The following is a 249,696-nucleotide window of genomic DNA, read 5'->3' on the forward strand; positions in this document are numbered from 1 at the left end:
TGCTAATGGAATGAGTTGATATAAGACAGCATGAAAAGTGTCTCAAAGTCTTGACAAGAAAATAAACCTGGATCAGTACTCTGTGCTTGGATGGAGTCATTATAGTTGAAATGAAAACATTTTTCAGAAGTCTGCAGTCAAAGAACTGAAACTACCTGAAGAGAAACAAAATACGACTCATATGCACAGTGAACAAAACTAAAAATTCCTTTATGAGAACAGCTTCAGAGCAATCCACATTCACAGGTTGTGCTTATATCCTTAAATATGAAAAACCTTTATGGCTTACAGTTCACACTGATAACGTAAGTTAATATGAGAACCGTAGTTCCTTAAATAAATGGTTTTGATAGAAAAAAAGATCATGCATAATATCCATATATGTTGGAGCTGACACCTCAGTGAGGGTGAGAACAGTGAGTGGGCTACAACTTAATTATGGATGTAAAACTTGTGTTAATTCAAGCAATTTTAAGTGTATCTTTAAACTCAAGACTAAATACATACATTTCACAAGCCTGTAAAAGTAGTGGAGGGAGAATCACAGAACCATAGAACAATTTCTATTAGAAGGGACCTTAATGATCATCCAGTTTCTTCTTTGGGCAGAGACACCTTCCCCTACAGCAGGTTGTTCAGAGCTCCATCCAGCCTGGCTTTGTACCCTGCCAGGGATGGGGCACTCACAGCTTCTCTGGGCAACCTGTGCCAGTACCTCAACACCCTCACATTAAAGCAATTTTTCCTAACATCTAATCTAAACTTAATGTCTTTCAGTTTGAAGCCATCCCCCCTTGTCCTGTGAATTATCCCTCTCTCCAGCTTTCTTATGGACTCCCTTCAGGCACTGAAAGGCCACAATTAGGTCACCATGAAGCCTTTTCTGTTCCAGACTGAACAAACTCAATTCTCTCGGCCTTTCCTAACAGAAGAAGTGTTCCGTCCTTCTGATCACCTTGGTGCCTGCTCTGGCCTGGCTCCAGCAGGTCCCTGTCCTTGCTGTGCTGGGAGCCCAGAGCTGGATGCAGCCCTGCAGGTGGGGTCTCAGCAGAGCGGGGCAGAGGGGCAGAATCCCCTCCCTGCCCTGTTGCCCACGGGGCTTTGGATGAGCCCAGCACACGGGGGTTTCTGGGCTCCCAGCACGCAGCCAGGGCATGTCCAGCCTCTCACCCACCAGCACCCCCAAGTCCTTCTCCCAGGGCTGCTCTGGGTCTGTTCATCCCCAGCCTGGATTGGTACCAGGGTTTGCTCTAACCCAGGTGTAGTACCTTGGACTCAGTCTGTTAAAACTCAGGGATACCCATGGGCCACTTGCTGAGCTTGTCCTGGTCCCTCTGGATAGTGTCCTGTCCTTCAGCTGCGACAACAGCAGATTTGCTGAGGGTGCTCTCCATTCCTCCATCTCCTATTAATGAAGAATTTAAATAACACTGGTCCCAGTGTGGAACCCCGAGGGACACCAGTTGTCACTGAGAAAGGACTGTTGATAGCTGGTACACCTGAGGTAATTTTTGCAGACACAAACAAGTATGCTTTTGCTACTCAGGACAGCTAAAGCTGAAATGTCAGGAAAGAGTAAATCTTTTCACTTTACTCCCAACTTCTGCACAGAAAAGAGAAGCTACTCTCAGTTTCTTCCAGGAAAGAAGATGGAAAAAGAAGTGAACATTCAGAATTTAAGGTCTGACACAGAGAAGACAGGAGAGGGGATGCTGCAAGCAACAACCAGGAGAGAGCTAAACCCCCAGAGGTACCTTTGGATGCTGCAGGGCAGGGTGAGCTCGCAGGCTGCCCGTGATATCTTGACACGAGGCTCAAATCTGCAGTCCCAGCTCACTTTTCTCTCCTGCTTGCTGCCTTGAGACACAGCTCCCGTGTGCCCAGCAGCATCCACTGAAGGTCAGGCAGTCCCACACTGCCTCCCTCCTGCTGCTGCTCCTCCCTGCTCCTGTGCCTTGCCTCATCAGTGGAAACAGGCTTTTCTCCAGGGAGGCAGGTCAGCACAGTCATCTGGCAGAAAACATGTTGCTTTAGCAGGTTTGTTTTCCACCAGCGAGCCAGCTGAGCAATTTCAGTTTGCAGAGCCTCCCTTACAGTTTAGTTAACCTGATTCATTCATTAATGACTTCCTTTTTCAGTTCTGACAAAATGCTGATAATATTGCCTCATGTACAACCAAAATAAATATGGCAAGATCTACATCTAGAATGAGGGGAAACAAAAAAAAAAAAAAAAAAACAAACCACAAAACCACAACAACTTCTGCCCAGAAAGGAGCAAGGGATTGAGTGATGGAAAAATAAATTTAATATCACCAAATCCACCAGGAGTCACAAATCTCTTGAATAAATTGTTGACTGTGTCAACCAACTATAATGTCAAAGTTTCAATGTTGGATATATTTTAAAGGTTTCTGCACTAGCCCGATTTCTTTCCTCACTGAAATCTCACCTTGGGATATTTCATGAACAAAACATACCCTGTCACAAGAAAATATGAGTTGCAATACATAAGTGGCATGTATAATATGGAGAAGGTGAGAATGAGCAAATCAATTTGCTGCTTATTGGAAACTGGTTTTTCCAAGGGCTGGTCACCTAAGCAACCTAATTATGCTATGCATGCAATCTGCTGCCACTGAACATTCAGTATTGATCATTTTTTTGGGACTGCTATATACAGAGACATACACCACTTCTGGTGTCTGGACAAGTATCATGTCTTTCTAGAACAGATGAGATTTACTATTATTCTATGCAAGAAAGTAGAAAGAGTAGTAATTCACACTCTGGTTTACCATCGGGATCTTGTATACCCTCTTCCCTATGGCTAGGGAAGAATATATGAATATATATGTAGAATATAATTACAACCCACTATTTGTTCCATATATATATATATATATATATTTTTCCCTGCTAGGAAAATGTAATTTGGCTGAAGCTAAATGTTTTGTGAAAATGAATAGGTCTCAATTAAACATTTGCTAGGATGAATTCTTACGCACAGGAGTCTTGGACGGAGAGCTAGGAAACAACAGGTTGTGGAAAGAATCTCTCAGATCTGAAGTAACAATAGGTTGAATAACAATGGTCAAAAATTAATAAAACCCCTCTGCTCCAAAAGAGACAAAGCATAGAATCTAGTTCAGCCATCCTCACTCCACGCTTTAAATACTCAGTAGTAGGCTGTGTGAAGTCTTTCTTCCTCTGTGAAAACCTAGTCTCACATTCATTTTATGGCAAAATGAAATAGGCTTCAAACCTTCGATATTTCATAAAACTAATTTGCTTTTCCACTTTAATTATAACAGTGCCTTACTTGGGTAGGTGGCCAGCTTTTTTCATTACACAAGCAATGTCATCTTTGAGAAAATCCTTCCTGCTCTATGCTAATTGGAAAGATGTAGCCAACACTAAACATCCTTAAAGTCAGGCAACAAAAGAAAGGGGTGCAATGCACAGCTACATTTCTGCTTGCAGGTGGTCCTCTGATATTTCCTTTAATTTAAAGAAATGACCATTCAAAGCATCATTATGCTCTTCTTAGATAAAAAAAAAAAGAACCCTTGGAATAATAGGTAGAATAGTGAATCAGTCAGGTGGGACAGGTATCTATACCAGTGAGCTGACAATTCTATATATAAATGTTTGTGTGTGTGTGTACATGTATGTGTATATATATGTATATATAAAAATATAAATTTTTATATATATTATCTATATATATAAAATATATATATACACACACAAAGGTACAGTTCAATACTGCCTAAACCGTGCTGTTGAAACATAGCCATGTGGTCAGACAAAAAATCTGGATGGTATTAGTCCACTGATGGTAAGACTGTGGGTAAAGCAATTTATTGTCTCAAGTTAGGAACTCCAACACAGAAATGTAAATGATAACTTACATTACTGTTGTTCTGTATATGTTTACAATGAATTCTACTTCTTAATAATTATGACTTTAAAATGAAATATTCTAAATCAATGCTTTCCTTAACTTAGTCTTTTTAAATGTTTGTCAAAAGAGTAACTTTTTGGTGGAGTTTTATTTTCCTGAAAACTGCTTCCTGTTAATACCCTAAGAGCTGTAAGGTTCATGCTATTAAAAGGATCTCCTAAAAGGTTCAAATGTATATTACAATAAATTCTGTAATAATATATTATAAAAAGAAAGAAAATACCCATAAATATGTACTCTCACTTCTTTTTGAAGGTCATAAGTAACACTGTTAAGCAGATGTTCTAGTCTAATATGAATGCTGGGGAGGGGGATCTGAGAAAAAAAAAAAAAAGAACCATCTCCAAGAATACTAATTAAAACGTGACAACAATTGATCGCGCCCTTTCACTGGGGGCACTTTAACAAATTTTTGCATTTGACCTTCACACGAGCTGAGCCACACGAACTATGAATTCATAGCATAACTAATTAATGATTGATCACACCGTGTTTGCAGGTGGCTGCATGAGGCAGGGCTGGAGCTGCGTGTGCGATTCCCGCCGGAGCCAGCTCAGTGTGCTGCAGCCCCGGCAATCACCTGGCACCCCCGGGAATAATCCCACATACACAGGTGGGTGTGCAGGGGCTCTCCCAGGGTGGCACTGCTTCCCTCTTGGGGGAGAGAAAGAAAACAAAAGAAAAAGAAAGAGAAGAAGAAGAAGAAGGAGAAAAAGAAAAAAGAATAACTGCAGAGGTGTTTAACAGCGCTGGAAAGCTGCTCATATGGGAAGCTGGGTGGGAGCGTGGCCCTGTGAGATGCCAGCAGCACCGGCTCTCACAGCATCCTTCCTATTGCCAATCCACCCCAGGCACACCCTTATCCCTAAGGCAGGTGCCTGGTTTAGGGCCAATTTGTGAGAAAACCCCTGAATAGGGTCTGTCTGGGAAACAAACCCAAACAACCCCTCTCCCAGCCGGTCCGAGAAAAGAATTTCCTAGGAGAAAAGTGGAAAAAGCTACTTATTTAACAAACAAAGTGCCCTCAAGCACAAAGAACAAATAATATGAAACAATAAAACCTCTTGTTGCTCTGAAGTGAAATTATAAATTCAGAAAGTCGTTGCTGTGGATGGCTCAGCTCACTCAGTCTCTCGTCAGTTCCTCCGCTGCTGGAAAAATGCCATCCTAGGCCCCAGGGGACAGTGGTGTGAGATCCGGGTGTCTCTCTGGGTTTTTCAGTCCAGGACAGGTTTAAACAGCCCCAAGGAAAAGGGAAAAAAAAAAAAAAAAAACCAGTCCAGAGGGCTTCTCTGCCTCAGCTAGCCAAAACTAACTACGAGCCAAGCAGATCTCTGTCCCACTGTCTGTCCGTGCCTCAGGCGAACACAGTCCAGGAGCGGAATGCGGAGGAGGGAACACCGTCTCTGAAAACAAATTCTGCACTGCTTCTTCCCTGTCCTTTTCTCTCAGAACCAGTCCCACAGGTACACAGCACAAACAGAACAGACAATTGGGGATACAGGCATCAAAAAGTCACCCAGGACATCAGGACAGGCAGCACATCCCCTCTCCTCAACAGGCTCCCCATCAACACCCTCCTCTTTTATGCAAAAGCTGTGCTTTTTTAGCAAAATATGCAACCTTTATGAGAGCAAGGTGTGTTCAAGGCGTTCCCACCACAGGCAGGGATGCTGGATTATTTTCTCTGCATCACACTCGTGTTCGGGTGTGATATTCCCTGTTTCTGGGTGTTGCTTTGCTCTGATGAGATGCAGCAACCATCAAAGTGAGGGGTGTGCTGCCTTGTGATTGAAGGAGTAGAAATTTTGGCACAGGTTATAGGTATAATATGTCTGGGGAGCAGGTGGGGAGAGTCATCCACAAATTACAAGTAAAGAATCATAATAGGTTCATGCTCAGTCCAACCTAATCTAAGTCCTTATCCATGAATGTGCTGTCATAGATAATGGAAGGGATCCATAGAATATTAAACCGAAGAAATTGCAGTGATACCTACCCAAAATGTGGGCATGGACTTGGGATTGTTCAGCCAGGAAAAGAGGGGGCTTGGGGGTGACCTAATTGGGGCCCTGAAGGGAGCATATTAAAAAGATGGAGAGGGACTTTTTATAAGGGCCTGCAGTGACAAGAGGGGAGGGATTCAAACTAAAAGAGAATACGCTTAAATCAGATATTAGAAAAAAACAAAATTACTGTGAGGGTGGTGAAGCACTAACACAGATTGCCCAGAGAAGTTTTGGATGCTCCATCTCTGGAAGTGTTCAAGGCCAGGCTGGGTGCAGCTCTCAACAGCCTAGTAAAAGTTGTCCCTGCCCACAGCAGAGGGATTGCAATGAGATGATCATTAAGGCCCCTTCCAGCTCAGGCCATCCTATTATTCTACATTTGCAGATTGCATTACAAAAATGCTCTTCCCCTTTTTGTTTGAACCAGGTATCTGTTGACCTAATTCTATGTTCCCACACTGTCACACCAAACAAGATGGCAGGAAATAAACTTTTGCTCATCTTCTCCCAGACATTCTCCAGTCTGCAGGTTTCCTCTATATTTGTTCGCTCTTTCAGTTTACATTTTCCAGAAAAATGAAAAGTCGCCTGCTCACACCATCTGTTGGAATTCTACAAGTAATCAGGAGTCGAGAATGAGACCTTTAATAGCAACAGCCTAATGAGCTCCATATCTCCCCAAAGTGGGTCAACACTCTTCAAAGCTTTCCTGAAAGGATCCTAAGCTTTAGCCGAGATAAGCCACACACATACAGTGACAAGAACTACAATGGATGCAAGTTTCCCAATTTTCAGGAAAAGAACCCTTTATTGAACAGTGGTTGAGCAGCACTATAACATCTTTGGAGAGATGAATCATATAACTATATAAATAATTACATTTATTTGGTAAAATTAGGAACTTGAAAAAAATGAATGGAAATTAAATCAAAGCCAACATCTTGGTAAATATTAATAGAGGATTAGTCGGCTGTTCTAGTCATGTGTATGTCAACAAAAATGACTGAAGAAATCAAAATATTGTTATAGGCTGCTTGGTTTTCTTGGTGTTGTGGAAGTACTAAATAGGTTGTTAAATGTATTTTCTCACAGATGTATATACATCTGTTATCAGTAGGATTTAAGTACTAAATGTGTTTATAGATCTCCTTATAGGTGTTTTTTTTAATACTAAAAAAAAAAAAAGAAAAAAAAGCCCTCAAGTACTATTCAGAGAACTTAGAGGCTGTCTGACCTGCTATTCAGCAATGTTCTCTCTTTTCCCTATAAACAGAAAGATACAGATACAGATAATAAATTATGCCATAATTTATTTTACCTTTGGGACACGAAAGACTTTCTGCTTAAAAGTTACAAAGCCATCAAGAAATCTAAAAGGACTGACAAAGATATCAAAGATATTTTTTCCATCTCAAGTGGGTCATAACTGGCCAGCATAATGGCACAGTAATGGAAATTAAATGTCAGCCAGGATATTTATGGGGAACATTATTACTTACCCTGAGTAAGAGTTAAAAAAGAATATGCTGACTTTAGTTAACTTGTCAACCAGAGCATGCTAATGTTCATAAAGCAAGGAATTGTCCTTTCTGTGACCAAATAAACCATCAGTTCAGGACCTTCCTTCCTTGTTAGCTCCAGTTATCTAAGCTATGGATATCAAGAGATTCCAAACCGTATCTCTAGGATGCCAGGGCAGGAGAATTGCAGCCACTCACAGCTAGGTGTTATGCCTCCAGGTATGTACCAGTCCAGTTACACTCACAAGCTGCTGTAGAACAAGCAGAGACTACATTGCAAAACTAGATTATGATTTAATTAAATACCATGTTCACCAAGCTGTAATACTAAAAGTCCTTGAAGAGTTGATAGTAAAATATTGGAATATTCTGAGGCTTCACAGATAAAGAATATTAGATTTCTATATAACCTAGACAAGTTAGTCACAGAAATAAATATTGCATTACTTTGAAATGCTGAACCCCTTGATCACAAATCTGTCACATAAAGGGTTTCAAAAAGGAGGCAGCAATAATAGCAGGCATCTGTAACTCTCCAGTGTTGAATTCCTTCCAGAGACAGAAAAATCATCATTTAGTGCCTATTTCTCTAAGTCCTGAAAAACACAAAATATTAAGCCAACAATAATAGTAAAGAACCCACACGAACTTACATTGTAATTTAGAGCTTTTGATTAATGTTTTCTGAGTGATTGCTCAGAGAATAGTAGCTCTCAACATTATTTCTAAACAATACACAGTTTTAGTATTGACCCCAGTGATCTGGTTCTTACCTATGACAGTGTACAAGAATCTTTTTAGGAGCATCTATATCCAAATTCTTCATAGGCCCCTACTGTGAGAAAATTCTCATTCTTAAGGTTACTCAGCTTATAGTTTATGACAAAAAAGAAAGGTACAGATTTCTCTTTCTAAGCTTGTCTTCAAACTGTGGGCTGACAACCACTGAAGGAAAAAGCTAGGGAGCGAGGGGGCTGGAGAGAAGGGGAAAGGTGTGCACATTTCCACACATAAAGGAGGTAGAAGGTATTCCCTGTGATGGGCACATAAGACACTGCTTTCTGAAATCAAATCCCCAATTTCACCCTCCCCCTTCCTGTCTGTCTTTCATTACTGTACTCTTTGTCATATTCTGTTTTCCCATCTGGTGGCAGCTGTGTACATCTAATGAATCCTCCAAAACTTTCAACTCCGTATCCCTCTTTAGTCCCTCAGTTCTTTCGCTGTTAACTTCTTAAAAGCTTTTCTCAGGAGCAGTCACTGGGGTGACACGTTTCCACTCTGCAGGTGTGGCAAGGCAAGCATTACTGCTGCTCCCTGGGTTGCTTGTCCCCTTCTAAGCCCCATTTTTATGGCTTTGAGTTTACAGTAATAGGTACACACTATGCAGAACAATATTCACAAATGACCCCGTTGCTCAGTATGCTGCATCCCATATGTTTGCTTATGGCAGTAAATCCAATTGCATTACTTCAGCTATGGCAGATTTATACCTGCTTCCTATCAGTCAATGAATTGACTTTAAAATTTTGTTCAGAGTTTTTCATTACCCGTCTGAATCATCCCTTTCATACCTATCAAAATTGGTCTCCATTGATACATACCCTCAGTCCTTACTTTCTAATAATAAATCTCAAATTCATCAGCCCCCTTGCCAGGTCTCTCATCCATGAGTAGCAGAGCATTCACCTGTTATGCCCGTGAGCTGTGGAATTCCCTGAACTCAAGTCTCATCTCCAAATCCCCTGAGCTTTTCTAATCCCTCTTTGATTCGCACTTATTAAAAATTACTTTTCATATTTGATCCATTACTGACACATGCTGCAGGCTTTACTGACATAAAAATAGTTCTATTTTCTTTAGAGATGATGCACTGACAATATCGAGACAAAAAAAAAAGCCTCTTTATTACCTTTATATATAGATTGAAATACTTCTTTTCTCTATCTTTCTTTTCTGGGGTTAAGCATCAGCTCATCTGCTTAGGCTGTGACATCCAGACCTCAGGTCTGAGAATAAAAGTAGAAATTCCTCTTGCTATTAGTAGCATACCATGAAACAAATGCAGAGTACTGAGTAGGCATATCAGAAAAATCTAATTAGTAGTAAAGGCATTTTACAAAACATTAGCACCCAATTATCCCTGTGGCCTAATTGGGTGGTATGCTCTAGAAAACTGAAGCAGAGCCAGAAAAAACTCCAGGACATTCCTGAAGGGTCTCTGGTGTTCCAGTGTCCAAACTCTGGAGGGACAAGGTTTTCTGCCAGCAGAAGCTATCCCTGCGCCTTTCCTGCACACACTCAGCGTGCTGCTTACCAGTTTGAGAAAACACATCTTGTTACAGGAGCCCACACATTATTTGAGTGCTTCGAGGCGAAGCAGGAGAAGCTCTGAACCATATTAGGACTGTAACTCCTGAGGGCAGGGGTACTCTTGACCCAGGATCTGCAGTCAAGTGACCTGAGCTTCCTCTCTCCCCTTCAGGTTGAAGTCAGTGACAGTCTTGAAGGCAGGTTTAGCCCAGAGGAGCATTTGTGGGAACTGTGTGTGAGAACAAGATTCCTTTTCTGATCATGTGAAATGGCTGCTCTTTGCAATTCTTTTTATTCTCTGTCTGAGTTCACTAAACTTAACAAACTGTGAGTTTTCAGTGATTTCTCAAGTCTTGCACATCCCACTGAACCCCATGCAACAGGGAACTGCTCAGCCCTGGCTGCTCTCTGAGCACACACCTGGGAACACTGACCTGGATTTCCCATGGCTGGGACATGGAAAGAATTTGTGTGCTTGATGTTCTGGTACCAGAAATTATGAATAGCACTGGTGAAGGGAAAACTCGGACAGAACAAACAGGCAAATGATGGTGGTTTCTCCCTTATATTTACATTCTCCCCCAGTTAAACTGTCTGTAACATGGCCCAACAGGGTACATATATTTATCATTCTTATCTTTACTGGTTGAGTTTTAAGTCCAGGGTTTGGTCTGAGACTCATAGGATGTCACCAACTCAATTTATGGCAATGCATTTACTCACATAGATTATCTGCGCATTGAGTTTGCTTTAGCGCTCTGGAACTTCTTCACTGTTCCCTGTTTTCTTTAAAATCAGCATTGTGGCTTGCAGAGTTTCCCAACAAGCCCTTTAAATATTTGGGTGCATGTTATCTGGCCCTGTAAATTCAAAAAACCCTTTAGTTCTGAGAGTTGTCATTTAATGATCTCTCAGTTTATTGATCAAGAAGTAATCCTTACCACTGTCAGATGTGATTACATCAACCCGGTTCTTTCCAAACCGGAACAGAAATATTTCCTGGGTTCTTTTACTTTTTTTGCACCACAGTTGATGGCTTTGGCTCCTTTTCTAGGTTTTCTAGAGGCTGTGAACCCCTCTCAGTGTTCCATGTTTCTGCTGCACTGAAAGGATTTCCTCCTCTTCACCCTACACTGTTATTCTCTTTAACTCTTCCACACATATCTATAACTCCTAATTAGTAAAAAAACCCCCCACACTCTTCCAACAGCTTCTCAGCTCTCATGATATTTTATGGTGAGTTTAATGGAGAATGTTATTCCCTTTCAAATGATGAAGCTTTCTTACACCATTCTGAAAATGTAATTTTCCTTGGCAGCTCTGCAGACCTTCACCTTGACTACAGTTTTGCACAGTACACTCCTGAAGCAGGTTTATTACTGGCTGAAGACAATGCTTCTTTGGACTTAACAAACAGAACCATACATACATTTTCCTTCAAATTCGGTATTTACCTCAATAAATATTTCACATGTTATTTTAATTCATAATGGATAAATACTGAAAATTGAGACCGGGTGCTGCTCTGGGGGCTTTTCCTGCCAGAAGTGTTTATCTATGAAAAATTTTAAATAGTAAATACAAAAGATTAAGGCAAGGAAAAAGGGCTTTTGGCAAGCTGCTCTCCTTTGTCAGTTGTATTTTTTTTAAAGTGTCAGAAGCTGCCTTTGCCTTTTCCATCAGATGTTAGGCCATGCTCAGGTGTTTTTTTCAGCACCTCTGATGCAAAAGTCAGTTAGTAGTGGTAGGGTAGGAGGTAAAAGAGGAAACACATGTGGAGTTTCTTGGTGAAAGGCAGAAAAGCATGGCTTGCATTACTCGACAAAAGTCTGCTGAAGAGACTCCTTTACACACTGAACCAGACACCTGCTTTAAACTGGTGATTGCAGCAGAAGACAATTAACTTCTTCCTGTGGTCTTCCTAAATTCCCACAGCACCACTCGACTTGCTGCATAGGGAATGCCAAAGGGAATGGCCCCAGTGCCATGTGCCCCAGGGCACTGTGTCATCCCTCCAGGCTTTGTGTGACAAATGCCCACCACTGTGGGTTCAGGCTTTCCAGGGATCCAGTCACTTATGCTGTGGATAGCAGGCAAGGGACAGCAATATTTAGGGCTTTGAACTCAGAGTTTAGAAACTGTAGGGAGGAAAGTGTCTGTTTAGTTTAAGTTTCTGGATGGAGAAGCTCCTCCAAGCATGACAGGCAGCTCAGGAGTACATACACAAGTGGCTGTTTAAAAATTTAACAAGCAGGCAGTGGAGGCTGCTGTAATAGGTTGATCAAAGACAAGAGCCAGCATCCTGACAGTGAATGAGTGGTAACAGCTATGATGGGGTTGGACTCTAAAAGGGCCTGGAAGGCAAGAGCAGTTATTTCTGATGCAGCACAGGAAAAGGAAAGATGCCAGAAAAGGATAATGAAAGAAACTGATCTTTTCAGTACTATCCACCACAGCTACAAGTGGAACAGAACACTATTTGTCAAGGCCAGAGTGAGGGATGTTGCTGTAGCTGAGAGAGATGAGAGGCTGAATGAGCTGGATATAAAATCCAGTATGGAAATCATTTTTCAGAAGTGCTAAAGGAGGAGAATTTGTGAGACTGAGATGGTGTCCAGAAACTTCTCTAGTCAAAGACTGTGGGGGCCTGACTGCCAGGTAAGGGTGAGGACAGCAGGCAGGGGCTCTTCCGTTCCTACTGAGCTTCCCTGATGGCTCCTTGAATACAGGTGGCAGAGGTGGGGACAGAGGTGACCTTGAGGAAAACATGTAGCTGTTCCCATTAGATGAGAGAAAGGAGGAACTGAATGTTTGCAGAAAATGTTTCCTAGGACCAAACAGCAGGAAGGAGACAAGAAAAATCAGCTTTGAGAAGCATCTGAAGAAAGCATGAAAGGGGTAGCAGGATTAGACCCCTTGTTAGTTTTTCCCTTACTGCTCAAAGCCCCACCACTTCAGTTACTTCATTTCTGTGGCTCATCCCTCCCCTGCCACAAAAGACTGCAATGGAAGAGTGATTTCAAGGTGGGAGCGCCAAGGTACCTAGGGTGAGGCTGACAGAGCAGGAGAGAAACAGGGCACTTCCAGCCAGCAGCCAGTCACCCATACTCACCTGGCACCAGCAATCACTAGAGCTTAGCAAAACCCTCTGCAGGTTGTTGACGATCTGGTAATCTTCTCTGAAAAGCCATCTGTTGTCTTTTTTTTTTTGTTTTGGTTTGGTTTGGTTTTTGGGTTTTTTTGTGGTTTTTTTTTTGTTTGTGTTTTTTTTTTTTCTTTTTAATGAACTATTTAAATTTTTTTTCCAGTGTTCTGCTTAGTCATTCTAAAATATTCCTCTTCCGATTAGCTGTAGAACACATGGCACAGTGGGAGTTCTCTGTGGTTACAGACTAATTCTAAAACCAAATTAAAACAATGTGGATGTAATTTACCATGTGTATGCCTCTAACATTCCCTAGGTAGTTGAACCCTTTATTACAATCAGGGAAAGTATTTTACTGTAGTTCTTCAGTTTTCCACACTTTGCTATTTTTAAATAATGTTTTAAAATACACTTATTTCTTATGGAAAACCAATCCACTTACATCTCTACATACTGTGAACATGCTATGTTTTTTCTTGCATAAGTTTTCAGGTCTAGTTCTTGCTTATAATTTTTGTAAAATATCGTGTCAAGAGGAAAGATGTAGAGAATAATTCTGTTTATACATTGAAAGAGTCAGAGGACAATCTATTGAGAACAGAGTCAAGAAAGCCAGGGAAAGTACCAATCTAAGGACAAATATGAATGACAACATCAGAGGCAATTAACTGCTTAGGGAACAGAGCTTTGGCTGGAAACAAGACTAAAAGGCTTGAAAATCATTTGGAAAAGTAGATTACCAGCTAAATTTTAGAAAATCTGGAATGGAAAGGACCCAGCAAGGGGCAAATCCTTCAAGGGAAGGATAAGTTGGGAAAGTTATTTTTGTCACTCTGCATGGAATAAATTTGTAGGAAACTTTGCCTAGATAAGTGAAATGAGAGGGTAGGAGAAAAACTTTGAGATCTTACCTTTGAGCTGTCATCTGACCATCAAATTAGAAATTTGTTTAAAAAAAATTAAAAAGTGAGTAAATTATTTGACATTTGGAAAAGGAGTTTTACCTTGCATGGAACCACACAGTATTATTGAATATTTAAGTGACAATTTCTCTGAAAACAGAGAATTTAACACCCAAATTACCAAATACTTACAGAAAAGCGTGGCAAATTATAGAAGGGAATCTGACATGAAAATTCCTGCACAGAGATACAACATATCTACAATTTCCCAAATCCAGTTGGTGCTTGATTTTGTAATTTCTATCCATTTTATGCTGCCTCTTCTGTCCCTCAGGAAGCAGCCAGAGTACCAGGTCCTGTTGGATGACCAAGATGCAGGACTAGGCATTATTTTCATATACTTAGTTCTTTCTTATCAAATACAGCCAATTCGACATGTCTCATATCATTTCTTCCATCATCCAAGACCATTTTACAAAGGAATTAAGGTATTAGTTTCTGAGTCTCTGACAATATTGTTTGTTCATTAAAAAAAGATGAGGTTACTGAGGAAAAGAGATTAAAAAGGCAAGCCTAAATCTAATAGAAAAATGACATAACTGGGAGAACCCTATGTATTCATCCCTTCAAACAATGATGAGAGTGTCCTGAGGCAAGACAAATACCTGAGTCAGTGTGCTCATAATAATTACATCAGAAATTAAGTTGTACATAGTACAATCACACTTGAATCAATAAAGGGTTATCCAAGGAGGTAAGACTGATGTGTATAAAATTCCCCAATGCTGCAAAAGTCCATTTTCTGGACTCCCAGACTGTAAAGCGTCCTATGTTGTCTAATCAGTCCCAAAGACAGAAAAACTGAGTACTGCACATGATTTCAAGAGCATTACTCTTGTGATTTAAAGAAGACTCCATTGGTGAGATTTAATGACAATTACTAAAATATCAAAGTTACAATAAATTCTCCAGTTTGACTGGTAAAGACCATTTTTAATTGGCAAAATGTATCAGAACCCCACCCAATTTAAAATACACATCCATATTTTTAATATATCAGAGTGAAGATTCAGATTTCAGGTGTCCTGAGTTGCAAAGTTTTTGGATGTTGTATCAAAGTGAACATGTGAACTCTACACACAGAAGAAGACAATGGGAAAAGAACAGGTCAAACTTAACCCCTCTCATATCTTTGTTGAAGCCTACAAGATGCCCAGAAAGTTGGTGAAGTCCCCAACAACAGGAAAGAGCTTTCTGAGTAGATCTGCTTGCATTATCAGAAACTGCTTCTGTAGACAGAGGCTGAGATTTATTCAATCACCTGTCAAGAGCAAGAAGTAGAAAGTAGCTGCAGCCAAAAAAAGTCACATGCATTATTTTACATAAGGCCCTGTACATTACTGGAGGAAGGTTAAATTACTTCCTTTCTCTTCAGGGCTAAGGTAAGGGAAAAAAAAACAAAACCACAAATGCTCTCTCTGAGGTAGTTTCACTCAGATAAACTACCCATTAGATGGAGATAGTTGAAAGTAAAAGTATAAGATTAATTAAGACAGGAAAAGCATTTCCTTGAATATTAGCAGAAATGCTAGGTGCGTTTCAGAGTCAGGCACAATTATTGAAAGAAAACCATACAGAACTTAAATGGGAAAGTCATCCTAGAACCCTGCATTATTTTGTTTCTTACCTTGTCCATTGTGGGCTTTCAGGCCATCCTTTTCATTTCCAGGGATTGTTACGGAGTAGAGCTGCCTGAGATATGGGGGAAGAGCTTCTTACTTTTCCTTTGAGTTGTTAGTTTCTAACAGAACCATTTCTAATGAAAAACACTGAACAAGAATTTTGTAGAGAAACGTGTCATGTCTAGGATGACCTGTGACCAGAGCTCACTGCAGAGTTTTGATCCAGGATCTGAACCCTTTTTTCCCCCACCCAGTTCAGAGCAAAAATCTGAACATACACATCTGAGACGCAAATTCTGACCAGCAGAAATTCTGTACAGAGTAGGGGAAAACAGAAGTGGAACGGGGAAAAAATAACTCTCTTGCAGCCCCTCTCTACTCAGCATATCATGTCAGCACTTCATAAAAGCCAGCCAGCCTTCCTCACTCAGGTGTACATGCTCATGAGCACATTAAACACCAGTGAGTTCAGCCTTTTGATCACAGATCATCAGAAAGTACACACCGATAAACTTCATCTGCAGTGTGCAATGGTACGGCTTCCTTTCAACTTTCTGAATGTTTTTCAGAAGTGGACAGCCAGCAACAAAACTGCAGAAAAGAGTAATGTGCTCCTTATACCAGGAAAATCCAGCTGTCCCTAGTTAGGCACACATGCAAAAACAGGGCTGACCCTTTTGCTCAGACATGGGATTGGTCACCCAATTTAAAGATGCAGACTGCGCCATCCAGAGTTAATGATATAAAACACAGGAAGCATTTCCCACAAACCAGTTTTCAAAACATCCCTTGTGGCCCAGGATCAAACAAACAGAGCCTGTCACAGCAAGCACTCAAAATAGTGTGGAGAAAGGCTGCTGGAAAGTTGTTTGCACAGAAAGGGAGTTTTGTGTGATTCATACACAATGCAAAAAATGGAAGATCCCAATAATTAAATATTAAGAGGGTTTTTTCTTCACTGTCAGAAGTGGTAGGTGCAGTACAGTGAGAAGCAGCTTTTTCCAGTTGTAACACCAGTGCAATCCCACCGTCCTTCGCTCGTAGTCTTGAAAATACTTTCATGCAGGGAGTTGAAAACAAGCAATGAAATCCAGGGCATTTAAGGAGCAAGGAGTAGCTTACAGAGAAGCTAGAGGAATGTTTGAGTTGATCTTTTACTATGAAGCAGGATAACATTTCCCCATCCCCGAGTGGTCGTGCTTCTCTGCATAACAAGTGGTACAATAAAGAGCAGGCAGTCAGAACTGTGTCAGAGCAGAGAAATGCTTCCTGAGTTCATGCTCCCACACAGGAGGCAAGGAAAAGCTTGGGTCCCCCACACTGGATCCAGGAATTTAAGTTGATGTTTGTTCATCAAACAATTTGAATAATGCATTCTTTGACATGTAGATTGCTTCTTGAAAGAGACCTTCGGTGCCCATTTTTTTCTTTCTTTTCACACCACTAGAAGTGGAAGAGCAATTTCATATCTGATTTCCTATTGAATTATTTCCTTAGTTTAGTTAGAGAAGGCGAAAAGATACAGCACTGAATTATCCAGCTCCTCATTTCTTAACATTTTATTGATAAGGAAAAGCTTGTTTTCTAAGCTACCCCGATCCAGCCACTTTACGGAATAAATACTAACTGGGCTCTTTTATTCCTCTCATTTCTTTCTTTTAGCATGAACAACAGCCTGACAACAAACGTGCAGGCAAACAAATATTTTCCCAACAAGAATTATAGAAGGAAATCACACATTTCACTGTAGGAAGGTACTGAGAACTGATGTTTATATGTGTCCAGAAGATATGATTAGTTAAAGAACACATACCTAAATTTTTAAATTTCTTTACTAATAAATGTGTGTGCTCTGTTTTGTTTCCACACAAACATAGGACAACTTAAAGTTATAGCTTTAAAATGTCTACAAATCATTATGAGGAGTTGAAATACGTGCCCTTTGTCATTTCTAAGGAAGAACCTCAATCTGAAAAAAAAAAAAAAAAAGGATTTTGAGAATGAAATGATTGTTGGAAAGTTGATATCCTGCTAGGTATTTTGAGTTATCTGGAGAGACATAGACTTGTCTACATTAACTATAATGTATTCTGTGAAAATTACTTGAAAGAACATTATGTAAGGAGCCCATACACATTGTAAAACAGATGACCTACAGAAATAAAAGGGAAAGGAAAGAAAGATAAATAATAAAAAATCAAAAAGTTCAAGGCTGCATATTTGTAACATTCATTGAAAAACACTTTGTTTGCATAAGAATCAGGCTGGTCTGCAAACTTCAAAGGTATTTTTTAAATATTATTTGTTTGTTATATTATTCATTATTAAATGCTGTAGGTGAAGGATTTTACAGGAAGTTAGAAGAGCAGCCTAAGTTTAAATGGCCTTAAGTTCAATGAGATATTTTGGAATTAGTTATCTTGGGTTGTTATGGTTGTTTTACAGTAAGTAATCAGACTACCTATTATCAAGGTTTAGCTAATTACTAGTCAGAGACTTGTTTTGTACAGCTCAAGTAACTTGACAATTGCTGATATTAGTCCGTCTTCCCTTGCTTAAAAACTCTGAAATGACAAAACCAAAGCCTACCAAGGATGAGCCTCGATGTCAAGCTGGGGATTTATACTTGCGTAAAATGAAGACAATCAGAAGCACAACTTGAACTGCCTGTGGCAGCAAGGGAAGGGAAAATAAAGGACTAGAACAAATAAGAAAGTAATCATAATGAGTCCCATGAGGAACAGATTAAATGATCTCAGATTGCCCTTTTTCACCTGTGAACCACAGTTCACCACCATGAAGTGGCTTTCTGTGCCAGACAGCTCGTGGTGTCCTCTGCCCTTCTGTAGGGGTTTCCTGCAGTTCTGCCATGTTTCCCCAAGCCTGTGGGCATCCCCCTTCCACCCAGCACAGCACATGAATCCACCCTGCCACAGGCAGGGCAAGGGGCAGACTTTGGTGTCCTCAGTGCCAGCCACGTGTGCTGCTGCCCCAGGGGAGCAGAGCAGGCAGCCGCAGAGCCATCAGTGCAGCATTTCTCGACCTAAATCACAATCTCCTGCTCCTCCTGAGGCAAATTTTGGTAATGGAGGTAGGAATGTGGTATCCTTAGAAATGCTGCCCTTTGTGTGAGGATTGGTCACAAATGGAAGGGTGGAGGGAGTGACAGAGCAAATACATGCATTTTGTTGCCATAAAGAAAAGGGTTTTAGAGAGGGAGAAGAAATTTCCAAGTTTCTTACGTTCTCCACTGTTATAATACATTTTTGTCCACTCGCAGCTATGAGTTCATTATTTCAGCTCCAGTCCTACCTGCCAGGTTATTCAAGTACCATACAGTAAATTTGTGCCAGGCAGCTTCTCTCCTTTCTACTATTCATATTTCCTAAGGAGACGACGCAGCTCTTACAAGAGGAGGCATTTAATTCACAGCCCTGCCATGGGCTCCCTGTGTGACCAGAGACAAGCCACTTAACCTTCCAGTGCTTTGGTTTCCCCTTCTCTAAAATGGGAAGAATAACAATGCATTTCTTACCTTTTATTCATTTTGTCTGTTTAGACTCTAAGCTCTTTTGGGGTGGAGGTTATCTGCACTAAGTTACAGGACTGCAGCATTTATCAGTATAAAAATATCCGTTGCTCGTGTAAAACAGTTCAAAATTTTTATTTCATAGATGAACTGGAGTTCAGCACTATCTGAGCAAGTGCAAAATGTTCAAATGCTTTTTTTTTTTTTTTTTTAAGAGCAAGAAAATTGCTCCACACTGCCTATACTTACAGATACTCTGCTGTCAGCCTCTAACAGCAGCATTTAAGAAGCGCTACTGTGCCTGGATTCCTGATTTGTGACAGCTGAGAATCTTACAGATGGAGAGAGGATTAGGGACTGCCTTGTCTCTGAATTCCCCAGTTTTCTTGTTCAGTGCATTGTTAACGTGATTTTAATATAGACTTGCAGGTATGTTCCTGCTTGTTGCAGTGGCCTCAATATGCAGAGTAGCCTCAAGAAACACAATATTTCTTGTTTCAGTCAAGAACTTGTCACAGTTTGGGGGCTTAAACTGCTAACACTTTAATACAGCCAGCTACTTTGTGTTACAAAGAGAAAGAAAAAGTGTGTGTGTGCTGGCTTGCCAAGATCCCTGACTCTCTATTCACCCTCGCCTAGATTCAAGCACAGACCTTCCACCTTCAACAAGAGTATTTGTGACTTTTTTGAGGCTGGGGGAAATGGACACATTAGTCTACGCTGAGACTCAGCATGGAAAATGGCAGAATTGCCTGATAAGCTTGTGAAAATGGAAAAGCATTTGTCTTTTAGGCTATCAACCTTGTAGTCATGTCTGCAGGCTTTACTCCAGATGCCACAGTCAGAGTGGCTTTGTTCTCCCCTGTGTGGGCTTCTACCTCTCCAAGATTGCAGAGGACAAGTCCTCCCAGGCTTGGAACCCGATTTATGGAGTTCAGCAAGGTTGATTCACCCTTCCTAGTAAATTTATACTGAGATCTTTGGGAAGACAGGGGGAGAAAGGGACTATGAGGGACTACAACAAAGAAACATATCTTGTGCAACTATCATCACTGATGAATTATTAATGTTCTTTCTAACAAAGGCTGTACCGTGGATGACAAGAGCCTTAGCAATTAGACATGTCACCACTTTGAAAAATATTTTTCTTATATTCTTAAGGCAGCTAGGACTTTCTTATAGGTGGATGTCTAAAGATTTCAACCTGTACTGAGATATTTCCTGATATTTTAGTTTGTTGGGGTTTTTTAGCATCACACTCAAATTTATTCAGTATACAAATTTCTAATGCAGGCTGACTTTTTTTGCCCAAGATGGTGACTTGCATTTTCAGAAACAACAAAGTTCCAAATCACAGGGAAAATACAGCAAGCATTTTAGATTTCACTCAATACTGTATATTGCTGATGGCCCAGGTTTCTAGGGAGTTGAAAGTCTGCCTTTGAAGTGCAGGTAGGAAACCATATATTTTAAGAGTTTCAGATCCCAGCTTTATTTTTAATCATCCAAGACTCGTGTTTTTTCTTTTAAATCTGTCCTCTGTCAGCTCTTTCTGGGTAGCTTCTTTCAGAACTGATCAGAAATAATCAAGTGATAGAGAGCAGAAATTCTGGTGACATTCACAAGTATTCACAAAAATCAGAGCTTTACAGCAGGGGGTTAATTCACACTCAAATATTTGAAATGTTACTCATCCTGATTTATAAGTGAAAGTGGGTCTGCATCCAGGTTTTTTATGATACAAATTTTTTGGTGTAAAGAAATACAAAAGTAAGAGTTGGAATCAGCTGGAATGCAATACATTGAATTTAAAAGAGAAAATACTTGTCTGTACTTTATATAGAGATGTCTGATTACCTTGACTGTGGTGTGATTCTTGGTGTATCCTGCACAGGGTCAGGGGCTGGACTTGATGGTCCTGATGGGTCCCTTCCAACTGAATATGTTCTATGATTCCATGACCTGTTCAAAGATTTATCTTCTTCTTTGCTCAAAGAGCAGTGATGCATAGGAAATAGTTTGGATTTTCTTTTTCCAAAATTATCGGTATTAATAAGCATCACAGTTTGGTACACAATAAAAGCTTTTCATGCAAGCAGAGGTTCATTATTTCCCACAAAGTTGAAAAAACCCCCGACATTTTTGTAGGGAGATATCACGAACACATTCACACGTGAAATATTTCCTGTAAGAAAACCTGCTCATGTTGCAGAGGATGTTGTCCTCAAGTTCTGCATCTTCAGGGCATCCTGACAGCTGGGAGCTCCCTCCTTAACACAGGATGGTTCCTCTTCTCTTCACAGGGAGAAAAGTTGAGCCTGCACTTTCACTCCCTGTGCAAATAGCAATGTTAATGCTGTGTTAGTTCTGGCATAAATCCTAAACGAGTCCTCTGGTCCATAATCACCAGAACCACAACCAAAATCCTTTGCTGTCTAAGCAAAATGAGGAAGACAACAAACAGAGGCCAAACACATATTCTAAATATTTCATTGTAACCACAAATTATCAGAGGAGAAGTGTCAGGGCTGGAAGCAGCAGAGAAAAGCTGTTCATTTAGTAAACAACTGTAGATGGTAAAATGTAATTATCACAAAAGCAAACTTTACTAAGGGGATAAGTGTGAGACTGTTACAGTAAAAGGTCTCTTTGCATTTCTAATCTGACAGGCTGAAAGTTCTCTGGAGAAAACTGTTCTTAATAAAACCACAGAGGCAAGAGGTTCTTTTCAGCTCTTGTTCTCCACTGAGCCTCTGGTAATAAGCTTACAAAGCAAATTAAACTTGTTTGTTTTCAGTAGTGACCACGTGTGGAAGATAAACAAAAACCTTTCTCAGTATTTACTGGCAAAGTAATATAAGCAGATTTTAGAAAATTAATCATTCTTGACTCACAAGCTGAACTAATAATCTGGATCCCAGTTCTTCTTTCCGCCTTTGAAAAACGTGATAACTCTTTAAAGTCGCTTTTAGGGATGAAGTAAAATGCTCAAGAGGAGTAATAAAAGCCAAGCCCGTTCCATGATCAGCTTTCTAATCTTAAGCCTTGATACAGGAGACACAAGAAGCACCTCTTCTTTAACAGCAACCACACACACACAATTTCTGCCTACATTTTCCCTTGAGAGTAACTTCCTCCGAAGTATCTTTAATACAGTAGATAAATTTATGGCAACATTTTAAATGGGAAACCCAGTCTTCGGTTTCTACGTTTTTATTTAAATATAGACAACCCTGTCCTTGCCATACTGTTCACAGTTTTATCCTTTAGAACTTTATTGCTACTCAGTTGCCAAAAATATGCATATGCAAAATTTGAAGTGTGAAAAATATATCCTAACACTGGACTGGTGAGCAAAAATTCCTGCCCAGGGTCCTCATAACTTCTGTCCTCTGAGTAGGCACAGAGTTCTAGTAAAAACAAAGGGGAGACTCCAACACACCGTCAACAATCAGAGAGGTAGATCCCCAAAGGACAAGAAAAGTAAAGTGGATAAGAAATATTAGATGCAAAATATTACAAATGAAATCCTTTAGGAGGACTATGAGGAGTTTTGGAGCAACCAGAAGTAATTTGTACTTCCACTTGCTTCCATTCCACAACAGTAATTCTGTAAATCCCTGCTCTACAATGTCCAGTCAGCTTTTGGAAAGCCCAAAAGATCTTTTGAGAGAGACTTGGAATTGTTTCATCAATTTAGCCTGTTCATTTGGGAACAGGCAGTTTGATTTTCTGAACATCTGCATTTGTTTCTTGCATTCCCAGTCCTCAAGGTCCAGAAGAGCTTCGAACCTCAAAATTAGTTGCCTGTGTAATAAAAAACTCCCAACCTGCTCTTCAAAAGTTATCATAGCTCAGCAACAAATGTTTGGTTGATAAATCTGATGACAATGCTTCACATTTATTCCTTGATTCTACTGCTCTTTCTCAGACAAAGTCCCACTGAAGTTAAATGGAGCTACGCTCTGGTAAAGATGGTTGTTCCTAATTTAGCAGCTGTGCCTGTGTCTGCGGATTAGTGGTTTGTTTGTGGCATCTTAATCACATTTTTTGATATGATTAAGGAGCCAACATTGTCTTAAGTTTCAGGGCCATAATGCCCTATTGATTTAGAAACAAAGTCCCATTGATTTCAGTAGGAAACTCTACTTTTAAAGGAAAAAAAAATAAAAGAAAAAATAAAAAAATAATCAATGCCATATAATGGCCCTTGGAAGGTAAACAGGACAGGAGAAATCATTTGAAGATGTTTCAAGCATTACAAAGGGATTTTGTTTCAAAACATCAGGAAATAAGACTACTGCATTGTCTGAACTTTCTTATTGATTCCCAGGCTCAAACAATGTATAAAGTACAAACATGTAATGTTCATACCTGTCTGAGGGAAAGATCATAAAACCTGCTACAGTTATGGTGCCAGCCATGTCCAGTGCACAGCTGTAATGTTATGTAACTGTTATGACAGTGAAGGCCAAGAGGAACTGTAGTTTTCTCCAGAGCAGTTATTTCACTAGACTGGGTCAGAGAAAATATCTTTCCTCTTACACATAATTTCTGTGAATTTAAAGTTTATTTGGCTTTGGCTTTGGGGTTTTTTGGGGTTGTTTTTGGTCTTTTTAACTAGAAATAAATTGCTATTAGTGCACAATGTTTAGGTTTAGAATAGATTTCTTTAAGCAAAACAAAATAAAATAATACCAAACCCTAATAAAAATGGATAAAACCTTCAATATGTATTACTGTAAGATGTTTCCAAAGGAACGGGGAAAATAAAAAGGTACTTTATTAAAAAAAATCTTGCATGTTTTTTCTGCAACTTCCTCTCCCTTGATCCTGTGAGGACACTTTAATGAGGAGTACCAGACTCCAGCAGAGACTAGTTCTCATCTCCAAGAGCATCTCTGAACCTCTCTTTCTCAAAGACCAGCAAAACTTTATAGTGCAATAGCCTGTCAAATAAAATCTCTAATATATGCTCTTCAATTCCTTGTTCATGCGGTGCTTAGCTTTGCCACACTGTGCCTGTGCTCATCAGGTTCTTCTTCACGCTAGTGCATGTAATTTATTGTGATTTATATATTGTAATTTATAAAAGCACCAGAGCCAAATGGATGAGGGCCATCCATGCCAGCCAGGAGCGGCGGAATCGTCCCTAACCGAGTGTAGAGAAGAGGAGAGGCAGCCTGGGTCGACCTGCAGCCAGCCATGTGTGCTGTATCAAATAGCACTTAGACTCTGGGGTGAGGCCCTGTTGACACCTCTCCTCCCTCCTTTTGCTGCTGTTTCCACTCTCACATAGCCTGGAAGAGGGGCTGGAGCACTGCCCAAGTCCCTCTTTGCAGTGTCTGCAGCCTGACAATGACATTTAACCCCCGGCCTAAAGGCTGGGGTCAAGGCTGCCAGAGCACAGCTCTCTCTAAAGCTGAACATTTCAGCTGCTGCTGCCTGAAATGAAGGATTGAGGTCTCTAGATGGGATTATAATAGACAAACACTCTGGGTATTGACAGAGGTGGGTCCGCAACATGATCGGCAGTAGGTTATGTGTTAGTTCTGACAATGTCAAACAGCATTATTGCCTCCACTTCCCTTTCTTTATTTGTGCTTGGATAAAAGATATTTGATCTTCCTCAGAAAGATCAAATTCACATTCAAATTATGGCAAGAGAGGAAAGATGTGTTCCTTTCATGTCCTGGTATGGCACTAGCAGTGAAAATTTGGAAGAAAAAGATTCCTGTCCCTGAAGAGCTTTCTAAAGATCCCACATCTTTGTTTCTCTCACTCCCATCCACCACTCCTGAAATCAACAGCAATAAACCTTTAAACTCTGTAAATTGTACAAAGGGAACAAATATTAAATAGAGCTATTAGAAATATGGTATGTTTTGCTTTCTTTTATGTCAGATTTGAGAGTAAGTCAGCAAATGCTTTTTTTTTTTTTCTTAATCCAAAAGTTCAGTGAAAGAAGAAATGGATCTAAATGAATAACTGATTGCTAAGAATAAAAGTTCTGTGCAATCAACTCCATCCTGTGAAAATACTTGTGCACCCCTGTGAGTCCCTGTGATGGTTTCTCTCCCTGCCCTGAGGGAAACAATCCCTGCATCCATCCTGACACCTTCTACCCCTTCCAACCAGCTCCTGTGGCTCTCCCAGCTGCCCAGAAAGGACCCTCCACCCCACATTTCCATGGGACAGCTTCCCTAAGAAAACAAGCAACCCTCAAAACAGGAAAGAAAGAAAAATTACATTTCTAACACAATGATGATGAAGGAACCTTCAGAGACCTTTCTTCACATGCTCTGTGCTGAGTGTTCAAGGAGAAAATAAAAACGATTGAGATGTTATTTTGTCTCAAAGTGAGGCTGGAAATGCAGTAACATCTCCAGTAAAACGCTCAAGGGGGTTTTCAGCTTGCAGTCCTAGCACATATTCATGATCAATGAATAATCCATGGATTGCAAGGCCTATGGAAATTCATGAACATGTTACCCTAGGACTGCTCAAAAAAAAAAAAGAAAAAAAAAAAAAGAAAAAAAGAGAATATCACAATCTCTTAGCTTACAGATGCGCTTTGAGTGCGTTTTTAATGACAGAGGTACACAACAGATTCTAATAATTCTGAAAATGAAGGCTAGTCAGCTAAGTAGAGGGAACTCACACAATACACATTTTAACAGTTTTGTATTTACGTGAGAGACTCAAATGACTCCTACAGAACAATTATGCCAATCCAGAAACAGCACATTCCAGGACAATGGTGTTCTAAGATAAGAAATGGAAAAGCATGTGTAAATATTCAGAATATTCTTCACACCACAAGAACCCAATTCAGAATTCAAACCGAAGCTGTGTCCTGAATGCACTGCCCCAGAGATTGGCCTTTCCTGTGGCTCTGAGATCGGCTGAAAGCCAATTATAATGTGTGATCCCAGGGAAAGAGGAAATTCTTTTTTTGTTATTCAAAACAGAATTCCTCTGTAACTGTGGCTGTAAAGTGACTTCTTGAATTTCTTTACATTTCAAATACATCTTCTTCCTTGACTAGTGGTGTTTAGTATTTAATAAGAGGAAGAAAAGGTGATTCCACTTTTCAAAAGGCTCCTGTTATAGGCGCTGAATTTCAAAGCGCTCTACTTGTTTCTGCTGTTATTTTTGAGTGTGAATGTCACAGAATAATTCTGCTGTTATTTTTCCATGTTATTTCTTGAGTTAAAAGACCCGACTGCTATACATTCCAAAGCTGCTGATTTCCACTGCAATTCCTATGCGTTCAAGCTCACATTATTTATACTGCTTTGTCTGCCACCTTCATACCCAGCTGTATTCTTCTTAAATATTAAAGTAATATAAGGAACTTTTAGGCATGCTTTCTACTTAAAACATCATATGGCACACAAAGTCTCTGTGTTGTCAAAGGACTACAACTCATGGACCAGCTTTGTTTTCTTGTTTCAGTTTGGCTCTAAGCTGAAGCATCTAGGCATGTGTTCCATTGCAGTGTTTGCATTTGAAAATCACAGAGAGGCACTACCAAGTGCAATATGTGATCAAATGCAATTAATCATATGTCTCTGTAATCACACAAGATGGGTAACTGAAAGATCATACAAGCTAGTGTCAGAAGCAAAGGACAGGTTAGCAAAACATAAAATAAAAAAGGACAGCAAATTAATCAGAGCTACCCCATCACACAGAGCCTGCCACTGAACTAAGGTTACACAGCAACAACAAAACTGTCTTCAAACAATCCACCTCGGTAACACCATTGATTCTGCAGTTCAAAATGATGCTGTTCTTTGGGGACTGGTGTTCAGAGCATCAAAAGTGCTTGCTTCAAAAAGGAGAACTCAGGTGACTGAAACAATTCTGGGGCCTCAAAAGACCTTTCAGCCTGGGGAGGACCTGGATGGTATTTGCTGTGCAGAGCAGGGATTTGCAAAGGAGGCTCCCCTGGGGTGGAAACAGTGGGAGAAGCTGTCCATGGCCCTGGGCTTGGCCACCTGGGTGCAAGGCACAATAACAAAGCTCTGCAGCAGAGGAGTTGGCTGGCTCCAAAGACTGACAAGGCAAAAAAGAGGTGCTTGCTGTAAAAAAAAAGTCTCCACAAACCAAGGTCACACTTTCAAGGAAGCACTGTCAGTTTTCTTGCTTTTCTTGAGGTTCTGGGCATTTTAAACAGGCTCTGGGCAGAAGAATGACAGGTATTGGGTTTACTCTCTTATTCTCCTCTATAATAAATGGCAGACTTTCCTAGAATGCACATATTCACACATAACAAACAAAACTTGGCACTACCTGGGCCTCACATTGGAGTCCACCTGACCCTTTTGAAAGACAGAGCGGTGAAGCCAGGGGAGATCATCTGAGTGGATTTTTTTGGTTTTAAGAGAGGGTAGAGTTCTTTTAAATCCATTTCTCTAGACTTCATGTTACTCAGAAAGCAAAGTGGCAATCAGGTGATAGCTTATAGGTCAGTCTGTTTATTTCTGGTTATTTCTTATTGTGTTTTCTGCATATTTACCTGTTAATTAGGAAAACACACAGGCAAACATCACAAAACTTGTGAAGAACTGAACACCCACTAAACAACTCCCCTGCAATTAAAGTCTAAAACAGAAGCACCTTATCAAAAGCAACAACTTGTAAAGCACCTACCAGCATCAATAATTTATAAAAGATGGAAAAAAAATTACTTTCTATAGCGAGACTCCTACAGTAAGAATCAAGGGAATCTCTGACAACTTCATTCCCCTTCCCTGGATGTACAGTGTCTAGTCATTGCAGTGCACATAACAAGTAATAAAAATGTAGATGGGTGATATAAACAAGATATTCTTTCAGGTATGAATTTATTCTCATTCTTCATTGATATTGAGACAGAATAAACATTTCCTCATCGACAAATGAAAATTATTTTTATGACATAAGGAAGAAGGGATAGAGAAAAATGGATTACTTTTCTTCAGAAGAAAATAATTTCTTACCTGGGACACCCATGTTCCACAACAGAAAAGAATACTGAGTCTTAAATCTGAAATAGCATTCAGATTTTACTATGGCATGGATTCCAATAGGAATAGATCTCATTCTGAGCCTGCAAAAATTATCCTCTTCTTTCAAAACAACTTTTAAAACAAGTGAAGGAAATTCCACATTTTTAAATGTTAACTATGTCTTAAAAGAGAGATTGCATAGAACTCTACCTTTGGGTAGAGTTGATTTGGTAAGGCCTTTTTTTCAGAATTATACATCAACATGCAAACCCCTGGGGATACTGATTCTATTATATTTTATTGTTCCTGAGTTCAGTGAATTTTTTAAAGGGACCATTTTACCAATCAAGCTAACAGCAGTTCTGAAAATGTTGTAGTAATCTGTATTCTTTATTAAGCATACATTTGCTGACTAAAGAAATGACTCTTGTTTATTTCCAGAGGATAATAGCTCTGGTGCTATATTTGTCTGTGAGCCTGTTGCATGATTTGCTGCCAGAGAGAAATGAGAGTTTTGGCAATGAGCAAGATCCAACCGCAGAACCAAACCTCAGTTCCACAGAACCCACCTGATCATGCCCATAAAGTGATTGTGTTCTGCTGTTCTTTATTAGCAACGCTGAACATTTGAGTCTATTAAGATGCATTTCAATACCTCGGCCAAATGCAAATGCCTTTCAACCTTTTCAGAGCAGTAAGATTTATCACAGTGTTTAAAGAATGATTGTGCCTCCTTTCTTGTACAAACAGGATTTGTTTTCGTGGGTACCATTCCCAGCAATTCAGCAGCTATAATTCAGTGGGCTTGATGTACTCCTCTAAATATTTGTGATGGAACTTGAGTAACAGCCCTGGCACATCGGCTTTGATTTACGGAGTGACACTTGCAGGAATGCAGCCACAAATTGCACCACAGTTTGCACTGTTAAACTACTGAAGTAATTACACAGTTATAACACCATACAGGGGAGAGAGAAGCTCCTATCTGCGTCTCCTGGCACCAATAGGGATGTTGCTTTATGGTTGCACATGGGGTGACAGTTATGGCAAAAGGTAATGTTTATGAGCACTTTTTCATCCCTGCTCTTCCATGGTTACATCACAGAAAATAGGTTGCAGAATTGATAAACTGAATGTGAGCAGACAAAAGTGCCCTAGCATATGCAGATCTGAGAGGAAATGAACTTTCAAACCCAAGTTCAGATTGCATGAAAGTTTGTGTAGGCCTTTAGACTTAGAGGATTTTTGCTAAATTTGAATGAAAACAGTCTGTGCTATTGTGGCATTAGAACATCCCTCAAAACACAGCAAACAACATAACACTACAAACACCTCTTCTATTCATCACCATCCATTCCCTGTACCCACCACCACCCCAATATGGTGCCAAACACAGTGCTACAACCTGTTCCTTGTGTCACCCTTCACTAGGACAGATTCAGAACAGCTCCACTGAGCTGATAGAGGAAAGCACATATGCAGTAGGTCCACCCCACTACACCAGTAATTACTACACAGAGCTGAAGGCAAAACACCTTCCTGGGCCCTGATGGAGATATTTCCTAGTCACTGGCAGGGTTGCAGAGTGGCAAACTAATCCACAAGAACACAGTAATTAAGTACAACTATAGTTTATGGCACTGATCTCATTGGATCAATATTGATTTTTCCCACTCACGGGTGCCCCAAATTACCTGAAGCCTTTAATAATACTTCTCCAAAAAGAAAAAAATTCTTTGGTGTAAAAGACTTGCCCAAAACTGGAATGCCCAATTACATATCTCTCTAAACTACGTGTTTATTTTTGTCTCTGTCAGCCTCAAATCTAAACCTAAGTAAAGATTCTGCAAATAGGCAGGCTATTAAACTGAGTAAGGTGGTGTCTGTATCACTAAAGAGTCCTTTTGAATTCAGTCTCTCTGATTGGATGCGGAACAGTAATTGAAGTCAATAGATACCTGGAGGTATTTCTGATCCTCAACAGGCTACAGAATATGTTATTGCATTTATTTTCCTTGCACCTGAAAGAAATATGTCTTACAAACCTAGAGGACAAGCTATATAATGCCATCCCTGCAACTCTGAAACCCTTCTGTAAGGTTCAAGCATGGGAGTTACTTGGAGCTAATTGGAAGAAGGAAAGATGCATTGGGTAATAAAATGAAGTTAGTGCAATATATGAGCACCAGGAAGACTGTAATTACTCAGCAGTCCTTTGAGAAAAATCTCTGCCTTCATTTTCAACTACCAACTTTCTAGAATTGTTGTGGCAAAATTACCCTTGAAGATAAATATGATTAGTCACTGGAAATATATTTCTGTGTTAGGGAGGCTGCAGACTTGTAAGGTATAAAATTTTAACACAGAGTTAGGCATAATTGCAACTAGACAGAAATCATTTCCCTAAATGACTCCCAGCCTCAGACTGGCTTCTCCAAGAAAAAGATCTTCAGCTAATCCTCCTCAGGGTTATGAGGTCTCTGGGACAAAATCCTATTTTTATTTGGGATGTGTATGGCAGCATGGTGCAGCTGTCAGGAGGATCCAGGAGTGCCAGCCCATCAAACAGGAACCTGACTGCCTTCCACCTAAACCAAAGATGAAACTACTCCTTCTTCAAAGCTCTCCACCCTCACTGCCAGGTCCTCCACCCTTGGTATCTTTCTGGAAAGACTGGTAGCTGCAGCAGCATTCAGCCAGGCCCCACAGAGGGGCACAGAAGGACCTCACAGACTAGTTCAGAGCCTTGCTTATGCTCTGCCTTGGGCCTGCAGATAAAACCAGCAGCTGGCAGGCAATGCCCTAAGCCCATGGGAACTCACCAGAAGGAAACAACTTCTCCTTTCACTGACAGGAAAGGTCTCATGTGCTGAAATGGTCTGATCTCCAGAAAAGGTCTTGTATGCTGAAATCAAATGATCTGATCTCCAGAGAAGTGAAGCCCCTCCTGGGGTGGCTGGGTCCCCAGGTAGGCTCTGTGAAGGTCAGACACCAAGGCTTTCTGCAAACCTACTGCCACACTTGTCAGTGTGATTTGAAGCAGAGACTTAAGGGTAGGGTACCTGAAAAACTCCTGCCAGAACAGAAACACATTTTAACTTGAGCCACTTGAGTTCTGTAAATCCATATTGTTCCGGAAAGTCTTGCTTTGGAGAGCTGGTAAACAGGACGATGCTTTTTACTTGTATTTAGAATCTCTTAGCTCAAATAACTTCATCGTTTTTAAAAGTAAAACTCACATAACACTCTCCTTGTGAAGCTTTCCTTTACTGAACCAAAATGCAATAATTACAAGCTGCCCTACATGTGGGAACAGTTTCAGGAACAGGTATCTTGGTTAAACATACTGAGGAAAATGCTTACATTGGATAATTCCACACAAGAACATTTAACTGCATGTGAAGCCATCATCCTTTGTGGTCTGGCTTTAACCTGAAAGTGAGGTTTTTTTAATTTTTTTTTTCCTGGACCTAATCTAACTTGCTTTCTTTTTTGCTAATGACAGGCGCCTCTTTGTTGTCTTTGTGGTCATTTTTCCCACTGGATACCTAAAGCATTTTTTGCATAGTGGAATAAGCAGGAAAACATGAAATACACATTTTTTACAACCTGATATCCAAGGCTTTGGCCAAGCCTTCCTTCCATTTTGCATGATTCCAGGACAACATGAATTTGAGTGAAAGAATCACGCATTGCTAAAAGGATAAAACTTATATGCAGTTTGAAACTAGCCACTGGTACATGTAATGATCTTTTATCCCTGGTGCTGTGTGAGGGACTGCTATTCTGGCCTTTCAAACTATTCTGGTTTTCTATCCCTATCTGTCCATAATCTATAAATGTGTACAGGACTATTTATAATAAAATTGTCCATGATCACTCAGTGTAGGAGTACTATTTCAACTTGAAATACAGAAGTCTTGAAGTTTGCACTGCATATGACCAAAAAAAAGGGGAGAAATCTGAATGAAAATTACAAGTTCAACCTCACTTCACAAGGTTTCCTAAGTCATGTAATTACAACAGTGAACACTGAGCTAAAGCTGGTGTTAATTCTGTCATAGAAACACTCGACTCAAGTGGGTCCTCTGCCCTGTAATCCCTTCCTAAATGTGTATTATTCAAGCTCAATAACTAATTTTGCCGGAATAGTACAGAAGCCTTCTGATATCTGCTTAAAGTCATTACAGCTCTCCAGAATAGACATCATGTTATTATTATTTTTAAAAAAAAATCATGGCCATGACTAAAATAAACATTTTATACTATGCTCCTCGAGGAAGATTTAAGGGATGGCTCCAGATTGATGCTATTCCCTGAGAATTTATCAACCTTTTTAAAAAGAAACAGTTAAAAACATGTTCAGCAAAGATTTTCAAATTTCACCCCACGTACAATCTGAATGCAAAAAGTGCCTGAGTTGAGAAATATTTTACATCGTATGATCTTCAGACTCTGAATATAATATTTAAAATGCACTGGTTGACCTTGGCTATAGATTTTAAATTTCCATCAACAGAACTGGCCAGTAGGCATCAGTGCATACTACCAGATGAAGATTTTTACATTTATGCATACAGGCACTGGAAAAAGATGAAGTTTTCTTTCCAAGCTGCTCCACATGCTGACTGCAGCACAGAGTTTTACTGAGGCGAATGTAAGAGGTTATGAAAATGAGCTGTGCTTGAATCCCTTTAAGGATGCCTGAGCTGTTTTGCAGGCCTGCACTCTGTCAGGTGTAAAAAGTTTAACCCTCAGAGAAATGGGGCACAAATCGTTCCCTTACTGAACATCGTGAGGAAATTTGGCTGGAGTATGATCAGAGTTTTTTGCAGCGCTGTATGTTGAAAAAAGCTCAAAAATCCAAAGATTTTGCAGCCTGAAGCCTTGTTACATGGATTAGTTATTATGTTAAATTATCTCTTTTTATAATCATCATGTCACTGGTCCTAGATCTCCAAAAAAAAAAAAAAAGTCTTTGTGAATTTTTCTTATGCCATGATCTCTCATTCCCCACATTCAGTACAATCAAATTGCCAAAATGTAAGGAAGCTACACACACTATTTCAAGTATTGTGTGGCAGATAAGGATGATTCTAAACCATTTTCTTACAGCCTTAATTCTTCTGACATACTAAACTCAGAAACAGAACTACCCAAACCCTATGGCATCAGCTGCTGCTCAAAAAGATGCAAATGAGATACTGTTCTTTCAATCCAGTGAGCATATCTTGCCATCCACTTAAATGACTGCACTGCAGTCTGGTACTACAATGGTGAATTTGGAGTGGCCAAACAAGGTTGCATCCTTTAAATTGCAAATGTATATGCACGCAGGTATATTTGACCTCGGAAAACTTATCAGAATCCATTAGGCACCTCACTAGATCCACTTTGGTGTAATGTGAGTGCCCATTTTGGCTGGGATAGAGTTCATTTTCTCCCTGGTAGCTGGTAAAGAGCTGAGTTCTGGATTCAGTGTGAGAATAATGTTGAAAAGGCACTGATGTTTTGGTGCTGAACAGTGTTTGCCCTAAGTCAGGGGCTGTTCGGTGTCTCATTCTCTGCCTGTGAGGAGAGGCATAAGTTGGGAGGGAGCAGCTGAGCTGAACGGCTCCACACCACAGAAAAGCATTCCCAGTACATAAACTGGGGGACTTGGCTGGACTGACCTGTCACTGCTTGGGATGGGCTGGACATCAGTCAGCAGGTGGTGAGCAATTCCTTTGTACATCACTTGAATTTCTTGGACTTTGTTCCTCTCTCTCTTTCTGTTATGCCCTTTTTCTTTATTATTATTATTATTAATAATAATAATAAAAATAATATTAATAATATTTTTTTCAATTATCAGACTGTTTTTTCTCTGAACCCTTGTGGTTTACCTTTTTTTCTGATTCTCCTTGTTGTCTCTACTTCCTCTGTGGTGGTTAGTTGCCAGCCAGGGTTAAACCATGCCAGTGAGGTAGACATCAATTTGACTTAATCTGTTTTGCCCTTGACTAGATTACAACCCCCTACAGAATTAAATACTGTTTATGAGCTTAGGACTATATTCAGAAAGCCAGGCCTTGGCTAAAAAGGGATCTTCAGTTTCAGGCAAACACTTCAGTACAAAGATATAATAAAGTACAGAATGTGAGTGCGTTTGGGGGAACAGAGTGATACCTAATGAGCCTCTTCAGGACCTACAGGATCAACACCACAATGCCATGGCAATGCTGTTGCCAGCTAAGAGGTGGCCACATCAACCAGGGACCAGAAGAGAGAGGAAGAAAGGGAAAGAGAAGGAAAGGGAAGAAGCAATTTTCAAAAGACAGATATTGCTGTCTTGTACCTGCCTTGAATATAGGAAATACAGTTTTTAGTTTGCAGCTGCTAAGTTTAGTTCACTGCCATTTCACTATCAGAAGAGAAAAGAATTAAAACAAGTTCCTGGAAATAATCATTAAAGCTTTCTCAGGGATTTATATGATTTGGTTTTTATTGTTGGGGTTTTTTACATAAACCAGTTAGCATCAATCCAGTCTGATGAGCCCATATGAAACCATAAATGAAACTCCTCCCTTTTCCAAACCACTCCTCTCCAAGCCAATCAGGTACTTTAACCCAAAAAGACCATGTAGACATTATCTAATTGATGCATCTTTGTCCTCAAAGATTTTGTATTAGGATAAAAACTTACAAAAACACACTGCATTAAAAAAATTAGGAAGAAAAATAGGATGAAAATAAAATGCAACAAACCCAGAACTTTTAAATTTTTTTCTCTTAAAGCAGCAGTTACTGTTCTGTTCTGTTCTGTTCTGTTCCTACTCACCCATCGGAGACTGTCACAAGCCACCAATTCCTCCCAGTTGTTTGGTGTCTGGGATCCACTAGCCCAGGCTTTGCCAGGCAAGGATGACACAATGATGGAACTTCATCATCTTCTGGACCATGGTGTTCCCTGTCTCATTCTCAGATGGATAACTGGGCTCTGCCCACGTCAGTGATTCCATTGCTGCCACACTCTTGCAAGATGCTGAAAGGTGAAGTCATAAGATCCTGCTCTTTCCACATTGTATTGCACAGGGACTTGTTGTTGAGGTGGGAGCCTTGTAGAAGCTCTCCCCCTCATGAGCTGGTGTGGCAAACGGTTAGGGAACTTATTTTCCAGTGCAGCTGTTCAAGAACTGTCTCAGACGCCCACAGGAGAGGTACAGACTGATTTTCTGCCCCCTCTTATCCAAAAGAATGTTGGGCTAGGCTGCTTTTATAGTGAAAACACACATGCAAACAACCCCCAATGTTTTTATATCACAGTAATAGTACAAGTAGGCTAGGATGGCTTAAGCGAGAGGCTTATGGGTACCTGTTTGTATAACTGAGGTTCAAAACAAAGACCAACCAATTAAAATGTGCTTTTCCTTTAAAAATTGGGGAATAAAGAGGCCCATTTGCTTTATTCCTCTAGAGAGCTTAAAAGTACAGCTGTCCAGCTGGTGACAAGAAAGCAGCTTAGCATATGATGATTCTTATCCCAAAGAAGACTCCTTCCCTGCTGCTTGACGGTTCTTTTCCCCTAAACCCAACATTTGATGGCTGTCTAATTCCTGACTGAGTTGCCCACAGCTGCCTCACTCCATGCAGCGTGTGACCCAGATATGTAGCTTACAGCTTTGCAAAAGCACATTCCCCTGCACTGACAGATAAATCAGATTCTTGTGGCTGCTTAAAAACAGCAGCTTTAGCTGCTGGAGAAGTTCTCAGCGAGTGCAGCCAAAACACGAAAGGGAGTAATCCACCATGCTCTCGACAAGCCAGGGGAAAGCCTGATGCACAGGCTATCACCCACACACAACCCCACTGGCACAGCAGCAGAGCTGCAAAATCCTCCAGGCACGAAGGAGGCTGTCAGCAGCACTAACATGATTAGCTGGGGGGATCTGCTTGTTTTCCTCACACAGGCCTGGGAAGGGTGAGCTGAGCTGGGGCACTCCCCTTAACTGGGTCATCTCTGCTCCAGGATCTAGCAGACACAAAAGCTGTCAGCCCTGTCCACCTATGCTAATGCTGTCAATGCCAGCCTGATAATCTTGTCATCTCTCCTCAAGTGTCAGCAAAATTGGGCTTGGCCAGGAGGTAACTCGGCTGCTTGTGTCTACACCATCCCTTTTGGTCAGAGGTGCTTGTTCCACTTCTCACTGATATCAGTTCTAAGCCCTATAAAGTTCTAAGTTCTATAAACTGAATAGTTTAAAAAAGCTTGTCCAAATGATAGTTTGTTCCCCTAACTGAAAACATTATAGACTAAAAGACTGATAAATTAGTGAGAACCGTGTCCTTCTAACTAACCAAACTTAATGCATCATTTCTTTTCATAACCTCCCCCAAACTCTTTGGCGCAGAAAGCTCTAAAATATAAGGAACAATATAAAAAACTCCCAAAAAACCTCAAAAGAAAACAACAACAGCAACAACAACAACAAAACAACCCTAGTAATATAGAGGTGGCTTAAGAAACTAGCAAGAGGATCTCAAGTAGAATCCTTCATCTAGACAGTACACCAACCCCATGATTTCTATAAAATACTACTTGCTTTTGGATGTGGTTTCTGTTTGTTTGTGGGGTTTTTTGCTTGTTTGTTTGTTTTGTGTTTAGAGAAGATCGGGAATGTCATTAAGAAGTGAGAGGTGGTGATGGTGACTGCATAACATTTGCTATGTCTCTTCCCTTCTGAGGTGAGAGCAACAATTTTTTGGTTATGCACTCTGTGTACTGTAAGGCCCATGATGGGTGTCTTCAGAGCCCAGTATGGAGCCCAACTGAAAAACCTGAGCTGAGCAAAAAGAAAAAATTTTCAGAACGGTGAATGCATCCACTGCAGTAATTAGGTCAGAAAGGTCTAGGAGGTCAGCCATTCTCAGTAAGTGTTTAATCACTCAGGATGATTGGGAAGTATGTGCACATACACATCCTGAAGAAAAGAAAAATACTGTGGTGATTGATTCCCTTGAAAATTTCATATTAGACCCAGACTACTTACCCATTTGATTTGATGTGTATGTTTTCTAGAATCCAGCATATTTTCCTTGAAGCCTGTCAAATCTTGAATATTCACAGTAAGCTAGGCAAGGTGAGCTAAAGCAGCAAAACCAAAATGAAACTCCTCTGACAGGTTAAGTTTTGTGGCACATGCTGCAGACAGGAGGTCACATTCTTATCAGAATAATCCATTCTGACCTTAAAAACCTTTTGAACAATGTGAAAATACTGGCATGCCAAGATTTTTCTCCACATTGCATACTGCCCAGAATGAAAACTTTAAAATGGCTCTGAACCATTACCAGAAAGATTTTTCTACCACTTTCCTGTCCAAGATGTTTGTCAATAAAAAGCTAATTAAAAGTTGAATAAAAACAAGCATAACCCTTTTTTTTTACTTCATACAACAGCAAGAAATATTCTCTCAGTTACAACATACTGGATGATATGACAAATGACAAAAAAAATTTTTTTCTGCTACTTTTTGTTGAATTGACATTTAGTTTTTTAATGGTTTTGTATTTTTACACACTTCAGGAGGTTACCCCCACTTTCCCCTTCCCAGGGAGACCAGTCAGCAGAACATATTTCCCCTCGGGTACTCATTCCAGTGGCTTGTCCTCCAAATCAACAAGAAGCGAGCCAGCTCTAGTTTGGAAGCCACAGCGGCGTGGAGCTCCATCCAAATTGAAATGCAGTGTCTCTCATCCAGTTTATGGCAGGGCCAGCCCTGAATTCATGCACTTTTGAAGCTTCCAGATCCCAGCTGATCCTCTCTGGGTCTGGGAGCACGACTGTGGCAGTCACAGTAATGCCAACCCCCTGAAAAGGATGCTCAGCTTTCACAGAGGCTGCACACTCGTGAGTCAGTCCTGCTTGCTGGGAGCTGGCATCCTCAGAGAGCTTCACAAATGCTCCTTTCAGCAGCTCTGACCTTAACCTTTCCCCCTACCTTGTAGCTCCTGTATCATTCCTGTTCCCTCAGTACCACCCGTGTCAGCAATTAGTAGGGTTTGAGGGAGCTGGGCAGGAAACCTGCAGTAAAATTGATGCTACAATCACAACACTGGCATTAGTGGTACCCAGGCAATAAACTAGAAAGAAGGAAGACTAATTGCTGAAATTAATTGCTGTTAAAAAAAGAAAAAAAAAAAAAGAAAAAAAAAAAAAAAAAGAAAAAAAAAAAAAAAAAGAAGGGGGATGGATAAAAGTGTTCTCACTCTGTTATATTGCAAAAAACTGCTAGCACTGACTTCATCCCTTTCAGACCTGCTGCTGAACGAAGTAAAAGCAGGTGCAGAGCTTCTGAAAGCAGGCTAATCACTTCCATGATGAGGATCATCATTTCAGTGTCATTTTCAGGACAGTTAAGTGGAATACCATGGTTTATACCACCTTTAACTTCATTTGTGGAAGCATCTGTGGCACAATGCTGCTGAAACTGGTTCCTCACCCAGGCCAGTGCAGAGGGGCTATCTGCTCTCAGCTGGCAGATATACCTTAAAGTGCCCAATGAAACCAACTACCAGGCATTGTCAGCTGCAGATTGTCCCTCTTTTAAAAGCAAACCCAAATAAAAATGCCAAATATTTCATTCAAGATTTCTCTCACACAAGGTGATTGAAGTACAAGAATGTCTTTTGTTTCATATGTGGTGTGTACAAAATCCAAGAGGACACTTTCAATTGAAATGTTCTGCTCCTTTTGATGAACTGCCAGAACTTACATGCAGAAAGCAGAATGGGCAATAAGTCGCAGTAATTTACAGTCCTGTAAGAATCTTATCACTTTGGAACCTACAATATGTTAGTTGCAAACCTCAGCATTTTACCAAATGGTATCAAAAATGTCTTCAATAAAACGGTCTGTCACTATTGACTGCAAATCAACATCTAGCTTTCAGTAAATACAAGGTTAATTGATAAGACTTGATTCTATTCCTATTAAAGACAATACTTACGAAGCCTCATAACATGTTTTTGGACTCAATAAGTGTTTACATTATCCTTAAGACAGAAAAAACAAGGCATGTTGGCTGTAACTCATCCATTTGTCCTTTATCAACCCAAGGCAGAGTTACAGGAACCCACACCACCATCATATTTTACCAACAATCCTTAAAATTTTCTATTCCCCTATTTTTCATGTAAATTTAGAGCTCTTCAGGAAAGACAGAAGAGACAGCATTAAAAAAATCTTCAACACATGGCTAAAGTGAAAGACTTAGTTTGCAATTACCTGCCTTGATACTCTCTGATGATTCAAAACTGCCAGAGTTTTAGAAAGTTGAGAAGTTCTTGCACTTAAATAGGAAGTACTTATAATTATACTTTCCTAAAGGAAAGAAAAGAAAAATTCTGACTCTGTGGTAGATGATTTTTATATTAACTCATTATAAATGTATATAAATATATATATCTGATAACTTAGGTTAATTTTATCTTTGGAAGTGCACATTGACTGCATCACCCCACTATTATTGCAAAGCTTTAATCTCATTCGGATATTCTGGTTATTCTCCAATGCTAAACATGCCTCTAGCAAAGCAGAGCTCAGCTTATTAGCACAGATTTTTAATCATTTCTCCCTCCCTTTTCTCCTTAATTTTATTTTGCTTTTATGTTATCCCTTTTCAAGTGCTTTCTTTTTTGGTTAGCCATTAAATTTAAGATGATCCAGTACATAAAAACCTGAATTATATTATCTGGCAATAAATACATTTAACTTAAAGATTTATTTCTTTACTAGCTATGTGCTCTTCCCCAGTCACACTCCAAGGTCTACTGTAATACATCTGGCTAAACAATCTTGGTTTATTTTTCTGTAAAAATATGGATTCCTGCTGACAGCAAAATTTTATTGCAGAGGTATTAGAAAGTAATATCTGTTCACTCTAACAAGCTCTCCTGAATCCATGCTATCAACCAGAAAACTGTTGTGGCCCATTTGTTTTGTGTTTTTTTTTTGTTGTTGTTTTTTTTTTTTTTTTTCTTTTCTTTTTCCCTCTCTCTCTCTTTCAAACAAGTGTAATTGGAGCTGGAGCAAAAAGGCATCCTTGAAGGACAGATGTGGAATGGTCATCCCTCAAAAGTGTTGGGCAATGCTCAGATGTCATCAGTCAGTGCCCCTCAATTCCCTCTCAGATGAAAGGGCTGCCTGCCTTGCATTCCAAACGCATCTTGACAGCCAGGTTTTATTTCAGATCTCTACAAAAAGAATATTTCCTGACCCAATACACCTGCTCCCATTAACAAAAAAAACCCCCACCCAAAGCTACATGTGAGCAAGGAATTCTTCTGCCCTGAGATAACTCATCTTCAGCTCTGAAAACAGGGCTGCATCTTTTGAGCAGGGAGCTGCATACAGCTCCCTTGAAGCAAGCACCCACTCTCAGAAATACCCTGGTCCAAATTCTTACTTATCCATATTGGGTTTTATGACAGACAGCGATTCATATCCCCTACTGACATAAGTGAAATGGAAGAATACAAATTTAGCTGATCTGCGCTGCCACTACAGTTAGAGTTGGAAAGCCAGGGACATTCACACACTGACTAATGTAATTGTGATGGTACTTAAAAGAGCAAAGACAGCAGCAGAAATATCTACTTTAATACACAGCTAGAATGGAAAATTTTATGTTGTAAGCAATTTTTTTTTGACATAGCTGCTTAACTTTTCCTAATATTGACGAGATAAATTTGCACAAAGATCCTTTAAAAGTAGTCTTTGCCCTTAATGACACTTTGAGTTAGGTTTTTTCCAACAAGAGATAAAGGTAGGAAAAGTTGCCTTCAGAAAAATAAAACCATTTTCCTTTTTACACTTCCTGATTTATATTAACATAAGGAAGAGAGAAACTCTTGTCATCAACAAGGCTGGAAAGGAAACAAAATTTAAACATCTGTAAATATTCCCAATATGAAGGCTACACATGTTTTGAATTACTCCAAGCTCTCCTTTCTCTATTCTCCATTTTTAGATTACTAACATGAATTTTTTCACATGAACAGTTTTTCTATTTGGGATAGTGAGAACATCCATATTTCTCCTAAAAAAAGAAAATGCTTTTGAGCATGTAAAGGATAGTCAGGGAGAAATCTAAGAAGGTTCAAATAATTTTTTCAGACTTTTAAATTTTTCTCATTGGTACTATTTTAAGTCTGCGAGACAAATCTGATTCTCTGTATTACTATTCCTCCTAGAACTCCTCTGCCCCATTGGCAAGGCTGATTGGAATATCATTACATTTCAACTGCTAGGACTGGGATTTTTCCTACGCTGTTCTGTTTTTTTTTGGTACACTGAAACATTTCTATCTCCCTTGATTCTTTTAAGTGTATCAGATTGCTGTAATAAATGATAGCTGACCTTTATAGACATGCTGGCACAGACCCATAAATCTTGTTTGGTCACTTACTTCCTAATGATTGCAATAAAATGGAATAACTCAACTGGCTTGTTTAGCTTGTGGGTTGTTCCAAAAAAGCCTGACCTTCCTGCACTGTCCAACACCTACGGTAACTGAACTTATCATTGTTCATGTCTTCTGGTCAACATCTGAATACAAATCAAAAAGCCACAGCTGTCAGAGCAAGCTGCAGGTGTTGGGCTTGGTTGCCACCGCTGGTCGATTCCGGCCCTCCGTGATCAGCAGCACTTCAGCTCACCACACTGTCCAACCTTCTCTTCCTTGAGATCATTTTGCTTTTCATCTCTTCTGGGGCTTCTTACTTGAGAGAGGTTTAGAAGCACATATCAGAGGGTGTTCCAGCAGTAGGGACTCAGATATTTTGGTCAGAGACGATTTATTCAAATTCAAAATGCTCAGCCATCCGTCTATTCTGCAAATAGATGCAGCAGTGCCTGAGGATGTGTTATATAACAATGATTTGAGGCATGTGTACATACTCATACAACACACATGCTCCTCTGTCACAGAGCTAGCTTCCTTCCAAGCAACAAAGCTGTGCCAAGTTTATCATGACAACTCAAGAGTCAGGGAGGAAAACAGGAAGCTCTAAAGAATGAATTACCATCTGTCAAGTGGCTGTGTACCTTGCCTTAAAAATTACTGTAGCATAACTGATGCATCTTTGCATGTCTAGACACAGCATCTCTTCCTCCACAGTTAGTGATATTGATCAGACAGACTAAGAAAGCAAATTTTCAGATGTTCTTCATATGCATGTATCATTCTGAATGCATGCTCTGTCATAAGTTTCTTCACAGTCACAGGACTTTTTCCTTTTATGTGGATGGCCTGTACACCAAGGATAAGAATTAACTATGGAGCAGATACTATTTATCAATTTTTATGTCAGGAAAGATGATCAATCAAATGCAATGCTGATGGATTTCTCAAAGCTTGAAGAAACATCAGTCATATGCAGTCCGTGACCTGGAGTGAAGTGGAAAAACAATAAAACATGAGCAGAAATCCTCTTTGAAGCTGACCTGTAAAATGTTAATTCTGAATGACTTTAATTCCTATCTATCTGTTCTCTGATAGGCAACTGTCCTCCACATGAGAAGGTTTGTCATCAGATTGTGTTAGGACTATTTCAAATGTAGTGTGTATGCACAGAATTGCAGTCATGTTTCAGTCAGAGAAATATTTATGAGCACATTTGAAATAAAAGTGAAAGCAAGATAAATTTTTGATCTAAGGAACAATCAGTTTGCCAAGAAAAAATGGCTTTGTTCATATCTGGAACGACAAGGATTTTCACCAGCTATTAACATGAAAATTTACATGTATTGCAAATTCAAGTTATTTTATCAGAAAATATGATAAAAGGCAAAATGATTCACATATCACCCTGACTTGTGGGCCATGATCATTCTTCATGACTGGAAAAAAAAAAAAACATTTCCATTTCAGAAGTCTAAAAATTTGAGAGCATCACCTATCATCCTCGTCCCCATTTATGCAATTTGGCTTACAAATCTCTTAACAAGCTTCTCATTCACAGCAACCTGGAAGAGCTAAAATGCCATAGATCTGGTTTATTGTACATTTGACCCCGGGCAGACCTGGAGGGCAAGTCTGCCAGGGTCAAAACAATCCAGCTAAACCCAGGATACCTCTGGCAGAGTGGCCAACACGGGTGACACCTTTGGCCCTTTCCTCTTGTGCTGCTTTGCTCTCTAATCAAGGGAGCAGAGCACCAAGCTGCCACTTTGGGCAGATTCAGAATGCTGGCGGGTAAGGTACCACCATATTCAAAGAATCTGCCTCTAACCAAGCATCTATTTATCAACACAAATAACCTGCATTTTAAAATTGAAACCATCTCAGACAAGCCAAAAAAAGGACCTTGCTATAATACACTTTCAGCAGCCATTCACTAACAGAAAAAATTTAAGGCACTAGGATCATAGATCTTATCAATTGGTCTGGATCTACCTGTCAGAGAAAGGAAATTTTCCAAAACATCCCCACAAATACAGCTTCAAAATCAAGCTGATAAATCTGTCCTGCATGAATACTAGCTCATACCATCAGGACACTGAGCAATGAATTGTTTAAAACGAAATCCTAACTGTTGTTGACTGAATATGAACTCCTAAGGGGACTGTAAAAAGTGGTAATTTAATTTTAAGTCACTTAAGAGATGCTGAGTTTCAGATACCAAAATAAAATTGCCTTAAAGTTTCTTGCTGATGCTGTACATATTCCAGATTATGACAAAAAAAAGGCTCACCCTTATCTAGAAGATTTATTAAATTGAACATTGATCTATGCTCAGAAACTTGAGGGCATACCTTCATCCTCAGTAATTGTACGAAAGCATTTGTATTTTTGTGTGTTTTAGCACAGGCAGAGAATTCCATCACCCCCTAACATCCCCAATCTGCAAATGTGTCAGTGAATTAATTCAAGCCATATGGAAAAAGAGGTGTTTGTTTTTTGAGAGCAGAATGTCTGAGCAGAATGCAACAGACTCTGTGACAGCAGAAGTTTCCACTTAGGTGTCATGCCAGGCTAAAGGATGCACTTCATCCCAGAACACAGGTGGAACAGCACACAGTGTCCATTCCATTCCAAAGGCAGTGTCCCTATTGCCCAAATCTCCAGGCTCTTCTGAGGAGCAGCTCTCTTATTCCTTCCTCATCTCACATTTTTCAATACAAGTCTACTTAAAAGGCTCAAGGTTTGCAGTCCTAGTGGAGGCTAATTGCCTACTTTCCAAGGTAGAGCAGAAAAACACTCAAACACTTTTAAAAATACCAAGTAGTGATTCATGAGGAAAAATGCACATGAAAAGTAATTTGTGACCTGTCTGCTCTCAGCATCCTTCTTCCAACTTTTTAATTCAATAGCAACAATAGCAACAATTGACTCCAAAAAAAAAAAATTAAAAAAAAAATCTGATGTGACTTGAATGTCATAGTTGTTTGAAACATCCAGTTTTCATAGATGGCAAGGAGTGGATATTAATAATTTTATGACATCATTAACACCTTATATTAAATTTGACCTGAGTGACTAAACCAATGCTCTTTAAATCAGGGTTAGGACTGGATCTAGTGGAACTGGCAGACACGTACCTCATTTCATGGCAGGGAGATGTCCTCTCTTGTCCAGTGAGGCTGTGTCCATAAAGAGCACTGCAGTGGTACTTTAGGGACACCCAGGCTCATTCCGAGCACAGGATACACCTGGATTGCAAAAGCACAGTGGCAGTCTTAGGAAAATATCACACTTTGCTGTCCCGGTGTTCTGCTTCCAGGTCTAAAATCAGGGCACTGAACACTGCTGCAGGGATCTGTGGCAGTTTGCTGGGCTCTCTACTAAGGCATCTAAATAGAAAAAAAATCCGTTGTTCAAAACCACATGAAAAGACCTTGTCTGCAGTGGAAAACTACAACATGTAAGAATATATCTTCAGGAATACTAGGAATTGGGAGAGTTTTAAATGCATCATATCGAGGATAGCTAAATTTAGCAGTAGTCAGTCACTGTTAATTCAAGGTTGGCTTTTGCTAACGCTGAGTATAATCTCTTTGAAGAGATTGGATTTTTTTTTTTTCCAAAAGAAAGGAGGTTACAAGTGACAAGTAATGGCTAATCCAAAATATATTCCTAGGAAAAATAAATGAGGAGTTGCATTACTATCGGTCACTAGGTCGAATCACACTGTAGTCTTCCCTGTAGTGTTTACCTGGATCTAAAGCTAAAATTCTGGCCTTTACTTAGATTTTTATTGTGTTATTTAGTACATTATGTAGTGCCTACAAAAAAAAAGCTTTTTTCCCCCTTCCTGCTGTGAGTTTGCTCTGTGTGCGCAGCCACACCCAATACTGCCTCCATTTCCTGATCCCAGTGGGTTCTCCAGTAGGATGTGAGTTTTGCTCAAGGGGCAGGATTGGGCAGGTCAGGCACACTCTGCCAGCTCCTCCAGCTCTCCCATGAACACGAGGAGAGAAACTTCTGCAAAGGCAGGGAATTACAAAGCCACATCAAGCTCTGTGTGGCACTGTACACTCCTGGCAATGCCCACCCCTTACTGTCCACAAGGCACAGGAGCTGGCAAAAAGAATGATTCCAAATAAGGAAGGGGAGACCAAGCTAAAAAAACCCCAAAATTCCTTTGAAGTTTTAGACCCATTTAGTCATTCTGCACGCAAGACACTCTGTAGATCTATAATGTCAACTTTAGGGGTATTTCATATCCAGCCTTCCAGAGCATGACTGTTCAGTGATTTATATGTAGATTCCATAGCAGTGAAAATCAGGACAAAAGCGACTATTCAGATTTCCAATGGAAGCCAGGCAATTGTAATTATAAATGGACTTAAGAAAAGTTATCTCCTTCTACCCAACTATTCCAGAATTTTGGGGGGGCAAAAATGGTAAGGAAGATAACAAGCATGCTGAGAATCTGTGTTAGGGATTTCTACACATCTTCTACTCTGCACTCTACCTTTTTAAAAAAAGGTTTTCTTTCAACACTGCCTGTCTGAAAGAACAAATTTTTTCTATCTTTCTTTTTTTAAAAATAAAACAACAGTGCATAGTTAGGTCCTAAAGGGCTAGAAAAGTCATAACAGAAATTATAGAGAAATGAAATTACTTACTAGAATTTACTAATTAGATGGCTGAGGTATCTCCTTGTTGCCACACCGTGCACATATGATGATCCCAAATGAACAGCCTATATTTTCCAACATCACACAAAGGGAATTTCCAGCAGGGCTACAAAAAGATTGGGAAAAATGACTTTGCAAGTCTGTTCACTTTATTTTTAAAAGCTCACCAAGGTCACAAACTCAAGGAAAGCTTAATTAAAGTCGATGGAAGATGCAGAAGCGAGGCAGAAAGAATAAGATGGCAAGAAAAATCATTTTTTAAAACATACTAGATTATGTGAAGCCAGAGAGGCTTGACACCATCGATTTCAGAAATGGGTTAAAGATAAGGAACCAAGTATTATAGGAATTACAATGAGGCAAAGCAGGCTGGGAACATCTGCTACTCACATCCACTTTCTAATTCCACGGGATACAATGAAGGCTAGGAGTAAAGGGTTTCTAAATCCAACAGGCTTTCATTAGGAGCCACATACTTAACTCACAGGCTCACAATGAGCAGAAAACAGCCCAGACCAGTGGTGTTGCTGGGCAAACATTTCAGTCTTTCATCTTACTAGTTGCTAGTAAAGCCCATAATATTTTGCCCCATACAACTTTGATTTACACACCCTACTCTACCCACTACCATTAGTCCTGGAAATGGTGTGAGGAGATCTCCTGCCCAAGATGACAAACAGTTTTCCATCGAGCTGAGAAGCTGTCTCAGAAAAGGGCAGAGCATGAAAAAACCCACAAGCTCCACTATCACTTATTATGCATAAAATTATTGCCAACACTTTATGATACTTTCATCAAGCTTCTCCTCCTCATCACTGTTTAACAACCACGAAAACTCTCCACAGATAATGTGGAGTTATGTTTAAAGCAATCTTTTATACAACTGCATCTTAAACTGACTTGAATGGCATAAGGTCAGTGCTTGAAGGTGTAATCCCTGTCAACAGAGCAATTTTCATTATCTGAGTGAAGAGTTTGCGACTTAACCTCTAAGACACTTGACTCCTCTCAGGACTCCTTGTCCTCTGGTGCTCCCTGCTGCAGTCAGCAACACCTCAGAGGGGAAAATGAGGGATGGGAGCTCCTCACATGCTGGATGCCAGCTATTAAAAACTTGGGAAACCAGCAGAAGGATAAGCTTTCTGAGGGTTTGTGCAGAAACACAGAAGTGTCTGGAACATGCCACCAAACTTAATTGGGCAGGGGTATTTCTAGAATGAAGGTGGGGAAGGGTCCTCATTCAAGGAGCTCACCAAAATCTGCCAGGGAGTTTTCAGATGAAGGATGAATTGGATTAATGCCTTACTTTTTCTTTTTTAATAGAAACAACTGATTGCTCTTTTTGGCAAAGCATTTGAAAATACAGTTCAGTGTTTTATAATGCAGGGCTAGAGACTCTTGGGGAAGCAGAAGAGCTGTCTGATTCTAATATGTTAAAAGATTTTTAGCTTGAGGCAGTGCTGGCTAAGGGAATATTAGATTTGCAATCAATTTTACTAGCCCCTCTGTTGTCTTCCAGATGTGCTTATTGATTATCAGTTTCAAACAGTAATACTTAGTCTGAATAAAATATAAGTAGTTAAGTAACACGAAAATATTTATTTTTTTTAAAAAAATTAATAAGTTAAAGGACTCTATGTATACCAACAACTACTACACTTTACTTAGCATGTTATTTCCCTTCTAGGGAATGTGACAGTTGTTCAGTGTCACATAATCAGATGAAAAATGGAATGAAGATGAAGTTACATCCACCTGAAAATTCTGGAGGACTTTGGAGTTATCTGATTATACTTAGAATTACCTATCTGTTTACTAGCCAAGGAAAGAATTTAATGAAATACGGAATTGGAATAGGTTCAATACTACTAAATTTGTGAAACACATTTTCACTCCTACTTTGTGCACCACCAAAGTATTGTCACTGCTACTGAAGGGAACCAATATCTCTTAGGCAGCATGAGAACTAGACATCTGCAGCTGCCACTTGTCTGTACATAAACTATGGAGAGCAAATAAATAAATTGCTCACAAAGACACTTTTATTTTTCTCAAAGTGACTGTAGTCTGTAATTATTTGGAGATCTTGTGTCAGCAGCATTTAGCCTATGACATGCTTGAAAATTGTGTTTAGAGAATTAATATTGCTGTTTCTAGTAGGTCACCTTGGGATGTGTTTCAGCTCTTCCCTTTCTTGATGATACACTTCATTATATTTAAGTACGTTCTGGGAAGAGGCAGACTGAAGCAAAGGCAATTAAGGGAAGCCAGGTTAACAAATTAAAAAGTTAAGGGGTCTGGGTTTTTCTTTTGAAAGACTACTTTTTTCCTGAGCAACTCTAAATATCTCTGGCCAGATAATTTGGATTAGATTAAAAAATTTAGCTACAGTCCCTGATTTGGTCAGACTTCCTCTCATTGGAAGGATATGTGGTTGTGTCTCCTGGAATTCAGCCTACCTCAAAGGTTTCTGCTTCAGCTGATGTGGGGCAATCTGGAGGTATCACAAGAATAATATCTCCTTGCTGAACCTTTGGAAGAGTGCTTCAGTGCAGATTTGCTTGGTTCAGAGAAGCACAATGCATCTTCCTTATTCATTGGCAGATATCACCTGCACAGAAATGACAGAAAACAGCAAGGGCAGGGGATGTGTAGGGAGAGAGAGGGAATTTCTAAAAACAGGACCCCCAAATCTTGTTTAGATAGTCAAGGACAAGATTCAAATTGTTATCAGCTGCCCATCAAGATAGTTCTGACTGGGAAGAAGTGTGTAATGGGTAGACAGAAAGAAAGAGAAAAACCCAATGAAGATAGAACAATATGCACCCCAGGGTGAAGAAGAAAGAATTCTTATATTGGGACTGTTAAAGATCTGTTTGCTACAAAGTTTTCTATAACTATTCTATAAATCAAAATATGACAGAAGTCTCATTATTGGAGATATTGAATTGCTATATGGAGTGTTGAATTTGTACATGGAGATAGGTGATAGTGGCAATTGGGACAGCAAGAGACTGGGTCATTTAGAATCACAGAATCATTTAGGTTGGAAAAGACCTCTAAGACCACGGAGCCAAACCATTGATTCATGACTGCCATGTTCACCATTAAACCATGACCCCAAACATCATGCCTACCTCCAGGGATGCTGATTCCATCACTTCCCTGGGCAGCCTATTCCAATGCCTGACCACCTGTTCAGTGGAGAAATTTTTTTCTAATATCATGACTCATTTCTACTTGGAGTGTTACCTAGGGAAGAGAGAGGGAGTCAGAGAAGAGAGAGAAAAGAACCTTCTGACAAATTTAATTGGAAACCCAGAAATCTATTACTTTCGCTTTTCCCTGAAATGGATTTGGTGTAGTATGAAACTGATTTCAGCTTACAACCTAAAAGTCTATTTCTCAAACTTTTCTACAAATAAAATTTCACTCACATGAATACAAATATTTGTGAAGGGATGAAAATAGAAATCAATAACACATGACCAGCTGTTTCCCTTTCAAAATAATTCTAGCTATTTGTGATTTATTTTTCCTCTTATTTTGCCCAGCCTTAAGTTGAACCTAAAACCTAACTTCCACAGCCTTTAGGGGAAACCACAAAGATTTCTCTTCCAGGTAGGCTAGAGCAATGTTCTGTAAAAAGGAAAAAGTTTTACCGTTTAGTTTGTTGACCTCCATAATCCCTTACTAGACTTCAAACATTGTACCTTCATTAAAAGACATAACCTTTTAAAAACCACCTTAATTTTGCCACTAAATATTCAGCTGGCAGAGTGAACAGAAAGTTTCTGCTTTTTATTTTTTTTCATGGGACTGTACTTAAAATCTCCTATGCCAGGCTTAGGTAGTTCTCACAGTACTCCTTAATGTGAAAATTTGCCACTGGGCACTGCCCTTAAAACCGTAGCTCCTAATGGTGGTGATTAAGTGAGAGAGAAAAGCCACTTCTGCTTTGTCTTTAGTTTTCACAGGGTAATGGATACAGTGCAGCCTTAGTGAAAACCAGAGATGCAAAGAGTGGTTTGATCCTGAAAGTCATTTCAGTGCTGGAAATGGATGCTTTTTGGAATAATGCCCGGTGAACTGCAACTTTCAGAAAGTCAAGAGACTGTCCTATTAAATCTAAAAGGTTGGTTTGGCTGGTATACAATAGATACTAAACTCAAAAGTACAAGAGTCAGATTGACTTACTTGAGACATTTATCTGCTGGAATGATAGCCCACCTTTCACTCTGCTCTGCTGAACTACCACACTCCTAATCAAATCTTTATGGCCACGGAGGTACATGAGTGACATAAGGCAAGTGTCAAGTGTCAACCCAGGGTACCTAAGGCACATGGCAGAGTTATTATCACTTACTTCTCCTCATTTAGGAACAAAAGGGGCATATAGTGTTTAAACACTTGACAGGAATATTCTTTTCTTCCCAGGACTGACTTTTATGCTGTGTGACCCAATCCCTTCTCTGGGGTGAAGTTTCCTCCTCTGTTACCCATGGTGATTTATTGGGAAGAAGGCAGAACGTGATCCACATTCCACCATAACCCAAGATATACTTCCACAAAAAGAAGAAAGTAGTTTCTGTGAAATGAGTCACCTATTTTTGAGCATTTGCACAGGACTGAGCTCATTAGCAGGAACCCCATCAAGAATGCTGTTTCGTTGCATCCTAAGTTTAAAGTCTAAGCCTCCTCCTTATCCCTTATCCTTCCTGTTTCTGCAAAAAGGGAAATCTGGCATGAGGGACAAGAGCCACATAACAGCTGAGCTGGTGACAGAAAGCTCAGGCTGCACTGGGAGTGCACTCAAAGATCGTATTAAACAAAAATTACTTGACTTGGTCATCTCCTCTCTTACATTACAGAGTCATGTAATTCCTGCTCCTTGGCTACCATCTGACAGAGATAACAGTTGCAGAGTCAGGTATTGCCCTTGTAGTCAGCACAGGATGCTGTCATCTGATTTCACAGATATTGGAGGTGCCACTCGGCCACCTCCATCCTCATTTTCCTTCAGGCTCAGATTGAAAATGAGAATGACACTGAAGTAGGAAATTAGCCCCTCGGTCACAAGTATGAACATGTGAATGGGATCAGAGCAAAAGGCTTTTTTCTGCTCTCCTTTAAAAACAGAAGGAAAAGTAGTGCCAGATTCCTAAAGCTTGTTCTCAGTTTTAATGAGCATGAGGGAATAACACTGAAAAGACTTGTATGTTTCAAGTTGCAATACATCAGGCTGTCAAAACACTGGAATGCCACATAGTCTAATCTTTTTTCACTCACCATTGCACAGTCAGTACAATTATCTTGTTGCAGCAAATTGGGGAAAAAAGTATTAAGAATAAATTAGTGTTTAAAGGCTATGAAATCTGCATTGCAGGTTGTCCCATTTTCTAAATAGAGAAATATTATGAAAGCATTAAATAAGGATGTGAATTTTTAAGAAGCCTATTTCTTCTTTCCTCAGTGTTGAAAACTCTTCTGGTGCACAGCCATGGCATAATCTGTAATAGTATCGGTGACAAGGAAAAAAATTAAAACTGGGTGAGACCTGTAATTTTAGAACCAATACATAACAGCAAACAAATCTGATGGAAAATGCTGTGAATAGTAATTGCCTGCTTGCAAAAGAGATGAGGGTCAGGAAAAACACCGGGTGGAATTTAAAGGATGGGAATACATACAGGGAGAAAATAAAAAATTTCAATTCATGCAGATACCTTTCTCAGTCAGTGATAGATTTTCTTTGCATCTTTAAAATACTAAGTGTGCTCTTCACTAAAAGTAATTAATGGTAAATAATTTGAAATGCCTTTTCTCTTTTCAGGTCCCTGCTGTTTATGACACTTCAAAACTGCCAGGATGAATTTATCTACCTCTACCTGCTCACAGAAATTCAAGAGCCACATGCAGTGCTTGGATATTCCATCACCCGTATCCCCATACTGCATCAGAGGTACAAATCTAAGGGGACATGGAAAAACACAGATATAAATGAGTAAGGCCGTATTTGGTCTTGTCATTATTATCAAGAAGAAGAAAGTAAAAAGAAAATATTAGAAAAGCAGGCTGAGATGACATATTTCAAAATTTTCTTAAAATTAGTCAAATCTGAAAAAAAAAAATAAGCAGTTTTCTGTCAATGATGGAACATTATTTTGGAAACTGTGAGGTGTGATTGTCTGTCTGAAGTCCTAAACATTGTTAAGTTCACAGTTTCACAACTTGACTCTTAGAAAGTGTTGCAATACATAAAGATTAGTGCAGTCTAAAATGTAGTTCACTCATCATATTTAATTACACAAAGGTAATAGAAGAATAGAATAAATTCAGTTTTCTGGAGTTTATATCTCAGGTAAGTTTTGGATTTTCTTTTCATTTTGCTCCTGAAGGACTTGGCAGTGAGAAATGGATGTTGATCTGCTAATGATTATCCACGGCTAGAGCCTGACGCAGCTGTGGAATAAATTAAACCTCTGCCATGATTCAGTCAATACCTCCAAACATCTCAGTCTTCACTGTTGCTTTGCTTTGGAGTCGGGTTCTACTTTTAGTCAGTCCAGTAGACTGCCAGAGAATCCACACTTACCAATGCCATAGTAAAAACTGATCTTCTGATAGTGCTTTTTCAGCTGCAAGACAGATGAAGGTTTTGGGATTCTCTTTTCATCTTGATTTCACTTGCTGTTTCCCAACTAGAGGGGCAAGTTTATGTGGATAAGTTATGCACAGAGAGACATTCCTATCCTGTGGTAATGGAAGCCATAAAAGACTTAAACCTATTTGCTTCTGCAATTAAATCATCCACCTCCAGAGAATCAAGGAAAAGCTGCAAATGGAGACTTTTCAAATTAAGAAGAATTAGAAGGTAAATAAATGTTAAAAACCCACAAAGGTTAAATGAGTTTTCCTTTAATACATTGAATTTCTTGCTCTCAAAAAGAAAACAACAACAACAACAACAAAAAAACAAAAATCCAATCACCACAACAAACAGCAAGCTGAAAGCTGAAGTTACTCCCTTAGTAACTGTTTCTTCTGCCTGACTTGGAATATGAAGTTCAGATATCTAAAAACTGATTTGAATGGATTTTTAAAAATATTATGGATTGGTTGTCTTTCACCTTAGGAAAGCCCACCAACTGATGAATGATAATTAGCTATTTTGTTGTTCCAGCGTTTGGTGCATAATTCACGTGGGTAGAGATTTAGCAAGTGTTTGTTGTTGTTCCTGTCCTTTTGAGGAAGGCCAAAAGGGCTTTTGTTAATTCACTCTGGTACCCTCATATACTTGAAAATATATTTTCTATTTAGATAAGGCTTCCTTATATATATATATATATATATGCAATCTCACCACCATGCAGATTTGGGAAGACCTTTGATTGTATTGGTGAACCCTGCACAAGGGGCTGCTTCCAGCATCTATGTTTAATCGATTTAGTAGGCACTAACAACGAAACCCTTGAAAACCAAATTCATTCTGAAGTGGCTGAGCCTTTTTCTGTTCATCCCTCTAACTCCAGCATTCAATTCCAGCTACGTAAGATCACATTCTTCAAGAAGCATTTTTTTCCCGACACTTTTTTTTTGGTGATTAGCTGTAGAATTCAGTAAAGTGCCTGATGTAGCACATTAAGAAGGATGCTAAGCGGTTTACAAATCTCAGTAATTAATGACTATTTTTATCACAGAGAATATAGGCGACTTTCTTATATCTATCTGAAACTCAATATAAGCCTCTATAAGCCTCCAGGCTGCATAATTGGTGCAATAGAGCTGAAAATGAGATGGAGGATATAATACAGCTCAAGTAATCCTGCCTTTAGCTGAAATGGAACAGTGGAGGCTCTGAGCATCCAGAATGTTGTTTCCACTAAGATTTAAAGCCAGCCAACTGTCGGCTGCTGCAGTGAAAATGGTAGTGTTATTTACTTTCTTTAGTATACTCCAAATACTTAAAGAGACACAACCATATTTATGGGCATTTTTTTTTTATCTTTAACAACTTAAGCAATGTATGTGATCACATTTTTTCTTGTTAGGGGCCAAATGGATGCATATCCTTCATAAAAGTTTCAATTCAAGCACTCTGGGAATTACCTCAGGTCACAACATCCTGGAAACGATGCAATTGGTTTTACCTTCTCTATGCAGGAGCTGTGAGAAATAAAATCTTTTTAAAATCATAATGGGTTTATAAAGGGCTCTGAGAACAGGAGGGAACATTGAAAAGGTTTATACAGTGGTGACATTTTAAGATTGAAAGAGAGTACTTGTTATACAGAGACCTGATGAAATCTGTCAGGTTGGGATTTACTGTTTAGCACATTTACCTCAGATGTAAAACCTCAGAAAAGTTTTAAAAAAGTAAAATGAAAATCACATCAATCTCACCTTTTCTTTACTTTACAGTTCGCACCGCAGAGAAGATTTGAATGATCCGATGAAAAAATGACAAAACCTTTAGTATACTTCATTTTAATTTGTCATGTAACTTATTAGTAAATGATAAACATTTATATTGTACCTCATTTTTCTGTGAGAGCACAGTGTTCTGGCTAAAATACAGTCAGTCAGATTAGGGTTTGGGTTTTTTTGGTGTTTTTTTTTTTTTTCTCTCTAGGGAAATGTTGGTTACTTTAAAGTTATAACAGTCTATAACCTATGGTTTGGGGTAAGGATTATCTCTGTTTTTAATTGTGTGCAAGGAGCCAGGGGCAGTGCTGCAAAACAATCATTAAATAACATCAAGCCTGTGGCAAGGGAGAATGAATCAGTGTAATCCTTGTACATCTTTCCCCTCTGATTCACCCTCAGCCTAGGGTCTACTTCTTGGTCTGCTGGAAATGACATCTTTGGATTATGACAGAAAAATCCCATTACTGTTTCTGCCATTGCCACAGCCCTACTGTGTTTGTCCTCATGACAGATTCATCGCCCCATTCTGCCTCATCATCTGCATGGCTAAAATGAGAACTCCAATTTTCTGTCTCAGGGACACGTTGTGGGTTTGGACACTGCTGGACGGAAAATGAGGTGGAACCAGAGAACATTGTCATTGCTGCTTAATAATGGTGAACGACACTCAGGGGCTTCTCGAGCCTCACAAGCCTTGCTCAGAAAGTGCAGCCACCTCTCAGAGGGTAGGCAATCTCTGCTTCATCCAAATGGGCTGTGTAAAGAACCTGCTCTCGTGCTGCAAACCATGATGACTGACCCCACTGAACCTCTGTCCCTGGATCAACATCGTGGGACTGTGTCCAGAGACTGCAGGGAGGAGAAGCTTGAAGGGCTGGTGGCACCTGGTCAGTCTCTGTCACCTCCCTGCAAGAGAACGCTCACATCTCTCAGTGCTTTTAATCCAAGCATGAATGGGGTAGTAAAAACCAATTTACCCCAGAGACACTGGAATTCTGTGACTTTGGCCTAGGCAAAACATTACTTATTAAGAGATAAATACTTTATTTCAAAAGTGCAAAAATGAGGCATCCTGACTTTTGTGGACAGACAGAAGACATCATAATGTCCTTCCTCTCACAACACAATTTGGACCTCAGAAGGAAATCTATACCCTGTATTCATCTCTTCTGAGTACTGCATCTTTTATGTATTATTTTGCCTTTTGGCTTATGCTGCCAAAGAGTTGCTAGGTATTATGCTAAGAGATAATATAGAGGGCTACGCTAAAAACTGGTTTATCACACTTACATTAAGGCGATGTTCTCAAATGTGCTTTGGTATTCACTGTGGAGAAATGCTTCTCCTTTTTTACGTTAAATTTTTAAAGTTTTAACAGCATCAGATTTGAACTGTTTCTTACCACATCAGGGTGAACTAGGAGAGGGGGAAATGCATTAAACTGGAGATGTGAACCTCACGTTATTTTCTTTGGTTCACAGAGCCTGTTTGACCAAATGAGCATTCACTCCAGGAATTGAAGACCACTCTTTCTTGAGAAGCAACTCAGTTATTAAGAGACAGGCTAATGAGCCACAGAAGGTTTTGATGATGTTTCTGGAGTTATGCATGACCAAGGCAACGGTGGTTTGGTAGAATAGAATGCAGTATTGCCACAGAAAACCTTCAATTAAAAAAAAAGAAGTGAGGAAGCAGGACTGAACATTCACTTTCTAATAGAAAAAGTAATAGAGCTGTCCTAATGAGGACCACATTCTCTATTCATATCTTGAAATAACTAATAAAAAATTTGATTTTATTATTCAGATCTCCTCTCTTTTGTTCTGTGGGTCTTCATATATTTCAAATTTGCATATTCAAATACACTCCTTGTCTTTCTACTATCATCTCTTTCTCTGGACTTCTCATCAATATTATCTTCTTGGTGTCACAAAATTCATTTTTCTATTTCCTTCTCAATATTTTCCCTTTAATTCCTCACCATGTTGACCTATTTTCAGGAACAGTTTCTCCTACCATCAGAAGTTGAATCCAGTGTGCACACTAGAATTAAGTTCTGAAAAGCAATCTACAGGGGAAAAAAGACACAAAAACCTCTACCTGTCACATTCTCCATCGCCTGTAACAGTACCCCAAGAGGACAACATTGCTGTCTGGATATCTACACACACAGGTACTGCTTTTTGCAGTGTCCTACACCTTTAATTGGAGTTCTGGATGGCCCACAGAGGTATTGCCCAAAGTTTAATAGACTTCTGTTGCAGGAAAAAAAATTCTGTAAACAGCAGATTTTAAAGTTTACTTTATAGAGTTTAGCCTGGCAGATAAATGTAGAATAGTTCCTAAGCCTCAATAATGCATAATCACATACTAAATCATCCGTTCCTTAATGTTAGAGGAACATTAAAGTTGAAATTGTGGTGCCTGCCCACAAGACAACATGTACCTGCAAATTTTGAAGCAGACTGTATTTGACGCATCAGGGTAGAGCTGGGAAGAAGACAAAAATAGTTATCTGCAATTGGGAAATAATTATGGGAGACAGTTATGATATGTTATATAATATATCAATAAAGCCATAGAATTGTTATCTGCTGAGCCTGTGGGTGCATTAGATGCCATAGAAACTGTGCAAGAGTGGAGAGCCCAGGCAGAGTGTGAATAATATGGCCAGGTAGGTGTGAGAAGCTGATTCAAGAGGCTCAAAATATTGGAGGATAATTGAAACAAAAAATTTGTTTTCCTGCAAGATTATCAGGCCCAGTTTGGTGCATTCAATCCCCTGGGATCCCATAAATTCCCCCTGTCATGCTGAAGGACATCAAGTTCCATGCAGAAGCCTCGGAGCAGCATTTATATCTCATCAGCTTGACCTTGATATGCCCACAGTAGAAAACCTGATCTGTGGGAATGGCATCCTGGGCCTGCCTAACCTGGCCATCTCCTGCTGCCATGTGCACTGTTCTGTGGCAGCAAAGGCAGGGGTCTGGCAGCTCTGCTGTCCCTGCCCTGGGAGCCAGTGGTGCCACACATGGCAGGGGCAGCACAGAACTCAGCAGGGAGTTAAGGAGCACTGCCAAAGGAGTAGGGAACCCTTGCCTCAGTGAGACTGCAGCCTCACAAGCCAAGGCATGGAAGAATGGAACAATGCTGAGATGTTTCTGCTGTTTCCTATGTCAGTTATTTACCTATTTTCCCAAGCCTAGAACCATATTTATGTGTGTGTATATATATATATATATATATATATATAAAGGGGTGCGGGTGCATCTCCAATGGAGACTGGATGTGAGCATTGTAGAGATGGAAGAGCAAAGGCCAGCTCTGCATAGTGCAGGAACAGCCCTATAAACTCAGGTCCTGCTGTTAAGGAAACTTCCCAGTATGACCATTCTCAAGATTTCTTAATGTCACAGACTGTCACTGCTGGGATCAAGGCCCCTCCACAGGAATGACCCAGTGGGTCCCTGCCTGACTCCCTGCACACCCCACCCACAGTCACACCAGGTTTCTTCACTGGACTGATCCCAGGATTTCCTCTCAGACATCTTATCCATAAAGCCATTTATTCACAGTGCAGTAACACAGAAGCAGCCTGAGCTGGTGCCTCCAAGGAGGGACCCTGAGCAAAGGAACCCCTGGGCTTTTATCCTCTCACAGTCCAAGCCCACCAGTTTCACTCTTCCTCCCCAGCCATGGGCTCCTGCAACGCGTCTCAGTGTCCCTCACCTGGCTGTGCCACAGGTCCCTGTGCCCTTTGCTGTGCAAAGGGTGGCAGTTCACGGCCTCTTGTCTCAGGCTCCCACCCAGAGGTGAACCTGCACCTCCATCTGCGCCTGCACCCCGAACTCCCTGCACTGAATGTGCTCCTCAACTCTGCCATCACATTGGCATGGCAATTCCACCCCTGAGCCATCCCCACAGCCCACCACATTGCTCTGGGAGGATTTCCCAGACATCTAGGCTGAGTTCTGATTCTGCTGAGTGCATCAGATAGAAACAGGGCCCTGCACTTAGACACAGCAAGGTGCTATTTTGATTTTTGTGGTTTCGCTCAAGATGAGCATTTCTGTGTAGCCTGAACTGGACATGCTCACATGTGCTTTGGAGTCTGGGATTTTGGACAGAGGGAGACAGAGCTTAGATCAGGAGAGGGATGAACTGGGAAGCAGATAGGGAGTGATCCTCTCATGGAGGAAGAGCGCTGAGCATTTATCCCCTCTCCCAGCAGGTGCTGGGAGGAATCTGGCTACTGAGCAGCAGGCCTAGATACTGTCTGCACACTGACAGAAAAAAAGTAAACTGAAAAAGTAAACAACCAATATTTATTTGTGTAATTAAAGAAGACTAAAACATGATAGAAATATCTAATCACCACAAGAAATCCCGTAACCAATTTCCAACATGATTAAACTCGCATTGTTGCAAAATAAAGCAATCTAATCAACAGCCTGTGTTCTAATTACGTCTACCTGATCTCAAAATATTTCTGAGCTTGTTTATATCCCCAAGCCCTTTTATCTTGACGTACTGTAAAGTCATTTCTGAAATGAATCAGGTAATGTGTTTTTCTTTCCGCAGCAGGTACAGCGATGTGAGCACAGGGAGGTTCAGAGACCACTGCCACGAAGTGATGATTGAAAATCTCAGGCAAGTGGGGGGAGCAATGGAGAGGGAAATGAGAGTGCTCAAGGGGAAGAAACAGGCCTACTCCTGGAAAAGGAAGGAAAACACACGGTATACAAATGAGGATATGACAGACTAAGAGAAGAAAATACGCAGTGCAGAAAAAGAAGGTAGAGCGGAGAGATGAAGGCAGGGCAATCAGAGGTACCTAGAAGTAGGATGGAGGTAGTGGAGAGTATTCAAGACTCCCTTAAATTACCATTAATGAAGTTTCATAAATTCACATTTCTGTCTCTTCCTCACATTGCACTGTTTTATTCATTTAAACATTTCCTCCAACCTGATCTTTGCTCTCGTAGCCATAGATTTCAAACAGTCAGTGATAGTTGGTCAAGGAGGAGATGGGAGGATGAGAAATATGCACACAGTTGAATGGTTAATATTCTAAGTTACCTCCAAAAGAGGGGGACGGACAAGGAATTCGGGGAGCGGAAAAACTGCGAAACTGCGTCTTCCTGCTTTTCTATACAGCAAAGTGAATTACAAGGTTTACATCGTAATTTTGGCTTCTGGATGCTACAGCAGCATGTAGAATTAACAAACGTGGTGTGGTTGTGGCAAAGGCAACATGCTTCAAATTAGAAGAACTAAAAATTGGGCCCTTAATACTTTTACCAGTGGACAAAGCACACAAATGATAAAGAGGGAAAAAGAAATGCAGACTTTCAAGGTTTTATTTTCTATTATAAATTCTTATACAACCCAAACAACTTAAACAACTACTTTCCCCACACACATACATACATATTTTACTTCCACTGTTATGATTTAAATCAAGTTTACCTCCTGGAGTGCTGAAAATCAAAGGGACCTGTAGCACACAGGCAGAATCCCAATTAGAAAGACTGCAGACAAAACACTGCTCAGTGCTGCCCTTCATTTCTCAGACAACAGGAACTCACCTCAAATAAGGTAAGAAAAAGGTGAGTTACTTTCAATCAGTGACAACAGCAAGACTATTTGGACAGGGGAAAAGACAGAAGAGATAACTTTCAACTGAAAAATGAGCAATATTCAGCACTTATAGTGGAGGCAAATATTATCACTTTTTTTTTTTTAACATTCATGAAGATTTCAGATCTTTGGTGTGAAACCCTTGCTCTCCTGTTTTCTTGTTTCTTTATGCAACCAGAAGGATACAATAATGCAGAAGATAAAATAATTCCTGGTTTAACATCTATGGAATAAATTTCACAAAACTGCACAAAAGCTTTTTACTCCTCATCCATTTCATTTTAGATCTCTGAGATTTAATGCTTTTCCCATTGTTAGTCACTATTAATGACAAAAACTCACTTTTATTGAGATCAGTATCTGAGAGGGTGGTCTGTCCTCACTGAAAAGCAGCAGGGTTCTGAAATTTTGGCAGGTTTCCTCTGAAGCACATCTAGAGGCCCTTCAGTGCAAATAGGTATTCAAAGAGGCAGCAGCTGGAAAACTAAAGAGAAAAAAAAAGGTTATTTTGAAAATGACCTCCATTTCTAAATTTAAAAAAAAAGAGAAAAAAAAAAAGAAAAAAAAAGAAAACGAAAAGAGAAGGAAATAGGAACCAAACAACAGCTCTATGAGCTGTTACCAGGAAATGTCATGGATGCAGCCTCAGAGCTAGAAGAGAGGAAAATCTTGGTTCAGATTTTCACATTTACTTTGTACAAGACGGGGCCATGCAGGAAGGTTAAACCAATTTTTGAATGGACTAATTTGCTTTGTTTCGAACTCGCTGTGATACATACATGTCTCACAGGGGATTTTTTCCCAAGGTCTAAAGGGCTTTGGGTGCCTGATCCAAGGGCAAAGCCAGAAAAGACCTGGAGAACAATTTATTGTGGAAGAATGGCAGCAAATCAGACTAAGATATTCTCCTCAACAAGTAAGAGGCAGAGAGAAAATCAGGGCAAAACAAGAAATGTGACCAAAAATATATATATTAAAAAAAAAGTAGCCTGGGTTAAAAAATAAACAAGCCACAGCTTTAGAAGAAGGCTAGCAATTCCCAGGAGTCCTTACGAAACCTGCAGCACAGGTTTGGTTTTTGTTCAAGTATACCAGTGACTACATCATAATGCAGAGACATTCAGATCACCTTTGTACTAGGGCAGGCCCGATTATAGGCAAAACCCTAATGCTGGCTGCACAGAGCTCAGCATCTAATCACTTATCTTTTTTTCCCCTCACCTCTTCTCCTCTGGCTGCAGTGTTTATATGACTTGAAGTGCTCAAATCTCATTTGTTTGTGTATACCACCTCTAAAAAGGTCCCTGAGCTTCTGAGGCTTTGCTGTTTCTCCTAACACAGAGAGACAGAGAAAGAGGACAATTATAAACTTCCAATTATGCAAAAAACTTGGCGTAGTTGCTGATGATTTATATGTTGTTTGATATTTTATAGGTCATCTTAAAAGTTAACATTTAAATTATTTGAGAAATTCTGACTCTTAAATTGGCTGTTTCAATAATGTTCTTGCTGCTGACTCCCTCGAGTGCTGGTGCTCTTAGTTTCCTGATTTTAATTATTAATCCACCACCGCATGTTGTGTTTCCCTGTAGCAGCAGAAAGGTTGCTATATTCATAACCAGTTTTTAGGTTATTTTTAAAGGTAGGTGAGGAAGAGTGCAGGGGAAGATGGAGGAAGGAATCAAGTTATAATTACTTGTTAATATTGCTATCTACGTTGTGGAGCTGATAGCAGCTCTGCTCCTTCCCAGGCTCTTTATGTGCACATCCAGAAGCACAATTCCACCCAAGGCTGAACATCACTCCCTGTCTCTCCAAAATTACCTCTGTGCCAGCTGCCTTCAGCAGCCTCTGACCAGCAGCTTTTGCAATACTGATCTGCTGAAGTAATAATTGAAGGGAAATATTAAAGAATCATCCATAAAAAGAAAGCCTGTGCACACACAAAATCTCATCTTCTCTTATGCTGCATTAAAATACAAATAAAACAGCCTGTGGTTGGGAAGGACCAAATCCAACTTCCATGCTGGGAAAGCACAGAGCCTGCTGGAGACTTGAGCTTCTCTCTGCCTTATTCTTTACTGTCTCAGACTGATTTTTATCCTGACAAAAATCTGGACTTAAATAATCAGAACAATTTATTCCCTTCTGAGTCTCCAGAAAGTGCAAAATGCCTTTTTTTTTTTTTTTTTTTTTTTTTTTTTTTTTTTTTTTTTGTTACTGTACAAAGCCACACTGAGAAATCTTCCTTTATTTCAGCAAGGATTTCCATCACAGACTCAGTTGTACATTTATTATCAGAATGTAGTATTTGGTCCTTTCTCCATAATGGGTGCACCCAACTACATCATCTATAGTGAAGCCAAAGTGAGAAAGAAAAGAGGAAATGAAGAAAATCCTTTCATGGGCCATCTTCACTCCATTTGTTTCCCTTAGGAAAAGGTAAAACCAGTTCACAATTAGGCGCATTTAAAACTTGAATCAAAGCTCAGATCTGCCCAAGACGGATCTCTCTACATGTCCCTGCATAACCTCTCTGTATTCACATGGGGAGGTTCCTGCTGGGACTACTTGCTTTCATTTTGCCCTAGAAATAAAGTTGAAAGTGGACCAAATTGGTACCTTCCTGTCTTTTAAACATGAGAAGGAAATTGACACACACATACTTTTGTGCCATTTTAAGTTCTCAGTCCATTCAAAATAAGACCAGAGACCACTTGCTTCCATTTCCCACTCTCCCTCCTCCTCTTGCCCTCAGAAACGAACCACCAGGAGCTCCAAGGTATAAAGTCAAGTCTTGCCCAGAATATTGAGAAACCTGCAATATGAAAGGTAAACCGGCAGGTATTTGTGGAAGGCAGAGTAAGATACATAGTACAGAATTAATTTTCCCCATCTTACCAAGGGGTTGAGGATCATCTTTGTAACAAGAAAACCCTGGATCAACAACATTGCTCAATTCAAATTCAAAATTTAACGTTTACTTGGCACTCCTGCTCTATCTAATCACACAAAATGCACTCCAAAGCCCATTTCCTCATATTCTAAGGCACTCATATGACTACAGCCCTGTCACATAAATGAAATACCAATTGCCATCCTGACAAGAAACCCACATATTTAACTGATTAACAATTGGTGGAAAGAAAAAAAAATAAAATGGATGTGGATATGTTTTTTATTCCCTTGTAGGATTGTTACAGAATTCCATTCTACTGAATGAACCTCAAGGACACTATTATTGCCACTCCATTTTTTTTTCTTTCCAAGCAAAAGTTTATTGCTTTCAGAATCATAAAACCTTGTTTCACTGCCTGTTAAGACACAGGCAGCAGTAGGAAGAAAAAGTATTCCTCATGTTTTCCACAGTTTCATTCACCTATATTCACAGGAGGACATTTACCTATTATTCTCTACTGAAAGGATGATTCAAACATTTATTATGCAGTACCATTTGAAAAGTCTTTTTTATGTTCCACATCAAAAAGATGAAGTGAATGAAAACTGAAAGTCCTGCTGCATACACAGGGCATAAAAACTCAAACCTGTAAACTGCACTCTGTTTTAAATTGCTTTTTGGAATCAGAAAAATGATGAAACCAACCTCAGCCTATTCCCTGTCACCAGTCAAAACATGCATGCTTGCCCATGGCTTCACGCAGAAAGCTGAATTTTGACTAAGATTACATACAGCTAAGACAAAATACCTACAGAGATACTGCAGCGATGCTTCTCTGAAAACATTAAAGTGTTTTTTCTGCTCTGTCAAAGCCCTCTAGATGGCATTCTTTAGTAAACTTTGGTGACTGCACACATTTTGGCCTCAGTGCAGTTTACAGTGTTTTCGCTAATGCTTTTAAATTAATCTACTGTAATGACTGTCGGTTTAATGAGTTATTAAAGGATATTCATGCTTTTGTAGTGCAAAGTGTAACAAAAATAGAATAAATAACATTTCGTTTATTCGAAAGTTCCTAGAGTAGGATAAATTTCTCCATCTGAAGTGCATTGCAGGCCTTAGAGAAAAGAAAAGCAACAGTATTTTCAAGCAATTTAATATTTTCTGGAACAGGACACATGCCTGCAAAAATTAGAGTAACCCATCTTCCTCCTGAAGTAAGGTCTTTATAAATGAGAACTTCACTATGTTTGAATAGTTTCCCTGGTAGGGATTCTCTGAATGGCTTTACAAGCACAACAACTTGAAAACAAAAGGAAAACCTGCTGCTAGGACCCCTGCTTAGCCTTACATCAGAATGCTGCATTCATTTGTACCAGGCCCACAAATGTCAGTCTCATTAGACGAGCAAACACAAATTCCTGTATAACTCAGGCTCTCTGTTACTGCTCCATGGAGCCCAATAACTTTGTAGAAGTAGATCCCAGCAGTGAGGCAATGTGTCTGCAAAAAGGGCAAGTCAGAGAGATTCTGACTGTCACTGCCATCAAATGAGGTGGCAGTCTCCAACATCAATAGGCACACTACATATACACACATATGTATGGACTGGGACTCTTCTGTGCCAATTCAGCACATGACCACTGGACCCAAACAAAGGGATTTCTGAATTCCTGACCCACACGGAGCTACCTGATAATAATCTGGGGCACGTCTCCAACCCTACATGTTTTGCTAAAGAATGTAGATGATTGAAGCAGACTTGAAAACCTAACCCCTACACCTGAGTCATTAGTTGGTTTGTTTGATTCAATAAGTACCTAGGTGTTTCATTTAGCTTTTAAACCCCCAAATTAAGCCATGTACTCCCTCTTGTCTGTATTCTACCAGATGGATGCCACCTCTTGCCTTATGCAGAATACCACAGGAGAAAAAAAAAAAAAAAAAAAAGAAAAAAAAAAGAACAAATGCTATATAAAAGAAGAACAAGCCAAAAATACCCTGGGGTTATTTCAAACTCCAGCAGTTTTTTGCAGGTGTTCTGGGCTTCAACAGCACAGTGAGACTTTTTCATTCATGTTCTGCCTGCTTCCTGGAAAACAACACTGATGTGAATATCCAAGCTAAAGAAAACAAAACCCAATGTATATTTCAAAAGGAGAACTGGCTTTATATCCTATGGATTATTATGTAGCTGTGCACACAAACTGTGCCTAGGCATCTGAGGCATGTTGAACTATTCAAGCATAAACAGAGCCAAGAATATTTATAGTCCTATTCTGTCATAGTGGATGTGGCAATTGGACAAATAATAGGGCCCAAGGTGACATACTATAATATTAATAGAGGGACAGAGTGAGAAATTACGAAACTGAAGTGCTTGGCAATCGACAACCTACAGCAAGAACACCCAATGTCATAAGAAAGTCATTCCAGACTGAGAACACATGGATTCAGGTTCCTCTTAATCATTTGGTCTAGTTGTGTACTCTGTTTTATGATGGTTTAATTGTAGCTGCACTTCAAATGTGGTGCACTGATGGGGGACAGCAGGGGAGCATTAGGCGTAAAATTTAACTGCAAAGCTCAATGCAATCCTAATTATGGTGCTGCTATGACACCTCCATAATTACTCATTCTTATCCACTGGCTCTACTAAAATAATTCACAAGACAGGAAAGCAAGCTGAGAATGCCAGCATTGTCACTGCAGTCCCACACTACACAGGACTACAACATGGTGATGCTTGGCTTTCCGACACCCACATTCCTCCCCAAAAGTTACAGGAGCCCTATTTTAAGCTCTGAGTTCCTATATAATTCAAAGATCATCTAAGCTAGCTAGAAGGAAATGTGGAAGAGAGAAGTGCTTAAAATTTCATCTTTCTCAGGTGTCTCTGTGTGATCTGTGTTAGCTGTTTTTATTCAGTCAGGATCCACACTCCTGCAGGACTCGGGAACCTTTTTTACACAGGCAGGCATCTTACACTTTCCTTTTAAAAACCAGCTAGAAATAGAAGTGGAAGTTGTGCTGCTATTTTCCTTTCCATAAGAACCCAGGAGCAGAGCATTTCATTCATGGACAAAATAAATAAGCATCCCCATACCTTTGTCCCTCTCTAGACCAGGAATGCAGTGACAGGGCTGGCATTCTCAGCTTGCTTCTTGTCTTGTGAAACGCTGAGCAGAGATGGTGGATAGGGGAGGGTGATGATAAATGTGTCATAGCAGTGCAGTAATTAGGATTGCACTGGGTTTTGCACTTGATATGGGAAGCATGGATCAATCTTCAGTGCTCCCTTTGCCCGGGGACTGCCCTTATCACAGGGCTGTGGAGACAATCCTTCCCTTTTTTAAAAGGCTAGCCAATCTAGCCTCCAGCCTTACAATTAGGAGACTTTCATGGGAAAGGACAAGCAAGGGTCTGCCTTCCTCAGGTAGGGAATCAACTAAGACTTCAACTTTCACATCAGGGATATGTATCAGCTCTGGGGAAACTTCTCAGTGCTCACTCTTCCTCCAGATACCTTTATCATACGATGGAAGCTAAATCAAGCCTGGAGAAACAAACACTTGTTCATGAAGATAGAAATCTTGACTACACTATTGACAAAAAGAAAGAATTCTAGCCAGCTAGAACAGTCTACTAAGATAATCTAAATATGTATTCACAGCCCTTCCAGCATCAAGGCCGTTATTCTGTGCACTACACTCCTGCACTTGTGCCTCATTTTATCTGGTTTATTGTTTTACAGTATATGTCTCAAAAGATCATCAGAGTTGGAGGAGCTACAAAACTCCTGATAATCTCCAGCACACACTCTGGGGTGTGGAAAACGGCAGCAGCCTCTTCTATCACAGAAAGGTTAAAGAGCACTTGTTTCGGCTGTGCAGAAAAGGTCAAGGACAATTACCAAAACTCTCATTGCTGTATTTCAGTCTTTCTGTCCTCCAATTTTAGAGCAGCTTAGGTAGGGTACAAAATCATTTATTGGATCATGACGCAAGAGATCTTTAAATTTTAACAACAGAGATACAGATTTCCTCTAGTACAAGTTATACAAAAAGTTCAAACGTTTGGTGTGAAATAAAAAAGGTTTAAGAACTTCTGAAACAGTGAAAGAAACCACACATAATTTTGAGGGTTTTTTTTTTCTTTTTAAAAGAAAAGACTGTGGGATTAAAAATAAAACAAAACAAAAACAAAAACCAAAAAACAACAAACCTCCAAAACATACCTAAAACCAGATTCTGCAGCAACAACAACGTACAACTGTGAATCTGGAATGAGACACCACTTACTGCAAGAATTTAAAATAAACAGTAAATTTGCAACACTGTTCCTGTTCAGCTCATTCATTTGCAGAGTGCAAGGTTGGTTGATAGGTACTGACAGCAAAGGTTAGATCAACTTCCCAAAGTGCTGGAGGGTGCTTAAAGGATTAGTACCCAGGGACTTAATAATATTGAAAGTACCTGATTTTCTCTGCCATTCTAGGTTATTGCAGGGAGATTCTTCCCTCTGCCTACACAACAGTAAAATATCTAATCAAAGGTAAAATCAGGTACACTGTCCATTTCCTGATTAGTTCATGGCTGTTTTCTGAAAATTGAGACCCGTTTCACATAATCAAACTTTTAAAGCAATCTGGACTCAGAGGGCACAACCACAAATCCATATATATCCAACAAAACCAGGATGCTGACTGTAAAAATAGAGTGTTGGTTTCACAGTAACCATATCTAAAGTAATCAAAACAATTTCTTCCTAACCCAGATTTTTGCTTAAAAATAATCTAGATCCCCACTTCTGCTATATATGCATTTATATACACACATATATACATGCATGTATGTATATATATATATACACCATTATTTTTCCATGAAGAGCTTTCTAAAAATGATTTAAAATTCAAAGTTTTCTCTTCATGAACACTGACAAAGCAAAGCAAAGGAAATTTCTGTGCTTCACTTCCCTGAAGTCAGTTCAGGAATCATCTGCCTTGCCTACCAAACATACATTTATAATGTGCAGGGTATGTGAGAGCTGGTCAAATAGGCTTTTATAACAGCACAGAAGTGGAGGTTTATTCACAGTGTGCCTGATCTCAGCTGAATGTAGAGGTTTAAGTGAGACCAGAGGTCTAAAAATCCAGTGGGAATAATACTTCTCCAGGCCATTTAGTGATCCATCCCACAATATGAAAAATGACATCAGATTTCCATTAATTACAGGGAACAAGTAAAAATCAAATGTCTTCAGAATGCAAAGCTACAAAACATTCTGGGTTTAAATCTGCCTTGCTTTTTCTAATGATCTAAAATCCAATTCTTGCATCATCCATTAAATTGCATATTTACAGCTCTCCTGATTCCAAATATATGGAGAAATCCAAAGCTAACTAAATTTTCTTTAGTCTTCAAAACACAGTTCCTGATCTGAAGCCAACCATGGAACACAGCAAACCAAAAGGCATCTGGCTGAAGGAGCTGTGGAAAACTGACATGAAAATTGCTGATGAAACACTGGCCTAAACAGAGTCACTCTGCAGCAGTGCAATATGAATATTTCAAAAGCCAAAGATGTCACCAAGAAAGATTTTTTAAAATATGTACTTAAAATGGAAAAAAAAAATCTTTAAAATGCATATTATGTATCAATATATTTTTTTTTTCCTTAACAGTCTGGGGAATATCCACTTAGTGCTTGTTACCTCTTATCCAGTCCTTCTTGACAGGCTTACATGTTACCACTCCTGTAGCAAAGAGGATTGCAAAGGAGAGGTTACAGATTCATGCAAACATCTTCAGGTAAACACAGCACAAAGAGAAGAGGAATTAAAAAGATGGGAAAAGTTTTATGTCTGCAAAATGAACGACATCCATATTTCACGCCAAGTCTTCAATTTCATTATTAGTGGTTCAGAGATAAAAGGTAAAGTCACATAAGAAAACTCTTAAACCTGAGTTGCTTTGTCAATACAGAAGAGAAACCTGTCTAAATTTATCATTCCTTAAGTGGGAAAAAAGCTCCCTTTCTAGTGTCAAAATGTTCATCTGTATAGGAAAATGGATAATCATAGATGTGTCCTCTGCTATTTGTTCAAGAAAGAAAATTAGGTGCACCATATGTAGGTAATTTTTGTCTCTTCTGCAGGAGCAAATCATCCTTCTCACCCTTTAACAATCCATCACAACTTTTTTTTTTTTTTTTTTTTTTTTGCCATCAGCCCAAACCACCAACTGAGGGGATTTTGGTAATTAACTACAAGTCGCAAGGCACAAAATTCAGCCATCAGGTTGTTTTCCCTTTTCCTAAATAATAACACAATCAGAACATTAAAATGCTCCTATTGGCTTTATATTATTTTCTTATGTAAAACATAAGAGTTTTTTAAGAACCAGAGTAAATATTGAGAGTATTAACTAGTAAAAGCTAATGGATGATAGAGGCCCCATGAAGCTGAAAGCGAATGCCAAAATGCTCCAGCAAACAAGGCCATTAGATTTTCCACCCACTACGCTGCCAATAAGGCAAATACAATGATTTCATTTATCTAAATAACTGCTGCTAGTCGCAGATAATGGCAGCTTAAGCTACTCAGTGTGCAGTAGGCCACTTGGAGAAACAAAACAAAAATAAAGCAGGCTGCAGAAGAACAAAACAATTGTGCAGCCTGCGTGTCTGGGCTCTGACAGAGAGCGTCCATTATTCCTGGTTACCAGAAGGAGCACTCAGGTGAACAGATAACTGCCTGGATAAAGAAATGTTCATAACACAACTCACACACTGAAAACCTGGCCCACAGACCAAACCTGCACGACCTTGAGCATAAGTAGGCTCTTGCTTTTTTTCTTTTTTTTTTTTTCCTTTTTCATGCCTGCATGTACCAGATAAAGTCAGAGGACTCCCAGCCAGAGACTAGAACAAATGAGCTGGTTCAAAGGGCTGTTGTGAGGCGCTCCCTCACCGTACACAAAGTGCCATTTTTCCTGTGCCTGCTCAGTGCCATCTCTAATCCAAAGCAATTGCCCTAAGGTGCCAGACACATACAGAATGAGACAGCCAGCAACAGCAAGTAGCATCAATCTGCCTCCTCCAGATCCTAAATGTTGCTGGACAGAAAACTCATGCTATATTCCGCCTGTGTCCCACCAATTCCAGGAGAACTTGTAATAATCTCAGCTGCTGCCCCTCAAATCACCACAGTGATTCTGTAATGAACGTGTCACTAAGGAGAGAAAAGTCATCTAGATTTATTCAGCAAAGAATATAAAAAGGGGGGACTTAATTGCAAACAAGATGCTTTATTTTCAGACAGTTCGCAGTTAATTTTTTTCACACTGCCACTGCCGCAAGGATGTTTTAGCTGATCAACAAGCAGACCTTGAACCATGTAGTTTACAGTGCAGAACTTCAGTGTAAATGGAAGTAGTTGCTGATTTACACTCTGCAGCTGAGGGCAGTAACTTTCTCAGCCAAATCATGCAATCTACCCTTGCTCACGTAGAAACCCAGGGGATGGAGTGAAAAGAAGTGTGGAGAGGAATTATCAACAAGTGTTTCTAGCATCCTTTGCCAGAAGATCGTGGACTCTGTGTCATGCACTAAAGTGAGCAAAATAATGGAAAAATCAGCAAAGGGACTGGATGTTGGTTTCTCAGGCTGCTTGTCAAAGGGCTCTGAAACCTCACTGGTACTTCCCTGACGTTAGAGAAATTAAATGAAGTATTGAAAAACATTCAAACATGTTACTGCAGAAAATATTGTGGGGACCAAAATTGCTCAGCTGGTAGCTGATCTTTGATGAGCAGGTACTCTGACCTCCAGAAGGTAGAAGGTGAACCTTGAAAACTCTCTCAAAGAACTTTGGGTTGGCTCTTTTCTTGTCTCTGCCTGGGGGACCGACAGCTTCAGTGGTACAGAAAATGAAATGAAGAAGCTTGTGAAGAAAGATTAGCATCTAGAACATCAGTAGTCACATAAGATAAGGCTTAGAAGGACAAAGGTAAGACAAAATTATCAAAAAACTGTTCTGTACCACTGAGGAAATACCATCTCACCAGAAGAAGCTACACACAGGAACAGTGAAGCATTTCTCACCCTCTGAAAAAAGCTGGTTTTCTCCCAGCAGCAACAGCATAAAGGTAACTTAGATTATTCTAACTGGAGAGAATTTTTTCATACAAAAAAACAATAAAAAAAGGGACTGTCCATCTGCAGGCTGAGGTGCAGCTGAACAGGAGCACCCAGGCATGGAGGAAGGCCATCAGCATAATGCACAGCCAGGACTTTTGCCTTAGAGCAGGAAAAATATCTTTCACTCAGTGCACAACTTTAGGGCCCAAGGAACAGCTGGTGGAAAAAGACATCAGTGAAGCTTCACTGAGTGTTCTGGGGTTATCTCGGAAAAGGTGTTCTCAAATATTTACTTTTTGAACCAGCAGAGGCTGTGACCAGATGTAAAATTTTGAGAAGCAGCTGGGCTCACATGTGCTTAACAAGGGAAGGACCAGAAGTCAGCATCAGTGGATGAGAGAGTAAGAACACCTTTTTTTGTTCAGAAAAGTACCTGATTTCAGTCATGCATTTGCAGCACTGCCATCAGGCCTGACCTTGAAAACGTCACTTCATCGCTCTGCTCCTTTGCTTTTCCACCTGAACAGAACCTGAAAATTATTTTTTTTAACCTGCAATCTGTCATAACTAAACTTGATAGATTCAATTTTGTTTTAAAACTCCATGTTTTGTGTCTTTCACGTGTTTCAGTAGAAGCATGGCTCTTATTTTTTAAAGAAACACTTGACTCCTTTGTTGTTAATTGCTCAAGGTGTATTTTTCCCCCATTAATATCTCTGTAATGTAGAATTTAATTTACTTTCCACCATTTTACTTTTAATTATTACAGGACTCCTAAGCAATAAACAGAAGAAACATATATTGATGGGACAAGCCTTTTAAATGATGGGACATAACAATTATTAATTACAACTTAAAAGTCCCTAGCAGCACTTTCTTGCTATAAATACTGGCTGACTTCAAAAGCTGGAAAAGACTAGTATTGTGCAACAGTCAATTAATTAGATATACTGCAGATACCTTTCTTAATGAATTTGATTATTAATAGCACAACTCTCAGATTTAAATACTGACTCAAGTGTTAGCATCCATATTTTTTTTTCAAAGATGAATATATTAGACTGCATGGGCCACCTAATTTATTTGCAAATTATTTTCTCTACTGTCATGTGGTCTATTGTATATTGAGTTCACCTTATTTCACTTATTCAGACAACTGTGCTAAGTGGCAAAACTTTAAATCATCCATAAAAACAAACAATATTTTGCATTTCTTCTTTCTGTTCTCTGTTATTTTCTGTGGAATATGACAGAATTTTATTCTTAGGTTAAACCAAAGGATTGTAAAATAGCATGCTTGTCACAAGTAAATCTAGAGTGTCCTTTTTGAAGACATGAAAATGCTTAGCAAGTTTCTGTTTTAATCCCAAGCATGTTTGGGAACTGGTAATTTCTTTTCAGAAGGAATGTCTCCACAGGTAGGGAAGTTGTTTTGTCAGTTCTGTGAAAGAGCTTTTAATTACCTGCATTTAATTGAGTCTTGCACATACACATTGAGAAACAATTTATGAGGTTTTCCGAGTCTACAACATAGTTCACACAATAAATCATTCTTTCTCTCTGTACTCAACTCACACGCTGTCTTTGAGCCAGGGTTTGTTGGCATCCTATTTTTTTTTTTCCAAGGAATACGAAAAGCTCAGAGAAACAATCTTCTGGTACCAAGAATGTGGCATGGAGCAGGGTTTGGGGTCAGAACAGGAAAGCTGTTTTCTTCTCAGCTGCATCAGTTAAACGTCGGGAGACTGGACAAGACAGGTCACCCTCAGTTTGGCATTTGCATCGAAATGGAGACAAGTATTCTCCACTTCTGTTGCAGTTTGCTGAGAACTGAAGAAACAAAACCTGCACATGGGAACGAAATACCTCCTGACTGCTTTGCAGAAGTTCAAACACCAATTTAGGCTAAGATGAAATTAAGCCTGTATTTTCCAGTTTGCCTCTATTTAGAAATTGGATTAACTTCAACAAAAGAACCACTGATTTCGAATTATGGTCACAACTTCCTGCAAAGATAATGGGAAGGGAAGGCACGACTAAATGCCTGAGAAAAATTCTAAATATTTGGATTGCAGCAGAACCCAGAGGTCCCAGGTAAAACCAGCAGAAAACTGCCTCTGTTCTGATGTGTTCCTCCCAGGGATAGGATGTGGGGAAAGTAGAAGCTCTAGCACTGTTTAGCTAATTAGTGTCTTAGTTTGCTCTTTGTTTCACACAAGACTTGAGAGATTTTCTGTGGACGAGTCAGGGCACAGAGTACACTGAGGAGAAAGTGCTAAACATCCTGAAGACCCAACTGCACTGGCTGCTACTGTGGGCTCCAACATCTTCATAAATTGATAAGATGATCCTGCAGTGAGGAAGACTTTTGCTGAGTTGTTACTTCACTCAGTGTTTGTCGGGAAAAATAAAATCCAGAAATATACTTCAGAATGGAGTGGCGATATCAATTTCTGCAACCAAAGTCATGGAAATTATTGACCATGCACCCCTGACAGATCTTTCCTCCCAGTCCTTGGCTCTTGGCCCTGGGAAATTCTGCTACAAAGGAAGCTTAACACAAACATATATCACTAAGGACAGAAAAGACATTCACAAAGCTGACACAAGGGTGTGGTACTGAGTGTACAGGTAATATCAGTCTCCTGAAGAATTGATTAAATTCCTAATGAAAATTTTAAGGCATACTCCTTGGGAAAAAAAATAAATTCTATTGAGACAGAGAGAGAGACTACTAATCACATTTCTTCTCAATTCTTCTCCCTAGCCCTAATTAGTAGGGAATATTTGCATGGAAACAATCTCTTTTTCTCCTTCATTCATTTGATCAACTGCTTATCCCTCACCTGGAGCCATAATCTCTTGTCTGTAGCTTCATAATCTTCTGCACTGCTAAAAGGATTAGGTATCCAGGTGAAGCATAAACAGCAGGAACAGATGATTCACACAGGAAACAAACACTATTCTGATTTTTCAGATGCCACTTTTCCCCACAGTAATTAGGTAAAAAGAAACTCTATCCACTACTGCCTCTTAGAAAGCAAAGAAGGAACCCTGTAAACATACTGAAGAAAAAACCAACCAAACAAACAACCCCAAAACAACACCAAATCCAACACAAACCTTAAGACATAGCTTTTTAAATAATTCTTCCCCAAAGTAAAACTGCATAAAACTACACAATGAGTAATATTAAAACAGAATAAGAAGATTAAGGGGAAAAAAAAAAAGAGAGAGATTATTCTAATGCTTTAATAAGTTGCTGCAATCTTTACAATGCAAATATTTTCTATTCTGAAAACAGATGTCACTTTCTCTGGGCTCCTAAAAAACTGGTGAAGCTGAACTGGGGGTGGGAAGGTTACATTTTCTGTCTGTTGTTTTCACTGGGCCAGATTGGCTCTGCCACTGTAGAGCCCACACTCACATGCTCATTTCTTTTTTAAATTTATAGGACATTTCTTACATGTAACTTGTTTTAAAGCCAGGACACCTATTAACGTTAAGCACTCTGACCATTAAAAATGCACGAGGCAAACATTTGTAAAATTCAATGTGTATTTAATTCAAAATTCAGCATTTGTAAAACTCAACATTTCGAAACTCAAAACTGTAAGATCTAAATCCAGCCAGCTCATACCCTTTTGGCACACCTGATATTTGAGACTTTTATTATTTACCATTTCACTCTTTTCCAACTAGACTTCTGACATTAGGGTCAAGTGCAGCTCTCACTAACACACTGTACAACTGGAAAATTTTCAGTTATTGCTTTGGTCGCCTAAATTTGTGAGAAAAGAAAAAAAAATATTTTGAAATGCATCCTTCTCTTTCTTAAAGTCTGGGTATACAATAAGTTTAACAAAAAAACAAGCCATGGCAGATAAATATGACTTTTTTGGTTATTTAGTAGTGCTTATGTGTGGAAATTGGGTGAAGTGACAGCATCACCTGGAAAATGAAGCCACTAGAGAAGCAGAAAACACAGTCAATCTGTTCAAAACCAGAAAATTCTTCATGTTCCCCCTCTTCAGCTCGAGTTACAAGGTGCTCCTACTTAGTAATCTACAAATAGTCTGGGCCTAACAATGTGTTGATTCCTTCCCTGGCAGTTTCAGGAGCAATAGATTTGCTTGTCTCCATCAGGAGCCTATGGAGATTACAGGAGGCAAAGCAAGCAAGCCAAAACCAATTCCCAAGAAGTGCGGTGTCCCTTTCATTGACTAGGATAGATTTCACTGCCTGGACATCACAGACTCTATGAGGTTGGAAAGGTTGTTAAAGATCTGCAAAAGCTCCAATCAGATGTGGATTGAGTTAACACAGTTTTACTGATGGAAGCAGACCCTTCTGTGCTCCTTCCAGCACGTGGGGAGCAGCTTCTAGAGAGCTATGAAAAGATTCTGTCCAAGCAGACAAAATCCAGGACCTGAGCCAGGGGAGCTGATATTTGCCCACACCTACATTTCTTCTGAATGGTTGTTTAAAATCTGACCGCTTGGCAAAACCCACTGAAAAATAACAGCCAAATAGACTCAAACTTCACCTGGCAGTCCTGTCTACTACACTGTTCTAGACATCTGCAAACCCTTGTTTTCAGGCAGAGATATCCATGGAAGTGGGAGCAAAAATTCAGCACAATATTAGTCCGGACAGAAGATATGCGCTGATGTTGTGGCAAGGATTGCCTCCATTGGTTTTACACACCTAATGTTAAGCTGAATTTGAAAAATGAACCCCATTAACTTGAATTATGAAAATAACGCAAAAAGGCACTCACTAGAGGAATTTTTTTTCTTCTTTTTTTCCCCCCTTTTACCCCCTTTTCTTTTTTTCCCTTTTTGTTTTTTTCTGTGAAACACCACCACTCTTCCAGGAGATGCGTACACTTACCTGGAGGTTTCCAGGGAAAGTTACCCTACTTAAGGCATTTGTTGTGATCTGAAAACCTCTCTCAGCTCCAGCTGTGGCCAGGGGCAGAGGAACAGCAGTGAACAGGGTTTGCCATGCAGGCAGGCACAGTGCTGGGCTCATTCCCCTTATTCCTCAGAGCAGCCTTGGGCCACTGACCTTCCAGAGCAAGCTGCAAAGCTCATCTCTTTCCTTCATGGAAGTGGAAAAATGACTTAAAAGGCAAAAGCCGAGACTAAAAAAGCTATGATATGGAACAGCCTGCTTTTTTTTCCCCCTCTTTCTTCACATTTGTATTCATTATTCTAATCACAGCATATACTAGAAGAGCCTAGAATCTAGGGCAGGTGCTTTAAATGTCATACATAACTCCAATTCACTAAATATCTCAGAAACTTGGAACATCATCGGTGATTGCTCAGTTGCTAATTAACAATGAAGGACAAAACTCACTGCAAATCTGCTATTTGGCCAAGAATTGACTAAAAGGTAAAGTGTGGAAAAGAAAGTATGTGTGTGTTAATGGAATATGTAACGTTTGAGGGCTGCAAGCACCTGGGGAGGGTAAAAAAATATATTTTCTTAGACAAACTTAAATAAGAATAAAAGTCACACAAATTAGGGATAATTACTAAATAATAACAAAATTTACTCTTGAGTAATAAAGCTTTTAAAAAATGGTATGTAAACACCACAGAGTTACCAGTTTCTTCAAAAGAAATTTAGGTTGGGCTTTACATTAAATATTAGCCATTCAAAAACCAAATGCACCATCTATGGTACTCAACAAAGAAAATGTTTAACAGCTCACATATATGTCATGTATGTGAGCTGTTGACTAAGAACATGTAAGTTGAGGAAAATAAGAGTATTTTAAATGTTACAGCTTGAATACCTTTTGATACACAGTTTGATAACAAATTGATTCAAAGATAACAAGTGAGAAAGAATTATAATACACTAAAAATAAAATTATGGTATGAGAATGTGACTTTTATGTTCAACACTTGCACATGATAAATTTACTAAAAACTATCAGATTTATGTTTCTAGAGAGGGGATATTCAGTGCTGTTGTACATCAAGTAATATTTCTCAGTAAAGAAGAAAGAAACAGTGTTCCTATTGAATCTCAATTGATTTGTGCTGTGTTGCTGCCAACACAGACAAACACGGGAGATTAGTAAAGGGGGAAAATGCTTTTTTATATATATAACTGGATAAAATGTGATCCATCATCCATGAAGGCACAGACTGTGCACCTCAGCTAAAACTGCTCCTTGCAGCCATCTGGTCTAGACCATCACCTGGCCAGTCTGGGCACTTTGGTGCCTGGGCAGGTGTTCTGGTGCCTCTAGGGTGCTGTTTGGGAATCACCTCGTGTTGTTTTGGGGCACAATCAGGGAACAAGGTGGATGAAAACAACAGAAGAAAGAACAAAACAGGCACTGGGGGAAAGTAGCAGGAAGTTCTCCAGGGTACAGAGCTACAGTTTTTCATCTTTCAATAAGTCCAGCTGGTCTGCCAAAGTCCATTCAACTCTTCCCGCTGTCCTCTGGTCTTGGGTTTGGTGTTTTTGGGATTCAGGGTTTTTTTTGGTGTTTTGTTCTGTTTTTTTGGTTGGTTGGTTTTTTTGGGCAAAAAGAGTTTGAGTGGGTTTTTTTGTTTGTTTGTTTTTTGGGTGGGGTTTTCTGTGGTTTTTGGTTGTTTTTTGTTTGTTTTGAATTTTTTTTTTTTGGTGTTAATTTTGACAAAGGATATGATAGAAGATCTTTCCCCTTTGATTTAGGTAGGTTCAATTAATGAACCATCACCTTTAGTCAGCTAATTCAGAAAGCGTCCTCCTTTTCTTCTTCTGATTCACTCACAGTCCTCAGTACAATCCATTGTTTCATCAAAATTCTTGTCCTGGTTAACTTCAACGTTTCCAATTACTCATCTTTTTCTCTCACTTCATTTGCCTGTTTTCCCTTTCACTCTAATATCTCTGCATTTGCTGTAAGCAGTAGCTTAGGTCCTTAAAATCATTGCAGTAGTGAAAGTAATTTCTGGAATCTGTATTAAGTAGCATAGCTGCCCTACCAGGATTGTTAAATTCTGACCAGCCTAGTTCGTTCTGAGAGCACAACAACAGGCTGCAAATAGGATAAAAACACGTGTGCTGCAAATTCTGAGATGTAATAACACTGATAGTGTTACATGGGCTAACATTTTAATGAGGGGGATGTACTGGGAACATTTGAGGAAAAAAACTACACAGCTGAGGAAAAACAAGAAAGAGGCCAAGCAGCTTTTAGTTCATATCTACTCTAGATGGAGTAGGAGAACTAAATAATCAAATTCCAGCATCTTAAATCAAGGCACTGGAAAGCTGAAATTATGGTTTATTGCATGAAAGTTATATTGCTTGTTAGCTCAAGTGTATAAGCCCTTTCCTTTTTTAGTTCAAAAATGTTAAAATTTTGTAGTCCATCAATCCAATCATCTAAAAGCTGTTACTGGAGCTAAAAAACCTCAACAGGGAAAAAAATTAAAAACAAATTAATGTGAGAAGATGAGATAAATCAAGTAGTGAAGTCAAGAGTAAATTATCAAAAAGATCTTTTATCGAAAATGAATAATTTTTTCTACTTCAAGAGTAACCCATTAATTTTATTCCCCCCACTCCATTCCTTAGCATGAATGTAGTTCAAGCAGCATAATATAAAAATAGGCTTATTAAGATATGAAATGTTTAACTCTCATCATAAGCACCATAGTCCTTCAAAATTTAATTTAAAAATATATATAAATCAGGAGAGCATAAAAGCGTTTGCACTTTTCAATAATTAAGGGGAAAAAAACCCATTTATAATTAGCAAACGGTAAGCAAAAGGGAGCCAAGGAAATAAATCGCCTGGGTTGGATTTGGCAACCCTGACAGTACTGTGACTGCTTTCTTTGACCTTAAATGAGCTTTTGCAGCATTTCCTACAGAGCAATTCCAGGGATTTTTCTCAAAAGACAAGATGGAGGAGGTCCAGCTTGATTTGAGATGAGTCAGGCGGAGTGATGCCTTGCATATCTGTATTCCTACATGATAGTGAGCACCCCAGCCCTGGAGGAAGAAGGAACACCAAATAAAAAGCATAAGATGCATATTCCTCTTTAAGGCTTTTATCTCACTGGCATTCCCCAACTAAGCAAATTCTTAAATTTATGTCTGGAGTGGCCAAAGAGGCATCACCTCCCTGACACTGGTAACTCGTGAATCCTCTTGCAGTGGCTTATATACCATGTGCAGACATTCATTTTCCTTATTCCCTTCTGCACAATCCTGTGGATCCCTGTCCTCTCATGGAGCAATTACCAGATGAGAAAGCACCAAAGGCTCCTTAGGCCAAGGCTTCGTGGTGCTGAAGGAACATTCAAGGCACTGCCAATCCTGAAAGCAAGAACCTGAGTGACAAATTCTGACCCTGGGGAGTCAGCTGCAGAGGTTATCAAACATCATGAGATAACTGGCACAACAATTTCAGGGATTCTGAGAACTTGTTGGGAGAGCTTGCAATAAATTAACAAGGTAAATCACAGCAGAGCAGATTGGGGATGCAGCAAAAGTACTGATGGTGAAGGCAAAGCAATCAAAAAGATGAAATAGTTTGCTAATCATTATCAGCTCTTATTATATGATTATTACTTGGCTGAGATACCTATATCTATATCTCAGGGAGTGCAGGAACCCAAATTCTATTTCATAATTCATAGGCAGCCCGAGAAGTAGGCAGAATTTTTGGGCAAATTTACAAAATTAAAATACTTCATCAAATTCAGTATACTGAGCCTTGAATCCTGCTTTCCCCTTCATGCAATTCTGATGCTAAGGTATCAGAGTCCTGGTAATTACATCTCTGTGTCACAAAGACAAAACCACAGCTTTAAGGAGGAAATATAATAGCTCCCACCAACCTAGAATTTGTGATCCCAGGACTTTGCTGATTCACTTCCTTAGGGGAACCCAGTTCAATGAAAGATCCAACAGAATACTGAACAAACAAATAGCATTGAAACCACTTAAGCAAGAGCATTCAGGATTACACAGACTCTATGGCTGCTTTAGCAAGTTGTCAGGGCAACAATTTCACTTAATATTTAAATAAATATACTTAATATAAAAGAAATATACAAGCATATTTACTTGTCTGTATATTTTCCTTAAAGAACACAGTGCCTATAAACTAAGGCTCCTTAACAGAATTCCACAAGAGGAAGATCAGTCTTGTTTCTAAAACAAAACAAAACAAACTCTGTAAATGAACAATCTGATAACGTGTCAAGAAAGTTTTGATTGTTTATTGGTTATGCATATATGCCTAGGATTTTGCCAAGTAAAGCAGAACTTTTGTGTTAGGTTTGTTCAGGCATACAAACAGGAGCTGTTCCTGACCCTAAAACAGATGGAACCTGATAAGTATCAATGCAATCTTGCACTCACAGAGAAGGATAATAGACACATTTTGTGTGCACATGCATAGGGCACACACACATCTAGAAATGTACACTTGTGCTTTCTATGGAGACAAAACAACCTTAGGAAGGAGAAACAGAACAGTCACAGTGGGCCAGGTATTCTCAAAAGCAAAAAGTAGTGCTTTAGCACCATTTCCACTTAAGATGGAAAAGTGGCAAAGACCTGGTCTGGCTTTTCCCCTATTCAGGGTCAAGGAGCCCAGGTCCACCTTGCTCAGTTCCCCAGGCACATTAGGACCAAGACATCCAAAAATTATGACTGGGCCAAATTAGGTGTTTCAAGCATTACAGAGCATTGTTTTACCTTGGCAGCAGAAAAGAAAAACTGTTTATATGATTCTTAAATATTTGTATATTATCACTGTGCTAAAAAAAAAATAAAAAAAATCAATTATTCACCCAGAAAGACACTGACATCTGCTTAGGAGGAGAAATTAATTTAAAGTTATTGCTGTTTTTTATTATGGAAACTGAGGAATGAATTTTCCTGGAGGACTGTTATGAGAGCAACAGTTTCAATACTTTTGTTTAGCCTCTAAAAGGTTTATTTTTTAAGCTTTAGTGGAAGTTAAAACTATATTTATAAATAATTCTTGTTTTCTGTGATACCAAATGAAAACATAAACAGGGATTATTCTATAAGCAACAAAGCTATTTGAAGTCAGTTTTTTTTTTTTTTGTTGCCACCACAAGTTTGCCTGGACAATGTCTGTCTCTGGTGACCAAGGGTGGGATGCACCTGGAGGTCTCTTTTACCTACTCCAGAAACAGAACTCTTGCCATTTACACCTTTTCATACCTTTGATGTACCTTAGTCACACAACACGACTCCCTCCACAACTACTCCATTTGCTACAGAATGCGACATTACAGCACAGTGACAGAATGCAGCGGAAAATGAGCAAAATCAAATATGAGAAAGGCATCAAGGGCAGTGCTCATCCCATCCAGCTCACAGGTGGGCTTTTTCATTACTGCAATTAAGGAATAATTTAGTAAGGGAAAGGCATTGCAAGCTCTGAAAGCAGTGAATGAGCATCCTGAAATGCATCCTCTTTCGACGGATCTGTCAAGTGGGCCTGGATCACTTTTACTTCTGAGCTTCTCTTGTTAAAGATGAAAATCATCCTCCAAGATAGATCCCTTATGCCAACATAATAATGGAATCATAGAATGGTTTGGGTTGGAAGTGACTTTAAAGATTATCTCATTCCAACCCCCCTGCCATGAAAAGGGAACACCTTCCACTATCCCAGGTTGCTCAGAGCCCCATCCACATGGCCTTGGAAACTTCCAGGGATGGTGAAGACACAACCTCCCTGGAAAACCTGTTCCAGCACCTTACCACTCTCACATTAAACAATTTTTTTTTTCCTGGTATCTAATCCAAATCTCCTTTTATTCTGAAGCCATTTCCCCTTGTCCTGTCACTAGGATGCTCATGTTAATAGTCCCTCTCCATCTTTCTTGTGGGGTTCCTTCAGGTGTTGTTTGCAGCACCAGGAAGCACCAAACTCAAACACTGAGAACAAACTCCTGATTTTGAGCTTATGACTGTACCAATGGGAATGGCAACCCTCAGGTGAAGCAGACTAGGAATGAAACAGGGAGTCTCCAGGGGCTGGGGGGGAGCTAAGAGTTTCACTATGTGCTGCTATATAAATTAAAACCCCCCTCACAACCAAAAAAAAACCCCAAACCAACAACATAAAACTTGTTAGCTTTTAAAAATCTTCTGGCACACGAAGACAAATTAGTCGCAGCTAAAAAAAAAACCTCCCAAGCCAAATTACAGTTGCCATCCAAACATCCTGTTGGTAATGATTTCGTTCGCTGAAATGTTACATGCACTGCTTCAATTTATTAATCTGCATTTCAGATGAAAAAGTGCAAAATAAGGTCTAGTAAATTAGATATTAAAGATTTTGCTACTGACTGCAGTTTCTGTTGCATTAGACAAGCACATTATTTGCCATAGCAGGCAGAACAACAATGACTAAAGGCTGTTATTATGCTGTAACAGCTACATTAAGATAACTGCAAAAATAATTGTAGATTCACAACATCAGCTCTGTGTAAACAGTTCCAGAAACATTTCTATAACTTTAATTTGGTTTGCAGTGTTACATAAAGAACAGGGCTTAAGCCAAGGAATAGGATTGACAATAGTAAAGTCTTGCAAATGTAGAAATAACAGCACTGGCCTATTATGCTACATCTGTGTTAGCAAATATTTTAGGAACAGATCAAAGTGGCTGCTGAGCTCCTCACACTGCTATTCCACGTGGCTTGGGCAGTATGCTCTGGATTAGAGACATTCTTACCTCTTATGTCGAAGCTTCCTGACAGGAGGATTTATTAGATGCACGTGGGAAGTCCTTGCAGTGGACAGAGGCCAGGCAGGGAAATATTGGGGGGTCTAAGCAAAACACATCAAGTGACATTCAGAGTGCTTTTGGAGAAGAGGCTGTTGTTTATTTTCACCTCTAAAGAACCTACATTTTTCTGTCCCAAAATGGCTCTGGGAACTGAGTTAGCACGTGCTAAGTGGAGACCATCCAGGAACTCACTTCAAAACTGCATATTGCTGCTCTGATCTAAACCACTGCTGTAGACACAGACTTGCAGGGCTACCAAACAATTTGCAGCACATTTATCTTTCTGAACTCAACTACCACTTTCCTGTTATCACTTTAAGAGGTTCAGGCCTTTTAGATAACACTTCTAGAAAAATGTCACATAGCATTATTACACATCACTTGGTTAATTAAGCAGCATAATTTGCAGAAATATTGTGCAACAGTAGGTTGCTGTCGCTAATGATGCGACTCAGAGATGCAGAAAAGGAGTGGGTACAAAATACTGCAGAATGTGTACTTGAAAAATAAGGCCAAATTACTCATGTTCCTGTGACAGAGAGGTACATTAACAGAAGATTTCAAAGCAGGAGAAACAGCTTCACTACAGACATCTACCAGAGATATCTGGATATCTGTGCTCCACATTGATTCCTCTGTCACGTGCCCTCCATCCCCAAACAAACCAGCCTTCCCCAGAAAGAGGATTATCAGACAGGTACCTGCTGCTGGCTCCTTGTGCATTTTGCCAGCAGCAGCCACTGCGAAAGATGAGGTGAGCAGCTGATCAATTCCAGCAAGAACTGGGAGTTAGAAACACTAACACTGTGTGTATGTGTGGCACACTTGAGGTTTCATACCCTTGTTTATCTTAGTTGTTCTGTTACCTGAGTTCTTGACACTGCACCTGTAATCCCTGCGGCATAGGCAGTACCTGCATACTGGTATGGACATGACTGGCTCCCCTAAAAGAGATGGGAAGAGGGTGAATTTGATGGTACTGCTCCAGCAGCTTGCAGCAGGATTCACATCAACTCACTCTCACTCATACACTGGGCGTCAGAGCAACCTCAGCAGGTGATGTGACACCACAAACCCTTCATGTCTTCATATTTTGCTTTTCTGCCCCCAGTGCAATAGGCTGTACCTGGTGAGTTTTGGAGTGATTCTCTCAAATTCTGGGCAAGTCATCTGCCACGTATCAGCTTTGCAAAGTGAAGATGTGTGGGACACAAAACTGACTTTGAGATGTATGCAAAGACATGCTCAGACTTACCATTTTTCCTCATGGGGAAAATTCCCAAACTGCAACCTACAAGAGTTGCTCAGCAGATGACATGAAGGAATAAATTTAAGAAGCTGCAGATGGTTCATTTGCACACCTCTGATTGCAGATTACATCTGTGCTGCTCCAGTCATTGCTGTGAAGGCAACATCTGAAACACTGCTACTGACCCTTTCAGGTCAGGGACAGCCCTGAAAAGGGACCCCAGACCAATGTGACAGAATGTGTAAAATCTGGGGAAGTTAGGAGGTAGAAACTGGACCTTTAAGGATGAAGTAAAACATGGGCCAACACATTTGTTTGTGCTGCAGTTCCCCGTGTTTCCAAGCTCCTGAGAGATTTGTCTTCCATATATCTTTTGATGGGCCCAAACCCTTGCAAATACCTGCACATCAAGATCTCCACCTCCCTGGGAGGTGGGAGACAGAAAAATTGGAAGGGATAGGGACACAAGGGCTGCTAAGAAGATCCATGTGGCTCTATGCAACAGAAAGAAAACAGCTAGAGGCACACAGGGCTGACCACGGCATAGTCCTGGGATGTGGCTGGGCTCAGCAGGGAGCACAACCACACACCAGACACCTGGTTACACCGTCCAGAATAAACAGGAAGATTGACAAGCCCTGTCCAGGAAAAAGCAAAAGCAGACAAGACAATTTGAAAGCTCTGTCTCACATCAAAGCATTCCATGGCTTGAAAGGCATCAAAGCTGTTAGTACGAAAGGTCAGCGTATTTAATCAGTCACAGGAATGCCTACCTGTGAGCTACAGCCAGCGAGAAATCAGCAATTATCTTTCATGTTTAAACAACCTTGCACAGTGTTTTACATAACAAGGTGTGTATCACCACTCAAGCTTAAATGGGACTATTACAATCAGCCACTGTAACAAGCAGGCAGTGCACGGCAAGTGTTTCCTGGCGAGAGCTTCTATAGCAGCAGCAGATGCATAACTCCAGGATATTTGCTCCTTTCATGTTTTGTACCAGCTCTTCCCAGTCGGGAAAATCATGTTCAGCTTGTTTCTAAATACTTAGTCAGATTACTGAATTCCTTGGGAAATTTTTAAATGGAGTTAATTGTCATAAAGAACAGTCCACTGTGTTAATCCGTGAGTATGAGGAATTGCATTGCATTTGTCTGATAAGCTGGAGGAACAGGGGCTGGTAGATCCAGAAGGTTATTGAAAAATAGAAGGAAGAGTTAGTAATAGCACAACTAGAGCAAACTCAAGCATGGAATGCAGCACTCATCCCCCCACTGACCGGTTGCAGGGAGACTTGAAATGTCTATCAGTTGTAAAGAGTCAGCTTTCCAGCTCCAGATTTCAGCAGCTTACACCATTCTAGAGAGTTAGATTTCCACAAAATCAGTTCCCCAGCCCACTTCATCACTTGGCATCACCAGCATTTGTGCAAGGACCACAACCAGGACAGCCTGGGGCATCTGGGAAAGAAGATGCTGAGCGCAGCAGCTTGGCCAAACCACTGCCTGCCAAGCCCCCCAAAAGGGACCAGGCAGAAGCTACACAGGTGACTGGAATTTTAGAAGTCCAAGGGGGCATGTGGAAAGCCAACTCAATAGCCTATCACTTTACATAATTATTAAAACCCTTTTTTTTTTTTTTCATAAAAATGGCACAGTAATTCAATCACACAATGAAGTTAATGAAAACCTCTTTTAAGCAGATGCATACAGTAACAGAGTTAAAGCTGTGAGTGTCCATGCTTTGGACATTATGTAAGCATTGTTTTTGAGTAGTATTTTTATTTTTATAGAACTGTTCTGTAAGTGTTTTTGATAAATCTCTTCCTATGAAAATGCTCATTTGTCACAATCCCAATATTTTTCATGGAACCACCCCCCCACCCCCCCATATTTGATATACTGGAATATTTTTTTCCATGGGAAAATGTTGGTTTTGTTGGTTGCCTTTTTTTTTTTTTTTTTTTTTTTTTTTTTGCACAAAAACCTGTTCTCTATGCCATACAGCTCATCTGCTCCATTTCATGAAGTGATCAACACTAGGTCCCTTCAGATAAACAAACCCGAATAGAAAAATTCATTTCAGTTTTGGACATGATGTGCTTGCATAATTTGTTTTCTCATGCCAGTCTAAAGACATGCTTTTCTTGGTGCTGCATAGGGCTAGCTGTTTTCTGACAAAGACATGTCACAGTCAAAGATTTAAAATGATTAATGGAATTGCAAAGGCAAGTTTTAAGTGGTATTTAACAAAACCAGGAAACATCTTCAGTCTCTCCTCTTATCCCCACCCTAGAAACTCCCAAAGCAAGGCTAACCCCAAATTCTGACTGATGACTGAAAACTGGGATTGCCTCAAACATCCATAAGTAGTAGTGACACAGGTGTTACAGAATACAGAAAGGCTCAAGAGTGTTGCCTTTGGTCTAAAACCACTGTTAGGAACAAAGAAGACAACAAAAACCCAGAAGCAGCAGTCAGCAGCTAAAAGGAGCTTTGTGCAAAAGTAATGGTTAAAATTCCATACATTTTAATGATCAGGTTTTCATTTCAGTTAATTTTCCGTATCTTTACTGAACCAGAAGGAAGTCTCACTAGAAGTTTCTATCCCATCCTCCCACTTAATAATGAATAAAGTTTTATGAAAGATTTTACATTAGAACTTACTTCCATTTTGAAGTAGAAAAATATTTTTACACTTTTCTACAGAGATAATCATATGCTACTACTACAAAAGAACAAGTCCAAGAACTTTTAGCATGAAATGGAGTTAATATATAGACTGTCAATTCCTTCATACAGGTGATACATACCTGAACAGCAGGATAATTAACCTATTCCAGGTGTCTCACTCTACAACCCAAGTAAACACAAGATACACAACCCAGTGTTTTGTGGAAGTCAGCTAAGGAAAGTTGGGATTTATCTCCTCCCTTTTATTTCAAATGACTTTCAAATTACTTCAAGCAACTTCACCTGCTTTCTTCCTGCCAGCCAATTTCTTTCTGAGGTGGACAGTTCACTCAGTTTTTGCTGGAGGTGGTGGTTTGATCCCAGCAAACAGCCAAACACCCCTGCAAAGGTGCTTGCTTAGCCTCCTCTCCTCCAGGATGGTGAGGGAATAGAAGGAAGGTGAGAATACTTCACAGGGAGAGCAAAAGGTGCATGTACAAGCAAAGCAGAAACAGGAATTCATTCAATACTTTCCATGAGCAGGAAGATGTCGAGGTACGCCCTAGCAAGGGGTGAGTGAGGACAGGGTAGGGAAGAGAAAGCCTTCACACTGTGCAAGCACCATTCAGCAACAGCCAAAACACTGATTTATCAATACCCTTTCAGCATGAACCTGCCCCACCAGACGCAGTACCCCAGGACAGCCGGGTGCTTGTCCCCAAGTCCTGCTCTGCTGGGTTTGGCTGGGATAGAGCCAGATTTCTTCACAGTGGCTGGTATGGGGCTGTGTTTTGGGTTTGGGCTGAACACAGAGATGTTTCTGTTATTGCTGAGCAGGGCTTGCAAAGAGCCAAGGCTTTTTCTGTTTCTCATACAGCCAGGCTGGCAGGGAGGATGGGGGTGCCCGGGATTTTGGGAGGAGACACAGCCAGGACAGGTGACCCCAACTGCCCAAAGGGGTATTCCAGACCATGTGATATCCTGCTCACTGTATAAAGTGGGAGGAAAAAGGAAGAAGCAAGGAATGTTTGGAGTGGATGGATGAGAAACCGATGGCATTTGACTTCCCAAGTCACTGTTATGTGTGATGGCTGAACAACTGCCCAAACATGGGATGCAGGGAATGAATGGAAACTGGCCAATGTGACACCCATTCACAGAAAAGGGTGGGAAGGAGGATCCCAGTAATTATAGACCAGTCAGTCTGACCCCAGTACCTGGCAAGATAATGGAACAGTTTATACTGAGTGTCATCATGCAGCACCTACAGGATGGCCAGGGTCTCAGGCCCAGCCAGCATGTGTTTAGGAGAGGTAGGTCATGTTTGACCAACCTGATCTCCTTTTATGACCAGGTGACCCGCCTGGTGGATGCAGGAAGGGCTGTGGATGTTGTCTATTTGGACTTTAGCAAGGCTTTTGACACTGTCTCCCACAGTATACTCCGGGAAAAGCTGGCGGCCTGGGGCTTGGACAGGAGCACTCTTTGCTGGGTTAGGAACTGGCTGGATGGCTGGGCCCAGAGAGTGATGATGAATGGTGCTGTATCCAGCTGGCGGCCAGGCACCAGTGGTGTTCCTTAGGGGTCTGTGCTGGGACCAGCTCTGTTCAATTTTTTCATTGATGACATGGATGAGGGTATCGAATCTTTCATTAGTAAATTTGCAGATGACACTAAACTGGGAGCATGCGTCGACCGCTTGGAAGACAGGATGGCTCTGCAGAGAGATCTGGAATGGTTGGGTCAATGGGCAGGATCCAATAAAATGAAGTTTAATGAGTCCAAGTGTCGAGTCCTTCACTTTGGCCACAATAACCCCCTGCAGCGTTATAGGCTGGGGATGGTGTGGCTGGACAGTGCCCAGGAGAAAAGGGACCTGGGGGTTCTGGTCAGCAGCTGGCTGAACATGAGCCAACAGTGTGCCCAGGTGGCCAAGAGGGCCAATGGCATCCTGGCCTGTATCAGGAATGGTGGGGCCAGCAGAAGCAGGGAGGTCATTCTTCCCCTGTACTCAGCACTGGTGAGGCCACACCTTGAGTATTGTGTCCAGTTCAGGTCCCCTCAGTTTAGGAAGGACGTTGAGATGCTTGAACGTGTCCAGAAAAGGGCAACAAAGTTGGTGAAGGACTTGGAAAACAAGCCATATGAAGAACGACTGAGGGAACTGGGGCTGTGTAACCTGGAGAAAAGGAGACTCAGAGGTGACCTTATCACTCTCTACAACTTCCTGAAGGGTAGTTGTAGACAGCTGGGGGTTGGTCTCTTTCTCCAGGCAGCATCTGACAGAACGAGAGGACACAATCTCAAGCTGTGTCAAGGGAAATATAGGTTGAATATTAGGAAGAAGTTTTTCACAGAAAGAGTGATTAAATATTGGAATAGTCTGCCCGGTGAGGTGGTGGAATCACCATCCCTGGATGCGTTTAAAAGGAAACTAGATGTGGCACTTGATACCATGACCTAGTTGAGGTGTTAGGGCTGGGTTGGACTCGATGATCTTGAAGGTCTCTTCAATCCTACACATTCTGTGATTCTGTGAATGCTTTATTTTGCACTGCTTGTGTGCATGGCTTTTGCTTTTCCTATTAAGCTGTCTGTATCTCAACCCACGGGTTTTCCAGCTTTTACCCTTCTGATTCTCTCCCTGATCCCTGTGGTGGGAAGTGGGAAAGTGGCTTCCTGAAGCTTGGCTGCTGCCTGGGGTTAAACCACGACACCCCTTACAGCACTGGCAGTTCGGTTTCTTCAGTGCTTGCAGACACACCTCTCTTCCTAAATGCACTCTATCTATTCTGTCATAAACCTCATACCACCAGCAAAGACAGAATGATGTAAATATAATACATTGAATATTCCATAACAGACTGTCCTTGCTCTAGACGTTTAAATTGTCATCTGTGAGGCACAGGCAGAAGAAACAAGCAAGCTGAGAAAGTTCACTCCTAGCTTTTAACGATAATTTGGAGTTAATTTGACGTGGAGTCAAATGGCATGGATGATTAGTGCTGCATCAGTTTTAATACTCCCCTAATATTGAGAAATCATTGTCTTCATCTTAACTTTCTAAGACAGTTTTCAGACCTAGATCAATTAAAGACTTAGATTTTTTCAGTGTTCAAAATAGCTTTGTAAATATGCAAAACCTGTAGCTAAGCTCAGACTGATTTCTTCAATGCCTACAAATTTTTACGTTTTTCTCCTAATGTATTTTAGGATTTAATTTAGCATGAATAGCCGAAACTTATTTATATTTACAGGGTTCATATTGTACTCACAGGCATGAAAAATATAATTTGTCTCATCTAATGAGTCATCATTAGCTTTTGTTTCTACCTTTCCACAAGCAGAATATTTTTAATGTATTCAACTGGAGTTATTTTTACCCAACAACTTACATAATTATTTTTAAGAAGAGCAGTCATATGTCAGCCCATCACTACTACTGCAGCTTATTTTCACATAAATCAAAAAATGAAAAAGCCTATTTTGAGGAAACATTCCATGAAGAAAAATAATACTTTTCTCTCTATATAAAGGCAAACACGATCAAAACTTTCATATTTCCTTTTTTTCTTAAATGTTTGTGAAACTTTCAGCAAGATGCTGCTTCTCTCCTCAAGAATTTGAAACCAAGTCTAGATAATCTGGAAGACCAATCAGACTTGAAAAGTAAGACTGGCATAAGAAAAAACTCTCCATCACAGCAAATTACACTCTCAACACTTTCAAAACACCTGCACCATAAATTCTGAGGTGCGAAAACACACATATGTTCAGAGTCTTCCTTGGCAAAACCCTCCCAACTAATTGTTACAAAGACGCCACTTACAGGCTGACTGTTATGAAACTGATATCCCAGCTAAGGTATGATATATAAAAATATGGAAAACATTGCTTCATCTCTGGAGCAGTAGTTCAACAATGACAACACGCCTGGTTTGTAAACATCAGTCAATGATAAAATACTTAAACGCAGAATAATTAAATTCCCAGAAAATTAAATTATGAAGCAGAAGACAGGCAAACCATGCATCTCAAAGTATCTCAAAGAGAATGTCCACATTTATTTAAGTTAAAGGATAGAGCTTCTGCTGTTCATTTAGTTAAACTTCACTCTTTACTACTTAACTACTGAGTTATTTTTAAGCTCTGAGAAATGAGAATTAAATAGACAGGAAGTTCTTCCTTTAATCATTAATGGGTTGTTAAGAACCCGGAGTCATGAAAAAAATAGGGAAGCTAAAACTACTTCAAGATGCTTAAAACATCATTTGAAAGCAGAACTGTGACTGACAGATTAATACACAAAAATACCACGTTGTAGTATCTGCAAGTACCACACAATTGCTTATCTGGTATCTTACTGTTCACACAGCTGTTCTCCCTTTGGCAGAGTATTACCAGAACCACATTCCTGTCTTTCAGAACACATGGTTAAAAAAAGTCTTTACTAATTTGAATAGAATGAGCAAGGAAAACTTCACAGGAGAAAGCATAAAGAGTTTTTCCCAATTAAATTTGTTTTCCAGAAGTACTCACCAATCTTAAATAATGACTCCATTCTTCATCTTCAAAATAAACCTCAGGGCAGTAAAGCTTGAGTCGTGGGAGAAGGAGAAAACAGCGGGGAAATTAAAACATTGCTCATAGGACACACCAGTGTAGTGGATGCCTGCCTGGTATCAGAATAAGCACCTGGTCTGGAGAGTAACTTGAGTTATTAAGTACAAAGAACCTTCACACACACAGTGCAAGACAGAGGGGAGGTCAGCCTGAGTCTTTAGATAAACTGGCAGGTGAAGGTAAGCCTGAGTTCTCATGGTGTGTTAGAGAAACCATGGAGTGACAACTTCTGGGACCAGGGATAGCAAGTATTCCCAGGTGACAGGGAACTCTACATTTCCAAATGCTGAAATATAAATCCTTATCAGTCCTGTACACTAAAGAGGTTGTCTTTAAAGAGAGTTCCTTCACTATGTCTGAATTTCTGTGGAGAGCTTTGTGCCCTGGATTATAGGACCACAGACCACTTCATTTACATCCCTGATGGAGCTAAGGTGTGTTGATTTGAGGTGTGGCCAACCAAAAAGGCTCTGGAGCTCATCTGCTTCTCAGAATGTGCCAGGCTTCAACCAGACATGGTGACAACCTCAGTACATGACTATAAGGAGAGGCCTTGGTTGCAATGTCATTAGAAAGAAGGTGGAAGCTGAATTTCTCTTCATAATCCATCAATATTTGAAGAGCAGGAGGAAGAAACTGGCTTTCCATTGGCATTGAAAAGCAAAATTTTCCAGTCTTGCAAGACAGGCAGTAGCACACTCACCATTAAAATGCAGAGGTGGGCTCCAAAACGCCATAATTATTATGCTTTCTGTATTTATATGTTCACCTTGCAAATATTTTTGTTCACTCTTAATAATCTATCATTATGTTAAAGAAAATATGCATAGGTCAAATATTCTACCAATCTCATATGAATGTTTCTGACCAAGACAAGTCCCTGATTTTAGGATGGAGCAAAATTTAATCTGTCTTTCAGTGTTAAGACTGCTGTAAAATCATTTTGCAATGCAAGGAATGAAACCATATATGCATTTGTTTTCTCCTCCTCAGAGTTTATTTTGCATGTGATTTTACAGTTTATACTTCACATCATACATTTATTCCTTCACTTGAAGGAAAAAAGGTTTGACACAGACGCTTGCCATTACATTTTGAAACCTGGAGCTGGTGCCAATAAAAAAACAAAAAACAAACAAACAAAACAAAACAAAAAAAAACCAAAACCCACCCTATAAAATATATTAGATCAATACAGTGTAAATATAACATGTATTAGAAGTTGCTCGTTATTTCACTACAAGGAAAACAATCTGGGGGGAAAAAAAATGATAATCAGTTCCAGTTGCTAAAACAGTTCAGTATATTTTATTTAAAGTCAGAGCGTAACAGGAATGCTTTTATTAGCTCACAACCAAACAATGATCAAACTGGTGCAGAGGAAAATGAAGCATGATCCTATGGTACTCAACTGCAATATAACATTCTCTGCCACACAGAACAGATCCAACTTGGGGATGTTCACAAAGTCCTTTCAGTGTGAACTCTGCAAAAGACTGTTTCCCATCATGCTGCATTATTCCATCCCTTATTTTGCTTAAGAAGTAAGCCACAAGCCAGCATTCCAAGAACTGTGATTGTAAGCGTTGGCACCAACTATTCAGTAGTTTACACAATGGTTCACAAAGGAAACTGGGTAAAATTATGACTTGGAAATGGTCACGGACATCTTCCTCTTTGGCTACTTTAAAAGTTAGAAAATTCAGATTGGTACAAAAGACATTCATTTCAGAACCAATTTGAATATGTTTTTAAATAAGTGGAACAAAATAAAGCCTGTCTCGTTAATTTGGTATTAATTTTCCAGAATACTCTGCAATACATTTTCAAATATACAAAATCTTACTCTTTACAAAAAAAGTTGTAGCTCATGAAGGAACTCACTTGAATTATCTTAGCAGCACTCCAGTAATTAACTATTTTAATTTTAATTTAAAAAAAAAAAGCAGAAACAAAAAAAACCCCTTAGTTTGATCACTGAATTTTGAGACTGCTTCTTCACGAGAAGCAATGTTTCAAAAGTTATAAAAGTGCAAGAACATCCTCATGTTCCAAGCTGAAAGGCAGCTTCTGGAAGTAGTGAAATCAGTATTGCAAGGTCCTGATGTTAGTGAAATAAATGCAGTGGGAAGAACTACACTTATAGTACCTCTTCCAGTGTGGTATTGTTGCTTTAAGACCAAAACATGCCTCTCACTGAACATTTTAGTGATCTAAATAAATAGTTGTGTCATTTTTGTCCAGCTGTAGCAAGTGAGATGCTCAGACTAAGTGATTTGGGTGGGAGCAGACAACCAGCACACACAATAGCATCAGCAGGCCCCCACTCAATCAGCCTGCTCCTTTTGCTGCCCAGCATTTTTGTGCATTTGTAATGAAATAAAAAATGGCAAAGTACAAGACTCTCAGAGGACCTTCTCATCCATTTGGACAAACATTTCTAATTCCATGTTAGACTTCATTGAAGAAGAGGAGCCTCAAATTAGGTCCCACAAACCATTAAGGCTGCCTTTTAGCCAAAAACTTCTGTTTTATTTAAGCAAACTACTTACTTTTAGTAAGAAGCATTAATATATAATCAATATTTGAATTCACTATCAAAATGAGGATTATAAGAAATTACAAACTTTGGAGCAGGATCACTCTTATCATTCCCGATAAAATTCTGTAAACAACAATTTAATTGAGAATACCTGCTGCTTTGCAACACCTTAAGTGTAATTTTGTACTACTAGAACTACAAACCCAACAATTTCCTCTCTGCCTCTTCATAAAGCTTCCTCGAAAGAGGGTCTAGCAAGTCAAGAGCTCTGCAATTACATGTGAATATTAATCTTACATTTTAAACACCTAACATTACTATACTCAGCCTCAGAAAGCCTCCTTAGAGCAAGTTTTGTTATACTTAGGACTAGTACAGTGCATCAGCACTTTGTGACTTGCTTCTTCGGTGGTAGTTATGGGGAACTTCACTTTGGGATGTCCGTGTTGTGAAGCACAAGAGCCACTCTGCTTGGAATGTACACCTAGGAAAAACATGACAAGAACAAGCTGAAAAACCCAGAAACTTTACAGGACACAACTTCTAAATAACAGCACGTGGAAAAAACCCACGCATTTTAACTGTTAAAAATCTGTCATTTGGGCCCTGTTATGAGTCATAAATATCATATTTAAAGAATGATTATTGACTGCTTAGTCCCTAGCACCGGAATTGCACAAGATAAAAATTTTAAAGGCAGCCTGATTACAATCTGTTTTCTATCTCTTTTCTATTTTTCTTTTAATAGCTTATCTTGATATATTTTAGGTGGCTACCAGGAGAGGGCCTCCTATGACTTACAATGACCAGTTTCAAAAACCTGAGAACATCTAGGTCAACAGACTGGACAGTAATAAATGACAAAGTTTTGTCATTTGCTGTGAATTAAAGTTGTCCCAAGGCCTGTGATGTCATTTCATACAGGTAAATAGCAGAAATAAGACACACCAGCATACTCTTCACACTCTTGGCACCTATGGAATGTCAGTGTGTGAGCAATAATACCCACTCTCAACACTGGACAGAATCAAAATAAACCATCTAAATATTCGCATTTTATTTCCTTTTTTTTTTTTTCCTGTATACCACAAAAATATCCAAACACATATAACCAAAAGACTCCTCACAGATCACAAAAGAACTCGTGGCAATGTATTTTGCATGACATTCCTTCCAAGCTGAGCAGAGTCACAATCAGAAAACAAGACCGATATGTGCTATCTACCAATTACCTTGATACACGGTACTCCATCAATTGTCAGGTCTATGAATGTGTTTTCTGAACAAGTAAATAAAAATGCAATTATAAAAGGTAACACAAGATTGAAGATTATTGGCTCCATTCTGACAATGTCCTCTTTTAGACTATCCTTCATCCCTGTGGAATGTCTAATATTCTGCAATTTCAGCTGCGTTATCTGCTAACGAGAGCCTGACGGCATGAAAGGCTTCCATTGTTTTCAAAACAGAATAAAGCAATAAAGCAAAGAGCTTTAGGAAAAGGAGAAAAAGGAAAAGAACAGCTGATCTTCATTGAATCAGACAAAGCAGTGTCCAATGCTTCTTGAAAGGCAGCGAACATAATGATTTCCCCTAAGGTTTCAGTGATAAATAGCTTCTATAAACTGGTGCAGGAGAGGAAATACTTAATGAAGTCAACTACCTCAAAACATATAGATAAAGGAGAGGTTTTGAAGTTGCGCACTGAGAAATTCAGCACTCTGGGTTTGGATGATGAAGTGAGAAGGGAGAAGGAACAAACAGAAGTAAGTTTTCTAAGAAAGGATTTGTAAAATCTTGTTTCAGTTATGGAGAAAAAAATTAACATTAATGCAGGACACAGAAATTCTCAATTATATTCTGGTCAATAATGTGTCAGATCCTAGGAGGAGTAAATTAGCCCAATTCCTTTAAAGTCAATTTACATCAGCTGAGAATCTGAGAGCAGTGTTGATCGTCCAACTCCAACCCCTTCACTGACAATCAGAATTTTAAAACTGGTTTAAGCACAGTTTAAGAACTTGTGCAGATGATTGTATTTAAAGTAATGACAGATATATTTGCCATGAAGATATATATCTGCCAGCTTATTACTTTAGTCACTTGTTTTTTTCCTTACCTAGGGAAATTAGCATGCTTTTTAGAGTTTTTTTATCTTGGTGGGCTTCTTGCTAAATCATAGAAAAGCCACATATGGCACTATCTCCTAATCTTATTTCACTGGCCAGTGTAACCACTTCTGAGCCTATTTGTTGCAAAAAGCAACAATTAAGGCATGAACAATAAAAAAGCAACAATTAAGGCATGAACAATAAAAAAGCAACAATTATTGATTAAACATATTAATTATTACAAACAAGATTATTAATTATTCATTCCACTGGTGTACAAATTTTTAAAAGGAAAAACACTACACAACTATTAGATAATACCCATTACAAATATACAGGTATTATTCCTTTCCCCCAGTCCAACAATATTTCCAGAAATATTACATTCTATGTGCTCTGGTTTTATTACTTGTTTAAAGAGACAGAACTCAGAACATTTGTGTGATGGACTGTGAAAGAAAAATGTGACCAATGAGGTTGGAAAGACCACTTGTCTTTCCTGAGGTAGGTGAAAACTGGAAGATTATCTGCCCAGGATCCCAGCAGGGTTTTCAGCCCAGATTTCTCACCTCCACTCCTCCTTCTGACAGCCTGAACCACAAAACTTTCCCAGACTTTTTACTCCAGTATGATTCCTTTTCTTTCAGCATCTCTCACCTGAATTACCATTCCTGTAGTAACATATGCCTCTTAACTTAAATTTATTTTCTCTCTGTTTTTCCTGAGTGTACAGACTGTTTCAAGCCAATGTACCAAGTCAACTGTGCTGCAAGCTGCCATGAAGTGACACCATTAAAAAGTCAGGAATCCATTGCTGACAGGATAAGCTGAAACACAAGAATTTTACTGTATGTTTGAATCCAGACACTTTCAAATATATAAACGTATGGATCATCCTTAGCTCTAGATGTGTCTGGATTGGACCTTGAACATTCAGCTGATCTATGATTCACTCTAGTTCAGTGTCATCTACAACTGTGCTCTGTCTCATCATGCTGGTTACTGCTCCAGACTCCAAGCAGTATCAGCTCCCTGACAATTCCTACAACCAGTCCCTCACAATTCCTTGATACCAGTCAATCAGAGCCTCTGCTGACATGGCAGTGGCCCAGCCAGTTTTTAATCTTAACCAGCCCTGTCGCTCCTCAGCTCCTAGGCAGGAATGCTGCAGGAAACAAGGCTGAAAGTCTTACTAGACTGACTGGAGCAGCCTTGTGCACACAGCTTGAGTCACTTCATCAAGAAAGCAATCAGGCTGTCCATACATGTTCTGGCTTTGCTAAATCCAGGCTGGCTTTCTGACTGACCCACCTCATGTAACCCACTTGCCTGGACACAGATTGCAAGAGGAGGTGGTTCTTGTCTTCTGGAGAACTGCCCTAGAGACCCCTCAGCCTTCATTTTCAGCCTCAGTTCAGTTGTCAGAAATTTCCCCTGACCACTACGATTTTTCTCAGATAATAGTCCCCAGCCTTGCAATCATGTCACTGAAATCATCCAAGCCTCTGGGTGTATCCCACTTATATACAGCCTCTTTAACCTATTGCTCTGCTACTTTATTTTCAGTGGTGCACCATCACACAAAAGAGTCTGAAAGCCGAGTCTGCCCTTGGAGTTTGAGCCAAAAAAAAGACACTGAATACTCCTGTATTGTCCATATTATCCATCAACGTTTTGAGTCTTCCCTTTGTCAAGGGACTTGCCTTTTTTTATCAACAGATTTGCAGAATCACCTTCTTGGCCTTCTTCGTTTATTTATATATAGTATACAGCCTGAGATCTGTATCTATCACTAAGTAGGTAAGTATACTAAAAGTACATAGAGGTTTCCTGATTAAAACCATTACAGGAAACCTAGGTATTCATCAGCAAAAAACACTATCAGAGAGATCTAATTTTTTTGACTTTTTCCATACCCTAGGAAGAGTGTCTCAGAAGTTTATTCTTTTATATACTGCTGCTGAATTACGCACTTTCAATTACCGGCTTCAGTTCTCTTGATCTCTGTTCTTCTAACCTGTTTTTTCTGATCACAAGTTTTATCCCATTCATGTCTCCATCACCATTTCCCAAGGCTCAAATTGATGAACATGGACAGAAGTGAAAACCCAAATAACGGAACACTGAAGAGCATTCATTCATAGATAGCCCACAACTTGACTGTCATCAATCAAATCACCCTCATAGTCTCTCTTCTGTTTCAAGGTTTCTGCTCATCCTGAAGACTCCCTCCAGCCACCTCCTCCCCTCCAGGCTCACCCATGCTGGAAAGGGCCTCAGGAGACCCAAACTCCCTGCTGAAAGCAGGGTGAGCTCTGAGCTCAGAGAAGGCTACTCAGGATCTCAGTGAATTTTCCCTCTGCTCTCTGTATCAATTGCTAACTTACAACCTCAAACCCTCTAAGGTTCACACAAACTCCACTATTTTATGAAGCCAAGAAGACATCTAAAAACACACACAGGAAGGTCCATGAGGCCTTTTCTGATGAGGGAGTGGAAAACGTCAGATCTGTTTGAGACAGGATGACTCAGCTGCAAAGACAGATTTTGACAAAGGGAACTTTCAGATGTTTAGTCATTAAATGTCACTGAAAGTACTTTTATTCTCAGTTTGGAAGGAATGGAGTAACTGCTGTTACTTCACCTGTAGATGTGCTAACAGGGAGGATGATGGAGGATAGGAATCTCGTTTATAAGTCAAAATGGGTTTTTGTTGGCACCTTTGACCTTTTTATACTACATATCCACATGAGGCAACTGCACTGTCTGAAACTAGGCAAGTCCCACACAGATCAAGACTTCTGGCACTAAAACAGTATCTCTAGCAAAGAGACAAAAAAATTTTTTATAATCAACCTATTTCCCACCAATTATCTATCAAGATCATAGTCTATTCATGCTGGCTATCTCACAAACAGGAAAAAAACAAGTGGTACTACTACTATTGGACAGGAATGTAGAATGTTTTCAGCCAAATTCTTACTCTTTATACTTTTTTTTTTTTTTTCTATGAATATCCAGAAAACTTCTAGGAAGAAAAAAAGAAGTTTAAAGGGTTAAGAAAAATACAGGAATATCACATGTAGGAAGCACCTGTGAACAACAGTAGCTATAGGCAGAAATACCACCTTACACATTTCAGGACAGAACTAAAATACATAGCAATCTCCAAATGTATCTAAAAATCCACAAGCAAGAGGTTCTGCAAATGACAACTGCTACTTTCAGAGCTGTCAGACCAATTCAGTACCAGGTGCAAGCATGACCAAAATTGGCTGGAACTGCAATGAACTACTCTTCATCTGACTTTCAGGATTGGAAAACACCAAGCCCTAAAAATAATTTCAAGGTCATTTTGTAACAGATGGGAGAATTACTAGAACTCAGAGCTAGATCAGGCACTGCAGAAAAATACTCAGTAGCACATATTGCAGCTGGTAGATGCAGAAGGCAATGTCACAAGAGCCTGTGCCAACATTATCCCAAACTTTTAATTAAAATGGGGGCTTTAGACAATCTCCTGTCCCAGTATCACCACTAACTATCACACATGGACACTATTCTGAGAAAATAATTAACCATCAAAGAATAAAATAAATGATAGCTCTTCCTTTCTGATTATAATTTATTATACAAAACCCCACACATTTTGGTTTTCATTTTGTTAGATATTGCACATGACAAAGAAGGTATGCTTAAAATCATGTGAAATTCTGCCTTCCAATTTGTTTTTCCATTTACAGCTATATAGCATGAATATGCAGAAAATAATTTCTTGCAGAAAATAAATTGTCTTGCTTCATTTATACAAAAGAAGTCCATATACTGAAGATGGTGTGTCTCAAAATTTCCTCTATTATCTTCTGCACTCTTTTTTCAGGTTGAGAAAAAGTACTTTAAAAAAGACAGCAAAACCCCCTGAAAAACAAGTACACTGAAGAAGAAGATAGGACGAAACAAAATTACTAACAGTAACTTTACATTACATTTGCTGCTGGTTTTAAGAAGTCAAGTGATCAATGAAGATGAACAAATGAATTTAGAAGTCTTAATCATGAAGAGGTGAAAATCAGAATGACCTTTGTGGCATCAAATACTGACTGATTCTCCTAGTTTGAACAGTTAAGTTTCTAACTACAAACATTCTTTCATTTAATCTGTATACCTGTGCATGCCAGGGGGGAAAGCAGTTAAAGATTACATCAGTCCCTTAAAATTCAATACATAAATCCTTATCATGAAAGTTATTTAAATGAGTATTTTCAAAGCTAAGGTCACTAAAAGCTCTTAGATAATTTCAATCTATGAGAATATTTTAATTTGTCCACAGACTCAAGGAAGCAGGAAGTTGCACTTTGACATTGAATAGTATACATTAAGGCCAAGGTTAAAAACTCAAGCCTGTAATAAGGATATTCTTAAAATAAACTATATAATTTCTCTTTCATTTAATGTGAAAAGATTATATAGCTGAATGCCAAAAATAGAGAAAGACAAAAAAGACAGCCCTGGGGACAGGGGAAAAGGAATACTCTGATATCTATTATTTTTTTTAACTAATTGGAATGAACTACAGAAAAAGTAAATCCATGAAAGTCAAAATATGTTAAGCAATAATATTTCACAATAAATCATATACTACTTTTCCAATGACACAGCATCCTCTGCAATATTCCACTTAGCCTGCTTATCACTCAGTTTCTGCTGGTGCACAAAGAAGGAAAGTATAACCTCTCCATTTTCATATAAATCCAAACTCTTGGCAGGGTACAAAAAAATGACTGGGACACTTATTGATAGCTAGTTCTTTCCTAATGCCAAATTCAGTTGAGTTGGACACCTTAGAAAAGACCAATGAGACATTTTGAGTGATGTGTTATAAAAAAATTACACTTTTTCTTCTTCTGCCCCAAATCTAGGTTTCACATCCAACCACAAAAGCCAAGTTAGGAACCAACAAACAAATTAATCCATAAAGGGACACTAAGATCTGACAGGGGTTGAAATGTATGTGCAGCACTTGGCTTACATCTTGAAAAAAGATGATGAGATATAAGCCAGAATAAAGGTATATAGAAGCATTCAAGAAGCACACATCTTTTATAAAACATACCTCCAAAAAGACTAATATGAGAATATCAGAGTGAAGTTGTAAACAGAAATGAAGCTGTGTTAAAAAGAGTCTATTCTTACAGTGACAAAATGGCTCACAGCTTGTTATTAGAAAGTTGATTACATGGAATGTAATGCAAATGTAAATGTAAATCCATTTTATGTATTTGTTAACAATCCATTATTAAAAAAAAACAGTGAAAGAGAAAAATTAGTACAGTTATTTAAATAAGTCATATGACAAAGGGCATTTCTGTTCATTGTCTCAGGAGTTTTCAAGGTGTGTCTGATGATTTTGAATTCTGACCCTCTAATAGCTTTTCTAAACTAGCCTGAGAATTGTACAGTGAAATGCTCAGCAGTGCTTACAAGGCTTCATCTTCTTCCAGGATTCTTTGCTCCAGGAATTTCATATCTCCCTTCTTCTCATTTTGATGTGCTACCTTGAATATTTCTTTTATTAGGTGATTTTTTTAGAATTAATCATGTCACATTTAATCTTCTATTTTTGTAACACATTTGTGTGTTGTTTAAGCTTGACTTGAGAAGCGGAACTATTGCATGTGATTTCATTTTGTAACAACCCTCTGGGCATGTTTTGCTGACAGTGTTTACTCACACACCTTAAGGGAGGTGCATCTCTCATTAAAAAATTACTTCTTTGAAGTTTGTACTGGAGGAGAAACTAAAATTTTTGAAACAAGCAACTGAAGTCTCATGCATTAAGAATTATTATTAAACAACAGGAATAATTAATAAACAACAGAAAAAAACTTCCATGAGTTTATTGGGGTGGTATTTTACATATGTTATTTGAAAAGAAATTTGGGGGAAGACTTTTGAGTTGGATTTTAGCAACTGCAATTAAGACTAAAGAAACTGCTAAGCAGGACAAATTACCCGATAACTTGGATATAAATTGCTATTTGAAATAAAACATCTTTTTTTTACTGCAATATATCAGCTGGAGGCATTTACTGTTACTTTTGTTCTTTCTGACGTGAAGATCTAGCTGCTGAATTTAAGTTTTCCAGATTTTCTTTCTCGATTACTCTTACTCGGTGTCCTTTCACTGGTACTTTACCTTTATTTGGTGCATGGGGCATCCTCTGGGGGGTTGGCTGGAGGTGCTCTGTGAATTGGGTGGCAGAAGGACATGAGAGAAAGTTTACCTGGGTTTCTTTCTGACCTAGAGGTGCCATTGCCATGCCACAGCTTATGCTGCAAAAGTGCATTTTTGCTGCTGTGTTTGCCACATGCCTTATCTTCCACATACTCCTAGCAAACCAGCTTTCACATTCTGTCATGTTCTTTCCTGGCTTGGGTGGCTTGCACTCACCATCTAATGGACTAAATGTGAAATATACACTCCGAATTACAGTTAATTGGCTTGCAAAAGTTAAGTTAGTGATAGATAATTAAGATGCTCTCCAATCACCCAGGCAATGCATTTGAATTGGGCACACGAAGCAAGAACTCTGGAAGCATTAATTTGCTACATAACCTTCAGGAATGAAATCTTAGACCTTTCATTTCAAATTAGCACGAACACTTACCCACACTATGAAGGCACTGTCACATGCAGATACTTTAAAAAAAACCCAAAACAACCCAAGGCCCATTTCTAAGATCCTTTACAACAAGCACAATGAAAGTACAAAAATTCTTTCATGTACTGAAAATATTCTAAATCATGCAAATGAAAGAAATGCCAGTACTCTTAGATACAATGAAACAAAGAGTAAGAGAGAGTTAGAAGTGATAATAATTCCCAGGAGTTTAGATCTCATGAGAAAAGTTAAGATGTGACACTAGAAATGCATGTTCTGTTCAGCCATGGAAGGGGAGTGGCCCACACAAATCAAATCAGCGCAGATGCTCCACTTTTGCAGGCTCTTGAGGTTACAAATGTAATTTATTTGCAGGTTTTCACATGGACCAATACAGCTGTGCATAGAGAAACACACCCTTCACCCACATCAATGTTTTAGGTATAACAATCTACTCAGCAATGTAAGTGATTTCAGATTTTTTTCAGTGAACTCTTGCCTTAACTCCCAGCCTTTCTGAATCTTATTTTTCTTGAGCTTGTGAGGATATACACATATGTAAATACATATAGAAAGAATGGATAATATGCGTATATATACACACACATACGTACATAAATAATAGGGAAAATAATAGTTTAAAATTGCTAATGGTGATGATTCTGATTTCAAGAGCAATTAAAAAATGTTGAGTTCTATTAGTGACCACCTCAGCTAACAGAAATTCTATGCAAGGATATGTCTCCCAGGTAATTTCAGATGAATTGTGGGAAATTCTTTATCTATTATGCACATCACTTTAGGACTGGAAATCCTTGAAATTCCTGATGTGAACAGAGAAATCCTGTTCTATTTTGCCAAGTTTTTTTCTGTAAACTGAGGACGAAAAAGCCAGTTGGCAAACACATGATTGGCTCTAACTCATGTTTGTAGAGTTAAGCACATGATTTTAAAACAGCAAAGGAAGTTTCTTAGAGAGCTTTAAACAAAGCAAGCATGAAGATGCATGAAAATAAAGCAAATTATAATATTAAGGATAGCAACTCAAAAGTGTATTAGTAGGTTTTCATGCATGTTGGCAAGAAACACTACATGCCAGACACTGCAAAAGGGCATGGAAATACAAAAGTAAGGTTGAAAGAGAAAAATTAGTTAACATTATTGGTTATAATCAAATCATAATGCTATTTATACTGTATTTAGACAAAGGTTAATTTCAGAAAATAAATTAAGAATACCCCCTTCTCCCAAATGCTAGAAGAGATTCCATATTTTTCCAAAGAATTGCAAAACTTACACAGATGAAAGTTAAAACAAACAAACAAACAAACCCTTAAACAATTCACTTACCATAATTGAATTAGGTCGATAATTGTGAGGAAATTCTTCAGAGAAGTACTCTGTATTGTGGTCCAGCCTTTGGTGCCCTCCATATTCTCCAGCATCAGAATCCAGAAGGATTTTATACTTAAAGGCAACTATTAAGGAACTATGCCAATTACCTCTTAAACAGAAAAGAAATCAAAGCAAAAAATCTAGAACTAGTAATGGAAGTAATGTAGCAATGGAAGCATGCAATGTATTCAACATAAAGCAAAAATCATAATAAAATCTAAGAAAAGAGTGGAAAAACACACAGAACATACAGAAGTCATATGAAGTTTTGTCCTGAAAATTTACTTTTAGCAGAGTGACTCCTGTTAAAGCAAGTGCCTCCCAGTTTCTTCTGCAGTCTGCCATGAATGATAAGTTTACAGCATTACAGCAGATATGCACAGCATTTTAGTGCTGAAACAGACTAAAAATGTACCACTGAACAAAACAACGCATTTGAATTGCATTTAAGAAGTAACGCAATTGTGACCATCAAAATCAATTGGTATTTAACAATATTTTACAGTCTGTCAGAATCTGATCAAGTGTCAACGAGAAAAGCATGTCATTTTACAGAGGAGAACCCCACAACTCCTCTGAGAGTCTTCCGGAAAAGAGCTGGAGTTGTTATTATTATAGCACAGAGGAACAAAGGAAAGAATATATTGCAAGAGAAGGCTTTTTAAGAGACAAATATTCTGACTGCAGTTGTTAAAATGGGGTGATTCATTTAACAAAGTGTAGCAATGAGTTGGAATACCTGTAGATACTTAAAAGGATTTAAACAGATTTAGCGAATACTAAAAGATGAAATAAAGTTGAAACAATAAAGCCAGAAAACATAAGGAAACACATGGGGAAATAAAGAGCTAACTCATATTCAAAAGTCAATTTCTTCTTATTTGGGACAACCACAAATAAAATATTTCATTTTTTTATTATTCCAGTACCTTGTATTTTCTTGATTGGACATAATAAAAGCATCTTTTTCCCTCCTGAAGTTACAGCAGAAAGCAGTCTCCATTCCCCACCACCCAAAAAAGAGAGGGAAATAACAATGCTCCATAATCCAAAATTTGCTCCCTCTATTCTAATCTGTGGAAGAATCTGACTTTCCTAGAGCTTGTATTTAATAGAATTAGGGATGAGTGAAGCAACACTCTCTCAAAAAAGTCAGTGGTTCCTAAACTGTTCTTAGGCTTCTGTGTTTGCTCAACCTTTTGAAAACAGGCCTGCTCAAAACCTGAAGGACTGTGGTATAAACAGAACCACATTCTCCAGCAAAATCTTCATGTTTACTATCTTCATAAAAAAAAAAAAGGAAAATTATACTTTGCCAGCTTTAGTCCTCAAAGGTTTCCATGTGCACACCACACACACCTCTCCCCTCCTTTCTTTTAAAAACACAAATCAAATTACTGTTCATTTGTTGTCACGTACAACATGCAAACATACAAACTACAAGATCCAGTCACTCTCTTCAGTGTCCTTTCAGCAGCAGCTATGTCTGCTATTATTCCACCACATATTTTATTAACATGGCAGGAGAATGCCTCCATCAAGCATTTCACACCTTGCTTCGGTGATCTGCACTACACATTAAATTTAGTAAGTTATCAATGTTGTCGAAATCCCTGGCATGTTTAATGATACCCTCAAAACTATTTACAGCAAATCCCACTGTTATGGCTATATTGTTTTAAAAACAATTCAGAAAATTATTTCGGTATGTGCAGAGAGCACCACTGAAATTAATATCATCATGTCTTTACATACATATAGAATATTTTGTGTAAATACTGTTAACCAGATCCTGAGTAATGGGGTTACAAAAGAACTTAGGATCTTCACAGATCAGGGAAAAATAAGTAGTTTGGTAAATGTGTGCATTTACCTTCCAACTTAAAGCCTCACAAAAAACCCCCAAAAAATCAGTTCTCACATTTCAGAATTTTACAATCATCTAGTTTTCTGAAGATTACTTTGACAAAAACATTAAACAACAGATGTACCTTTTAATTAAGTACATATTAGAAGTATTTTTTTAATGCAGTGAGGTCTGTTTTGTTTTTGTAACAGTGTTGGAAATACTAGCCTGTATTCTCAGTGGGAAAAAAAAAAAGAGCCTGACTTCTGTTTGGAGCTCCAACTAGATTTCACACCCAGAACAAAGGAGGAGAGCAGCAAAAGCAACGAATCCTTGTACAGGTAGAGCTGAAAATGGAAAAACTGACACATTATTTGCCACATTAATTACTGAATTTCTATGCTTTTATAATGATTTGAAATATATATTTTAGCACAATTTTTTAAAATTTCATCTTCTGCATGTTTAGTGACACATTTGCAAAGTAAATGCAAATCATGAAATAGGATAAATGGTATTTTGTTCCAACACTTACTGCTGACAAAAGAAACCAAGTAGTGCTTGTGGGGGTGATAGAGTCTGAAGTGGCTAGGCCGTTTTGCTTTTAATAATTCTGGAATTTCACTGAAAAACCTAGCATAACTAATTTCAAGATGAAGGATACCACTTTTTCTCCTCTCCACACACTGCTAAATTTGAAGACAAAGGATTCAACCTAGAAGTGCCAAAAAGCCTATGGAGAGTATTTGGCTAAATTTGGTAATGAAGTTAAACACTTTGGCTTGATAAAATTCAGCTCAGGATATTTCAATGGCAGTTGAAGCCAGTTAAGCGCTCAACACATGCACAAGTACTGAGAGGGAGGGGGTACTGTCCCTTTTTGCTTCTGCCAAATATGATTTTTGTTTAAACCACATTTAAATTTACAGATATGTCAATTCATGTTGGTTGGTGATTACAAACATAAAATGAAGATTTACTTTTGAGCCAAGATAACAAACCTTGTTAAAAACAAATGGGGGGGAGAATATATACATATAGCTTAATTTTAATGAGATTTCCAATACAGATGAAAATTTATTTAACAAAATCAAATGTGGAATCTCAAGGAAGGAAAAGGAGTAATTCCTGAAATCTTTAAGCCTGTTCTTTCTGCCATGTTCCTTTTGAGTAGAGGAAAGGTCTCCAGATTGAATTTTCACTGCAGACTGGCCTTGGAATCCAAGCAGAAAGGCCTAGGCATTATTAAAAACATAAAATTGCAAATGTATGAATGGTTTCCCCATTAACATTCAAAGTTTTACCTACAATCAGAAAACTAGAGGCAGCTGACCTAGATATTGATTGTTCATCTACCTCAAAACTGAAGCAAATTAGGCAGAAATAATTTGTTAGTTCAAGCTGCCTTTCTCATGAAAAGGCTTCTGAAAGAGCATAATTTATGAAGTAAAATTCCAGCATAAGCACAGAAATATTTTTCTTTTTCCTTCACATGACTCAAAAATTGGGCAATAGGAAATGCCACTCTGATACTTGCACAGCCTCACGGTGCTGCAAACCTCCATCTTCTCCCGTGCAGATCAAAGAGGCATTCCCACATTAGTATGCTGTTTTTCTTATTCACATCTATTAACCTTAAGTATCAACCACCTTGATGGAATTTAGCATTTGACTGATCCTAAATTAAGTCTTTTGTCTTAACGTGCCAGAATTCTACCAGGCAGGGACAGCTACACAACCACACTTCAAAGCGGCGTCTTTGCCTTCAGCCATCACACACCAGTGGCTCATTTAAATGACCTTACTCGCTCATTAGAAGCTCTAGGTGCACTGTTGTAAATGTCAGAGAGCCTGAATTAATGTGGGGATTTAAAAAAAAAAAGAAGTATGTTTTTGCAGAATTTTGATGACAATATTTGTGATTCCCCAGGTCGAATCTAACTAATTTGCTTATGGACAACTCTGGCTTCAAATCATAGAATACCCTGAGTTGGAAGAGAGTCACTAGGGTCCAAGTCCAACTCCTGGCCCAGCACAGGACAGCCCCAAGATTCATATGTGCCTGAAAGCACTGTACAAATGCTCCTGATCTCTGTCACATTTGGTGTTGTCACCACTGACCTGGGGAGCCTGTGCCAGTGACCAACCACCCTCTGGGTAAAGAATGTCTTCCTATTATCCAACCTAAACCTGACACAGCTTCATACCATCCCCTCAGGTCCTGTCACTGGTCACCAGAGAGAAAAGATGAGTTCTGGTGAGCTCCCCCCATCACAGACCACTGTGTGCAGCTCTGGGATCCTCAGGACAGGAAATTCCACGACTGAACTGAAGCAACTGAAACACGGAATTATCCTGAATGGCTGATCAATAAAGAGTAGGCTAAAACTGGAACTGCAGTGCTCTAAACTGACAAAGCAAGAGTCACTGGGCTGTGTTTGTCAAAGGACTTGAAAGAAACTTGAATTTGAGCAACCAAAATTCCTCCAGAAAATCAACATTAATTTTTGGAGTCGCTAAGACTTTGGACACAAACGCAAACCCAGTCAATTACTCGAGTAATCATTTACCGCTCAGCTGATCTAAGAACACATTCTCAGTCCACCCAGTTTTGAAGCAGAAAGGTACAAATACAAATTTCCTGATGAAGGTCTGCACTAATGCACTTTCCTGTGTGACTCCATGCAGCATCATCCCACTGTGGTGACTTACTGTCATGTATTTAAGAAGTGGGAGTTACTTGCTTTTCCATTCCTCAACAGAATTGCAAAAAACAGCTTCACAAGTCTTTAAATTGCATTTTTTTTACTTTTGCTTTCTACAAAATGATCTCTTATGAAGAAAACAAATTCATAGATTATTTTTTTTGCTGTACACAAAGAATTAAAGCAATATTATATTGGTGACAAACAAGTAATTTCTTACCTTTTTACTACAGGCTGAATTCATATTAAGAAAAAAAGACACAAAAACAGCTATCAACTTCTAAAACATTTCCTCACAAACAGAACAGTAAAGAAAAGGATATTTTCCTGGAGTTTCAATACCCACTCTGTAGTCCACATAACTTTGGTATGGATGGAAGTTAAAAATAAAAATAAGACCTGCTCTCTCAAATGCTATGACCTTATTGGCTTCGTGCTTTTCACTCACATAGGCCTAGGAAGAAAAGAAAAAATCAACACTAAAAGCATTTAATTTCTAACTGAATAAACAAAACCAAGAAAAACCCAACTGCTTCTGTACCTCGTTTCAAGAAATACAGGTAAATATTCAAGCAACAGAAATAAAGGCATTAACATGGAAACTAAAATTTTATCTATGAAATGTCATATAAAGTTTTTGATTACTAAACCGTAGCTTACTTTTTACAAGTCAATGCAAAATTACAGAGGTAGAAGCCTCTGTAATTTTGTTCAGCATAGAGCACTTGAAAAATTCTTGCTCAAAGACTTGTAGCATATACTTTTCATCACATTTGTCTTTAGTAAAAAATGGATTCCTTTTGTCAAAAGAAATTTTCAGCCTATTTGTTATGGGGAATCTGCATCACATTTATTAATTCAGAAAATGAAGCACTCAGTCTGGCTTTTTGTTTGTTTTTTAGAAATCTGTGTGAGAAACAGCTTCAATAAGCCACAATAAATGGCTGCACATACCACCTTTGTTTCATTTGCTAATGCCATTAATAAATAACTAGACATCAATTTAAAAAAAAAAATCTTTGAAGTGGATCATTCTTTAAAGTGGACTAGTATGAAATAATTAAACATTGAGAAATGATAACAACTGATCTTCTTTCATAAAAATTACAGTGTGATACCAGTGTAAAAAAAGCAAATACAGAGGCAGCAGGTTGAGGACTAGGAGACTATAATTTACACTAGGTTCTGCTGAAAGTTTTTCCTCAGAAACAGAGGAATTATTTTTATAAAGTGTAATGTCAGAACAACTTACACTTTTTCAAACCAATCCTTGGATTGGATTACAGACAATTTTATAGTCTGCTTTATACAATCCACAGTTACTAAATAAAAACAGGGAAAATAATAGGAAAAGACCTTGTTATGAAGCTAAAAGGAGACTGTTTCAGGTTTCTATTATTTATGGAAGCTATTTCAGTGCCATGTTTTGACAACTTGAAATATATGGCGAGACATTACACAGCACATAATAAAGTACTGTTTGAAATTTCAACATGCAAAACTGGAAATGTTGTCACTCTACACATACACACTACTGGTGACTAAAAATTATCATTTTCTATATACAGTTTACCTGGGGAGATGCAAGCCAGCCAAATCTTTCCTCCAATTTATTCATATCTCTATCAAAGGCATTTAGGAATTTATAGCGAAGAAGATCATCCTCAGTGAGATTAAACTGTCTTCTGGCATAGTGGTAGCTCTCATTATTCCCTATTCTAGGGAAGTCAAGCCATTCTGGATGTCCAAATTCATTACCTGCATTTAAAAATATTAAGGATCTGTGAAATCACAAGCTAGGAAAACACTAAGCCTGCAAAAGCAAAATATATTAGCGCGTATTTCCTTTCTACAAGTTTTAAATTCCAAAGAATCCACTTCCATATATAAACCAGTCATTTTATTATTATGTCTCTTATTTATCAAAACATCTCTCAGAACTGCCATTTGTCTTAGCAGCGTTGTTTGCCCATTAAAACTACAAGAGCAAAATATCCATGGACTCCAGGGGAAGTATAAAGTGACAAATTATGAACTTCATGTTATCATGCCATGCTTAAAAATTTCCCCAAAATTTTGGTGGGTGTCTAAGTGCCATTATATCTCAATTTGGTTTTCTATAGCAGGATCTTCACAAGTCTGCCAGTATCACCCACATTATCTAGCCAAAAAAACTTCTGAGCAGACTTCTCTTGAAGACAAAGAATAGGTTTATTCAAATTTGGATCACATCCAAAAAGAAGGAAAAAGGTTAACATTTAGTCAAGAAAAAGTTTAGCTTCCCTTATGTAGAATCTCTAAAGCAAATTTCAGCTGTCAAAGCTAAAGATTCAAAGCAAGACCTCATTTGGGACTCAATACTTTGAGTGACTTTAATGTATCCAAAGTTTCCTTGGTTTATATATTGTCATTATTACAGTTTGAGACAACTCCAAATGCAGTTAACAATTCTAACTCATGCTATAACCTGTTGTCCTGCACTGTCTGTCATTTTAGACCATTCATTTGACACAGGATTAAAGGGTATCAAGTATCTTTCAAGTCAAACCCTTGTTTCAAAGCCCACGCCAGTTGATTCTCGACAAACATTTCAGAGATTACACAATACCCACTCACCATAAAGCAGAAACAAAAACATGTACCTGGCAATATGTATAGAAAGCAATATGCTGATATTTAAGAGGTTTTCTATGAAAGCAAGCAAACAAAAAAAAGAATAGTAGAAGAATCCTCACATTTCCAACAAATTGTTACTCAATTTTCGATAAAGAACTGGAGCTTTGTGGGCTGACAAAGGGCAGGGATGCCAAGAGAAGGCAAGTGATTCCTGGCTGGATGCCCTGCATGTGCATCCACCATCTATCTGCTGTCCCAGGCAGGCTGCATGCTAAGAAGGCCTGGAGGATATAGGCAGCAGGGATGACTATGAACTTGGATTTGTGCAATGATTGCTGTAATTCCCTGCTTCACAGGAACAAAGAAATGAACAGAGGACAAAAGAGAAAAGTCTCATATATATTTAGGAGAATTCTTCAGAGTGGTATCTGCTTTGCAAACGAACTGACAAGTTGTAAATTAAATTTCCTATTCAAAAGATAAACTACTGAATTTCATATTCAGCTCAAAACTGGAGACAAATATAAAAGAATCAGAATCACAGCAGGACTTTCAAAATGACCTTGGAATAATGCTGGACTGAGCTCTTAAACTGTGCTAACAATACGGTTTGGGAAATGAGGAAAGATATTGCTACAAAACAGACACTGTATCTAACCAAATTCAATATTCTCTGAAGAGCTAGGCAAGGTATTACCTTCTTTCGTGATCTGCACACTATTGAAGAGATGAGCTACATGAGAGAGCTCAGCTAAAGACAGTAAAAAACATCAGAAAGTCAGAGATGACACATCTTGAATTGATGGGCAAGGAAATCATACCTATTTGCCCAAGAAAGAAACAGAAATGGGGGAAATAAACAATAGAAGATAGCAAATAAATTAGACTGAACTAGCCCATCATTTCCATAGATTATTTTGCTGTAAGTAGAGCAGACTTCCTTCAGGTTTATAATGCATAACAACTTCCTCACCTCCATTTGCTTTGCCTATTCCCCCACCACAGTAATTACTGTAGTTCCAATGCTGCTTTGTTGTCTTGGCTTTTTAAAAGGAACAATATAAGTGCAGCAAAATACTAAAAGCAGTCTTAATTTCCTAATTATTACTAATGGCTATTAAGAAAAAAAAAAAAAAAGGGAATTTAGCACAGTGCAGCAATTCGACAAAACACTAAGATACTTTCTGCTGCCAAAAGCACAAGCCAAGGTCTGAACTCTGTATGTACTTTGACAGTCTGTGTCTGTGAGCATCTTCTGGAGAATAAACTCCTGAGCCTTTTGTAATTGTTGCTTGACTGAAAAGGGTCACTTGATTTCTCTTTATAGGAAGTAAACTAGTTCATAAATTGTAACTGAATGAATTCAAACAGTTTTGGTTATGTTTTTAAACTGTGGTATAGGGAAAAGAAAGCAACTTTTAGGATGCATCTGCATCTTGCGATGTATTAAGACCATGCACCCCATTAAAAAAACCCTACATTTAATACTACTTTTTTAAATTACTATTTTTTCCTAGTTTAACTTCAGAACAAATGACAGGAGGGTCTAGGAAAGGAAAGGCACAGGTAAGCAACCAACACTTACTTCTAGAGATAACTATTGGTTCACTAAATGTGAAGCATGATCTGCCTCCTTCCCCATGTTACACTTCTCATCTCTGACAAGAATCAGCAACATTCACTTCTATGCTTAGAGGCTTCCACAATTATCAAGAAGTACAACTGGGATTTCTTTTCCTCTAATTAATTTACTGTTTGATGTAAAGGTCTAAACTACAGATTGATAAGAAGTCAGCTGCCACAAATGATGCAAATCAAGACAATGGAACTAACGTGGGGGAGGCAGAGAACAAAGCTGAAATTAACAGAAGTTTTGATTAGAGAAACAAAATAAAGACAAATCCTTGAAGTGCAATGCATGCTAATTTTATGTAGGAATTAATTGAAGTTTGCAATTTCCTGCATATTGCACACACTGGACAACTTTACTATGTACAGAACTTCAAGCTCACAATTCCAACAAATAAATTAACTTTCTACTACCATAATGAAAATTTATGTCACCCTTGTTTATGAGGCTAGAAACACATTTACACCACAAAAAAGTTAGGCTGCTGTGGATTCTTTCAAAGTTGAGCTACACAGGTCATTAAAGTTTTCTTGATCTCTCTTCTTTAGACATCTTTAGTAGCAATTCTCTCTCAAAGAATAAGCCTAAGCGGAACTGAAGGGATATCTAAAAGAGGGAGCAGGCAGTTTCATGAGATGTTGTTAGGAGTTGTTTGCATTTTGAATTAAGTATGACACTAAATACTTTAAAAGCAGTTAAAACAAATAGTTTGTTTTATACAACAAAGGTAAGAAGTTTAATTCGGTGTATAAGGCTAAACAAGGTTTAAAATGATTAAAACACTACCAAAAAATCCTATTTAAAGCTGATGAGCTGGAGACTGGACACATTGGGACAAAATTCCAACAGTTCCACCTTAAAGTACATCTATCAAAGTAGTGGAGTTACACCAATTTACAGAAGCCAGATAACAAAGTCATCCAGGAGTTGTTACTGCTTTGAAATTGACTTTACTGCCTTTGTGAACAATGATGACAGTGCAACACTCTCCAGGCTATAAATAGAAACAATGGGAATCAGATCTAGGTGGCATATGGTATTTATCATTATTTCAAACAATAAACACTTCAAACAACGAATCCTCATTTTCCCTATTTGTAAAGCTCTTGGGTGTTAAGTAATTCTGATACTCTGTGTTTACTCATATTTGTACCAAATCTTCTTCTTAACATTCATTACTACCAAACCCGAACAATAAACACTACAGTGCCTGTGAATGAGAGAATGAACCTCCGTGCAAGCATTCCTACAGTCTTGAAATCCATGCAAAAATAAAATGAAGTGAAATTCCCAATGGACTCCTGAAACACCTGGGTTAGATGACATGAAGACCTTCAGAGTTTTTTAATTCTCTAGCACTGATATTTAACAACATATTGGGTCAGAAAAAGACTAACAAAATCAATTCAGGCAAATAACTATATTTTAACTTCTGCATCAAACACAGGCCAGAGGAAATCTCTAGCGTGAGATAATGGTAGAGAGGGCAATTGGTAAAGACAGTTCCATGAAAAATGTATTGTTCTCCCCTTTTCTGAAAATACCTCATATTGTCTCCTCCTCAGTTATGACAATAAAAATCAGGATAAACACCATATTTGTTTTGCAGCTTGGATCTTCCATGTCTCCTAGGGGAGAAGGGAGGGAACATTTAACATTCCCTTTATTAAAGGATCAAAGAATTGTCTCCTCTGGGATGACAGAGTCACGAGGAAACACAAGGATGCCTCCAGTGTATCCAAGACATGAGGAAGGATTGAATCCTTAAAATGCTTGCCCTAAATCACACAGGGACACAGTACTCTGTTTACAAGGATACAGTTCTTGTTGTTTCTCTCCCATTCCCGCTTCCCATCAAGGGTTGGTCTGTCTCCACTCATTTCTAAATGATGTTTATAAGTTGGGAGCTACTGTACCACACAATTTTATAACACTGATGAAACAATTCCAGGTTCTTAAAGAAGATAATATTCCAATTGTTCCAACAAAAATTCCAACCATGGCACTGTTCAGTTCTCATATTTCAAACCCAGATCTCTCTTTTGCCAGATAAATTAAAGGAAAAAAAAAACCACACCCCCCTCCAAACAAACAAACAAACAAACAACCCCAAATAACAAGAAATAAAGAATTCTCCTCAGAAGCACCAACTCTGCACCTCTGTTGGAAAGGGCTTGATGGCTGAAAAGATTTCCTACATAGAAGACAATTAGACACAGGCATAGGAAACAGGCCATAACATTGCTTACTATGATTCACTTTATTTTACAACAGAAGTAGGTCATATGATGGTTATGCCCACATGCTGCTATTTAGCAGAACTGTATTTGCATAGAAAAAAAAAATCCCAAAAACATTTATCTGGAATAAACTATTCTTGCATTTACTTATTTGTAGTGCTCTATCAAAGGAGTATTCAATAAAATGTCAGTGGTGTCACTGAAAACAGTATTCAGCTCCTAAGGGCAGATGAAAGCTTTTCCTTGAATGTTTACTGAGCAGAGCAAGAGTTTCTGCTGTTCACACTAACAGACAAGAAAAAAAAGAGTATCACAAGAAGTTACCTAGGCTGGAAGGTATCCTTTCGAGGATAATTATTTTATCAATCTTAGAAACTTTCAGGCCTGAGAGTCTACATTTCAGCCCTCCTTTCCCAGTGTAGAATAATAAATTTCTGACTTAGAACTTATTCAAGCCGTCACCCAGTATTTAAAACAATAAAGTAGCAAATAAACCCTTTGTGGTGCTTTTACACTGAAACAGTCTCCATTTTGCTGTTTTCTATTAGCTGCATCCTGGTAAAAACAAGAGACTGACTTTGATACTGTGACATTTCCACCAGGCTCTTGTGAACACAGCACAGTATACATTATTTAGCCAACCACTTCCAAGAGCTCACTTAAATATTTAAGAACAGAAATACTGCAGAACACATTGCAAAGGTTAAAAAAACCCTCACAACAAAACAGACAACCCCCCCTCAAATCAAACAAACAAAAAAACCAAATCTGTATCAAGATTTTTTTTTTTTTTGAACAGAAGACGCAGAGAAGTCCCAGCTAGATCTTTCAGTTGGGTGCACTGCCAATTATTAACTGGTACAGCAGCTGACAGGTTAATGGGCTTACAAAGTGAATTTAGGACAAGGCTGGAACAGAAAGAGGTCCAAGAAAGGCATAAATACATTTGCCCTGGCATATCCAACAAATAGCAGTTTACTTGCTGGTGTCAGTAAGAATTTCATAGTCCAATTTTGAAAGAGCATATAAAGAATTAGGAAAAAAAAAAACAAAACAAAAACCACAAAACAGAAGAAAAAGTCCACTTACATCGTGTTTGACGCATAGGAAAGTTAAAGTAAATTTTAAAAAAAAGGAAAAAAAAGAGTTCAGTATTATCCTGTTCTTGTTACAGGAAGAAATCTAATTACTTAAATAACTATGGATTTTGTTAACAGCACAGAATGAGAAAATTTGAAATTAAAATTTGGAATAAACTTCAAAGAAAGTTGGGTGGGGGAGGAAGGCATTCTAAAATAGATGTCAGCAATATAAATAGAAGGTACATTGTGAGAAGTCCTGGGGTTTTTTTTGAAACAGTACAGATCAGCCATCAGAATATACTTCTGACTGCATCTCTAAACCTCTTCTTACCCAATGTCCTCAAAGGAATACGTTCCCAAGATTCTTCCTAGACTCACGTTTCACTGCTTTGAGATTAAAGCTTCTTTCTGCCAGCTGCCTCCTGCCCTCCACCTGAGGCTGGCTCAACCTTGCCATGCTGAGATTGTATTTACAAACTTCCTAAAACCATTTGCTTTAGAAAAATACATCTCAAGATCCTCAGATCCTAAACATCTCTCACTGCATTGCCAGTGCCAGTGAACCTGGGTACTTATTAGGGTATTTTCAAAGTCAGAATTATGTAATTACTGTAAAAGTCTTTGAAAAGGCACAGTATCATGCTGCTTTTTCCTCAAAGAAATGGAAAATTCTGAACAGCTCCTGGAAGTGGTACCTGGGCACTCTTGCACAGTTCTTAAGGAGTGAAGAAACCCTTGATATGCTCATTCTCAAGGCTGTGGCTGCCAATCCTAAGACTCTTCTGATGGAGAAAACCAATCCATTGTATTTCTAAGTTCTCAAAACAATTATGCTTCAATTCAGAAAAGGAAATGGAGTTTTTTGTTTTCTGAATGTTACATTAGTGATTTGGGAATTTGGAAGGTACAATCCACAGTTTGCTTGCAGGACTCAGCACTATTTCAAAGCAAGCTGTTACTGTAATGTCTCCTGCTATAAACTTGCATATACACAAATATAAATAAACATCATAATATTTAAAAAACCCAATCAATTAGTGTATTTGTTTCTATGCACAATTCTACACAACAGCTGAAACCTTAGCTAGAACTAACACCTAACTGAAGCCATACTTTAGATATATAAGGATATTTGCTTAAGAATTAGTTGTCCTTGGACAAAACAAAAAGACTATTCAGAAACTATCACAGAGAGTTAAATTCAATATCCTACTCTCCAAACCAAAGTTTATACAAAGAAAGGAATATGAACTTTGACAGCAACTAATAGAATTCTCATGCAGAAAATCTTGAATGTTAGCAGAGAATTTTACCACACTGGAAAGTGAAAAAATAGTAAAATGATTCTGAAATTAGCCACACATCATATTAGATAAGAAACTTTTTACACTGAAATCCTTTCAGGTTTCCAATTCAGCAGCTACTCATCATGGCAACATGTATCAATGAAGTTTTTGACCATAATTGTATCTTCGAATTAAATACCCTTCAGAAAATAAAGATTGGGAAGATACAGATGTATTTTCCAATTGTTCAGTTACTACAGAATTTGATAACACCACTCCTGTATAATGTGTGTAGTGCTTGGCCGGTAAACCCAAAACCATCATTAAGGAGAAAGACAAATATTGTGATCCAGAATTTTGTATTAGCAATGTCTCACAATACAAAATGTCTTCCAAAATGAGAAGAGCTGCAAGCATTTTAAAACCAAGTTTCTCTTACAGAGTGTCCTCAAATAATTTGTTTCAAGAAACAGACTCACTTTAGTGAGCTGATAAAAAAGCACAGCCCTGGCAATATCCAACCTTTCTACAGTTCAGCAGCACATTTTCTTTGTACAATTATTTCAATTTCACAACTTAGCAGGAAGACGTTCAAATTTTTATTGTACTTCTACCTCACAGCAAAAGAACACATGAGACTGATGCTAAACAATCATGCATTGTGGATTCAAGGTCATATCAGGTTAGGGTTTTGGGTTTTTTTGTTTGCAGTTTGGTTTTGTATGGGATTTTCAGTGTTGGTTTGGGTTTCTTTACACAACAGATGAAAATAAATGCCAGGGACTGACACTGGAAAAGATTGGCCAACTACTCCTTTGGCTTCAGGGCTACTGCTGAGGGATGAATGAAATATAAGCCATCTGTAAAGCCCAAACATGCTGGGATGAAAATATAAACACAATATCCACATTTTAAGAGTCACTTTGTTTATAGTTTAAAATAGTTGTGAGAAAAGACATATCAGCTAAATCCATTTTTCTATAGTTGTTAAAGTAAACGATATGAGGAGATTCACAAAAAGAATTTAATGTGTAGAGAAAGAACTCTGAGTGTGGGCAGCAAGTAAAACCAATCTTATCCTGCTACTTCCAAATGCTCCTACTAAACCCTTTTGTGAAATCAATACATGATATCAGCTGTAAGAGTAACTCTGCAAGACTCCCAAGATATTATATCTGCAAACTCCCAAGGTATTATCTTGGGAAAGAGTGATGATAGCCATCAACAGCAGCCAATACAAATGTTGGTTTGGTGTTTCCCAGCTCTAATTTAAAGACATACCAAAACCACCAACCTCCATGTGGAACACAACACAGCATTATGCATCGCTTTTTGGCATATCCACTCAAACCAACACAGTATGATTGATGGGCTTTGGAAGGAAGTTAGCTAATAACTCAAGGTAAAACATGGGGCTGCTCAAATAAACATCTAACAGGAGTTCAGACAGATTCAAGAAGAATAGTTACAGAAGAACGACATTACCTGGAGTAAAAATTAACTGACTATTTAAGATAGGGAATTACAAGTCTGCCAAAAACCCCCTTGTGAAAGTGTGAATATTTCGAACAACCTGAGGAGAAAAGAGGAATCCTCAAGAGTTACACATTCTCATTAGCCCTATGCCAAATTAAAGAGTACATTTACATTATGATTCATTTGCCTTTTGCTTACGCGTAAGTAAATAGATTTATCATAACCAGTTTTAACTCTTTCAAGTGAAAATAATTTCCTGGTTTTTCCTCTCACAATAATTTGACTTTTTATCTAGGAAGAAAATTAGCTTTGAAATACACTGATATTCCAGAGAACAAAACTGCTGCTTTTGCTGTGCATTTCAAAAGCAGTATCCTCACTGGATGGTAAATATTTATGTTGGTATAAATATAATTTATGTTTCTATTATGTCAGTTGAATGTCCTAGATCAACTTTTTCGACTTTTTGTGTTCATTGTTTTTGAGTCTTTTGCTCCCCCCTTTTAACTTGTTCCACCTTAGCTCCATAGTTTGGGGCTTTTGTTTGTTTGTTTGTTTTTGTTTTGTAGGTTTGTTTTTTTAGATACTTTAAAAAAAAAGTAGTTTATGTAAGACTCTAACCAGACACTTGAAAGCAATTTTTCTAACTCAGGTTTATTGGTTTTAGCATATTTCAAAAATCCTAGCATAATGTTTTTATGGTGCATAATCTGTTGCAAGACCTCTGCTCATTAGAGTCAACCATAGAGGATGTCTTAAGGAAAGATTATTTGTATTGTTGGTGGGGTCTTTGATTGTTGTTTTGGATTGTTTCTTTGTGGAAATGGATAGAGAAATTTTCAAGTTTGGGGTCTTTTTCAGAAAGAACAGTTAGAGATCAAGGGTCAGGGTCTCTGGTATTTTGTCATGTTAAAAAACAGGGCAGGTTTTAAGAAGAGTTTCATTTGCCTGGTAATCAACTAAACTACTTATGACTATTGGTCTGTATATTAAAGTCAACTGTTCTTGAACAGAAAATGCACGGTATAAATGGCAATGCCTTGTCTGTAAATGAGATCTATTAATGAAGGTGCACAGAAGGGGTGCATTAATGAGAAAACCTCTGCTGATGTAATTCTGACCTGTTCAAGGCAGTAATTGCCCTGGTCTTCTCTCTCCCTCTTACTAGACTAGGGACCAAATCTCATACAGTTTTCAAATAGATATTCTGAACTTTTTCCAAGATACAATGCATCTATCAGACTGCATCTGAAGAATGTAAAAAATCAGAATTCATTTAGAATCACTGAGACGTGCTGCTTCCATAAAAATACTTAGTCTTGGAATGCTTACTGCATCAGATTTTAAAATGTAGCAAAAGTTTGCAATGTGGCCGTTATGCATGCACATCTTATATGAATGGAAGTGTCACAAAATTTGTTTTTTAAGCATGTTAAACCTGATCCTTGAGCCATCTTAAGTCACATCTCAGAGTATAAGAACAAAAAAGGAAAATTAAAATATCATAGCAACATAATGCTCCTAATATTATTAAAATCCTTTTACAACTGTTTACAACACCAGAAGAGGATAAAGGAAGGCTGTAATTAAGAACCAGCTTCTGAAGAGCATCACCTTCTAATACTAATCTACAATTAGTTATACAAGATTAATTGCTGGTCTTCCAGTATGGGGGGGCATGTGGAGACTGTGACTACAGTGCAGGCTGGGGCAGACCTTTACAAATATCCTGATGGCCAAATGGGCTGGATTCACAGTGTAAAGATAGTCTTGACTCACCTGTACATTAACCAGTGTCAGCACATCTGAGAAGTGGGGAAAAAGGGGGAAAAAAAGGAATAGAAAATAAAAGGAAAAAAAAAAAAAAAAGATAGCAGGCAACAGTTTTGAAAGCTGAAGCAAAATCATTGGTCAGACAAAAAAGGGACTTCAAGGAACTGGTACTGATGGCACCGTTGCAGCAAGCAGCAGGTGAATTATAAAATAGCCACCAAAATCTATAGGAACTGAGCACAGTTGTCCAGGAAGGTGTTCAACTTTTTTTGTTTTGTTGTTTCTTTTTGTTTCATTTTGTTTGTTTTGTTTTTTGGGTATTTTTGTCATTGTTGTTGTTTTCGTTATGTAAGGAGACAGGAAAAAAAAATCTCATGATGTTGAGAGAACAGTTGTTCATTGAAATTTAAAATATAATACAGAAAGAAACTAGACTGCAACGGAATGTCACCACAGCCTTTCAAAAAGCAGTTGTGGCCAAAAAAGCCCTTTCTGCATGTTTAGTTTCTCCTCCACATTCTCCTTCCCTTGTACCTCTGAAGAGGACATGTCTTAAAAATCAGCCTGAAGAGACATCAGAAGAGCCACAATATGCCCTGATTCAGTGGCATGATTCCACTCCCCTTCCTTCAGGTAATCATTCTCACCTCAGCCAGAGAGACTAGAGAAAAGATTATGGACATTTGCTCCCTAATGACAGGTCATTTAATAACGAGATTTTAAGAGGCACTCAGAGTATCATCAGGCAGAGCTTCTGCCAATTTTTGATTTGGTCCTTCCAATTTTCAGGGTTTAGTACAGAAATTTTTTCAAATATCTGGGAAATCCAGGACCCACTAACACACTCCGTTTCCTGGTGTGGGGCACATTACATAAGTAACTCCAGGGACATACCAACCCATACATAAATAGCTCTAGTATGGGACATATCACTGGAAAGTGATCCTATGGTTTTCCTGAATATCCCTACAGTGCAGGTAGGAGGAAAAGTTGAATTTTGGATGATGTGTTCTGATGGCAAACTGGATGACTCTGAACAAATGTCTTCATAGACAAGAATGCTAACTTTTGGCCAGAGTAATTCCCATGAGAAAGGAAGGTATCATTAAGTCAGATTAGTTATCTGTCTTCACACATAGTTTTTTCTTTTTTTTTTTAATAACTCTGTTTAAAAGAGGTTAGGAAACAAGTAAATAGTTGTAAAAGAGTGGTCCAGAACTGTGAACCTTCGAGATTTAACTTCTAAGAAAAAGAGGTTCACCATGAACCATCCCCTCTGCTCATTCCATTACCTCATTCCTCTTTCTTTGCAGAGGACAGCTAACCCTCCTGGCTTTGAAATCCAACAATTTTCTACCTACACACAGGCAAGAATGACAGTATTCATCTTATGCTCAAAACATATTGAGCAAAATAAGTGCCAAGACCTGAATCAGCTGAAGGCATAACAAAGATGTGAGCCTTTCAAGACATAACTAGCCAATAATTTTAGATTTTTCTTGTGACACCAAGTTAATGGACAGAAAATAAATTTATACTGATGAATGAGAATCAGAACAGAAATTATTCCCAGATGACATTAAAGATGGCTGCTTAAATCACAATAAAAATTTGGTTTTCAGTTTTGAAATAAATACCTCTGAACTAGTGTACAAAGTAATAAAAGAGATCTCATTTAGGTAGCCACTTCTAACTTTTCCCTTGATCAACTTTTTACTAAAAACATATGCTCATATAAATTGCTTCTTCCCCTACCCCAAAGTTTCACATAACTGCTGGAATTAATTCTGTATGCACACATTTATTAAAAAAAAAAAAAATCCAAAAAGAATGTGCTTCAATTCACTGAAATATGAATGCATTTAAAGTACTACACTTCATGCTGTCATTGAACTGCACACAAAGAAGAGATGGAGCTTCTTTTAGGAGCCAAGATGAAAATATACTGCACATAATGCTTTTTGTGCCTTTAAGACAAAACTTTGTCGAGGGAAAAAGTAAACTTTGATCTCAGAAAAAAATCCCCAAACCTGCTTTCATGTCTGAAAAGCGTTGTTACAACTGTTTGAGGAAAGCCAAGTATGTACAAACACTAAGATGATTTCTCCTCTCCCCCTCCAGCAATGCTGTATGGAAATTCAAAACGACAAAAGCAAAACACAAAACCCAGACAAGAAACCATTAGAGATTACTTGCACAAAGACATTTTGAATTGGACATATGAAACTCCTCAGTAATGATTTTTCATTCCTTTGTGGGTTTTTTCTTTAAAAAAAATAAACTTGCTCAAGTGATAACTGCTTTACATGGATCATCTATAAAAAAAAAAGGGGGGGAGAAGAATCCTCTGAAACAAGTAAAATTTCACCTTTATCTGCAAAAAATTATTTGCCAATGTCATTACTCATTTTGTTTTGTTCCATTTCATCCCTTTACACAGCCACATTATGGTGGTAGCTTATTTCAATACTTGTTTTCTTATTTGGATCATAATGGGAACATTTTATTGTCAGAAAACAACATATCCTCTGAAAGCTTGATACGTCATGGTAACAGCAGGAGGGAAGAAAAGAGATAGGGCCCTAACAGGAGCCTGGTAAAAACTTCTCATGTCCCTGAGCCCAGCCTCAGACAGTATCTCAGACATGGATATTATAACCCCTTTATGAACGGGGAAATGAAAAAAAAAAACCCCAAATCAAAAACTGAGATAATATAACGTGTACATAGCACTTTTATTAAGAGAAATTTTATTAATTTCTACAAGCCTCTTCCTGTCTTTCAGTTTCCAGAGGCAAGCAATGGATTTAGTTCTGCATTCCTATGTGCAGTGTACAAACCAAGCAATAGCCTTCCATGTAGGAAATAAACTAAAAACACAGTCTTTCTGGCTCACAAATATAAAAGCAACAGGTAAATACAAAAAGAGACTTTGAAAATTTATCTGAAAACTTCAACTGTGTCTAGGCTGAACTCTGCAAAATGAAAGCTATTTTAAATGAAGATACTCCCTGCTTCATATTTAATTAGGACACACCTTTCCAACCCATAAGTAGGAAAGCAAGATATTAATAAGTAGCTTACTATATTTCTAAGACTAGTCACAGAACTGTAACAAGCTCAGTGCAACATTGATTTTTCTTTCTGTTCTCTTTTTTTTTTTCTCCTCTCTCCAAACAGAACAATAAATTTCACATACTGAGGAAATTTGAAGAAACAAGGCAAGTTTTCTGTACGTCTATTGAAATTAATATGTCAATACTCTGGCATGCTCATCAGCCTGTGGGCTTTGAATAGTCACAGAATCACTATGGTTGTCTGCAAAGTCCTCCACTTAACCACATCCCCAACATCTTATAAACACCTCTAGGGATGGTGACTCCACCACTTCCCTGGCCAGCCTATTCCAGTGTCGGACCACCCTTTCAGTAAAGAACTTCTTAATACTCAATCCAAATTTTCACTGGCATAACTTGACAGCATTTCTTCTCATCCTATCACTTGTTACGTGGCAGAAGAGACCAAGCCCCACCTGGCTACAACCTCCTCTCAGATAGTTAGAGGGTGATAAGGTCACTCTAAGCCTCCTTTTCTCCAGGCTAAACAAAATGTATTGAAAAATACAGAGTTTTAAAAATTAACTATTCACATATTCAAGAAAAAAATACATTAAAGCTGTTTAGGTATAGCTAAATAGTACACAAGGAGGAAAAAAGCACAGTAACACAAGAGAAGACATGGAAAATAGAATATACATTTCACATAGTATTTTGGTGCCTATAAATATCTAGCACTTGGACTGTGTTAGCTTAGATGAAAGAAAAATGTTAGTTATGGAAGTCCACCCATGTTCAGACTTCTGCACTTTTCCCTTCAAGCAATATTATGCACAATTCATGACTTGCTAAAATGGTGGCAGCCACTAGGAACTACAATAAATAACCAATCCTGCAAACCAACACACAAGAACAGCTCAGCTTGAACCAAGTTATTTGTTTGTTTTTAGGAACTCAAGATAAATAGTGGAAAAGAATGCTGCCGATACAACAGTGTATGTTAACAGAGGTTAATGTTTTCCATCAGATAACTTTTTTCTCCCCCCCTTTAATATTTTGAAATAAAACCATACATTCCTCCATTATGAAGATAAAGGTTGTGAGCTTAAGATGTATAAAGAGCTGACCTAAAATACAAACACCCAGATGATCCAGGCTTTCCTGCAGTATTTCGTATTAACAGTTAGCTGGATTAAAAAAAAAAAAAAAAAGACTGTTTTATAGTCGACAGATTGACTCTTAAATCAAGAGTGAGTGGATTACTAGATTGCTTTTAAATAATCTCTCTAAAAATCCCTCTTGAGAAGATATTCTGTGAAAATACCTTGCTTGCAGGACTTGCTCTGAATTTCACAAAAGATCTGAATACTTATCCCAACTGAGTAAAAGTTTTAAGCTTCTGGCTGTAAAAAGATTGCACTAGTACTTCTGGCTTTGTGGATTATCCTGTTCTTCTTGAGACATTAGTCACTTGCCCTGTGACTCCTTCTGCCCTGCACTTTTATGTAGTAGGTTTCGACAAAGTAGTGGTTTATATTCAACAAGGCATCCTCAAAAGCCTACCTGTACTATTTGGAAAAGAAAAAAATATCTAACAAAACCCCCAAAACAATCTCTCTCCAAAAAATTCATTTTCTTTTCAGACAAAAATAATTTTATTGTGTTGATAAACTCCCTTTCTAATTTACTCCACTTTAAATTCCACCGGTGTTTAGATCAGACAGGTAGTAAGAAGTCTTTTGCTGTGCGGGTGGTGAGACAATGGACAAGTTGCCTGGAGAAGTTGCCCAGAGAAGTTGTGGATGCTCTATCCCTCGAATTGTCCTAGGCCAGGTTGGATGGGGCTCTGAGCAACTTGGTCTAGTGGAAAGTGTCCTAGGACGGTTGGGACTAGATGACGTTTAAGATGATCTTTCGGTGGTTTCCCTTCCAACCTAAAACATTCTACAATTCTATGGAATTTCATATTGAAGATCTCAAAAGACACCTGAGAAAGAACAGGTCAACATTTATAAAAGGTGTTCTTGTGCTGATATGTTTTGCTCTGCAGACTTTACCACTTCTCAGTAAAAACAGAAAATACCTCGTCTCTTGAAAATCAAAGTAAATTTAACTACAACACTGTTCAAATTTTTATTCTAGCAAATTCCTGTGTATGCTGGATTGATGGCCTCAAAAAATTAGGATGAGAAGATTCTAAGCTAATAACAACTTGTGAAAATAAGCTCTTGAACACATTGAGATTTTTTTTTTTTAATTCCAATGTCATCACAAAGTGTTATCTCAGCTTAAGCTACATTGATTTGGGGAATTAATGATACTACTGAGATGAACTCATTTCAAATTACCTCAACCACACACATTAAAATCCAAATTGGAATCTATGCCTAAGGATTTCTTATTCAGACTTAACAAATACAAAATGTCACCTGCGCAGTCATATCTCAAACCAACAATTCCTTACTGAGTAACACGTGGAGTTTAATTCTGTTTGTCTCTGCATTACCCAGAGAAACCAGTCTGAGAAACAGCAGTGTGCCACCAAAGGTAGGCTTGTGGTTACCGGACCCCTCTGCATGCTCCTAAACCAGCTCACTAGAGCCTGATGTTGCTAAATTACTTGATTTGGATCACCTTTCTCTACCTCTTTAAAAGTCAACATATGAAGTATAATCAGGATTTTTTTTTTTTTTTCCTCTTTGGTAGGATGGCTTTGGAGAAAATAGTTCCATTTTTCTCCCAGGTCTTTCCAGACTAGTCAGTACAGACAGACTGCAAGAAGTAGAACACAGCTGGGTGTGGTAAGAGGCTACTGCTGCTTCTTTTCAGCATTGGGGGATTCAGAAATAAGTAACTTAAAACAAGTACTGATAAATTATCAGCATCAAAGTTCCATGTAACATAGTGAGCAGTAGGGAGGAAAGACAAAAGCTTTAACATCCACATCATATTTACCCCTGCTTGAACGGACATGCTTATCCTTTCTTCCTGCTCTTAGAACACACAGTTCTTGCACAGATTTAGTTTTTATCAGGCAGACCACTTCTGTAGACACCTGGCATCCAGGAAATGAGTGGCCTTCTGAAATAAGCATTTCTTTAGTGACACTGAGAAACTCAGAAATCAACTTTACTTGTCTGCTCTGTGACATGGCAGAGGCCAAGCTCTGCATGAAAACTATATATTATTACATTAACTTATTGAAGAAGGTGCAACAGAGAGAAACTCCCCCAAAAACGTAGTTTTTCTCTCAAAAAGGTAAATTTTAATGGAGACCTGAATGCTGGACTTCACTTTTATCTACAGCTCAACTTAATATTTACTTGAAAATCTGAAAATAGTTTTAATTTCCTTTCAGCTTTGCATTGTGTCTTTCAGCCAGGGAGACGGAGCAGTAGAAAGAGAAGTCTGAGCAAAATCATCTCAAAAAGGCATTTTATGTATCTTGCAATGCGAAGGCTCTTCTGAAGCACTAATGATTAACAAATTAGTTCATAGATTAAACCAAGCTTTATGAAGTTTTTAAAGTCACTATAAGATGTAACAGTTTAAAACACCTCAAGTGTATATAAACAGAAGTTATTGAAAGCATTTGGTTTGAACCAAAGTTAACCACAGCAAAACAAGTGGAAGATGGCCATGTTCAATTGCTTAAACAATGAATCATATGCAAAGGAATGTTTACGCACACGCAGATAGAAAAATTTGCATATGTAGATATAAAAATGTTTCTATATATTATCAAATTTTTAAAAAATTAGCATAGTTTCATACTATCAGGCAAAAATATTCTCTCTTTTACTCAAATCTTAATTTTGGAAACTGTCTGATGTTTCATCCAAATCATTTCTGTTATGCACAACTTCTAAGAAATTTAAGATGTTTTTTTAAGACAGAGCTTTTACTACGGAGCTTACATTCTGAATTAAGAAAGCTATAAAATCTAAAAGTGAGGTAATTCTGTTGGTTTTAAACTTATTTGAACTTAAGGTCAAGAGAATGATAACAAAATATAATTTAGTCTTTGGATCTATCTTTAATTATTTTTTTCCATAAAAGACAGCTAAGTAAAACTAATCAATGTCATGTGTAAATAGTTTAATTAAAATTTATTGTAAAGAAATTCTGAATCTTATAGTTGTGGAGAGAAAAATAACAAACAACAACTATGACATGAGAGAATAACAGCCATGTCCTGTAGAGTCACAAATCCAGGTGTGAAAAAAGCTTTTCATAATGATATGAGTTTGTCATAATTTCTGTAATAAATTACATTTTTTAACAACTGAAAAGAAAAATTCCTCTAAAAACCTGTGCTGAAAGTTAGAGTGCATAGTACAGTTATAATATATAGTGTGGAGGTATACAAAATTATAATATATAGAGGCCTATTTCTGTCTTCTTCAAAACAACAACAAATAAAACAACAATAAAGCAAAAATTAAGGCTGTCATACAAACAGAACCAGAACTCTTGTAACTCTAATAACTTAAAGATTTATTTTGCAACTCTGTTCATTATTCTTTAATAAACCCTCACATCACATCAAGTATTATATCAGCAGAGAAGGCTGCATGCACTCACACATTGATAGTAGAGATGTCCCAAGTCTGAACTGTGAGCTGTTCAAATCATACAATATGCAGGCAACAGATGGAGCCCTAGGAACAAAGCTTGAGACACTAGCAGAAGTTCTAACAGTATCCCATGGTTAAATGATGCTACCAAGCCAATGATAAATAAAAAAAATAGAATTAAAAAAAAAAAAAATAGCAGTCCCATCCTTAAAAAAAAAACCCAACACCTTGTAACTGACGCACAATGTCAGAATGCCTTGCTAACTCTGAACCTTCTCCACTGGTAATGCAGTCACAGCCAATACCCAGCAGATGTGGGTACAAACTAAGAAAACATCAGCATTACTCTGAGAGAAAAAGTGCCATTCATGTCAGCTACCTTGATTAAGACTATTTCCTCTACAGTCCTGGAAAATCCTACCTGGATTTCACTTCGTGGACACAGCTGCAGCAACTGCTGGTTCTCAAGCAATTCTGAGGATGCTGCTGAGTGAGAAGGTTTCTGTCTTCAGGTTTCTGTTTCCAGGTTTCTGCCTTGAGAGGTCATAGAATGGACATGGATGCACCACCACATACAGATTGCTGCTGCCAACAATCTTATTTATGTATGTAAATAACATACACACATGTATAGTGCCTCATTCCCTACACTTTCAAGGAGAATGTACAACCAATGCCCACAACAGATTCCTAATGTTTGGACATAATTTGTGAAGAGAGGTGGGATAAGACAGGTCTGTTTGTGATTTACTCCTAAATTGTGAGACAGTCTCTCTCTTTAATTGTTTTTCTCCCAGTCACTCTAATGTGTTTTGAGCAAGTGTGGAAATGAAGCCTGCTTCAATCAACTCTAAATGAATAAATATTAATAGTTTTCACCTCTAGACCTTGCAGAAGAGACTGTCAATGTGATTTATGAAGCCTAACATACAAGTTTGGATTCCTCCCACTGCCCAACCCAGGCTGTGAGTGGGGTTGCATATGGGGTATTATGCAACAAAGTCGTAGGTGGTCTATCACTAAGTGTCTGAGAAACTGTAGGCGAGATTTCAGATTACACCCTTGTTTTCTACTTTAAAATGAACATAATTGTTTTCTGTCAGGCTGCCATGGAATTAAAGCACCTGCTAGAACTGGCAGCACATTTGTCACCTATCCTAGGCAAGCATATTAAGAAGGATGACTTCAAACTACCTCTCCTAAAGCTGCAGTCTGTACCAAGTGAACACTTCAAGGTTGCTTATCAAGAGGAGTTGACTGAAGTGAGTGAGTTTGGAGAGCACACGCTGTCCCAAGGCCACTTTTTATATGATGGTCAAAAAAGTAATTGTAACCAGTGCTCAGATGTAAGAAGCATAAGAAAGTGAACAGAAAAAAGTGTAAAAATGTAAAATGCCAAAGAGAACCAAACTCCCTTAGGTTTACGCTAAACACCCTTGCTCTTGATACAATTCCTTTTTCAGCTAAAATAGGTAGCAATAAAAATAGCAGTTCCAATTCTGTTTAAAGTAGCATTCCTATTTATATTGTCAGTTATCCTGCACCGTTTTTATTTTAGGTTTTTAATTAATATTATTAAAGAAAATGGTACACACACTGATACTGGTATGAGTACCTTCTCTCACTGATATTGGTGCTACTGATAGTTTTTGCACCATTCCTTTTCTCATTTGTCAATATTTTTTTCAAGAGCCTGATGTTATGACATTTCTTAGATTAAAAGTAAATAACTGAAAAAATATCAAAGTTTCTCTCTCTAAAATACTCCGAGGAATAGATGATGCATAGCATTTTACATTTAAGGGCAAAGAAAGAACAAGGTCTTACCACAAGAAACTCTTGGTGCATGCTAAAAACCCCTAAGACAAGAGAAGGTGGATAAAATTACTGTGTAAATGAACTAACAAGTGGGAAAGAGGAAATTTAACAGACAAATTAGACAGCAGTGAAACAGGTGAATGCCAACTCAAACAGTAACATCATCAGTCAATGCTCATGATTGCAAAAAATGTTCTAGTTACTTCAAATAACTTCCTATATATATAAATATATTTATTTATTTATATATATTTATATAGTCTCAAAAGTTGCTCTTCAGGGAGTGAAACTTGGTCTCTGGAGTCTTAATTAAGAGTTGTTTTACTATGGGAGAGTCATAAAAAATAGTGCTAGAGGTTCATGTAGGAACTAATCTCCATTTAAATCAATAAATTTGAGCTTAAGCCAATTTCAAACAAACAAACAAACAAATAACTAAGGAAATGATTGTTAGCAAGATGAAAAGCAAGGCCCTACAGTGGCATAAACCAGTAAGTATTTGTGCTAGGAAGGATCTCAAGGACTTAAAATGCTATTTAAGGCCCTTTGGGTGTGTATTATTTGGGGCAATAAAACAACTACCCTTGCCCGTCTAAATCTAAATACATGGATGCATTGTGCAAGATAAGGAAGGACGATGGAAACAAATCCACTGAAGAAGAGGCACAGCTTTTCTACAAGTCTTGCAGAGTCTCCCGAAGTGCAGGGCACACTCAATGAACAAAAAAATACACAAGGGATATTTAAAGAACAACATTTACCGTTGTCTACAGCTTGTCTTCAGGGGCAGAATGAAAAATGAAGCAAAAATAAAATGCAGAGAAGTAGAGACAGAACAGATTTGTAGCGGTAAGTTCAAGTATTATTTTCAGGAAATATGTGTGAGTCTTTACACTGAAGTTAAACACTGTTGGGTAACAATAGTGGTATCTTTATTTTCAAGCTGAGATCAAAAGATTGCTGTAATACTCTACAAGTTTTACAACAACTTCTATTAGTCCTTGTTTAATGCTTGAGAAATTATGCTCAATGTCAATCCCTTTTTTTATTTTGTAGGGGACTAAAACTGACAATTAAGAATTTTAGTCGGACACAAGTTTTTTATTTTGGATTTGTTTCTCAAATACTGATACTAGGGAGGGCAGAGCTCTATGCCCTAAATATTTTTTGCATGTATTTTTGCTGGTTTTAATTTAATTAGGTATGTATGGTATTACAAGATCACTAACTACAAACAATAATACTTGAGTAGGAAGAGAATTTGTTATTATTATTTACAATCAAAAAGACTACTTTCACTATTTAATATACACAGATTGTAACTGCTTGAGCCTATAAGTGTCAAAGTCCAGACATTCAAATGTGCATTGTCTATGTCAAGGCCTTCATAGAAAATTAGCAAAGAAAGAAACCCCTTAAGAAGCCCATGTGCTCCTAACTAAAGCATTGTGCAGAAGAACCTGAAGAGGAATTTTTGTGACGTCCTAAAATTCTGTGACAACTTCTGACTCATAACTAGCCTGTCACAGTATTAAAATCTGTCTAAAACAGGAGCTGGGTTGCACAAACTACAGCTACATTGGGATTGTTGCTCTTTACCTGCTCTGAAAGAAGAGAATTTAGACACAGCAAAAGTTTCAAAACAATTGCCACTATTTTACTATTACTATGAAACAAACTGGCCTTCCAGAGAGCGCATTCACTGCTACAGGACACTTATCATTGTTTTTCTCATTTTCAGCCAAGCATATGGAGTTTTTCCCTTCCTAGGTGAAGTCTTCAATGCCAGATCCACACACGAAGCCCAAGAGATCACATGGAAATCTGCACATGAAACTAAAACACAGACTGGAGGAAAGAATGTTCCCAGAGGTTTTTGTTATAAGAGAACCAATTTACTGAAACGACAGAACTTTCCTGTTCACATTTAAGTTTGCATACAATACAGCTGCCAATACTGGGATATAAGCAAGTGGGAAGAAAAAACCTCCAGTGAAAATTAAACATCCAGAAACGTGAAAAAGAAGAATAACAACTTGCAGGATTCTTGCAGTGCTTTCTTAGAGACACATGTAAGAAGGACAGAGAACCATCCAGTGTGAAAAGTGAGAAAGATGAGAGAAAACCACAATCAGTGTTTGATGCACAACTTCTGTCAGCAGGATTCTGCTTGCACATATGAGCTCAAACCATGATCCAACATGTGTGTAATCAAATATGATTCCACATCTCCAAAGAGAAATTACAGGATATATTTGAGAATACAGATTTCCACTCCTGACACAACATTTTTTAGATGAGGTGAGCAAAGCATTCAGAAAGAAGGATGTTTCTTGCTGGTCTTTCAGAGATAGAAAGTAGAAGATTCTCAATGGAAGGACCTAGGGAAGCACAGAGGCACCTGGAATGCCTTCTCCCGGTGTTGTGAAAGAAGATTTCCACTCCTTTCCCCACCCTACAGGAGGCTTCTCTTTCTTACCTTTGGCATTCATACGAACCTGCAAGTTAAAGAACTCATTTGTCACTGTATTTACTTAATTACATAGCACGCTGCAACATGCATTTTAAGTCCACAGGACTGCCAGCATTCTGAATTTATATGTTTTCTCCTCCAACTGTTATTACAATCTTTTCACCTTTTACATATAGCAAACTAAAATGTAGTTACTGAACCATTTGCAGTACTCAGAGATCCCCAATATTAATTGCTCAATCAGCCAGCATTGACACACTGGATTTAACATGCCACATTGCATTACTGATTATATTTCTAATCTTACTGAGTCAATCTGGAGCAAAGACACCTGCAGTTTAGCTGGAGTATTTAGTAAACACCTGTTTCCTAAATACCTGTTACTATTGTAGAATCACTAGTTTGAATGGAAGCATACACCTCACACCTTGAACATTTTGGTGCCTGATTGCGCACTTCATAAATATTTATTTCATTAAGTCTTCTTCACACCCAAGGGAAAAAAAAAAAAGGAAAAAAAAAACCCAAACAAACCAAAAACCACAACCCCCCCCCAAAAAAAAACCCCAAACAAACAAAAAATCAAACAAACAAAAAACCCCAACCCCCCCCCCAAAAAAAAAAAAAAACAAACACCAAAAAACACACACAAAAACCCGCCCTGCATTTTACTGGAAATGATAGTTTTACTAGTATTTCATACAGTGAATTTGCTTGTTCTGTACTGAAATAGTTTCAGTTCTTTTTTAAGAAAATCAACACAGTATTTTCTGAGTTTTCTCCTAATATAAAGAAAGAGAATATCTACCAGTACAGGCAAATTTACATCCAGTGTCACCATTGTCTTATGTTCTCCAGGTTTTTAATTAGAAAATATGATGTTAAATACGCTATTATGGAAGAAGGGCAACATACATCCAACAGTCCCCTTAAACTTTACATAACAAAACATTTAACCAGAAAAGTAGAAGACAATACTAAGCTTAATTTTCTGCAATTTTGAAGTGTTACATTATCAGAAAACTGAGATGGTGATTTTGCAGCAGGCTTTCAGCCTTTTTGTTCCCCATGAGGCTATCACAAATGCTATACAGAACTTGTCAGACCACATCACAAAATTTTTACTGTAAAGTAAGAACTATTTTGCAAAGAAATTAAACGAATGAATGTGGCAAAGAACACACAGCATAAATAGCTTTGGAATTTTGGATAAAGCTAAGAATATTCAACGTTTAAGATGACTACATGAAATTGTAATTTGCTGATTAAATTAGAATAAACAATTCAACTTTCTTGTAGCAACTGTGCTTAGGAAGTAATGGAACAGTTTTATTTTAGTTTATGGACGAGAAGAAAGTACCACTAACTCCTACAATTTCTGTGCATTGATAGCATAATGTACATCCTGTGTCTGTGATTTGTCCTTGACTACCTCATTAAGCACTAAGAAGCAATGAAATGGGCCAACTGATTCCAGACTACTTCCTGACAATTAATAACTGAGATAAGCCCAAAGCTATCTTTAGTAAACTCATTGTTACCTTAAAAAAATTGAGAGTAAAAGAATAGATGAAATACAACCCAGCTGCATGAGACACAGCTCACCACCTGTCAAACTTGCAGAATAACAAAATACTACTCTGAGATGTAAAAGTTATTTCTCTTACAGTTAGAAACCATCTTGATTTTATTTTCTTGTCTTATCATACATCTTACAGACAGAAAAACAACGCATATTACCTTTTGCAATAAATCTATAAAAGCATTTATGCTCCCAATTTCAGCCCTGTGATAAATACTGTGGATATAAGATGATGTCAGATCATTTTATTTCCCTGCCACGCATTCTGTAGATGAGAAAATGAGAGACTTTTCCCTGAGATCACTTACCCATGAAGTTGAGGTAGCTCTCCCCTCCGAGTGCATGAGTAATGAGACGAATCATTTTATGAAGCTGTATGCCACGATCAATAACGGGCGTCAGAGGCATGAGCACACTCATGTTTGTGTACATCTCTGCATCCATCAGGCGAAAGGCCAGGGTCTTATCCCCAACCAGGGCCTACAACAGTTCAAAAAGACACTGAAGAAAACCGTTGGGTAGAATAGAAGTGTTTCTAGGTTTTGTTTTTTTTAAAAAAATGGGTGGTCTGTACCGTAAGGGGGAGGACTTGCAAGATCACTGAGGAGCTCAAATGCACATGATCCAGTCCCTGTTCCCGCAGGAAACATCCTGCCACTGCCAATGATCATCAGGTCATGGTGACCCTAAATTCTGATCACTGCATCTGTGCATTGTATGATGTGCAATAAAGATCTGGTCTGCTGCCAAAAACTGAGGCAGGGATGTCCATAAGCTGAGCCTGGACCGGATGTCAGCCCCAGTTGTCTGCTGTCCCCTTGCAATTCTTCCCACTGTTACTGGAGCTCCTGCACTGATGGGATTGAGTGTATTTGATAACAGAGCAGCAGCTGCCTAACCCCTGGTCCTATATTGCACGTAATGGGTGAATCCAACTGCAGAACTACTTCTAAGAACTTTTTCACCTACAGATATCAAATATCAGCATCAACTCAGTAAGTCACAACTGACCTACCATTTGGGACTTTTTATAGGAAACCCAGAAAATGAGAAAGCGAACACCGAAAGTAAAAGCTCCTGGAATGTAAAAATAAATGGGTATAAACAAAACTCTGATTCAGACATGCAGAGTGAGTATGAAGCATTCACTGATAACTAATCAAGAATGTGATTGGCTTTCTGTGAATTCACACAGAAGAAAAAAATTAATTACTAACTTGCTATTATTGCTCACTGATACTGGAGAAAGGCCACAAAATGCTATTCAATATATTAGCAGGCAGGTAGTGGAAAATATTTTGGAGCATTTATATTTAAATAGCTTATTTTTGTTCAATTAGCCCAATTATTGTTTTAAACTCTTGAATGAAAATTTACTAAATTCCAGAGAAACAGATGAATTGGAAACAGGTCTAGCTGAAAAGCACCATCATCCTTTTATTTTCCTGCTGACAATATACCAGCCTATATAGATTATTCCCTAAGTAAAAATACTCTATTTAAAGGGGAAAAAAAAATCCTGTGTGACAATGACAAGACTGAAGACTGCAATGAACAACTATTTTCTGGACTCAGAATGAGGCATTTGTTAGTGCCATTTAATATCCCCTAATCTTTCCATTGGAAGAGCAGCTAAGTTTTTCCCTATTCATGTTTTCTGTGGCAGGTGTGATTTTATAAAAGGATTTATTTCCACCTTCAATGATCTCTTTGCTACCCCAAAGAATCTTATTCTGTTTAGTTGGTTTTTTTCTTATGAAAATCAATCCACACCTGCTATTCCTCTCCACATCATTTTTTCCAGTTATGCTGTATATCCTTTAAGATACAGGACCAAACCTGTCTCCAACTCTGAAGATGCACAGAAACCAGGAAAGACTGCAGTGGCATGCTGATTGTGCTCTTTGCTCTATTCCACTCATAATAATTCCAGGACTGCATCTGCTTTTTTGACAGCTATTAGCTTTGGAGTTGCTATTTTCACACTCTTCTTATAACCATGAGGCCTTGTACTCTGACTGGCAACAGTCAGCTCATAGCCCATTACAGCATATAGGAAACCAGGATTGTACCTTCACATGCATCACTTCAGGCATCTTCAGACTGAATTATATCTACATTTTTTGTTCCTCTATCCTATTTTTCACATATCAGCTTGATGCATGTCTAATCATCGTTTCATTTTAATTAAAAATAATGAGATTTTTTTCCCCCCCTAAGTATGACATTCTGAACTGAAAATGCAAAGTGATATGGAAAACAACTCAATTGCTAAAAATCAACATGAAATAAAAGAACAGCAACAGCAATGTTATATGTCATGGTTTAGGATGAAGAATCAGCTTTGATGAAAGCAGCTTATCATAGAATAATATACATTTCCAAGTAATTTCTGAAGTTCTTTATCAGGATCATGCATTAAATGAACACTGTAACAGACTCTGAGATTAGGATGTAAATAGGTACACAAAATGGATATAATGAATGATAAACTCAGAATAGTCTTTTTAAAATATACAACTTGTTTTGGATATTTCTGTTGACATTTACTACAGAAAGTACGGGAAATGGAACATCAACCTCTATTACATAAAGGAAAGATAGGTTACTTAAATAAAAGATCAATTTTTAAATAAAAAGTTTAATTCTCAAATTATGTCTTTTCTGACTATTCAGAAACAAGAGTTTAAAAGACTGTGGGAGATGAGTGTTATCCAAAATCATCACTACTTTTTCATTTTTCCATACAAAGAACTATTACAATTGTTGTGCTTTGAACCAAACTGCCGCAGAATATTTTATTTAGGTCTCAAAAGAGGATGTTTTCAATCCTTCCAGGGAGGAAAGACTTTCATGAAGAGAAAAGAAGCCACAAACAAATTTCTTAAATTGGTCTATTGTTTATGTTTATCAGAAGTAGTGTTCCAGTTTATTTAATGGAAACAAGATTTTCAAAAGCATGGATTATACACCTTCCTATGTTCTGTGGCAGGCAAAACAAGAAGTTACTAATTTCTTAAAAATAAAACAAAACTGAAAGCCAATATTACCCACATACTCCAGAGAGGATTCTTTTACTAAAATGAAGGATCATAAAACAAAAACACAGTAAAACCAAAACAACAACAACAAAATACCCTCAAAAAACCCAAACAAAAAAAGCAAAGTACAAAAAAAAGAGCACTAGTCCAACTCCAGAGATTTCTGAAATTCTTCCCATCCTCCTCAACTCCTTTTTCATTAAAAAAACAACAACAAACAAACTCACACACCCCCCCCCCCCCAAACCCAAACCCAAAACCAAACCAAAAACAAATAAACCACCAAACTTCTAAACAAGATTCTGACTTGGTTATGAACAAACCAACAGCTGAAAATACCTGGTCATGACTCTCTGCATAAGCAATGTATTTTTCTTCATGCCGTCTGTTTGTTAATGTATGCACAATATTGCCCATATTCCAGTCTTCATCTTTCAGCTCCTTAATTATCTACAGAAATAAAAGGAAGATCACTGAGAAGTTGTTTTAACTGAAAACATGTAAAATTATCTTGGCACAGAAATTTCCAATGGATTGTGAACTGTGTTCTCACACTCCAAAGTTTTGAAGTGATGAGCTTTCTCTAATAATCCTAAGAGCTGGTTTTTTCTTTTCAATTTTACCACACACATATAATATCTAGAATGCTTTGTTTCTCCTCTACCTCCCTGCAGAAGCACGGGCAACAGGTTTTTCCATTTACTATGTGAATCCTCTGATACAGTGATTAATGTGATTGATAGGACCTGCAAGAGAGCGCTACACCAAAACCAAGGGAGAAATATGTGGGCACAGCCCTACCTGGTTCACAATATCAGGAAATGTAACCCTGGCATATGGGAGCTTCCAAATAAAGCTTAACCACTGGGCAGCGTGGTGCTACCTCCTGATTTTTAGCAATTTAAATTGAATCCCATTAATAGGAATTTTCTGCCTCATATCATATTATTTCCTTCCTCTGCTAAATCTAGCTCAGTCTCAGTGTTAGTTTCTTCTTTTTTTTTCTACAGCACTTTGTAGAACTCCACTGATCACTATGACTTAAATGCATATACATAAATATATAGACATAAAAATAGATGTGATAAAAAGGCAACAGCACCAAGATGGCCAATATCATGCTATAAAATTTAACATAATAAATGTAACTGCCCATATACTCCTAAAGACTCTTTCTTTTCCTCTTTCTTTGTTGATTTTTTTTTTTAAGTCCATAAATTCTGGATCTGAACACATCGAGGTACCTATGTAGCATCATATTACATACCACATGTATCCTGAATCTGAACTAGTACAATCATTGCTGTGACAAACAGTTTGTCTCTCTGACTTTTACAGATTCCTCAGAATTAGTTCACAGAATCTCTTGGAGATTCTTCAGTTTTCAAACTGACTTTAGCAAGTTGCCTAGAAAATTTCCTATTAATGGGTTTGAACTTAAAAACTGGAGAGAAATGACAATAAGCAGTCTAGGACAGTTTGATAACAGCTGATAAACTGTTTCTCTAAACTCCTCCCTTCCAATCATCTCAGCTTTATTGTTCCCTTCAAGAAACGTGGTAACAAACTCTGGCATCAGCCTTTTCCCTAACTCCTCGTCTCTAGTCATTTACAGTTTCTTTGGCAAGAAGCTTCCTAGCTGCATCAAGCTAACTTTCTTGTACAGTCCCAATTGTAACTGATATGCACTCAACATCCCATCAGTGTCCCATGCTGTCCCATGTCAAGTACATGTTTAAGTTGGAAAAACTGACATTTTCTCCAGTTAAAGAACAGAATTTACATTTCCTATCCAAGTATTGCAAATTAAATGAAGCAGATTATATCTGAGATTGCTAAATTAAATGGTAATTTTTTTTGCACTTGTAAAATTCCACAGTCTATTTTCTTTTCCTGTGTAACATGAACTGGGTCACTTGCATTTTGCTTACCTAGGGAATTGCTCATCTTACCTGCCCTAAAGTGTAGTAAGGAACAAAACAAAAGCAAACTAACAAAACTCCAAGAAACCCACAAAACACCACAGTAAGGTATCTGTTGTTAAAAAAATGACCTCTTACTGCATTCCAGGGCCTAAATGTCTAAATTACACATTCTAAATCGTAATGATCGTGTCTTTGTTGGAAAAGCTGTCAAGCTTATCTTCTGAAAAGAGGCTTGAAATCTGTTTTTCAATTGGCCCTCTACCTCCTAGATACAAAACTGAAAGATGCTGAAGGTAAGCTAATTTTTTAAAATTATTATTCTTAGCTACACACTACATTTATTGAAGCACGAATGGTCACATAAAACATTCATGGTTTTCAGATCATCATGACAGCCCAAAGGATTTGGGTGTAATCTTCTATCTAACTGAAAAACGTTCTCTAAAACATCAGTAGAAGCCTTTTCAGATCATATAGTGTTTTACGCCTTTTCTTACGATTCTCTGTATTAAGGGAAAGGTGATAGAAAAACTTATTGTAGTCAGAATTTATTAATACTTACAGATTTATAGTATTCATTTTTGTAACCCCCCCGTACCAATTGCAGGTGTTTGTGCAATTCACCTACGTTTACTTTTCTTAAACTTTCAGGTCTATTTATATTCAATGCCAATTTCTATACCCAGTGTCAGGAGGGTTTAATTGCATGTGTTTAGAGTGATTTTTTAAAAATTATTTTTATATTTATACGCATATGGTTAACTTTTTATCTACCTGTTCACATCCAATATAGATTACACATTCTACAGCTGTTCCAACACACAGGTCTTTTCAAAGAAATTGAGCTTATGTGTATTGTATGAAGAAAACAATTATCAGCTGGAATGCGAATCCCAGCTCCTGAACTTCCTCACCTGAAACCAACATAACATCTGACAGCTCTCATTTCAGCCTCTAATACCTGTGCTCAAGCCTGTCGGAATTTATTTCAGTAGCACATTAACACAAGAGAAAGCAAAACTCATCAGCAGGATTCAGAAGTGTTTATGTGTATGCACTGACAGAGAACCATCCCACTTTGAAAGAGCAGAAGGTGTTTTTTAAGAAGTTCTCACCTGTATCCACTTATCTGGAATGGCCATGGCAAGTCGATAATCAAAGCCCCCTCCTCCCTCTGCCACGGGCCGACAGAGAGCTGGCATTCCAGAAACATCCTGGAACACATAAAACACCCCACAACATAATTTCCACAGCAGCACTGCAAATATTACTGCATATTTTCCACCATACTGATATACAAACACCTGATATAAACAGCTTCACAGATTGACCTGGTTAAAGGGAGAAAAGAATAAATTTACATCAGCTATTACTACACTCAGATGTGTTGCTTGAATGCAAAAGTTACAAAGAAAAGCATTATGACTTTTCTCATCAAATTACCTCAGAATATTTTAATAGAGTAGATATTTGAATGGGAAGAGACCTCAGTAGATGCAGAATTTGAAATAATTAGCTCTCTTGTGCTCCAAGTAATCAATGGAAAGTACAAAGTAGTCAACATAAGACAAATTAAACCTTCTTTTTGTTTATTGATATTTTGCATAAGAAATGGCATTAAAAAATGGTTAAATAAAAAGTACTCTAAGGAAGAAAAATACAATCTCTATTCTTTTCCCAAAACCAAACCTATTGATCCAGCCAGTCCTGGAAAGTGACATGCTTACTGCATAATTTCCCAGTTTCATATTGATGGAAGCTGACTGTTTTTAAATTTGTAATTCCAAATTCTCAAAATATTATTCTTACCATGTTAGGCAATTTTATCACGCAGCATTCTTTTCTAAAGTTATCTGGACAGAAAATGCAAGTCTCCAATAAGTGCAAAATATCCATCAGTACTCAATTTTATTAACTTTTGTGGGGGAACGGCTTCTCACTGACAGCAGTTATAGATTAACAAACACCTCTCACATCTACACAAGAGAATTTATGGAATTAATACTGACTAGAACCAGGGCTTAATTAGGAAGCTCATTCTGATTTGCTGGATTCTATCCAGTTTTCAATCCAACTGCTGCATTGGAATAGTGAAAATAGATATTTACATTTCAAGTCATACACACACAGGCATACATAGACACTGACATAAGGGAGGAGATCAACTAGATCACCAGAAAGCTCATGGATGGCATCCCAAGGGTGGAAGGCAGGGCTGCCATCCAGAGGGGCTAGCTGGAGGAATCAATCAGCAGAAATGTCACACAGAATGTCACCAAGTTAATCCCGACCCTGGGATGGGCCACATCCTGCATCCATACAGGCTGGGCCAGCCAGGCTGGGCAGCAGCTCTGCTGGGGAGAAAGGGCCTGGGGCTGTGGGCCAGCAGCAAGCTGAGCTTGAGCCAGCAGCCTGTCCTGGCAGCAGGGATGGCCAGCAGAGCCCAGGCTGTGTGAACAGCAAAGCCAGCAGATCAAAGGAGGGCATTATCCCCCCCTTCAGTCAGCAGTCATCAGAGCACGCAGAAAACTGCGCCCATGTTCCATAAAACACGGACAGTGAAGTGGAAATTCTTTACAAACTTTTAGATGTGATAAAAAGATTCAGTAACTCTCCTAAATCAGTCAAAGATAGATAGACTTCTGGTCTCTAGATTATACAGGACATGATGATGCGAAACAAAAGCCTTTTTCCGTGATGCCATGATGTCTGCTTGGAGGAGGTCCAAGTCTGAGATTTAAGCAGCTCCCATCTACTTTAGTGACAATATTGAAAGCCAGATTTTTGGGAAGTAAAATTCCCAATTTAACAGTATTTATATATCTATGTCTACAAATTTTAACTGGACACAAAAAAAAAATGAAATCATAAATAGTTTGTTTAGTAGATCTTCCATCAAATGTACTTCTACCAGGAAACTTCCTAGCCTAGTACAGCCCTCAGACTACAGTTCACTACTGATCTTCCACACAGGGGGAAATGAAGCGGCAACAGGTGATCCAAGGGGGATCAAAAAGGACTTCAAGGCCTCAGGACAACTGGTAAGGGAAGCTGAGACAGAAGCCCTATTCTCTTCTATAACTCCAGTTGAAGGAGCAACATTGAAAGAAATGGATGAACTGAGTCTATTCATGCATTGCTCCATGGCAGGTGTCACTGCCAAAATGTTGGGGGTTTTGACAGTGGAATGGCTGGGTATGCTGGCTTCAGACAGGAATGACATTTCTCAGTGATGTCTGTACTGGAACCAACTTAAGTGGTTTAAGTGGACCCATGGGAGTCTCACGAGGTTTAGCAAGACACCAGTCCAAGGGATTGCACCTGGGTTGGTCCGTTATCAACCCAGGCTGGGCGTGAACAGATCCAGAGCAGCCACAGAGAAAGACTTGGGATGCTGGTAAGCGGGAGGCTGGACATGACTGGTCAGTGTGCTCCTGTAGCCCAGAAATCCAAATCTGCCCTGAGCCGTATTCAATGTGGGCAGCAGGAGAGAGAGGGGATTCTGCCCCTCTGCCCTGCTCTGCTGAGACTCCACCTGCAGGGCTGCATTCAGCTCTGGGCTCCCAGCACAGCAAGGACAGGGACCTGCTGGAGCCAGGCCAGAGGAGGGTCACAAAGATAATCACGGATGGAGCACCTCTGCTATGAGGAAAGGCTGAGAGAATTGGGATTGTTCAGCCACGGAAAAAAAAAGCCTTTGTGGTGACCTAATTGTGGCCTTCCAGTACCTGAAAGGAGCCCACAAGAATGATGGAGAGCACTTTTTGTCAGGGTATATATTGACAGGACAAGGGGGAATGGCTGCAAATAGGAAGGGAGTAGGTTTAGACTAAATATTAGGAAGAAAGTCTTTACTGTGAGGGTGGTGAGGCACTGGCACAGGCTGCCCAGAGAAGCTGTGGATGCCCCATCCCTGCTCAAGACCAGATTTGATTTGGCTCTGAGAAATCTGGGCTAGTGGAAGGTGTCCCTGTTCATGGCAGGGAGTTGGAACTTGATCTTTAAGGTCCCTCTCAACCCAGGCCATTCTATTATGCTAATTTCAAAGCATTTGTTCAGACCACATTTGAAAAGAGCAGCATATAAAACCAGAAACCACAACATACTGTTTCTTTGCCTGTTTGTGTTTATAATACTTCAGGCATGACAGAATTTCACTTAACATTTTTTCTCCCCATTATAAAGAACTTTAATCACCGCTTTATTTAGAAGACCAAAATGAAAAATAAGCGTATACTCAGTAACACCTAAAAAATTAGCAATTACCAAGACAGTGAATATACAGAATATTAAAAAGCTGTAAAATCATCAATTAATTACATTAATTAGGGAATATATTATAATTAGTTATGGCCAGAGAAAAACATTTTTCTCACATGGCACTGCTTTTATAGGCAAGCAGACATTCTTCAGTGCCTTTTGTAATTTTCAATTATGTCAATAGTTTCTCCTTCTGAAATTCTCCTTTAACCATGAAGCACATTGATCAATTCCATGATTCATGTAGCAACTTCCTGAGGCAGAAAATTATGTATTGAAAAAGAAACAGCTCTCAACTTAAGCAAGAGAAACTGAAGACACATCTTTAAAAAAAAAAAAAAAATGAACTCTTAAGCCAGGTAATACAAGATAACTAAACTCAGAATTTCTTTGGTAGCAACACTTATAATCTAGGACTACCTAGAAAATTAACTGATTAAATTTCAAACAAGCCTACAGCTCAATGAAATTGCCTCAAGTTTCCTACTGATTGCTCTCCAAATGCTCTTATGATACAAAACTCTATCGTAAGTAAGAAATGAAGTTAAGCAGTATTTTGCTTCCTATAGATAGAGAACTCTTAAGCATCACAAACCCTTTTATTAGAAATCCATGTAGTCCCTGATGCTATCAGATAGAACCCACTTTCTCTTTTTAAACAAAATGTATTATTTAAACATAATAACAGGAAAAAATCCGTAATGATTAAATGATTTTTCGTCTGGATAAAGACAAAATATCAATGAAAATATTCACAGAATTTTGAATGCTCTGCTGTTTCATACTCTTAGAAGCTCCATGTGCCAACAACATTTTTCAGTCAAAAAAAATTGATCTCAATCAACTCAAGTAATATAGTCTACTTACTCCTTTAGAAACCTACAGAAACTTAATAATAAATTTAAATTAGCCTATATATTCAACATTTATAGGTTTATTGCATTTAATTTGAAGGGCAATTGTCAGATACACCAATATAATTCAAAATATGCAAAACATCATTAGGGCTGTTAATCTTTAGTACCACAGAGCACTACTGACAAATGGCTATCATACACAAGTAATAAACCAATAAAAAACAATTCTCATTACAAATTCAGGGTGATGAAGGAAAAAAAAGAAAAAGAAATCACCACATTAATTAATAACCTATTAATGCAGAGAGAATTCCCAGAGTGCATATGCAGGTTGTTTTTCCCCACCAGGCAAAGTCTGTCCACTAATTAATATTTTTCAGCTCATGTCACCGCTTGAGAACCCGAAGTGTGACTTGATAATTAACAGGAAATTCACATCCTAAAGCAAACTAATCAATATTAATGTCACTGAGGATGGCAAAATGATCTTACCTCTGCTATGGTTATGCATTCTGGGTGCAAGGTATTAATCATGTGATTGGCCAGCATCAGGTAACACAAAGCATCTTCATCCACATGTAGGCCAAAATACTCATTGTAATCTCCACTGAACCCTGTGCCTAATAAGACGTTTTAAAAGCAGCAGTTTAGTTTTATTTAGAAAACACAGGTATTTCACACAATATTTCATTTTATAAGCACAAAACTTATTGATGACTTTTCTTCTATCCTCATAGCAACAAAGCAAGAAAATTAACGAACCTGTTATTTTTTGATCATTCACAGAATACCCTGAGCTGGAAGAGACCCACCAGGATCACTGAGTCCAACCCCTGGCCTTGCACAGCACCATCCCCCAGAATCACACCCTGCATCATCCAGGTGTTTTAGGTATCTTCTGAACCCATCCAACCATCCACTGTGGCACTCCAGCCACAGGACTTGTCCCACCACTTTGGTTTTTTCCAATGATATCAAATCCCTGGGACTGAGCTAAAGCTTTGAGCTCCTCTTGCTTGTTCCTCGTGCTGGTACAGAAACACTTCCAGTGTGGTTTGTTGTAGATGACACCTTGCGGAGCAGATTGAGGGATCTTCTTGGTGCTTCTGTCCTCAAGTTCTGGGTGTGCCATCCCATTGCTCATCACTAGCAAGCCTGGTTTTGTCCCTTTCCCTTTCCCATCTAGTTTCAAGCTCTACCCATAAGCCCCTCCAGCTCCTGTGCTAAATCCCTTTTTCCCCCCCTGAGAAACAGTGAACTTTACAGCACTATTTCCACAGTAACAGAGCTGCAGCAGGAGTGCTGGGACCAGAGCTGATAAATCACTTACCAATGCCATGGTGGTGATACAACATCGACGTGACGCCATCAAACCGGAATCCATCGAAGCGGTAGTCTTCAATCCACATCCTCAAATTGGACAGAAGGAATCTCAGGACTTCCCAGCTAAAATGACATCAGTGGAGTTGTTTATTAAGCTTTAAAAAGCATGGGATCAACTAGAGCTCTTTATACCATGTTCTCCACTTGCATATGTGGTACTTGTACCATACATTTTACTGCTTTAATGACTTCTTCCCTGTTTTTCATTACCCTTTCCCTTAAAAAAAAAAAAAAAAGGTTTTTAAGTCTTTGGTTTTTTACTGCACAAAATCTTAAGACTGCAGATAGGAGGTTAGTAAAAACTGTCAACTATCTACATAGACATCTAACAGGCTACTGTCTGAACACATGTACTATATTTTACTTCTCATACTTGCTGGTGTAATTTTATTTTCCCTCTCTGAAGATGGTTATACTCTCTGGGAAAAGATGTTATAGAAAAGGAAATAAAATTTTAATAGGCAAGATCTTCTCCCCAAGATTTTATGGATTTATAGCAAATTTTAGGCATAACTGCTGTTGAAAAGCTGTCTTTCCCAATTAATTACAAATCACATGTCACCAGCAAAATACCAAATCACCTACTATGTTATAAATTTACACATCTGAAAAGTAAACCAAAGGGAAGTTGAGGAGGCATATTTTGAAATTCAGAACAACGGGAATGGGGTATAACACACACACATACAGAAAACATGGAGATGAAATCAAAATATAAAAGAGGTTCCAATATGGACAAGCATGTGGAAACATTCATGAACAGAATTTGATATTAAGGAATAAAATTGTTTCATGAACAGTTTTCCTACTATTCAGCAGCTCCTCTCCCTGGTCATTGGTCTCTGCAACTTCAAAAGACACACACATCTTGTTTCTACAGTTCACCCTCCATGGCACAGCCCTCTCCGGCACCCTCATGTGCATCTCCTGCAAGCCACAGCTCTAAAGAGCTCACCCATCTCAATCAGTCAACACATGATGCAGTTAAACTGGTTTTGCCCACATCTTCAACACTTGCCAGCGTTAAAATGTCTCTCTTACTAATTCCCCAATAGCTACAACATAGCTACAACACCACTTCCTACCAAGTTTCTGTTCAGAGCAGAGCCCAGGAGCAAGCAAGGTCTCTCCAGCCACCCTCTGCTGGGTGAGACAGAAGAAATGACGTTGCGCAAACCACACCACAATTTATCTATGCACCTGATGGTAGGCATAGGGTAGTGAAGGGGACCCTTCCTACATTTCATTTAATAGACATCAGAAACAGTAAATTCAGGAAGAAATTATGACACAAGGAATAAACTCCATTGTGAAAAAACAAACGTGATCGTTTTCCTCCCTCCAAAAAACTTTTTCATGAAGGATGAATGATGCTTTAAGTCTTTGGTAAGTGGTATTACAAGAAAAGATGGGAGGCTATGGACACACTATAAAGTCAAACCCCGATCTCACTAAATAGCCAATTCTTATTACCTTCCATAGAATTATACTATTTCTCCTTCTTTCTGCATGCACAGCACAGGGATACATATTGTGCACATAAAGACAGAAATATTACCAAATCAAAACCTCCAAATTTAGGAAATGTGTATCAGCTCACTATGAATTCCCTCAATTCAACACCTTTCCTGGGCATGCATTACATAATTTTTTTGTTGTTGTTGTTGTTCCATTGCTACACACCCCTGCTTCAAATCATCCAATTCACAAGTTAATATGACACTAGGAAGATCTCTTTCCTGTCTGAAGAACCTCTCATATATTTATTATTTCTCAGGTGAGATGGCTTGCAGTGAATGAACAAGATTGAGATTGCTCTGATATTGAAAGGGATAGAAAAGTATCAAAAGTCCTACAAACTGGCAAACTGGTCACAAAGACGTAATTTTGTGCAAACATTTGCAGTATCTTTTTTCTGATTCAGTATGAAATTCACAGAAAGCTATTTTCTCCAAGCCAAATACTGTGAGAAAAGAGCACAGTATTTCAGCAAATAAAACTACTATCTCACACAGAATTAAGATAATGCATGCAGGAGGAGTACATTAATTACTACAAGAACCATCCAGACTTAAAAGTTACTTCTTCTCATTACAAACTGCTTGACTTTATAACCTTTAAGTCTTTAAGATGGTGGAGAGGATTTGTACATTTGTAAAAAATACACAGAAGTTCCAAAATGGATAACAAATGTAATTTTTCCCACCATTGCTGGCAATGAAGATTGATCTTTGGGAAAAGATGGAGAACCAGTATGAACATAAATCATAATGACTTTTAGATGGAAAAGTGGCAACAATCAAAACAAATAAGATGAATTTACTGCACCAAAATATTAGTTAGAAAATTGATGAGATCAAAAACCTGAGTAGGAGCAGCAGATGTTTTCCCAGCATCTGATTGCACATGGGAGAGAAGATCATAAATAAATAAATAAATAAATAATCATATTATCTCTGATTTTAGTCTAAATTTGGAAAAAAATCAGCTTTAGGATAATTTTTAAGAAGTATATCAAGCAGTAGCAACCCTACTGACTTTTAGAGAGATAACTACATAGCTCCAAAACACGAGCCAGAATAACAGATTTTTTGAGACATGCAAATCACACAAACCATACAGAGGTTCATTTTTTCATCCAAGTCAATTTGTTCATGGGAGCAGCAATATTAGACATAGAAGTTGACAGGAAAAATAAGTTTGCAGAAAGCCAGCAGAGGCCAAAATTGAAGAGGCATAATTGAGATACCAAAGAAGCAGTAATTCAGGAGCATTTCTAAAACAGTACATTCTTGTATTTTACAGACAGATATGGAAACAGGACAGTATTCAATAGGAATGAAATTTCTTCTGGAAAAAAGCCATACCTTGAGTTATATCCTAAAAATCTCACATTTCTGCATATTACAAAATTGAGAAAGTTCTTTCATTGCATGCATGATCAAAGACAGGAAGGCTATGCTGTATCATCATTAAGGAACAGAATGATTTACAGTGTAAGAAATCTAAGTAATTCAGAATTCACTCAGACATTCAAAACAAAGAAAGCCTTTGCAGAGAAGTAATGCTGGATTTTTTTCCCCCTCACTCTTGGACCCCATAGCTCATTTACTAAAAACAGATCTCTTGTTTGAAAAAGTGAAATGAGCACATCTACCTAGATGACCTGGTTTCATGAGGTGATGAGAAATTTAACAACTTTTTTATACTAGGTCAGCAGAAAACCTGTGAAATTGCTTATAACACACACTCATTATTTACCTTTTTCCTCTATACTAATAAAAAAAAGCAAAGTAATGATTTACCATAAGCATTTTAAATTCCAGTCCATGATGATCATGAAATATTCAGATGCAAGCAATGCATTTAAGCCAGTTAATTTTGTCACTATGGACAAAAAATAATATTGGCTGTGTCTAATACAGTTTGAAGATGTAATTCTTGAACCATATTAATGTTGACCTTCAGGAATTGCATTTATTACTATGTATTGGAGAACTGCTGACCTTATAAGAATCTAGACTTTTATGATGATATACCTGTTTCAGTTCTCAGTGCTTAATTAACTGAAGACATAGTAGCACTGAATTGCTAAAGCATTATTTCTCAAACTACCCCCAAACACTTCAACAGCTGACTGCCTTAAATTCAATCAAAAGATTGCTAAACAAAGAAAATGGCATTCAGTCTAATGAATACATTGCTAACTATAATGCTAACTTTCAGTGAAGTTGCTTTATGGTCTCAACATCTAGATCTAATACAGAGATGTTCGGTTTTTTACCACTGTTTATGCGCTTAAGAGTAGCACGAGTAGCAGTTCCCTGCCACTTAGATGCACTTTGTTTGATTGAAGTTATACAAAAGGGTAATAAGTCTAATGCTGTTTGGAAAACATCAACAGCAACAATAAACCCCGTTGTATTTCAGCCTCCCCAATTTATCACAAGTAATTCTCCTCTGTCATCTACAAAATCTCATTGCCAAGACCCCAAAGTCCTCTTTAGCCACAAGGGGTTGAGAAGCTGAAGCAGTGCAGCAGCGCCTGCTCAAACCAAGGGACAATCCTGACTCGAAGCACTACGCTGCCCTCAACACTCCAATTATTCTGAACAGCATTCCAGGGCAACATACTCAACTCCATCAGTCAATAGAACGTGCTCAAGTCTTTAACAGACCGAAAGAACTTTTGTTTGGCAATCCAAACTGCACTACGTCTCCAAAATGGACTGTGCAGACAATGAACTAAAGAGCTGTCCTCTTGGGGCATATGATAACCTGGGAGCAGAAGAGGTCAGCAATAATATATATATATAAATATATTTTACATATAAATAACTATACCAGTCCCTAGACGAGACAGAATCAGTGAATTAACTTCTAAATCTAGGAAGAGGTTTTATTCTCAGCCACAGAAACTGAGGATTTATTGATGGCAGCATAATTACAAAGCCAATAATATTACATAATTACAGACTATATCAAATAAATTACTGAGAGATTTAAAGTTTTCTCTAACAGTTAAAAATAATGGATACTTTTATCAATAGCTGTGACAGAAGACATCTTTGCTTAAGCCTTAATACCCCATTCCCTGCATTAAAATGAAAAAGCTCAAAAGTATTTGAGAATTTTAAGGCCAGCCTTCAGGAAGAAAATCCTTAATTATTTAAGCAGCATTATGAAAATGTAATGAGAAATCAAAGTGCAAGGACTAGTTTCAAAATTCAAAGCATTTGTTCAGTAAAGATCTGAAGTTCTGTCACAAACTAAATCATATTGATTTCTTTTAGGCAAAAGTTAATAGTGGTAAATTAACTGGATGCAGAGCTGCACAATTACTTCTGTGCCTTTTCATGGGCAAAACTCCAATTCTTCATAAACCACAGACAAATTTACATATTATATGTGTAATATATAGAATCATAGGAGGGTTTAGGCTGAGCAAGACCTCTGAGATCATTGAGCACAACCATTAACAGCGCCGTGTTCGCTCCTAAACCACATCCCTGTGTGTGCCACAGCCACACATTTTTAATGGTGCCACAGACGGCTCTTCCACCACTCCCCTTGACAGCCTGTCACACATGCTCACCTTTCCAGTGAAGAAAGACATTTTTCCTGCCATGTAATCTAAACCTCCCCTGGCGCAACTTGAGGCCACGTCCTCTTGTCCTGACACTTGCTACCTGGGAGAAGAGACCCACCCCACCAGACTACACCCTCCTGTCAGGAAGTTGTAGAGATCAATAAGGTTTCCCCTGAACCCTCTTTTCTCCAAACTAAAGTCTGAGTTTCCTCCAGTTTTGGCATATATATATATATATATATATATATATATATATATATATATATATATATATATATATATACACACACACACATATACATATATATAGATATATACATATATATATATACATATGTATATGTATATATGTATGTGTGTATGTATAATAACAATACTAATATATATTATACATAATCCACGTTATCTTTAACATATTTACACTTTTCTCTTTAACAATTCTAGTAAGCAGAACACTGGTTATTATGTAGCTTTTTCGGTTTGCTTTGAGAGGAAACAAGAGCAGCAGCTTTGAAGATGCAGAGGATTTTCCATTTCAGTTAAAATTGGAATTGTAGAATGCCACACCAGTCAACAGTTCTTCTGGAACCATTAATCCTGATCCCAGTAAGGCCAATTTATGTCCCTGCTATGGAGGGAGAAAACACTATTTTTCAATATGCTGTAAACCATATAACAGCACTATGCATTTATTAAACTTATAGACTCATATTCAGTAATTACTTTGGGAAAATGATATTTTAGAAATAGGCACATTGTTTATTCATATAGAACTAGCAGTTCTGAAGTGTTCATGAAAGAATTTTATATTTTTTCCCTCCTCAAAATTGTATTTCCTCTCTTGGTACAAAGCAGTGCCATTCAGCAAGGTGAAACAAGAATTCCCCAATTTTGATTGCTTAGACATTTGATGGATGCTTTGAAAAGACACCTCATGTTAATTGTGCAGATTAATTCTGCACCAACTCACTCTCATATTTTGCCAATGAATTAAACATATTTATGAATACATTCACATGACTTTCCTGAAATGTTTTTTCCACAAAAAGAAATTTTCTCCTCAAATGAACTACGGACTATATAAGGGTTTAAAATAACCTGCAAGTAAGCAGCACTGTTCCAGGCTTAAATTTTTCTGGCTAGTCCTTTCCACACTTGGTAAGAGTAAACTAATAACAAAAAAAGCATTCAGTTACTTGCCCTATAAAATAGAAGCAATAATTCAAATACTACTCAGCAAAGGTTATGTCCTGCAAAATGTGAATATGAGAACAGCCTTGGAGGTACTTATTGTAATGAAATTTAATATTCTTGATGCCTTTTGCTCAGTGGGCTTCCCGAGGTAAATAGAACAGGAAAAAAAAAGAAAAGTAAAAAAAGGTAAGTACTGAAGACAATTATCTGCAGTTTTAACAGAGCCTGCAGGGCATACCCATTTTAAAATAGACAAAGTAGCAAAAATAATATTACGAAACTCTTTTAAGTGCTGATAAAGTCTACATGGATTTCAGCTCTGATTTGGATAAATTAGCATTTGTCCCACTTTTATTCTACCCAAGTAAATTATACACTAATAAAATGACAATCTTTGAGATTATTTAGAATTCTGTTCTCCCAAAATAAACTTCGTAGACAATATTAAATTTGTTTGGTCGTATAATCAACGCTGCAAATTAGCAAACAAAATTAGCTGTTCAACAAATTTCAACTAAATCACAACTTTAAAGATGTACTGTCAGAATTTGCATACAATTTAATGCAATTTATGATTTCCACAATTAAACAGTAGCTTACTGTTCAACACTGAGTTTGCTTTCAAGTCTAAATGCAGTGCACAAATAGCTACAAACTATTACAGATCAGTTGACTTTTGATTTTTAACAGACCATTATCCTGAACTTTGCCCAGAAAGTGGCACCAGAGTTGAGATGGAGACTGGTAAAGAATCAAGTGTCAAGAGATATTTACCTACTTTGTTGTGAACTTTTTGTGTTAACTATGCTTTTTCTTCCCTGAAATAGTATGCTATTATATATGTATAAGAATAGAAAACAATTATCCTCAAATTCCTTAATTCCTATACAGGAAAACAAAATTACACTCAAAATCAATTCATTCCATTAGCAATGACAAAAATATTAACTGCCTGGCCAATTGTTAACATTTTTAAGCTCTACTTTCTCAAAACCATTTTATTAAAATAAAAGCCTGAAATAGTGCTTTCTATAAACCTCATTTCATTTCTCACTTTAAAATACTGGTTCCCTAATTTATGCTCACACAAGTGACTTCAAAGGGACACCGAGAAGGGGTCTGGTTCACCACAAAAATATTTAAAGCATGTACCTTCAAAATACAAATACACACTGGTTTAATTTGAATTCAGGTGCATTTTTTTTTTCTAATGCTAAAGAATAGCGAGAAGCATTTAAGCAGCCAAGAAGCAGAATTCTTCACAAAAGAGAAAATTTTGAAAAATCCCAAATAAAAGCACTAGAGAAGTGAAGCAAGACCAGACTTGTGCCCTTGAGAAAATTCCAGCAATAGTACAAACATATCACCAGATATCTCTTTTTTCTACAAGTTAGAGAGCACTGATGATTGAAAAGTCTTCTCTGTATGCAGAGGATGGCAAATCATAGTTTGATTTGCCTCAGTGGTGTGTGGCTCAAGTTCATCTGTACCATGATACCTAGTACAATACCTTATCAATCTACCATTCAGTAACCACATGCTACCACAATTCTTTTTTTTTAAAGTAATTACCTTGAAATTCCCAAATCAAAAGTTTAATCCTCAAGCCACAAAGCATGTCAGCTGCCTTTTATATTAGCACAGCAAAAATCAACCTCATAAGGAATAGCTATTATCACATAGAGAAGACTAAAAAAGGGACAAACTTTTACATTTTACCAACCTAGGATATCACCTTAGAAGATATTATCTGAATATCCTTTTCCTTAAGACCCTCAGAGACCAGCACACCAAACCCCTGAAGACCTAGTTGTCTGGTATTTTGTTGACCAAAAGTCTATCCTTCCTTTCATCCCAACTAGGCAGTTGGTAGCAATGCCAAATCCACAGAAGGATAAGGAAATTTTAAGACAAGTGAAAGTGTTCATTATCAGTCATCATCCAGTACAGACCACACAGGAAGCTTCTGAGATACTGACTCCATGTCTTGAATGGTAATCTGTCACCGGTAGGGACACGAAAGAACTACACACACTCAGGTTCAGAGGTGAGCAGAGAAAGAGAGCGTTTATTATCATTTTGTGATTTAAATAGGATTTGGAGTTCGGTCAAGGATTGGTAGATGAGAGGAACACTTTTCTGACCCTAGTGGTCAGTTCACCAGTCCATCACAGACTGGAATGAAAACAATCTACTTGTTTATGTTACATTCGTGAGAGATTCCACTAGAAATATGTAAACAGTCATCAGGAGGCTAAAGAATCAAGGAGACAGTAATCTACTGATTTCTAACCCTGGGGAAGCAGAGGCCAAGGGATTTTCATTCTTTATATTAATATTAGCTAATATAAGGCTTAGATTACTTCCTCTCATGCTTCCAGATTTTATCCTCACCATCAGCAATTGCTCTGGATAGAGTCCAAAATGTTCATTTCAGCACCATGGGATGACTCTGCTCATCCCACGTGACAGACTTTGGCATGGAGGGCAGGAAAGTCTGTACAATGAACCTTCACAGAAGAACATTTCCAGTGGAAAGCTCAAAGAGCCTGAGGACTGTCTTAGATCATCCTCAGCAGACAATTCAGGGAATCTGCAAGGGGAAGCAGCCACCATTCTCTTTGAGTAAGCACAGAATGCAAAGCTGTTGCATTTGCACAAACATGAGATCTGAAGTACAGGGCTCATAGTAAATTTCTCACTTTGCTGCACTTTTTGAAGTTACATTCTTCAGAAATGTCATTAAAGAAAGTTATTAGCTCAGATTGGGCTGTGACAGTAAGAGTTGTGAACTTGCAAATACACTTTCTGTATGTTTCATAAATACTTTTTTTTTCACTTAAGAGACCTGAAAAACAGGCTTGTATTCAAAGACACCTAGGTTTTAATCTCAATTTCTTACTAGATACTGCCATTTCAACTATATAATTTGCACTTCATGAAGATAAATATGAGCACAATAAACACATTTATGATAGACTGTTACAGTGGCTTTGCTTAGAAAAATACATGGCAAAATTATTATTTGAATTGTCTCTGGAATAAACACCAACAATGTAATTCTTGAACTGAAGTAGATTTGGCATGGCTACCAACTGCCTAGTTGGGATGAAGGGTATATTTTTGGTCAATAAAATACAGACAGGCAACTAAGTCTTCGAGGATTCAATTCAGCTATACTTTGTTTTACCCATTATTCTATTTATCAAACATTACATGCACCTCTTTTTAAATCTCTTGTGACCTGAACACGTTTTAACATACCCACTATCTTTCTGTAACCATCAAATTTGTAAGCTCCACAACAGACAGGTGGGAAAGACACTGTGCCAAAAAGTATTTATTTGTATTCCCACTAATTCACTGAAATTAAATTATGACAATGGGAACCTTAGATAGTATCTTGAAAATACTGAGAGAAAAATTAGTGTATTTAGATAGAAATTAAAAAAAAAAAAAAAAAAAAAAAAAACCACAGTCAACTGCCTATAGCTTAGTCAGAAAGTTGCTTAAAAACAACACATTCCTCCACATTTGGAAAAGCTTTGAGTACTGTATTTTTAAGTCAACAGTGGAATGGCAACTCACACAATAAGGCAACAGAACCCTTTGATAGTTTTAAACCCACTTCCAAGATAACTGGTTAGTGCATGAGAACTTATCCAAAATCACAGAACACAGAATGATCTGTGTCTGAAGGGACCTTAGGGATTACCTAGTCACAACTCCCCTGCCATGGGCAAAAACATCGTCAGCTTGGAGTCCTGTGCAACCTCAAATAAACATTTCTAGGGATGGGGCATTCACAGCCTCTCCTGACAACCTCTTTGGTGTCTCATCACTCTCACCATGAAAAGTTTTGTTCTTATGTCCTTTCTTATGATCTAAATCTGCTCTTCCAGTTTGAAACCATTGCCCCATGTCCTGCCACTTGTGTCCTGTATCCCTTCCCTCAAGCCAAGCAACCACACCACACAGTTTGATGCCATCCATAAAGTTCAATCCCAGTAAGTTCTTTAGGGACATCACCTGTTATTGATCCTTATTTGGAAATAGTAATTTACCAGTATATTTCATGCACTGGAAATATGTGTTTATTTTTTACAGTAAAATCTTTTACTGAAAATGCCATGATTTTTAACTGAAATTAAATCAACTATTCCTACTACAGATATCCTCTATTTCAGATCATATTTCAGTGCAACTATTACTGATCCTGGCTTATGTGGTAGCAGAATGATAGCAACTTTTAATTAAATTATGTATCAGAAGCAGAAACTTCATAATAATATAGAAAGCAAGTTTCATTATCTAGACCAGGACAGAATACAAAGAAAACTAAAGCTAAGATTCTCTGAAATAGTTTAAACAAGTTTGCCCTTGCATCCATTGACAGTCTAGCATTGCTGGAAAATGAGTTGCTCAAGCCTCTAATCATATGTTTCTGGTTTTCCAGGTTTGGGTGAGGATAGTTCTGTGCTAAGAGCAACTGTTGATGAAACCTACAAAACATTCCCTCTTTCCAGTACACATTAATGAGCTTATAAGAATGTTACTTTGCGCTACTTTCTGCAAGTCACTACTTTTTTTAGCCAATTTGTTAGCTGGGTAAGGACTAGAAAGAACATCCAGCTGAAAGCTGTTTCCCATTTCCTGACAGACTTTCAGTTTCCTCCTGAATTAACCCAATGACAAAATAATTACCTTGAAATTTCTTACAACAAAGTCAAAGTAGATTTTCATCTTTTCCAATGCCCTTATGCAAGGAGGCGGTGGCAAAGGAAGCCTGAAAACACTGATAATGTAAATTTTAGTGTTTCATAGCTGACTTTTTTCTCTCCAAAAAGCATTCCCTTTGTGGATCACTCCCTCACAGGGCTTAAGCATCCACCACAGAATGGTTATAAGCCCTTAAATAATTTGTAAGAATGAAAATACAGAATTTTAGATTTCATGGTAGTGAACAGTCTAATAATCCAGGATAATAAACACTAAACACTCAAATCAGAAAATGGGGAGAAAGAGCAGTGGAAATCTTTTGGGGACATTTTTTCCCCAGTGTTTGGCAAATTACTAATTACTCCAATTCACCAATTCTTTGAACATAGAAACTATCTGTGAAGGGTTAAAGGCCAGAGCTAAATTCAACAAGAAAAAGTGAATTTCACCAAGTCATTATGCCTAAAAACAACTGTATACCTAGCATTTTGAAAGATTATGCTATTTGGTTCCTTAAACACCAACTTTTAGAACTTGTTTCTGAATGTCCAAGCTTAGTCCATTTAAAACTAAATAAATTAAAAGAAATCTGTTAAATTTAAACTACACAATTCAGAATAAGAAATATTTTTGGCTCATAGCTGTGGCTATATTTACAGTCACAAAATGTCATTCAGGCAAACTTGACACTTGAAGCCAGTGAAGTGTATATATATTTCCTTTGTGTGAAAGACTCTTTATTGTTATTATTTATTACTCCAATTACTTACCACCCTGATTAACTTGGTGTCATAATAAGTGAAACAATAACTTAAATGGTTCTTTGGGTTTTTTTTGTTGTTTGTTTTTTGTTGTTGTTTTTTTTTTTTTTTTTTTTTTTTTTGGTTGGGTTTTTTTTTGCCTTTTGGGGGAGAAGGGAAGGGAGGGAAGACGAGGGGGAATTTAGTCAGCCTCCATCTGCTTGCAAAAGGTCAGGGTATGAAAATGTAACACTGTACTCATAGGGGTGATTTCACTTCCAGTTGTGGTTTAACAACAAATTGATTCTTTCCTCAAAAGACCAATTTCTCTATTACTCTACTGGAGAACTGTCTTAGAAAAATTAGTATACTACTAATAATAAGGCTGTGCTAAAATGTGTCCTAAAATATCATGCCCTAATCAACGGTGTGCTGCACTGCAATCAAAATGCTGCTAAATACAAACAGCAAGAGGGGAAAAAGTTGATCACCCTAAAGCACTGCAGAAAGATATAAAGGACAGAGCCAATTTTTCTGAAGCTTTGTGGGTTAAAAACACAGGCTTGTAGAGTCTAACTTTTTTTTTTGACAGAGAGAATGGAAAATGGCTTCACTCCACATAATGAAATGACAAATTCTATGGTGTTTACATGAATTCCTGCAGCCAAGAAGAGGCAATCTTATGTGTTTATTTAAACAGGAAAGTGACAACAGTCATTATTTTACTTTCTTCACATATCTTAAAGGTATAAAAGAATAAAAACCACAAAGAGCTTTCTTCTCTTCATTGGGAAGCCTTTTGATAAATACATTCAGTTAAACACACTTTTTGCACTGACTAAATATATTATAGATACAAAAAAATCCATACTTTTACTTAATTCTTCAGAGAAATTCATACTCAGCTCTTTGTCTGAACAAATTAAGTCATCTCCTACAGAAAAAATTACTAGAGCACATAGCACTGACTATGGATGTACTTTTTCATTCTTGTTTTTGCTCACATGTATCTCTCCTTAACACTACACTTGACAGGACTTAATTATTGTGCAGTAACACTAAATAAATCAAGGGATAAGGTCTACAAAGTATTACTTGTACACTTGTTTTCCTCTGCCTGAAATAATCTCATCAATTGTAGTAGAAAAACTCAGAAAAACTTGTGTCAACTATCTAAACTATTTATTAATATTTAGAGTAATTAATTTCTTTTTTTTTTTTCAAATAACTTTATACCAATTTTCAAGATCTGACAAGGAATTGCAATATAGAAACATACAAATATTGGGTAAAGAGTTAGCCCCCTTATCAAAGAGGAGACACAAGATGAACCAGGACAGAGAGATATTTGTTTGCAGTCCCCATGGCAAACTAGAAAGAATTCTATAAAGATATCTTTTTTTTACAAGCAACTGCCCAAAGCAAATCCATGGGGAAAATAGCCAAGGAAATACAGTATGCTTAAAACAACAACAACACACAAATCACTCCTTTTCCTGACCTGGTATAGAATAATTTGCTTTGTTCCCAGGTATAAATCTTTTAATAGAGTATCTAGTATTTTCCTTATTCATTAAGATGCTTTTGACATGATGCACTATTTCAGTTCTTCTGACTTGTCCTGTAACTACATCAGCCAGAACAGAGCCAAAATCTGCTCCCTGTCTATCCATTACTATTATGATGGGAACAGTAGAACCAATTTATCTTAATCTTCTTTACAATTTCACCAATAATTTCTTAAGTATCAACTCTGCCAAAATTTCTATCAAAAACATCAGTTCCAAACTTATTCCAGCTTTTAAATAACCCCTACAGACAATATTTAGATACAGCTGAGAGTGTCCTTACAAATACATCCTAAATTTTAGCATGCTGTCACCCGTACAATCCCATCCCAAGCTGAATCGCAGCCAGTGGCTACAGGTGGGAAGCAATTTGTTTGGACAGAGACAGCTCCTCCCTGACGCAGCAGGCTGCCCAGCTCTGTTGTATTCCATTGCTCTCTACCTCCACTTTCAACCCCCTTCCAGAGACAGAACTTTTGTCTTTATGCCATTCTCAAGAAAACATGGTATCCCTTGCAAGACTGTAAGATATCAGATCAACATGATTATTTGCAGATTGTTTCTGATCTGTTTGCCATACATACAGTACTGACTTTTGGAAATGCCAAAGCATTTTGATTGTTTTCTACTTTGCAGACACAGCTGGTAACTAATTTTTTCCCTATTATTTATTTTATGCTCTCTCCAGTGAGCTTTCAAAAAATGGATTTCAAGTGGATCTGTGCATTATACAACATGTACATAATAGAATAAAAAAACCCCAAACGATTATCTTAATGTTTCCATCTTCTTTCCCTGCTATGAGTTGTACCATGCTAAATTTCCCTCCAACCTTGAATTCCTTTGGATAAAACCCAATCAGAAGAAAGTCAACACTCCTCATTTCATTTGTGGATTCTTCTCAAACTTACACAATCATCAGCCTTTTCTTCAGCACAATCTTCTATTCACAACAGATGTTGCTCATGTAACCTGCTGCAGCAATCACTTAAGAACACCGCGGAAGTTGTCAATTTAGGTGTGGATTACTAAATGCAAGATCATTACTGCATTTAGACTGATGCAAAATGATTCTCTGCAATGTGTTGAATCTTTGCTAGTTTTAAATATTTATTGAAATACCATGATCAACTTCAGGTAAGTGTGACTACATTTATTCAGGATATGATTGAATTTAATTGGCTACAAGTGGTCACCTCTATATTTCTAAATGTGCTACCTGACAAAATTTATAACAATTGACTGCCACTTTTCAGGGTGCCTTTCTTCACATATCAGTATCTGGCTTTATCGCTGTACCACTTTCTGTGCAGCTACATTTTAGAAACTTCACACAAAGCTGTGAATGCTATATTGGAGGTTAATTTGGGAAACTGGACACTTCAAAGAAAGCTACATGGATTCTTATGTGAAGCTCTGAGTTTTAGAGCACCTATGGATTTAAAGCTTCACAGTCTGTTATGCCAAAGTCCAGTACAGTAAAACAAGTAAGCTTGTTTAATTAAAAACTTTTAGAATTAAAAAATAAAGCAATTATACAGCAGCTCTCAACTGCGTATACTATAAATCATATGATCATGGTTGAAACTTTTTTTTACACCATTATTTCAATTTTTCTGATTACATTGCAGTAAGTTCCTATGTATCATCCCCTCTGTCAATGTTTTCAAAAATCATTGCCTTCAAAAAAGGCAATTTATAAACTGCAATGTCCCCATACCTGAAAGTGGTTGCCTATTAGCATTTACAATGATGACTAAAAAGAGGAGAAAACAAAAAGAAACAAAGATTTTTAGGCTTAGAAGGTCTTGAACTTCAAGGTTTAAATTTTATAAAGTATTTTATACTGCCACAGCCACCATCAAAATCCAGTCTATTAGAAGCAGAGTGCTAAGGAACACAGGCAGACAGTGTTTTTAAAAACAATCTCTAATCAAAATAATTACATTTATGAGAGGTGGGGAGAAAAATAGAAATTCACTATTATGCTTCAAGCAGTGCTTCCTTAAAACAGTCATTAAGAAATAATCTTTGCCAGCCAAATGAAATTCCAAGGCATTTTATGCAGATCTTTAAACACAGAGCTTTCCTAAACTAATTTGGTAGAGGAAGACTGGCAGGAAATGAATTAAAATCAGCACAGCCTTATGTTTTACATAATGAAACACAACTTACATCCCTGTTCTATTGTAATTACCCTAGAATCAACAATGTACCAAAAAAGACATCACATGACTGAGAATCTCTGTCATTGTCAACTCTCACTGCATTACCTTTAGTCTAGCTGGAATTATGGCCAAAGATTCTCCCCAATGAAAACTTCTCTGTGACAACCCTGGCATGGCATTGGATGTCCTTACTTGTGCCTAAATGCAGCTGGGAGAATGCCACCTGCACCTTGCCAAATCCTCAGAAGCTGCAGAAGAAAATGCTTCAGTTCTTACACTCTGGGAAGTCAACTGGATATGATTCATTAATTATGTGCAAGCCACCTCTGCTTGCTTTTCCCTCTCCTCTTCCTGTGTCCCAAAACCTGCACAGCTTAAGCTTCTAAGAAAATTCCTTAGCCGAGAGAAAACTGAGAAGTCTTTAGTTTAGAACTAGACAAGATAAGAAAGGCAAAGTAACAGACCAACAGGTTTGTTAGGAGTACTAGGAATCAAAAAGAAGAACATGGAAAGGCACAAAATAGTGAAGAGGACAACCCAGCACCATCAGGAGTTTGTGACAAGTATTGACAGTCTCCTTTCTCCCACCTGACTGACACCTGCCTGGCCAGCAGAGTCTGTTCAGGTGTCATCTCAGAAGCAATGACTGTCCTAGCAGCCTTTAAATCCTACCTATCCTTTGTGTGCATGAAGTTTGAAGTCAAATCTTTGCACTCTAAAATGTGTGTCAATAAAGGGCCCCTGAGGTGGATGGCAAGAACACACAGAACGTGTGTTATCTGCAGTCTGCATCTCATCCTCATGTGCCAATTTTCCTTAAGAGCATTAGGCAAGGAACCAGAAACTTTAATACTGTGGTACTCCACAGAGCATCAGCTTAAATCTACTTAAAATGCTAATGATGTAAGCAATAAAGAGGAGCAGTGAATCCATTTCATCCTGAAAACTGTTACAAACCATGGGGATGCTTCCAAAGAAGGCAACAAGTCTTTACCTCCACTGGTATTTAGAATTCATCACTGAACTGAAGGAAAACAAAACCAAAAATATTCTGAATGGCGATGTTTAGAGAATTATCAGCCCAGACAGGTACCCCTACTAAGCAAACACTAAACTCTGAAAGATTTATGCTCCAATTCATTCCACCTCCTATCATTACCTCAGTGGCAGATAGACTGACAAAGTAGGCAATCAGAAAGAAGAAGAACAATTTGGGTGAGGAACAGCTGTTTAAGAAAGAACTAAACACCAAGCTTAACAGAGGCTGCTGAAGATGTTAGAAGATAAACATGCCTTTAAAGAGTCAGATCCTGAAGTCAAGCAAAATCAGTGGACCTTCTTCTCCCCAGAAAATACAGCACTAGGTTTATGCAGGATTTAAACGCTGGGTGGCACAAAAGGCCACTGTCTCAGCATACAGACATAGGTGGATGCAAGAGGATGAGTTTTAGATGAAAGAGATCACCCCAGACACCTGCCCGAGGCTGGACCACAGGACAAGAGAAAAAAGCCTCAGGTGACCCACCCCACTCTGGAGGGGCAAGCTGGGGAAAAGGCCACCTACACCAGAACAAAGACACAAGCTCCAACACCTGACAGCAGCCCTGTTTCTGCAGCACTGACAGCAAGGTTAAATGCAGTTTCTGAGCTGTGGCAGTTTATAATACACTTTAAGAAGAATTAAATTTAAAAAAAAAAAAAAAAAAAAAGAAGAAGAAAAAAAGAGCACCGAGCTCTAATCAGCTGTTCCACCACCAGCAGTTCAGAAGACTGAGCTGGAGAGAACATCTGGACTGGCAGCAGGGGACTAAGCAAATCATCTGTTGCTCTGATGTAAAACCTGTGGCTCATGGGACAAAGTGCTTATATACACTAAACCCTACCTGTAGCATTTCAAAGCACATTTGGCATGCATGTCACTTGAAACTTCATAAAACTGATGAAGAAAAAACTTCAGAAATTTCTCCCATTACATGGTTTAGTTATGACTTTTAACCCCAAAAATATGGACACAACATCCAGTCTTAAAAAACCCTTGAAAACAGGCCTCAAAAGAGATGCGGGAACATCTGCTGGCCCCGAATCCTTGTAACCAATATCATCTCTTACTGATCCACAGTTCTGTTTTCAAAGAAGATGGACTAACTAAAATTAAAACTGCATTGTAAATCAATCTCTGGTACAAAATTCATCTAGACTGTGAAATAACTTAAAATTTTGCCTAAGTGCTCAGATGAAAAGGGTCATAAAAAAAGAAAAACAAAGCAAACTAAACCCTCACAAAAAACCAAAACAAACAACAAACAAACAAAAAAACAAACCTTAAGGCTTCACATGATTTCTGAATTTTAATTCCACCATTATTCCTAAAGACTCACAAAAATATATCAGTATACCTACTGACATCCAGAATTGGATTAAGACAGAATAGAATCCAACAAAATCTAATGAAAAAACAGGAAAAGTCTTGAAAGTGAAAACAATACTTCTTGGACCTCAAGTCTAGAAGGGCAACATCATTTACACATTCTATTTATGCAGTGCTGTGGGAAAAATCTTTACTAGCTAATATCTTGTTCTCAATTATTTTTAAATTGTCTTGCCTGATTAGTATTTTAGACACATTTGCTATTTGGAGAAATGAATTTAAATTAAAACACAATCAACCACTCTAGTTGTGATCCCACCTGGTCTCCAGGGTCTACAACATCACATCTAATGAACCTGGCAGCTGAATAACCTTTAAATATGATTTTAGGAGGATAAAAAAAATTATACTTTGCTTTCGCTAAATTAATTACAAGTAGAATCCTTACTTAAGATGGGAGGGTGTTTACATGTATTACAAGAGAGCTAACCGTAACAAGAACACAAGAGAGACCATTAATTTCCCTCAAAATTAACTGTACAGTGCAAAGTAGAGGAGTACCAGTCCAGAGCTTCTGGCACCCCTTTTAAACTAAAGCATTACCCTGTCATGAATTCAGGGCTAAAAAAATCACAACATTAAGCAGGAACCAAAGCAAAGTTTGGTTTTCAATAGAAAATAGTAAAATCAACTGCAATTCTCACTGAAGCTTTGTGATTCTGCTTTTTGGGTTGGTTGCTTTGGGAAATGGGATGGACACAGATCTAGCCAGACAGGATGGAGATGATGGAGAGAAAGAGTCACCAAATAAGCATATTTGAGGAAAAAAACACACAGGATCTAGATTTTAGAAAAGCTCACAAGAATGTGCAAGAGCTATGAAAATTATTAAAGCAAAAATTTATTTTTGATTGATTTTTAAATAAGCTTATATGCTTTTATTGCAAAAAGTTAAGCAAAAAGTATTCTTTTGGCCAGTTATCTTACCTGCAAGTTCTCATTTCAAGGAAATTGAGTTTTTATTCTCCTGTGACAACACCATGAACAGCATAACTTTAAAATGCTGTTCATAATTTACAGGAAAGGTCCCTTCTCATACAAGACTTGTATAAATATGTATTAAAAATTAAAAATTAAAACCATATCTTTATCTTTTTAAGTAGCACTGCGTGCAAAGATGCAATACCCAGGTCCATTGAACAGGCTTACTATTGCTTTACTTGGAGCTAAACTCTACTTACGTGAATTTTACTAAAAAATAATATTTAAGTACACAAGCGATATAAACTTTTTTTAGCATGGATACAGATCTTTTGCCACATTCTATTACAGCAAGTATTCACAGTCCCCCTCACAGACAACTGAATAATCTTGCAAATGCTGTGAGATAAACTTACTTACATCTTGGCTTTCAAAGAAAATGCAGACAGACTAAACTGATAAAGCAACTGCTCCTTAATCTCTTTCACGGTAAAGAATTAGTTTCTCTCAATTCCAAAGTGAATTGAGCATTCTTTGCATTTGATGTTTAAGTACCTGTAGATTTAACAGTTCTTCCCACTACAGAAGGAAAGGGATTTAGTACAAGCTCTGTACAGGACAGAAAGCTGTGCTAGCTGAAGAAATTTCACTCAGCAATCAAGCTTTTCTGTAGACCATTCAGCAGACTGTGTTTGCTGTCATTTATTTTGAGCAAACTTTCAACATCTGCCAGCAACTCGAGTCTCTCTCACAGATTTTTATACTCACTTCATCAAGACTAGAGCTGCTCATCCACTGGTATAGAAATTAGCAGAATGCCAATACAGACTAAAAGGGGAAATAAAATCCCCAAACCCAACATTTTCAATGAAATTAATTCAGTATGATTCTTTCACAATTTTGTTTGGAACCTGCACACACAAAGAATAGGGGAAAAAATGCAAGCTATTTTTAATCAGTTCTGTGAAACTTATAATGACTGTGACCATCTTTTCAGCCTTAAAACTTGACTCTAAACACACAGAATATTTATTGTCTCAGTTATTAGGATGAAAGAATCCCTTAATGACTAGAAAAAGCTGAAGGGGAAGAAAGGGCTTCCACAACCATTTGAAAAGAGAACTCCAGATTTGTTGTTGCATACCATGAGAGGGTTGGGGGTGAGAAATGACCTTCAAGGGACCCTCAGTCATCCAGTGCAGAGCTTCAGATGCTCTAGTCTTTGCTATTCTCTCATCTCATCTCTCCTTCTCACAGCTCTTTCCACTTCCCCCTTCCAGCATTCAGTCTGGCAACTATTCCAATTCCATAGCATGAAAAGAAATTGCACAGTACACGTATATATCACTGACCCAACTGAGCCATGGAGGCAGTTCTTCAGTTCTGAATAAATATTTAACATTGCCAAGTGCAACCTACAAAGGAGCTGCTTGGTTCTCTCATTTATAAATACCCCAAACACTCAATACCAGCACCACTTTCTGTCCCAGAAGGAAGAACCTGTGTCTGCTTGGAACAGAGGAAGGTCCATAACTCCACTCTATTGTCTCACTAGAGACACTGGTACTCACACACTTGTTGGTTACTCATAAGAATCAAATGAAATAGAATGTGTAATACTATCATATTGATACGAAAGCTTTAAGATTATTTGAAATACAATTTATTTGAGTATGAATTTAAAGCTTAAAGGAACAACTAAAATGCATTTCTTATAATAATTAAATCATAACTCAAAAACTCCCCCTGAAATAATCCATTATATTGTCCCAAATAACAAATAAATAAAGAATAGCTTATCCTACTAAGTATTGAAGTGCACAAGTCAGTTTTCACACTAGTCACTTGGTTTATTTGACACTGTGAGTTCCATTAACAATTGGCCTGTGCTATGTAACATGACTTTTGTAATAGTGCAACATAATCATATCCATCCAGTCCATGGCAATTCAATATAAGCAAAGGAGAAAAACGGGAAAAAAACAGGAAATTGAACCTGCAGCCACACAAAACCAAACTAAGAGGTTAAAAGGAGACCAGAATGCTACAGTTGCTCTGTGATGAGCCACCACAGCAACATTCAAATGTAACCTTGAAAGGGTTAAAAGAGAATTTTGTAATTGATAAGAAGGTCACACAAGATTATGCATCCCAAGGGGGAAAATAAGAGAATTTATCCTGGAATCAGTAATTAATTCTACACAGAATTTTATTAAGACACCTTTAAAGGAGATTATGAAGTTACACAAAACTTATTGTGGAATGTTTAAGGAAACAAAGGAAAGGAAAGGGAAGAATCAAGGTGGTCCAGGGATTAGGAAACAAAAAAAAAAAAAAAGTGAGAAGGAGATTGAATTAAACTGGCTGCTTGTGCCTGTTTCACCATTAAACCACTGAAACATTCAACATACAAGATCAATCTCCTTGCCCCCAATACCTCAGAGAATACAAAGTAAACAATATTAAATACTAATAATCATCTGGCATTAATACATGCATTGACACACACTATATTTATACTGGCTAAGCTTGCCCACACTGGGTGTCTAGAACTGTCTACCGAAAATGAGCCCTGCTCTGTATTAACTGTTGATTGACCTCCAGAAGCTCGTTGAAATAGAGTTAGCTGTCCTGGGGGGCAAACGTTTCCTACATTTCAACAACCTGACAGTTTGTCAATAAATTTACAGAGTTACAAGTTGTCATCAGCTTTTCTTATTATTTTATTTTTATATACAAACGTCATCTATTATATAAATGTAACATACTATATATAGCAGGAAAATATGAATAGATTCTATGTGTAAAATACACAATTATATATTCCTATATAACAGTTTTTTAAATTGATATTTATATAGAAATATATTTTTATTTAGAAATAACTACACCATTATATAATACATACAATGCACATGGTATATAACATGCACATAGGTAGTCAGAGATAACAGGAAAATAACGAAATTGAAATACTACCATTTAGTGTTAGCTTTTAAGCATTTAGGCAAGTAGAGGAATTTAACTCCACATACTGCAACTGTTAAATGATCCAAATGACTTTACCAGTTTGGTGAGGAGTGTAGTTTTAACAGAATTGCTATGAAATAATAACTTCCAGCACAGCTGAAGCGATGTTTTATACTCACTTTGCATAGTCAAAGAGCCTGCTGTCCCAGAGCTGGTGATTGCCTCTGTACCCAGAATGGAAGAAACAAGAATCTGTACCATCAAACTGGTTGAGACCATCCTCTGAGTTTTTGGAGGCGTGGCTGTGCACCACATCAAGCAGGACCGTGATGCCCATCGAGTGAGCAACGTCAATCATCTCCTTCAGGTCATCAGGAGTTCCATACCGGCTGCAAAAACACAACATGGTACAATCAGCACCTATGCTGGCAATACTGAATATTCATCATGGAAACTACATCAAAGTCAACAGTTCTTCATCACCCACTCTAAGGATGTGTAGCCCTGGTTTGTGCCTGACATGTTTTGGTTTCTGGAATTCCTTTCCCAGGGAACTTTCTGTAAACAAGAGGTGTGTTTTGGTAATGGCAAGAATGTTTACATATTTTCTCTAGGAGGGGCTTCTCTTGATGTCCCTCGGGTGTGACCAATGCGATTGAAGAGGTATGTCTTCTTGTCACCAATCAAACTGGTCTGCATAAAATACTATACAACAAGAAACGCCTCCCAGAAATAAAGGAGTCACCATTTCAGCCTTCTGAAGTCAAAGTCTTTGTGTCATTGTGGTGTACAATTGTGACACAGACGTACACAGGTTATTTTTTCAGCCTCTTAAGCAGTAGCTATTGCTTACAAACTACTATTTGAGACCATTTTCCTTTATAAGAATTCCATCATCCACACAATGTTTTGCAGGAACAGATTCAGTTTTACTCTTCCCTTTTTAACAATACATCATATTCAGTATAAAAGATAACAGATACGACTTAAAGCTGCTATTTAATATTGAACACTTCCTTAGCTCATAAGGGACAAGAATATATTCATATTGCTGGAATAAAGTAACACAATGACTACACCAGTAAATGTACATCCACAAAGTCCACAAAGTACACCATCTGTTTACTTGCTTAGTTTTTGGTTTAGGTACTACACCATTTTCTTATTTTTAAGAAAAGATTTTTGTCACCTCTGCCCAACACACTTTTTTTCAACTAATTAAGCCAGTTAAAAACTGCCTATCTAAATTTAGCCTGGTTGCCACTTGAGTAAGATTAAAACACAAACAACCAAAAAAACAAACAAACAAAGGAACAAAATTAAAAAGAAAAAGATTATGACTTCCACATTTATCACAGTTTTCTTAAAAACGACCTAAATATGTTTTTCACTTAATTTTATCCTATGCCTCAAACCTAAGTACAGTCTGTTACAAGCCTGTAAGGGAAAAGGTTCCCACAGAACACACAGAGACATGATTTTAAACAAGTTCATTGTGAATGGTGCATAGTTCTGATTGTCATAAAAGAATGCCCTACACATCCTGTTTGTTACTGCCAAGAATTCCACAACCCCAAACCCATGCATAAAGATTGCTGAAGGTGGATTACCTGGAATATGCTTTAGCAGCTGAAGTTACTTATAAACTTTTGGTCTGTATCCTATCCAAAGTGCTCCACAGAGCAGCTGATCACTGTGCCAAATTAATTTCAGATTTAAGAGGAAGGAAGAGAAAATACCTAAGCCATTGCTTCCCATTATACACTTTCTTCAAACACACACCTGCACACAATACTGATTTCAATGGGTCGGAAGGAAGGGAAAAAAACAGAGAAGATGCTGGAGCACTAAAACCTACCTTGATGCTGCAAAGAAACTTGTGATCTGATAACCAAAACTGGCATAGTATGCATGTTCCATAATAGCCATCAGCTGGACACAATTATAGCCTGTAATAAAAAAATATATCCATATATATAACAAACAAAAGCCTTAAGGGAAGTTAAAAGAGCATTCAATACCTGTAACATATCAATTCCAGTCTTCTCTCCTTTTAGCTACCTCTGACCCTAATGGTTATACCTAAAGATTCAGTAACTTTCATGAAGCACCTCTACCTAATAGTTTATACTTACACGATCCTCATTACAAATAAAGTAGTCAATTTGTCAAGTGATCTACACATATTGAACCTCCCAGATGTAGACAGAAATAAGTGTAATCCTTATTTAACGTTGAAGTATAAATTATGCCAACCTGCACGTCCTGAACTGCTTCAACTTTTGACACTTGCAGTCAGGGGGTCTAGGGTTAGTCACTGGCTACACATACTATGACAAAATCACAGGATGGTTTGGGTTGGAAGGGAACTTAAGAGATCCCCTAGCTCCCACTCCTCTGCCATGGCAGGAACACCTTCCACTAGACCAGATTGCTCAACACCCTTTTCAGGGATGGGACATCCATAACTTCTCTGAGTAACCTGTTCCAGTGTCTCACCACCCTCACACTGAAGTATTTCTTCCTAATGTCCAACCTAAATACAGCTTCCTTCAATTTGAGGCCACCCATTCCTGGTGTCCACTTGGACATCAAGCCACTAACTGAAACTCTGAGTGCGATCATCCTGCTAATTCCTTATCCACCAAGTGGCTCATCTGTCAGACCCGTATCCTTCCAGCTTAGAGACAATACTGTAACTTCACGACATAAGAATTTTTTTTTTAACCCACGAAAATCACTTTTTTTTCCACTTTAATAGTTATTTCTTCCCTCTACAAGAGTCTTCCAGAAAGAGAAAATGCAGATGTAATGTGCTTTTACTCCAAGTTCACCCAAGAACCAAAGCAGTTCAGCAGGGCTGGGGGACACTGTTGTATCACCTAAGATAGTTCAGAGCATTCTTAAGGAGGGGAACTCCAAAGAATCAGGTTTTTATCTACAAGCTAGTAAGACACACACCACCACCACTTCTCTGTTGGAAGAAAATCTTCACTTCATTCCTTAGTCCAACAAGATGCTGAGGGATTTTTTTATTCTTCCAGGGTTTTTTATAGCTGTGACATTTAAAACCAGAGCTATTATTAGAAGGCAGTTGGGGTGAGCTCAGCAATTTGTCAGATTCATTGCTGGTTTGTAATTCAGGCTCGTCGTACTTATTTTTATTTACAGCATTTTTATAAATAAACAGCAACATTGCATCAAATTCATCTCATTCAATTTGCTTGCTACTTATTTTGCTATTTGTCATGCACATATTTCTACAAACTAGCAGTATATTTAGAGTTCTCATATAGTGATGTCTTAAAGCTCATCCTAAAAAGTAAGACATTCCAAAACTGAATCCAAAATACCTTTCAAATATATTTTAAAAATACTTAATTCCTACAATGTTTACTTACTGTAAACAAGAAAAAACATTAGCTATAACTTCTGTATATCCTAAATTTGATACTGCTTTTATTATTTGGTGTAACAGCATATTTATGACATTTCTCGACAAAGGAAAAATTGTAGGCAAAGCAGAATGTTTTCCTAACTCTGTAAATCCTCTTAACTTCTTGGGACATGGGAAATTCCTTGGCAGTAAAGAGTCACAGATATATAATGTAAAATCCAAAATTGCTTTTTATTAAGGGATTCTAGACGTGCAAACTCCCTCATCTCACCTGCAAGCTCAATTTTACCAAAAGGCAAAAGCCAAGAAACACTGACTTAACATGTAAAGCTACAAGGAAATGTCTTCTTCAGGTGCTTTGATAAAATAAAATAAAAATCAAACACAAACACAGCCACTGTCCACAGAGGTTTCAGCTACAGATGTCATGATTATTTTACAGCAGTGTAAAATACATATTTCATGACAATGCAGTAAGTTCTACCATTGTCCATTACAGAAACAGTGCAAAGACACCATGGAAAAAAAAAAAATAAACTGAAATTGAGGTGAACAGTTTTGCTGTGCTTCCTGAGATAATGGTACCAGCTCTTTCACACATCCTCTCTGATGGACTAGAAGTTCTTTTCCTGAGAAAGTCTTTCATATTCAAAGTTTCCTTGTTCTGATACTTCAGAGCTACTGTTCAGGGATAAAAGAATTTTAACGTGCTTATTCTGGCAAAACAAAGAAGAAATATCCAGGTATTTCTTTTATCTTTCCTTAGAACTAAGCTTTACACTAGTAGAACCAATTAAGAATGAAGTATTTTCTGAAGATTGTCACAAAAACAGGTCCTTTTCCAACCTGAAAGCAAACCATGACAAAAGCAAATTACTTTGCAATACTTACCTGGGCTTTAACAATCATATTTCACTTAAAAATTTGGAATGGACTTTGATTTCACATATCCTAGTTCAGTCTTTGTTTGTTCTCCAGAGATTTCACTTGTTTATAATTTTTACTCACCTAAGAATCTATTTTTATAGTATGTAACTGGGAAATGCCAAAAATCCTCCAGATACTTGACAGTTATCTTTTCTAATGAGCACAGGCACATAAAAATTATCTCTGCAAGCATTTCTGGTATTACTTACCAAGATCCTTTATTCTAGGTAGTACATTGTGTGTGAAGTTTTTATAAGAAGCTACTTTCCCTTCTGGGGAAGCAATTCCCACATGAGATTCATAAATTCTTAGGCTTTTTAATCTCTTGGGAGAAGGATTCTTATGCTATAAGAAAAAATACCAGAGTTGTCATGAGGGTCAGCTTCAGAGTGTTGTCATAATCACATGATTTGCACAAGATGAAAACAATTTAAGGTTTATTTTGCTTTTCCTCAAAGGGAATTCTAAACATTCCAGAAGCATTTGACCATTTTAAAGTGTTAAAGCAAATGTCTGTTTGAAATTAACATCCTTTATGAACAAGAAACTGGACATTCATGATCCAACACTTTTCTTATACTCTTTTTAAATTACCCTTCACTGTTCAAAGCGATGTAGTCACTCCACTTGATGCCCTTCTGAATCACTATATATCTTGTTTGAAAAAGAGAGAGAAAACAGCAAGATAGGTTTTTCTTTTTTAAGCATACCTGCTTTTTACAGGTACTTGAAATCTCTGTCTTCTCTTAACTGAAATTCATAAATTTATTCCTTTATTCCTAAAGAATACAGCTCCACAGCAGAGAAACACCTATATTCTAATTACTTAGGAATAAACTATAATTAAAAAATCACACAACTGGAGATGAGTACACATGCTCTCCTCCCTAATAGGAATAGAATTCTTGTCCTAAAATTTTGTCAAACAGGGAGCAAGCCAAGTTTAAAACACCATGTTAATATCTTTTTTTAAATATCTTCTACAGAAGGCTGAAAAAGCAGCTGAAAAACATCCATCATTAAAGTCATTTATTTATGTCAAAGCCATAAATTAAAGCCCTTCATCTCAGCTGTTTTAACTAGTTTGATATCTCCTTTTATTTTCCTCCAGAGATACAAAGATAACACGATACACCTCTTGAAAATAATATTGAAGCCTTACTATGTATGACTGTGGTGGATTCCAGTGAACCCAATCATAATTCACTTTGTCTTCATCACGGACCACATATCTTGCCCAGGGTGAAATACGATAGAGGAGGGCGCCGTTTTGAGCACGAATCACCACCTATAAAATAACACAACATATGCAGGCAGTCACTTATAACTCACAGAACGCCTTCTATGCAAGCCAGAGCACAGAATGAAATAGTAGACTACACCGAAATTTAATTTAAAGAACACATAAGCACACAATGCAAGTCGAGAGAAGGAAGAACGACCCGGCTCGCAGAGATGATTTGCAAAGGGACAGTAAACCAGACATGTCAGACAGGAGTGATGTTCACCAGCAAGAGCTGAAAGGTGAGGAGATATATAAGCTTTATATAAGTAATGGGAGAAGAAGCCTTCCCAAATGGATTTCTGTTAGGTTCCCTAATTACCCCTGTCACTGCTATTTCCTTTCCATGTTCTAATAAATTCAAATAGACATGCAGTATAATGTCATTAGGATGAGAACTGATTTGTTTAACTTGGCAAACAAACAATCTAGCAAGGAAATTTTAGTATCTTAATTCCATCTTCTTTTCCATGCTCTGTGAGTCTTTAACAATGTCACATAGCCTGGAACCACAGACAACACAAGAAGCACAGGATAGTTTTTGGGTCAAGACAAAAAAAAAGTTCCACCTCTCTCACACCCTCCCACCCCATCCCACCACCCCTCTCCTCAGCACAGAAGGAACAGCTCCACTCTGGTTTGGCTTAGTATTCTGGCTGCCACTGAAACAGTAACACAGATGGTTTGCAAATTTAAAACCTAGAAATGTACAAGCAAGTGAAAGCATGGAATTCTTAATTCTGCTTTTTTTTTAAAGAAAGTGATGACTGAGACTTTTTAGTTTGATTGTTGGCGTTGAGGCTTTTTCTTTTTTTTGTAAGAAAAACTATGAAATTATAAGAAATCTCAAATGAAAAGGGGAAGGGGTTGAGGTTTTTTCTGCTCCTGTCTCTCTCTCTCTTTTTTTTTTTTTTTTTTTTGGTTAAAAAACTTGACTTGTCTTTGTTCTCAATTCCTAAAAGGGAGTCTGGATGACAAAATTATCAAAGAATTCCCTTTTCACCTCTTGCAAGTGTCTTTCATTGTTTTGAGAGATTATCTGTACCCTTAACCCAATCATGGAAGAAGGCAGGATCACAGAATCATGCTTTTTTGAAAGGGACCTTTTAAAGTTCATTTAGACCAACAAAGAGGAAAATATGTATATGCAGATAGTTAATGGAAGTTGATAGAATAAGGCAAGGAAGTGTGATTGCTGTGCCTCAGTACATAGTATTATAACTCCAACAATTCAAAATAGGTTTTATAAGATGGAGCAATTGATACCAAAAACCTCACCAGAAAAAGCTGAGAGAGTTATTGCAAACACTGTAAAGTTGCATGGAAATTTTCTTCTGTTAGCTGTGCTAGCAAAGCTGACCCAAAGAGTATTTCTGCAAATTCTATCAACACTGTGAAGATCCTCCTTGCTGATAGCATTGACAATTTGCAAATTACTCTTAAAATAATAAAACTTATCTCCTCTCTCTAATATCACACTTCTGATGGTGCTATTGCTTCTTTTATTATTTTGTCCCAATTTACCCATCACAGAAATAAGATGATTACTGCATATAATAACCTACTCATCTTGGCATTCTTTTTTTCCTAATATTTTAGCATAATTCATACTAGACAGGCTTATGAAGGGTGGGCACATTTAAGAATTGTGAAGTAATTAAGCTACATCCAGAACATTAATTAGCTGTAGTACTGGTTTAATCCAAAAATTATACTGGAGGAGGGAAAAGTAAATTTCTTTATTATGATATATTAATCCAGTCACGCACTGTCTTTAATTAAAACCATTAAGCAATGAAAAAATTTAAAAGATATTAGAAAACCATTTAAATGACCAACCAGTTATTTCACTTTTTCAACTTATACTTCTACAGTTGTACTGCACAACCAATCTCTGTATCACATCCTTCTGACAGAGTATAAGAACTTCTGTTGTTCTCTAGTCATTTAAATTGACTTTATTTTCCTTCCTTTGTGAGACACCAGTGCATTTGATTTACCACTTATTCAGAAGTCATTTTGTTCAAGTGCTAGTTTTGCATTTATTCAAAACACCTACAGAGCCAAATTTAAGGGTTACACTTTTCAGGAATTGAGTGACTTACAGGAAGTCATATAAGTTTCCAGCAACTTTCACACACAGAATTTTAATAGATAAAACTAAAACTTCCTAGAAATACCTACATTTATTTGTCATGTATTATGATAGTAATAATGTAGAGCCACAAACAAGTGGTGGAAATTTACAGTTCCAAGGGTTGAGTTTACACACTTGAACAGTCTCAAACTTTAGAGTCTACTCTATTTCAAGGCTCATATTCTAAAATTTTGGATTCATTAATTTTAGAACGTTGCTTTCAGTTCTATTATGCAAACATATAAGAAAACTCCCATGCTCAAAAGAAAAGGATATCACAGAATCACTAGGTTGGAAGAAAACTTTGAGCTCATAGAGTCCATCCCAAAATACATTTATTCAAGAATAGATGTGATGAGATTTAACCTCACAAATATCAGAAAAAAAACTCAAAAAAATGGGGGAGCACTTACTTTAAACAAGTAATTACAACACTTATTTGTTGCTTTCTTTACAGTGTAGGTTGTCCTTAGAAATATTTTTTCAAATATATCCAATCATGGGTTATAGATTAACCTCACCCCTACAGCAGAAACCCCAAGTTTGCTCATTTGTTGCTGTAATTTTTGAGTATCATGGGCTTTGCACAGAGAAAGCAAAGTCAAGAAAAACAATTATTACAACACCAGAGCTGGTAAAGTTGAATCCTTTCCTTCTCTGCTTTGTACAAGCATAATCAACACCATGTCCTTACGGTTCTATCAAGTGATCCCTCCCAATTTCAATTCTTAGTTGCCGTACTTGTTTCATACTTTTCTTAATTTTATGTGAATACCATTTACAGAGTCTCTCCTAGGCTTAATTATTAAGTTCTGTACCCAACCATCTTATTACTCTCTGCTAATATTGTATAAAGTTATTGATAAAGTTAGAAATAAAAAAAAAACTCCAAATAATGTTTTCTGAAGTTTCTTGAGACACAACTCTCACATCACCATGCTTAGCTGAAGCATGAGCATAGGAACTGGAAAACACTGAATGGCACCACAAAACAAATAGCAATTCAGCCCAAGACAGACAAAAATAACTCTAATGCAAACAGTCTGACAGCTTTAATTCCCATGTTTGCTTTGCTATTTCTTGAAACAATTACATATAAGTAAAAGTTGCAATAAAACAAGTAAAAATACAAAGCTCACATAAAACAAAGACAGGCGAAAACTCTTGCTCCAGTCACCCCAAATTATGACTTGTGTTCCCTTCTCTGCAGTGTCCAGATACAAAAATTAGCTGCTGTGTATACTCTAAATGAGCTGTTACAGATTTTACATGCATAAGGAATACTGAATATGGTCATTACACAGTGCTTTTGACAGAGCACCTATAAATCAGTTTAACAGATACTGCATTTTTCCTCCAAATTAGTTAGAAATGAGTAAAAAACAAATTCATAAAAGTTGCAGCCTAACTAGCTGCTACTTAGTTCATCAAGACTTTAGAGCTGACTTTACACTTCTTAATTAACTCAAAAAATTGTTCTCTAAAGAACATACATAAAACCACGATGTACATTAATTTAGGCTTTTTTCAAACTGGCCTTGGGATTCACCTACTTCATTTCCACAAGGCATGTCCCTGATCATTCCTCAATGTCTATGAGGAGGCATATCCCACCATTTGATACAAAACCTACAGCCCCCATTAAATAAAGGTTTTAAAATGCATACTGCTATAGCATGGAACACATGCCAAGCGAACCAAGCAAACTGACAAAAGCTTAGCACCTCATCACAAATAAACTGTTTTACAGTAATTTGGACTTAAGTTAAAGAAAATCCTAGGTTAAAATAATCCCTGTATTTCTGATCCTATTAATACAGAAAACACTCCAACAAGAGGCCAAGTGCAGAGGAAATTAAGGAAATCCAAGTTTCCAAGACACAAACTAAAGCATCCTCCACAATTTGTTAAAATACAGCAAAAACTGTTTAAGAAGAAAGAAACCAGTATCTCAAAAGGGTTACATTTACAGGGCCCAAATTTAGACAGAATGAAACAGATGTAAAGAACTTGCCACCATCTACAATAGCCACCACTTTGTGTGAAACATGAGACAAATTTAATCATCATCAAACTGTATAGCATGTGGACAACATAATAGAGTTTTTTTTTAATGTCGGTGTGCCGAGGGGGAAGTGCCTTAAAACAGCAAGCCTGTTTAGAACTCTGTCAAAAAGACTCTTTTTTTTCTCCTTTTTCAGAGTCTCCATGACGGCTTTTCCATTGGAAATTTCTAACACAAGAATGTAGGAAATTCAAAGTAAGTCATGCTGAATCTGCCTACATCAACTTTACAAATATCTCACCTAAATAATTTAGGGTTTTTCCCCATCTCCCCTAGTGGTAAACATTCAAAATCCTTGATGAAACCTTTGAATGTGACATGATTCTGGCTTCCAAGTGAGATATAAATACGTGTAAAAAAATGGTCTCACAGAAATAAGTGTCAGGAAGACAGAATGAAAACGTCCTTCAAAACCTGACATTAAAAAGTCAATTTGCTCTAAAAATGGACATGACACAGACACATAATTTATATAAGTACAACTGCAAAATAACAGCAGTGAAGACCTTAACCTGCACTGCACATCTTTTGTATGCAAAGGTTAAAAATTTATGTTTGGTATTTCATTTTCCATTACAGGGATGCTGGGTGTATTTTCAAAGTTTCTGTCTGAAGTGTTCAGCATCTTGAAATTTAGCATCCCAAACCACTGTAATAAGGGCTGTGGATTTCACAGACGAGTACACCCAACACAGAAAAAACATGACCTTAAACCTGAGTTTTACAGCATCAGTGCTACTAACTGATTAATTCTGAAGAACTTTCAGATCTGAATAAATAACACAAGGAAAAAAAAATATGGCTGTAGTCCGAGAAAATGTAACCAACAAAGGCTGACTATGAAAGTATGGAAAAACTGGTGAGCAAAAGTTCATTCCAATTTTCCAAATGCTGGACTGCTGGAAGACAAAGCAGGACCTAAATCTCACAATAACATCATTACCAAAGTGACAACGTGTTCCTTGTCCGCCCACTAGAGGATAGGAAATGCATGGAATGGGGAGTAAGTTGTAGGATAAAACTAAATATAGGGGTTATGAGTCTGTTTGATGATGTTTAAAACTCTCAAAAGCAGTTTATTACAGTTAAGGGGAAACCATCACTCTGAGGTCAGTGCAGTACCATAAAGAAAACGCAATAACACATTGGAGCAATTCAGAAGCTGAAATAGGTCTCATTTAATGTAATGATGCTGCCAATGCAGGACAAGTGAGATTGAGAGGCCTTGATTTTTCAGGCATTTGAGACTCTTGGGTATCCCATTATTCTGCCTTTTCAAAATAACACAGGCCTTTTATAACACCCACAGTACACCCGGCAACTCCTTCTGGATGCCTTGGAGCATTTAAAGAAAACCTCTGTGCTTATATTCAGGCAATTTTCAACCTACTGTGACTCAGGGAAATCTGTTTGCTTTTTATGAACAGACACCACACATTTTTTATTTGATGACCTATAATGATAAAACTTACGAAAGGTTCACAACAAATTTAAAAGCTTTTTCAAAAATACAAATTCACATAAAATATAAATCCATGTGTAAAAATGGAGCTTAATGTGGCTGTGTTATTGTTATGACAGATGAAACTTCAGTAACAGGCAACAAACTACCACATTTTAAATTCAGATATGTTTAGGAATATCCCTTTTTTCTTTGTGTTTGGCTACCATCGTCGTCTCTTCACCACAACTCCATTTGGCTACCCCAGCTCCCAGTGTACACACGCAAAGATCTTCAGAACACTGTGAGAGAATAATTCAGGGGACAGTTGCACAAGATCAGACAACTCTGCTCAGCAACCACTTCTTTAGCTTTCAGTTCCTGCATCTAAAACAGACTTCAAGTCCATACACGAACACTTCATTTAATTATAATGTGCTCCCATAAGGTGTCTGCCTCTGTTTCCACTAATTAGGAGACAGGCTCAAACATTAGAAATAAAAAGCCATGCCATCATTGCTTATTTTTCAGATATTTCTTTTGATTTAAAAGTATAATCTTCTGCACTAGTTCTTTAAGAAAAAATATATACAAAATAATTAAGACATTTCTGCTGTTTGAGAAATTTGTTATATAATGGTTTATCCTTTATACTCGAGCTGGAGAAAGGAAAATGATGAAATGATAACTAAACTGATGAATACATGCAAGCCAATAAATTGCTCTGAAGCACTGTATTATTATTTCATTACTTTAACAGCTTGAAAACACTTAGAATGATTCTTGGAATATGTGGCTTTTAATACAATGATGAAATTAAATTGGCCATCAAACCAACAATAGCTAATAAAATGAGAGAGTGGACTAGCTTTAATATAAATATGGAAATGTCAGCGACTTGTTATATAAGGACAATAAGCTATTATTTCAGTATTTTACAATCTACAGTATTTCATTACCTTCAGATCTACTCATTTCTGACACCAAATTATCCAAATATAAAAGCCACAGGAATACAGGTGAAAACATCATCTCAATAACATGCATCTGACTTAAAAGCAAGTTCAAATCAAAATATAAAACATGGGCAGGATAAGTTCTTAAAGACTCTCTAGAAAGTTTATATTAGATGCTGTAACAACATAAAAAGGTCATTCCACTACATGAAATGTAGTAGAAATTTAGCATCAAGGTATTTTCCCTCCCTCAGTTGATCTAAAAGTACATGTAAACAAAAAAACAACTGCTTGAATACTAAGATTTTTTTAGTATAATGTGCACTGTAGAAAATAAAAGCTTACGTTTTTCCTTTTCCTGTAGATAAATAGGGTAATCAAGACAAAGCACTACAAATTTACAAGAATAGAAAAGAATCTGATCCAATATACTGCTGTAAGAAAACCTGGTGTTAGATCTTATTTCATAACAGCTGTTCAGCTTCAAAGACAGGTCCTGCATTCAAGACAGCAACACAATCCTGTTATTCTCTTTTTCCTTAAGTTGTACATCCTTTTCCCAACAACCTCAAGTTGCTCCAGAAACAGAATCATGGAGTTGTTTAGGTTGGAAAAGACCGTGGAGTCCCACAGCTAGCCCAGCACCGTGCTCACCACGATACCATGTCCCCAGGTGTTTTTTCTGAGGACGGAAACCCCATGACTTCCCTGTTCCAATGCACGACCACTCTTTCCTAGTATCCAATCTACACCTCATCCAGCACAACTGGAGGAAATTTCCTCTTTGTCCTGTCTCAGTTTACCTGAGAGAAGAGACCAACCCACTCATATCGTGCAACAATTTATCAGCTGAAAATGCTTTACCCTGTACACCCCTGCCTGTCCTATTCACCCACAAAAAGAATCAACCCTGACTTTAGCACCCAGAAGAGAAAACACAGTCCTGAAGATCTTTTGCCAGTGGACAGTGTAAACTGAGGCCATTTACAACAGCAAATTAAATCACATTACCTCCTCACGAACACAGAGGAAAACAGAGAACATGTCCTCTTTTTCCAGAGGTCAGCACTGGAATCTAGAGGCAGTACTTCAGTATGTTTGGTTCTTAATGCATAGGACCACAGCAGAACACTTTCTGATAACACAGTGCAACCTGCTGCAGAGCCCAGGATTGGAATCAGGAAGTTTCTTGTCTGAAAGTTCACTTTAAAGCAGCTTTAGATAAAAATACAGAAGCCTGATAAAAAATTTGGGATCGAACGGCATGGTAATGAGCATTATTCTGTAATTGTCTCACTCTACCTGATAGATTTTTAGAGGCCTGATAATTTTTTCTCTTTAATAGCCTCAGAAATAGAAGGCAAGAAATGAAGAAGCAAACACAGCTTCTGCACTAGTGCCTCGCTTTTGTTGCCCCTGCACAGCCCTGTAACAAAGCTCAGAAGAGGCCGCAAGGAAGTAAAGGAATCAGAAGCTTTTCAACATTTCCCCAGCTCTGGAATACCTTCCCAAATGAACCTTCACCCAAACTGGTGGGGCAAGAAACATGGAAAATGGGAGATCTTTCCAGAACTCAACTTCATCTGAAAAACTTCTCCATACTCTATTCAGACTGCTCCAAATAACCAAGAAATTGAGTGTGTCTGTCAAGGTGCTTGTAGACTGAAGTTATTTCCTTACAGTGAATTGATTATAAACCTTGAAATGAAATTTTGGAAAGAATGGACAGCATGTTGCTTCTTCCAGGTTGTTCTCCTTCCTAAATTGCAAACTGGTTACACTAGAAAGAAAAAGTAATGGAACACTACTCACATTATTCCTTCCCCCAGCTTTATTTTCCTTATCAATTCATGATTACTATAAAAACTAAGTCAGCCGATACAAAGTTGTCTGGTTTGCTCTTTTTCTTCCTAACTGTTTTCTGAAAAAGAAACCTGTTAAAGGGACAAGCATTTTAATCAAATATTGAAAAAATAGTCCTTAGTTATCAGACATAATAATACTTTTTAGGTGGTTTACATGTTTAAAAAAGTTCTGCAGAAAAGCTGTGCCATTCAGAAACATTGGAGAGAGATTTATTGGCTCTGTAAATATATCATGACATCAGCTATTACAATCTAAACTTATGGATATTAAATATTTGTTCACAATTCCCCCTTCTTTCCCCTTCCCTTCTCCCTCAGGGTAAGAAAATAAATTAAGACTAAAATACAATCAAGATATGACAGAGGCAAAAGCCTATCTTCTAAGCCAAATCATGAAGTCATGCCTTGATTTTCCAAAAGAGGGAGATGCAGCTCCATTTGTGATTTAAGTATTTCATTGCATTGCAGAACTTCTGAATATCTTTAACTAGTTTACTAGATCAGGTTAAAAAAGAAAGTTTTTGTTCCTTTTTCTATTTTTGCGCTTGTCTTAGAAAACTAAGAAATACCAGTATTAAAAAAAAAATAAAGAAAGAAAACACTATTATCTCTTTGAATAAACAAGTAATTCAAAAGATAGAGCCAGAAGCCTAGTACTATAAAATATCTACGCAGATGAAAATACCATAGGAAAATCAAACTGTCAAAATCCAGGAAATCATAGGAGAGTTGTTAAAAATGAAAGCAACATCACACAGAAACATTCCCAATTGATTTTAACAGTCAAGTGTATAGAAAACACTTCACTTAATCATCCAAGTACATGGCTTTATAACTGTTACCTACACAGGAGCAGCATTATTAGGTATGAAGGACAGCCAGTTTATTTTCACAAAGGGAAAACACATCTGTGCTGAGGGAAAGCATTCAAATTCTTCTTTTAGTCTAGAATCCTGGTTTTCAAAACCTTTTTCAAAAAAAAAAAAAAAAAAAATCCAAGGAAAACCAGAATCTCTAAAATACACAGTTGAAAAATACATTTCCCTCCCTATGACTTAACCAGAAACAAGTTGCTATAAGAACAGTGATGCGGCTTGAAGACTACAAAAATTTGTATGCATAATAGAGAAGCATTCCCGTAAGTATTTTATTAGGCTCTTAGTTAAGAGGCTTGGGGTACAAGAACATGGTTTGAAAAGCAGTCATAATAATAAAGCACATTACACATACATTAAGTGTAACTTACTAGAGTTGTTTCAAGCCATGTCAAGTAGAAAAGAAACTGATAAAGTATGTAATATGGGCACCCAAGCATTAAGTATTACATATCCTCAACTATAAAGCATTTGAAACAAGAACAACTGCTGCAGAATGCACCTTGCAACTGGGTGGCTGTGCCACACTGCAGAGCGTGTCAGGAGCTTTCCTTAGAATGTAATCCTATCCCCCAAATGAAAACAATTCCCATGAGCATCAAAGCCACACTTATATATTCTTAATATGGACTCTCAAATTCTGTTTCAAGACCTCTTCTTAAGATGCCTCCCTCTTTTCCTCAAGAAAAAAAAAATCACATTTTGCTTAAATCTACCTAATAGTAATTGAAACAAATAGTCTTTGGTATGGATAAACCAAAAGTAAAATATCCAAAAGTATTTTTAAATAGCAAAACCTCCCACCATAGAACTGTGCCATCTTCAAGTCACAGCAGAACTAAGCCTGCCAAAATAACTGAACAAGAATTTTCTAAAGTACTGAACTCAGTCTGGAACAAAGGCTCCCAAGAACAGTCCCCTGCACCACAATGGTTCATTGGCGCTACAACCTCTCCTATGAGTCCATGAAGAGTTCCACTTTGTTTACTAAATCCAAACAGGCAATGTCAAGAGACCATTTACCTCCCAATGAGATAACAACTCTTCCTGCCAGCAAACCTCATCTGTAACCCAAAGAAGTCTACAATAACTTGCTGAAGTGTCATGACTCACAATCACACGGTGAAACGTGAAGGGTATTGCCACAGAATTAATATTCTGTTTCCCATCAGCACAACTTATACCCAGAAATGCGTATGGTACATAATTTAAGTCCTCTTTAGTAACTTCAAAATCCCAGGAATACACATCTGTTTCTTCTTGCACATAAGGTATGTACCATGACACTGCAGAACATGTGTTTCATTTGCTGTTCAAATTTGCAAACCTGGTGATGGTTTTTTGGGTTTTTTTGCATCCTACAGGCCAATTAAGACATGACATTTAAGGGATACAGAACTTAACAGACTGAGCAAGGATATTCCCTCTTCCCCCAGGCTAAGCTAAAAACCAGAATAATTAGAAGCGTTTCTCTGTGTACCTGCAAGGAAACAGCAAACATTTCTTCAGGAAGGTCTCCAGTGAAATCAAGCTTAGTTCCTGTGCTCAGGATATCCAAGAATCTTTTTGTAAAAACCACCTGACTGCACATAACCAATCCCATAATGACAACAATCTTCCCAGGAAAGTGTTGGATTCCCCAATGCTGGACACCTAAGATCCAGCTAGACAAGGTGCTGGGCCATCGTGACCAGGCCATGCTTTTGTCAAGAATAGTTGGACCTGAGGATCTTTGAGGTCCCTTCCAACCAGGTGTTCTATGTTTCTATTTATATCTTACAGCCCTGAAAGTCCACCATATCTTTAACACTTCTGTCCCCTGAATCCTAGCCAACAGCCTGCCATTATTAATAGATTTCCTGGGTTTTCACATTCTCATTACAAACACGTTTTTGACTGCAGACTGCCGGAAGTGCACGAGACCTGAGCTCCACACCAGACTGGTACTAGGCTGCTGCACCTCCTGATCAGCAGGGTCAGCTGCAACATCATCTATTTCATCAGTGACAGTAATTACACTTGATGAATTTTACTAGCAGTGGTTCCCTGACACAGATTAACCTACTTGCTCACCATATTTGATTCCTTTTCAAGGTTTACAAGTTCAGCACAGAGCTCGCAGATCTACTATGAAGTATAGGATAGAGTGGTAAAAAATGTAAGGATTAAGTTTTAAAACTATTCTTCACAACTAGCTTTCCTCTACCCAGCACCTCATGAATACCAATGTATTTTAGGTACTTCCAATCATGATTAATAAACTGTTAGTGTTCTGACTCAATGTAGTTCTTCCTTTGCACACCTGAATATTAAAAAGGTTAATACATTTGGACGAGAAAACTATTAAAACCAACTGCAGCAAACTTTGAAAGCATTTTGTACAAACTGATGCTGTTCATGCTTGCCTCGATCTTGTACTGGCCCTGGCACCTACAACTCCTGTTCAGCAATCACAGAAACCACTCAAACACGCAAGAGTATCAGTAGAAAAATATTGTGTTAACAAGTACACAAGTTATCAAATTTAATCACCTCATTACAGTACAAGATATTCCCTCAAAAAACTGTAAATGTCACCATTTAAATACATAGAATATATATATATACACAGAGACATATGAAGAAAAGGGTGCAGACTTAACAAATAATGGAATGCAGAATTTTTAAAAAAGTTTCTACCTCTTTCTGAGTGTTCTTTCCAGGAAAAATACATGAACTACATTTCATGAATATTCAAGTGATATTTAGGTGCATATATAGATTCATGCACCTACCCAGCACACTGTTAGTTAAAGTGTCAGATGCATTTATTAATCTAAGAAATTATTATTCTGGTAATAATTTCAGAAATCACATATCTATTGTAATTAATTCAACCATAAGGTTGAACAACCACTTCTATTTTAATATATCTTCTCCAGCTCACAAAAGAAAATTTAGTGGTTCTGCTATACAGATTCTTTTCCTAGTTAATGTTACAGGGCAGCTCTATCATAATTGACAATTTTCAAGTATTGATTTTGCCATTTTTTTCTTATTTAGATGTGTGAAAATATTTTAGAACTTGACCACGAATTTGGAAATTACTTTCAATTAGGTATAAATTCTTAAAGGATTCAATTTGCCAGTTGTTTTCCATTTCCTGTGTTGTTCCTTGGCATTCCTGTAAATAATTTTAAGCAAGTTCCCCAGTGCAGATACTAAGATCTCTATTTTTACCAATACTATCCCTAAATTCCACTGACACTATTTCAAAATTAGGATCTTGCCAACCACAGAGAAAACTTAATTTAAAGGTACATTTAAGCAGTTGGACAAATAATTTATGAATAAACAATAAAAGGACAGAGTAACACTGATTAAACTCCTGCATTAATACGACCACACATGACAAGACTTGCTGTAAAAGTCTATCCATGATAATTTTAAAAGCTTGCTGTGTCCTGTAAAAAGTTAATTAGGAATACCAAAGATGAAGGGAAAAAATCAGTCATTTTCCACCATAAAAGGTACGTACTTGCACCCCAACTGCTGTCACTGTAGAACGACAAACATGCTGATGTTTAAAGAAAACATCTTTCAAACTACCTCATTAGAAATAATGAGAGGTAAAAAGGCTTCTTTTATTAAAGGATAACATTTGACTTTGGGTTTAAATCTCTGCTCACTTATGACATCTGTCAGAAGCTTAAAAGCCAGCACTATCCTACCACAATAGCAACAATATTTGTTCACTTAACTCACTCTAAGCTCCCAACTGATCCATGGGAGAAAGAAAAAAGATATCCTTTTTTAGCAGGTAACCTTGGTTTGAAGATGGATGTCAAAACTCACAAGGGAGTCACTCAACTATCATAAGCATCCATCTCTTCACACAGAAAAGTGTCAGAAGATTTAAAGCAGTTTTTTTTAATTACTCATTTTCTGCAATGTTTATATTTATTTATGAGAAGACTGCCAGAAGAGCTACAGCAGACAGCCTGCAACTATTGAAAAGAGGCAAACATTTGACCTCTGCTCCTCATTTATTTTCCCATGAAAATATTTTGTGACCTGATCTAAATCAGTGTCACTGACTACACTCCATCCATTTCCCATTCTGGCTTAGATATTACTTATTTAAAAGAAATGACCTTGTTATCATTTCAGAACTTGGCATTCGCCTGTGTGGAACTGAAGATCAAAACAGAGTAGACAGCAGCTAAAGATAAGGACCTTCAGGAGGAGACATTTCTTCCCCTAACAAATTAATCACCACAATAATGTCTGAAGCTGACTATATTAACTTAAGTATTTAAGAATCATACTGGTAAAAGAAACCTTCAAAGCTGTGATTCCCTTATGCTTTTTTAGTAAAGAAAAATGGAAAATACTTTCATTACTAGAAAGATGTCTGTTGCCTACTCTAGTGCAGACACCAGTGCCTGTGTATTTCAACATTACCTCTGCAATCTGCATAGCAATTTCTATCTGCAAACAATCAATATTTCCAGCTTCTACATGAACAAAAATCAGCAAAACTGTGCTCTAAGACACAAATTACAGACATTTATGAACAACCATAAATGTTTGAACCACACAGCTCAAGGAAAGCTTACAGAGAAAAAAAAGCTTTCTGCACCCATTAGTAGAATGAGAGAGGATAAAATCAGCAGTAGCATAAGGGTAAGGTACATGCCTACCATGTGAATACTCCAAAAGCTTTTCTGATAAACTATCTTTGAACTACCTTAACTGGAGATTTCTTTGGTTTTTTTTCTGTTAGCCCCATCATGTGACTACAACACTAGCACACACTGTGAAGTGTTGGATTCAGTCCTGAAGGCACAACAGAACAAAAACAAAGTGTCAAGAAAGATTATTAGCAAAGCTACAGCTGAGGCTGGGAGTAGCTCCATATGGATGGAGAAATCAATTGTGACCACATACACTCATGAATCAAGTTTCTGAATATTTGGTCCTTTTTCTAAGGAATATATTCCAAAAAAAATCTGTTTCACATGCAGACAGGAAGTCCTGCTTCAAAAGCCTGCTGGACAAAAATGTATTTTGAGTGTCAGTGACAGCCACATAAATTTGTCTAAAATTGACCAGGGAAAGCACAATTGAAGTGACAGGGTAGAAACAGCCTAAAACAATTAAAAAAAAAAAAAAAAAAAAAGAAAATAAAAAAACGAAAAACTCACATTCTACTCCACCAGTGGGTATCTTTTGGCTTTTCAGAAAACTCAGAGCAACTCCAGAAGTATAGCAATTCATCTTGCAAGTACATCAGTACCAAGTGTAATCAGTAGCAATTCCACATACTAAACAAATTATGTATAACGCTTGCTCTGTAGACTTTATATTTCAAAGAAAATGCTGGACAGGAAGAAAATACTACCAAGACCTCTACTTCAAAATAAGGAGATATGATCTGCGATTAGCTAAGAGAAAAAAATCATCTTACGTCACTCCAAATACATTTAAGAATCTATGTTTTTTTTTGCTATTATGTTAATAATTATCAACACTCATCATCATTCACACCTCATATCTTTACAAAGAGCTTAGAATATTCCACAATAGATGAGTCAGGAGTTTTGTAGATAAAACACAGAAGGTAAATTTAGCAACAATCAAAAAATCTAACCTACTTGCATCTCAAAACCATGGAAAATATTAAATAACCATTCGGTACTCTCATACCTTGCTGCATAATTACTGCATTTCTGAGTTGCAGACAACTGTTTTCTTTCCTGCGCTGTAAAATAAAACCAGCTTTCTTGTCCTCAAATTATTATTCCTAAATTTCAATTTATCCTTATTTAATACTGGGATGATTTCATAAGCCATAACAAAAAGCACAGAGATGTGCACACACACTGAGTAAGCATTTCCAGTGCATTGTTTTAACAGATTTCTTGTTTCCCTAAGCTGATTTTCAGCAGAAAAATGAGGATTTTTGTTCAGTATTTTAGTTTTGTTGATGAGATCTCTGAAAATGTACTAATATTATACAAATGCTCCCAGTTTCTTAATTTTCCTAGTCTATAGCAGACTAGTAGAATTTCAGCACATGTCTTTCTGCCCTCTATTAGCACCCAGTACCTCAAACTCAAGCTCTGAGTGCAACAAAGCACATCTCTGACTTAAAACAATATTCACCTAGAAACCATCAATTCAGCTGTTAGCTGTCATTAGGTGAATTTGCACTAAGCATACAACTGTGGCATTTGACAGCTCAGTGAAATTTTCCATTAGTTTCTGGAAGAAAGCATTTTAAGATCATGGATGCTCATGAAATACAACTGTGTTCAGTTACACTTACTTAGGCCTTCCACTCAATACTCTGAATTCCTAAAGGGTAAGTAGAAGTTTTAAAAATCTGCATGCACCATTAAAGCAACGAAAAAATCACCTGAAAAGCCATGGTTACAAGGATTGCAGAAATGTCCAAGGTATTGAGATTTTAATAGGATCTCAATAACATGTAGTTGCACCAAAGAAAGAAAGATTTTAACTATACATTACTTAATTCTTCTTTTTCAGATTATCAATTTGTAAACCTTTTCCTCTTATAACATGGTACAATACCCTACAACTACATTTCAGCCACATATGCCTGTTCCCAAAATCTTTGCGATGTTTAATGTTTCACTCCTTCAGGTCACTTTGCTCAACTAGATGGACTGATTCTGATTCTTAGAATAATTAGAATGTTATAAAGTTACTTAAAAGAAAACAAAATGGACAGTAAATGAGTAAGAAGGGTTGCAAGAGCTGGAGTAAGTCTAGAACCAACACCTTTAGCTTTGATCCATGGGGCACAGGAGAACGGCCATCTTCAGGTGGAATCAACAACTCCCACTTCCCATATTCCAACTTCTTATACGGATGAGAAAATGGATTCCAGCCATCTGCAATATAAGAAATAGTACCAAGTGTTCATCTTAAAATGCATCCAATTACAATTCAAAGGTGTAACTCTGAGTTCCATCTTTCTCAGAATAAACTTCAGTGAGAGCAGACACAAATACTATTATATCTGATACTGCACACACATTCAAAATGGCTAAAATGAAATGCCACAATTTTAAGTCTTGAGGAAGATTTTTCATTTAAAAAAATTAACTGAACCAAGTTTAAATCCCATAATTCAAGATTCTTTGTTGTCTTTGGATTTACTGAGCACTGGAGATGTTCAAGGATGGTCATTATGGCCTGTCCTACTGAACAGACACCTGCCAAGGGGGTCTGCAGTGTTTGTAAGCACATTCAAGGTTACTCCTATGAATGGAGTAAAGGTATCACTTCTGAACTGACACACTTCAGCAATGGAGTCATTTCTAGACTAGAAGGAAGTAACAAGGAAAGTTTGAAAATTACTTTTTTCTTTTTGCCTTGAAACATCTATTTCACATAGTTTAAGGCAACAGACTCAAGCTAAATAGGAACCGGTCAACACAGAAAACTGAATTACAAGACATTAAAGCAACATGTTAGTCTTCCTTCATGCTAATCTATTTTCATGCCATGGTGTCTTGTAATTTAAAAAATCCAACCTCCCCCCAAAAAACCCAGAAAACAAAACAAAACCCAAACTGACATATCATTGAAAGAAGAATAAGCAGCCTTCAGTTTAGGAGTATTAACTCAGATTTTTATAAAACCTATTGCTACTAAATATGTCAAGGTTAAAAGCATTTCAATAAAAATCTGGGCAGTTGAATTGAAGCAGGACCATCACTTTTGCTACCACAGAAATCACAGCAGGGGAGGTAGAGAAATTAAGTCTTGTTCATCAGTATATGTATATGTATTTTCCTAAACATCAGTAATCACAAATATCATCTGCTGTGCACCAAAAGGATAATCTTCCCTAGCAATGTATGGATGTGTTGAGTTTCAGAGAAAGACCAGACTGCTTTCAAAGTTGCTGGTTGCATTTGCACAGCTATTCAAACCCAAGAACTGCCAATCTTTAGTTAAAGAACACTGAAAGACAAAAATTGAACAACGCCACACAATGTGACAAAAACAACTATGCCAGACAAATATTCTGGTACCTACTCATTTTACAGCGGAGAGTAAAACAGAAATGCAATTAATTCAGTATTCTATTTAGATGATAGTATTTATCATGTTTAAAGTATTTGGACAGTAGCGCCAAATTACACATATTAGCAGAGGGAAAGTATTTACTAAACTATTGCTTAACAGCAGAAGAACTTACATATTAATAAGATTTAGATGGTTCCTCCCCCTTGGCGTTACGCTGAAGTTTCAATCAAGAAAAATAATTAAACAAACACTACTAATATCTACTAGGACCAATATCAAACAAACAACGCCTTGGCAATTAAGCAATACTCCTTAACAAAATGTCTAAACTATAAACTGTAAGACAGCGTCAAGATTCATCTTGGGGGACTTACTCTAAATTCTTTCTATCTTCTTCTCCCCCCAAATTTCCCACCATCTCCATGGCTTCTCATGAAACTCTTTCCAGTGGAGTTCCACCTCTTGATTCAGTGCACAAACTTAACCATATATGCCAGGTGATGAATATTGAGCAAAATTAAAAGTTAAAATTAAAAGCAAAAAAGTCTTCGGCTCAGTTTTATAAAACTCATCCAGGGGAACCTGCAGGGAGTTAATCATGTTCACCAAAACCACTGCATTCTTACAATATTAAAAAAGATTCTCATGACCTCTACTAAAACCACATCTTTTCCCTCCTTCAGAGAAGCAGTGGTTACATCTGTCTACCTATTTAAATATCTCTGCTCTCCACAGACAGATTTGATAATTCCGACAAAGTTGCCTGAACTTTCCCCTTCACCTGCCAGCAATGCCAGATGCTCCTGTTAATCCCTCCTGCTCCCAGCCACAGTCTGTGACTGCAAGCCCATGGCTCATGATTTAAAAATAAGTGCAAAGCAATACCCATCTGCCCCAGATGGTCCTACTTAAACCCAGTGTTTACTAATTACCCCTGGAGAGGAGCTCACTTAGAGAGATTATGACAGAAAACATTGCTTTGTATTAATGCCAGAGGCATAAAGAACACAGAACACCCTGAAAACTGAAGATTCCTTTCAAAGAGAGAGTGGCTCATGCTGCTCTCAGATTTACTGCTTGGTTTTCTGATTTTTCTGCAAAACTTAGCCAAAAATGCCTGAGGGAAGAAAAAAAAAACAAACTCAACTCATCAACAAGTGATTAGTAGACTATTATAAAGATGAAAAACAAAAAGTCAAAAGAAATATCTCAGTTTGAGAACAGAGACTTCAAACATTCTGCCAACAACTACAAACAGGAAAAGGCTGAGAAGATTACCAGCAGAAGTTCAAATAATCAGCTAGAATAGGTATTGAGGAAAAAGGACACCATCACAGAATACCCATAAGCCATATACAAAGGCAAAAGCTTCTGTACAAAAAAAGTTCAAGCCTCAGCTATTGCTTAATCCATCACAGAAGACATCTTTGATAGCCTGATACTTTGTTTTGTCTCATGTCTGTGACTGGATCTTCCAAACCCAACCAATTATTTAAACATTACATCCTACCTCAGCAACAGGAGGCACAAGGGAACTTCCTGCCCAAAACTACACCCTCAGCATGCCAAAGAATCATGATCTGAGCTTTAATGCAGAACAGAATTCAGAGCTATAAAGGTTTGGGTTCTACCATTTGTGACAAAAACTCAATTTAAATGCTTATTTCCATCTAAATGACAATTTGAGTGACTTCCTGTTCAATCTCCCGATTTTGTTTTTACTTTGACAAGGATATAGCCATACATCTCTGAGGCTCATGCCTGAGCTTGGCGTTTCACACAAGAAATTAATACTTCTCACAGAGGAAAGGAGTTGTTCTCGCATATTAACCAAACAACTGACCTCATCCAATAAAAGAACTCTAGCTGTTTTTTCAAAAGTGAAAAAATCTTTATGAACTAAGGCTGAATACCCAAGTGAAATCAAACCTCTTATAGCAATTGTATTTCCACATATTTTGTGATCAACTAAATTTGCCTAACGAGAATAGAGAGTTCAGCAAACACTCGGCATCCTTGAAGAAAGTCTATCAGACAAGCAGCAGTTCAGACAAGAGAAAGAGCATTAAAATCCCAGTCTCCCAACAAGATACTTGTATTCCACTTGATTAGAATACAAAATCAGAACATAACTGGAGAGATTCTCCAAGGACACGATTCTGTTCTACACAGTGGCCAACTAGGTCTTCCTCTCCCCACATTAATAATTTTGAAAGCAGATTACGTTAATGATCCTGCTCTTGAGTTGTTGGAAATTGGGCAAACAGCTCAAACACTGACATAAAAACAAGTGTCATTACTTCCGAGATAGGATGTTTCCCTGTATATTAGTGCCACCTTATATTACAGTCTACTGCTTTCAATCATCTGTACCCACAGAAATATAACACTGTTTGACTTTACTCATCAAACTTAGGTATTTGTCAATAAAAATCCTGGAAGGAAGCAGTAAGAAATTCACTATGACATCATGACAGTACCTAGAATCCATTTCAGTAAAAATCTGGAAATAAAAAAACCCCAAAACATTCTGATACATAAAGTTTTTAGTCAGCTGTCAGATATCCAAATTATGAAGTACAGTGCCTTAAGGTACTCTCCTTCCACTCTGAGGGGATTCTGTCCGAGTTTAAATAATTGACAAATATCCTCCCAGAACCAACTATCCTACCCTCCCCTCCACTGTCCAAGCACAGCAGAAACCTTTCCCACTAGTGCAAGAACAAGGAAGCAGAAACCAAACCAAAGAGACAATCCAGACTGATCAACGTTGATCAGTGTTAGCTGGGAAGGAGGGAATGGAAGACAAAAGAACAGAAACCACAAATATAACAATGCACTCTAGCAAATGCTTACTACCAGATTAACACATGCATACTTACTCTCAAACTTTTTAAAACCAGTAGCTCTCTTTTTAAAATGAAGGAATTGTTTAGAGATAACCCACTGAGCCTCTGCATGACCAAGTACAAAAGGTGAATGTTCCAATTCCCAAATAAATTGCATGAAATTTATCCATTGCACTAATTCCAAATATTCTCAAAACTCACAGCTCAGTGAGTTATTTTGAAATAGTCAATTGTAAAGCAGCAATAAGTTGCCAGCAGTCATCAGGCTCCCCAGCAATAGAGTACACAAATGAAATATTCAGTGTTATCACTGAGAGCTTTTGAAGGAGCTATAATGTCGATAGTGCCTCTACTATTGGAAATTCAGCTGACTAATTGCCTCATACACTTGATTTACTGAGATGCTGAAAGTACTAATTGACAAATCTTAATGTTTTTGGATGTTCATTTAATACTTCTTAGACAGAGCAAAGCATCATACTAGAACACCAACAGATACAATACTTTTTCTCCCAAATTATAGAGTTTTATAGAAACAAAGATAGCTCTGAAAACATTGGGATTTTCTTAAATTCATGTTTTTCATTCTCCAACCCACTTACAGAATTGTGTGCTATTACTAGTTTCTACCTTTTTTTTCCTCAAATTACACAGTGATATTAAGAATGTTTCTATAAATTGGAGCTATCCCATTCATTAGCAAGTTTCACAGAATAAGGTATAAATACCATAATTTGGGTCAAAATACCTTCATAACAAAGCCTTTATTGTCTGTTATCAGGCATAAAAGCTATTCACAAAAAAACTCCATGTACAGGACTGAGGCTTCACATGTACATAATTACAGAAGTAAATTATTCATGTTTATCTTATGCATAACTCATAAAAAAGACATTATCAACTATCAGCTTTTAATTATAAATTTGGGAAAAAAAAGTTCAAGGTCTCCGTACACAACCTATACTTGCCATTTTAATTTTTACTAGTTTTTGAGCCTCAAAAAAACGAAGATGAAATAGCAGAGACTAATACTTTGTGTCTTTACATCAAATATTTAAGATATTTTCAGACAATACCATATTATTAAGGAAAACACTGCTATCTATCTCCAAAAAAAGCCTGAATTTAGAGTTTTTATGTCCTATACCACCATATTTCAGTTTAAAACCTAAAGAGCTTCTGTCACCTAAGTTCAATGTTTATTTCTTTGTCGAAGATTGCCAACTTCCCCTGATGTGGTTACACTATGGGTTTTTTTATAAAAAGTTTTATTAAAAAAATCTTGTTAAAAGCAATCCCAATATCCAATTTAAACCAAATATAATCATGAATTTAGTCTGAGACTTTAACCTGCTGAAAACTTAAAGAAAGGTTAAAGGGATTCAGTTTTAATTAAACATATCTGTAGCAATTTGACTCTAAATCTCAGGGTTTTGAAATCCAATTTCTCATGAGAATATCATTCAAGATCATATGAATTGATAGACAATTTTCCATTCCTCCAGTCTTTCCAAGTACACTATTGTCCCCTTTGGGAATGAATACTTTGCTATGACTGACTGATACATGGGAGAAACATAGTTTTTCCACATTACAATGATTTTTAATTTTTTTTCTTCTCATTGCTATATTTCATTAATGTTTTGATACAACCACTCTAGGATATTACTCCTAAATTTCTCCTTCATATGATGTATTACATCAAATATTTAAATGAAGTAGGGCTTAGAAAACTATTCCAGTGTTTAGCTGCCCTATTCTGGTACACATATACTCCCTCCTCCCCAACCTAATAAGCCAATTTACAAGTGATAGACTCTTTTCAAAATATTAAATCTATTATTAAAAGTCTGTTTTTAATATTGTCATCTCTTAAAATACATATTTTAAAAAATGCATTCTAGTCTTCAGCTCTGTTGAGTAATTTAACCTGCACCTATCCCATGAAAACCTAGAGTAATGGGTGGGGTTGCAGCAAGAAGAGGAGGGACAAGGAGGAGAAATTTCTGCATGTTTATCCATATAAAATTGACCCATGAAAATAACCTGATCTAGCTGCCTTGCAGTCTGTATTGACACCTGAAATCACTATTATCTAGCAGCAGATATAATCACTATTATCTAGACTCATTATTCAGTGTTGAATTAGAGGACATATCCAATTTCAATATTAAAATGCAAGAACTACACCAACCTATTTATCAATGTCTATTTCAATAAAATGACAAGCAGTATTTCAAGAAAAGCTATTTTATCATTCACTATGTTAATCATATCAAACAGGATCACAGCTCAAAAAAGTGTTGCACTAACTTTTCTGTTCAACTTGTGCATCAAAAACAGGATTTTTTTTTCTTTTTTTTTTAATACAAACCTTCCTAAAATAAAGTGATTTTCCTTTCAATAGTTTCCTCAGACATGGGTAAGGAATGGTCAACCTTTAGCTTTGTGTTTAAGCAGGAGTAGTCAACTGCTTCACAGGACTTTCTTTTCATATTGCTTCTGTGCAATATAAATACACTGAACACTCCCTCGATCAGTATTTTTGCAAAATCAAAGTTGGATAAATAAAACTGCATGCCTCTGAAAGGCAGTTAAACAAACAAAATTATTTCACAGGTATTTCACAGTCCCTGTTCAGTAAGAATCAGCAATGCAAGACCTAGTACTTTGGCAAACCTAACTGAAGAGAGAGTAGAGGTAAAAGGAAAAACAAAACAAAACCCTAAACAAACCCTCTCCAAAACCCTAAACAAAAAGGAGAACAAGGAACTGCATTTCAGGATGGAAGAGCAATGATGAATGTCACTTGCACCTAAAATTTTTAGAACATAATTTGAGTGTAGCTAGCCTTCAAATAAGAAGCAATTTTTTTGTTTTTGTTTCAATATCAAAGGGAATAGTCTTTCTGGTTCTCAGAGCAAGCAATGCAATTCCTCCATGTAATGCTTCCACCTTCTCATTCTGCTAACATCTTTCCTTCTTCCGCCCTCACAAAAACAGAATAGCCACTCTTTAAGTAATATTTAGTTTGATTTTAGGCTACCATTTTCCAGTAGAGCTTTTGTCTAAACTCTCAGGATGGGTTAGAATTCTCAAGGGCCTTGGTCCTTAGTTGTCTAAGTTGTCACTGTTGCTTGATCAGTAAAAGAAGATGAAGCAAATTATTTTAGTTATTTTTGCTTCTCTGCATATAGTTTTATAAAAGTGTAGTTATAAAGCTTGAAAAAGAACTTCAAGAAGTTTAGATACAGCCTCAAGTCACAGTGTGATCCAGTGTGACATGAGTCATTGCCTTTGGGGTATTAAAGAATGCGTAACACTGACCATGTAACAAAAACACTTCTTCATAAGCTACTCAACACAGAGGAAAATATCAGTCATTTCAGCCATGACATACCTTTTTGTACTATCAGAATTTCATCATTGAGACAAAATTTTCTTTAAAAGAAGAGAATATTGATGTAAAGCATGGTGCAGACGAAAAGAAATTTTTCTAAGAATACTTACTGAAGTCACCTGCAAGAAACACTGCTTCTGCTCCTGGTGCCCACTCTTTGCAGTATATTCCACCATCTGCAAGTTGGTTAACTCCAAAGGTTTTGTAACTTTTCGTAAATTTATCAAGGCCACCTTCACTTTCCTCAATGTTCTTCAAGTGGTTATAAAACAGAGAATACCTTGCAATGAAAACAGAGAACATTTTTTAGAAAGATTAGCAAGCGTCTCCCTTACATCAACAAGTTTTAAACCTAAAAAAAAAACCAACCAAACAATTAAATGAAACACACTAGCATGACATACACTGCTCTCTACTGGAACAGAAAAAAAATCAAATACAAACCATTCAATTTTTCCATGGTTGTTACACAGTCTAAAATTGCAATCTTCGTGTTTGTCAGTGTTTTCTCTACTTTACAGGAACATTTTGCACTTTCAGTCTAAAACTACAACTCCTGATTGGCAGCCAAGAAATCCCAGTATTACTGCACAACAGGAGAACTTCACACTCTGAACAGCCTAGTACTTTTCCTTCCATCTTATTAATATCAGACACGGGCCCTCCTAGGGAGAGCTGGATAGGCCTGCCACATCTCTCACAGCCAGTTTTAATAGACAGACAATCTCAAGCCATTGAAAAGTTTGCAGTACAGCACGTCAGCATGGACAAACCCATCTGGTCCTTGCGGACAGGGGCTCATCAGGCAACCGCTTTATAGAGACGATCAGCAAGACTTTGCAGTCAGTCCCTGACACAGCAACAGTTGGGAAAAAATTACAGCTTCATCAAAGTAATTATTCGGACCATAGCCTACTTACACCAGTAGGAACTGAAATGCCCTAAACCTCTACCATAAAACTTTGGCTGTAACAGCTTAGAGTTTTTTGACATATTTTGTTATGTTTTCTCCAAGTAAGTTTCTGGAATTGATGGTAATATCAGTGGTACAATATAAACGAGAGAGTCAACTTTGACCCCTAATTTATGAGCTATTTTGTTCAGAAGCACAGCTAAAAGATGCAGCTGAGCATTTAATTAATGCTACCTGGACAGGGTTTTTTTTGTTTTTGCTTGTTTTCAGTAAGACACTCCTGAGGTAAATTACAAATGCATTTGTCTTTTCATAAATGGTAAAGAGTTTTCTGAAGTGTATAAAATCCAGTAAGATCCTCAGCAAAACCAAGCTTGTCTGCCTTATTAGACTTCTTACATTTTGCCACAGGAAACAAAAACACTAAACCAGCACTATGGAATAGCACCTTGTTGCTTAAGGAAGAAGAAGCAGCAGTCTGCTTACAGTGCCCAGGACTAAGAACTCCGTGATTTGTTGCAAAGTTTTGATTTTTTTAATTGGTTCAAAGTAGTAGATTAAAATGTCTAATAACTAGTTATGGTAAACAGCATTACCTCCATATTAATTTAGAGTACTATGACTACTTTTAAGGTTAATCTCCCAGAGAGTTTTTATTATTTTATTATTAAGACTGATGATCATCTTTAAAAGGAGAAAGATTTGCAAATGCCTCCAGGATACACTGTAGCAAATACACTCATAATTATTTTTGCCCATCCACCTGCATTATTCCTTTTAAATTTGCTCATGGGTATAAACCTCAGAAGTGCATTACTAACTACTACTGCTCTGATAATCAATTTCCTTATGTCCTTGAAGGAAAATACTTTGTCAGATTTCCAACTATAAGTGTATTATACATATATAGACAAACTCAGTTGACTGACTTACATTTTAAACAACTTCAATCACAAAGATTTATATAAAACTTAAATACAGAAACACAAAGCAAGTCACAAATAGCCTCAGAATTTCAACATATATCATCTGGAAAATTCAAATTACTCTATTTTTGAAGGTTTCTACTGGGGAAAAAAAGAAAACAACCACTATAGCTCTGAAATTTAAGTCATTCTTTACAACATTGTATGATCCAAGTGTAGTTATATACATATACATTTTGTGTATGCACACATATATTTAATTGGTTAAGAAAAAAAAGGATATAACAAGAAGTATATTTGGAGTGTTATCTGCAAATCCCTATTTCTCTGCCATACATAAACTGTTTCAAAATTGCTGCCTGTCATATGTATTGCTTCCAGCTTGGTCCACTGTGGCTGAAGCAGGATCTGTTTTACTCTAGGTAGCTGCTGTGACTTCAGAGAAGATCTAACTGAAGCAATGAGCTTGACACACATAAAACAGAAGAAGGAGTTTTGAAATATGTGATCTAACCAAAATGATTTTTTTCTCCCCACTCTTGACACAAACACCATGTCACAGCTTTAAGAACACAGTTAGTTGGATGCAGTATTTCCCTCCTTGAGCAGAAAATAAAAGGAGCAGTGAGCTTAATTTTGAAACAAAAGTCAGTCACAAACCCTTGAAAGCTGCACAAGAAGGAAATGAATCCTTTAGTAGCAGAAAAGAACAGCAGGCCATAAAAAAGGACTGAAATCTCAGTGCAGAAGAGAAAAAGGCTACAATTCACTTCGTACCACCTAGAGGTGCAACACATGCCAGTGGCCTACTCCTCTTCCTCAACGTGATCCCTCCCTAGGAATCAAACCCATTCATCTCATTCAAAAGAAAAAAGCATCTGAAAAATTCAGGATTTGAATGTGGGACGGATGAAAATGGACTTTCAGAAAGCAATTAAGTGTTTCTGTATCTTTGGGGAAAAATCAGCAATAGAGACGTGGTAAACTCCTGATTCTTGTCATAAAAGCACTAAGAACACCCACAACTTCTATTCTTGTCTTTCAGTAAATTCAGAGTTTAAGCAAATCATGACAAAAAGAGACAGTGGCCTTTAATATATGAAATGATCATGAGAATTATTGGAAAAAAAGACTACTCTTTGCTCACTTTGCCAAGAGTGGTGAGCAAGATTACATGTTCAGTAAACTATTTTGTGGGGTAGAGGGAGGGGAGGCAAGAAAGGGAACATATTAGAGGAATTGTTGAGCAAGGATGTGTAAAATTTTTACGATAACAGCTTTTTATACAGGACAGACATGGAACAAGCAACACATCATCAAATATATTGAGTAAGAATGCTCCATCTATTTGTACAGAAGCACACTGCTTTTAATAGACTAAGTTAACTCAGGTATTATTGCCGCATCACATTGCAGAAATAAAGATTTTTGCAACAACTACTGCTCTTTGTAATTGATTTAAAATTATAATCTAGAAATTTATTTTTTCTTTTTAACCACCTCCAGGGATTATCTAGTAAGGAATTATAGTTCACTCAAAGCTCACAAAAAAACCTCACCAACTCCTGAAATGGATCAATTACTTTTGCTATGAACTATTCCAAAACTCATCTCAGGAGATGCAATACATTTGGACACAGAACAACATTACCTGTCACAGAAGGCCTTGTAAAACAACACAAAGACCTTGTAAAGCAGCAACTGTAGCCTGTTGCTCCTTTGAAGGAAAGGACTAAATTAAGTACATGCTGATGTCTAGGTTTAGGGGACTTTAACATTTTGTTCTCACAGATATTTTGCCTTACATTTTTACATTACTAAGGCTTGTTAAACACTGGGTTTTTTGTTTGGTTTTTTTAATCTTCCAAAGTGACATCCCAGGATTACACATAGAAAATGATACAAAATATATATATTTTTTGTTGTTGCTCAACCAATTCTTAGTATTTATATTGTTCACTAATAGCATACAAATCTTAAAACCAGAGATAAACACTTGAGTAAGACTACATTCCGTGATATCCTCTTCAACACTGAAAGTTATGTCATGTTCAGCTACGCATGACATATACACTTGTATGACATATGACAGACTCTGAATGCATTTCAGAAGTGAAAATCTCAACATTCTGGACATGGGAAGAGTCAACCTCAGCTGAGAGCTGTAAGTCACAACAAAAGACTAACCTCTGCCTTCCTACTTGTCAAGTCCTCAGAGACTGCAAAGTCTCTTAAGATTTTGCAATTTCCCGGCATTAACGTTGACACTGATGAGGATTACAAGGTAAAAACTGTGCCCAACTATGACTTGAAAAGTACAACCGTCACCTTTGGGACAAAAAAAACCTAAACTGAGACACAAGAGGATCCACAGAACTTCTGAACATAGCACCCGAAGGGACTGAAAGAAGTTGCATGTGAAGTCCTTTACTACAGGTACAGCAACGCACATCTCAGAAGCGCAGGCAGCAGAAGGGAGGCTGCTTATGGTGTACTCCTGGCTCCTGGGGATTTTATGAAAAAGCAAGGGTTTTAAGTCCCATATTCATTCATCTAGCCTCTGTTAATAGATCAATGCCTCTTAAAACTGAAATACTGAAACTGTTGTCTTCAGACTTACTGAAAGGATTTCAGTCTTAGCATTAGCCCAAGAACAACAAAGTACTACTCTATTACCAAATGCTTTTACACCAACATTTTTGGCCTCCCTATCATTATTTCAGTGTGAGACACTGGTAATCGTAAACATCACCTGAAACACAGTCACCGCAGTCTTTTCCTATTGTTACATTCATAATTTGTAACACAGCATTGCTTTAAATCCCATGCTTTATATGCAGCTTTGTTTAAAGCCTTAAATAGAAGTGTAGGAATTGGCTGACTTTCCATAGAAGCAGGATTAAAACATCAAACATGAATTACTATAATGGCTATCCAGTAAACAAGTATCCTGCCAATAAGATAACCTTCCAAGTGAACAGGAGAAGACAATACTACATCAGCAACCACTTCAAGAATTGACACATCAGGTGAGCACTTATTCCTCACACTTCTATCACTGAAACACCCTCAGATATTTTGTGTTATGGATTCCTACACAAGTAAAACTTACACAGTAGAAGTAAAGAGTTGTCAGTTTAATGCAAAACTATACAGCCTAATGCCAAAAAAAGAAAGTGTTCTATTTATTTTGTAACTTTGTTATACAAACACCCCAGGTTCTGCAGTTCCTATAACCACTGAGTTCAAATACTGAACCCATTAAAAAGGTCTCAGGTTCATGTTAAAATCATCAGCCTCATTATGGAGCATAAGAAAAATAAAGCTAAGCTTCTACTTCCTTCCCAAAGTCGACTGCTCGATTGAAATAAGAGTTTTGGCAGCTTATTGAAGAGTCTGATGGTAAGTCAAAGCACTGAGTTAGAGCTCCACATAAAGCTTTCACATCTTTATTCTTCCAAGCAGAAGAGGTACTAACTCCTTCCTGGCCACTTCATAAAACAACAAAGAGATATTGTAGTATTTTAAACTTTTAAATTTAATCAGATTAGCTTTAGTTCCTTAGGCATCACGGGAATATAAACAGAAACTAATATAACCAAAAAGGCCTTGGCAGCATACAAGATACTTTCATTTAAAGAGACTGGTGCTGAATGCCAAGATGGCTGCAAAACTTCAAGACATTTCTATGCCCATTCTCATACTTTTTTTTTTTTACAAAGTTGTTATTGCAGTTTATAAAACAGTCAGTCAGGTTTTTGTAAGCGACAACAATGAAATTAATGATTTTAGCTCCTCTTCTGCTTATGATGCTGGTTTTAGTAGCTATTCATCTCTTAGAATTTTGCCTACATCAGCTTTTTTGTCATAGTCTATTTCCACAGTATTGGCCCAGTATTAATGATAATTTATTCAAAAGACTAAAGCAAGTAGGAGAGACTTTGATAACAGTATCTGGTATCCATATGGAAAGCCCAATTCTGCAGATACCAAAGGGAACAGGAAATGAAAGAAAATACCCAGTAAGGTGCTCTCAGTAACCAAATTCTCCATTTTCCAGCAAGTACAAACATTTAAATTAATGTCAGTGTCATGGACCACAGTCCATAGCTTTATGGGGTTGTTCACAAATTACCTCTTTCTAATACTGCTGTAATCACTTTGAAGATGCAGTTACAAAGACTTTGACTGACACCAAAGCCAGTGCAGAGTCCCTGCTCAGATTAGTGAGGCCCCAGTTCTCATCTTCCCCTTTACTCTGTGGCCAGTTATTCCCTCAATCTCTCATCATTCAACTGGTTAGAAAGCAAAGGATTGAAAGAAGATCGAAGTAGGAGAGATTAAGCTCTTCCAAAAGCAAATTCCTTTCTGCAGCTTCTTCAATTTCATTTGTCCCTAGTGAAAATATGCCAAAACAGGAGCCTTGGGTTTTACTTCATTCTTTAGTCCACCCCGTCATGCACTTTTCATTTGGCTATTCAGAGTATTACACAGAATAACCACACTTAAGGAAAATAGAAAGTAAAGGCACAGTAAATCTTGGGTAGGTATGACTACTTTAGAACAACAAATTTACTGCATTTTTAACTTTTAGCAATTTTATAGTTGTTGGTTGACTTGCACTTTCTGTTCCATTCAGGAAATCTTTTTAATACACATTTAAATAGATTAAGGAACATCAACAACATGCAACTCACACAGCCTTTGAAGTGTTAGAACAATTCTGAGAGACATGCTTTAGAAGCACAAGATAGCAGTAGATGATGATTATAAAGATCAAGGAGATGACCACTTAATTTTGCTTTTCTGTAGCTTAAAAGTATAGCTGTTACATGATTCTGAGATCATGATCTTAAGTTTTCTCATAGGTAAATCAAAATTCCCCAAAGGTTCTAATTCCCCTAAATGTAACAATTTGCTCCATTCACAAAAATTGATCACTATGAAGAAATCCGCCTTTCTGCAACATCAGAGGGTATTTAAAACACACTTTTAGCTGAAAACTAAGGCTTCTGCAGGCTGGCCAATGACATTAAGTGTCTTTCAGAAGTAATAAAAGCAAGTGTTTCCCAAGTAAATTGAGGATATAGTTATTCCAATAAGGAACTTACACAGTTAAACCATTTATGTTGTAATTCCTACCAAACCCGTGGTTTTTTACTAGGTACTAGAAGACCATCCAGCAGAGGAACGTGTACGAGCGAGCAACAAAGGCAAAAGCTTGAAAAATAACTTTTCCAAATTTTCTCCACCTGGCAGATGAGTAACTCCCAATTCTCTTTGGATGCTTCATGCTTTCAGAATGCTGAGGTAAAGCATTTATGCATAGAACACTAATGTAGTTCACATCTCGAACTAAATGCAGCATCAAAAATTAAGAAATATTTGCTTAGGATAAATAATGCATAATCACTTTCTCTGTTGAAAGCCATTAACACAAGACAAGGCATCTGAGTCAGCATCACCTCCTTACAAAATAATTTCAAGTACAATGACATGCAAGCCAAGCCTTAAAAAAAAGCCTGGTACGTAGAAGCACAACAAAAAAATGGGCAGAGAAAGGAGAACTACAGATTTTCTTGACATCCTAACCAGCAATTTCTAGCAGAGACGTAAAGACCTGTAAGCTGTGAGGTCTAATACAGATAGGTATCATTCCATAGTCTTTTAGCAAGAAGATAATTTGTTCCTGACCAGCAGCATCGTCCCTGCTTTAACCATTAAGGTAACTTAGTGGCTTTGGCAGCATTTGACAGCTGTAACGTTTTCGCCATCAGCGGCGGAATGAATGCACACAGTTCTCAATTCGGAACCAAATGCAGGAGAGATTACAAGATGTACCAAATTCAAACTAAATTAAATCATTTATTACCAATTGCTCCACTGACTTATCTAAAAACAATCCCTCTCCCTGCCCACCTCCCCCTGGCCAATATTTAGAGACTCTCTTATACGCACTCCCGTTCAACTCTCACCTGCTTCAGTTTATTAGAAACACATGGATGTACCTCACAGGGTAAGTATAACAAATTACTAGTGTCTAGAAGGACCAAGAGGCATTTTCTTTCCATCAGAAGCCCAGCAAACTACTTAGAGACATCAGTTCCAGGAGAGAAGAAGAAAGAACTGTGCATGTATCAATACTTTCTACAAGAAAGCCATTTACTTTAACCCTCTAATGGAATAAAAGGTATATAGTAATTTAAAAAAACCTGAACAACTAAAGCACACAGTCCTCAAGGAACAAAATAAGACAAAAAAAACCCAAACAAAAACAAAAAACAAAACAACAAAACAAACCCAAACAAAGAAAAATTAAAACAAAAAACCCACAGACAAACCCCCAAACCTTACAGTACTAAGCTGTGTCAAAACCTCCTGGAATGGCACAGCTATGTATATTCTGTATCTGCCAAAGCACTCAAGACAGCTTCCCTATCACGAGGACACAGTCCAAATAAGACGGCAATTACAAAATAATGAGGGTTCTATTTATTTGTTCTCTGCATGTAAGGAGACAAATTTACCAGCAGCATACTTCATTTATTTAGGTGTAGGATTTCTTCATTTAATAGTCATTGTCTTACTATTCCTCTGCTAAGTACTCTTTCTTATGTATTAACTGTACACTAAAGCCTCTCTTTTTTAGCTACAATAATTTGCTTCACTGTTGTGATGATATCTGAAGTTGATGGAGTTTCTGGAATTAATCTAACTACAGAGTAACCCCGTCACATCTGAGCAGAAAGCCACAGAAACGCAGCGACAGATTTTCTCGAAATCAGTAGACTAAGGCTGCGTTAGCTCATGTTTCATATTACACAAGAGAAAATAAACTGAAAGGTCAGTTGAACAGTTACAGCATTGCCCTTTTCCAAGGTAATCAGCAGAGCATGTAGCAAAGACGTGAACACAAGCGTGACTGGAACGACAGTAGCTGATAAAGAGGCTCCTGCTGCCAAAAGTAGTGAGACAAGACACCGCACTCTCAGTGACTGTCAAGGAGTGGGGCACACTGCATACCTTTACTTCACTAACTCTGATTTATTGCTTTAATTTGAAATTGTGTTCTAGCTAAACATTCAAGTTTCCATATTGCCAAAATCCATTAGAAAATGTAACACTGAGCATTAATCACATTCACGGGTAACCTACAGGAACAATAATATAATTACTAATTTGTTTGCAATACGGACACAACTGAGTCAAAAATTCATCTGGTTTACCAATGCATTTTTATTATAAGTTCAAAAATTCTTCTTGCTATTTAGTACTATTTAACTGGAAACCAAAGATTAGATTTTCTCCCCATGCTAAAAGCAGCTTATTGTTCTTTTACTAAGCATGTGTTCATCAGTGGAACATTCAAAACTCTTTCTACTCAACATATCAACAAATGCTTAAAAGCACCTTAAACTGGAAAGAACTCAGATGTTTTATTTACCAGAATTCATTTTAATGAAGCTGTGAGCAACAGCTTATCAATCCCCATTCCATTCCACTGCTAGCTATTGCTAACAGACTACCTTTATGTTAACAGAAATCAAGGTCTAGTTTGGGAGAAAGAGTCAGGGAATACTACAGCACTACTACAAAGCTGCAGTCAAAACAAAGCAGCTGTGCGAGAGACTTCAGGGAAAAAAAAGAATTTTGTAAAAATAATTTGTAATTCCCCTCTTGGTGGTCAAGTGTTATTAATTCTTGCAGGACTTCCGTAACCTGGAAGCACCAGTTGGTACCATTTCTAAAACATTCACTTGTGCATTGAGAACCAGCCCACACACCTCCTACATGTTGCAAAAGCCCTTCACAAAATAATAGACTTCAATAACCCTCTAATTTTGTTTTAAAGCTTGTTCGTATATTGTGGGTTTGGGATTTTTATTAGCTTGCCACAGCAGCAAACATAAGACACAGGTTTCTTTTCAAACTTGGATTTCAAGTCTGCTGCATTAGTTTGACTTCCATGTCAAAAAGCTGCAAGTTACAATAACTGCAATAAATGAAGCTCAACACAAGGCTAAGGACTTACCTTTCTAAATAAATTCACAAGAAATTAAAACTGAAAGTTTAATTTGTCTACCAAACAAAAAAATCTTTTAAATCAGAAGTCAGAAATCGCGATTTATTTGAAATAAAACACCACATATTCCTCAGAACCTTTGCCACTCATACCACTTCTGCAGAAACATGATTAAGAATTGTTATTTGAATTCCCTGACAAAAAACTGCCCAGCTGCTCTAGCTACAGCTTCATTGCTCATTTCCACAATTCTTGTTTTTCTTTCCTTAAAAATATGCTCCAGAACTTAAAAATAAAGTCATGATATAATGGATCAGATCAACAGCTTGTATATTCAAACTATCGTATAGGTCATTATTTGAAAGATATGTTAGAAACTTAAAAATTTGCATCCTTGCTAAATATCAAACAAACACAACCTCCCCTTACTACAGGATTGCTTCTTTGTCAAACTTGAAGCAGATTTAAATGGACAGCCATCTTAAGGGACTGTCAAAAAGATGTTTTGAGAAAAGGCACCTATAGCAACACCTGGCTTCTTTACAGCCTCTCCAAACCTTTCTCCCTGTAACAATTTTCCTCTCCATAAACCTACAGTATTCCACCTAATTAAATAACCCCTTACATTCTATTAGTTTTAGTATGTGCATGTACTCCTGAATCATCTAAAAGACATGATTGGTTTTCTTTTTGTCATGCACAAACATACTCTCAATCCCTCCGTAATGCACACAAATATCCTGCCACTGTAGGTTTCTTCCTGGCCTTTAAGTGTTTGTCCTCATCCACTTTTCATTTACCTCTGTATTTTATCGTAACAAACAAAATTTCACAGTACTCCAGGAGAGAAAAGCCTGCATGAGATTTTTACAGAGCATCACAGCTAGAAAAACAAGTATTAAACATGGGATGAGAAGGAAGGACTATTGCTTTTATTACTGACCACTATGCCAGCTTTGATCAGTCATCACTGCTCTGATCAGGGAGTGTTGTCTCTGAAGGCTTAGGAGCTGTGAGGGCTGTTCACACAGACCACACATTTAATTTCCCCAACACGCCTGCTCTGCTTGCTGGGCTCCTGTAACGCCTGGGAAAAGCAGCCTTTTGAGAAGATCATTTTAAGGGAGAAAAAGTCAACTCTAGTGACTGGAAAATAAGGATATTTGGGGTGGGGGAGGAACACCATTATCACACCAGTTCTGGTCACCTCACCACAGGCCACTGCACAAACTTTTCTGCATTTAATTCTTAACTGCTTTCACTGCAGACAGGAACAAGGGAAGCCAAGCATCCAAACATTTATACAGTCCACAATGTCAAGTCTTCATAGTTTACTGTCAACGTACTAGAAGTATAATTAAAACTTGTGTACTTGAGAAATGTCTATAACTAGTCCCAGACAATCAAGTCTATCCCCACAGAAGGCAAGTAAGCAAAAAGCAAGTTTTGTTGCTAAGGGCTGCTGTGAGTAATTTATGCAACAGTTTATGTCATTCACAGCCAAGCATCTTCAGGGTGCAATCTAAACACTGTTTTTTCCAGACTTCAGTTAGAATGAATACCAAGATAAGAAATAATAGTCATTAACTAGTTTGTATTATCCAAAAAGTAAACATCAGATTCTCCAAGTTTTTATACTAAATATTTTAACCTATTACAGAAGACTTTGGCTTTTACATAGTCTGACTATTGTTATGAAACATCAAGGTACCAAATCTCTTTGACATAATCTCTAATCTGACCAAAACTACATGATTTGCTGCATCACCCAAATCTGTTAAGCATGTAACTGCAGAAAAAACAGTGCCCAGCAGCTGTTGGATTCATCTCACATAGCCCCTTCCACATGATTTGAGATCCTAAATACATATGACATAACTTCCAAGACACCTCCCTTCTGATGGGATTGTGGCTGTATTGGATATTAGGGAGAGCCCAATAATTTTAGACACCATTTACTTTGCAGCCTCCAAGCACATGAGTCTTGTCTACAATGTGACTTGTCTGTCACAACATTAGAAAACTTACGATTCAAATTTTGAATTGCTATGGCTAAAGAAAATTGCAAGCAAAAGACAGGAGAATTTTAACTAGTACTTCATCACTATGCGAGACTCAAATCCCATAATAACTCAAGGCACATCAAGACAGTCAAGTTTACAGCAGAATTTTAAATATCTGAAGTGATGAGGTAACTTGGGACACAGAAAATCACTTGCAGAAAATCAAAGCAGAACTACAACCTTGGAAACTCTCGCATTGCACATGCAGGTATAACTAGTCCTACTATGAAGTACTACTGGGAAAACTTCAGAGACCATGGAATAAACCCTTGTCCAATATTAGGAGTTAAGAAATAGAAGATGTACAATTTATTTACTAAATAGATAAAATTGTTTTTCTGCAATTTCAGATTCATCTTCTCTGCTTAAGACTATATGAACCTTCTGAAACAACTAAAGGTAGAACCATCTTTCCTATAAAATTTTGATATAAGCTTTGTTTATACAAAATCTTTTTCGTATAAAATTAATATGACTAAGCACTTACTATACATAGGTAAACTTAAATAGCAAATGGGTTGAGCAACATAGTAATGGATTGTATGTTAGACAGAATGCCCCTTTTAGTGATTTTCCACTCATTATGACATTCTTATGACTACTTAGTATTTTTTTTTCTCTTTATAAAGGAACTTAGACAATTTGCACCGGCTGACATGCTTGAAAAGCTGAATTTTAAAGTATCTTTCTTTAAAGTACAAAATAGAAAAAACAGCGCACTATAGTCTTGATTGAAAAATATAAGTATGTATAGGATTATCTGCAAATCTGATTGTTTACATCCCCTCTCCCACCTGAAACTCACATAACAGAACATAAAAGTAATGGCTCTTTTACTGGAACTAAGCCTAGAAAATACTACTAGCTCCAATTTCCAGCCTGGACAGCTGCCAAAGAAAAACCTACAAGCTGAAGCCAAGCAGGACAACAGGTTAGTCCCAAAGCTTCAGTCAGCACAGCCCCCTTATTTGAGGTCAACTTGATATGCACCAGCACAAGGGAATAACAAAGCAGAAAAACCATGAGCCAAAACTTCCAAGTATTCAAGGTTTTTTAGGAAATTAACCTCTTCATTTGTGAGCTACATATGAAGAATAAAGCTGGTAATAATAATACTAATATTTTCAAGGCATCAAGGAAGAAAAAGAGTATTATTAGCCACACAAAGAATTAATTTAATTTTTCATCACATTTTATTATTTTATTATTTATTATTCCAGAAATAAATACATAACTTGTAAACTCTATATAACCCTCCCAAAAAGCCATACTTAAACTTTTCCTTCTACTCTTAGAGAGCTTGAACTCACATTCAGCTTTTACAAAGGTTCACATACACTACCATCTACAGCATAATCTCTTATTCTTTCCCTCCTAATACACACAGTTTGTGCACTGCCAGTTAGAAGCCTTTTTCACCTCATCTGAACTGGTACAGAGTGAAAGATTTGCAAGTAAAACATATGCAAGAAATTGACAGGGGGTGCCAGCTAGAGGAATAAATATTCTCTTAGGACCAAGGCCCCAGAGAGGGTGCAGAATCTCTATTCCTGTAGGTGTGACATGCAAGAAAAGAAAATCCTGAACAATCCAGCCCCAACTCAACATCGACCCAGTCCTGAGCAGGAGGCTGAGACACAAACAGCATTGAGAAGTCCCCTTCAACCAGAATTGTTCTCTGAATATTTACTGTTTCATATCTACGGCTGTTAGACAGTCATGCTTTAAAAAATAAAATAAAAACCACCACAAAAAAATCTAAGATATATAAAACTAACAATGGAGATCATGACAGAAATACTACAAGCACTGCAAATGCCAAATCAGTCTAATATATCTTGGATTACTGGCAATCACATACACATCCCCTAAGCTAGCGTTCATTTTCTTTGTTTATATGTATCTATGCACACAAGAATTCCACAGGGCTAAAATACACAAAACCACGGAAAAAACAGCCCAGCTACTACCGTGAAAGTAATTTAGCATCTGTCTTCCTTTGCAAAGGACAAAACATACCTCTACATCACCAAGGAGGGAGTCAGTTTAATTCACTGCAGTGTGATGACCAGAATTAGTGTAATGCCACACATCATGTAGCCTCTTACACAGCAAGGAGCTCTTAATATGTACCTCCCTTACTTTTAAGTCTGAAGGAAGACTGAACTCTTATACCCCATCATTCATTTACTCTAAGAAAAATTCATAATTATTCTCACTTTTTTTTTTTTTAGCTGAGCATTTAGTGCCTTTAAGAATGCGTCAACTAAATGAGCTCTTAATTTCTCTCAAATGTTAAGCCACAGAGTGGGTGACTGTGTGACAAAGTTTAGAGACAGCCCTGGGGTTGTGTCCCAAAGCACCACATTAAATAATACACTCGCATTCGGTTATGACTAAAAGCTTCCAGCAACACACTAGACAGACAAGACACTGGCAGAAAGGCTCTTCTCCCTCACAGTCCTTTAGTAGAGGTCAGACACGCAAACACAGCCCAGAACCACGGGCTCTCTCCCAAACCCACATCATCACACAGCCCATGAAGTTATGTTTCGTGTCCTACATAGAGCAAAAGCTCATTTAAGTTTTCCAGCACAAGATGTACATATCATGTGAGGAGGTGAACAAGCAGGGTTCAAATTTAAATGTTCTTTTTTCCTTCACCTGCACTGGAATGCACCCGGGTACATGGCAGTGGGATTGGAACTGCACGATTTTTAAGGTCTTTTCCAACCCAAACCATTTGATGATTTTAGGAAATACAGCTGAAAAACCCCCAAATTTTCAACTTGCCAGACAGCTTCTTAAGGGAAGCTTCCTAAGTTTATCAATTATTCCTAATCGAACATACATTTTCAGGTTGCTTACTGAGGTAAAATACACAAAAACTAGATTCACGAAGGCATAGTCAGTATATGTAATGAACAATATGAACAAAAAGTGATCTGGACTGTATTAAGGAGTCCAAACCAGCAATTCATCCTTCTTTCTGGCATTAAAAGAATTGCTAAAACTGCATTATGTGGCAACTTGTCTTTGGGGTAGGCTCACATCTGTTCTCCTACACAGAACTCAACTTGCACTCGTGATACAACTGCCCTATCAGACCCTTTGACAGCACACAGGACCTACCCAGCTTCCCCACCAGCCCTCCCTTTTAGTTCCTCAGGCTCCCAGCACTTTCCAAGTCCAGGACAAGCAAAAAGCAGGGTTCCACAGCCAGGCCCTGACCTATTCTTTGCCCACAACTTTCCCTTTTGGCAAGACTTTCCTCCTCCCCTTCACCTCCGTTTGGGGCAAAGGCAGGCTGGGAACTTCTCAACTAACAGGGCAACTTTTCTCCAGATAGGTCCCAAAACAAGTCAAAGTGTCCATTACACAATTTTATGAATCTGACATTTCAAATAGCTCACACGTAGCCAAGACACACAGGAAAAAAAAAAAAAAAAAACAAAACAAAACCAACCTATGAAAACAAAACAAAACCCATTGTGTTAAAAGTTAAAGGTATCTTGAAGGGAAAAGCTGCTCTTTAATTAGCTCATTATTTACATATGAAATTATTGAGCAAAACAGGTAAGCACTTTTAAATTACGTATTTTGGCACAGGCAGATGCTAGCAAACATGAATGACAATGAACATGATATGGTAACCTTTTACTAAAACAAACTGAATGCAAGGCTTAAACTTAAAAACTAAATCTCATTGCTGGTTAGCTAGCTCTTTCTAGACCAAATCTCAGTGTCAGGCACCCTTCCTTCTTCCTTTAAGAATAAATTTCAGGTAGCAATTGGTTGCCAGAGGGTTTTGTGGGGTGTTTTGTTTGTTGGGGTTTTTTGTTGCTGGTTGGTTGGGTTTTGGTTTGGTTTTGCTGGGAGGGTGATGGGAAAGCAGCAGTTATGGGGGTGAATGTAACAGAAACTATCTCAGGTTGCTTAATTATTGATTTCCTATTTTGTTTATTCTCCCAGAAATAAAAAAACCCCTGATACTAAGTTTAGTTTGCATCAAGGACAGCTATTCTAGGACCATTCAATGAACTTCAAACTTTGCTTAAGGCTAGAGTTCAGAAAATGCTCGCTTCTTCAACAGTTCACAGATAAATTCAGAAAAAAAACCAACCAAACAAAAAAACACCAAACAAAACCACAAAACCCCACTCCCAAAAAGTCACAGAAAATACACAGGCACAAACAGTGTGCCCCCATCAAATCCACGAATAACACACCTTGAACAGAGTTGAGTAGCCAAATAATCCCATTTAATTAACAATTTTGAAGACTGAAGAACAAATGCTGCCACAATTTTAGTTTGCACTTGTTATCTCATTTATTCTTGACTTATGTGACCATGCCACCACCTCCACACAAACTGACGATATCCTCTATTCCCTCAGCCCTGAGGTCACCTGTGAGTGTTCATGAGTTTGCATGAAAAGTTTCAGTAGCAGGTAGCATATTCCAACTGAATATTTCAGTGTTAATACAATGTGTTGTAACAATGACAGAATCAGACAGATTTTGTTCCACAAGTACTTTTATTCTGGACGTTTACAACTCAGATACACCACAGACATCACAGGAACAATTAAAAACTGTTCTAGATTACTACCAAGTACTCAAGTATTTGGCTATCAAATTTCCATCTTTCTAAAATATGTTCCTTTCTTTTGTAATTAATACTCAGGAGAGAATGCACTACCTTGCAAAGTAACTCAGCTGCTGATTTTTTTCAAAAGAAAGATTTATATTATCAGTCTCAGAATCCCAAACTTGTCAAATACCATGAAGTGCTGGCTTGCACACCCACAATACTTACTCCAGAATGCTCCCTGTGTAAAAGGAACACCATAAAGGCTTACAAGGAAATTGTTATCATGGCAGGCAAAAGAGGAAACCGAAAATGTGATGCAAGTATTTTTTTTAAGATTTGAAAACACAGAGTCTGTATATTTTACCCTTTCATAATTCTTGAATTAAAGATACCTTTGCAATAATCACAAGAGTTGTGCACTGTCAGAAATAGTGCCTTGAGAGGCTACCTAAGATGAAGGCTAGACAGTATTAAAGGAATAAAGTAGGTATTTATTAAAAAGGCCTTCAAAGGATACACCTCGGGCAGTACCAGAGCCCGGCCGAGGCTACACCCAAGATGGACAGTGGGTCACAAGTTTTCACACTTTTGTAAGTTTGGGTCCATTCACATATTGGGGTTATTGTCCAGTTACAGCTCCATGTTATGAAGTCCCATCCTCTCAGATTGCTCTCCTCAATTTGCTGTTGTTTAAACTTTTTGGGCCTGAAGCTGGAACGGTGTCCTTGGTTCTGGGGCTGGAAAAGGATAGTTTTGTCTAAACGGAGAAGAAAACTTGCTAACACTACATGAAGTTCAGAGCCATATACCAATGCAGTACAGAATCTGGAAAATATCCAAGCTAAAACTTCAGGCATCAGTATGATGACATGATTTTTGTTTGGCTGGGTTTTGGTGGGGTACAAACATTGCCCATAATATACAGCATTCCCTGGAGTACTGACACGATCGTATCCAATGCAAATTGCATCATGAATAACGTAGAAGCTATTTTCTTAAGATTTGACAGTTACCTGTATTTTCAAAAATTCAACAAAAAAGCACTTACATGATTCTATCTACTTATAGAAAGGTCTTTGTGATATCTAGTCAGGATATCAGAACACCAAGAATTAGTGAAGACTCACACTGAAATGTGCCATTATTTCACCTGAAGGTTGATAGCCATCTTGCTCATGTAGACACATGATACAATGATGCAATTATTTAAGCTCCCTGCATTTGGCCATCTCCCTTGTCAGCTATCACAGCAGAGCACAAAGGAACCAGCAGGCAGAAGCAATAATCCCCCACAAAAGTTATTGAGATTTCATGTGATCTGCAATTACCATGTCACTGCAATAACCATCATGAAAAGCAACACTACAGGTTGCAATTACAACACGCTTGCTCCAGTCATCTTATGACCACCCTAACAATTACTTAAAAACCCTACCCAGACAACTCCTATACCACACACTTCCCCTTCATAGCTGGAAAACAGAACACAGCAGAGTCTGGACACTTGCTGAAAGAGGTGTCGCCCAAGCTTACATTACAACCTTTAGAGCTCGTCTGTAAATCTGCATTTCCTATTTTCTTTTTCTTCTGCTCCCACGTTTACCTTGGCTCTCAAAAACCCCCATATCCTTTAATTTCATTTTTGTTGAGGCAATGGGTTTTTTTTTTAAAGTTGCACAGTGTAGTTATTAGATAAGACAGGAATTCAAATTTATATTACAGTAGCTACTTTGTGTGTACATTCATGTGAGTGTATGAAATCCCACTGCATTCATCCAGTCCCAAATTTGCTTTGGCTACATTACAAATGGTAGAAGCATCAAAGTATATCTGAATCTTATGGTAGGTAGTATGTGCAACTGTACCCTAATACTTTATCCTCATCAAGCTATCCAGGCTTGCAAGTCAATATGAGTTTTGAAACGCTAAACTTATAATCTGATATCCTACACTGCAACTGTAACAGACTAGCTTGTTTGCTGGGGATAGGAACGATTTTAATATTGTTTAATAAATAGCTCTGTCATTTAAATAAGGCCATACATGTAACCTGTATTTGCGCAAGATCTATCACTGTGAAGCCTCCCCACTTTATTCCACATCACAAAGGAACCTTTCCTGAGTCCACCTGTCAAGACCACAATTTTCTCTATGCTTCAATCTCTTCATGGTTTCTTTCATAATTCACAAGTGGATCACTTGATGAAAGAGTATCAATATGAACAGCAGGAAAAAGGAAAATCTTAAGCCAAAGCTTTTAGCCTGGGAAATGATACATTCATTGCCAAAGCAGTGCCATCTCCACTGTTTTTTAGATGCCTCTTTACATCTTACAGGCTATTAGATTTTTACCAGGTAAAAGCTCATACCCCACTGAATTCTGAGGTTTCTACAATGCCTCTTGTCTTCTAAAGGGGAAAGCAAACCACAGCAGGAACACCATCTTGATGAAGCAGAGCAAGACCCAGAGAACTCTCAACTGGCACTTTTCAACTCCTTCCTATGTAACCTCAGTCTTGGTCAGCCTATTCTACACAAAAGCTTTAGAAAGCCAGAAAAGTAATTTACAACCTGCAGGGGATGGAGTGCTTTCTTTACACTGACATTTGAGAATCAAAAACTTCAGCAAAATAGATTCAGAAAGCTAATCTACTGCAAATAGATATTTAAAAAACCAAAAACAAACAAAAAACCCCTTCTATATTAAAATGAAAATACCCATATACCTGAAAAATCTTATGGAACTACACCACTGCAAAGCACAAAAGATATTTAAAAAAAACCAGCCACAAATTACTGTTTATGCCTACATTTCTGTTACAGTTTCCTTTCCACAAGAATTATTATCCTTGGGGGGGGGGGGGGGGGAAACCCTTATCCTTATTCTTCTCCTACTCATCACTTATGCTTTTGCATGACCAGAAATATCAAAGCTAGGGTTTGGAACCATCAGATCAAAATTATGTTTCTCTGTGTCAGAAAGAAGCAAGTGTCAGCTTCCAACCACTCTAAAAAGGCAGTAAGCAAGTTAATTAAGAAATTTTAAGGTTTTATACCATTGTTTCTCTGATACAGATCTGTCTTATCTTGCTCTAACTAGCAACACTCACTGAAAATAACAGGAGTAATGCTACCAAAACAAAAACAAAACACAAAGACCAAAACACAGCATAAGCTGCTTCTGAACTTTATTCTTCTTGTTTTTTTCTCAACTAGTCATCACCACTGTGGCAATTCATGGAAAACCAAAGGAAAAAAACATATATTTGTTCAACTCAACAATATCTATGTTGTATTTACCTATGTCTGTATTTAAAAACATTGTAACAGACATGACTGTAAGCACCACGCTGTCTGACACCTATCATGAAGTAATATTGACAGAATGAATGCCAGAAAAAGGTTCCAGAGGCTAAAAGCCTCCTCTCTTCTGACAAATCCCTGAATTTCTTACAGTTCCTGGCAGACAATCCACACAGCCTAGGAAAGAGAACCAAGATAAACTTAAGGAACAGAATAAGAGAACACCATACACACACACAAAAAAAATTTGACACACTTAGCACATCCGTTCTTTTGAACAAGCAAAGACTGGACAGACAAACCTTAGTTTAAAAAAAAGTTAAAAAAAAAATACAAAAACCACCACAGTTTACTACTATCACACTGCTTTCCTTCACACAGACTAAACATGACTTGTATTAGATAAATGTCATGAAGCATTTAATAAAAACCTATCTGTGGAGAAATCTCAGTGGCATTTTTACAGTTATTTAAACAAGCAATTACATACAGAGGCTGCTGACAAGAGTCAACAATACCCAGAGCAGCCTTTGAAACTGATAACCCACAGAAATCAGTGGAGTCAAATACCTGAAGTTCAATCTATTACCTCTTGGTAAAGTCCACAAGTTGCACAATAGTGGTGTCAGACACCTTGTACTTCAGTCAGCCCCAGCACCATCTAAAGGAATTATGCAAGTGTTCCCAGGAGCTGTCTCTAACCCTTCCAGCTGTGAAAACTGTTGTTCTAAAATCAGGTTTACATCAGAAATGCCTGCCAGTGTATTAGCAAACACTACTGCTGAGCAATGCCCTTCTGGTTGCAGAAGTCCTTAGTGGGTATGCTATTAGATGAAGGTATTCTTCAATACAGCTTTTTTAACAGGGTTGGACTGGGCACCAGCAATAATCTGTTATTATGAAAAGCATGCTTTTACACCATAAACTGTGTCAATATTGTACACTATATTGGTAATGTCTTTTTGTGGGCATTTTCTACTTTCTCTGGACTTTCTACTTCAATAACTCTTTTGGTTTCCCTGCCAAGGAGTGCAATTATTATCCAACCTACACCCCAGAACTCAGCATCTGTTTTTGAGGAAACACTTTTATTCAATTTTAACAAGTAATTGACAAGTACTGTAAATTGACAGTTGAGAAATTGACAGTTTGCAGCAAACTATGCTGATCTCCACTGCATAAGGACAAACAAGCTCTTCAGTGAGATACCTGGAGAAGAATCAGATCTTGACAGACTTGGCATTTCCTGCATCTGTAGGGCTTGGGAGCTGTTTCTGGCAGAAGTCATTATGGTCAAAGTGGCCTGCAATAACACTAAATGGACATAATTGCCACTTACAGCTACCTCCATTTTAAGCTGGAAATCACTCAAGTTGACCCTGACTGCTGCTGAAAGCTCAGTCTGATGTGTACTTTGATGGTAATATGTTATTTATGATATTAGGGAAGGTCATGCCTTACTTCTTATTCCACAGCTCAAAGGCCCTCATCTCAGATGAAATATTTGCTTCTGCTGTAGAAGAAAGTCTGTTCATGTCATTTTTTATACTATTTACTGTGAAGCAAAAAGCCAAATCGCTTGGCCAAAATGCAGAATGCCTGATAGTCACACTCAAAGACATTGTTTGTTATCTTGTAATACTCAGGCCATAACTTCATGGTCCAGAAGAGATCCTATTCACAATGCAAAGACACTTTAATCCAGTCATTGTTACTGTGCAGTAACAACATTCCTGCTTTACTGGCTCTGCTAAAATAGTTGACATCCAAGCCCTATTTCAGTCCAAATTTAATAAAATTTCAAGTGAAAATTATCATTAGTTTTATTTCGCCACCTAATCTTTTTAGTAAAGCTTTTCCTGTCCTTCCCAAATTCACAAGGTTTGGCTGAAATACACATCTCCAAACACAAACTGAGTGTATTAATTTTTGTCATTTCGAACCCACAGACACTTTCTACCAATTAAAGGAGTAAAGGACTAGGTTAGCTTCCGTACTATAAACACTTTTTCTTCCTATTATCAATTCATGGAAGAAGCAGGAGATTGCTTTCCTCAGAAGAAAAAGCATATTTTTGAACAACCAGATTTATAAACCATCTTTCATTGTCATTTAAGAACATTGTATTTTTATTATCCAGTTCAAAAAGTTAACAAACTGTTTAAATTTAAGCAATAGATGCATGAAATCTGTTGAAACCCGCTGTACTGGGAGTCTTGCAGAAAAGAAGCTGGTGACACCTGCTCTGTTTGGAGTAGCTCTTAAGGCTTGAGCAGCTTGAAGGTTCACCTGAGTAGCAGTCACTGACTGAAAATGAGGACAAAATGAATTCTAAACTAGCTTATGTGCCATCTTCAGTCCTAAAACATGCTCACACCTATCTCTGGAACAAAGCACCTGCAAGTCGGAGAAAAGACAAGTCCTGCTATAAATCAGCATTCACTGCATGGCAAATTCTGAGGATAGAGGGGTGGGATTTATATCCAAGTAGCAAAGCAAAATGTGCCGACATAGTAACAGGACGTGGCAACATTCAGTCTGGCAGTAAACTTCTCTAACCTCCCCCAGGTGTTGCCTCCCACAAACTTGAGCTTTCCAATCATCCTCTACCACAGTAACATGAAAACAGTACACATTTCATACATTACTTGGTTAGACAGTGACATTATGATCCAAGGACTCTTTCCCAAAAAGAATAAAATAACAAAAAAAAAAAAAAAGGCACCATACCAATTATTAGGGTTTTGAATTTTTGAGGAAAGTTCTAATTTGTCTATGTACACATCAGCTGTGGCATCTAAAACTGAGGGCACAGGAAGGAGATGAAGAGGGAGTCTTCAGCTTTGAAGTGTTTTTAACTACATGAATTTACAGTGTTCAAGTGAAGTAGCAAATAATCTGATTTATGATCTCATACACTTATTTATTTTAGGACAAGTAGCAAATAGAAAAAGCTCTTCAGTCCAAATTTTTTGATGAAACAAAGAAAATGCAAAGAAGTTTGGCAAATATCTCTAAATGCTAACACTTCTTATTTATAGATTTTTGTCTGAAAGAACTAATCACTGTAATCACATTCAAATTACACTGCAATAGCAAGCAGAGTTTTTAATAGTAATCTGCTATTTAAAGAAAAGACAGCTACAAGCCTGATATTTTTTCCCCTAAATACTTTCCAATTGTTGTAAACAGGATTAAAATAAAGCAGCAATATTTTGAAAAAACCTTTCAGATGTTTATAAAATTAGGCATTAAGGAACTCTTATTAGAAAATTTGTAATAAACAAATCTAACCACCAGACCATAGATTAAGTCAATGAATTCTATAAGCCATAGCTAAACTTGCCAATGAACTCTAGTGGAGGCTGAATTTGCACACAGACCAGCTAAAACTCCTCAGAAAAAGCTGCGTCTATATACACTTATGAATTATGCACATAAAGTGCAATTAATAAAGATATTTTTATGGTCTTTGGGGAAAATACATAAAAGGCTGTACAGCAAAAAAAGAAAAACCAGCATTCACACTCAAAACAAACTTTACACCACTAAAAGCTAAGATACAACAACCCTGAATTCTACACAGACTAAACCCAGCTTTAGGGATCCAATTCCTCCCCATTTTTAGCGGTGAAGGTTTGTGTTTGGGGGCTGCAAGTGGAGGCAGGGCAGGGAGGAAAGAGTTAAAGCACAGACCTTTCTGATACTCTTACCAGTACCAAACTCCTGCCTTGACTGACCTTTTTAATCCCTTTATCACTTCAGACTTTCCCCCTCACTGCCTGACAAAGCAGCCAGCAACGCCCCTTTGGATTTGCTTTCTCCAGGAAAGGGGAAAAGCTGCTTAGACAATGGACACAAACCCAGGTGTGTGACTCAAATGCTCCGCTTTGCTGCAGCCTCTCTCCCACCACTTCGGGGCATGCCAATGAGAAGATTATTTTTCTACTCATCCTACATGCTGAAATTAGTGCAGTAACCCAAAAGCACCTGTTGTTGCTCAGAATAATTGATAACCAGCACCAAGAAAGTAGCCAAGGGCTGAAGAAAAACAGAAGCACAGAGACAAAAAGCACCCTAACTAAAAAGAACAAGGGCAAATTGTACAATTATTTAAGCTTCATAGGGCTGGACCAAAGGAAGAAGATAGTTCAGCCATCACATTACTTACACGATGAAAGATTTAAGGATATTCTGACAATGATTTTTTTTTAAGCTGTATTTTTCTAAATAACTTCCTCCCTAAGTGACAATAAACGTACAGAAGACATCTGACCCCTATTAAAAGGGAAATTAAAAACTGTTTCCAACAGACTATGTTTCACTGGAAAAAAACCTCACACATGTTCAGAGAGGCCATGCCATTGGCAGAACTAGACACGTACTGTTTACTTCCCAGAAGTGAAATATTTTATTAAAAACAATATCCATCTATTCAGCTCGAAAGATATGATGGATCCATGAGCTTTCCAAAGATTAGAGTTAAAGCTTGGGAGTTCACGTGAACTGAGAGACAGGATTTGGTTGTTCAGACAGTAGATTTAAACCACCTGGCTCATTCAGCATGCAGAAGTTTTACCTTGTCCTCTACTGCTTTAACATTCTCGAAAGAAGCTAAACAGCACCTGAAATTGTAAAGCTTGTCTATTTTCAGCTCTCTTCCTTCCATTCTTACCAAGGAGGACTTTTTCCTCATTCCTTCTGTATTTCTCTCAGGGACGTCAAAGGTTTTCAGGGAGTGAGCAGGACAACTGCAGAAGGTTGGGATACAGGAGATAAGACAAGATGACAAATCCCATCAAAATACAGGCTGAGAAAGGATTTGAGAACCAACACAAAGTATTTATTTGCCTTAAGTCTTACACTGATGTACAAAGTGTAAAATTGTTCTCTAATTTCTACTTCTCAAAAAGGTAGATTTTAGCCCTAAGCTCTGGGGATCCCCTTTACCAGCTCCTGTCCCAAACCATCACATCTGCTATGTCACAAATGCTTCTATGGAGTCTTCATTATTGTATGTGTAACAATACAAACCTATGTTCAGGTATTTACATGCTGCCCAGATATCCTCAAAAAAGCTGGAAACCAAAGCAGTGTTGCAAACTCCCTATTTCTATAAAGCTTCAACAATCTCCTAAAGGAGTAGCATTTTTAAGAAAGAAGTGTTTATTCAAGTCAAATTAAACCTTGCTGAAAGTGATCAAAGAGTCATAACTTCTCATGATGAAAATGGATTTTTTTTCTTAGACCTGGAAAGCATTCATGACCTTACACCTTACCAATCTCTATCATACCAAGAACATTCATTCTGGAGATACAGCCTACAATAGGTATCAAACAATTGTGTTAGCTATTAACAGGTATCAAATACTAATGTGAACTTGCTTAAGCCTGACACACAAGACAGACTTTATTAAACTCTTTTTCTTGGGATAGCAGGTACAGTACAATCAGCATGCCCCCCTAAAGCTGCTAAAATGAGCTGCTGACTCTTATGTTCATGCAGTGAATACACTCTAGATGGGCAATTTCCAAACAGTTGTGGTAGTGCAGCATGTTTTCATTTACAACACACAGTAACTCAGCATGATTTTAATAAGAGTCTTTCAGACAATTCCCCCTGGCCCTCCTGCCTTTCTTCTGAATCATCTTATCAAATGCTTACACAGCCAAAAACTCAGATCTGATGATGACAATGCATTCACATGTGACTATGGGGAATGCCTGGAGGTACACAAATGTAGCCTGTCTCTCAGGGACACATTAGGAAAAAGAGAATGCCCTCAAAGCAGAAGTCTAACCCACACATAGCACAGTTTAGCTCAATTTAAAAAAAAAAAAAAGTCCCCAAACTAACTGTAATAAACTACCTACATCTGTGATTGCCACTAAGATAATTCTTCACTTGTCCCAAGGCAATGTCTCCTGAAGAACCTTCTCTAGAAGCTCCCTCTTGAAGAGAAGGATAAGAACAAGTGAAGATCAGACCCTAACCAATGCCCAGAAATAGAGAAGTAGTTATGTTACAATCACGCAGATTAGCAGGCATCCTTCAAGATCCATGTAGCCTGTTTATGTATGCCAACTTATCCACACTTCCAGAAGCCTTTTCTTGACTGAAATGCCTGGGGAGTAGGTTTTGAGTGGAAGAAATTAAGAAATACAGATAAGCTTGAAGTCCTCACTCTCCTAATGTAATAATTGGGCAGGATTCCTCCACACTTCCATTCCTACCATAAAGGACAGCATCCTTACTTTGGCATGTCATACCTGAAGCACTTGTAAGTGTGAGAATCCAGATCCCAACCTCCCTTTAAAGACTGTGAAACACACAAATTTATTCAATGAACACAACACCAGTTGGGGCAACAAGCGCTGAAACTCACATTTTCTATTCATGAACTATGGAAATTAACACGTCTCTGTTCATTTTTTGTGACTGAGCATCACTCCTTTTGTTCACCTAGGCTACATTTTTCTGAACTTGGCACAACTTGTTAGCAGTGGCATTCCTTCTCTGGAGAATGTAAGCCCACCCTTACCAGAACTTCATGATCCACTTTGAAAATATTTTCTCTCCATCGCTAAGCACAAGGGCAGACATGCTAAGCATTAACAGAGGCAAGGCAACACACCCGGGCAGCAAGGATACAAAGGAAGCAAAGTATCCCATGCCTGAACAAGAGCTTCAGAGAGAAAAGGAGGGCGTCTAACAGAAAGCATTAGAGCTACCTCTACCTGCAAGTAATACCAGTCAATGGATTTGCAGCTGAGTGACTAAAACTGTCAGTAAGGCTTTTTTGTTAAGTATACCAAGAGAATAAGTTCAAGTAAGTTTAGCCTTAGAATTGCCCAGATTCATGGAACAATTTTTTCAACATGTTCATATAATGGAACTAATTGACCTGGGTCCTTTGACAGGTCTTCAGACATCTATTTTAACAAGAGCCTATACTAAATTATAATTGCAAATTATGTGCACATAACATTCATTAATTAGGTGATTCCGAGAGCAGCACCTTGGAGGTGTATTCTTTGTAGAATCAACAGGGCCCATTTCTAAGAACTAGCCTTCAGTTTCTTAACATGAGGTGTGTCGTGGGTTTTGTATCTAAACCAAGACAAGGTGCTATAAAAACATCAAACTGTCAGATACTTGGGGAAGAGGCAGCCATACTCTAGGTAGAAATTTTTTTTTGCTGAATATTCTTTTTTCCAGAAGAAAACTTATGTTTTAAACATTTTAAATACAAAGACCTGATCTTGTTGCATTAGACACTTTGCCTGAAGACATTATTTTCTTTTTAACCTAATGAATAACTGTATGAAACAAAGTTTCAAAAAGTACAAAGCAGATGGAACCATGAGTGAGAGGTTTTAGATCTGACATTGCACAAGCCAAAAGGAGCTATCCTTTGTGGAAGGCAGAAAATAAAGGAACAGCTAGGATTAGATAGTGGGAGTAAATAAAAGGTAACAGGGAGCTTGAAAGAGAAGTGTCTATACATAAATATTGAAATTGAACAGGGGGAGAAAAGTATCTTCATGAAACAGAACATCTATTTAAGACAGTCCTCCATAAGAATGCCTTCTTTACAGCTTTGAAGTAGTGAAGAAACATGTACAAATACCTGAATGCAAAGTATTCAGCAAGACAAAGCCTTTCCTCACTACTACAGTGAAACAGTAATCAGATTCCTGGTCACGTTAGAAATTGTTCTAGAATTCCAGGCAAATTCTCAGAGTTGATCCAACATGCTCAAATAAGCTGACACTACGTAACAGAGTTGAGGGGGCCTCAATTTATTTTTTCAGAGAACACCAAGTTTTAATTTCTATACAGAGGCAACTGGTCTGCTAACAAAAAGCAATACCCACATCCTTATATTTCCCTGCATTTTTATAAATCTGGCAGCTATTAACACAATTCCAACTTGAATCTTTGGACGAGGACTACATCAGACACACATATATACATAGGCCCTTTTAAGTACTTCCTCACACACTTAAAAATTAAGGTCATCAGTGAGACAGTCAACTACGCTTGTCACAGTAATTCCAATGCACATCAGCTAGAGACTACAATAACACAGAAGGATACATTCCATCAAATTGGTCGGGTTCTAGAATCAACAGAACTCTACTGAACTTATGGGATGCCATCCAAACCAACAAAAATACAGCCATATATGACATGGTTTCTCATGAATATTTAGTTCCGCCCACCCATACAACAGCCTGGACGAGGCACACTGGAAAAGCAAAATCCAGCTTTTCTTAATACCTCAGGTATCCACCACTGTTCATCTTCAAAAAAGATTAAAAAAGACAGAACCATAAAGCAGCCTTACCTGATATTAAGCAGATACAAAATGGGAGCTAAAAATGGAAGCATGGTGGGTATTTCCCATTTGTAAGAATGGAGAGATCTCGGAACACTAGGAGAAAGCTATGAGCCAAGAGACAGGACATCTTGGTAATTGACACTGCTACAGAAGCCACTGAGTACATGCCCCCATCTCAACCAACTTGCCAACCCTTCAGAATGAATGAAACCCCTCTCACTCAACCCATTCATATGGCCAAGCACTACCAGCAGCATTTTAGCCAGCTCAACAAACCAATGATTTTTTGAAGACAAAGACTGAAGCTATGCATTGGTATTGTATTTTCTTGTTTATTCTATAAATTAACTATTCAAAAAAAGCTTTCACCAAAGACTACATAATCAGAAGGTTACAGAGGCAGTTACATGGTCTGGTAAAATATAATAAGCCATGCACATTGTTACAGCAGAAAATTCTAATAGGCAGCACTTTCTAGCACCAGTTTGTCATTCCATAAAATGCAATTACACCACAGGCATTAATGGTTTTAATTGAACCAATTATGCTTTAAGAGGTAAAAGACTAAAAATACATACTAAATTATACAAAGTCTTTAGTCTAAATAACACTTAAGACTTAACAAAATACTTGTTGGAAAACATATCACAGATGGTCAAACAATGTAGCACAGTGATACCCTACACAAACCCTATCACTTGGGGATTTTTTTGTTTTTTTAAGCAAATTCTTGTTTAGAGATCTGAATAACATACATTTGGACCAAATCACTGTCACTATATAGACACTGATTTCCCTTCATCCCAAAGAACCGACTCCTTCCTTTGACTCAAGATCAAATTCAGGCATTCATCAAAAGAAAAAAAATTACAGATTTCTCTTTTCTCCATGAACACCATATGCAACATGCCCAGGCATGACAAAGTATTGAAAAGGGAATGTGACCAGAAGTCTTTCTTCATGTTAGTCAATCATTTAACTATGTCAGTCCATCCTCCATGCTTAGGGCATTTCTAGGTCCTACCATCATTTTTTAGGCATTACTTCTATAGAGGAACCTTTTGCTCCTATCAAAGCACTCATTCAGCACTTCTTGAGGCATTATGAAAGAGAGGGGAAACAGTCAGCTGTCTAAAGCACAGAGTTACACTTGGCAAGAGGTTAAAGGAGACAGTCCTTGGAAGCAAGAGGAAAATTTTCAGAACTTGAGGCAACATCACGATTCATTTCATCATGGATCTGGCAATTCTCAAGGTGAATCAGGACAATCATATTACACTGCAGAATCCAGTCTGATGTGACTAAAGCCTGCCTGTCCTTCAGCAAACCACTCCCTCCGAGAGAAAGGAAAAACAAAAGAATGCACAAAGATCTCAGTATTAGCTATGCTGCTGTGCAGACCTGGTCACCATCCTGAGAGTGAAGGAGCACAGGCCAGGAGAGGCAGATGAGAACCCCAGCAAGAGAGGCCTAGATGAGCAGGAACACAATAGAGCCTCTCCAGAAGACAGCTTTTTGTTCCTGGTCTGCCATCTTCTACCTATGGCACACACGTAGAGCTTGAGAGATGAGTTTCCCCAAAACAAATGTCCACAAGGTAACCTGAGGAGGCGTGGGCTGCTCATATCCATAGCTTTAAGCTATCTATGAGGACAGGTAGCTGCAAGTGCGTAAAGAATGAGCCAGACTGCACTTCCAGGGAAACAGGGAAAACAGACCAGAAGCAACAAGGTTGCATCACGTTAAGTATTGGAAAAGAAATTTCCACAATTTGGGTGGCCAAAGACAGAGAGAGGGTGCCCAGGGAGGCTGAAGAAATACATCCTCAGAGGCTCCAGCCCAGCCCAACAAGGTCCTGAGCAACGCAATCCAACAGGGGCAGTGGTCGGGTTTTGAGTGTGAGAGTAACCAAATCACCCGTGCAGCCTCTGACACCCATGGATACAAAGTTCTCTACTAACAATCACCTGGCCATGCTCATACAGTACCACAGATAAGAGAGCAGATAGACTCAAGCCCAAAGGGCAACTCAGCAACTTGCTGATGTCACTGCCAAGATTAGGCCCCAAGTCTTTTATCTCCCATCACTTCTACAAAAGAACTTTTACTGAGCAAGATAAGGGGAGGACTAATTCACTTCTTATTGCACAAGGTATAATATAAGGATCCCCACTAACAGATGTTTAAAAGCTTTGTTTCTCAAGCATCCTTAATCCTCTGTCAAAAGCCCCATTTTTTGTTTTTTTTTTAGGTAATACACAGTATGATAGCTATAAGCAATAAAACTTCCATCACTCCATGATGATTTGGTTTAATATTCAGTAAGGTCGGCTTCATCGCAAACTCTACAAAGAGATTGAGGCTACTACAGAAAATGTATCCATGTATATTATATTTGATCAAGTTTCTTTCACTTCTATTTTCCCCCAAAGCTTCCTAATCCAAGCAAGTAAAATACTTCTAGTGCTACAGGGTGCCAGGCACCAAATCTGTCTCCCATCCCCTCTATCAGGAAAAACTCAACCTTCTGAACTGAGAGACCGCATGTACTTTTGTTTGTTGTCTAAACTACTCAAGTGGGGAAAAAAAAAAAGTCACTGGGCAGGGGTATCCAGAGCAAAGTTAGAGAAAGTCAGTCAACAGTAACAGAAGGAATAATGAACAGATTGCCACAGGCTCAGCAGTTGAGTAGCATAACTTCTACTTAGTTTCCCTACTCTACAAAACTAAATTCATTGCTAATATAGCCCTCCTGTCCTACCAATGATAAGGCCATAGCAAGCAGCTGACAAACAATCCACTCTCAACACACAGATTTGCTAAACAGCACATATTCCTGGCAGCTTCATCACAGCCTTTTTCTGCACCATGTATGGTGTAGGAAACCAGATCCATTGAGTTATTTAACTGGCCCCATACCGCAGTGCTGGGTCATACAACCACCAGATAAATGCATGAGGATCCTTTAGCCTGGCAGATCACATAGTCTCACACTAAGGATTTCTGATAGAGTGCACACAGCTGTGCAGGGCTGGTTCACCACCTCCCCCAGCAAAGGAACAGGACATAAAGTAAGCAAATCCCATATACTGAAGGCCCTAAAGAACTGGTTCTTCACACAGACAGCAACTAGGCTGCAAAACTCCCTTCTCCTGGGCACTCTTTCTAAAATACACCCGAAGCTGAATACAGACTGAATCACAATTCATAGAAACCCCAATGAGCATTGCATGCAGACACTAACAGGCATTTCCCTGGGCTTACAACTTCCCCTCCCTGGCACTCTCCACCATCCGCAGGATGTGCTGTTTCCTTGGGCTTAGAATAAATCATCCAGTTTATCACAGATTGCCACAAAAGTTTTCCTTTATTCTTTTAAATTAATTAACAGGATACGTGTTTGCACAATAATTCTACAGCAATTGACCAACTGGAGGTACAGGAGGCAGAAAGTGACAAGACAGAGACAAGACAGGACCAGCTCTATGCTCTAGATGCACAAATATCAGAAGTACACGAAAGTTTTGCAAACTCACTGTACAGTCATACTATCCTCAGAAATACAAACAACGCTACCCACAATATGACTGTTTTGATGGCAGGCACATTCGGGAAGCCCAAATGTTTTAAAAAATACTTTTATTAAGACCCAGATATGCCCATTTATTAATTCCTCTACCCTGGCTTCCCGCTGAAAAAAATTAGTTTTACAGCACTGCATGCATGGCCAGGAGTTGTCAGGAACCATAAAACTCTTCAGTTGTTCTGTCATTAAGAGATTAAGTTTGAGAAAATGCACTGCAAGTGAGCCTAATACTTTACTCAATGGTAAATCCTATTTTACAAGATCTAGACTTTCCACTATTCAACACCAGAACCCAACAGGACACCTGGTAACGTTAAACCATGTTGAACATTAGAACAGGGAAGAAAAAAATGGGAAAAAAAAAAAAAAAACCACAACCAAAAACTGTAAAAAAAATAAACTTATATTCTTTCTCACATCCCTCACACACAGAGACTTTTCCAGACTTCTGGACACAGTGCACTGGTCAGTACTACAATTATTTTGATTGCCAGACAACCACTAGTGAAACACAACATAAATGTGCAACATAAAAGCTCCCGACGGCTGTGCTCAGGCGGCGGGTGAGGTTTCAGCAGCTTTTCCAGGCCAGCAGCCTGGCTCTGCAGGATGCAGGCCTCCTTTGGCCCAGGCTGCTACTAGCAGGCTCTCACCCAGGCCCTGGGCAGAGGGTTAGCGTCACAGTTCCCAGCGAGAGGCACAAAAAAAGGGATGCTCAGCCCGGCAACCTGGCACCAACCTACCGTACACCCTGCTACATCGTGCATTGCAGGTCTGCCAAACAGCTGAGCTGGTGGTTCAGAGACACCTCAAAACACAAGCCGGCAGGAAAATTCTCCAGAAAGATGAGATTCAGGAGCAGTTTATTGACAGATTATTGCAGCTAAACACTTTTGTTATGGATGGTAGCTTGGTGCATCACCCTCACGTCCTGACTGAATCCATCTCTGGGACCCCCAACACAGGAAGGGCACTGACCTTCTGGAACGAGTCCAGAGGAGGCCACCAAGCTGATGAAGCATTTCTCCTATGAGGAAAGGCTGAGAGAATTAGGATTGTGCAGCCAGTGAAAGAGAAGGTTTTGGGGTGACCTAATGGCACCCTTACAGTACCTGAAGGGAACTTACAGGAAAGATAAGGCTAGACTATTTACACGCAGCGACAGGTCGAGGGGAAGCAGGTTCATTCTAGGAGTAGGTTTAGACTAGATATGAGGAAAAAAAATCTTTATTCTAAGGGTGGTGAGGCACTGGAACAGGTTAGCCAGTGAAGTTGTGGTTGTCCCATCCCTGGAAGTGTTCAAAGCCAGGCTGGATGCAGCTCTAAGCAACCTGAACAAGCGGAGGGTGTACCCGCCCACGCCAGCACGGTTGCAACCCGGTGATCTTTAAGGTCCCTTCCAACTCCAACCCTTCTATGATGCCGAGACTGTCCCAAGCCGTCCCGGCGGCGCCCCGCGGGCCCGGCCGGCCCGGGCGCCGCCGCCGCCCCCCGCCGCTCCGGGAGGGCCCGCGGGCGCGGCGCTGCCGCCCGAGGCGCCGCACAGCCCGGGGGCCGCCGCCTCCGGACCAGGCCGGCGGGAGGTCCGCGGGCGAGGCCTCCGTGCAGCGCCCCGGCCCGGGAGGCCTCGCCGAGCCCCGCCGGAAGGGAAGCGGAGCCGCCCCGGCCGAGGGGAGGGGAGGGCGGCGCGGGGGAGGGGACACCGCCCGCCGCGGCGCCCCCAGGGGCGGGCGGGCCGGCGCTTCCCCTGCGCGGCCGTACCTGCGCTGGAAGTCGGTTCGGAAGGGCGCCAGGTAAGGGTCCCGTTCCAGCAGCTGCTGCAACCTGGGCGGCTCCGGGCAGGCGGCGGCCATGTCGCCGCCGCGGGCTCCGCGCGATCCGCGCCGCCGCTAAATACAGGCGGGGAGGGGGCCGGGCGGGCGGCCGGGCGCCCCTGCCTCTCCCCGCCCACCGCCCGGGGCGCCGCCGGGGCCGCCTCCGCCGCCCCTCCCCGCCCGCGGTGCGGCGGGGCCGGGGCTGCGCGGCTGCGGGCGGGGTGCCCGGGCTGCCCGGCTCGTGTCGGCGATGGGGTCGGCCCGGCAAACCCGGCTTGCCGCCCGCGGGGCGGGAAGGAGCCGCGGGCGGTGTGCGAGCAGCGCCGGTCTCCGAACGGCGTGCCGTGAAGGCAGGGGAAATAATAAAAAAAAAAGTTGCGACAGAAAATAAAGGATCTGCGGGAGCCGAGCCGCCCGGCAGGAGGGGGATGTCTGCCTGCCGTGGCTCGGCGGTCCCCCAGTTTGTTTTCTTAGTGGCTCTTTGATGTCGTTTTCAGCGTGTCAGCTGCCGGGTGAACTCTGCGTTCCCACACACATAAAGCCCACCGCACACCCCAGCCGACATCAACACCCCCCAAAGCAGATTTGGCATCATCAGGATTGCCGGAATAAATTTCTCGACTGTTTGATAGGGTGCTGGCGTGCTCACAGACAGCTCAGCAAAACAAGAGTCTGGGGACATCCCCGAGTTCTCAAAAACACCGTGTCTGTGTGCGGCAAAATGTTGCTGTATCAGACACATAAATTCCAAACGTGGTAAGATTAGTTCAGCTGATCCTAGTGCAGCTCCAAATGCTGAATAGCACAGGTGTAGAAGGTTTTGACCTAATATCAACATGTCTCGTTTTTGGATAGGCCACCAAATATCCAAGGCAACTAATCACCAGCCTGACCATGCCTCTAGGCCAGCACTGAGCACTTTTATTTAAGGTCCAGCAATTTTGCTTTGTTTTGATATGTAGTGAGAAAGTTTATTTAGAGGCCTCTTTTGTATGCTTTTCAGCCACGGTTTGTAAACCTTTCAGCTTCTGGATACCCTAACTCGTTCCCACAACCATCTCCAAAATTGTTGTCCTCAGTTTGAGACTCATCCCCTCTATCCTGGCTTCCTCTGAACTTCAGTGCTCTTTCTCCTTCCCGTCTGCCAGATGACTAACAGCACCGTGTGTGATGAACACTAACAGTTCATTTATTACTTCTCCCAAAACTGGCTACAGTGAGAGTTTCCATAATGATTTGTTTCATCAACAGTGCATGTACACTTAACTACACTGTATTTCCTTCCCTGTAGCAGTTTTTAACTGCACAGGCAAAAGTCCAAGTACCTTTGTTCTTCTCCTTTTGGAGTACAACAAATATTCTGTCCTAAGACTGTAGGGCAGCAGTCATGCTGTTTGCTGGAACAGTTGCCCTAACAGGAGGCCCAAGGAGTTTTAGTTTGGTTATTGAAAGAAACAGCATTGATGCTGTAGCAGAACTACTTGTCGTATCCTGCTCTGATTGATCAAGGGTTTTTTTCTTTTTTCACAGTGGCCACAATTCCTTCAGTCACTGGAGACTGAAAAACTGTTTTTAAAGTTACCTAGGCTTGTCAAAACTCTCTGTGTGGCAGTGATTCCAGTGCCTGTGCTAAACCAACGTTAAACAACTCTTACCATCTTCTTTTTGCTTCTTTCCTCATATTGTGTGCATCGTATTCTTCTGCAAATGGGTTGTCCTCACTCTCACACTTAACTAGCTTGGCCAACTAAAAGGAGAAGAGAAATTCCAGCCTATTATCAAGAGCCAGGAAATTGGGTTTTGTACAATAGTTGCATGTTACATGTGCTGTTGCTCTGCGGCTTCCAGGTGTTTGGTACTGGAGAGGGCACCTGCTGTTTGAAGTGGAGGTGGGAGAGCAATTCCTGCAGCCTCTGAATGCATGAGCATTGGAAAGAGGAGCTTCAGTCTTAGCTCAGTTTCTTTGGTTTTATTCATTGTCAGGAAGCCAAAGCAAGTTCACAGCATTGTTATTAGCTTTTCAGCATAAACACAAGAAAGACATCTATAAATGAGCAATAGCAATTTGTGTAGGAATGTAGCTGTGACTTGCACCTCCCTGGAGACAGGGACCTCTTTGAGACCTTCAGGGACCTTCATTTTAAGAAATGACACATCATCCAGCCTCATATACAAGCAACCTTGAACTTCAGGAAGTTAAATTCTGCAGATAGCCCCTGTCCTTATAACAGACAATGCCCCAGTGTTATATTTAGCACTCTCTGCACCAGGACATGTATAAACATACCATTGGTATCTACTCATGTTTCATTTTACAACCTCGGCATGATTTTATCTGCCTGCTTTGTCACAAGTAACTCCAAGATACTAAGGCATATGTTATTTTGATCATTGATTACACCACAATCCTGGTGTTCCCACCATGAGCTGAGGTTGGCTCTCAGGACACTGCCATTTAATCCTCTACCTGGAGGCAAAACCAGCAGTTCAGACAATGAATATTGTCCCAACAGCTGAATGTGTCTTTGTGCATTTGTCAGGGATGGATACAAAGCTGCCAGCTGCTGCTGCCAGTAGAAACAGAAAGAGGAGGACTGTTGGGAATAACTGCTCTTTGATGGGGACAGCAGTCCCCATATAAGAACGGTGTGTCTAAGGCGTGAGTCGGGCACTCAGTTACCAGTGAGGCTGGAGTATATCACTTACTCCAAAGCAGTCTTTCAAAGGATGTTCTTGCTTAAGTTATGTATACTTTAAAATTTTGCAGAGTGGTGGTGAGCAGTAATTGTATAGTTAAATTTATAAAATCAATTTAGATTTTTTTTAATATTCGAAGTTCAAAGATAAACCTAAATTTTGAAGAGAAAAATGGCTACTTCTGTCATGCAGCACCTCCATTTTGATTCACCAATATATTGCACTTAGTTTGCAAAAGATGACAGACATGATAAAACATAGAAACTAAGTTAGGAAAAAAACTTTTTCTTTATTAAGACACTGGTTCAGATTCTCCCTCTTCAATAGTTTCTTTTCATGTTTCAGCCAGAATGAATCTGTGAGGTCTCTGGCCTTGACTGGCTCTTACAGAGCAAATTCCTGAACTCCAGGTTCTTCTATACCAAGTGGCTTAGAGCAGGCCTGGGCCCTGGTCCTGACCTGGCTCTGTAAGAGGCTTCCAGGCCTGTCTGAGTTGTCTTCAGGGTACAGGCTCCTGCTTTGCAGCTCATATAGACAATCCCCAATCCCACAGTTTAACTTGTCTGAGAAGAGATGGCAAGTACCAAAGGCAGCAGGATATTTTTTAACTCTGTGTTGATGTCTTGGTTTAGACAGACAGGGATCTGCCAGGGAGGGTTGGAGTCTCCCTTGAAATGTAAGCCCCTCCCCCCCTTTTCCAAATTATCATAAATTTGCAATTAAAAGTCTGTCAGACAAAGATTTTGGGAATAGGTATAGCAGTTCTTTACTAGGGATATAAAAATACAGATGTTGTAGTACAGAAGAATAAGCAAGCAAACAAACAAACAAGAAATCCTAGAAAAACCCTGACAAAGTCAGAAATACAACCTGACACCCTGTTGGTCAGGGTGTTGGAAGCAGTCCACAGTAAGCCCTCCTGGAGAGGCAGATGTGGTTCTGTTGGAGTAGAGATGGTCTTGTTGAAGAAAAAGGGTCCAGTAATGGTGAGATGGGTCCGGTCTTCCTCCAGGGATCCGGTGGAAAAACTGGATACCTAGTGGGACTGTGGCTCCTTTTTATCTAGGCTAAGATGGTTTGGCTCCTCCTCCCTGTGTGGAGCAGCTTACAATAGTGCACTGTAATGTGTAATGTCATTGATGGGCTCTTAATGATCCATTAGCAGAAGACATTCCCATGGAAGTAGTGAAACAATGAAGAGAGATAAGTAGCTGCTCCACCATCTGATAAGTGACACTGACCCATTTGGGCAAAGATGAGCAATTCTGCTCCACCCAGATGGAATAGAATAATACACTCTTTACAAAACCCATGACAGTTGAGAACATTTAAGAGTTGCCAATATCTTAAGGTGACAAGTCACGAGGCATGGTCTTTGTATGGTTCAGTCCAATATTTAAAGGCTATATCAAGAGTTGTTATCATTTTAGTCTGGGCAGAACTCCTCCCAACTCCTTTTCCTGAAAGTCTTTTCACATCTAGGTATGGTTGGCCTGCTGTGCTTGCTTGCGTGTGAGGAGATGTATTTTTATTGCTGTTGCACCTACCCATGACTTAAAGATGAGAGGTAATCCATGAGCAAGAGCTGACAACGTGTGACTTGTGCCTTTGCTAGATCTCATAATGCAAACTATCAAGAAAAGGTGTTCCTGTGGACAGAGACAGCTATTGAAAACAATTTGCACTTCAATATTCCAGAATAATGGATTCTTGAAGGCTCCCCTATCCTTTATAGACATTTCAGACATCTGAGCATGTTATGGTACCCATTGCAACCTCACACTTTTGGACTGGTTTCTTCACATTCAGTTCTTAACGCAAAGTGGAGTTCAAAGTTTGAAGGATAATTAGCTTGTTTTGCCATATTGGCCAGCCAAACTTCCCCTGTTATTTGTTCAAGGATCCATAAGAAATTAACTGCACAGTTGTCATCCAGATCCAAAGCAAATGCCCCCCTTAAAAAATAATTATCCTTTATCCTGATAGTCTTCCCAGAGAGGTCAGACATTGGGCATGGAGCTGTAGCTCATTATAGGGTGGTTGTAGTAGGTGACCTTTAAAGGTCCCTTCCAACACAAGCTATTCTGTGATCCCATGACACTTATCCCTATCTTTGGATTTGCCAAGGTGAGAAACATGGGAGAAAGGAAATGGTCAGTGTTGCACAGCTGCTGCCAAACGTCACGTCACTGTTCCATAATTAAAACTGTGCCAACAGCAAGGATTCAACTGTTTGATTGCTTATGAAGAACAAAGCATCTATCCCTGAAAATTAAGCATTCCAAGTATCTGTTGGTATATCTATTAGTTTAGAGGTTTCAGAATTTTAAGTTTGAGGTTTATAAGAAATGTAGGGTATTGGTACTGTCTTTTAACATATCACTTTGGCCCTGTCATGGTTTCAGGAGCTTTACATAACAACACATCTTCAAAGATCAAAACAAATAGCCATCTGAAACACTAAAAAGCCAGTTTCAGGGTTGTAAGATTCCAGTAAGCACAGTTGATGGGAATGCCATTTTCACTTACCATTCAGAGCAAAATAGAAACACATTCCAAAATGAAAGTCCTAAATAATTACTTATTCTTGCTTTCACAATATTGTAGTGTGATATGCTTTGGTGTCCTTATTTTGTATAAGAGAATATTAAAAAATAGAAATATTTTTCGAAGTTGTTTGCACATTGATCAAGACACTTCAAAGTGTGATACCAATTTTAAAACATCCACAGATGTAGAACAATGTTTGTTGTGAAAGTGAACAGTGTTTGTTGTGAAAGTGTCTATGAGTCTTAATAAATAATCAAGTCAGAATTTGTGAAACAGTTCAGAGAGACAAAACACAAATAAAAACTTCTGGAATTTCACAACATTTTTGGATGTTGTACGTACTCTGTCAGTTGTATGCCTTCTATATTCCTCAAAAGAAATTACTGCCAATAGTAACAACTTTCTATAATTTCCTGCAGTTTCCTGGTGTTTGCATATGTGTTTATGCATTGGAGGAAGAACATAAAACATTCTGGACTCTCTCCTTAGTGCCGTGTCACAATTCTTCGTAGCTGTCACCTCTGTTTTACCAATGTGTGTTTGTCTCTAACACTTAGAAAATAAGTAGCTTGAACTGTCTGGGATAGTTGCCCCAGAGGAACATTCTTGCTATAATTGCAGTGGCTCCTGTAACAATATATTACTATTAAACAAGGAACTTATTAACACTTGCCAAATATTGTATTCCTTATATCCAAGACACTTAGAACTGAGAATGAAACTCCACAGCATCAGCAGCAATTTTGCTTTTTTGCTGTTCATTGTCAGGTCTTTGCTAAAACCCCTGAGGAATGATCTTACCTTGGGCGTTTCTTGGTTGCATAGTCCCACTTTCCTCCCTGAAACACTACAGGCATTTAGGCTGCCTGGCCTTTTACTCAGAAAAGAAAGTGAGGTTGCCAGATAATCGTTCAGAGGGTAACACATCTAATCCTTCGGGAGGTCAAGTGAGGTGATTAGAAAGGAGGAGAGGCATACTGCTAATGCTCTGACAGCTCTGTCAATATAAATTCATTAGTATGTATAGAACTATTTTAGTTTTCAAAAAGCAGAATGGTGGCTCAGTTGTATTCATGAATTCAAGTCTATCCCTCTATCCCGAGTTCACTGCAGGAAAAGCAGATGGATCTGGTGCAAACTGTGTGTGAAATGCAGAAGTTTTGGAAGTCCAAAATGCTTTCCACAGATAGCCTTTTAGATCTTGTCAGTATTCGTTCTGGTTTACTTTTTAATGGCAGTCAGTGGCATTTGACCCAATTGATTCTCAGCTGCGACCAACAGTGTGTTGAATGAACAGAAAGATGGGGCAGGGACCAGATGCTTAATGATGCACTCAAAATTTTGCTGCAGTTAGAAGAAAACACCAAATATGGAACTAAGAACTTCTTGTTAGTCCAATGAATATTTTAACCCTCTCGTTTTTCAAAATACTAGTTGAATTTGGAAGAAACAAACCCAAACAAACCCCAATACTCCCATTAATAATGCATTTACATATACATGTATGCCATGTATACTTGTTATACAGAAAATGCTTTGGCATACAGAAAGGTCTGGGAGTATGATTATGTAATTTTTGTCTTAGAGTATCCCCAGTACAAAAACTGAAGCCGCAGCCTGCACAATCCCAGTGATACAGAGCTACACTTACAGGTGTGCAGTCCGTTGCCATAGGTCATTGTATTGTATGCAATACATTTTTCCGTAGAAAATTTTGTGTGCCTTGGTGATTCGCCTTTTCTCCTTAGAACGTTCAAAACTCTACATTTCTATAAATATAGAAATCTCCATCCAAGACAGATATATACATAGACATTTTTGTTGGGAGCATCAGTATTCATGGATTAGGAAGAACTAATCTGTCTTCACATAGGTATTTTCTCTCTTAGAGATAAATCCTTTAGGTTGTATCCTTTTTCTCTTGTTAGAAAGGTTTATATCATGCTCATTTTTAAAATCAGCCATGGCATTTCAGTTAAAAGAAAAGTGGTATGACTTTCACTTTTTCCATATGTATGCAGCTTAACAAAATTATACAGTAAAGAAAACTAAGTGATACACAGCTTCCAGTATGAGTGCATTTGGAAGGGATTGCTTAAACTGTGTTATCTGTGGGAAATAAAAGGAGCAAATGTAATTAATAGTTACCTTAGTTACCCAGGCACTCAGCACCTCCTTCAGTGTGAGTTTCTGAGGATATACAAGATTATTAGCTGCATTTCTGTTTCCTAAATATTTTATGTTGAAGTACATACTAATCGAATAACTACTTCATTGCAACTTAGTACAACAAGTAACTTCATATTATTATATATATATATTTTTAGATAACAGGTTTTTGCAACAAACAGCTAAATATTTGTATTTTAATCCAAATGGCAGTCTTCACAGGTAATATATTAATTACAATCATGTATTATATGGGTAAATTTTGGTTTTTTCAAGGTAATGTTGTCCCAGTTCCATTAGAATAGTTTAAGTGCTGATGACTCTCAGTCAGTTTTCCTCAGTTTCAAACACCCTTCCTTTCTGATGTCTCTGAGCCTTGTTTATCTCTTAAAATTCTCCCTGGATGTTGTATTCTATTACCTAATTCTACTCAGAAAATGGTTAATATTGGTGCCCAGTGTCATTTTAGCTTAAGCAGCCACTCAGTGCAGATTTCCTCATGCTTGTACCATCAGCCCCTGGAGCAGGGCATCATCACACATCAGGAGACATCCTGCTCGCAGCAGTTATGATTTCTCCTGCTTGAATATGCAGCTTTTTTTGTTTCTCTCTGCATTGTACTGTTATCTCAGGCAGCATCCAGGCTCTTCACTTTCCACTTGTGCCATAGTTCCACTGGGAAGGCAGGCCACCCCCAAGTAGGGAGGTTCACCTGGGTGTCTGTAAAGGTGGGACATAAGCAATTAGTTGCCTTTTTCTTTGGGCCAGTCTTCAGTTAGTTCTGGATCTGCTAGTTCCAGGATCACTTCCACAGTTTTCTTACCTTGTTTCCATGTGTGTTTGCTTTCGGTCTGACTACTTCCTTACTACACTATTTCCTACCATTGCGTATGTGCATGGACTACTTTTCTGCCTCTTTTCGCTTTGTCATCCCCCTTTTGCCACTTTTACCAGAGAAGAATATATGAGAGTGAATGCTGACAAAAAAGGAGCAGTTTTTATAGCATCTGAGTCATGCACTCTGATGGACTTTTTGTTTGTTTTTCATGCCTGCTATTATTTAGTGTCCCCTAGATCACTTCTTCCCTCAAATGGCTTGCCAGCTCTTTCTGTACTGTTCCAGTGTCTGCAGGCCCTAAAACTAAATACATTTCTGTGTCCAGGGCATCCACTACAGGACTTAAATACACCCTGGTCATAATTCAAGGCTTGCCTGCCTCTACCCCATAAACTTAGAAAAGAGACTGACAACTTTTTCTGGTCCTAATATATCTCTGCTTTCTTTTGGCTTGTGATCCATCCCCAGGTGATACAATCTTTCAAATTCTTTTTCAAGCTCTCACAGTGTTAGACATCCACTCAGGGCAGGCAGTTGCTGCTGCGGGAACAGCTGGTTTGCAACAATCTGCTTCCCCAAGGCTTAGTCCCTGCTGAATGTGCCATTCCCGCAGCCCAGCCATTTCTTCTACAAAAGGAGAGGAAGGCAGGTATTTCTAGGAGCAGAGTGGGCATGTGTAATAAGAGGTTGGATTTGTTTTTCTCCTTCCTTGATTCTCCTATCAGTCTACCTGATTTTGTCCTTTACAGGTAAAGCCATAATGAAAACAGTCTGTACTCAGCTGGGTCATGAGAAAGGGACACAGACAGAGATCTCTGATCACACAGGACTATGATCAGAGGCTTTTATAGCAAGGATAAGCAGACTTGGTGCTTCCATTCAGTGTCCACCTATCATCAGCTTGCTCTGATTGCCATCTGTTTTCTCCTCTTTCTCTCAGATTTTCAAAAAAAGTTTCCCTGTCCCTCACAAAACCTGCCACTTAGCACAGCAAGGTTTGGCTGGAGTGAGTCACAGCCAGATCATAAATTGATATAACTACTGTTTCTCTGCTTTCCTTGGGTTGTTACTGATCCTGAAGCACCCAGGTTGCCCAAAATTCTTTTATTTTATAGCAAATGAGATAATTGCCAGAAAACAGGACTCCACACCTGCTGCATTCGTTCCCAGTCTTCTATGATGACTGTAGGCTTCCTCCTACAAAAGTTTTTTTCAGTCTTGGTTGTTCAGCAGCTCAGCTAGAAAGGACTCCCAGACAGGTTTGCCTATGTTTTCCTCTGGTTTGTTACACTGAAAATCTTCTTTGCTACACCGCACACACACTGCTTAGAGTTTATTGTTAGCCCAGTAAATATTCTAACAGTATAATTTGTCTGATTAATGCAGAAAAGCCTCACTTTTCTGATGTTTTGATGGTCACCCTTCCAATGTGCCTTTAAGTCCTGAGCTTGGCAATCTTCCTGATGCAGACAAGAGACAGGACTTCCTTTATAAATCATCAGCCCCTGAGGCCTTCACAAGAAGAACAGTGATGTTTACATTGGGGGATTCTAATTCCTCAGCTTTGGGTAAGTTTGCTTTTATTTTTAAACCTTAAAACATGTGCTTCCCTCCTACCTATTCCCACCTGGTTTTGAGTATCTTTACTCCTGGGCTCTCAAATTTCTACCATCCTCTGCATTTTTATTCCTCTATCAGTCAACCATTTACTTTACTAAAATCAGTAGTTTCAGCAATATAAAACTGAAATTCCTTAGTGGAGAATCCAGGAGACAGGGTAGACACAGGCTGATTTTTCAAAATCACAGTAGTTTTGCTGACATGCACTGTCAGCAGGGCTGTATAAAACTGGAGGTCATTTCATTGTTAAGTTCAAATTTGTCATTGAGCTTCTCAAGAAAAGTTTCTATAAATGGAAGACATCTTGAGTGTTTATACTGTTCAAAGGCCTGTTTTACAGCCTGTCAGCAATTCAGTCGTTTGTCAATATAGAATATAAAAAACTTAAGGACAATATCTCTTCCAATTTAGTCTGCTTTTGTAGTATTTACCAAATTTACGTTAAAATCCCAACAGATCTTATGAAAAACTATATTTCCATGGCTTTTGGGGCCAAGAGCAAATCAGCTCATTGTGCACTAGTCTTACACTAGCCAACTGTTGATAAATTATGCTGTAGAAATACTTAAGTATTCAAAATGCTATGGCCTGGTAAAAAATTACAAATATTTTGATGTCTTCTTTTATTCCAGTTCTTTTTTCTCAAAGAATTTGAAATATGAATAACTGTGGTAGGATAAATGAGAACACTTGGACCTATAGTTATTCTGAATCTCTGGAACCCATCTTTATGCTGTCACAGAAACTCATAACAGTGTTCCAGGCAAAATTATCATTACACATTTGTATTGTCATAGGCTGTTAAGTATCTGTTATAGATATATCATAATATATTGTTATATAATATATTTCAATTATATTCATATATAATCATTCAAAATTATTATAGTATACATTATTATGTTTATGTTTTGTTATAGATATACAATTTTGCTTTAATACCAACCTTCTATATAAATTTAACTTCCTTTTTTTTTAATCAGTGATAGAGTTCACTTCCTTTGGTCAGTCAGGTTGATAGTAGTGAAGTAGTAGCCATGACAGTATTCTTACTATTCTTACTCTCTAGTGAGAATAGTACACTATAAAGTAGGAATATTTTCAAAAGTCTTTCATGGTTTATCCTCATTAAATCTTAGTCTCATAAACCACACTGAGTCCTCTCCTGACATTTTTCTGGTTGTCATAATCTGGTTCTTTTACTGTCTATGGTGAAGAAATTAACTTGGGCAAATAAAGAGGTTTCTTCGTTCATAAGATAATTGTCTACACTGTTAGAATTATTTTTTCTATTTCCTCCTTCTGCTGTTTCATCTCCACACAGTTAAAATACTGAATTACTCTTAAAATTCATGAATTATCTGTTGCTTCTTGACCCAATTACTCCTGCAGCTGTCTCCTCAGCAGCTCCTGTGTTGTCATCTGATTCAACACATGCACAAGGAAGACTTACAAAGGGAGCTGAGTCATTCTCTAAATCTGGACCATCGTCCTCTGAACACAAAACCTTCCTCTGCAGGATTTAAGGGCGAGTATTAACTGTGTCATTTTGCATAGGATGTTTTAGCTTCTCTTACTTTAAATTACTTGTGTGTATAACTGAAAAGCACATAATTTAGCTGTATCCACCAAAATTTTCTTTGTGTCATTTGTGTACATAGTGCCAAACACTTATCTATCTTCTTACTTCTGTGTTCTATTTCCTTTTCTTTCTTAGTTAGTTTTCATTTCAAAATAGCCTCACATCTTCACTGGATTTTGTTTTTTTTAATACATGCATGTAATTTCTGTGAACTGTGACTACTTTGCTATCATTCAGGAGCCCTTGAGTTTCAAGGAACATAACCTGTACAACCAAATTCCAAATTATTCCAGTCATAACATTAAAAGACACTCACTGTGAATATCAGACTTAAGTCATCTGATACACCTAACATTTAAAAGGGCTGATGAATGAGGACATGTATTAGACACCCTAAAAGTGAGGAAAAAGCAAGATCAACTCTTTATGTCTTATTATTTTCTTAGCACTGTCAAGTATCATACACATTCTTTGCATTTTTGAATGGATGGACTTGTTTCCAGTCTTTGTGGTTGCAAAAAATATGTGCTCTGGTAGGTTGAAACCACTCTAGCACCACTACAAGTGATTAATACTAGGGGTTTTTTTCTGGTTTATGTCCAAGTTGCTGGGTTACTTGAAGCTCTGAAAAAGATTTACATAAAGACTCGTGAAGAGCTCTGTATCTGAGCTTTATTACATTGCTTAAAACAAAGCTTTTCAGCTGACTTCTTCAGTATAATTTTTTCATGTTCTAGGAATTTTCATGCTAGCTGTTTTTTATAAATACTTCCTTTATTAAATTTGTAATATCCCAAAGTAATTATTTTTGCTTTGGATTTATTTTCTTGATTTATATTCTAGCATGTTTATCTTCTCCCTCTCTCTTGTCTACTTCTTTTTGGATTTAACATAGATTTTTTTTTCCCTTTGTCTTACAGTAAGTCATGTGGCATTGACATCCCTCAGAAATTTGAAGTTACATGGAAGAAAATTAAACAACATATCGATGGATGAGATAGGCATGGTGGTTTCTCCACGATGTCATTGCATGTTGATGAAGGGACAGCACTGTGAAATATGAGATGCAAGTGTCAACAAAATATTACCCTGGTTTTGCAAGGAGTTGCACAAGGAGCCATTCCTTTTCTGCAAAAGGAAGGCTTGCTTATTCATAGTGGTAAAAACAAAAACCAACACTGTCAGCAACAGAAAAATAACTGCCATTTGTTTCTTGGTTTTTTAATTTCCTTTCTATTCCATGAAGTATAGATATTCCTATTAATGCAAAAAAAAAAAAAAAGGCTAACTATCACCTCTTGTATCTGTTTTTCTTAAATCTAAAAATGTTTTGCACATTTCACTTGAAACAGTCAAATGTCTTCCCCTGTTTTTTCATTTTTAGAATAAACTGAAGTATTTCAGCTTTTGGTGTCTGTCCTGTTTGTTCACATGATTTCATTTCTTATATGAGGGGTTAGTTTTTCATAAACATCAAGACCTTTTTCAATACTGAGGAACTGAGGTGGGTTCTGTTGTATTTCATTACTAAATTAAATTAATTTTATAACCTATTCAATACTCAGAAACAGTAAAACAAGTCTTTCTCTGAATTTAAATCAGGTACATAATGCCTTTAAGGTTAATATACTTTACATAGTGCTTTGCAAATTAACTGAAGAAGGTTTGATTAGTTTTATTCTTTTCATTCTTTTAAAAAAAAGCCTTTTCCATTGTGTATTATCTCTGTTAGTAAAAAGTATAACATCTTCTCTGATAACTTTCCATTATGTTAGAGAAGGTTCAACAAAACCTTTAAGTTCCTTTGTCTTACATTGTAAATCAGGATAGTTAAGGGAAGAAAAAAACCTTTCAAGAACATGGTATCTGCTTGTAAATATAATACTGTCATTCATCATTAGAGATAACACGCAGGGGTTAGAGCTGTGTGAGCTATTTAAAAATCAAAAGCAGCACACACGGAGTGTAGCCACGTTTGCAGAAGCAGTACATAAAAGTTACCCCTCAAGAACATACCGTTCTGAAGGGTAACCAAATATAATTATTTCATGTGGTGCCACATAATTGAGATGACTTGGAATTCCCCCTCTTGTAGCACTTCTGATGTGTCTCTTAAGTTTGACAGGGTAAGGTTAAATCTCCTCCTCCTGTCATGGGTTGGGAAGTACTTCTGGTACTAAGAATAGCTCATTAAAAGTGGATGGAATGTCTCCTTTTCTCATGTACATATTAATTACCATAACACTCATTGAATGTGTCTTTGCTGGCAGAATGACATACCTTGCTGCTGTATCAATGAAAACTGAGTTTTTTCTTGCTTAAAACTAGGTCCAATGAAGTAAAAACATGGGAAATGGAGCAACATTTTTTTTTTTTAATATATATTTCTGTTCTAAACAAGTCAGCATCTATTTCTTTTTAGAGAGAATTTGAATTGAACATAGGACCATGATAATCTGGGACTAGAATTCATATCTGGAAAATTGAGTGCCTTTGTCTTGTTTCAGCTGAACTTGCATGGTATTCCTGTTAGCTGTGCATACTTAGCACACTGCCACTGCTAGACATTTTGACGTGGCTATTCAAATGCCATTTTTGAGTTATTTTTCTGCAAGGCTATGATTATCAAACCCCAAAAGGAACATTAAATTACTGAGCATGTTCTTTTACCATTTTGACAAAATATTCCCAGAAATGCTTCTAAGTATTCACTGTCTGGCAGACAGCAGTGCCTTTATATCCAGTAGCACTGTCTCCCATGGGATCAGAGCAGTTGCTGGCCCTTGCCTCTGCCTAATCTCTTCATTGCAGTCTTTCTGAGTGACAGGGCTCTGCCCACGTATTACTGTAGCAGAACTCCCCCGAGACACCTTCCTTTGAACCCGAGTAGCCTACAGCATCCCGTATTCTTTTTTTCTGAATAAAAATCTTCTTCTCATGAGTGTATCCCTTTAATGTCTGGCTTTCAGTACATCTGATTCTTCCTACTTTGAGTGTCCTACAGCTAGCAGGTTTTGATGAGCCCCAAAGTGGCACCTCTCTGTTTCTAGCCTTATTAACACTGGATGATTTACCTCTGTGTGACAATTCCCTCTGGGTACCACACCACTGTGCAGGGACTTGTGATCTCTCCAAGAACTGTTTTACAGAAGAAAGCAAAATGTTTCTCCTTCTGTAGCTTGGTGGAAAGTTTATCCACTCCAATACGTGCAGGAAGCCATCCTGCCAACAGCATGTCAGGCAGTACTGCCAAGAGCCATGGGTGCCCCACTCATCAACCACTGTGTTTTTCACTGCAGCCGCCTGGCTGGGTTTGCCCTGAGTTTGGATTGTAAAACTTAAATTTGGAAAGCAAGGCTGTAAACTGGAGAAAGGCAAAGAAAGTAATTCCTCAGTTAACAATTCCACCATTTTTTTTTTTTTTTTTTTTTTTAATCTCTCGATGTATTCTTGGAAATATTGCCAATCACAGTCTGACTCCCTGCTTCCTTGATAGATTTAAAGCAAATTCACCATGGAAATATTAAGCAGCTGAAGTGAGATATGTGTAACATTCCTGAGGCAGTTATTCCCCCAAGTTCTAGTCAAGTCAGAGATACTTACCCTGCTGGTTAACTTTCACTCAACATAAGGAAGGATCAAATTATGACTCCTTTATTAGCTATTAGAGAAACCTCAGCCTAGGTTTATTTTAACTACTGCATCAACTGAACATGATTGTTTGTAACAGGATGATTCTTAGTATTACAAATCGCAAAAAGAAATTTTTTGGAGGACCCGGTTCTTTTGCCAGGCAGCCATCTTATGTTCCTCTCTTCTCAAAGAAACATCTGTGGGAGAAAAAAGGGAGCAGTCTGAGGCCTCAGAAGAGTTCTCAAAGCCCAGCTCACCGGTAAGACAGTGTACTGTAATTAATTTCCTAATCTACTTCATACTGCTCTACAGCATTATTCATTCTTCTCACCTTTAGGAATTTTTTTTTTTTTTTTAATTTTTTTTTTTTTTAGCCTGCCATACCAAAAGGCAAGTTACAGACCTTATTTAATCCAGAAGAGTGGGGATGTTAATTGGGTTGAAAATGGTAATGATGCATCTAATTCTGTCTTATCTACACTGCTCATCCTGCTCTCAGGACACCTGAGTGCACCTGCATCCCAGAACAGAGGCTTGAACATGTATTTTTCTGTGTTACGCTCAGCTTCTCCCATGACCCATTATCAATAGCACTTTACCCAGTGACTCAAATATGATTCCTACAATATTTCCTCTCATTCTGTTTCTGTTTAAGAGCAGGTACATGCTCGAAACATTTTTGATGTATATTGCCACAGTTAAAGCATAATTAGCTCCATGAAAAGGAAGCGGGTTAACCAGCTCCACCTTAGCTGAAACCACTGTCACCTTTACATTTCAGACTTTTGTTTGGTTCTTCAGCTATTTCAATTACCAGTCAAGGAGGGGTTTAAGTCCGCAGCATAATAATACTTGCAATTACTAGTAAACAGCAGTTCACAGCACTAACCAGTCTGTCCTTACTACATCCATTTCAGGCAGGCAAATAAATGTTATTATCCTCATTTTACAAACACATTGATTAAGTGACTTACCTAAAGGCCACACATCAATTTCAATGTCAGTGCCAAGATTAGCACAGAGAAACTTCTGCATTGCAGACACAGAAAAAAGTAATTGGTATTATCAAGCCCACCCCCTTCAGGAGCAAACAATCATTTTTCAGCTCTCTAGTCAAACAGCATTTACCCTCCTCACATCCCCCATATGTTTTGTCCACCACAAGCTACTCCCTTGAAGTGGCTCAAAATGGTTCCTAAATATGTCTTTAACATGGGAAGCTTTTCTATCTGCCTCCTGCTTTTAACACAAGGGTTAGAAACCACTGCCTGGAGAACCTGTGAAACTCCCATACTGGTAGCTGAGCCTATGGAGACAGAAGGCAAGGGAAGGGGGCAAAGGGCTCATGCTGCTCTCCAAAAGGCAATGTGAAGATGAGTAATGCTAAGAGGAAGCAGCAGGAGCAGTATTAGATAGAAATTAGGATGATCTTTTACAGTCTCATTTTAAGAGATTTTTTGCCTCTCCAACAAAGCAAAATTTTCAATGTTAAGATTGTGTACAACAGGTACAAGTAATTCTCTTTTGTACTGTTGTTGTAGCTACTGTTTGGAAATTGTGGTAATTGCATTGGTAACATTAGAAGCTGAGTCTTCAGCTCTGAAACACAGCAGCATCTCTAGTCCTCAGTCTGCTGAGGTATTAAGATTATTGCTCTATTTTAAAGCCCCTTCTTTTGAATTTGGAAGGAGTTTTGGATTTGATATCTGTTATCTGATTTAGACAGACAGACTAACTGATGAGTACAGACCTTACTGTCTGCACGAAGCTGTAAGCAGTAATATCACAACATGCAAAAATCTGCTAAACATTACTAAGTGACTAAATGTAAAAATCTGCTCTGCTTACAGGCAGTTATTTCTAAGGAAAAATATATGGTTGCTATATTTGTTTCCCCTCCCGAACAGGTCTTCCTACCAGGAAAAACAAACAAAATTGGGAAAATCAGGACAGCACTTCTAACAGCTAATTAAGGCTGTCTATGTGTAAGGCTGGCAACCTTTTGTTGTAATTTAGGTATGGTTCACAAGACCTTCTTGAATCAGCTTCTAAATGTGACCAAAAAGATCAAAATAACATTAAATCTTTTGAACCACAGTAGTTTAGTTCCTCAGCAGATTCACAAAGCTACCATTAGAGCGCACAGTGTCATCTGCCAACACCTGAATTTGACCTAGCCATTGAAGCTGATCCTGTGACAATGTCTGCAAGCTGATACTTTGGAAAACTGTTGAGCATTTATGATAGACACTGGTATTTCAGAGCAGACTCCCAGGCGATGAATTATATTCTTAATAAGCAGACATGACAAAGTCAAATCTAGAAGTAGAATTTGAGCTAGTTGCCAAGTTTTTAACTGAAGGTCATTTCTTCCTTTTATTTTTTTTTAAACCATGTGCATGTAGACACAAGAAATGTGTGAACTTACCTTCAAAATAGCTCAAATATTAACCATATGAATTATACATATGCCTTTTTATGACTTTTAAAAGATTATTTCTTGCATAAAACTAACATCATTCAATTTATTGCTTGTGAGTCACCTGTAGATTGCAGTATCAGAATTATTCAATAGGTTTATGCCTGTCAGAATTTTATATTAGCTCCATTATTCACTAACAGTAAAAAAAAAAAAAAAGGCATCTTTTTAAATTAATGCTTAAGCATGGGTGTTTTCTTGTCACTTCATTGGCTTGTCTTCTGTGCAATTCTAGTCCTTACTCTTCCACCTCAGAATTATTAAGGTGTCATGTACAGAAGTGATAAGTTTAGCTGCATCAAACTGTGATAGAGGGTTAATCTTGCATAAGGGAAAAAGGAAAACATGGCTGGATGGCCAAAGATGTGATTCTGTGTTCTGAAGCCTGATAAATATTGTATCATGCCACAATTTAAGATGCTCAAGGGCTTCACAACATTAATTGCATTTTAATCACGGCAACTCTGTTCAATTATGTCCTTTGGCTTCTTCAAAAATAAAGCACTTCAGTCTTTGAAAAGATATTATGGTACTTCTCACCTGCAAGGCTGCTGCCCTGTTTTCTTCAGGGGTGGTTCTGGGTGCTGAGAAATGCAAACCAAAGGCTTCTGCACTGGGAGAGAAACAGCCTAACTGAAAATACCATCAAGACTATAACAAGAGGAAATAATACGTCAAACAATAAAATAACAGAAGAGAGTGTTTTCTTGAAAATGGGGCATTCTCTTCAGCTTGAATGTTCTGCAGAGACAGTAGCACCTAGTGCTTCCTGAAGTGCATTACACTGCACAGTGGGAACCTTGTTTGAGTTTAATCCTTAGCTAATACCGCAAACATCACTGTTGAAAAGGAGGTTTTTCTTTTTTTTTTTTTTTCCTGGTTTGTAATTTATTTTACTGAGCATCTCATAGACTCTGTTCTACCTCCTTGCTAAAAGAAATTAATGATTTTGACTACGCACTTCAAATTAAATCTACCAAAACACTTAAAGGCATGCCTATGTCTTCTGAAACTTTTAACACTCTGCTTGCCTTTGGTGAAACTTGTCACATTATTTAGAGTTACAGGCCTGCTTTAGCATTTTACTGGATTATGACTTTAGCCATTTTTTCTTTCTTTGTATTTATTTCTGTGGCGTGTTTTTTATGTCTCCAGTGGATTGATACTACTTTAGCATTTTATTATGTTTTTGGCTCGGTTTTCTTACTCATAGGTGCACAGATAACTTGGGACTTTCATTCACTTCTAGAAGTCCATTCATTATTTTAATAAATGCTTCAAGTCACAGATAAAATGAAATTAATCATTCAGGTGTGCTTTGAAAAGAAGTTAAAATGATCTGGTGAACATAAAGTCTGGGGCAGAAAGCCTTATGTTCACTTTAAGGAGACCCTGTAAACAAAAGTATTGTCTTTGTCCAGAAGCACAGCTTGTGCAGGAATTGTTAGTGAAATTCTCTTAGCTTCTCATGTGGGAAAAGTCAGGCCTAGCTGATCAAAACAATCCCTTGTGGCCTTAAAAGTCTCTGATGAATTTTGAAGCATCAGATCAATGAT

At 38.1% G+C, this 249,696-nt stretch overlaps 1 protein-coding gene and 2 long non-coding RNA genes across 4 annotated transcripts; 1 reads left to right on the forward strand and 2 right to left on the reverse strand.

The window, feature by feature from the left end:
* Positions 1 to 14,822: 14,822 nt before the first annotated feature.
* LOC136285801 (uncharacterized) lies at positions 14,823 to 16,165 on the reverse strand. Its single transcript, XR_010719536.1, has 3 exons — positions 16,043 to 16,165; positions 15,543 to 15,607; positions 14,823 to 15,176 (listed from the first exon to the last, which is right to left on the reverse strand). It is a non-coding gene; the product is annotated as an uncharacterized lncRNA (long non-coding RNA).
* Positions 16,166 to 92,605: 76,440 nt separating this feature from the next.
* On the reverse strand, positions 92,606 to 230,684 carry GBE1 (1,4-alpha-glucan branching enzyme 1). 2 transcript variants are annotated; one of them, XM_066208439.1, is made up of 17 exons: positions 230,520 to 230,684; positions 197,116 to 197,285; positions 189,500 to 189,612; positions 173,255 to 173,380; positions 172,302 to 172,437; positions 169,627 to 169,717; positions 167,948 to 168,157; positions 145,919 to 146,034; positions 145,081 to 145,208; positions 140,587 to 140,685; positions 137,886 to 137,996; positions 134,814 to 134,985; positions 110,470 to 110,654; positions 109,220 to 109,350; positions 104,301 to 104,418; positions 102,485 to 102,532; positions 92,606 to 94,661 (listed from the first exon to the last, which is right to left on the reverse strand). In XM_066208439.1, the coding sequence occupies exons 1-17, from the start codon at positions 230,609 to 230,611 to the stop codon at positions 94,605 to 94,607; spliced, it is 2,103 nt and encodes a 700-aa protein (XP_066064536.1). In that variant the 5' UTR covers positions 230,612 to 230,684; the 3' UTR covers positions 92,606 to 94,604. The 2 variants fall into 2 exon arrangements, with proteins under 2 accessions (XP_066064536.1, XP_066064542.1); XM_066208445.1 differs by lacking the exon at positions 102,485 to 102,532 and having other exon boundaries at positions 230,520 to 230,682.
* On the forward strand, positions 230,464 to 243,416 carry LOC136305045 (uncharacterized). The gene is made up of 4 exons (XR_010724990.1): positions 230,464 to 230,551; positions 240,213 to 240,394; positions 241,839 to 241,974; positions 242,949 to 243,416. It is a non-coding gene; the product is annotated as an uncharacterized lncRNA (long non-coding RNA).
* Positions 243,417 to 249,696: the final 6,280 nt, after the last annotated feature.

The sequence above is a fragment of the Chamaea fasciata genome, unplaced genomic scaffold (assembly GCF_029207755.1).
Source record: "Chamaea fasciata isolate MVZ Bird 193981 ecotype frontalis unplaced genomic scaffold, bChaFas1.0.hap1 SCAF_2, whole genome shotgun sequence".
NCBI lineage: Eukaryota > Metazoa > Chordata > Aves > Passeriformes > Sylviidae > Chamaea > Chamaea fasciata.

What these genes read in the sequence shown, in the direction of transcription:
- GBE1 (XM_066208439.1), bottom strand. Translation starts at nt 230,611, where the DNA reads ATGGCCGCCGCCTGCCCGGAGCCGCCCAGGTTGCAGCAGCTGCTGGAA. An exon ending in GAGCTACCTCAACTTCATGG is followed by an intron (nt 110,655 to 134,813) that starts GTAAGTGATCTC and finishes TTTTAAATGCAG; the next exon opens with GTAATGAATTTGGACATCCA. An exon ending in GGTATTGAAACTCCAGGAAA is followed by an intron (nt 104,419 to 109,219) that starts ATATCCTTTTCT and finishes AGTTGCCTTTAA; the next exon opens with GTATAAAATCCTTCTGGATT.